General features: G+C 62.1%; 1 protein-coding gene and 1 long non-coding RNA gene across 3 annotated transcripts; one reads left to right on the forward strand and one right to left on the reverse strand.

Moving 5' to 3' along the window:
• Positions 1 to 63,306: 63,306 nt before the first annotated feature.
• On the reverse strand, positions 63,307 to 232,419 carry TAFA5 (TAFA chemokine like family member 5). 2 transcript variants are annotated; one of them, XM_045087621.1, is made up of 4 exons: positions 232,180 to 232,419; positions 123,312 to 123,461; positions 88,085 to 88,212; positions 63,307 to 64,280 (listed from the first exon to the last, which is right to left on the reverse strand). In XM_045087621.1, exons 1-4 carry the CDS (start codon positions 232,289 to 232,291, stop codon positions 64,272 to 64,274), a joined length of 399 nt encoding a protein of 132 aa, XP_044943556.1. In that variant the 5' UTR covers positions 232,292 to 232,419; the 3' UTR covers positions 63,307 to 64,271. The 2 variants fall into 2 exon arrangements, with proteins under 2 accessions (XP_044943556.1, XP_044943555.1); XM_045087620.1 differs by lacking the exon at positions 232,180 to 232,419 and adding an exon at positions 160,396 to 160,716.
• A 133-nt stretch (positions 232,420 to 232,552) lies between these two features.
• LOC101679755 lies at positions 232,553 to 236,602 on the forward strand. Its single transcript, XR_001176807.2, has 3 exons — positions 232,553 to 232,859; positions 235,299 to 236,251; positions 236,427 to 236,602. It is a non-coding gene; the product is annotated as an uncharacterized LOC101679755 (long non-coding RNA).
• Positions 236,603 to 281,661: the final 45,059 nt, after the last annotated feature.

The following is a 281,661-nucleotide window of genomic DNA, read 5'->3' on the forward strand; positions in this document are numbered from 1 at the left end:
ACGGTTCACGCAGGGACAAGGATGTGACACGTCTTCTCTTTCAAACCACTTTCCCGATTACAGTCCATGCGTCCCAGGAGCAGGATTCATGGGAACTGGGGCCGCATGGGCAGAGGCCTGGAGGGACTTCCAGACCATTCAAAATGAGCTCAGGCAGTCGGCGGCCACGTGCCCGCTCAGTCCTGGACCGCGGACAGCCCACAGAGCCCATGACGGGCCGGGCTGTCCCATATGCACCAGGATGGGACCCAGAATCTTCCTCGGCAAATCCCGCTATGTCTGGCACACGTGACTCCTTATTCTGATTTTTAAACTAGAGTCACCTGCCTGATGTCCACCGGCGGTCACTGATTGTCCCTCGCCTCGTGCAGAAAGACAGAAAAGAACGGCCGTCCTGGTGAGGACAGGGAGAGAGCTAAGGGAGCAGGTGCCCGGCCTGCAGGCCTGTCCCGTCCCCCGGGGTGGGCAGCCCTGCTGTCCCAGGGGCCGAGGAGGGGACGGGTCCCAGGGCACTCTGCGGAAGATTCCCGGCCCACGGGGACTGGTGGGACTCCCAGCTCCCTGTCCTGTCCAGGGTGACTCAGGCGGCGGAAGGTCTCCGGGGTGAGCTGGGACTGGGCAGCTCCCGCAGGGCTGGTCCTTGGCTCAGCATTTGCAGGAGGAGGAAGGAGGGAATTCACGGAGGCCTGAGCTCCACCTCGAGCTTCCCGGGGGCTCGGAGGATGCAGGGGACTTGCTGGACCCGGAGGCCAGTGGCGAAGGCAGGATGGACTGTGTGTTCCTCCTCCAGGGAAACAGACCCAGGAGGACGTGCTGGAGGAGACGTTACAAGAGTCAGCTCTGTGACTGTGGGACCTGCGAGGTCCCCAGGTCTGCCGTCTACACTGGGGGGACCCAGGCCGGGGCAGTCCCAGTGGCGGGCAGAAGACCGATGTCCCAGCTCAAAACAGACAGGGAGAGCTAGCTGATGACCTCCGTTCCATCCTCGTGTCTCGTTCTGGCCTCCTGCCCACGGGGCCCCTCCGCACCAGTGGGGTGAGTGTGGGCCCCATGGGGAAGGGTGAGGGGGTCACAGCGGGGTGGGGAGGGGGTCGTGGCGGGACGGGGTGAGTGGGGTCATGGGGGGGCGGGTGAGTGGGGCTGTCGCCGGATGGGACGAGCCCCATGGGCAGAAGGTGTCCCAGGCGCGGAGGCTGGGCCGCTGGCTGTGGGAAGCCAGGGTGGTGGCGGCGGACGGAGGGGTGCAGGCGGCCCAGCCCTGATGGGGGTCACCGCTGAGGGCAGGCGGGTCCTGCTGCTATGGGGCCGAGGAAGGGCCAGGAGGCATCTTGTCACCAGGTTCACGGAGAAGGAGGGCAGACGGAGAGGGCAGGAGCCTGAGGAGGACAAGGTGCCATCACCTGCGGATAGCCAGCGGGAGACTAAGCGGCCGGATTAGGGCCCCGCGAGGAGGCGGGGGGTGGCCCAGGCACCGTGGCTTCGGGAGGGGTGGCCCCGGGGTGTCTGCCGGCAGGAAGAGGACGGGCTTCCCCGGGGGACAGGCACGGACGTGAGGACATGGGCCTCCCTGCCCGTCCGTCGGCAGGTGGGTCAGGATGCGCACCGGGAGGCCTGCGCTGGGTCCCGCTCTGCTGCGTGTTTGCTGGGCGGCCTCCCCGCCGCTGGGACTGGAGTGACTCACAGAGCCCCGGGTTCATCACTGGGGCTGGCCCCGACTCAGATACGATGATGTGTCCCCGGCCACCCGTCCACAGCCCTGCAGCTTTACAAGCAGCTCTCGTGGCTCAGAAAGGTGAAAGCCTTAGTCCCCGGCAGGGCCCGCGAGCTGGTCCCCAGGGCAGACGCTGTGGCACAGCGGCCGGGCAGGGAAGGACCCCCCAACCCCATGACGGCGTGGTGGGGGCCGCCTCGGGGATGCCCCACGGCTGCACGCAGAAGCCCCCTTCCTCAGACCCTCACGGGCACGGGGACTTGGAGAGGCGGCAGGAACTGGATGCCGAGGTTATGCGCTTTCACTCAGGTAAAGCCTTTATTTTGCATCACGGACTCACGGCAGGAAGCTTGGGGCGGGAATCCCGGGTCCTGCTGGCTGAGGCCGTGGCCTGGCACCTCCTAGTGCACACGCTGCCCGCGCCCCACAAGGACCCAACCCCTGCCCCCGGCAGCCACCCCTTCATGACTTCCCGCCGGGTTGGAGATGCCATATGCGGGAGGGAGGTGACTGGGTCACTCTTTAGGGATTCAAGTTTGTGTTCCCGGTTCACTCCCTCAGGCCAGCCCAGGGCCGTGGGCTGACGGTCCGTGCCCCCCGATCCACCCGCGAACACCCAGCCCGCGGAGTGAGGGCTGAGGCAGCAGCCCTGGGAGGCCCCGGGAACCTCTGCGGTGGGTCTGAGCCTCCCTCAGCCCCTCCCTGGCAGCCGCCTCCTGCTCCCGGGGTGCAGACACCTGAGAAGCCCCCGCCTGGAGGAGGGGCCTCGCAGACCTCACACCCCCGGCTCCAGCACGGGAGATGTAGGTGTCCGGGTGTGGGGTCACCACCGTCCGGGCTGAGACCTGAGCCGAGAGCCGGCCCCGGGCTGTGACGGCCCCACTCTTCCTCCCGCATTCTGCGACACAGGCGCGCTCTGCCCTTCCGGCTGTTCAGAACACCCCGCCCGTCCCTGGCTGGCCCTGGCTGCAGACTGCCCGACAGGTCGCCTCTCAGGGAAGCCCCTTCCAGACATGGGAGGGAAGCAGGGGACACTGCACCGGCCCTTTTGTCTCGGTACGGGGACGAGGAGGTGGTACTGGGAGTGACGTGCTGTTCTTGGGCCCCGGCTCCAGGGCTGAGCTGTGAGGCTGGGGCCCCGTGTGCCCTCCACCAGCGTGGGAGGCTCCCGTGACCTCAGCAGCCAGTCAGCTCCCTGGGGACTGGCCGTCACCCGCCAGAAGCTTCTCCTGTGCCGATGGGAGCTGGATGGAGTGGCCGTCGGCTGTGGCTGAGGAAGGTTCTGGATACAGGCCCAGGGGTGGCAGAGGGGGCCAGGGCTCTCATCTCTGCCAGGGTGCAGGGGACCAGGACCCCACAGGCGCCCGGACCTGGGGCTGGGGACACGGGGGTGGTAGAGAGGGTCACCTTCTGAACACCCCGCGGGACGCGTCACCCCCACAGAGGCCAGCACTGGCCCATCCCAGGAACGTGAGAGCACAAGCTCGCGACTCCGCGGGTCGTAGCACCTGTGTTCCCAAACACCAGGCCTTCGCTTTGCGCAGAAGAGGCTGCATTGCCCCAGCCGGATGGCTTCAAGCCAATCTGCGCGGCACATGGCCGAGTAAGACCCCGAGGGGCCCACACCGCCCACCCCCGAGCACCGGTCGTGGCGCTCCAGCCGGCACGGCCTGGGTCACGTCCCCCTCGGAGTGGACAGAGGCCCGTGTGGGTCCCCAGCGCTCCTCAGAAGTGGCAGGACCAAGACTGCTGGCAGGGAGGGGGGACGGGGACAGGACACGGGGACAGGCCGGCGGGGAAGGACGGGCAGCGCGGAGCAGGAGCCACAGAAACCGAAGGTAAATGCTCAGGTCTCTCCAAAGCCCAACGTAGATGGAGAAGCAGAGCCGCCTCCGGGCTGGGACGGTGGTGATAGATGGGGACGCGCGGCTCCGTCACTCTCCCGGGAACAGGGGTGGCCGAGGGGGGCTGCCAGGGAAATGGGCAGAATTGGATTTTCTGGTGGTTTCTGTTGGTGTTTACTTTCGACCAAGGAAACAAACAGCCTGACAGGACGCGACGGGAGCCGTGGGCCTCCTGGGCGTGAGCGAAGAAAACAGCGGCTGTTTCTTAGTTCCTCGGAGTGTCGGGGGCGGGATCACGCCGGCAGGGGTGCAGGGGAGCGGTCGGGCAGGACCCGGACCCCCGAGGGGCGCCCACTCCTTCCTTCCTGGCTGGCTGCTGGGGACCTGCCCCAGAGAACTCGTGTCCAGATTCGGGGTCTGGACCGGGGGACCCTCCTGCCCTCTGCGCCCACCCCTGCAGCACTTGGCACGTGCACGAGTAGAGGGCAGGCCGCCCGGAGGGGTGAGCAAAGGTAATGAGGCCGGGCCATGCCTCGGAGGAGAGGGCCTGGGAGGCCGACCTCTCCCGCGTGGACCCGCGCACCTACACGCAAGGATGCATATGAGAACGCGCGGTCATGTGTGCACGCATGGGGAGGCACACGCGTGTGCGCACAGGAACACGGGCGGATGCTGACCACAGAGGGACCAGGAGCCGGCCTCCCAGCCCGGGACCCGCCCCCCTGACGCTCTTACCCCCACGCAGACCGTGCCTCTAGGTTTGTCCCTGTCGTCCCCGGACCTGTGGCCGGTGCCCTGTGAGCCCCAGGCCCGTACCTGTGGGTGTACATGAGGGTCACGCGCCTGGGTCCCAGCAGCTGCTCAACGGTCCAGATGCTGCCGCGGCCACAGGCAAGTCTGTGACCCTGGGTCACACCTCCCTCGGGCCACCACTGGCTTCCGGGGCGTGTACGCTGAGGACCGAGAGCCCCCGGTCCAGGGGAGACACGCCACACAGCGGCAGGCCAGGTTGGCCGTTCTCAAGCGCACAAGGCCGTGGTCTTTCCTGCGGCCACAGGCTGCGTTCCCGTCGCCCCGGCCCGTTCCAATCCCCCCCGCCTCCCGCCGCGCGGAAGGAAACCCCAGCCCCAGAAACCGCACCTGTCCTTAGGGGTCATCCTGTGACTGCGGATTTCACAGAGAGGGACCAAACCGTCTTTGAACTTTGGTCATGGGCTTCATTGACGCACCGGGTTTGGGGTTTGTCCCCATCCTAGACGGGCCCGTGCCTCCTCTGCCTTTTTGCTGGAAACTCTCGCGCTCTGCGGACGCGCTGCCTCCCCCCCCCCCCCATCTGGATGCGGCCACACCGTGACCGTGGCACCCTGATGCCTTCATCCATGTTCACGGGCTGCCCGAGTCAGCGAGAAAGGTCCCTAACAGCCACGGGCTTTAGTCCCATCAATGCCTCTGAGTCGCCGCGTCTGGTCGTCCACCCTGCGAAGTGCTGGCTTCATGCTTTACGATCACAAATAAGACAGACCTGAACATACACACAGTGAATCCTTTACATCTAGATTTCTATGTATTTTAGGACAAAATCCTAGAATTGGAATTTCTAGGTCCTATTATGCCCATCTAAAGGCCCATTAATAGGGCCTGCTAGATGGGACCCAGGCCCTAGAGGAACCAGCTTGGGCCTCCCATGGTGCAGGATGTGTTCGGCTCTGGGTGGCTTTACGACAGTCAGCGACGCGGTCCTCGGGGAGGAGCGGGGACAGCGTCTCGGTGCTCTGTCCCCAGCAGCAGGTGCAGACACGGGGAGCGCAGAGCTCGGAGGGAAGTCGGCCACGGCTGGGTCCGCATACCCGAGAAACCCAGCCGCTGGGACCCCGCAGCCAGGCTCCGCATCACTGGGAGCCCCGGCCGGTCTTCCAACTTTCTGATCTGCACAAGGGGCAGAAGACTCCTGCCGCGTGTGATGACCGCGGAGAAACGGTGCGGACGCGCTCCGTGAACTGTGAAGGCCTCAAGTAATTCAAGAGGGAGGCAGAGGCCCTTATCCCCAGATCGATGCCCTCAGAGCCTCAGCCGGGTCCCGCTGCTCCAAGGGACCCATGCCTCCCCACATGCAGGGGACAGACCGAGCCTGGGGGCCCCTGACCGTGTCCCCCCAGCCCCAGACGGGAGCACAGACTGTGCTCTTACATCCCTTCTGTGCAGCAGGAAAGGGAGGTTATCATCGTTCCCGTCATGACCCTGGCCTCCGTCCTGGGAGCAGGACGTGTAGGGAGAGGGTCACAGAAAGCCGGGCCGGCCAGTTGGGGCTGAGTTGCCGGGTGCCCTTGGGGACACCGCTCCCATAGGTGAGCAGACACGGTTGGTGCGCGGAATCCCGGGGGCGGGGGTCTGATCTAGAAGACCCTGCGATTTTAACGAGCGAACATGAGCAGAGTCTTAGACAGAGGTCTCTAAGGCTCCTCTCGACCCTCAGAGAGAGACCGTGTCTCTTTGCTGTGTTGACCCCACGCCCCTTACGGGGTGACCGCAGGGCCCTGGATCCTCTCCAGGTTGGGTGGGAGCCCGGCCCCAGCTGCCGCCTGTTTCCTTGGGCCACTGGGTTCTAACGAGGGTCTTCCAGGGACCACGGCCACAGGGGATCCACTGTGAGACGTTAATTCACAAGAACTGACAGCAAGCAGCTCTGCCATGTCGCTGCCTCTGCCGGCGGACCGGGGGAGGGGCGTCCACAGCCACCGCTCCGACCCCATGGCTTCCAGCTGGCTCGACCCTCGCTTGACTCCCACTGCCCCTGCCGGCAAACGGGCTAATTCTGTCCTCATCGTTGTCCTTTTGTGGGGAGGCTTATGCACAGTCCAGCGACAGTGTCCCAGGCGCCGACCTCAGGCCCCCAGATGGACGGCGGGGGCCGCTTCACAGCTCTCAAGTGTCTTGATGCTGCCTTCCCATGCAGACCCTGGCGCACGGCCCCCCAGGCTCCCCCGAGTGGGGTGCCCTGTGTCAAACCAGCGCGGCCAGGGACAGGGTCAGGCTGCGCCCCACGCTCTCCAGGGCCCTGCCCTAGGACTGGGCCGTCCGCAGAGATAAGGAAACTAGAGAAGAAAAGTGAAAAACAGTGAGGTTGGTTGTATGTTTCCCTCCGCATCTCTGCACGCATGGAGCTGAGCGCTGGGGGAGTGTCCGGTCTGAGCCGTCAGCTGTCACCTGGGGCTCCGGACTAGCCACAGGGTATTGCTGAGCAGCCGGCTTACTCTGGACTCCATGTCCCCAGAGGAGCCAGGGCAGGCCTGCCCAGGGGCCTGGAGTGCCCTGCCGCGGCCCCGTTCATTAGAGCCTGCCCCGTGAGAGAGCTAACCAGAAGGGACACAGGGCGTGGCGATGGAGACCCTTCAGCCAGAGATGCAGGGTGGGGGGCATAGCCAGCACCCCAAAGGGAAGGCCCCCCCAAAGCAGGGTCGCGCCCCTCAGCCCAAAGAAGGCCCCAGCTCCTCTGGCGTTTCTTCCGATGCCGGAGTCGGCTACCTCGAAGCTCATCCAGACTCATCAGTCTCTGATTAGAATTGCCCTAAATGAGCTCCCTTCCCGGCAGGGGCAGTGCCGTGCCAGGAGGGGTCTGCTCGTCACTGCTCACAGCCCACAGAGCATGCCCCCCCAAGATGCTTCTAGAATGAGCTGGGGTGGGAAGCAGGACACCCAGGCCGGGGGATGAGGGGAGGGGCAGAGGGAGGAAGCAGTGTGGGTTTAACAACAACCCAGCAGCGTGTCTTGGAGGCCAACCCCCCTCCCCCATGACCCATGTGAGTGTCGGAGCGCGCTGGCACCCCTGAGGCCACAGACCAGGCAGCAGAGCCCGACCAAGCACAGCTTTCCGGGGTCACGGCCAACAGAGCCGGCAGGCTGCCCTGTCCCCTGCAGGGGACGTGGGGGTTGGACAGACCCTGGCTGGAAGGCGTGCGGACAAGCTCAGTGGGAGGCCGGTGTGTGGAAGTGAGGGGGCAGCCCCGGTCGTGGGGGCCGCAGAGGCCTGCGCAGGTGTCAGAGGGCAGAAGTGCCTGGTGCCATGGCGACGATGCTGACGCCTGGGCCTCACCCCTGCAGCCGGCTGGACCCAGGAATCTGCAGTTCGGTGCGGCCCCGAGGGTGTCTCCTGGGGCAGCGCCAACAAATGACCCCAAAGGAGTGCCTGACATCTTCAGGCGCGGATCCTCCCGCGTGTTCTGGAAGCCAGGAGGCAGAAGTCACCGTGTCCTCAGGGCCACACTTCCTTCATGGGTCTGGGCGTTCTGGCCTCTTCTTCGGGCCTCTGGGGGCTCCAGATGGGGCTTAGCCTACAGCCCTGTCCCTCTGCCCTCTTGTCTCCAAGTCTTTTCCTGTCTGCCTCCCGTGAGGACACCTGGCAGGGGTTAGGGCCCTTCTGACCTGAGATGGTCCCTTCCTGAGACCCCTACCTTTGCTGCATTTGCCAAAGGCTCTTTTTCCGAATCAGGTCACGTCAGCGTCCGGACATGAGCATGATTTTGGGGGGCCTCTGCTTACGACCACACACACCAGGAGCCAAACTCAGAATCCCGGAGCAGGTGTGTGTCCCTCCCACGGATGAGGTGGGCGGCCTGCTTGCGTGTGGTCGCACAGGCTTGAAGGCAGAGGGGACAAAAGGGGGCAGGGTAGCCTTAGGCTGGGGAGCGCGGGGCCCTCCCAGAGGGACACGGGTGATGGGAGCAGGCTGGGGGCTGGGTGCTGCCCTGGTTCACTATCAACCAGAGGGCGCCAGCGAGGGAGGTGGCCCGAGCGCGGAGGGATGACCAGGCGAGCCCATCAACGGGGGGCACTCAAGGTGTGGGCGGAAGAGACATCAGCAGGGCTGGGGGGGGGGCATTCCTCAGTTCAGGGGATCCACCCAGCGTCGTGCCCAGCCACAGTGTAGCTGTCCGAGGAAGGAAGAGGGGTCCCTTGGGAAGGCAGGGTTCGGGGAGCAGCAGGCAGGTGAATGGGGAAGGTGTTGGACCCCGTGACGGTCACCAGGCTGATGGGGATGTTGGGGAAGCCTGTCCGTACCAGGCTTGGGAGCAGGATCATCCCCCCTATAGGCCATCTGTCCTTGTGAATGAGGCTGGGCTTTCTGCAGAGCTGACACCGTGGGCGTGAACAGACCACGTGGCTAGCCGGTGGCCGAGTTGCTCTCCGCTGGGCTTCTCGGCTCCTCTCACAGAGCACGGGGTTCTGGCCGCTAGAGGAACTCGGGGAGAGGACAGCAGGGCTCTGGGACTTGGGAGCTCGTGGGCAAGAAGTGCTAAGTGTGAGCGACAGGTCAGGGACAAGGCGGCTGTGGCACTGAACTTGGACAAAACCCCACAGGCGAAGTCCCGTTTGGCTGATGGGTGGCTGACGCCCCAGGTCAGGGCTGGTGTCCGCAGGGGAGCAGAGTCAGGAAAGCAGCACTGTAGGACGAATGGGAAGCCAGGCGTGCATGCAGGGGCCCCTCCGACTGAGCCCTGGGCCAGTGCAAGCCTTTTAGCTCAGTCCACCTCCAGCTGCCATCCGCAGCTGCCCTGGGCTGGTCCCCCACAGTGGAAGCCTGACCTCGCCCCAAACCTTCACACTCACCTCCACAAACCCCTCTAGTTCCCATCCACTGGAAACAAGAAACAAGGAAAGAAAAAATAAATAAAACTCAAAGCTAGGGAGCCAACACGGAGGAGGGTTCTGAGCCACGAGTCTCCCGGAGGCCTACGTGACAGCTTTCTCCGGGCACACCGCGCCCAGCCAAGTTTGGGGACCAAACCCTCAGTGGCCTCAGCCGAAGGAACCATCCTGGGAGGGAGTCCTGTCCCTACCCAAGCTCCGCCTGGTCACCAAGACTGTCACCCTCCTGTGCCCTGCGAGCAAACGGGGCTGGGGCAGAGGTGGTCTCATCTAAACGGCCCGATGAGGAGCCCTTCGGGCGCATGGTCGCAGCCCTCATAATTGGCTGATACGTTTTGTCCAAAGGGAAAGGGGTTGAAAAAGAAACATCTCTTGGAAGTATTGGGGGGCACAATATCCTTGTTTGTGGAGTGGAATTAATATCTCACTGTGGCATTTGCTATTGTGTATCTGTCTTTCTCAATCTAGCTGCAGGAGGTGACCTCCAAATCGAGTTAATTTAATCTGCAGAAATAACCCTGCAATTGACTTTCCCGAAACTGGTATCAGACGAAAGCTCTGTTCTGCTGCGCCCGCCTGTCATTAACGATTCCCCGTGAAAGGCCTAATGTACGGCATTTAAAAATCTCCCCTGATATTGTCAGGTTTCATAAATGCACTCTTTCATTAAGGAATTAGCAACACGGGCCGCAGGGCTGGTGGTGTGCCCGCAGACCCCAGGATCTGTCCCTGGACACACAGAGCTCTCGTGGACTGAGCCTGGGAGTGGCCGGTGGCAGAGACTCTGAAGCCACCTGCCCACAAGGCAAGAAGGATGTGGGGACCCCAAGAGGGCAGAGAGGAGGAAGACGCCTTCCCAGAAAACGTGGCAGGCACATTGCTGACCCGGGCTCTGGGCAGGACTGGAATAGCCTCAATGGAGGGACAGCTGCTTCCCCTGGGGGCATAGAGAGGACTCGCGCTGCCACCTTATACCACGGACCTCGACCTGAGTTCCAGGCTCCATCCTCACCGTAGGACTAGGTAATGATGGACACATCCATGTCTCAGGTACATGGGGGCCGAGATAGCCTGCCCCTGGCTCAGATGATGACACGGTCTGCTGCAGATTGGTGAGTGCACGCTTCGGCCTGGGGCAAAGAGCCCACTGCAGAGCTGACTTTGAATCTCAACTGCCTCCCTCCTTCCCTCCCTGTCTCTGCACCCAGCTCCCACATCTCTGAGTGGGCACGTGGTGGTCCCAACTCACAGGGATGTCAGGATTCATTGAGGCAAGGTTGTCAAGATCAGCCCACACCAGACCCAGACCTAGGGTGTCCTACACATGAGCTTGGATTAACATGTTCATGTTCTCAATAGGCTTCCTGTAGCTTTTACTTCTTAGTACCCTAAAGATGTGTAATAGGGATGGGCTTGTCCAGGGTCCTGGAGCTCATCAGAGCCTGCTGGGTTCTTGGTAGGGCACCCAGGCCACCCACTGTTCCCCAGTCCAGCAGTGTGTTCAAGGGGCAGATCTCACCCTGAATTTTGAACTTATCTCCAAAAGAGATCGAGCATCACTCCCCAGTCTCCTAATGGGAAGGAAGAATTTCACACGCCTGAGTCTCGTGTCCCTCATAGTCCATACTGTCAATAGCACAATAATGTTAGAATTTTATGATTTTGGAAGATATTTTGGTATTAATATTATATTTAATGTCAACATTAAATTTCTTATAACTTGATTTAGCCTTGCTTTGTTATTTAAAAAATATACTAGAAACTAGTGGACAATCTCAGCTCTAAGGCCAAGCTAAGAGCTCTTGGACTTGGCACCAAAGCAGGAGCCATCAAAGGAAAGACTGGTTCACTGGGCCTCATCAAAATGTAAAATTCTGTTCTGTGAAGGTTAGGAGGATTAAAAACGAGCTAAACATTGAGAGAAAATATTTGCAAACAACGCATCTGACTCAGAATTAGTAGCAAGAATATATAAAGAACTCTCAAAACTCAGCAGTAAAAAAATAATAATAATAATGAAGCGATGCATTTAGAAAATGGGCAAGACAAATTTCAACAAAGATGATGTCAAGATGGAGAATCAGCACCTAAAAAAACTCTCCATTTCATTAGCTCTTATGGAAATGGAAATTAAAACTATGATCTAGTACTACACATCTATCAGGATGACCAAAATCCAAAGGCCAGATAGAATAGATATGCTAAGAAAGGCAAGAAAGTTAAAGCATATAAAATACTTATTAATAAAACCATGAGAGGCAGAAAAAGAGTGGAAGACAGAAATAGGAGCAAAGAACAGGGCCTCAGAAACAGTAATGACTAAGGTAGACATTAATCCAACGGTATCAGTAATCACTTCAAACATCAATGATTGAAATATGCCACGTAAAAGAAACTGTAGTGTGAATCAAAAACAATATTCAGCTATATGTTGTGTACAAGAAACCCACTTTTTAGATTAAGTTTTTATTTTAATTCCTGTTAGTTATACAGGATCCATCAGTTTGCTTTCTATGTCAAAATTCTCAAGAAACCCACTTTTAATTTTTTAAAAAGATGCATATAGGGACACCCGGGTGGCTCAATCGGTTAAGTGTCTGACTCTTTTTTTTTTTAATTTATTTGACACACAGAGAAAGATCCCAAGCAGGTAGAGAGGCAGGCAGAGAGAGAGGAGGAAGCAGGCTCCCTGCTGAGCAGAGAGCTTGACGTGGGACTCGATCCCAGGATCCTGAGATCATGATCCAAGCCGACGGCAGAGACTTTAACCCACTGAGCCACCCAGGTGCCCAAGTGTCTGACTCTTGATTTCAGCTTAGGTCTTGAACTCAGGATTGTGACTCAAGCCCCATGCTGGGCTCCACACTGAACATGGAGCTTACTAAAATAAAGTAAAATAAATAAAATAACATAACAAATAAATAAAATAAAATAACAAAAAATGCATATAGCTTAAAAGTAAAGAGATGGAGGAAGAAATATCATGTTAACACTAAACAAAGGAAAGCAGGAGTGGCTATATTAATTCAGATAGAGTGGACTTTACAACAAGGACACTATCAAGAATAAAAAGTACATTACGTGATGATAAAGAGGTTATTATTCCAATAAGACATAAGAATCCTTAATGTGTATGTGCCTAACAACAGGGCATCAAACTATATGAGGCAAAAGCTGATAGAACTGCACAGACGAATTTACTATCACAGTTGGAGGCTTTAACACCCTCCACCAGTAATGGATGGATCCAGCAGGCAGAAAATCAGGACACAGTTGAATTCAACAACACCATCAATCGACTGGGTGTAATTGACACCTGCAGGCTACTTCATCCAACAGCTGCATGTTCTTCTCAAGTTCACACGGAACATTCGCCAAGACAGACCATAAGACAAATGATGGTCTCACCAAGTTTAAAAGAAGAGAAATCACAAAATAGTTGTTCTCAGACCAGAATGAAATAAATCTAGAAATCAATAACAGAAAGATAGCTGGAAAGTCTCAAAACATTTGGAGATTAAACAACATACTTCTAAACAACACATAGTTTAAAGAAGATATCTCAAGAGAATATTTTAAATATTTTTAATTACATTAAATAAAAGCACAGCTCTTCAAAATTTGGGGATATAGTGAAAGCAGTGCTTAGAGGGAAAGTTGTATCATTGAATGAATATATTGGAAAAGAAGAAAGATGTAAGATCAATAATCTAAGCTTTCACCTTAGGAATATAGAAAAAGATGAGAAAATTAAATCCAAAGTAAGCAGAAGAAAAGAAATAATAAACATTGGAGCAGAAATTAATAAGATTTAAAACAGGAAATCGATAGAGAAAACCAACAAAGACCAAATGTAGCTCTTTGAAAAGATCAATAAAACAGATAAGCCTCTAGGCAGGCTAACTAAGAAAAAAAGAGAAAGGACACTGATTAATAATAACCGAAATGAAAGAGGAGACATCACTACAGATCCATGGGCATTAAGAGAACAACAAAAGAATACTATGAACAACTTTATGCCCACAAATTCGATAAGCCATCTGAACAAGTCTGTATCTATTAAAGGAATTGATTCAACAATTAAAAACCTTCCAAAACAGAAAGCATCAGGTCCAGATAATTCTACCAAACATTTAAATAAAATAGTATACCAGTTCTCTAATCTCTTTCAGAAAGTAGAAGCAGAAGGAAATACTTCCTACTCATTCTATAAAACCGGAATCACTCTAATACCCAAACCAGACTAAGACATTAAAAGAAAAGAAAACTATAGGCCAATATCTCTTAGGAACACAAAGGCCAAAATTGTCAATGAAATAATAAAAAATCAAATCCATCAACACATAGAAAATTATATATCATAACCAAGTAGAATTTGTCCCAGGTATGAAAGACTGAGAGTCACTTAATGTAATCCATCACATTAAGAGGCTAAAGAATAAAGATCACGTGACCATATCAAGCTAGCAAAAATATACTTGACAAAATCCAACACTCAGTTGTGACAAAAATAGGAATAGAGAACTTTGTGAACTTGATAAAGTACGTCTATAACAACTGTAGAGCTAATATGACACCTAACAGTGAGAAACTCAGCGCTTTCCACAAGATCAGGAACAAAGCAAGGATGCCCCCTCCCACCACTGTCTCCCAATGCTGTAACGGGAGTCTTAGCTACTGCTGTACTTCACCTAACATTCTCCAGGGCAGTCATTCATTTCTAGCTGTACATGGGGTGAGAAAAGAGCTAGCATGTGGACATGTCTGAAGTAGGCTGCCGTACTTTAGAATCGTCAGCATTCTCATTACTGAAGGGTGTGATGGGGACATTATGCTGAGCTGTTTAGAACCCAAAGCACCATGACACCAGTTTATATTGTCTGTATCTTTGCAGTGCAATGGTCTTATGAAGGCATTTACTGAAAATTGCCATTAGCCAGTTTTTCTTTCTTACCATAAATAATTAATAAACTACTTCGGTTTAAAAAAAAAAAACTCTAAGAAAAGGAAAGGAAATACATGGTATTTCAATCAAGCTCATCATTTTTTTTAAAAAAAGGAAAAATGACAAAGAATCTTCCAAAATTGATAGACATTAATCCACAGATTCAAGAAACCCAACAAACCCCAAGCAGAATAAATAAAATGAGATATGCTCTCAGACACATAAAAGGAAAACTACTGAAAACCTAAAGCACTAAGAAAATCTTAAGAATAGAGAAATAGGACCATTTTAAAAAGGCAGAAGTCCTTTTTTAAAGTACCCAGCAGAGCTGTTGACAAAGCAACACAGTGAGATCAGAGAGAGCTGACGGAATGTGTGTCGAAACGGGATTCTGCCTCCAGTAGAAATATTCTTTAAGAATAAACATGACAAAAATCCCATCCAGACCAAAGAAGGAAACACAAAATGAAGCAGCTAAAACCGGAGGGAGGCAGATACACTTGGGCGCACCCGCGTCAGTGGGTTTGTTATGCGCCAGGTTTGCGGAGAGAGGACCGGATTCAGGAAGGAGGGGGCAGGAGGATGGAGGAGCGAATGAGGGAGCAGCAGGTGCGGACACTGTAGGACATTACAGGCATCCAAATGGATCCAGATCATAGAAGATGCTGACGCTGAGGTATCTGAGATAGAGAATTCAGATCCGTGTCAGGACAGGCAGAGAAGACGAGGGGGCACGTGGTCTAAGTGTTCTCAGCCACTTCCTTTATGAGGGCAGACGGGTGATCCGTGTAAAATAAAGCCAGAAAGGATTGACAGGGAACAGAGAGCAGACAGACACTCACGCGGCCTTGTAATTACTGAATGTCTCGGTAATTGTGCCGAATGAAGAAGAATCCGATGTTTCACTTAAAAGGCCATTAATGCTCTAACTGGATAAAACAGTGACGCCCACATACAGCATGCTTTAAAAATTATACGCAAAATTAAAGGACATAGAAAGTTTGAAGGGAAAAAGACGGGGACCGTGAATCATGTGAAACACTGAGCAAGGTGATGTTGGTGCAGACCCAGGGCCCCTAACGAATAAGATGCCCAGGTCAGGGCTGAAGAAACACGGTTCGCTGTGGCGTGGGCTTCCGTCCCAGCAGATGCAACAACTCTACCAATCCGTCGAGGACATGCCCAGGGTCCTCAAAAGACAACGATCTGAGACATCTCAAAACGGTGAATTTTTTTAAAATCACGGCAAACACAGGAAGAGAAAACTCTGTTCCACTGACAAATGGTCTCCCAACCACAATAAAAACTGAGGGCAACGTGCCAGGTAACGGACGAAATTCCAAAGGCTTCTCTTTAAAGTTGGAGACAAACAGGGAAACTCGAGCCATCACCACTTACTGTCCCCGGGGCTGCAGGAACGAGCCACGGCATAAAGGCGTCTGTATTTACAAACAAAACCTGTAAGGCCTGAAAAGGAAGAAACAAATTCTATTAAAGATGGGTGATTGTGCACATGGAATCAAGTACTAGCTCTCTTGTCCTATACAATTAGTACGCCAGTTTAGTAAGGCTTACGTACAAAGTCTGTATAAATTAAGTCAGCCATATACATATTTTTTTAAAGATTTTATTTATTTATTTGACAGACAGAGATCATGAGCAGGGGGAGAGGCAGAGAGAGAGGAGGAAGCAGGCTCCCTGCTGAGCACAGAGCCCAACTCGGGGTCCATCTCTGGACCCTGGGCTCAGGACCTGAGCTGAAGACAGAGGCTGTAACCCACTGAGCCACCCAGGTGTCCCCCATATACATTTTTTTTTAAAGATTTTACTTATTCATTTGACAGACAGAGATCACAAGTAGGCAGAGAGAGAGAGAGAGAGGGAAGCAGGCTTCCCGTGGAGCAGGGAGCCCAATGCGGGGCTCGATCCCAGGACACTGAGATCATGACCTGAGCTGAAATCAAGAGTTGGACGCCCAACCAACTGAACCACCCCGGCGCCCCAGTCCATTATGTTTTCAGTACTGCAGTTAAAAAAGTTTTTTAAGAATGTGAAGTGTACAAAAATATTGACACGATAATAGGAAATCTAACAAGCGGCATTCAGGGGGCCAGAGCGGTCAGGACTCACAGCATCCGAAATCCAGAAATTAAGGGAATGTGAGTGGGTCTGGAGCGAGAGGGTCCCACGCAGGCTGGCACAGCGCAGACCAGAGAACGGCAGCGTGCCAAAGAGGATCAGGAAGACGAGCTTCGTGATCTGGGGTGGGGAGACTGTCCCGGGCCACACACGCCACCCACGGAGGGAGCTGGACACGCTGCGGCGCCGTCTTCCCGTCCGCCTGCTGCTCCGTGCCGTGAACCTCGCACACCTGCTTGTCTGTCCCACGCCTGCCTCTCGCTTGGCACGATGGTGTGTGGGCGTGATGGCGTCTGTGGCCGGTGTCCCATGGTCCGCGTGCACGACCCAACAGAGTCGGTCCCGTCACTGTCAGGTCAGGAGGCAGCATCCGTGGGGAACGGGGAAGGTGGGCGGGGTCTCGGCGCGGGCGCATCCTGTGTGACCTGGTGCGTGTTAGGCCTTTGCTCGATGGATGGAGTTAAGCTCAGAGGCATGTCCTGTTTGATGAATTATATGCATTTTATGCATTTTTCTTTGCGTGAGAATGCTTCAAATGGTGAAATCTAACATCTCATCATAAACCTAACATAGTTGCAAAGATGTGATTTTTGTTGCATTTCAGAAACTAAAACGAAACTGTTACATCACTGCTTAACATTTTTGCAACAGACCCTAAACACACAGCCATGGATACCGGGCGTCGTATAGGTTTTGAAGCAATCGGTAAATCTCATTTCTCCTCTGAGGCTGGAGAGGAAGCGCGGGTGCTCACCCTGCCGTCTCGAGCAGGCGAGGCCCCCCAGGCCGTCGGCCCGACACAGCACGGCTTGTGATTCCGCTCCCCGAGGATCCCACCGCGACCCGGTCAGAGCATGAACAAGCTGTCCCCTCCGTGCGGGCGCCGCTGGGCTCTGACCCTAACGCGTCTTCCCAGTCGGGTCACGACGCTGTTGACAGCGGCAGACGGAGTGCGCGTGACGGGTTTTGCATTTGGACCAATACTGAGAAAAAGGAAAAACCCGTGTGTTCCCTGCGCTCCTAAAACGGCGGGCGCGGCTTCTGTCCAGACCAGGCAGCGCCCGTGGGCGGCGAAGGCGGCATCCTGCGTCGGTCTCGTTCCTTAATTTTCTTCTGATTTAGGGAACTTGAAGGGGTCCGTGGCAATGAGACGGGAACGAGGAACTTTTCATCAAACGGGTCCCATGTTGTTGAATTGCGCGTGGAGCCACATGTCGGGGGACACTTGCGGCACCCCATGCCCATGCTGCCTGGGACACCCACCTGCCCTGTGGTCGGCCAGCGGGGGACCCTGGCTTCCAGGCTGGGGCACAATCGGGGCACAGGCGCCTCTTACCCACCAGGACAGCCAATACCGGGAAACCCCGCCAACGAGCGTGGGTGAGCCCGTGGCGGGTCTTACCCCAATACCAGGCAAAGCCCGGCCCCGGCCCCACTCTGACGCGGACGGACCGTTCCTGGTCTGGGATGTGGGTTTATCTGCGGCGTCTTGGGGCAGCACTGCCTCCGCCGGCCAGTGGCCCACAGCCCCGGTCTCCGTGAGCGTCCCGCGGCACATTCACACTCTGCACTGAGAACCTGCCCTCCATGGCCCGGTCCCGGGCTCCAGGCTGCCCTGTGGCCCCAGTCCGAGGAGGAGTGGTCAGTCCACGTCCCGAGGGTAGGAGGAGAGTCCCCCATGACCTGGTGTCACCCCACAGTTCCAGCTGTACCGTGGGGGCCAGGCCTCTGCACCCGGCTCTGACCTCTTCCCTCTCCTGGAGCACGACTCCCAGTGTCTCCGGAGGGGGGGACTCACAGCTTGACTCGTGGCCGAAGACACAGGGTTTGCGTGCTGGCTCTGCGGGGCTCGCCTTCCCCCAAGACACTCACCGGAGCTGACACCATCACCACCAGGCAGCGCCTGACCCTGGGCTCTGTTGCCACCCAGCAGGCTCACCTTTCACGGCTGTGAGCCTGGCGGTCCCCTGCCCGCGAGGGCCTGGGACCCGGCTCCTCACCCCGTGGCCTCGCCAGCATCCCGTGACAGACAACTCCCAGCGAGGCAGTGGCCTGGCTATGCCCCCAGCCAGCAGACAGCGCTCCCGCCTGGGGTTGGGGGTGGGCAGCAGGTGCTGGGGGTCCGACGCGTCCGGGGTCCTGCCCCAACCTGAGGATGCAGGGAAGGCAGGGGCAGCCGAGGTCGTGTGGGCGATGGGTCAGAGGGGCCGAGGACAGGGCCGGGCAGCCGGTGTGGGGCCACGCAGAGGAGCAGGAGGAGGGATGGCCACTTCCCCGGCAACCCCCACCTCCAGGAGCAGAGACTCTGCTCTCCCAGGGCAGATCCAGAAGCACCAAGACAGACATTAAGGGAAACAAATCCACGTTCCGGTTCCTCTGTGCTCCCCAAGACACTCGGAGAGCGGCGGGTTCCACCCCACGCTCAGCAACGCAGCCGCACACCAGAGAACCACGCTTCTTCCCACAGCCACGGGAGAGCGCGTGGCATCACCGGCCAGAGTGAGGGGGACAGAGGCTCTTGGTTCTGTGCGGCCCCGGCCTCTAACCTCTGCAGATCCCGTGGGCCCGGGGCGGCGCTCGCACCGGAGCCTCCGGGGAGGAAGCGTCTGAGGCTACCGACGGGGTTAGTACGACCGTCTGCGCAGAGCGGTCTCCGCTGACCCGGCCCTGCCCCCTCTTTGACTTCGGGACCTAGTTCTCGGGAGGGTGATTGCTTTATCCACTAATGTCCAGGAGTTCGGGCTCCGAGCCAACCGGGTCCCCGCTGGGTAGCCACAGATGCGCGCCGTGGGGAAAGTCGGCCCGGGGAGCCCAGCCCCGGGGAGCGTGACACGCAGCGCACGCTTCAGCGGATCCTTTAAAAAATGACCCTGAGGTGCCCCAGGGCTTGCTCCCTGACCCCCAAACCCCCAGACTCCGGAGCCCAGGGTGAGTCTGCGCTTCCGAGTTCCGGCCCGAGGACCCAGGTGGCCGTGCCCGTAGGTCACGCAGCCCTCGGGGCTCAGCCTGCCTGTCTGCGGTGCCTGCCTTCCGTCCCCGCACACCGGGTTCCTCCAGCAACACCCATGCTCGGCGCCGGCTCTGGCAGGTGTGGGGTCAGCAGAGACCCTGCTTGAGGGGACGCTCAGGAGTCAGGTGGGCACGCGGGGGCAGCTCCCTCACTCCGGAGAAAGCTGTGGCAGGAGGAGAGGCCGGGGCGGGGACTGTGAGATGAGGGAGGCGGGGGTGCAGGCACATCGGGGCATCGGGACCGGGCCCTGGTCACAGCCCCAGAGCTGTGGGGTGGCGTCCAGCAGAGGGGCCCGGTCAGGCTTGCGTGGGGGCAGCCGGCCACTGTCAGTCCCCACAGAGATATGCCTGCCCCTGGGTTCAGAGGTGCCTACACCACAGTCTTGACCCCTGACCCCGCTGTCCACCCGAGACGGACCGAGAGCCCGGAGCCCTCTCAAACCCGCTCTCGCCGAGCAGTCCTGCCCACGGCTGGCCTTGATGGCCTGTCCCCCAGCCCTCCCCTCGCTCTGCACGCCAGGCGGCAGCTGTCGGCGGCTGGATTCCCGCAGCAGCCTCTGGCCTTTTCCCCACACAGAAGCAGGTGCAGACCATCCCCCGCTCTGCGTCCCGCAGGGACAGCAGCTCACGAAGAGGGAAACCCGACATCCCCGCATGGTGGGGACCGGCCTGAGCCCATGACCCCCTCCGGCCCCAACGGCCTGTATCCTTCCCTCCGCCAACAGCCGGTTTCTCAAAGCCTCAGGACCCTGACCCGCGGCGCCCGCCGTGCCCGTCTTCCTCCTCCCGTCCAGTCACCTGACCTACTCTTGCATCTCCTTGGGGACTTCTCTTAAAAGTCACCTCCACAGGGAGGCCCTCTGGGACCACCGTACGGAGGTAGCCCCTCTGCCAGGCCGAGCTCGGGCCGGCTGCTTTCTTCCCAGCACTTGGCCTCGCTCTGCTTTCTACTTGCTCTTTGCCTCAATGACCCAGGCGCCCCCCTCTGTCCTACAAGCTGCAGGTGCGGACGGGCCTGTCCACCCAGCTCCCCACTCCTCCGGGAGCCTTCACAGGGGCTCCCGGGTCCTGACGGCGGAACCGGGCCGCACCACGGCCTTGAGCCGCGCCAGCAAACCTGAGCGGGCACCGCCTGCATCCGCGGACCGCACCCCCTTCCCATCCACCCCCGCCCCTGTGCACTGCAGACGGGGAGGCCTGGGGACCCTGGGCGGGCCTGGTGAGAAACCCCGCTGTCGGAGGCTGCCTCGGGCCCCGGGTGGCACGGCCGTCCTCCTAGGGCTGACGGACCCTGGTCCCAACGTCCCGGCGAGTAAACACGGTGCGGGAGGCCAACAGGCCGCCAAGTCGTAGCTGCTCCGGGAACCCCGCGTCCTTGTCCTGACGCGCATTCGGCCCGACTCGTCATGAACGGACAGGTCGCCGCACGGAGATCATCTCTCTAACAGGTAATGCAATTTACGGAGCACAGAGCGCGCTTAGGACGGAGCTGCAGCTGGGGGTCCGCGACCCGCACGGAAACTGATGAAGCAGCGCCACGGGGGCCAGAAGAGGCCTCTGGCCCGGCCTGGGCGTATTTATCTATGCAGACGACGTTTTTGTAAATCAAGGAGACGGCAGAATCGATGCATTCGCAGCCTTCCTCTGGCAGAAGCCCATTAGCTGCACTTTAGTTCACGTGGGGTTCATTTGCCCCCACCACCGCGGGCGACGCTTGCGGGTCGGGACCCACCGATCATTTTAATCTCCTAAAAGCACATTTCTATGCTAATTTTTAATTACAATTAGTGCCAGTGTCAGCTGTTAGCGTTGGTGACGGACTTAATGACCCGCGTGCTCTTCCTCTGATGGGAGGTTCCGGGGGGAGGTCCCCGGAAACAGCCCCGTGGCTTCCAGTGGCGCGCGGCACAGCTCACGCCCCCAACGGGGCGCGTTGTGGGAAGGCCAGCACGGCCGGTCGCCCCCTTCCTGTCCTCGGCGGCGCGTCGCCCTCCCCTCCTCGTGAACCGCTCAGCTTCCAAGGAGCCCTCGGCCTGCCGCTGTCACCGGGCCCCAAGCAGGACCTTGGTGACACCAGCTTTGTTCTGGGCCTCAGCAGAGCCTGGTTCTCAGGGCTCGGCCCCAATGGGTCGCTGTGGCCTCTGTTTTGGCGAAGGAAAATTCGGAAACAGGCTGGCCCCTCAGATAGTCCCCGGGAACTCTGAGCCCCCCAGCTGACGCGGGGCAGCCACCGTAATGGGTTCATGAGGGAAGGCCTGCCGCGTGGATGTGTGAGAAGGAACAGAGTCTGTAGGGGCCCCGTGGGGTCTAGGTGGGTGGTCTTCACGACGCTCGCCTCCCTGTGCTGCCCCTCTGCTCGGGGGCTGGATCTCTTCCTCCCGCCTTGGCCGCTGGGCTGGCTGGTGACCCACTCTAAGGACGTGGTCCGCTGGGACCCAGAGCACAAGGAGCGGGAGAGGCCCGGGGTCTGGTGGCAGCCTGTCCAGACCATCGGAAGACCGACGCCACCCAGAGAAACGTGCCGCACCCCGGCCGGGGCCCCTAGGTCGGCCGGGCTGCAGGGGGCTGAGCCCCGGGAGGTCAGGCCAGCGGAGAAGAGCGCGGCCCCCCGCGGGCTGTGGGAAACGATCAACCGCCGCTACTGTAAGCCACGGAGGGTGTGGACGCTTTGTACCCTGACCGCGGACCAGTGAAGGGGACACACCATGCCCGGGGCTCTGCTCCTCCTGCCCCAATCCTTGCAGGGACGCCGGGAGAACCCCGAGGTGGAGGAGACCCTGGTCTCTGGCCCCCAGTGCCAGGACCGCAAGGAGGGGGACAGCGGCCCCCCCCGCCCACTGGCCAGGGCTTTGGGGGGGGGACGGGGTGGACAGCTGGTCCATGCCTCCGCCGCAGCCCCCCTCACCACCCGGGCCAGACCAGACCCCCCCCATTCCCTTCAATATCTGAGGCTCGCTTCATAATGGGAGCTGACAGAATGCAAATGAGTTTCTAAAGGAACCAGCAAAAGTGGCAATTTTTCTCATTTAATCTTTGGATGAGCTGTCTGTCTCGCGGGCGCATGGTCTCATTAGAATTCGGAGATTAATTTTGTCCATCAACATGAGATTATTGGTTTGAGCGAGGTTTGGGGGGCGTCCTGGGCATGAGGCCCACTCCCCCTGCAGAGGCCGAGACGCGGCCCGCAGAGTGGTCCTGACGGCCACGAACCCTCCCTGAGGCTCCGTGCTCAGCCCCCGCAGCCACCAGAGGAGCAGCCTGGCAAGCTCATGGCCTGCAGGGCAGTAAGCACAGACAGAGAGGGGCTGGGGTCCTGGCTTCCAGGCTGACATCCCCCAGGGAGCAGAGGGGACCCCAAGCCCACATCTCCGGTTGCGATCTGCACCCGCCACCTGCTGCCGTCTTAGGATGGCCAGGGCCAAGTTCGCAGACCGCCAAAGAAAGGCAAAGGCCAGCAGACCCTGCAGGACCTCGGCTCCCTGGGGGCCGCAGAGATGCTCCTACATAGGCTCATGGCCCAGGGGCAAGGGGTTGTTCTGGGACCGAGTGGGTGCGCCCGTGGCCTCCTCAGTGGTCCGTGTGCTCCGAGCATATCTCGCGCTCCATCCACCCAGAAACCCGTTGAAGGGCAGCGCTGACCCCACTTTTGAGGAGCAGAGACCCGGACTCGGACGGGAGCAGCCTCTCCAAGGGTGCCTGGCTCTCCGTGGTGCGGCCGAGCTGGGGTTCCAGCCCAGATCTATGTTAGTGCAACATCCATGGTCTCGGCCTCAGGGGACAATTCCTCTGGGCCGAGCCACCAGTCATGCCATAGGGCTCCCAGAGGAGCCACCAAAGACAGAAGGGAGCTGGTCTTGGGGGACTCGTGTCATCGTGGCCCCGAGAGGAGAGCTGAGCTCGGGTGCTATGCGGGCCGCCTCCCAAGGCACAGCCAGACCGTGACCCTCGCCACGTGCCCCAGCCGGGGGCCGCACTCCCCCTGTCAATCTAGAGGGTGGTCCTCCCCTGCCCCGAGACGCCTGCACACAGGCAGGGCTGTGGGCCACGCGACCCGCGTGGACGTATTCCGGAGTAAATTCACGGGCCACATGATCAACGCCCGCTGGGAAGACTCGGCGAGGTCTGAGAGCTGCAACTGCCACGGAGGCGCAAGCCGTCGGCAGCAGAGCTGTCAGGACTCCACGGGAGGAGGGAGGTGTTTGCAGAGCACCTTCCACGTGCCATGGGCCCTACTGTCCGGGGGTCACACCACACCGCCCCAGCCGTCATCTGCCAGGTCCACTGGGGAGGCCAAGTCATAGGAAGCTGCCCAAAGTCCCACAAGAGGAATGGCAGCTCCATGGCCACGTCGGGACACGGCAGCGCAGCGGCCAGTCCACAGCTCAGGCTGCTGTTCTCCCACGAGAAGGCACAGGAAGAGGGAGATTTGTGGGACATCGCAGAAAGCAAATCAGACATGACGACAAAGGCTTCCGTTTTCATTAACAAAAGGACAGAATAACTTGGAAGTCTCTGACCACAGAGCCCTAGAGACTCAGGGGCAAGACAAGCAGCCACATAAGCGAAAGTGTCCGTGGTCAGTGGGATCCCAGTGGCAGTGCCATCTGTCTGCCTCCAAGTCTCCCACGGAAGCCAGCGGGCAGCTGGGGCGTACGGACAGCCACAGACAGAATCCCACGGACGGCCCTAAATGAAGCCACTGAGCCGGGCACCTCCGCTCCTCTCAGGATGCGGACGGACAGCGTCAGGGCTGCGTGGACCTCAGGGACACTCGGATGCAGACACGGAGGGGAAAGGGCAGGGAGAGCCCCTGGGCTTGGAGGCACCGGTGCAGAGACACACCTGTTGACTGAACAGATTCCTGAGATGGTCTGGACCCGCTTCCCAACTTGGAAGGGCAGGGCTGAGGCCGCAGGGGGCCTCCTAGCAGCGGGTCTGTCCACAGGCGTACGGCAGTGCCAGGACCGATGCGACCCTCACACCCCTGCTCCTGCACCTGGCGGGCTCTCAGACCCCATAGCCGACACACACACACCCCGACACACACACACACACAACACACACCGACACACACACACTCACGCACAGCCTGGCACACAGCAGGCAGGCACGCACCAGCCCTCACCAGCCCCCACACTGAACACACCGTCATGTCCGACGGCGACCCTAAAAGAAGCTTGGGGACAGGTGCTCCCTGGGCCCCAGTTTGCCAGCGTGAACGTCCACTCCTCGGTCTGCCCCTCTGCTTGGGTCTCACGCCCCAGAGGGGCCTCCCTCCCCGCCCACGGCCTCTCTACACTTCCTTGGACGCGGGCGAATGGGCTGACCGAGGGGCTGCCCTGGGTCACAGTGACGGCGGGTCTCACCCAATTTGAGAAAGTCCCAAAGACCTCGAAAGAGGAAACCCTTAGAAAGCAGCACAGACGCGCAGACCTCCGCGGGAACGGGCAGGTGGGCTGTGCTGCCGCCATCCGGGGCTCGGGGAGTCCAGTCCTGACCACCCGTGAAGGACCCCGGCCACGCGGGCGCCTCTGAGTGCTCCGTGTCCTGCTCTGCCCAGCCGGGCGTGGGGTTTTCCAGGCTGTGGCCGAGCGCGCTGACGGGCGGTGATGGGCGGTGACGGGCGGTGACGGGCGCTGACGGGCAGTGACGGGCGGTGACGGGCAGTGATGGGCGGCGGGAGGTGAGGATCCTCTCTGAACGTCCTCCCGGAGGCCCCGTTATTAATACACCCGAGGAGGCAAATCCCCGCTTATGCCCCATTCAGGAGACGCTCGGCGAGAAGGGACCGCAACGGTTCTGGGGGACCAGCAGGTTCAAACCCAGCTCTTTGTGGAGGAGGACGGGTGGGCGCCGGCTTGGGGGTGGGGTCTGTGGGCGGGCGGTGTCCCGGCTGACGAATCCCGGGAGGGGAGCTTCCTGGAGGAGGCGGCCCAGGCTGAGGACCAGGCTGCTGGCAGAGGACACCAAGAGCTGCAATGCCCTCGGCCAGTGACCTTCCCCTCCTCTGGGACGGGGCTCAGGGGACGTCCTGCAGAAGCTTCTAGAAGCTTCTAGAAAGGTCTCTCGATCCTCGTCCCCATCTCCGTGGGGGGAGATGTGTGTGCCGGGTGGAGGGAAGTCCGCTGGGCAGAATGCGGGCAGAGCCGGCCGGACAGCCACCTCGAGGCGCTCCCAGACGGGACGGTGGGGAGGCGTTAAAGGCAGTTAACGGGAGACCGGCCGCGGAAAGCAGAAGCAGCTGTGGCTTAGGGTCGTCCAGCCGAGCTGGATTTTAATCCTTCGGAAGAGCTGCCTCACTGGTGACCTTGGACATGTGGCCTTGTCCCCGAGCATCCGCTGTGTCTCCCGCCAAACCTGCCCAGTGTGTTCACCCAGCCATGAGCCCCGGCCCCCGGGACAGGACCCGGCTGCCCTCCTCCTGACGGCGGCGAGCCCGGGGAGCCCGGCGGCTCCACCCCATCTGCCCCAGAGGCCCGTCGGCTGCTGCGGGCCTAGAGCTCTGAACGCACTTGGCCCTGCCAGGAGGAGACGCCGGCGTGGCTGCGGGCCAGGGCCATCCATCTCCTTAATGAGCCCATTTGTCACGCGAGGGCCTGCATCGTTCCCCTGCCCGACAGAGCGGGCCTGCTCTAGCCGGACGGCCCTGGCTCTTAGGGGACACTATGCGGGCTGGTCTAGGGGCTTTGTCAAGGCTGTGTGGCCAGTGGAAAAGGATCTGTTCAGACTGCTTGTCTTGCCCTAGACCACGGGGTTCTTGAAGGTGCCCCTTGAGGGCCTACGGGTCTGTTTATCCCGAAATAATGTGGTATGATGGGTGGTGACACTTTTCTCACACGGTGGGATGACTTGCAGGGTCCCCACATCTGCTGAGGCTGCCCTCATTACCCGCCACGGACGGGGCCGCTTGCCAGGGAACAGGGTTAGGAAGGAAGAGACCCCGCTGTATCCCTCCATGGCTAAGCAACCTTGGGGACGTCAGCCAGCCTCCTGGCTCCCCCAGAAGGCTCTGGAGGGCCGCGCGAGGTGCTAAGACACCGGGATGTCAGCCGCACAAAGCTGCGTCCGTGCACGGAGCTGCAAGCTGCCCAGGACCAGGGATCCGCCCCCGTTGCAGGGTGAGGCCTGGGAGGGCATGGGTGGAAGGCGTCCGTCCCCACAGCCTCCTCCCCCTAGAGGCACAGCCCCCTAGATGTGGCCGCTGCCAGGCCCTTCTGCAGGGAGCGCCCAGCCAGCCCCGCGTGGCTAGACTCGCAGGGAGCAAGAGAAGGGCAGGGCCAGGTGGGGTCTTTGAGCAGGACTTGGCCCCTGTCTGGGTGGCTGCCAGGCCCTCAGGGGTCGGGCAGACGGGAAAGATGGGAAGAATCTTCTCCTGAACTAACCCTGCAGGAGCCGACCGGCGCCCCCCTCTTCTTCGGGAGCATGGCCGGGCCACTCGGGGGGGGGGGGCTGCTTAGCCAGAACCGAGACAGGGGGATTTGGGATACAAAGAAACACCGTGCACAGAGCCCCCGCATGGAGGGGCCTGATGGCCGGCAGGTGTAAAGTCCCGGTTTGGGTCCTCGCCCCACTCCTAGCACCATTCCACCGTCCCGGAACCAACGCAGCAGGACACCCTCACACTAACCAGACTGGCTTGGGGCTGGGGCACCCACACTCATGGCCCCACTCACAGACCCAGCCCCTCCCTGGACACCTGCCGCTCCGTGTCCCGGCCAGGCTGGTTCCCCATTGACAGCCTCACAGGCGCACAGATGCTTCATCTCCCCTCCCAGCTGCTCTGCTCAGAGACCCTCCAGCTGCGCGGAGACCCCAGTGAGCAGGACCTCCCACTGAGACGGGCCCCCCAAGTGAGCAGATTCCCCCAGTGAGCAGCCACCCACACCGGACAGGTCTCCGGGGGCACCAGAAGCTCCTCTGGAGAGGATCCTCTGGAGAGAATCTCTCTTCTCAGGGAGACCCGCAGATGCTAAAGGCCCATGAGTCCATCGGGGTCCCTGTCCGAAGACCTCGCTGCCCCCGTATCTCCTGTGTCTCCTTCCCTGAAAGTCTGACCAGTCAGACCAGCCTCTGGCCATGGCTTGGAGCATGGCTGTCCCTCAGGGCCACCGAGTTGGGATGCCGTGTGGTGACAGCCACACACCGAACCGAACCGCTCAGTGGGGAGGGCGTGCTGGGCCGTCCGCCTCTGGGCCCCGGAGCTCTGGTGGGGACGGCCCTCGAGATGTCGTAGGCTCCGTATCCGACCTGCCGCATTCTTGTCTCTTTTCGCCATCCAGCTGAAGGTCTTCCAGACACCGGAGCCACGGGGGGTTCTGGGCAAAGCCCACGGTGGGACAGCCGACAAGAGGTTCCCACCTCCCGGCGCCGGAACTGTGCTCCCTCCCAGCGACCGGGTGGCTGCTGCCCTGTGGCTCCTTCCTGTCGGTGCCGGGACAGTGGTGTCTGCAGGAACCGGCCAGGCAACAGGCCTGGCTCCTCTGTCCCTGGCAGACCGGGCCCTGTGAACGTGAGGCCACAGAGGGAGACTGTCTGCCGTCACCCTCCGGGACCCGTCTGCTCAGCCAGGCCAGACCCGACATGGAGGAAGCTGTGTGGAGAGCACCTGCTCTCAGGTCTTCTGTTGGGAAACACCACACGTCCCCGGTTGGCTCTGTGGTTGCTTAAGCCCACTGTGAGCCTGGGGGCTGACCCTGGGGTATGGGCCGCCGGGCAGGGCAGACACCCCTGGACCCTTTCACTCTTTCGACCACTGTGATTTTAGGGGGCAGAAGCAGTCAAGTAAATGCCAATTGCCCGGATCTGTCTGCACTCTGGTGGGGACAGCCCATCGCCCGCAGGCCGTCCGGAGTGAAGCGTCTGCTCTATCTGCTCTCCCTGGCCCGTGACCCTGGGGGGCCATGCAGTGTCCCTTCTTTACATCAAAACTCTCTCCACCCCCGCTTCCCTGTGTCTGGGAGGTTAGGGCCCTCCCCAGAGCCGGGTGCAGCTTCTCTCCCTGCTGGGTCACCCCTGCGGTGGGGACAACACGCACGGCAGCCCGGGCCCTCCTGCAGCCCCTCGCCACGGTTGCCCTCCGCTGCGGACTCTGATAAGTATTCCAAGCCGACATCCCCACATTCTCTGCTCACAGTTTCCCGACCTCCTAATGCAGAATGATTTTTTTTTCTCCTGCTTGGCAGCCAGAACCCAGAACCCCGAGTTCATCCAGTCTGTCCCCCGAATCCCAAGTAGCCCTCTCTGCACACCCGCACACGCAGCCATCCGTCAGCCGCTGGCAGCCGCGGAAAAGCAATTACCAGGAACCGCGAAGAAGGAAGGAGTCGGTGCTGTCCCAACAGTGCAGAGGTGCTGGGACGAGAGCTTCCCACCCCAGGGGGGGCCTCCTGGGTTGTCCCACTTCCCACAACTGCCCAGCTCGGAGGGGTTCCAGGTGACCAGAAGGACCCAGGTCGAGGGTCACACCACCTGTGTGCCTAATGACAAGCCTCCACGCGCGCCCTGTGGACTCAGACCCACACACACGGTCCTCCCATCCCCCAAGCAGGTCCTGGGGCAGCTGTGTCCCTGGGATCGGCGGCACCCCCTCCAGTCGCCCCCTTCACCCCCTTCCGGCCACCCTCGTCTGGGCCCTGCCCTGGCCCACTGCCCGGGTGCCTCTCTCAGCCTGCAGTCCGTTCTGCCACAAAAAATCACTTTAAACCGTAACGTCAGCCTGATCCGTGCGATCCCCAGCTACGCCTGTCCAGATCCTGCCCTACAGGAACGCATCACAGCCTCCACACCCACCGTGTCCTGGGCGCCCCATCAGGAGGCCATCCTGCTCGGTCTGTGTGACATTGGGCTCAGTTCCCATGGCCGCTGGCCCCTTCCTGAGGGTCATGCTCAAAAGTCAGCCAAAAATCTGGATGCCAGCGACAGTTCCCTGCTGAAGGCGAAGCTGGACAGCTCTGGGCGGAACAGTGTGTGCCCCCTCCTCCGAAGGGCATGGCCTGAGGAGATGGACTCTCAGCCCGGGGTCTGCAGCGGGTAATGACCCACCCCCCCAGGACAGCCAAAAATCTCCCAGAAGCTTCTCCCCCTCCCCCCACCGTTCCCCCCAGCTCCAACCTCATCCTCATGGAGCTAGTGTGGATCTCCTCCCTGGACAGAGGGTGGTCTCAATCAGCACAAAACCTCCCCCCACTAACACCCCTGTAAGCTCCAGCCCCCAGCCTGGATCTGGAGGCTCACGGTGGCTTTTCTTTGGCAAGAGCCATCAGAAAACACATCTCTTGTCCGCAGTCATCACGGGACAGTTAGGCTGTCACTTGTAATCAACAGCGCCGTTGCTGAATCTGGACACCGTGCTGGGTGACACTGGCCCCCACAGCCTTGGGAGGGTGACCCACCTGCCAGACAGACCGTGGGACCCCACCCTGTGCTTCTTGTGAGAAGGAATTCATGGGCCAGGGTCCCAGTCCCGGGCTCTGCTCTCTGCCAGCTCAGCAGTTCGAAGGACACAGAGCAAAGATGGCTGCGCGGTGAGGCACAGCCCTTAATTTAGTCTTTAAAGCACACTGAGGCACGTTCCCAGGGCTGGGGACCATAGGGACAGGGAGGCCCAAACCAGGGCCCATGGGAACCCCTCCAGCCAGGCACACTCTCCACGGGAAATGCTCTTCCTCATCTGGGGGACTCTTGTTTCTTGCTGGCAGTGCAGGCAGACGTGCAGACTGAAGTAGACAGATGGGCTCCTGGACCAAGCCATGGGCGGAGGGACCAGTGGGGACGGGTGCCACACATCTGCACATCTGCCTCCGAGCTCCATAGCCACAGCTAACAACTTGTCACTGGACCCTCCTTAAAGTGTTAGTGTGTTTCCTGAGGGGAAGGGACAACGTGCTCTCCTTCATGGAGCGTGTCCAAGGCAACAACAGCTGATCAGACGCTCCCCACAGCACGTGTCTCATCGTGCTCTGTCCCCGTGCCGTGTGATGCAGCTCCTGCCTGGGGCACCCAAGGGCCCGCGTGGTGCCCCATGCAGCCATGCTCCATGGGCTTGGAATGGCACGGGGACCAGGGAGAAACGTGCTGTCCTCCTCATCTTGCACAATGAACCTCGACCCCTCAGAGTTAGAAAGAGAGAGGAGAGACATCTCAGAGACAGAGAGGGCTTCCTTCCTTCTTGATACCAGAGATGATGGTTCCTTCCCCCTCGGCACTCCAGACTGGGAGCCCCTACTCCCCATCCTCTCCCGAGCCCAGGTAGACCCATATGCAGGTCCACTCACAGTCCAGAGACCCATGTCCCTGTACACAGGATCTGTACCTCTCACAGAATAAGACCCACTGTTGTATCATGGGGGGCCTCCTCTTCACACGTGGGGCCCCCACTGGAGCAAATCTCCTTCCCGAGCCTCTTGGGACTGGAGGTCTCCTGAGAGATTTTCTCAGATTTCAAATGTTGTGGTTTGAATTGCATCTCCCCAAAATTCATATGTTCAAGTTCTGATCCCCAGAACCTCAGGATCTGGCCTCACTTGGAACTAGGGTCTTTGCAGATGTAATTCATGGAGATGAGGTTGTACTGGAATAGGTGGGGCCTAATGCAATATGAGGGGAGGCCTTAGAAGGAGAAGCATTAACGCAGAGAGAGGAGTGCACCTGAAGACAGAATGCACGGGGCGCACTGGGCCAGAGTCAGAGGTCAGAGGGAATGCCAGGGGTCACCAGACACTGGGGGGTGGGGGGCACCGGTGGGAGGCTGGTCCTGCTGAGGATGTAATCTGAACTCCCGGCCTCCAGAACTGTTCAGGAACGCGTAACTGTGGTTTTTCGCCATCACGTGGGCAATCCTTGGTTACAGAAGCCCTGAGAAACTAGTACAGTCACTACATACAAGAACCCCATGTGTGAACGGCGTGTAACGCCAGGCCGCCCTGCTGGAGATGCACGCAGGAGAAGTGTGCACAAGGGAGAGCGGCCACAGCAGCACGAGCCTCCATCAACACCAGCAACGGAGGAACAAAACCACAGCATGTGATGACCTGAGCACAGGCGAGACAGAGGAACCGTGGCCGCACATGACACCCGGAGCACGTCACCAACCTGGACTGAGGAAAAGAAGCCAGATGCCAAAGAAAAGATGCTGCACGAGTGTGTTAATATAAAGAGGAGGTGAGATGAAGCCCGGTGTCAGAGGTCACGGTGCTGCAGACCCCCAGCGGGCATCGCCAACCAAGGCGCCGAGCGCCCGCAGTGCTGAGCTAGGTACTTCCTAGAAAGGCACAGAGCAAGCTGAGCCAGGGCGTCTGGGAGGCTCAGTGGCTGAGAGTCTGGCTCTTGGTTCCAGCGCAGGTCACGATCTCGGGGGCATGGGATGGAGCCCCTCTGTCTCCACGGCATTGGCTTGAGATTCTCTCTCCCTCTGCCCTGCCCTGCATTCTCGCTCTCTCTAAAGTAAGTAAATAAATCTTAAAAAAAAAAGAAAGAAAAAATAAAAAAAGAAATGTGGCCTGACGTGGCCTGAGGGGTGGTTCCGTGGATGCATCCACAGACCCTCACCAGGTGGGACCCTTGAGCTGTAGCGCCTTCTTGGATGAGACCTTCTGACTCCAGCCCTGGAAGCATCCATGACTCCTCCTTCTCCCTCCCTTCACTGACTCTGTGGTCTGACAAACAGTGGAGTCTTAAAACCCTGACCCCAGTGTTAAACCCTGCAAAACCTGACCAAGGACACACAGGACATCTAACCACTGCGCACCTGGCGAGGGGCACAGAAAGCGTGGACCTCCGAGGAAAGGTGGTTAAGGTGGACTTTCCTCAAATCACAGCTCTGTTCTGCCCCAGACACTGTTAAGGCACTGAGAAAGAGAAGCCACAGGCTGCGGGGAAATGTTCACAAAACACATTCTGATAAAGGACCCGGATCCCCAGTACACGAAGAATTCTTGGACTCAGCAGGAAGGAGACGACGCAGTGGAAAGTTGGGCAGAAGATCCGAGGAGGCTCCTCGCGGAGAAGATGCTGGATGGCGACCGGGGTGAGAACGGAGCCCCGCGCGTGTCATGGAGTCTCAAAGCAACAGGACAACTGAACACTGACATCCCTCCATCCGTCTGTCCATCTGTCCATCCGTGATGGGGTCAGGGAGGAAATGCACACGGCAGTGAGACCCTAGCTGTAGGAGAGCCTCGTGACTCTTCTCTGGAGCGGCCACGGGGAGACGGGTGCAGACCTAAGAAAGTGGGGGCGGCTGAGGGGTGCAGGGTACGGTGGGGGAGAGCGCCGTGGTCCAGCTGGCATAGGGCACGAGGCGGGAACTGCGAGGGCACCACTGAGCACACGAGGGAGGCGGGGTCCGGGGTTCTCCCCGCGGTCGCAGGGGAGGGTCCGTCAGCAAGGGCAGGAGGCCGGAGAGATCCAGGAGGTGATGGACCCGGCCCACACGCGAAGACAGTCACAGACACACGTGTGTTTGCACACTCGTGCCTCCCTGCCCGGAGGGCGCCCGGAAGCAGCAAATTCTAGCTCCTCCCTCCCTGCGGGGGCGCCTGGGCACAGCAGGGACTGTCTGATTGTAGGACGGCAGGAAGCAATCAGTCTGCACCGTCTGGCAGCGCAGAAACGTAAGGAGGTGAGGAAGAGGAAGGGGGGAGGCAGGGGGGGGAGGGGAGGGAGGGGGGAGGGAGGAGAACAGGAGGCGCGGGACAAGGACATGTTAAGGACCCGGGACACAAGGGACCCGGCACACAGTGCACAGAGCAGGTGTAGGTGAGCAGCCCCGGAAGCAGCGCGGGACCAGGCCCGAACCCGAAGCAGGCGTCCGTGGGCTCAGACGCGCGTGAGTGGGTGAGGAAACACAAGCACAGGCCCGAGGCGAGTGTCCTGTGCACACAGGATGGGCCATTTCTGCAGACGCCGGCCGAGGAGCGGCGGCCGCCCCCGCTGTGTGGGCCGCACGCGGGACCCCTGCAAAGAGGACCGGACGCAGAGCGCGAAGGCAGAGCTCCGCTCCGGAGAAGCGGACAGAAGCCCCAGAAGCAGACCGAAGCCGGGGGGCCGGGGCGGACACCCAGGGAAATCGGGTCCCAGCGTGCACCCTGGCGGGGGTGGGGGTGGGGGGCGGTCTCCCTCCGAAAGACCAGGAAGGCCACGGAGAGCAGCAGCAGGAAGACCCGGGAGATGCCCTCTGCACAAAACACGTGCCCGGGGCTCCCCAAACTGCCAAGCTTGTGGGCACACGGGCCGTCTGCGGGGCTCAGGGCAGGAGCCGCCCGAGGAGACCCGACACCCACGTGCGATGCGGCGTCCTGGTGGGGCGCGGGCAGAGACGAGGGGCCGTCGACGAAAGCGAAGGACGCCCACCCGATAAAGCCTGGCCCTCAGCCCCTTAGAAGGACGGGGCGGCATGGGGAAGCCCAGGCTCCGGGACCTCCGAGCCCACAGGCCTCCTGCTCGCGCACCGCGGGATCTGCGACCCTGGGGTCTGGGGGCTGCTGCCGGCACCCGTGTGGTCCTGAGTTAGCCTTCGGGAAAATCCTGCCTGCGGGGGTGTTTGCCTTGTCCCCTCCCCCATAAGGAACCTACAGCGTCTTCCCGCCACCCTGTGAGCCCCAGGGCCCTGCCCGCCTCCCTCACCCCTGCCCCTGCTCCCCCTGCACAGCCCGGACTCCCATCCAAGGTCCCAGCAACACCCAAACCACCTGCCTCTGGTTTGCAGGGGCGCACGCCCCCCACCGCCCCACCATGGCTCTCCTGCTTTCCCAGGCCTCACCCCTCCTTCCCACTCCTGCTGCGCTGCCCGGAGCCGGAGTCCCTGCAGGTGAGCGGCTGGCCGCTGGCTGAGCCTTCGGAACACCTGGCACAGCTGTGCATCTTGGCAGCGCCTCCCCCTACTCGCAGTAGGGACCCCCTCCCGCCCCTCGCAGGGGACAAAGGCTGCGCCTCGCACTGGGCACCGGGCCGGCTGCATTTATGACGGAAGCCCCAGGCCCTCTAGCCGCAGACAAGAAATTGCACCCAGGTGGCGCCGGGCTTGCCAGGTCCCTCCACGCGGCGCGTTCCGTCCTCACTGATTGTCAGAGCTGCTAAAAATAAGAGCCCGCTAGGGACACGGCGCCAGTTCCCCTGCGCCATTAGCGGGCTGCGCGCGGGGCTGAGACTCAGGGACCAGGCTGTGGTGTGGGAGGGGGCGGCACTGGGCGGAGCCCCGGGAACACGTGACCTCCACCCCTCACTGTGTCTGGTGACCCCCCCCCCCCCCGGTTCATACCATCCCCAAGTCTCCACGAGGCCGGGGAGACTCGGGTCACCTAGATCAACACTCGCATCCCGCAGGTCGAGAGGACCAGAAGCCAAGGACACGACACATCCTCGTCACCTGCCAACCAGGCTGGAAACAGTCCCGGCCACGGGGAGGCCGCGCCCTTCTCCGGGGTCAGAGATGCATCGGGAAGGACAGGTCCCCACGGCAGAGCCATCTGGGGAAGGAGGCCTCGTTAGAACTCAGACCTGTTCTTCCTCCTGTCCCCTCACTGGGCCTGGGAGGCTGGGGGCACGGCCACGTCCAGACCCACCTGACCTCCCGGCAAGGTGGCGTGGAAGCGGGTGGCTGAGCACGGCACGTCGGGAGCACAGCGCCCGGACGCCGAGAACCCTCACGGGCCGCCGCGCCATCAGGAACTCCAGCGCGGCCGTCCGGAGAAGTCAGCTGCCAGCCACCATCGCAGGAAGGCACCCGCCAGCCCACGGCTCCTCCCCCGGGGCTGCCCGTGGCTCCAAGCTCCCGGCTCCCCTGTGTGCCCAGGCCCGGCTCAAACCCACGGCCTGTTCCGACACATAAGCTTCGTGTCGTGCACATGCGGAGGGCGCTCTGGGGGCGCGCTGACCGTCCCCGGGCTCCTGTGGGACACGGAGACAACGGCCTGCAGGCTGTGCTCCCGAGAGCTCAGAGCCCCCCGGGGAGACCCCCTCCCCACCTGCAACCCCCACCCCGTGGGCTCAGCTCGCGAGGCCCCTTCCAGGAGGAGCACAGGGGCCACTTCCCTCATGTGGCTTGTAAGTTTGGAAACCCAGTTTGTTCCATATAGACTTTTCCCCAGAGCCTGGCGGGCTGACCCCCCCCCACGCTTCCGTGAGGGCCAGGCCTCTCTGACCTGGGCCCGGCCTGAGACCCCGGGGGCTCCCATCCCAACGCGAGTCCCTCCCTGGACCCCTGGACCGCGTCCTGCAGAAGGACACCTGCACCCTGCTGGGTCCTAGTCGCCACCTTCCTCCCGCGTGAAACTACCCTTCCCTGGGACGTCCGTGAGCTTCCAGGGCTGGGGCGAGGGCGGCAGACCTCAGGGACACCCCGCCGGAGGTCACGAGATGCCAGCACCTCTAGGGAGCGGCCCAGAGTCTGCCTAGCTCTGAGTCCCTTCCCCCGCCCGTGCCTTGGTTTCCCCAGCTGACTAGAGATCAGCCCCGCTCCAGGCCGGGTTAAGTTCCTCCCCCAAGTCCGTGAATCTCTGTGAGCCTTGGAGCCCCTGTTTAGCACAGTGCCCCCCCCCCCCCGACTCGGTGCCTCGAGACAACTGAGGAAACCTGGTCTCCCGCCTCCCGACTCCCCGCCCGGCTCAGGACACAGGGTCTCCTTCTCCCAGTGGCAGGAAGCTGGGGCTCTCCCTGGACCCTCCACCTTGAACGGGGCCTTTCCTCCTCTCCGCCCTGCTCCTTCTGCGGGCTTCTCCTCCTGACCCGGCCCACGGAGCTCCCAGCGGCGCCCCCTCCCACTGCCCTGAGCCTGGTGCTCCTCTCTCCCCCAGCGCCACCACACCACAGGGTCTTTGGACGAGCTCCGGCCTCTGCCTGCAATTCTCCGCACGGGGACTTCGGTCACGGTGCCCACGGCCCTCGGACCGGTCGTGATCGTGTGTTGGCTGGACACCCTCCCCCAAGTCCTCAACTCTGTCTGCAGAAGCAGCGGCCCGCGGGAAGGAAGTGGTTCTTCCTGCCTGACGGACCCCTGCCATGGGCGTGGGTCTCGGGGACCCGGGTCAGAAGATACAGGCCACAGAGGGAGCCAGCCCAAGCCCTGCCAGGAAGGGCGCCCTGGAACTCTCATGACTGGGGAGCTGGGGTCCCATGTGCCTCATGGAGGGTCACGGGGCCCCGTCCCTCTGTGTCTGGGCCACGAGGTCTTGCTTCTGGGGCCCCTGGGGAGGCCCCTAACCCCAAAGACGGAGGGAGGCTCTGAGTTCTCTCAGCGTGAGCTTGTCTGCTGGCTGGGAGGGCCTGTGGCTTCCTCCTGTCTGTCCCCCTGGCTTCCTCCTGTGTGTCCCCCTGGCTTCCTCCTGTGTGTCCCCCTGGCTTCCTCCTGTGTGTCCCCTGCCGGCCTGCAGCCACCTTCCCCATGCCCGTGTTCCCCCCACGGCCCCTCCTGCAGGACAGGCCCTCCGTTGTGGGGGAGGCTCTGTGCGCCATTAATGGATACCAGCCATCACGGTGTGAAATGGGCCTTCAGGGCAGGGGTGACAGAGAAGATGAATCCCCTCTCTGGGGGACTACCTTGCAGTGGGGAACCGGCGGACCTGCAGCCACCCTGCCTGTTGTCTACAAACGGCTCCTGTCGGCCCTGCACGCGGCCTCCAGACTCGCAGAGACTCGCAGTTACGGAAAATCCATACCTGGCACTGTTATTTGGAGAGGGAGTGTCTAGTCTTGCACACAATTAGCCGGAATGAACCCGGCCCCAAGGCCCCGGCCCCAGCCACAGGCCCTGGCCCCGGCCACAGGCCCCTCGCCAGGCATAGCTCCCTGATGAACCGGTGTCAGCGTCCAGCGCCTGTGGCCCTGCCTCCAGGGGCATGAGGGCACCCCGATCTCTGGCTTGTGGGAGGCCCACAATGGAGGCCCAGAGCGCCAGGTGCAGCCCAGCCTCCAGGAGCGGCTGGTAGAGGGTCAGGGCCACGCCAAGGCCGCCCTGCCCCCAGCGCTGCCTCCCCAGCACCTGGACTCCTCCTCTCCCCCAGGCTTTCCGCTCTGGAAGGTCCATCTCTGAGCGGTTCTCTTCCAGGAGCCTTCCCTGCAGACCACCCTCGCCGGCCCAGCGCACCCCATCACCCTACTCAGGACACCTAACCTCGGCCCCAGAGCCTGGGACGCCCTCTGTGGACATGGGGCGAAGGACACAGGGCAGGCAGTCCCGGCGTGGTTGAGAGCGAACAGGGCCGGGGGCAGAGTCTGCGGCTCCCAGGCTGTCTGCTCAGCCACGGAGAAATACCACGGACCAGTGCGGACACGAACTTCTCCCGCTGTGCTCGGCCTCCGGTCCCCGGGCAGAGTGCTGGTAGTGCTGGTTCCTGCGGAGCTCATGCCTGCCTTCTCTGTGCTCCCGTGGCCAAGACAGAGCTCTAGGCTCCCACTCTTCTAACAAGGACACCGGTCCTGAAGGACTGGGGCCACTGCCTCCCGACACGGCGACCCTGGGGTCAGAGCATCCGCGTGTGCCACGACTCAGACGGTGGCAGGGGGCGAGGGCAGGTGGGGCCCATGGGGAGGGGTCGCCAGACCCATGACAGGGAAGAAGACCCCATCGGCCAGCAAGACCGGAAATCCCCACCCCGGGTACAAGCTGGGGGCCAGGACCACCGAAACTGGCAGCCACACACCCCCAGGTCTCGAACACCAAGCATGCAGGCAGGGGATTGTACGGGCTGGTTTTTATTGGGAATGATGTCGAGCTTGTAGAAGAGTCGCACAGACAGCACGGAGTGGGGCTGGGGTGACCACCCGCCCGCACACACGCCCCCCGCTTCCCTTCCCCGACCCACAGGCTCCCATTTCTGGAAGCAGGTGTGTGTCCCCAGACCCCGACTGGACATTCGTCAGAGACTATTTCCTGAGGTCAGGACTTGTCTCCGCAACCCTGGGCGCCATGGGGGGACTTGAGGACATCCCGTAAGGACAGAGCCCTTTTCTGATCGGCAGGGACCCCTCCCCAGGTGGAAAGACATCCAGAAAGTCCCAGCCCTTCCCTGGCCCCAGGGAGGCCCCCTCCCCCTGCCTATGGGTCTGCTCCCTGGCTGTTTTCAGGCACCTTCCAAATGCAAGCACAGTGGTGGAGGGAGGGACCTGAGCTCACTGTCCTCCTCCAACAGCCCAGGCCAGGCCCCTCTTGCATAGAGCTCCTGGCCGCTGCCCACCTGGGGGAGGGGGCTACGGGCCTGGGGGGTCTGTAGGTTATCAGACGCCTCAGTCAGTTTGAGAACTACCCTCTGGGCCCCGAATTGTGGTCCTCAGCTGGACTGGTGGTCTACCTGTGGTTGATCACTCATGGCCTGGGTCCCCCGGACACGTCTTCTGGAGCCGACGAGGGAGACACGTTGGCCCTGGTGTTTCCCTCACAGGAGTCTGGTCCAGGGCAGTGGGTCACGGCTCCACAAGCGCGGTGGTCACGGGACAGGCTTGCTGGGCTGCCCACAGGAACCGGTCCTCTGGGGGACCCGATGGCTCTGCTGACCCCTTGCGGTGGGGCACAGAGATGGACCCTGCCCTCTGGGTCCCTGAGGTTTTATGGACGGACCATGCATTTCATTGCTGGTAATTTTTTTTTTTTAATTTTGGAATCAATAATCCAGGATTCCTCTACATACTTTGTGAAAAACCCTGTCTTCATTTAACGAGCTCTCGGTGACTAATCAGAACACAAAACTTAAGCAAGCAGAATGACTTAGCGGGTAGAATACAGGTGGAGGAAGCAGCTTGGAGTGGGCTGGGCGGGGGGGGGGGGGGGGGAGAGGTGCTGGCGGGGGGGAGGTGCTGGCGGGGGGGAGGGGCAGGAGGGAGGGTCTGAGGAGGGAAGGGGAGGGCGCCCCTGCACCTGCTGTCAGGAACCCACGGGCCCTGGCACGGCACGGCCTGCCCGGACGTCATGGCCTGGGGTCCATCCACGCAGGACGCCGCACGCCGCCAGGCCCTGCTCTGAACTCGGGACAAGGCAGGACAGGGAGGCTCTGGTCACACACAACTAGCCCAGGGGTCCAGGTGGAGGCCAGCTGCCAGCTGCCAAGCATTTGTTTTTTGGAGATTTAGCTTTTAAAGTCTCTGGAGCTGAGCTGGGCCTGAGCTGAGGCCCCCAGCGCTCCTGCAGCTCTGGGACTCTAGCCTAGAACAAAGTTCCCAGTATTGCGCTGAACTCCCAGAGCTCAGGGAGCTGTAGGACCCCAGGGAGGCTGGTTGGGCAGAGTGGAGGGAGTGGGGGCAGGGTGCGGGTCCTGGGTAGTGCTATGGAGGCACAGGGCACCGGGCACGGTGGGGGGCTTGCAGCTAAATTGCCCCGTCGGGCCTCGGCCCTGGGCCTGGAGCCTCGCTGTCCTCCAGCCCGGCCCATTTTCTGGGCCCTGATACTAGGCCACCCGGCATTTTCAATGGCTTTCCTAACCATGGAAGACTTATTTACATAAACGGCCAATAAACATATGAAAAGATGTTCAAACTCAATAGTAATCAAAGATATGCAAATCCAAACACCAGACCGGATGGATACCTTTTCTGCTTAGCAAATTGGCAAAGATTAAAAGGAAGATAATCCGGGGTTCAGGCACGGACCGCGTGGGAAAGGCGGGCCCTCCGCCGTGGGCTGGGGGCTTCTGAGAAGTGCCGCTGTCCCGGAGGGGACCCCGCAACGTGCAGCTCATGTAATAGGTACAGAGCTCTTGCACGGTCACGCGCAGTCCCAGCCCAGGGTGCATCAGGCCGGATTTCTAAGTGAGGGGCCGGGCTGACAGGCTCCCCATCCAGGGCGACAGGACCTCCTGCAGCGGGGGCGAGGCTGGCGAGCAGGGATGGGCTGCCAGCCCTCTGGCGGTCTCCGCTGCCCTTTGAAATTGCAGGATGCATTTCCATTTATTCGCATGGAACAAGGCTGAACACACAGAGTCCACTGAAAAGAGCGGGTACAAAGCCCAGGGCCTCGCGCCCAGCCCTTCCCGCAGCCTGCTGTGCACCTGGGCAGTTCCAGGTGCTGAGGTCGCCAGCAGAGAGCAGGACAAAGAAGGCTTTACCGACAAGGGGCAGGTGCAGAAGACAAGGTGTCTGTTCCCACGGGCTGCACAACACCGGGCCGCACTCTGGTGGCCTACCGGATGGGCCCTGGTCTCTCCAGGGTCCTGGGGGCCGGAAGTCTTAGGGCAAGGCCTGTGCAGAGCCTGTTCTGTCCAAGGACCCCGCCTTCCTGCCTGAAGGCCTCTGCCTCAGTCTGCAAGGGCGGCCCCGAATGCTGTGTCTGGGTCCTGCTCAGAGGGAGGGCCGGTCACGGTCACGGGCTCAGTGCCCACCCTGCTCCAGACCTTGGTGTGACCTCATCTGGACCTGCTCACAGCTACAAGAAAGAGACTGACTCCCGAAAAGGTCCCATTCACAGGTGCTCAGACCTCCAGGGTCCCTGTAGGGACATGAGCAGAACCACAGCAGAAGCTAATCATGGCCCAGAGTTGCTAAGGACAAGACCACGCCCTTCATCTTCAGGATCAGCCTATCAGCCCTGCGAGACGGGACGGACGGGGGTCTCCGAGGAGGCCAGGAGCTCAGCCGGACTGTGCAGCCCAGGGCGGCGGTCATCGGGGTTTTCCAGGCCGCAGGCTGTCCGTGCATCCACGCTGCCCATTGCACACCTCTCCGCTCCCCACCCCGGGCACACGGCCGTGCTCCGGCCCCCGGTAACCAGGCTCCTAGCTTATGGACATAACTTGATTGTTTTCCTTCAGGGTCAACCTCTCTGAGAAGCAAAGCAGACTTCTGTGTCTTCCTGAACTTTATAAAGATAGAAGCAAATGTCACGTCTACATTTGATGACTTGTTTCTTCCACTTGAATTATGGTTTGAGGATTAATCTCTGCTTGGCCTGCATGGGCAGTAAATTCCTCTGCATCACGAAATGCACCACAATGTGGCTGCGATGTGCCCTTGGCCTGTCCCCGCTCAGGGCCGTGACGGGCGGTGACCCCGGGCGCGAGGACAACTGTGCCCCTGTCCCGGATGTGCGGGCACCTCCCCAAGTTTCCTGGGAAAGTCCGCACTCCTCCCTGGAGCTGGGGGTGGGGGCGGGGGGTGCAGGGCTGCGGGGCGGGTGCAGGGCTGCAGCTGGGCTTCATTTCCTCCTCTCGACTCCCCTCTCCTTCTCCCTGCTCCGGGGTCCATGTACATTTCTAAATGCTTCCTGTTTCTAATTAGATCATTCTTGAGTCGTGCAAACAAAGAAGAAGCCGTGTAGCGCTGCGTTGACAAGCGGGACCCGGAAGCCCGATGGACAGCACCCCCTCCCCCGCCGTCCCCTCCCGACGGGCAATGTCATGCCTTCTCCGAGCCGGGGGTCCTCCCGGAGCCGCCTCGCGGTCAGAAGGGACACAGGACAGAGAGGAGGGCCTGCTGTGCGTCGGACCCGGGGACAGGATGGCTATGATTGTTAGCATCCAGAAACAAAGCCATTTTCATTTCAGAAAAGCGACAAGAGCAGACAGACACACAGCTCCGCGTTCTTTGTAGGGCCCGGCGTCAGGCTGGGGTCCCGCAGAGCCTCCCCCGGGCCCCGGGCACGGCATGTCCTGCTCCGCCCCACCCCAGCGTGGGGTGCCCCCACAGGCCGGGGCTGCTCCAGGGACAGTCCTGTGCGGGGTCAGGGTCAGGGTCAAGTGTCAGGAACCCGGTGAAGATTCGGAGCCGCCCCGTGGCTCAGGGTCTAATGGGGCAGCGGCGGGGACGCAGCGACCGTCCTTCCTACCCCCCTGCTCTCAGGCGCTGAGCTGGGTCCCCCAGGCTTGCGGGCTGGGACTTAGGACGTGACTGTGCTTGCGGGGCCTCTACAGGGGATTAAGGTAGAGGAGCGCATGGGTGGCCTTGAGCAGAGGGGACTTGTGTCCCTATAGGAAGAGGGAACAGGATGCAGACACGCAGGGACCACCGTGAGGACCAGGGAGGGAGGCCTGGGGAGGCAGCCGCCCGCCCAGGCCTGAGGTGGACTCAGCGTCCGGAGCCGGGAGAGGAGAGAAGGACCCAGCTGTGGCTGTCCCCCTCCCCCCCCCCCCAGCCCACCCAGCTGGTGGCTTCTCAGCCGGCTCGGCACCTGGAAACTGTCACATCTATGTAACGTTGCCCTTCTCGGCCAGCCTGAGGCTCAGGAAACTGCCCCTACTTTGGTCAATACTCAATCCTTTCCCTTTTCTTCCGTTCCTCTCTCTCACCCCCCAGGTGGGCCCCTGTGGCCACGTTGTCCCTGGGACAGTGAGTTTTCTGTGTCCAGCTGACGGGGCCCTGGGGAGCCCGGAGGGCCGACACACGAGTCCCAGGGTCGGGGAGGGCGTCTCCCGCAGAGATGAGCGTCTGAGTTAGTGACCTGAGTCCGGCAGGGGCCCTGCGCAGTGTGGACGGGCCTCACCCGATCTGGGGGGGTGTGAGTCCCCTCTCTCTGCCTGAGCCCAGACCCACACCTTGTCCCCCTTAGACCCGGGTCTCCAAGGGCAGATCGGGGAACTGCTCGGCCTCCAGAGCTCTGTGAGCCAGTTCCGGTCGTGCGTGTCCTCCGACTTAAATCTGCGTGTCTCCTCTGGGCTCGCTTTCTCCCCAGACCCTGACGGATACATGCAGGAGGCCCGTCCCCTCGGGTGAGGCCCGGGCTGCACCCCGCAGGGAGCACAGCAGGTCTCTGCAGCCCCACGGACTGGTGCAAATCAGCCGGCTCCGTGGGGCCTTGCGGGAGGTCCGCACACCTCTGGAAACCTCTGTTTTCCTCTGTCAACAGGAGGCTGGGCAGTGCTCCCTGCAAGGCCGTCCCACGCATGGAACCAGGGGAGTGTTGAGCCCCGCACGCCGCACACGCCAGCCCCGAGCACTGCTCTTTGCCCCCGACGTGGCGGGATCGCCTCGCAAGAAGGGAGCAGCAGGTTCACCCACACCAGCCCATCTCGGGATGTGCACCCCCAGAGGCAACAGCTCAGCGGGCAAGATGAGAGGGGACTGGACTCGGGGCCCGTGGGCGCCACTGAGCCAGGCATTTTGCTGATGTTCAGTTAAATTCCAAGTAAGTTATTCAGAGAGTTTTGCAAAGTCCAAGGTTACAGGAAAATAAAGGCAAATTGCCCATTTGATGATTTCACATCGGCCGCCGTTGCACGGTGCATGGGCGCCTCCGTGCGGGAGTGGCCGGGCGAACCCCCGCGTCCACATCTGTACCAGCTCAAGGAGCAGCGCCCCATCCTCTGTCTTTTCTTGCCCGCGGGGCACTGGTCAGTAAGGCCACAGGCCCGTTTGGGGTCACAGGCCTCCGGGGAATTCTGCGGGTGCACACGGGCCCTGCTGCCCCGCTCCCTGCTGCTCCCAAGGTCCCCCAAGGTCTGTGACCCCACATGGCCGGTGAGCCCGTGACGGCGCCGTTGGAGTGTGCTGCTTCTGCTTCAAGCCCTCCCCAGCCTCCACTCGTGCAGAGTCACAGTCGGGGTCCTGCCGTGGTCCCCAGCCCCCCAGGGTCCTGCCATGGTCCCCAGCCCCTCAGGGTCCGCCCCATTACTCCTCTGACCACACCCCCTTCTGCCCTCCCCTGTGAACTGGCTGAATGGCTATCTGAGTCAAAAGCAAAGAACAGATCTTTTCTCAAACATGAAACCTCTCCTCGACTTTCCTAAAGACCAAAGCTAACCAGTGAGGAGCTGTATGAAGAAGCTGTGACAACATGGGCTGGTGACGGGCCCCTTAGGGACCCTCATACACCTACTAGTAAGGCTGAGACAAGTGTGCAGGTGATGGTTATGGGATCGGCGGCAAAGGGTACGAGCTCGAGCCCCGTAGCTGTGGTAACACGACCCACCAAGTCTCGGGGCACGGGGAAGGCACCTCGAGATGGACTGAAGAGTGGCCGCATGCCATCCTCAGCTCGGGAGACCCCGGGGGCCACGTGAAGCTCATAAATCAAGTGACAGAGGTGTGATGCCAATGTATAGGCAGCTAATGATAGCTTCCCGCAGAAACCAGAGTAACTGCGGGGCTGGCCAGGCTGGCCATCTCAGGCTTACCCCTCAGGCTCTTGAGCCCACTGGCTTGCAGCTGAATTTAGGCACCAGGGAGGTCCAACGAGAGATCAGGAGTGGAGGAGAGTGGGCTCAGGGGGCTCATGCCCCACGTTTCCTTGCTTCAGTTCTTGACCTGCCGCGTCCCTCAGCCGACGGCTACTGTCCCTCTCTGAGTGGTCTATCGCCCGTCCCTTGCTGCACCCAGATTCCAGGAAACTGTCCCTGTTCTGGTCCCTTTGGGTGCAGTGCTGGCTCTTCCGACATGAAGATCGTGCACGCCTGCACAGAGATCCTGCTTCCAAGAGAAAGAAAGGGAGAGGGAAAAAAGAAAAGAAAAGAAAAAAAACCTCAGGTAAAGCAGAAAAATAGCACAAGGAGTTTTACATGCATAGAAACGGTTCAAACATAACTAATTACGACCATATCCCAAAGCCAGGAAAACAGCCCTACCTGCAACGTGAGGAAGTGGACATTGAAAGCCAAGAGCAGGACACAGGCCTGGAAGCTAATGAGACAAACGCGGTCTTGAAGCACTATGTGAAAAATGGAATAAAAATGACCAGAGGGGAAGGAGGCGGCTTCACAACGAACGTGTGAAATCCATCAGGGAACGTCAAAACGTCCCAAAATGAACACACATACGTATCTCCACGTTTTATAAAGTCAAGGAGAGGTGGGAAAACCCAGCACTGTGCTGGGAGATTTTAAAAGAGCTTTCACAGTAAATCAAGGTGTAAACGTATTTATTGGTGAATATACAAAAGATCGAAACAACACAACAAATGATCCAACGAAAACATAGACGGCAGAACCGTGCGCCTCAACATTTCAGGATACGCTCTCGTCTTACGCACACGCAGAACACGCACAGAGATTAACCTGTACGTAGACTGTGAGTCCAATCTCACACGTTTCAAAGCCAAAACAATATATTTTGTGAAACATAATTACATTGCAAACCAAGGACAAGGTAACTTAAAAACCCAAACGTTTAGAACATCTCAACAAGCTGGGGTCCACCCACACCCTGATGTACCACTCAGCCATGGAGGGGGACAAAGGACCGTCCGTGCGTCCCCCTGCCGGGGTCTCCGGGGAACCGTGTGCGGCAGAGCATCCATCTGCAAAGATGGCGTTCCCTGTGGGACCACTGACGTGACACTTGGAAAGGACAAAGCTTTCGAAGTGTAGGAAGTGTTTTCCAGGGGGAGGAGGGGGAGAGCAGGTGAGAGGGAGGTGGTGTGGATGGAAGGAGCCGTGGGCGTGATGGACACGGTGGGCGCGGCGGGCGCGGGAGCTGCCTGGTGTCCGGCCTGTGTCATTGGATGGACGGTGTTCTATGCCGCGTGCCGGTAACGTTGCATAGAAGAGAACGCACACGCGCACACGCGAGTACAATGAAAGTGGCAGAACCTGAGTGAGATCAGTGGATTGTATCACTTAGTTGATACACGGTGCTACAGTTTCGCAGGGTGGTTTCCGTGGACAAAACAAGGCAAAATGCACACGAGATCAGTCTGTATCATTTCTTCCCACTGCATGTGAATCTCCAGTTATCTCAATAAAAATTTCAATAAAAATTTCTCTGTATGAAAAAAATGAAACAAACTTATTTTTGATTACTTACTGTCTAAAGAGTACGTAGTAATGGAAATTACGTAACATGTGCCTCTCAATAGCCAGGAAATGCCACGTGCCCAAGCGCGCCGGACGCAGCGGAGGCGAAACTACAGGAAACTTACAGCCTGAAATGCTCATGTTGGGAAGAAGAAAGAGAGCCCAGAGTTGGGAAGTTAGGAAAAATAACAAAAAACAATGGTGTGAATACCAAAACTAAGAATAAAGACAATTTAAAAAGCGTGGAACTTAACAAAATCAAAGTTAAACTAAAAACAGTGAAGGACGTCGAGATCTGAAATCTAGACTTTTGAGGAAGAAAGAAAGAAAGATCAAAATCGACAACCTCCATGAAATGTATTTTAAAACCCCCACCTCAACAGGCAAGAAGACCCGTGCGTGTTCAGAGACGTCAGCCGCTGTTGGGAACACGCGAGGGGTCATACCTGTCGAGGTGGTGCGGGCCTGTTATTTCTGTAGAGATGAGACAATTTTCAGATTAAGATGGTAGATCACACGTTCCATTTTTTGGCAACTTCCCCCCAACTCCGCTAACACTGTAAACTTATCTTTTCAAAAAATCTTAACAGATGGGAAGAAGAGGAACAAATTTTCTGAAGCAGAGAAACGGACCCATGAATAATAACTAACGGAGGGAGCTGGAGAAGTCTGGCTCCCAAGCAGCGGCCAGGATTGCGGAGAACCTGACTGATTTTCTGAGAAGATTCAGAAGGGAGGAGGGGTAGGGTGGAGCGAGGGGTGCGGGGAGTGGGGGGGGGAGTGGAAGGAAGTAGGGGAAGGGAACAGGAGGCAGGGGGAGGAGGGAGGGAGGGGAGACCCCTCCCCCAGGCCCGGCTGCTCCAGCACCACCTCCACCTTGGACCCGGGGCAGAGGGGGCCGGAGGACACTGTGTGAAATCCGGCGGGTCCCAGCTTTCCACTCCCACCTCACAGCTTGTCCTGCGCCCGCTGGGGTCTGGAGGTGTGTCTTCTCCACACAGCACACCCGAGAGGATAACAACTGTACAAAAATGAAAATAAACAAACAAAAAAACCTCAAAGAACCAAACCTGGCAGACACACCTTCCCTTTGTGGCAAAAATGAGAAGACAGTTTTCTGGGGAGTAAGAGTGACCCAAGAGGAAAAACCGAAAGAACTGACACTAGGCAGGGATTTTCCAGCAGGAAGCCCGCCCCAGACGCCTTGCAGCGAAATTCTGAGTCAGCGAGTTCATCGGTACAGAGAACCCAAACGACATCCTAGACCAGGAGCCACCGGTCAGGTGTAGGGAAGATCTCCCGCACGGAGGGGAGAGGACAAAGCAGGCAGAAACACGGCACGGGGGTGCGTTCCAGAGGGCAGATTCTCAGGAAAGTCATCCAATACCCCAGAGAGATCAGGAGAAGCCCGCCGCGGAGCACCAGAGCACAAGGCTTTCTGTGCAAGGAGAGCGGATTCCGACCGCAGCGGCAACGCCGCCACCGGGGACTGAGAACGCGGCAGCCAGAATAAAAGACCCCATGGAAATCTGCAAGATGGAGCTGAGACGACCTCATAAAAACTTAGCAGAGATACAAACAAACAGATGAAATGAAGAAATGAAATTTGAAGACCAGTCCAGAAGGTCCAACACCCAAATAATCGAGGTTACAGAAGAGACGAAGTCGTCAAACGTGTTTTTCAGAGCACGTTCTCAGAAATGGATTTGAAAGCCCCACTAAAGAGACAGGTTCGCCCCCAGGCTCATCTTGGTGAGATCTTAAAACAGAGTAAAAGACGCGCTGCTTCAGTCAAGGTCGGATAAAGGACGGGGAATCGGAACGGCTTTGGGTTCCTCAGAGCAACCCAGAAACCAAGACAATGAAGCTTTACCTTCAAGAGTCAGAAGGGAAATGGTTTCCATCAGAATTTCTTTTTTTTTTTTTTAAGATTTTATTTATTTTGACAGACAGAAATGACAGGGAGGCAGAGAGGCAGAGAGAGAGGAAAGGAAGCAGGCTCCCTGCTGAGCAGAGAGCCCGATGCGGGGCTCGATCCCCGGACCCCGGGATCATGACCTGAGCTGAAGGCAGAGGCTTTAACCCACTGAGCCACCCAGGTGCCCCTCCACCAGAATTTCTTTACCCAGTCAAATGCTTAACTATGTTTTAAGAGTCAATAATAAAATACACAGACTGTGTGGATGAAGTTGCGAGTTACTGCGGATAGGTGGGGGTCTCAAAGCCATGCTGGATGGCTCCTTCTCGGGAGGTGCCCCACAAGCTGAAGGGCAGACCCACAGAGGGACACGTGGGCTCCAGGTCACGGGGGATCCAGCGTGGGGGGCTGGCGGAGGATTGTCCTGTGAGGACAGCTGCTGTTGGATGCAGACGTTACCCGCTCCAGCTGGAGCAAGCCCCACCATTAACCTAGACCCTTCGCCATCACCGTGCCTTCCCTTGAGCCCAGCGCCATAGTCCTGGGTGTCTGTCAAGGATCTTCTCTGTGGCCCCCTTGGCTGTGTGTTCTCTTCTCCAGCCCTGGATTCCGGGTCAGCTAAGGGCTCGCATCCCACCCCACACACGCACCTGCCTTGACAGGCTCCTGGGAGCTGGAGAACGTGGCCAGCACAGTTCCTGCCCGCGTTCCTCCAGGACGTGCGGCTTCCGGTCTCACCACAGCCCCTCCAGGTGCCTCAACCCTGATGGGCCCTCGGGTTCCAGCCTTATGCATGACCTGCTCCTAGAATCCTGCAGAAGCCTCAGATCAACACCCCAGGACCCCAAACCAGGCTTCCACCTGGACATTCTCTTCCACTGGTTTCCTTGGGCTTCACCTGCGCAGGAACAGTACTACTCTTTGCCTATAAAGCCCGTTTTTGTCTTTACTAGTCACATCTTAAACTAAATAATACAATGTTTATGGATACATTGTTAGACAACAAAACTATAAAGAAACATAAGAAAATGATTTCCACAGAGTCAGAGCCATGGTACCTGGAGACTCCGCATGGGGCTTCCAAAGGACTGTGGGGACCTGATTCCTAACGCAGATCTGAAGGATGAGTGTGCCATGTTTTACTGTTCCCCAGACCCTCCCTGTACGGTGCGGAATGGACGATAAGTGTCACAGGGGCGAGGGTAAGGAAGGGAGAACTCTATAAGCAAATTGGCACTGGTAAATGTGCAAACTTGAATAAGCTAAAAAAATTGCTGGGAAAGTATAACCTCCAAAAAATGACCCAAAAAGAAATGGCAAGCCCCCGTAGACCTGTAATCATTAGAGAAAACGGGCGCGAGTATTTTAAGGGCCACCCACACTGTATTTTCAATTTAAGAAGAGGCACAGATGGTTTTATGGGTGACTTCTACCAAATAGTCAATGAACAGATCATTCCAATTTCATAAAGAATTTTCCAGACAATAAACAACGAAAGAACTCATTTTATGAGGTGAGTATAATCTTGATCCCAAGCCAGGCAAGGACAGTATAAGAAAAAAAAAAAAAAAAAGCAACCCCCCCCAACCCTGTAGGTCAGTGTAACTTAGGAGCATAGATTTTTAAAAATCAATCAAAATATTAACAATTCAAATGGAATAATCCATTAAAAAATACTCATGACCAAATTGAGTTTTCTTAGGAGTAAAAGGAATGCATTAACACCACACGCTATAATTCACCACATAAAAACTGTACAATTATTGGAAAAGATGCAGGAAAGCACATTTTTAACAATTTAGCCCCATTCTTGATAAAAGCTCTGAGAAAACTATCAAATCTCTTAACTTGATGTAGGTTGTCTATAAAAATAAATAGCAAACGTCAGGATACAACTTGTAGACACATTCTCTTTAAAACCTGGGTGAACTAAGAATAATCTGGGGCAGTAAGACAAGAAAAATGAATAAAAGGTATAAAATTTAAACATAAAAATACCGACATTGTTGCCAGACAATGTCAGTGTGTCAACAGATAAGTTATTCAAATTAACAAAAGTTTTCTGAAACACTTTGTGTAAAACTAAAAGGAATAAAGCCTTCAGATGTAAAAGTCTTTTAAGGAGAAATTATTGAAGTATTGAAGGACAACGAGAAAATCTGAATAAATGAAGAGATCTGTGATGTTAATTAATGTAAAGTCTCAATTCCTTAAAGATGTCGGTTTCCCTCCTTAATCCGTAGGCTCGATGCCTTTCTCATCAAATTTCTGCAAGATTTTTGGTGGAACTAGAGCGCCCGAGATTCACACATGCTGCTCGGATCCGTGCCGTGTGCGTGGGTGTCTGGTCATGCCCCCGGAAGGGTGCAAAGCGAGATGGTAAGACTCCCACCCAAGGAACCCGGCAGAACTACACAAACAACAGGAAATAAACCTCAGCACAGAGTAGTATTTGTGATAGAGAGGATCACAACATAAAGATAAAAGTTCTAACGTGATGACATAACACGGCAACATTTATCACGCTTACTCTTAGTAAAAGAGCTTCCAAATGGATAGAGCAAGAAACGAACAGACCTCGTGGGAGAAGTCTGTCCTAATCTGTCACGCTGGGGGGATTCCATGCCCCCTTTTTAAAGGCTGAGGAAAGGGCAGAAGGACCAGATTCGACTTAGGGAACCAACAAAGAATAAATGTTTTTTCCATTTATTCCACACATGGAAAAGTCACAAAAAGCAAGTGCACATGAGGCCATGAAGAGGACCAGGTTATCTAAGCAGATGTACCTAGAAGGCACAGCCGGACCCCTGACCGCCGCACAGTCCGGAAAATGTAAAAGCAAAAAGATATATTAAAGATCACCTGTAACTTCAGAAGTGGAAAGACCATTGCTAAGTAACTCCTGCATGAGGTCCGTAGTAACAGTGGAAACGGAAGACGGTCGAGAGCTGATCTGTCACAGAAACGGCCCCCGTCGGACGCGGGGAGCTGATGCTTCGGGTGCGGCAGCGGGAGGCCCCGCAGATGGGTCCTCCTGCTAAGACGAACGAGGAACCCGGGCAAACGCAAAATGCAGCCAGCTGAGGAGGCTCAGAGTGAGCGGGAAGCAGGGGGTGGTGCAGGGACCTCAGAGCTCGGAGAGGTCACTGACCCGGGGAGACCCTCTGGGCTCCGGAGCCTCCTCCCGAGTGTGGGCACGGCTGTGGACTGGTGACAGCTTGCAGCTGTGGCTCTTTCTGGCCTGGGAACTGGGGAGAAAGTCTGGGCAACTTCCACCAGGGATGGGTAAGGAGCCAGAGCAGGGGAAAGAGAGCCGGAGAAGGGGCCCCCAATCTGTGCACGACCCACGGGCTTCCGAGCAGACGCGGCGTGTGTCGTGGACGCATGAAGGCGGGGGCGGGGCGCATGCTAGTTTCAGAGGACACGGACTGGGTCAGCATTGCCTGAGCTGAAGACAGACCTCGAGCGAATGATGGAATGGTCCCTTGTTCAGAAGAGACAGTAATTAGAAATCTGTAGGATAATAACAGAGACTTTGGGTACTGAAACAAACATTCGTACAAAATCGAACGGAAAAGTACAGACCCACGATCAAGGACGAGACGTCCGCCCCATCTCAGAGATTCGTAAAATAGCTCCACGTGGAAGCGGCGAAGACATGCGGGATTCGAATAAGGAAACGGAACATGTTTATCTGATCGATCTTATGGACATTCAACAATAAATATCAGGGTTAAAGGGAACATTCAACAATAAATATCAGGGTTAAAGGGAACTTTCATTCCCATAGCAGAGGATGTGAGCGTGTGTCTTCCAGCAAATTCAAGAGAACTTGGCAGAAAATCACCCACCGCCTTGGTCCACTTGGTATTCACAAAGCACTAAGCCAACATTTACAAAATAGACATTTATTTCAAATTAATATAGTACATTCACGGAGACAGAGCACACGAGGGCCAGAAACCAGACACCTCCATATATTTTTAAGGGGACAGAAATCACCGGGACACTTTCCGTCACCCCAATGCTGTGTCTTAGATGACATTTATACTAACGTATCTAAAAAATCCCCAAGAACTTAGAAATTGAACAACACGTTTCTGAACAATGCGTAGGTCAGAAAGAAATAACCATGAGGACTGGAAAAATGTTCTGAACAGGACAATTATGAAAATTCAAAAGGTCAAAATGAGGTGATGCCTCAAAACCAACGTTGGGAGGGGCGCTGACAGCTTTAAGCGCTTACGTCCGAAAAGCAGAAAAGCCCAAAATGAGACCTGTAAACGCTGACCTCAGTCGTCCAGGAAACAAGAGCAGAGCAGCCCCAGAAGAAGGAGGGGCGATGACAGGCGACGGGAGCGGAGCAGGCAGGGGTGAGGGCGAGGAGTAGGAGGGCCCTCGGGGCTGTGGTCGCCTTCTTGGCTGTGGCTGAGCGAGCGGCTGGGTCCCCTCCACGCTCCCAGACCCAGGTCCTAACCCCAGGGCGGCGGTTCCCAGAGACAGAGCCTTTGGGAAGCCGGCGGCCCACGAGGGTGGACCGTTCGTGACCCGTCGGGCGCCACGTGGGGCACCCGCTGCCTAAAGCCGCGCTCTGGGCTTCGTCGCTTCCCTCCTCTGCCGTTCCTCCCTTTCCCCGGCGCGTCTGTTCTCTGCGGCGTTTCTTTGTTCTTCTCACACCCGGATCACCCCGCTCCTCGCTAGCTGCGTGCGGTGGACGCTACATCGCTGCGGACTTCCCGCGGCTTTTAATAGGAGCTTTCAGAGCCGTGCCGTTTCTCGAGGCGTCAGCCGCCTGCACGGGTCTTCGTGTTTGGTGCTTCGGTTACCCCTGAAGCACAGAGATGCACATCGATCCCCTGTGATTCACAACATTTGCTTTTCCTTCTTCCTTTTCCCCTTTACCCATGGAGTCTTAGAGGCATTGCCGAATATTCGAGGGTTTGCCGGACATCATTTCCTCTTCGATTTCTGACGGACTCCTGGGCGGTGACAGGTCAGAGCACCTACTCTGTGACGTTCATTCTTGGGCATGTTTTGAGACTGGCTTTGTGACCGGGTGCAACGTTAATGATCTCTTTACCCCAGAACTGCCGAGACCCAGCAAAGACTGCTCAGACGTAGTCCAGCCCTTCTCAGTGCGGCTTGGCCATTTGGGGAGACAGGCCCCCCTGCGGTCACGCGCCCCTGCTGTTCCCGGATGCTCGCTCCCGGGGGTGCGGAAGGTTCCGTAGACTTCCAGCGCACTCCAGCTGTGTGCCATCTGTTCGCGGCGCCGGTCGCTGACGGAGGGGCAGGGACATCTCCACCCCGTCGGTCTCCTTCCCGTTCCGTGGGTTCCTGTTTCACGTACGTTTATGTGTTCCCTTGTATGTACACGTTGTACCCTAGTTGTCACTCTGATTCTCCTGCTAAGTGGACACTTTGTTACTATGTTACTATTGCTTATGCACCTGCTGTCTGCAGTCACCGCCGGTCCTGGTCCGAAAGTCTGTTTTCTCTGCTGCTAACATCCACCCCAGATTATTATTATTATTTCTTCTTCTTCCTCTTCCTTTTTTTTTCTTTTTTTTTTTAGACGGAGGAGAGAGAGAAGCTGGAGAGGGCGCCCGAGGAAGGGCAGGGGACGCGGAGAGCGTCCCGCGCAGAGTCCAAGCCCGGCGCAGAGCCCGATTCGGGACCTGAGATCGTGAGCTGAGCCGAAACCAAGCGTAGGAGGCTCACCTGCCCCAGCCGCCCGCGCGCCGCCCGCGCCAGGCTTCTCACGCTCGGTCGCCCGATCCGTCCCCCCCGTCTCGCCCTCCGCGGAGCTGCCTTCGTGGGGACGCTGCCCGGCGTGTTGTGTCCCTGCGCCCTGACCCCGTCCGCTCTCGCTCCTTGACGGGGTGTTCGCTCTGCTTGCCCCCGACGTAACTGCCGCCCGGCTCGCAGTCCGTGGTCTCCTCGTGATTTCTTCATTTTTCCTTTCCTGCCTCCGGGGAGGTGATCAGATCCCGTCGGCAGACCGCTTTCCGCCTCTGACGTAAAACGTCTTGGCGCTGCTTTCTCGTGGGTGTCCCGGGGACGGCGTTCTGCTGTCACAATCAGTTTACGGTCAACATTACATTCTCTATTTCTGAAAAACATGGGCACCTTGGGGCAGAATATTTTCCATGTGTACCGTTCATCGCTTGGGCCAAACGCCTACATAACACAATAAATAAAGCCTCTACATGCTTAAAGCCAACGGTCCGGAGACAGCGTGCTGTTTCAAGCAGCCGAGTTTCCTACAGAAAGCAGACGAGGACGCACACATGTCCTCATCTATACGCGTGTCACGCTTCCGGAGTTCATGCAATGGCGCACCCTGGCCAGGGACCTTTCTCCTCTTTGTGTTACTGGAAACGTCCTGATTTCATGTTCTCTTTATAAGAATCGTTTTGGGGGATGTAGGGGTTTTGGTGGACAGAGTCTGCCCTCCACCCTGGGACGGCATCTGCTCCGTGGGTCCGTGTGCGGCCGGCGTCCCCCGTCTCCTGTGCTCTCGGGACCTCCCCTCGTCTCCGTCTTTTTGGGGTTGGACTGGCGCGTTCTTGGTGGTGGTTTCTCGTGTTTACGCTGCTTTGGGTTGTGGGTCTGCACGAGTGGGGGCGTCCATGCTTTCCTCGAATGTGCGAAGTCTTGGCCATCGCTTCTTCCCGTGCTTTTCCTACACCGAGTTTTCTCTTGTGTCCAGGGCTCGGATTCCACCTGTGCTGGACTGGTCGATGTCGATCCAGAGCTCTCAGAAGCGGTTACGATTTTCTTCGATCATTTTTCTCTGATTGGATCATTTTTTATTGCTTTATCTTCGGGTTCCCTGCTTCTTTCGTGTTTTCTACAATCTGCCGGGGGGGAGGCATCAGGTAAAATTTCCCATTTATTTTCTGATACTGTTTTTTTTTTTTTTTTTTTTTTTTTTTTTTTTTTTTTTTTTTTTTTTTTTTTACCTCGAGAGCTACCATTCTGCTTGAAAAAATTCCACTTCTCTGCTGAAATTCTGTGCCTCTTCACTCATTAATACCACATTTCCCTTTGCTTATTTAGACATGTTTGTAAGACCTACTTTGAAATCTTTGCTAAATGCACCATCAGGGCTGCCTTACGGCTGGTCTCCCGGCCTGATTTCCCCCCCTACACACAGGATCACCCTTAACTGTTCCTTAAAATCTTGGTGGCAAGATCGTCTTTCTATTTAATATGTTGTAGACACTCCGAATGTCTGTGTTCTTTGGGGGAGGGTGGTTATTGGTTTTTGCGACAAAAGACCGTTATCTTGGAGCATGAAATGCATCTTCCGGAAATACGTAGCGGCCCATGTCTCTGCTTAGGGCTGTTGCTGGTTTTGGTTTCCAGCCACGCTCTTCTTTTAAACTCTGACTCCTGGGCGCGTCCTCCCCCTGCGTGGGGATCCTACCCCCGAGCATTTGGACAGGGTTTATACCTGGATCCGCAGGCTCGCCCACTCTCATGGTGTCTTGCACTGAGACTAGCCTCAAGCTTCACTTCCTCTGGCCACTCTGCGACCCTCCCTCGACGCCTCAAGCCAGAACGTCCTCCCTGGGCTGCCTGGAAGGTGCTGATCAGGGACGCCCTTGATCACAGACGCAGAACTCCTGTGCCCATCGCGAGTCATTTCCTCTCCGCCTTCTGCCCGGGTGCTGCTCCGCCGGGGATCTGGGCTAAGTTCGCACAGATTTTGGATCTTGACCCATCTGTGCCCTGTTGTGGGCACGCATCACTTCGACACCCACGGCTGGCCCACGGCTCTGCGCTCCGACACCTGCTGCCTCAAGCTGGTAGGTTTGGACTCCTCTGCCAACACAGCTGGGGTGTGGGGGAGCAGCCCCGGGCAAGAAAGACACAAAGTTGTGCTTCTTGCCCGACACGGTAGCGTCCTTGCAAAAGCAGATCCCGCTCAACTTCTTCCTGCGTTTATCCGTCTGCCCAGAGCCTTTGATGAACTGGGTCCGCACCGTGTAACCGTTACCCCCAGAAGGACCCATTGCCAGGTCCTTCCTCTGCCAGCGTCCCCGCCTCCATCCTGCTCCAGTTCTTCCTGACCCTTCTTGGACCACTTCCTGGGCTGCCCCATCCTTTGGAAGAAGAGTCTGCAGTGGGGGCACGGGTGTGACGGTTGCTCTCACCCCTCCCTAGGAGCACGGAAGGACCAGGAAACCAAGGCCACGGCCACCCAAGGGGCCCAGGTTCTCCAGCAGAGCCAAGGCTGAGGCTGGGGTCCCGATGCCCCCAGACCCTTTCTGCTGTCATTATGAGCGCAGGGCCCAGATCCGGGGAGCGGGGCCGCTAGGTCTCCAGAGGCCCAATTCCTGGGAAAAGACACTCATCCCACCCACCTTCCTGCAACGTGGCCAGGACCACAGGTGCCCCTCATCCTTCTCACAAGTGCTGTCTTTTCTGGAACTCAGGCCCAGGGACGTGGACAGCAAGAATGTATTTCTGAGGTGTCTCCACAGTGGCCAGCACCCCGGGGAAGCCGAAGGCGGCGGTTTATGTGTCCATAAAATGATAAAATGATGCCGGTGACTTTGCTGAAAGAGTCTGAGATCTGCTCTCAGCAAACACCAAAGACGGCACTTTTTTATGCCCCAGCAAGGATCACTCAGACATTTATGAGCAAATGAAAAGAAGACTGTTATAAAGGAAAGCATTTTTCAGTCTCATCCCTGCCCTGGATCACCTTGTCCATCTACTGCAATGCTCGTCCCGGCCCAGGAGTCGCAGGGTCAGCCCGACACCAAGCAGGTAGTCGGAGCTTCCCGTACTCTGGACCCCAAGGAGTAGACCCCTGTCAAAGGCGCGATCCTGCCTCAGGGGCTTTGCACTTGCTGGCGCTTCCTCCAGAAATGCCCCTCAGATCCGTCATGTCTGCTTACAGACGCCCACCTGGACAGCCATATCCAAGGGGGGGCTCCCCACACTGTGACGTCACCTGCTGCAGCAAGAACCCGCTGACGGACACCCCAACTGAGTGGCTGCAGCCAACGTCTCACCAACCCCTCAGCTCCCTGGGGCGGGTGTTCCCTGGGGCAGCGGGTGGCCTGGCCTGACACCCTCCCACCAGAGGGGCCCCAGAAGGGCTGTTTGCAAACAATATTGGCTGGAAAGGGGAGACCTCTGGCTCCCCTCCTCTGCTGAGAGTTTTGCAGAATGACATTCGACCCTGACATTGTCCTTGCCCTTGAGAAAACCCAGCCCCTCCTGGGGCAGAGCCCACCTGCCCACGGGCCCCCTCCTGCTGGTCTTCACCGAGGGAGGGGTCCCCGTTCCTGCAGGGTGGGGGCGTCAGGGCCGAGGGCTGGACCCGGGGGGGGCTGCAGGGAGAGGCGCTGAGCAACCACTCTGGATGCTGGTCCTGGGGCCTTTGGCCTTGAATACGGAATATTGAAATCAAACCCCCACGAGCAAAAGCAGGCTTTTCTGGATGAAAGTCACCTTGACCTCCTCCTGTAGGGGCACAGAGGATCCCCAGGGATGCGCCTGCTGGCTTCCGTGGGGTTAGAGGGGGTCTTTGCCCCCGGTTGGCCCCGTTCTCCTGCTTCCTGGAAGCCGACCTGTACCCGCGGACGTGGATGCTGCAGTGGGCGCCGCCCCGGGACTCCCCACGAGGACCCCTCCCCGCTCTGACACTGTCCCCCTCACAGGCCAGAGCCGGTGATTTAGGGGCTCTGTGGGCCTAATGAACAGGCAGTTTATGAATCCAACGCAGAAAAGTAAGTTTAATTATTTGGAAGTCAGAAGCTCGTTCTCTCCCAGTGACTTACGGCTTTCGGCCTCCCAGCCACGGGAGCCTCCGCGAGGGTAAAATTGGGCTACATTTTAGGAATTAAATTGATGACTTGACCAAATCGATTTCATTAGTGAACGTGTCATATCTGCGGTTAGTGATGGCGATCCCCGAAACGGGAGCCGACAGCCGCCGCGGAAACCCTGGGCGGACGGAGATTACATGAGGCTGGGGGCCGCGCGGCTCTGCTCTCGGCCGGGGCCTGCCGCCGCTCTCGGCTCGCCGGGGCCACTCTCTGTGCCCGTCAACACCTGCCCTTAGTCCTGCTGTCCCACGTTCACTGGCCCAGAGAGGAGGGAGGCTCCTTGTTCGGGTCCTCGGCTGGTTCCAGGGAGGGGGACACGCTGGGGCCACCCTGGAGCAGCACAGGTGACCGCTGGGGGACGTCCCCAGCCCCCCCACAAGAACAGCCCATCTCAGCTGAAGAGGACATCATTTCTAGAAGACTGAGGTGCTTCCTTAATGCTTACAAAACCCAAGCTCGCTTCTTCCTCCAACCAGATTGGGCAGAAAGGAAAGCCAAAGGGGGGACACTGGGGCTCCTATTAGCGTCCACTGCTGGCAAGAGCTCCAGGCTCCGCTGGGCTTTTGGCCTGGAATGGGTCCACCTTCTCTGGTCCCGACGGAGCATATCCCAGTGACCAGGCTCTGGGAGCCTGTTAGCATGTGGCGCTGCTTTTCGGGGGCAAGTCTGTGGGAGCACACGGGGCCAGGACTCTGCACATGAGTCTAGGGCTCCTCCGAACCCGGGAAGGGAAGCCAGTCCATCCCGTCTGCCTGGTGCTGCAAGGCCTAGTCCCCTGGGGTGGGTCCTGGGATCCCCACTAGTGTGGCCCATGTAGAGTGGAGGGGCGTCTGGGTCCATCCTTAGAATGGCAGGGCCAGCCTTGGACATGTCCGCCAACCTGCACTTGTCACCCACGGGCTGAGATGACTCTGCCCACCTAGGGAGGGAGGGAAGTCCAGGGCTTCTCCAACGGGCCACGCGGCCATCCTCTGGCTGGGAGCAGACCGGGCCGACGTCTGCGCAGCGTCAGATGGAGCATCACCCTCCCCCGCCTCTCTCCAGAGGAGCGTCAGAGCCGCGGCCGTGACCATGGGCTCAGCAGGCATCATGCTAGCTCCCTGGGAGTGGGAGCTTTCCTGCTGCTCTAATCCCAGGACTGAGGCTGGGCTCGGGGAGCAGGTCGCTGGCTGCTTCCGTGTCGTCAGTGTCTCGTGTGTGAACAGCTGTCCCCTTGAGCAAACAGTGGTCGGGCTCCTGGAGGCCCCGGCCAGGCAACCTGGCCTTCCACACGCCCTGTCTGCGGTGCTCCCTGCCTCACGCTGGTGTCACCAGCTGGGGGCCCGCCGTCCGGCAGGGACCCCGGCAGCCCCCTTCCTCCCAGGGACCTTGCCCCGAACACCTTCCCTAGCATCTCTCGAGCACAGAAAACACCGCCGTCTGCAGAACGTGTGGGCGCCGTCGTGCTGGAGGACGGGCCGGCCTGGGGGCACGGCTGGACTTGCTCCTCTGTCCTGCAGGGCGGCTCTCTCCCTGAGCCCGACCGCAGGGAACGCAGGACAACACCAATGGCAGATCCGACCCCAGGAAGGAGACGGGTGCCCTCCCTGCGGCGCAGGTGGGAGGGAGAATAGGGTGACATTCGTAAAAACAGAAAATAAATGTGGTTATTATTTGAGAGTAATTCCACGACTCTGGACGCCAAAGGAAGAATAAAAGACATTTAACATGCGGTGTACCCCCTAAAGGAGGCGACAGCTAGACGGACGCGATGCACAAGCCCACAGGCGTGGGCCCACCAGCACAGGAACGGGGCACCTAGAACCACGGACGTCCACGGGACTTCTCCGAGGCACAGCTGGCATCCGCTGCTGAACACAGAGACAGAGTGGTCAGGTGCTGGTGTGAGGCCGCTGGGGATGGGGACTAAGAGACAGACGGACACACGGACATCTGGAAACAGACCACGAGGTTCACACGTAACCTGCCGAGGCCGTGTGGAGACGCTGCCGCCGGCAAACACAGCACCAGCAAAGGGCCTGCGGGAGGTGGGGGTGTGGCTACCTTGATCTGTCTGCAGCCTGTCCCCCGTGTCCACATGTCCCTCCCCACCTGCGTGCCAGCGAGAGGTCGGGGGCAGCACCGTGTGATGTGTGGCCTCGTGGACTTTCTGTTTGGTGGGAGGCCGTCCATGAGTCACAGTGAGGGGCTGGGGAGGGCTGGGTGGGCACAGGGGCGCAGGCCGCCAGCCGGACCCTGATGCGGGGACTGCAGGACACACGTGCGTGGGGATGGCCACCGGAGGGCCCAGCCCCGGTCCCACCTCGGCCGGCCCCTCACCCATGACCCCTCACCCATGACCCCTCACCCCACCCCCCCCGGCTCTCCTCCTGTGACCTCTCTGCTGAGCGGCAACAGCCCATCCCCTGCCCCAACATCACTTCTCCCTGGGGCCGTCCTGTGGACCCCTCACAGCCACGCAGGGCCCTGCTCACCGGTCCTGCTGGGACCTGGGACCACCTTCAGGGCAGAAGAGCTGGGGCTGGGCTGGGAGGCACTGGGACCCCCACCTCTTCTCGCTGAGCCCGGCACCGCGAGCCACCCTGGGTCTTACCATCCTGCGAGGGGTGGTCAAGACAAGCACACTCTCCACGGGCCCCAGCTTCTCCGGGGAGGGCCACTCAGGACAAGGGCGGCCATGGGGTCGCCTCCTGAATGCCAGCAGGACGGGACTCCTGGCAGGAGAGGAGGCAGCCACGCAGGGGGGCGGGGAGGCACCTGGTGGGCTGGCGGCGTGCCCTGGACAGCCCGAGCTTCTGAGGGCGCGTCCACCACGGGAGAGCCCATCTCAGCTGCTCTCCGGGTGGACGCCTCTGAGCGTGACCTTCAGGGCCCTGACCTTGGTGGTCCTTGTGGTCAGACATCATGGAGGGCTCGTCCTTGGAACCCCGCCTCACAAGGTTCTCAGTGCATGAAGGTCATGGTGAGAAGCGGCCTCGTGGACACACACACGTGGACACACGCCGGCACGCACACACCACTCAGGCCACAGACGCACTCTCTGCCCCGGAGGCTGAGCGTGTCCACTCTTGGCCTGGCCTGTCCAGGAGCTGGGCTGGAACAGGAAGGGCCCCTGTCTGGGGCTACGGGGTGACACTTGGCCACGGGGTCCTGCCTGACCCTGACTGGTAGCAGAGGCGCCTTCCCACTCTCCTGTTGCCCAGGCTCACGTTAGCACCTGGTCGGAGGCCGACGGGGGCCACGGCGTGCGAGGCTGTCCTGCGGCAGCCTCCGTGCCCCTGCTCACGGCATGGGGACGGGGCACCACAGAGGGAGCGCTCCGGGCAGACCACACGCGGCCTTGCCCACAGCAGTGAGGTGGGCCTCACACACCTCGTTCGGGCAGAGAGGACTTTCTCCAACCTGGGAGTGGGCAGCAGTCATGACTCTCCCGCTGGCTACGTGAGCAGACGGAGGCCCACGGCTCAAGCCAGCGACGGACGGAAGGACACGACACAGGCTCACTTCTGCTGCCGGGCTGCAGGCTGGGCGGGTCTCCCCCGTCATGGAGACGGACTCACAGGACACCTGTCCCCACGAGGCGCACTGGCTCAGGGCACAAGGGGAGAGCCGTGCTTAGGTGAAGGTCAGGATCCGAGGGTTCCAGCGGTCTGTCCGATGCCCTCCTGGCCCAGGCTGGAGGCGACCGTGTTCTCCGAACGGACCCTGGTGCTCCCGATGCCGGCTGTCCTTCCCTCTAGCCCCCAGGGTTGCGGATTCCCCCGCAGCGCACCCGGTGACGTCGGCCCCGGCTGTGCGAACAGCTCAGGTGGCTGAGCCTCCCAGGAGCCCCAGCTCCAACCACATTTCCTCCCTGTGGATGGGCCCCCTCAGGCACCTCCAGCTCGGCTGTCCTCAGCATGGACGGAGGAAGGAGCGTGGGGGCACACATCCTGGTCAGCTGGCCTGCCCCGTCCCGTTGTCCTGTGCTCTGATGGCAGAGCCAAAGGCCGCCCCCCACAGCGTGTCCCCGCTGCCCAGGGGGGCCTGGGGCCGTTGTCGGGCCTGCATTCTGCCCCCTTCCTTCCCCCAGGACAAGCCCGCTCTGTGGCCACCACGATGGCACCAAAGGCCAAGGACGTCTCCTTAAAATCAGGCACAGACTTCAGACGGCCCTTGGCTGACCCTCCCAGCCATGGCCCCCAGGGCTCATATTTTATAAGGAACCGCCGGAAACGGACAGATGCGGCTTCCCCACCCCATCCAGGTTCAGCCGGAGGACTCTAGGCGGCAGAAATGGTTCGAAGCCAAAGATCCCTCTGCAGATCTGAGCAGGTTTTCCCGGAAAGGGGGTCCTTTCGACGTGGGTCTCCTTTGGGACTCTGCTTCTGTGTCTGGGACTTGGCCTCCACACACGAGGGAGTGGGTGCTCACACGGGGGCAGGGGAGGGTCCATTCGCTGGGGCTGGGCTTCTGGGAGCCCCGGGGCAGGCTCGGGAAGGCGGTCCCCGCCAGCCACGCCTGCTACGGCCCCAACCCAGGACACCCCAGCCCGTGAACAAAAGCCATGCTTACCAAAGGATTTTTTCTTTATTTTCATAATTTAGCTGAATCAACACAAAATTGAATACTGTAAAACAAGGGAAAAAACGCTGTAACATCTTAAACTTACGGCATCTGCCTCTGGTCTACACTCACCATGGGAAGACACAGGCTCAGGGAGGCGGCAGAGACCCCCCCCCACCCCGCCTCTCGGCCCCCGCCCCACCTGCACCGGGAAGCCCGCGCCCGCCCTGTCCCTCCCTCCAGGACACTCAGACGTTGCTTGTGTGGCGACCTGAAAGGAAATTAGATACTCATGGACATTGAAACGGGTCTTAAATAAGTGGGTCTTCTCCCCTATCTTCAGTCTATGGGTTGCTGGGACAGCTTCTATATACTTATTATTATTTTTTTTACTTTTTTTTTTTTTTTTTTTTTTAGTAGCATAGAACTAGCATAGTGGGCCTGTTAATCGGACCGTCAGGTAGTATATAGTTCAGCACAAACTCAGGAGAATGAAGGACCCCGTGGGACCGCGGCCCGGCCCGGGGACGGGGACGCGGACTGTCCCCTTGTCCCCGGGCCCAGCGACCCCATGCTCCAGGGAGGGCGTGGGAAGGTCAGGCGCCCGCCGTTCTCCGCAGGGCGGCCTGCCGCAGCCCCTCGCCGCCAGACGTGAAGACCGAGAGGGAGCGGGACACGGACAGGGGGAGGAGGTCTGGGGCCGAGGCCTCAGGGTCTGCCCGTGGGGGAGGGGCAGGGAAAGGGACACGGAACCCGTCGGAAGCGGCGTGACCGAGAGACGGCGCACTCGCCCTCCGGCGAGCTGGGCCCCAGCGGGTGCAGACGGCCACCTCCCCCCGGGCACCCGCTGTGGCTCCCGTGACGTCAGGCGCGTCCTCGGCCGCTGTCCCCGGAGTCCTGCCCTCGCACGCCGGCCCCCTGCCCCCGCCCCGAGCCCTTCGGAGACACGGGCGCCCCGCCCGCTACGTGGCTGGCCGGCCCGGGGGCGGGGGGCTACCCCATTAATTGTTAAATAGGATTTTCTACAAATATACAACATATAAAAACTGTTAAATATATAACTTTAGGCTTTGCAAAATACATTTAATGATCTCTTTCAAACAAGTGTTACTTCAGGTTTCTTTAATTTGCTTTCTGGAGCTAAATGGTTGTGTCGAGCGGACAGTGGTCACGGGAGACCCAACATGCTCTTGGCGGATACTGGATTACCCCACTACCGGAGATGAGCTGCGGAGAGGCGTGTTTAACTGGTTAAAACAGAACGTGGTTTTAGTCGGTCCAGTCCAGCTAGGTACAGGGAGTGGGTGCGCGGTGCCCTGTGTCCCCGGAGAGCCGCGCTGGCCCGCGGCCGGGTCTGGGTGGGGGCATCGCCGGCCGGGCCCCGGGGGCTGCCGCGGCGTCCTCCGCCGGCTCGGCCCCTCTCAGCGCGCCCCGTGGTGTCCGTGGCGGCGAGGCCTCTGCCGGGGCTGCCCTCCGCGCCCCGCCGGCATGTCTCTGCCCCCGCGGGCCCCGGCCGAGCCTGGGGACTCAGACGGCCAGGGTGAGTCCGAGTTAAAATAGATGTTTCTCTTTGGTCTATTGAGTATACTGAAATACGAAAATAAAAGTGATTCGGACAGTCTGGGGCACACGGAGAGGCCTCTTCCGTGCCCGAGGGCCAGTCCCCCCCGGGCCTGGCGGGTCCTCCTTTCCCGGGCTGGCTGGGTGGCCGTCCCCTGCGGCCGCGCCCTCGTCCTCCTCGGCGCGCACAGCCCGGGCCGCGGCCAGGGACGGCGGGTGAGGCCAGGCTCCCACGGACAGCCGGCGCGGCCCCTGCTGCGTGTCCCAGGCCAGACTCCTCGCCGCGGTGCGCACGCTCAGCTCGGGACCCCGAGGAAGCAGGCTGTCCTTGACAGGCTACAGAGAGACGGAGGGTGGGCAGATGGCGGAGAACGGGTCGAGTCCACAGCGGACAGGGGACCGTGGCTGAGATGCGGACTCTCCAGGGAGCCAAGGCCACTCCCGGGGCCCCTCTGGGGCTGCGTCTGTCAGGAGACCTGTGGAGCAGAGAGAAGAGAGCGTCAGCCCCGCAGACACCGAGGGTCCCCACGGGCGACGGACGTGCCTAGGATGCGGCCACCAGGCTGCACCGGCCGCTCCAGACAAAGGCCGAGACTTCAAAGGACCAGAGGAGGCTCCCTCACCGTCCCCACGACCGCGGCCCCTTGCCTGTCTCCACAGCGGTCACTCCCCTGCGACACTGGGGGACACCCTGGTGACACGCTGGTGTCCAGAGTCTCCGTGGCTGACACATCATCTCCTCCTCTTTCGCTCACCGCACCCACAGCCCCCGTCCCCAAGGCTGGGACGGGGACCCCCGGGACAGCACTGCGGCGGGGGCCGTGTCCCGCTCCAGAAGACCCAGTGCATGGTGCCCTCCTCTACCGGAGCACAGGCCGTGCAGCCCGACTCATGACCCTTCATCTCCTCAAGGCCGCCCCTCACTCCCCGCTGGCGCCCGGACCCCAGCAGGTGCGCACCTGCAGGTCACTCATTCACTCATCCGTTCCGAGGATTTCGACAGCAGCTCCCCCCTCGCCCCCCCCGGGAACAGGGCCACAGGAGTGCGTCCCAAACTTGGAGGTCCCAGAGGCCGCGGGGTGACATGGGGTGTGCCCACGGGGGAGGGGGGCCCGTGTTCGCATGCTGCTAGGACGCCTCCTCCATGAGGCTCACGTCCACCGGCACGCAGAGCAGGCTCCACGGCAGGGTCACGCTTTGGGAGGTCAGCCGCCCCTGGGGACCAGCGAGCTGGGGTACTGCCGCAGGGCCCGGGGGCACGCCCTCCTCAGCCTCCACTGGGAGGCCCCGTGTCACTTGTACGCGGCCCCCAGGCAGCAGGTGGGGTCTCTCCGGCCACGCCCCGTCTCCCTGGGGAAGGGTCCCGAGCAGGTAGTTCTCGAGCCCCGTGGGCCCCAGGAGGTTCTCGCTGACCCTGCGGTGGTGCTGGGGGTGCGTTGGGGGTCCCGCCCCAGCGGGTCATTCCACCTGCCCCGGAAAGCACGTGTTCTCCGCGGGGACGGGCGGGCTGCTCGCAGTATCTGGCCACTGCAGAGCATCATTTAAAAAACAAAACACAACTTCCCAGGCCCTGCGAGTCCAGCAAGCACGGTCTCCGCTCCTCAGTAAAGCCGTGTTCGGCGTTGGGTCGGGACGAGTGTTCCACACGCGGGAGCGCGGTGTTCCGGATCGAGAGTCCAGAACAAAAGGTCCTGATAAACAGCAGACACATGGGCTCCGTGAGCCGTGCCGGCAGCAGCCCGTGCTGATAGGCTCGGGACAACGAGAGCCGTTGCCATGGGGAAGATAAAGACACAAGCAGGAGGAGCTTCTGGAAAGGCTGCTGTCATCCCCCCCGAGTCCGCCATCTGTGTGGTCTCTTCCCCAGGACCGTCCCTGCGGCTGTGCGACCGGTCCACGAGGAAGAGTGGACGAGGCCACGGTCTCAGGCGCGCCCTGTGCACACTCTCCCCTCAGACATCTGGGCAGGGGCGTCTGGGCGGGCGAGGGGTGAGCTCGAAGCTCCCCGCGTTTGTTCGCTGCTTCCACTCCCCGGTCCGTCCGTCCTCTAGGCCTGTGACTCGCTGCGTCCTGGGCTCACGCAGCAGAGTGCTTGTGGGGGGGTCACAGGGGACGTGAGGTCCCGGCCTCTCCTGGGGACGAGGCTCCAGTGCTGGCCCGGGAGGCAGGAGGGCCGTGCGGGTAGGAGCAGGTGGCCTTCCCAGTGCCGTCAGAGGACAGGCTCGGAAGGTCCCTCCTGCTCCAGCCCAAGAATGAGTTTGGACCCGCACCCCCCTCCCCGCGTCCTGGGGCCAAAGCCAGGCCACCGCTCCTCAGGGGCCTTGAGGGCTCACGTTCTGCCCCTGGTGCTTCCAGAGCACTTAGTAGACACAGAGACAAGCAGCTCACCCGCTGGAGCCCACAGCCCCCAGGGCCAGGTGCTGGGCCCCCGTCCTCTGTGAAACGTCTCCCAAACCAGGGCTGCCGGCTGTGAGAACATGTGACACACGGCAGGCCTGTCAGCTCTGGGGAGCGTGTCCCGGGCTGCCAACCGTTGGCCAGTGCTGGCTGGGCCTTCCTGGAGCTGTTCCTGCAAAGGCCACACGGTGCCTCGGGGAGGGAGTGGCAGGGCCTGGTGCACAGGGCAGCCCAGACAAGGTGCTGAGCTCACCCGGCGGGGTCACCCGTCCCTGTCATGGCCTCACCGCGATTCCTTCCTCCTGGTGAGCAGCACAGTCAACCCCGGTGCCCGGCGTGAGCCTCCAGACGCTGCTGTTGTCGTCAGCCCAGAGTACCGACGGGCCTGAGGTGCCAGCGGGAGTGGCCGGCTGACCCCAGGGCCCACAGCCCCGTCCACAAGGCCCGTGCGCCACCCACCATCCCCGGGGCGGGGGCAGATCGGGCGTGAGACGGGCCCCTTGCGGAGCGGGTGAGGACCTAGTGAGAGGCGGAGGGGCCGCCCGCGGGGCACACGAGGGCCGGGGCTCACTGGGTCTCAGACTCCCAATCGCACAGCACACCGGGCGGTCCCAGGACAGGAGCGGGGCAGGTCCCCTGCGCTGGCTGGTTCCGGCCTCACCTGCCGCGGGCACGGACAGCAGCCGCAGGGATGAGGGATGAGCGCACGCAGGGGCGTGAAGGGCGGTGTGCCTGCAGATGCCACAGAGAAGGCCCGAGAGGGGGGCACGGAGACGGGAGAACAGAGCAGGGAGCTGGGCGGGAAGCCCGGGCCGTGGGCGGAGCCACCACAAGCCCCTCCTCCGCGGCTCAACCTGTGTCCTTGAGCGTCCCTCTGAGGCATTGGCATGCGTCATCTGTTGCATCTGAGCCGCTGCAGAGAGCTGCCCACGTCACCCCGTGGGATGCACTAAGCCCGGCCACGGGGACGCAGTCCCTGGACACGCGCATCCTGGGGGCAAGCGGCCGGCGGCTCTAGCCAGGACCTCAGGGGAGCACAGGCCGGCACCAGCTGTGCAGCCCTTCTGTGCCACGAGGCCCAGAGCTCCCTTCCTCCCCCTCGAGCGTCCCAGGCAGGTCCTCACCCAGAACCGGCTCCACCGGAGCCCTCTCCCGTCCCCTTCCTGCAGAGCACAGCCCAGGAACGGCCACCTCCTGCCCAAATATCGTTACTTGTAAGATGTGGGGTTTTATAAAGAATGTGGTCGGAGCTAGTCCTGCTCGTGCGGACTCCGGAAAGGTGCTCTGCTCCCCACAGGCTCAGTTTCTGCATCCACTAAATGGGAACGTGAAAATGGATCGGCCGAGCCGTGTCGCCGCCGCCCAGGAGTGAGGTGTGAAGACCGGCTGGCTGCCGCCGGTGAGCTGGGGAGGATCGCGGGGCCCCGTTTTTGGCGCGACATGCTCCTGTGCGGCCACGCTGCTGTCCGGGGTCCTGTGGGTCCACAGGGCCGCCCGAGGGGACAGGAAGCTGGTCTCTCCGGTCTCAGAGGAAGGGACCTCACCGGGGACGGCGTCTGCCAGGGCAGCCCGTTCTCACTGAGAATTCCCGCCGTCAGCCGGGGCCGCCCTCATCCCGGGGAATCGCTCCCACAGGGCCTGAGCCCTCCGAGCCTCCAGGTGGCTCGCTCCCCGGCCAGGCTGGGCGGCCAGCACACAGCCCGGGTCGCAGGCCCACAGGACGCCGCATGGGACGCGGAGGAAGAGGCTCTGAAGGTCCAGAAGGATCCTGCGTCTGGCGTCGTAAAGACCTTCAAGTTCTTACTCCACTTTTAACCAATGGGAAGCAGAACTCAGGGACGGTGTCCCTGTGAGAAAGCCGTGGAGAAGCCATCGGTGGGACCCCATCAGAGGGTCCTGCAAGTCACGGGACAAGGGCTGGAGGGGATGCAGGGCGCTGGGAGCGGCCCCCAGCCGATGGCCACAGACAACGGACTCTTCCCTGAGCTGCGGGAAACCCTGCCCCGCCCACACCTGGCGTGTACCTGGGAGCCCCGTGAGGCCCTGGGCGCACCCGCCGGGCTTCCGGCCACAGAGCGGGGAGAGGACACACGTGTGCCGTCCTCGTCACTGTTCTCAGTGACTCGTTATGCAGCACGGAAAACCAAGGCGCCCTACGGACCAGCTGAGCTCGTGAATTCTCCTTAAAACAGCATGTTTGGGGAGCGTGGGTGCCCCGTTGTCAGGATCCCCGTGTCAGTCCTGCTCTGCTTAATAAAGGGCTCCGCGCGGACAACGTCCGGGCGGCGGTGTGTGCTCACCCCCATCGGCCGGGGCCCCTTCTCCTGCAACTCGGGGGTCCGCACGTCTCCCGCTGGGAGTGGCAAGGGATGGGACCCTCCCCAGAGCAGGGACGGCAGAGTCGTGCCCGCCCTTCCTGCCTCACGGGTCCGGAACTGTGGAGACAGAAGGACGGCTCTCACGGGGACCGCACGGGCCTGCGAGGCTCCACTGTGACCCGGGGAAGTTCACGCAGGTCACGATGTCACCACTGTGCAGCTGCACGCTTGAGGCGTGCCCGTCCCTACCGAGAGTCACACCGCCATCTAAAAAGCCACGGTAACGTTCAGGGAAGGTCCTTGATTTCCTGCGACATTGTAAGCCCCCTCCTGGCCTCCACCACAAGCACCGGCCTCTCCGGGCTGGGCAGAGCCAGAGGGAAGAGCCTGGTGCTTGTGACCGTGTGTGGGCCCCTCGGGGTTGCACGGTGACAGCCCCCTTCCCCAGGCACAGAGGGTCCTTCAAACACCAGCTCTGCTCTCAGAGGAAACCCCCACTTAGCATCTAGCTGGAGGGTGAGGCCCTCCACCCTGAGCCGGGTTCTGGGCCCCAGAACCCCCCAGAAGCCACCAGCTCTGTTTGCTCTGCTGGGGAGTCTGACGGACTGTCCCCGGACTCTATGCTGTGGACACAGGATTCTGGGAGGTGACGGCTCTGCCCTGTCGGTGGGACGCTGGGACCCCCGGGACATCCTGCCACGTGCTGCCCGGCTTCTCCAGCGAAGTGTCCCGGTGCCACGGTGGGTCCCCTCCAGCCCTCTACCTGCGGAAGGATGGACTGGCATTCCCCCTCCCCAAAGCCCGGCTGCCAGGCGGCGTTTCCAAAGGGCACGCTGACAACCGCGAGAAAGCTTTGCTGCCAGATTTGATCCTCTGTCCTCGCGCCAAGGCAGTGCCAGCTTTGAAGTCCGTCCCTCGCCTGTGCTAATCCAGGGCCAGGCCTCTGGCAGCATCAGAGCAGCCGGCCTCAGCCCCCTGCCGCCCGCAGCAGACCTATGGCCCACGTTCACAGGCGGTGGGATCAAGGGGACACGGAGATGACAGAGTGGGCGGGAGCTACACCTCACAGAGCAGATACGCTCCGGCGACAGCGTGCCGTCCGCAGTGGCGAGGGCGGCCAGCATGCTCGGGAGCTCAGGATCAGACCCCTTCCCAGGTCTCCCTCCTGGGTCCACTCAGGCTGGGGGGGTCACCTCTGCATGGCCAGGTCTGGGCCTCCGAGCGGGACCAGGCAGTGCCTACGGCACTGTCCGTCCAGGAGCCGGGGGACCGGCCGGAGGACTGGTCCCAGGGACACGTCCATCTTCCTGTCGGCTCGTGGCGGCTTCACTGGGATCCGGCAGGCGCGCCACACACTCACACCTTCAGAGCGTGAAGACCACGCCGTTGTGGGGCCAACGCCACGGCCCATGTGGAAGACTCGCTCCAAGGAGCCGCCCCAGACGTCAGCGGTCACTGCCGCACTCCGCCGGCCCCCTCGGCCCTCAGCAGATGTCCTGCCTCCACGATCTGCCTCTTCTCAATGCTTGCTGCACATGAGTCACACCGCACGTGGCTTTTGTGTCAGGCTTCTTGGGCCTGACGCATCCTGGGCTGGTCCATAATGTGGCCCATGGAAGGCCTGTCCTCTGGCTGAACGACGGCCCGGGACCGGCTGGACCACAGTTTGCCGACCGTTCGTCCGCGGGTGGGCTCTGGGCCGCTCCCACCTGCCGGCGGCTTTGCTCCCGGCTGCGGTCTTCTGCGAGCACACGTGGGCTTCCATGGCTCGCGGCCGGACACCCACGGTCCCGCGGGACAGCGAGGGCGGCTTGTGCCCTGACTCCGCGTTTCACTCTGGAACGACTGCCCCCTGCCCTCCGGGGGCCTGGGCGTGTATTTCTGCTTCTCTTGACGCCTATCCCCTGAGCACGTTCCAGAAAGACGGGCGGGTGCACTTCTCCCCGACCCCTCGTGAGGCCTCGGAATGACAGTGGACGGGGTTCAAGCAAACGACGCAGACGCACCTTCGTGCGTCGGCCACCGCTGCCCGACCGCGTCTCTTCCTACTTTCCTTGGTTATTCCTATTTGGGGTTTTAGGAACGCTCTATCTGTGGGCTATACTCATCTCTCACGGGCTATACTCATCTCCGTCACGTGCCGTCCCTCGCCCACGTGGTTTGGCAACCAGCCATGGCTGACACGGAACATGACTCGGCCCCTCTGTGGCTCCGTGTCCTCCTCGGAGACGTGGGCGACGGCAGCCCGCAGCTCACGGGCGGATGTGGGCATGACCCGTGAATCTGTGCCACACGCGTCCACGGTAGCTGAGCACATGTCACCAGGGGCCGGGTGTCCCCGGCTGTTCTGGATTTACTAGGACACACCCCTGTCCCCGGCCCACACCAGACTTCCTCCGGCTGTCCCACAGTCGGGCGCCGTCACGCGGTCCACTACCTCCCGGGAGTCTGGGGTGCCGTGAGGTGAGCGGTAACACTCCGGCTTGAGCTGTCCCCAAATATGAAGCCTGTCTCCCCCCACCTGCCGCTGGGGACCCGTCCCTTCCCCACCAGTCCGTGCAGCCCACGGTCCCCTCGCCCCGATGCCAGGGTTCCCCTCAGGGCCACGTGGTCTGCTCCGTGGGGCAGAAAGTCACAGGAGGAAGACCAAATTTTCTCAGGTTTTAAGTGTGTCCTTGGGACTTGGACAAACTCCGTCCCTGTGTCAAAGACAAGGCGGGTACCTGGTGGGGGGCATCCTGGGGCTCAGCCACTCACAAGCTTCCCCTGCACACCCAGGCGCACACCAGTGGGACGTGGGCACCGGGGTGACCTCTGTCCCAAAGCCTTCCTACACTGGGACGGGTCTACACGCCCAGCTAAAATGGAAAATCACGTGTGATGTGCGTAACTTCATCAGGGACTGGACTGAAACTGTATTAAATCTAAAAATTATATCTGAAAGAACAGACAACCGCACAGGGTTCGGGCATGCGTGGACTTTAACCAAATACGTGGCAGCTCTTGGCGTATTTATTCCAATCTCTTTAAACTTCTCCCGGTAAGACTCTGCCATCATCTGTACACAGGAGACCAGCCTCTTACAGAAGTTACTTCAAGTTCATACGTTTCCTGCTGCGTTTCGCAGAGACCTTGCCTCCCCTCGTGTTTACTCGGGTTTATTTTACTTACATATTTTAACGAAACCATGACTCTTCTGAAACCTATTTGCCCGGAAAGGAGAACACAACTGACTTGTGCCGAGCCTCTCCTCCTGGCCCGGTAGGCAGGTTTCTTCCTCGAGTCTGCCTGCAAGCTCGCTGGTTTTCACTTCCTAAAGGACACGCTCCTCTGCCTGCTGATTCCTCGCCCCGGCAGGCAGGCTCGGAGGACCTGCGTCGGCCTCGTGGGGTCGGCACACTCACGCTGGAAAGGCCCGAGCAGTGCAAGTTTCAGCTTTGTAAGGTCTCTCCTGCGACTACCTGGCTCTGGCCCCTCGGCACAGAGGCAGTCCTGGAGCATCTGAGTGAAACAAGGCTGTGTTCCAATAAAGCTTTATTTATAAAAATAGGTCGCGGGCCGGATTTGACCACGATTTGCTGACCTCTGATCTAGACCACAACTTGTCTGTGTCTATGAAAACTTAGGGCTAACACAAGTAGAGAACCTTCTGTATTCATAATTTGTCCAATTTAATAAGTTCTTCAATTAGTTTCCAAGGCACCTCAGTGGCTCCTGCAGAATTCTGGAAGCACCTGATTACCTCATCAGTGAGTAATAAACATTGCATTTTCTCATACCGAATAATGAGGTGATTGCATCTGCCAGATCTTCCAGAAGGTCATCATGGAGACTGCAGGCCTGCACTTACTGCCAGCCCCAGTCCTGATGGGCACAGGGCAGGGGTCCAGCTCTAAGAGCCATGCTGGCGTTCATTTCAGGTGGACAAGAGGCTCCAGGCCTGCCGTCTCCTCCAGATTAGCCTGGAGCTCTGCTGGTCCTGATGCTGTGGTTGGTTTGGTGTTTTCCTTAGGAACCAGTGTGGTACTTGCCCAGTGCCTTTTCAGCATCTGCTTATTGACAGCACATTTCTATCTGATCATCCTTTGGGCTTGGTCATCCTTCCTGATTCTAAAATATTAACAACATATTTTTCTTTCTTACATAAATCTACTTTTGTGTTGCGTCAAAGGACCACAGGACTCAGCACACTGTTGCTTGATGTTAGGGACAGGTGACATGTGTCCCAGTCATGCCTGCACATTCCAGGGAGCAGGGATCTCCTGACGTATCCACAACCTCAAAGCAATGCAGAGTACATGAGGGCCTCACGGGCACTTTGCTGAACCAGTCCAGTGCCCAGCACGGTGCCAGACCTATACTGCAGACTGAGTCTTCCCAGAACACAGTGGTTCCAGGTGCGCTCTCCTACCCTTGGGGAGATTTCCAGCATCAGGGTTTCATTAGCCCCTAAAACGAACTGGGCAGTTTCCCAGTATTTGGGGAAAGGACACGTGCACGTTAATGTTTTCAAGACCGTGCCTGGTAAGCCATCTCTGTCCGGGATTTCTACTGGTGGATGTTAATGTCTTTCTACTCCTTGGTTATGGTGGTGATTTGCACCCCAGGAAATCATATAAGTACTGAAACCCTACAGACGTGGTGATTAGTACCCAAGCTGTGTATGCACTCTTGAATGATCTGAGACCCCAACACTGGCTGGTTTTCATTCCTTCCTATCAGATTTATTTTCTAACAAAAAATTTGCGCATGACAGAGGTCAGAGTGCGTCTTTGTGGTTTTGCCAGTTACACAGTGAAGGATCACTTCCCATGTCTATCTTTTAAAAGTTCATTGATGGGGCGCCTGGGTGGCCCCTGGGTGGCATCTGACTTTGGTTTTGGATCAGATCGTGATCTCAGGGTCATGGGATCAAGCCCCGTGTCAGGCTCTGTGCTCAGCCCAGAGTCTGCTTCAGATTCTCTCCCCGCCGGCCCCTCCCCAACCCTGGATGCATGGGTGCACTCTCTCTCCCTCTCTTTCAAATAAATAAATAAATAAATAAATAAAATCTTAAAAAAAATTCACTAATATTCCTGTTTCACGTTTAGCCTCTTTCTCCTCTCGAGGGTGGCTTCTCTATAAGTTAGGTTATTTTCATTCTTCCTGATTTAAAAATAAAGTTCTTTAAAGACACGAGTACTTCACTGTGTCTGCAAACACCCCGCCGTCAGCCTCAGAACATGCGGAATGTGATTCGACAGCAAGGACACGTGGACTCGGCCATCTGGGCCCCGCCGGCTCTGCTCGGAGGTTACTGCTCAAATGAGGAGCGCCGTTCTGCCCATTTCCCAGATGTTGATGGTGAGGCACAGAGAGTTAGGTGACAGGTGCTTCACCCACAGACTGACCTCAGGCCCTGAGCATGGCTGCATGAGCTTGACTACACACCGTCTTTCACCTTTCACGGCCTGCCCTGGCCAAAACACTGTGGGAAGTACTGGGGATAGGGTTCTTCTTCTTCTTATTATTATTATTTTGCAACACTTTAAATAGATGTAACATGACTGGAAAAGAAGGTTGCCCCATTTCTCTTCTGTGCAAGTTCAGCTCACAACCTGGATTACGGATTCTTCTGCACGGATTTCATGCATGATGGGGAATTAGAAGCAGCCTGTTCCTTTGTTAAAATGCTCAATATGTAGCTGCAAATTCAGTCATGAAATTTTTATTATTCAGAAGATCTGCTTCCTGGTTTTATAAATTGTTGCTTTTGGTGGCTTTTTACTTGACCTTAATGCAGATTAAAAGGTTGTTTAAATTTTGAACTAAAAATTGTGTTCCTGGTCATTTTGTTAATTTGCAGTTGGGCTTGCTTTATAGAAATGTAGTGCATCCATGCGTAAAGGTTTCTGTGACATGTTCATTGCTTTGAACTGCAATGTATCAGTATGTGTCCATAATCACATATACTCTTGTGATCTTACGTGTATCAGTATATGACGTGTCCCAACCTAATCATTTTACCTACTGATTTCCTTTTCCTCTCCTTGGCCTGGTGCACCTTCGTTTATTCTTTGCTTTAACACTTTTAGTTTGTTAGACGTGCCTTTAGAAGGCAATGTACATTTGATCACCTTAGAAGCCTGATTTCAACAGTCTCTGCCTCTGAGCTGGGGAGATTAACCCGTGTACGTTTATTGTCACCACGGGTATGGTGGTTCCATCGTAAGCAGCATGCCCCATCCTGATTTCTGGTCATGCTGCTTTCGCGGGTCATTTCTTCACGCACACACATGACATTTCCCCTGCTTTCCCTCCTGCCATGGTTTGAGGAAATCGTGTTCTCGCTCCCATTCATGGTGGCCTTTCTGTTAACCTAATGCACTCTTAATGATTATACCGTTTGTCTAATGACTTGAGTCATTACGGCTCCCTCTATGGCACAGACGGACATTAAGTGGCTCTTTTCTTACTCGGCAGCTGCCCACCCCCCCACCCTTTTCTAATTTAGCCAGAAATTACAAGTCAGTTTGCTATTACACAGAAATTGTTTCTCACAGTAAACATAGTATATTACATCATACGCCGTGGATTTCGTGTTGTATCATGGGAACAACATTCACATCAGCTCTGTGTATTTCTTGGTATCAATAGTTACCACGATTCTTCTTATCTATGACCTTTCCCATCATCAGCCCCTGATTTTTATTTCTTTGATTGGCTTGAGATCATCCTTCATTTTTTGCAGGAAAGCTTTGTGGGTGGTACACATTCTAAATCCCTGCAAATTCAAAACCGTGTTCTTGAGTCCCTTGGTGTGAAAAACAACTAAAACTAGGATTGAAGTTGTGAATGTATTTTTCAGCCCAGTCCCTGGCTGTGATCCGTCCTGGCCTTCTGGTCCAGAGGCTGGCCCATGCCGCCGTAGCTTCTGTGGACCCTCCTCTTGTCTGAGTCTCATCTTCCCAATTTAATGGATGGTTACGGGGCAGCTTCCTTTCATTCTTTCAATTCAAACACGCCCATGGGGTGTGTGGGTCATGATAGTGTTGTCTTGTTTCTAGTTGGGGATTTTCTTTCTGGTCCTATTTCCATCCTAACCTGATTATCCGTCCCCTTCTGTCCCCTCCTGGTCACGGTGGTTTCATCTCTGGAGCACCCGCTTTCTAAATTAGGGATCTGCCCTCCATCCTCCACATCTACCGACTTTTTCTCTCTGACTCCATTTCTTTGCTTTCTCCAATGAACCGGCCCTCGGCTGAGGACCGCCCATGTCACTGCACGGCTTTCCTGCAGGGACAAGTCCTGTGTTTGCTGCCTCCCGTACATATCTCGCTTGCACTCGTATTTTAGGTGTCTTCGTGCTTATGCTCCAGGTCACGTAGCAAACCTTGGATGCTTGCTTTTGCCCCAGACTGTCCTTCCTCTGTGGCTCCTAGCTCCTGGGTCACAGGAGTTGCAGCTCCTTGGAGCTCTCTGACACAAACAAGCAGATGTTCTCCAGAAGTCTCCTCTGTGTACAGCTGAGGACTTTTAAGAGCTAACTTGGCTTTTAATCCTTTAGAAAGTATTCCTTTCCACAGCGTCTATTTTCCCACAGGCTCATGTTTGAACTTTGGCTCTGATGCTTTTTTAATCCCCTTTAAACGGGCAGAGGCCTGTCGGGGGCTGGGATGAGCCAGCGGGCCCAGCAGTGAGCAAGTCTTCATCCTTCGTGTCGGCTCCTGCCTGGCCTAGAAGGTCTGGAAGTGCAGAGACCCAGAGTCTTCATGTGACCCCCAACAGGCTCTTAAGTGGGGGGCGGCTCCCAAGAGTATCTCATCCTCCTTGGGAGGTCAGGGACTCTGTCTTGCCTGTACATTCTCTTGAGAATGGAGGACCGAGTGGCCCCTGTGTGCCCCAGTGGTCTTGCTGCTTCCTTCTGCCCCCGCTCCAAGGGGCTCTTGCTGTGGACTCTGCCCCTTCCCATGAGGCTCACCTCCGCCCACCACCTCCTCTCCTGCCACGCTGCTGGGAGCCGATCCTTGCAGTGGGACAGGAAGAGCTCCTGCTGGCCAGACCCCACCTCTGCTGCTGCCTTCTCGGTCAGTGCAGCAGTGTCCGGGCCCCATGGTCAGGCCCAGGAGCGAGGAGGAAGCCTCAGCCTCCGTCTGCACCTGAGGAGGACTCTATCATCAAGGGGTTCAGATGGTTGGGCAGAGACATGCCACGAAGTTGCCTCCCACCCACTCGTGACGTGCCCACGGGGATGTGACCAGACCTCAGCACGTGCTTCTATTCACGGAGTCACAGTGTGATGCTAGTTGTTCTCACTTCCCAAAATACCTGGAATGGGAAGCTGGGCAGAGGCTGTGCTGATGGCATAAGAAGTCGGCCACCGTATGCATCCAGAAAGCCGGGCCACGTCTTTACAGACTTGGTGGAAGGACCAGACTGATCCTCTGTCCTCCAAGGGTCGGTCCAGCTTGTTTGGTCATGCAGGGGACGGCCGTGGTTGTGGGGAGGAGGACCCTGTCGGGGGGCGGGTGGCCATGGTTGTGGGGAGGAGCGACACTATTTCCCCAACGCATCCGGTTCTGGGAAAACATGTCACACGGGCTGTGACATGTGAGATGCAGCCAGACAGCCAGCTCTGGGGTTAGGGTTAGGGGGAAGACCACGGGGAGGGCTTCCTCCCGGTGCAGCCCTGGGGGTGTGAGCCATACGGAGTGTTCTAGAAGGTGGCCCACAAAGAAAACAGCAGCACTTCTCCCCTCACAGACTCCCTGGGTCTTTCATATGCTGTTCTTTCCCCTTCCCACTGACCCAAGGACCCGTGAGGCCAGCGGGGCAGTGGGGAGGCATGGATAAGGAAACTGAGGCTACCCAGGTATGCACCACAGCTGTCACCCTGTGGGCAGGGGACACAAGCCCACGCAGAAAGTGGAGATGGCAGCCCTAGAGGGGGGCGCGGCAGGGGTGTCCACGCAGCCCCTGGCAAGCCTGGACTCTGTGTTCTGGCTCGGGGGGCGTGAGGGGGCCTGGGGCCAGATGGTGACGCGGCATCCCTATGACTCAGAACCTACGTCACCCAGTACCTCTCAGGTCTAATGGGGACTTGACATTTAAAGTCATTTGAGTTGAGACTCAGATCCTTCAATTCCATCTGTAAAGACTTGTCTAGAAGAAGCATCCCTGCCTCATGCTATAGCCCCTTCCCCGTGCTGTGTGCAGACACTGCCAGGAAGGGGCCCCCCATCCTGAGAGGTGCTGTCTGGGTGGCGGAGCTGGGCCGAGCACCGGCGTGCCCAGATCCGGGGGCATGAGGGGCCCTCCGGGACCTGGGTCGTGCGGACGACCACCGGCCCCCGTCGTGTGGGGCACAGCACTGCGCTGGACGGAGAGGAGCTCGGCTGGGCAGCTCCCGCCTCGCGTGCACTGACCAGCTTCCCGCTTACGTGACCCTTTCCACGGCGCTGTCGGGGGCCGCTCGCCTCCGTCCTCCACAGAGAAACACAGCCCCGAGCAATTTCATCTGGGAGATCATAAAGACTTATTAAACAAATAGGAAAAAACATGTTTTTGACCACTTTGCCAGTATTTCTGCCTGATAAGCTCATGAAACCTGGACTCAGAACAGAATGAGCTCTGACAGCTCCTCTGGGAACTCGGGATCCCTCGGAACTTTCTCCATCCTCTCTCTCCCTCACTGCCGGCACGGTGACCGCCTCACGTTCGCGGGATCACAGGGACCCCCCTGGACTGGTGGTGCAACAGAAACGCTCCTGGCCGCGGACGGGGCAGGGGAGGTCCACGACGGGCTGGCGGAGATGGGCGGTGTGGAGGCGGCAGCCCGTCCGCTCGTCCAGAACGGGGACCCCGTTCAGCGGGTCGCTCTCCGACGGGCCCCCATGGGGGTGCGCGCCGTCCGGGCCTTCCCTCAGGACTGCTGAGGTCTGGGGCCATTCGACCTTTTTGGATTCCTGAGCACCCCCCAACCCCCGCGGCACGAGGAGCTGCTGTGGGACGCCGGTGCCTGGCCAGAGCCTCCAGGGGTGGGCCTTCTCTTCCGCTGATTCAGCAAATACTTTTGAAGTCACATCTGAGCTGTCACTGATGGTGACAGCGCACCTGGCACCCCGCGCTGTCTCCGGGGAGCCTTGCTGGGTGCCCGCTGGTGCGCGGAGAGCTGGGGGCTGTGGACGCTTCAACCCTTGCGTCCCCAGCATCCAACGTGGAACCAGGAAGGATGGGGGTGGCGGGAACAGCATTGGGGGAGGGGAGAGAAGGGAGCGCGGACCATGTGACCCAGTTGCCCACGCCAGACCAAGGGGATGGCGGGACTCGGCCTCCTGGGCCCCACACGGGGGCGTGTCCCTGTCCGGGACCCCAGTGTGGTCTGCTGGGCAGGATGATGTCCTGTCTCCGGCGTCAGCAACACTCCATCCCCAGGCGGCGGGCTTGGCCCAGGACCCGGCGTCGCTGGGGCGCATGTTCCCTCCCAATTCAACCATTTGCCATTATGTACTTGGAACGATTCAAAGAACAACTTCTCTAACGAAAATGTGGATGGACACGACGCCGCTGCCGAGAGGAGCTCCCAGCCCTAACCCAAAGGGCCCACGGAAACCACGCGGGCTCCGTCAAACCGGCGTTCTGTTTCGGGCTCATTTCTGCCAGGGACGTGAAGAATGTCACAGCTCACGGTCCCCGCCGATGCCACGCCGGCCGCACATGTCTGTGCTCACACAGGGAATTTACCGAAACGTCCAGCCACCGCCGTGGTGACGGGGAGCGTGGCTCGGAGAACATAGCACGGATCGCAGACCGGGTCCACAGTACCGACTCGCCGCTTTTCGCTGTTCGTGCAGGAGAACCAGCCAGTGCAGGCCTGCGCTGCGTCGGGGTGGGTCCCCGCCAACCAGCCCCAGTCTTCCTGGATGCCAATTCTACAAACCTGAGAGAAGCCTTTTGTCTTTGGGAGCCCCCACCAAATGGGTACAAAAGCACATCCCTATGGGCGCCTGCGGGGCAGGAGGGGCTCAGCCACAGGCCCCTGCCCACGGAATCAGCCAGAAAATCTGCAGAAAACCCCTTTTCTCCTTTATTTTTTAAAAAGATTTTATTTATTTATTTGAGAGGCAGAGATCACAAGTAGGCAGAGGCAGGCAGAGAGAGAGAGGAGGAAGCAGACTCCCTGCTGAGCAGAGAGCCCGATGCGGGACTCAATCCCAGGACCCCGAGATCATGACCTGAGCCGAAGGCAGAGACTTAACCCACTGAGCCACCAGGCGCCCCACCGTTTGTCCTTTAGAGGTAAATCTGCGACCCCTCTCGCTCTGGTGCTGAGATGTGCAGTGGTGTCCCAGGAGTGGTCACTCCCTCCGCTGGGACCCAGTGTCCAAGGCAGGAGCTGCTCACACGGCAGCAGCTGGACTGGGGTGATCCGACGGGGCCCTCGTCCCTTCCTGAACAATGAGGGGTTTCCTAGGCCCCAGGCTTGTCTCCTGTACCCCACCTTTGGTCCACCTCCTACCGTGAGGCCCCTTTCCTGAGCGCCTGCTGGGGGTCCTCACCTGCATCCCAAGTCCCCAGACAGGGGCTGAGGTGAGACCATCCAATCTGCTCCCCAGATACACAGACCCACATTAACCGATAGTCCTTTCTGTGCTATGCCTCTGTCTTGGCATTCTGGGACTGGGGCAGCACCAAGGCTGAGGGTGCGTTTCTAGGAGGCCATCCTGGGGCAAGCCCAGTCTACACCAGTCTACCACGGCGGTGGAGACCCCGGGAGGGGAACGTGACCAGTGAGCCGCCCCCCGAGGCTGGGCCTGCCAGGAAGGCTCTCGAGGCAGAGCTCGGGGGGTGTGGGGTTCTGCTGGGGCCTGGGACGCTTCCTGGCCGGCTGACGGCAACCCCACCGGAGCCCCAGGGACCACTGTCTCCCTGTTCCCAACAGAGACACGGGGAGACCCGCCACACGGCACCCAGCCATGGCCTCCGGCCAGGATGCCCCACACCATCTCCCCTGCGGCCCAGAATCGTTTTTCTTTCATTGGTTTTCAGAACGAGCCGCAAAACGGCAGCTGAGACTCGGCTGTGTAATAAAAGCTTCTGATTGCGGGGATGGCTCATTGGAGATCAGAGACAAACCCAGGGCCCCCGAGCACCTCCAGGAGGCACTGCGCTCCTGGCTGGCGTCCCAATCATCCCGTGGGCAGGAGCTCGCAGCTGGCGGCGGGTCTGCAGTGCCCTGGGGCCCGGGGCTGCTGAAACGCCCGAGCCGCCTGCTGCTTCACGCTGGGGACGGGCCCACGGAGCCATGCCCAGAGCCTGGGCGTCACTCAGAACTCGCCAGCTGGTGTGATGGGAGAGTCCAGCTGCCCGGGGTCCCAGCTGGGAGCCCCGTATTTGGGGATGGGACCTGCTGTGCCCGACGCTCCCAGGAGTCCCAGAGTTCGGGAGTGAAGGAGCCGCTGGCAGCCGTGAGTGCGGAGGGAGGTGTGTTCCCAGCAGCAGACAGCGGAAGCGGACTCACGGGGAGAGAGAACACGGGGGACTTGGAACCGCAGAGGCCCCCAAGGCTGCCAGTGTCAGCAAGGCTGTGGGAGGTCCTGCAGGAGGGGACCGGGAGGACCAGGAACCCCTTTCCTGAGAACAGGGGGGCCACTTAGTGGTGGATTTCGCCTACTAGGGTGCTCCCCAACTTGCCTCCATGGCCACTGCCACGCCCTCCCCAGTGGGGGCTCCAAGCTGCCCGCACGGGCGCCGGGAGCTCGGCCACGCTGGCCTCCCTCTGACCTTGAACACACTTGTGCCTACACGTGCACCTCCTGGAGTGACTGTCTGTGCCCCTCATCGTCTCCGTGTCACGCCAGTGGCTGTGCAGTCCCCTCAGTCACCGCAGACCCCGCACTCCCTCCCCAACAGCCACAGCTTCTTATCTGCCATCTGTCCGCGTCAGAGTGACCGCACACCCGTGGCGCCAACCGGCCTCACCAAAGCAAAGCTCACTGTCCCTCCACCAGTGGCCCACGGCCCCCAGGGCAGGCTAAATGGACGCCGGCTTCTTCCATACGTCCCAAGGTCGTGCCTCAATCCCAGAGATGACCTGGACCCTGGGATTCCTGAGAAGCCAGGCTCTCTAGGAAGCTGGCCCCAGGACGGGCTCTGTGTGCACCCGTCTCTCTCCTGACTGTCTCTGACCAGTTCTGACCTACTGTTACCCCCGGGAGAAGCTGCCCCAATCACCTATGTGAGCCAGGTTTGTGACCATCAGGGGGCCTGGGGCCTGCCCAGGGGCAAATGTGCTGCCCCACAAATGCTGGCCCACAGAACAGGTGTGGGTGAATCCCTGGGGAGCAAATGCCCAGTCAGCCCAAAGCCTGGGGACCGACCACTGTAGCGGGCTGTGCCAGGGGCTCCCGGGGCTTCGTGCTGGACACGGAGCACTCATTCCCAGCCCAGGGGAGCGCCCAGCACAGAGGGGGCCCTGCTATCCACAGACACGCTCCCTGAGCCCAGGGACCGTCCCTGAAGTCTTTGGATTCCAGGCTGGTCATCTCCCTCCTCCCCTGACGGAATCCCGAGTTCCAGGTTCGGGATGACCCGGCACGGCTGACCTCGGGCTTCGAGGGGCTCGGCTGAACATCAGACGTGCTTGGTCTGAATCTTTGTCCGTGACCCCTTTGTCCATCTGGGTTGAGAGGGCGCCTTCCCCCCTGCAGCCCTGTGCTCGCGGCCACGGACGGACCTGCGCTCACCCCACCCTTGGTGGTCGCGCCCGTGGAAGCCCACATCTGGGAGCTCTGGGAATTCGGGGTTTAAGTTCTTTGATCATCTATTCTCTGCGTTTCTCTACTTTTGAACCTTGCATTCTTCAGAATTCCTGAACCGATCTTCTAGTCTTGTTTAATCCTCCTTCTCTGGAAAAATCGACTCCTTGGCTGAGACTTCCTCGTTCTCCCGGATTGTTTCCAGAACCGGTTACACACTCACGCTGGTGTACGTGAGCACACACTCTCACGCGTGCGTGATCCCACGAGTACGTGTGCGCGCGGTGCACACACTGTGTCCCGTTCTCATAAAATGATACATATTCTTGATCTTCTTAGCATCCACGTCCGCGTCCTGGCGTGGCCATGACTCTCCTCTTCACACAAACTTGGGGCTTGGGCGTTTGCGGGTGACAGGTCACCACTGCGTCATGGGCAGCCCGGCTGGGCTCGGGGCAGGTTATCAGGGGTGCCTTGTACCGGAGCATGGCGGCTGTGGGGTGACCACACCCCTACGTGGGGCTCAGGGGCCCAGAGCCAGACGCACCTCCAAGGGAGGAAGGTTCAAGGCCGGGGCCTGGCGCCCCGTGGGCATGCTGTCCCTGCCTCACTTCCTGACCAGCCTCTGATCCCGCGGGCCGCCAGCCAGCTTTAGGACCCTGCTCTGCGGGGCCTCCCCCACTGTCTCCAGCACCCCGTTCCTCCGGTTTCCCCTGCTCATGGTTGGGCGGTGGCCTTTGGTCATTGTCGTCACTTTGCTGCGTCCACGGTGGTGGGCATGACGTGAGGAGCTGGTGGGCAGTTGGTGGGCTTCCCAGAAAGGTCCTCAGGCCCCAAACCGCAGTGACCCAGGATTTCAGCCTTAAGCTTGGTAAATTAGTGCGGGGATGGGTCAGGTCTCCAAAGTCATATCCACCCAGAACTCTCCATTTTTGGAAATGTCATTTGGAATTAAAGATGGGATCAAGTTTGTGACCCGGAATCATCCTTGAGGTGGGAAGAGCCTGGGTAACAGGGCGTCTTCACAAGGTCCGGCTCTCGTGGTCAGATGGCCCTGTGACGACGGACGCACACATTGGGGGATGCGGCCACATGCTCCGGAGCGCCTGGAGCCCCAGAGGCAGGACAAGGCTGGACGGACACCCCGCAGAGCCTCAGAGCATGGCCCTGGCATACTGTGGCTTCAGCCAACGAGAACGGACGTCTGCCCCTGTGAGCCTTCAGGTGCGGGATCAGGGGTGGGGCCGCCGGAGCCTCACAGGGCGCATCCCCAGAAAGAAGCCGCAGCGTCCCCTCCCAGAGCTGAGGGCCTGCGTGCCTCAGGACTTGGGTCTCCAGGATGTCGCCTCCATGCCTGTGGTCAGCATGACGGGGTCCAGGGTGTCCAGACTTGCTCCTCTCGCTGTGTGAGCCCCCGGTAGGTCTGTCTGCCACGGGGCCAGCTGGGAGGGCTGGGAGGGCTCGTCTGACCTCCAGGACACCCAGAGGAGCTGCTCCTCACTGCCGGGGACCTGAGCACGGTGCCCCGACGAGCTCGCCCACCAAGAGCGTCCGCTTCTGCCGCTTCCTCTCCCGCGCACTCTGCCTCTCCTCCTCTCCGTCTCCCTGTCACTTTACACAGGCGTCAGGGGGCAAAAGCAGGAAGCAACTATGTGTGTTCTTTCAACTGGGCACCCAGGACAAGCACTGCTGAGTTTCTACAAATGGTCTTACAAGAATCTCCACGCCGGTGTGTGGGGCTCAGAGCCGGGGTCCAGGGCTCAGGGCTACGTGTACCCTCCTCCTGCTGTCCACGCCGGGCAGGTGCCTGGCCCAAGGAACCCTAAACGGTGTCTGGCTGGTGGAGTCAGGAACCACACGCTCCAGGTGTCCCCAGAGCAGAGGCCCACGTGCCGCTCCCATGGGCTGCTCAGAGGGTCCAGATCTGGCACACGCCAGGCCCTCAGGGGTACACCTGGGATGCAGGAATGCAGAGACCTCATGGGTAACTGGGCAGTGTGGACACGGCGAGTCATCCTGGGCGGCAGAGCTGGGTGGCCTGGCCTGGCCTGCGCTAGCTCACACCCAGGACCAGACACTTGGTACCGCAGGAGACGCCCGTCGGCAGAGCCCAACAGGACCACAGAGAACATAACCCACCCGGGGGCTCATCTGCCGTGTGATCAGGTCTGCAGCGAGCGCCGACCTCTGGGACCGTCAGGCTGGGCCGGGCGTCCCCTCCCAGCGTCATCCGACAGAGACGCCCTGTCGCTGCTCACACCTTCACTGGCGCCCCCCACCCCGGACAGCTGGGCACAGACGTGCTCGGGCGGGGGCGGCTGTGCCACTGGTTCAGAGCCTGCTCGTGGAATTGTTGGGGGAAGTGAGTTCCCAGGAAATCCCGGGTCCTGGAGAGAGCCAGACGGACACCCCAGTGAGAAGTCCTCAGGCCCACAACGGGCCGTTCGCACAGGACAGAATTCAAGGTGTCGCGTAACAGCTCCCAGGGAAGATGGGTTCCCGTCTGGCTGGTCCATTCTGACTGGGGAGACAGGACAGCAGGTCCCATCGGGCGCCCAGCAAAACGTATGCGTGCGCACGTGTGGTGGAGCGGCTCCCGACTGCGGCATCACGGTGGCCGCCAGCACGTGCCCCTTGTGAGCTCAGCCTCTAGCATCTGGGGACGCGCGCGGCGTAGGGAGGGCAGGAGGGCACTTCGCTTGCAGGGTGGACCCAGGCTGGGCGCCATCAGCGGACTGTGGAGCTCGGGGGAGACCACCTCTGGGGATGTCATGGGAGGGCGCTGTCGCCCCGAGGGTCAGCCTGCAGCATCCCTCATGTCTCCTTTCCTGGCGCCGACTGGCGTCCACGGGACCAACCCAGGGTGGAAGCAGAGCCGGAAATCCCGCGCGGGTGCTGGATCTTCCCCGAGTTCCCCAGGACCGTGGCTTCCCCGCGATTCACCATAACCTGCAGCCGTCACCGCGTCCCGCGGGCGGCCCCGTGCACGCAGGAGCTTTGCTCAGCCGGATTCCCCCTCAGGACACGACATTCTCTGATATTTTTACTTAATTTCTTCTTCTTTCTCTTAAATGTGGGTCACGACCCAGCAAATTAATTTCACGGCCCACTAATGGGGTGAGGACCTGACCTCCGAGAAGGAGCGTTCTCGGAAACGCACGCGTCAGCACGTTCCCGGGCTCCACACAGGTGATGGCACAATTCATTATCGCACGTTCTTATGTCAGCCCTGAGCGGGGGGTGGGGGGGTGGGGGGGTGGGGGGATGGGCAGGGGCCCGTCAGGCCCGTGCCCGCCGCCGGGTGCTGCCGGGCACAGAGACGTGAGCGGCCTGGCCCTCGCACAGTGGAGCAGGGTGGGGGACAGCCCTTCAGACATGACTGTGGCCGCTGAAGGGGCATGGGCCGTCACGTGGCCAAGCAGCCACAAGGGCACTCCAAGGCCATCTCACAGGAAACCTATTCGTGGTGAAACAGGACATGGTGGTGCTGACCAACGTCGGTGATGGGACGGAGCTTCCGTCCTGAAGACGGGATCACACGCTCCAAGTATTTGGTGTTTGGGTCGAGAGCCTGAGTGAGCTTTGAAGAAAGCTTTGTGAATGGCCACCACATGCCAGGGCCGCTGTCCGAGCCAGAGACGCGTCTGCAGACCCCTGGGGTGGCCCCGGCCTCCAGCATCACCACGCGGCCCCTCAGCGGGATGCGCCAGCCCAGATCCAGAGCACAAGCCCTCCACATGGCCAGGGGCGCCTGGCCCCAGGCGTGCACCCCTGTGAGGGGCGAGGAGCGCCGAGAGCGAGCCCTTTTGCGGACTGGCCCTGGGCCTAGCAGGTGTCCTGCCCACACCGGGCCCACAGGGGCATCTGCCCGAGGACCAGCGGCCCCCCAGGTGGGCTCCCCCAAACAGGCAGATGGGAGAATCCAGCTTCAGAGCTAAAGGACCCGTGGGCTTGTGCTAAACCAGACCCAGGGTTTGAGGGGGGTTGGCCCCGCAGGCAGACAGACCACGTCTGCCGCCCACTGCCAGCTGTGGTTTTCACAGCAGCCAGACCAAGGCAAGGGTCCTGAGCTCCTGGGCCTGTGGGGTCAGTCCTCCAGCGGGCTGGCCCCCAGCACCGGGCTCGGGGCCCGGAGTGCAGGTCTGACCCCACAGCCACACCCCAGGGCCACTGAGGTGGGGTGGTGTGGAGCCTCCCCAGCCCTCCTGCCCCAGGCCCTGTCACAGGCACGTCCCGCCCTCAGGGCTGCCATGGGCCCAGCGGGGAATCCACGCACTGACCCGCAGCTCCCAGGGGCGGGGACAGGGGCTGGCTGTCTAGGATCTGCTTGTTCCCAGCTCTCTGACTTTTGGGTACAGCACACAGAAAGACCCGGAAAGATCCAGAAAGGTAAGCTACCTCCTGGATGCGCCTGGAAGGGACAACACACGCCAGAAGCCCCCCAGGCCCCTGAGAGCCAGCCGGTAGGTGGCAGGTCACGAGCCGGTGACCCCCACACACATCAGAGGTGCAAGGCCCAGCTGACCGGCTGCTTCCGTGCTGGGCGTAGACGGACATGGCCTGGGCGGCTGCTGGGCGGCACAAGGCTCCCTGTGGCCTCCCCGGCCTGTTGGCTGAGAGCGGCACTTGGCCGGTGCCTGTGGGTCCTGCCTGCGCTGCTGCCCACACAAACCCGCCTGACCCCCACAGACAGACGACCCGTCCTCAGAACAAGCCCCCGAGGGGCCCGGGTCATGCTTTTCCTCGGCAGCCACAGGAGCCAGGTCCCCTGGACATGCGTCTGGACGGCCTGCCGGGGCTCCCCTGCACAGACTGACCCACGAGGAAGGAGGAAGCGGGCAGGTTCTCCCCCTCCCCAGCTCCCGCAGCCCCCATCTTGCGTGACCCAGTAAGGACACTCAGATGTCCGCCGGGCTTGCCAGATCCTTCCCTGTGGGCCCCAGACCTGCCTGACTGGACATTCCCAAGACGCAGAGGCGGGAAAGCAAGGCCAGGAGATCCCAACCCACTTCGGGGCTCGGGTTCTACATGGAGGGCACGGAAGAGCCGGGACTGGGGTGACGGTCAGCCGGGCAAGCAGAGGCCGCTGCTGGGCTGGCTGAGAGCTGCGGGGTCCCGGCACCCAAGCCTGTGGACGCAGGCACCAGCTCCCGTGGCTCACACCACCGTGCGTGGGCCTTGAGGAACTTACCTTGAAAAAGGGACCTCAGAGAGCGGCCCCAGAACCCTTCCCCGTCCTGCAGTCCGTCCCCTCGGGACAGCAGCCATGGGACCCAGGCGGGTCTCGGCTACTGGGACAGAGGGTACGCAGGGGGCCCCTCAGCGGGCTCTGGGAGGGACTGGGGTGCCCTCGGGGGTTTCAGGGTCGGGGCCTCTGCTCCGGACGGCCACCACGCAGTCCCCAGAGCCGGAGCAGACCTTGAGGACCGCGTCCTTCCCTGCTCCCGCTCCCTATAGAGGCTTCAGCGGCTGTGGGGGGTCCTAACCCGTGCTCCTGCCGGAGCCCCCCGCCATCCCAGCAACGAGACGTGACCAACCACCCCATGGGGCTCTGAGCTGACTTCTGGGTGGACGCCTTCAGGCTGGTTCTGTCCGGCCCCTGGGCCCCCCGGCGTGGGGACAGTCTGACACAGTAGGGACAGAACGACCTGGTCGCAGGGGGCGAGGACAGACCGCGTGGGGGAGGCAGTGAGGCTGGCCGTGTCTCCACACCAAGCCAGCTGCCCCGTCCCCGTGCCTGCCGACGTGGGGCCCACCTCCCCATGGGGGTCCGCCGCCCGGGGCCGGCTCGCCCTCCGGAGTGTGGGGTGCACGGCGCGGCATACGCACCGTGGTGGTCTTCACTCGCCCGCCGGGCTGCGTGCACGTCCAGCCTGACCGGTTGATGAGCAGGTCACAGCCTTCGCCCTCCAGACACGGCAGCATGTCACACCACTGCTTTGTCTTGATGATTCGAGCTGCGAGAGAGAAGAGAGCCGTTCAACTGCTGCTCCCTGGGGCCCCGGGGCAGCGCCAGCAGCCTGACTCCTGGCCTGGGGAGGGACGGTCCGGTGGGCAGCGCCTGGCGTCCATCGGGGGGCCGAGCCTCTATTCCTCCCTGTCCCCAGCCCCCTCTTGAGTGCTGTCCCCCGGTCCAGCTCTGCCGCCAGCCCATCAGTAACGGCAGCGGAGGGAGAACTAGGACCACGTGCACGTCCTTCTAAACGCAAGTGCGAGTGATTACACGGTTGTAAGTCCGGGGCCCACGCAGTTACGCCGTCCGGGTGCTCAGAGCGGATTCCCACCGCGGGCCAGGCGCCATTTCACCTCAAAGCTGAGCCCTCCACGTGCACAGTTCAAACACCGCGTCCTCCCCAACTCCAGCCCGCTGCTGCGGAAGGCACAAAACCTGGGATTTCCTAGGACACGAGGATGCGGAGTCTGGGTCTAGGCCACGTGAGGACACGTGCGTCTTTGGGCATCGCCCTGTGCTCCCTACACTTGACTGTCCCCTTGGCGGCAGCAGGAAAAGGCGAGCGGGCTGGGAGAGAGCCATGGTGCGGGTCTCGGGGCCGTTTCTGGGGATACAAGAGCTCGTCACCCTGATGCCAGCTCCTTTCTACACTGTGCCATGAACTGGACTGTGTCCCCAGAGTGACATGGCAAAGCCCTAAGCCCCTGTGTGGGGGTCCTTAGACGGTGTTTGTAGAGCAGTAATTCAGGTTAACGGAGGTCACGAGGGTGAGGACCCGATCTGAAAGGGTCAGTGCCCTCACGAGTAGAAACACCGAGCTGTACGAGGCCTCCCAGCACCTCAGCCGGCTGGCCCGTCCTCTCAGACTCCTGGCCCCCAGGGCGGGCAGAGGCAGCTGTTTGCTGCTGAGGCCACCGCACCTGTGGCATCCTGTCCCCGCAGTGCAGCAAGTGGTGACGGGAGGAAGACCCACCCCTCAGATGTGGTTCTCGTTGTGCTGGGGCATCACTGTGGGAAGCGCGCCTGTGCAGGTCCCCAGGGTAGGGTGAGGACGTGCTGGATCAGCCTCATCCTGGGTGGACCCCTAGAACCGGAAGCTGGGGGCGGGCGGGAGCCCCTTCCCGGGCTGCTCGGCGGGAGCTCGGTGCCTTTCCCTGCACATCCGCGGGGCCTCGCTCCTCCTCTGCTCCCTGTTCCTGCTGGAGCCCCGAGCATCAGAGCCTTCGCAGAAGCACCGTTTGGTGACAGGAAGAGACGGCCTGAAAGCCTGGCTGTACGCCAGCAAACGCACCCCTTAAGCCCACGGAGAGGCCAGAAGCTTGAAGCACGCACCCCTGGAAATCCTGTGCGGGGTGTCTGCGCAGGCTTGTCTGGGCTCAGCCGTGAGGCCCGGCAAGGGGGCTCAAGGGCAGGTGAAGGAGCTTGTGTTTGCGCTCCCGTCTGTCCCCCAGCCACGCCCGGGGAGCGCGGTCAACACAGCGGGCCAACTGTGCCGATCCGCACCGCAGGGAGGCCCAGGACCACCCAGTCCTGGCCCACGAGGCCGAGAGCAGAAGTAAGGCTGTCTCAGGGAGGCTGTGCCCTTCCATGGCAGGAAGGCAGGGAGGCTCGGGGGCCTGGGTCACTTAGAACTGGGCTGCCAGAGCGGGTCTGGAGCAGGTCCTGGTCCGTGTGGGGCGGCCTGCTCTGCAGGACACGTGGTGATGTGGTCAGATGCCTGAAGCCAGCCGGGGAGGCAGTGGGGCCAGGCCTGGGTTCCAACCCGCAGCGATGACCCTGGTGCTCTGTCCTCCCCGGAACGCACAGTGCACTGGGTGCGGGTTCAAGACCTGCCACAGGGCCAGCCCGTCAGTGCACGTGGACACGCAGCCCTCAAGGCCGGGTCCCTGTGGTCACTCGGACGGGGGGCTGTGAGGGGGACAATGCTGGCCTCAGGACGCACCTGTCCGTGGGCCTCACGGCAGCCTCCTTCCCCCACCAGGCCGGTGGCAGAGGCCACCTCGTCCCGCGAAGGCACCTCAGGTCCCTTTTCCACCCTCGGTTTGCCTTTCTCGAAGCAGCGTGGGGGCCCCCATCCGTGCCTTCCCGACCATCATGCACTCAGCTCTGAGAGCTGGGGAGCCGCGGGATGGAGGGAGCGTGCGGCCCCAGCACCCGGAGAGCCGCGTGAGCGTGATGGCAAATGAGTGGGCCAAAGGTCAGAGAGAGGGAGAGGCAGGCGGGCTGCTGGGTCCTCACGGCCTGGGGGCACCGGTCCTGCCTGCTGCAGCCACGGCCTCTGACCACACACGTACCCGCTTGTTCCAACACGCGTGCACATGCACATACACAGTGACATACGTGAACACAGGCAAGCAGCCACGCACAGACCCACAGGCGTGCAAACAGCACACGCACACGCAGACACGGGCCCACCTGTGCATATGCAAGAGCACACGCTCACGCAGACACACCACGTCGCTGGCGGCACCCCCTTCCGACACGGGGTGGCAGCCCGGGCGTGTCAGGTGCCAGGGCTGCCAATGGCTCCGCAGGGCTGCCGCTGAGCACACGCGGCTTTTGTGCCGCTGGGCTTGGCTCACCCTGCGGAGCCCACTTCCTGCGGGAGGCGGCAGGAGGCACAGCACTGGCCACCCCATCCCTGGGACAAAGGGGCCTTTCAGGCCACACGTCACCGCTTCCGTGATGCTGAGGCAGCTCCAGCGCCGAGGAGGGTGTCCTCCGGGAGCGGACGGTGCACAGGGACGTGAGCGACAGCAGTGGACCAGTGGCCTCTGGGGACTGTGGTGGCAGCCAGCCACATGCCACGGCCACAGGAGACCCCTCGGCCCACAGTGTGTCAGGGGTCGTCACCACATCCCCTGGGCCTATCCCCAGGCCCGAGGAGACACCGAGCTCTCTGGAACACAAACAGGCTCGTGCCCCCAGCACGGGCCTGAGTATTTGCTGCTGCCCGACAGGGGCGTGAGCTCAGGGCCGCCTGCGCATCCCACCCCGAGTGCCAAGGTCTCAGGCTGGGGCTTGGCGCGGCTCCGGGCACTGCTCTGGGCTGCCCTCCCTGGGGGGCTTTAGGACGGGGCCTCTGCATCAGTTTCCCGCTGCTTCAGCCCAGACGCGTAAGCAACGTAACACGAGCTGCGGGCACCGTGCGGGTGGCTGGCTCAGGATGCGGACGGTGCTGGGCGGGCAGCACAGGGTCCGAGCGACGGCAAGGCGATGGCCAGGCAGGGCTGGTCACCCTGGTCTCAGGAGAGAAGTGAGTTAGGCGGCTCCGGGCCATGTGGTGGGAGGCCAATGTGCCCAAGCAATATTGGGACAGGGAGTGACCAGGGCTGCAGACAGACCAGGGCGGCCGGAGTGATGGGGCCTGAGCAGGGCAGCGCAGACGCTTCGAAGGAAGGACAGGGAATGACCTGCCTTCAAGGGAAAGGACAGCCCTTCGGAGCCGGAGAAGAGCACACTGAGGCCCGCTCACGCAGGGTGGCGGGATCGGAGCGAGGGTCCTCCCGGCCCACCAGCAACACGGCCTCGCCGGCCTCGGGAACCCCCCAGGGCACGGACACAAGCACGGGGGAAGCGCCGTCTCCTCAGGAGAGATGCGGGGTCGGGCAGTGTGACACCCAGTCCCCGAAGAGCCCAGCGCCGCACGCCACAGGCACGGATGAACACGGTCAGGGACTCTCTCCCCCTTGCCCTGCCAGACCTCGAGAAGGACCGGTGGAGAGGGTTCCCTGCCCGGAGCAGGGCTGGGTGGAGGGCGCCGCAGGGGTGGGGTCTGCATCCGCCACGCCAGGCTGGATGCTTTCACGACTGAGGGGCAATCTTCTCGCCCCTGAGCACCTGGTCTCCTCCCGGGACAGCCGGAAGGTCTCATCAGGGCCGAGACTAGGGCCGCTCCAGCGGTGGAGTCTCTGGCCCCATGCAGGGGTACGGTCAGGGCCCCTGCTCTCTGCCCCTCACACAGTGGCTCAGGGGCACGACACACATACCCTTCCTGCCACGATCACCGGGGTCACCCCATAGTTTCCACGGGGCCACCCTCAGTGACCAGCTGCCTGAGAACCAGGGTTGTGCCATGGTCCCTGAGCCCTGACCCCCATGGGACATGACCACTGTGAAGGGCCCAGGTGACGTCAGGGCCTGTGACGGTCTCTCACAGGAGTCTCAGACTTAAGACACACAGCAAGGCCCCGTGCCTCCCCAGCTACCCGTATGACAACAAGATGATGGTCGTCTCAAGGCCTTTCCTAGAGAAAGTGGGGACCTTTCCTCCTGGGTTTCAGCTCGCCATCCTCTCCGTGGGGCATCCGCTCCCCATTCGAATGGGTGTGCACCGCACACCAGCGAGCAGAGGCCCCACAGGGTTTGCACAGCAAGGGCTAGGGACCTCGTGTCACACGGCAGGAGGAAAGCATGCGGCAGGACACATGCATGGCTCTGTCCTCAGTCCCCGTTGCGACTGGATCGTGCAGCGAAGCCAACGTGTCCATGTGCGTGAGAAGCTCAGGGCGGGCACTGGCAGGCCCCTGGGCGGCTCTGCGTGAAACCCCGGGCCTGCTCGCGACAAAGACTCACAACAGTCAGCACGATTCCTTGCAGCTCGCGGCGTCCCCAACCTCACAGCCCGCGGCGAAGGGGGGAGGGCCCCGCAGGTACGTACGCCTCTGTGGCCGGCCCAGTGCCAGAGCTGGGCTTCCCCAGACGCCCGCCTTGTAACACGAACGCTGCCAATTTAAATTTTATTAGTTTCGCAGTTTTGCTTGTGTTTAATCTGTGAATGTTTTAGTTTATTCCAGTTTATGGTCTGCTGAGGGCTCCCCACTTGCAACATCATAATAAAAACGATTTAGGTCACTAGCGAGGGGCCCAAGGAAGTAGTTTTCCCTTCAAAGGAGTTCTCAGATGATTGAAGTCTGAGGAACGCTGCTGCCCGCCCAGGGCTAGGTGGTCAGGGAAGGAGGCAGGGCTGATGCCCAAGATGGTCAGAGAGGGGCTCTCTGGCGAGCTCTGGACGTACGTGGAGCCCCACAGCCAGCGGGCCAGCCTGGGACTGTGGCAGGGAGCCTGGGAGGAGCCCGCCCTGTGGCCCACAGCCCTTCCTCCAGCCAAAGGGGTTTCGGGCTCCTTCTCCTGTGGTGGCCGCTCCTGGGTTCTCCCTGCGGTGGCCCCATCCCAGAGACAGCTGTGCGTAATGCACTTGGACCGTGGGGTCCCTGTCCCTCCATTGTCCCTCCGGCCCTTCCAGTAGGGGAAGGGTCTCCCCTGGGATTCTAATAGATTGCACGTCTGCTTTAGCCTTCGGGTAAAAGAACATGCTATGTCGTTGGCAGCATCACTCAGGCATTAGAGCCGACCCAAACTCAGTTAGGCTTGGATCGGTCCCTGCCGCCGCCGGCCGTCCCCTCCACGGAGCCGGGTCAGTGGCTTCCTCCCGAAATGACCCGTGACGGACAGTGTAGGAAAGGGCACGCACTGTGCTGCCCCTCGATGGCCCCTCACTGAGCCGGGGACCCTCAGCCCTGGTTCTCCTTCTGGAGCACATTCCAGAAATCTCCAAGGCCGGGGGGGTCTGGCTGCAAAGTCATCTCTGCTACCTGACCCTCACTCTCAGCAGATCTAGCTTCCTCAGGCTCAAGAGGCCTCCTCATCACCACCAGCGCCACACCACACGGCATCATCACCTTCACCACAACCACCACCGCAATTACCACCACCACCACCTCCATCAACATCATCTCCATCACCATCACCACCACCACTATCATTGCCATCACAATCATCATCACCACCACCATCAGCAGCACCACCATGACCATCACCACCACCACCATCACCATCACCACCACCACCACCACCATCACCATCACCACCACCATCACCATCACCACCACCACCATCACCATCACCACCACCATCAGCAGCAGCACCATCATGACCATCATCACCAACTCCATCACCATCTTCTCCATCACCACCACCACCACCATCGCCGTCACCACCGCACCGTCACCACCATCATCGTCACCAGCACCCTTGCTAACCATCAGTAGCATCAGCAGCTCCTGGACTGAGCCCTTGTTGTGCGGAGCACACTGGTCCCCTCAGTCCCACCAGAGTTCTTGGTGGAGGCTCTCAGGAACCTCTTTCAGACGGTGCACGTTCTGAGTACCCTGTGATGTGGAATACTGAGAAGCTGGGGTTGGAGCCTGGAGGTCACCTTTACCAGTCCCGGTGGTCCCTGTCATTCCAGCAGAGATCTCCCCCCGACCCCACCTGTCCCAGCCTCGTACCCCCTGCCTTGTGCCCACAGTGCAGCATGGGGAAGGGCTGGGGGGGGACTCTTAGACCTTTCCCTGAGCACGTGGCTGGAGGAGCCCCTTGCGTTTCATTCCTAGCAACCTCCAGCCTTCTTGGGGGACAGCGGACCTGGAAGGCTGCAGAGCTGTGTTTGCACAAGCCCCACACCCAGTTTCCCCAAATCAGCAGAGCACTCTGTTGGATGCAGAGACACCCGTACAGCTGCGGGAAGCAGGCCCAGCTGCACACCCCAGGCCTGGGGCTGGCCATGCAGCTAGGGAAGGCCTGTGGGCATGGGAATGCCCAGCAGGCACCTCCTGCCTGCCCTGTGTCCTCCCAGTCTGTGGAGACTCGGGGCCCATGATGGAGGGAGCGCAGTGCCGGGAGGCAGGAGGCCCGGGCTCAAGTCCCAGCCCTGCCCCCAGTCAGGCTCAAGTCCCAGCCCTGCCCCCAGTCGGGCTCCTTGAGCCTCTCAATTCAGCTCCTGGTCAGCTTCTCCGAAATGATCAACAGAACAAGCTTCCCCCCGACGCTGGCTGCTCCCTGGGCAGGGACCCCCCTGCCAGGCTGTGGGCAGGGCCTCACCTCCCCCGCCCCGCCTTGTATGTCTCGATGGCAGTAGAAGGTAAACCTGTGTCCCCATCACGCAGCAGCTCTGGGGCCTGGCCTGGAGCCGCGGTGAGATGGCGGCACCCAGGTCAGCCAGAAAGCCTTCAAATGCTGTGCCAGGGGCGGCAGGCCTCCAACGTGCCAGTGAGCAAGTTAAATGGGGAACATTTAGGAAAAGTGTCCTGTGCCGGCACAGGTCCCCCCTCCCCCCTGTGAGGGTCAGGTGTGCTCTGGAGGACACCTGCTCCCCAGAGAGGCAGGTGCGCACTGAGCCCAGACAAGCACTGAGAAAAGACCCAGACCGCCGACGCGAGAGCTGCACTCACTAACCCAGCTTCGAACATGCCAGCCGCTTGCTCACGCGTCCACAAGCTCCACCAGATCCGAGCACACACTTGCCTACTTAGTCTGTAAAGATCCTGAGAGGACGGCGTCCCAGAGCCTGAATTCTGACCTCCTCAGCTCCGTCCGGCCCCAGGACATTCTGCCTGAGCAAGGTCACATCCTCTGTCCACCAGGCCTCCCAGGCCAACTTCTCTCCTGGCCCCTGAGCCCAGGGGGCCACCTGCCAGGCCCAGCAGGTCCCCCTCCCCAGAGACACCGACCACAGATGTGCTCATTCTCCTGGAGCAGCTCTGCAGCCGGGCCAGGGCGGCCCTGCCACCCAGAGCCCACACCAAGGGCCCCATGATGCCTCGGAGCTGACGCAGACCTGGCGCACCTTCAGGGGTCCGCTTTGTGCATCCAAGGTCACAGCACGCCCGCAACCCCCAGCTTCCTCCTGTGCAGCGGAGTCCTCGGCCGGAGGCTCACTTTCCAGGCAGGAATTAGCATGAGACCCGAGTCCAGAAAGGCGTTCTCATCCGAGGAGGACAGGTGTGTACGGCCGGCCTGGAGCTCTCTGGCCGCCCCTGCCTGGGGTCCTCTCCCTGCCCCGTGAAGCGCCACCCCCAGGGCTGGACCAGGCTCCCAGGCAGTCAGGCTCTGAGCCCCCAGGACCTAATAACAAGCTCAACGCTGAGTCATTCGCTGAGTTCACTCACACTCCAGAAAGGTAATGGTGCTTTACACGTGTGATTTCTCTCGAATCCTCCAAACGGCCACATTGTTCTCCAGAAGGCCCGGGAGACGATTTTTATCAGCTAACATTCCCCGAGCTACTGCTCTGTGCACGCGTGACATCCGCACTGACTCCTGGGACCAGTACCATGGCCCCGGGGGTGGCCCTCGGCCGGGAGCGGGAACAACCCACCCCGGGCAGTGGCTCTGAAGGCGTCCACCGGCAAAGACAACCATGAGAGTCGTCGTCTGCACAAGCCCGAAGGTGAGGCCTCTCGAGGAGGAGAAAGCAGGAAATGCCTTTACGGAGCCCTAACGACCCACAGGTAACTTGCAGTAATGACCTCAGTAAGCCCCCAGAGCCGTTTTTCAGGGAGGGAGCACGAGCCCCCTTTTCACAGACCAGAAGACTGAGGCCCAGGAGTTTCCGCCTCCTGGCTCTTCTCTGCGCCGCCGGGTGAGTGCCGCCCTCCAGATGCGCCCCCCCAACCACCACTGCTCTGATAGCCCCCCAGGAAGCCAGGACAAGGGGCTGCTGCCGGTGCCCAGGTCCAGACCCTTCTGAGCTCTGCCCCCTATGAGCTCCAGCAGCAGAAGTCCCACCTGGGTCCCCGATGCCTCTGGGGGGGGCCAGACCTTGCAGATGCCCCGCCCTCGTGCTCTCCTGCTTCCTCCCACACAGGCATTCCCTCTCCTGGAAACCAACCCTGTCCCCGTTCTGCCTCTCCCTCCCGGAAGCCCAGCCCCCACCCCTGCTGTCCCTGTGAGGGCCCTGGGGGTCTTCTGTGTTACAGTCCTGGACCCAGCGTGGTGGAAGACCACCCACAGCTCCGTGGAGGGCCCCGGGGAAGGAAGGGTGACGGATGGCGGGGTGCAGACACAGAGGACTGGAAGGCCCTTGGGCTGCATGGCCCAAGGGGTCTCTGCTACACAGACGAGAACCTGTGCAGAAATGGAGCCTGTGCAGGTGTGGACCCAGAGTGGCCTCAGCGTGAGGGCAAGGGGCCTGGGGCCCAGAGGCCTGCCAGCGTCCCCTCACTGACAGCACTGGCCCAGGACTGGTGCCCTCAGTCCCCGACATCACTCCTCCCACTCCTGTCACTCAGGGGTCCCAGGAGGTGGGCATGAGGGTCTCCGCGGATCCCGGTTTAACCAGAGCACCAGAGCCACAGGCACTTCCTACGGCCGAGGTGGTCGTGATCAAGCTGCCGGCCGAGTGTCTGTAAGTGACCGGGCTGGCCGCGTCACTGCGTGTCCGTGTGTGCACGTATGACGGTGACGCTGCACGTGCCGGCCTGGGGGTGTGCACATGGGTGTGTACATATGCACACGTGTGTGTGTGCCCCTGCGTGTGGCATCTCATTTAGGAACCGAGTGGGAATGCAGAGCCAGCTCCAGCCCCGCCCGGCGGGAAGCACCTGGCAGTTTCCTCCTGGTTTCCTGGCACGGATACGCATCAGGGTTAGCCCTTCACGGGGAAGCTGAGACACAGCCCAGCAGACCCCCTCACGCACCCCGACTGCGGGGACCTCAGACGCAGCTGACCCCGAGGCACCGGAGTCTGGCCCACGGCAGCGGCGACGGCGGCCAGCGCCGCCTGCCCCAGGCTGGACAGATGGACAGGGCCAGCCGTGCTAATTTGCCTGGCGACCAAGGAGACCCCACCGCGCCACTCAGTGCCGGCCCTCCGCTGCCCGTAACCGGCAAGGCTCCCTTTGGAATAAACTGTTTCTTCATTTCCATTAGCATGTCAATCTGCTTACTTTACTCAACGGCTCGGAAGACAAACCACCCAGAACAAAGCCAGCGGGGCTGTAGCTCCGGCCACGTTCTCAGTTCTCCGGGGCAATCCCGCATGGCCAGCCCCCGTCTGGCCCGGGTGGGGGCCCAAGCCTCTCCGGCGGGTCTGCCCCACACGGGGGTGTCCCCTGAAGCCTCCCAGACCTTGCCGGTGACGGGGGTCAGGCCACATACCAGGAAATGGGTGGCCGACACTCACGCACATGCACACGGTCCACACACACTGACCCTCAGGAGGCAGACCTACGTGGGACATCGCAGGGTTCCAGAAACGTCTGCCCTGTAAAGAGCTGGCACGGACCCTGACATCTGCACTGAGCCAGGATCCTGGAGCGAAGATTTGGAGGATGAGGAAGGCCCGGGGCTCCCATCTCTCTGCTCCACGAGGCGCACAAGGGGCCTCCTGGTGGGACAGCCCATGAGGCTGAGAGGTCGGAGGGCACCCTGGGTGACCCCCAAGCTGTCCTCAGCCACCCCTCCTGGAGCCCGCTTTCCGCTGGCTCTCCCGGGCAGCCTTTCCCTGGGGCACGGAGGAGGCAGCTGGGCACTGCCCTGACAGACAGGGACAGTATCAGGACAGGTGATGGTGTGTAGGGACCCGTGTGCTGGGTCTGGGGTACTGGACGAGGTACTACCTGGCCTGGGACAGGCCGGGGTCGTGTGGACATGAGCTAGCACATGTAGAACTCCCTGGACCCTGCCTCCCCAGCACGGTCAGCTGCACTGGGCTCGGGAGAACAGAGACAAAGCTAGAGTCTCTGCAGGGATAGCCCCCGGCATGGGAGACACCTACATGCTCGAAGTCCCAGAAGTACCTTCTGTGCTGCAATGACTGCTGGAAACACCAAGGCCTGAACGCAGTGGGGGAGGGAGCAGGGCCCACTGGCCCCGGGGAGCCCCACAACAAGCCGCTGGGGCCACGCCTGAAGCCCGAGGCCACGGGGACACCTTTCTGGTCCTCCCAGGGATGCCCGGGCTCATTTGTTGCTATGATCCTGGCTGATCATCAAACACGGAGTGACCCACCTTATCCTGGTATCACAGAGGGGTCATGGGGGCACAGAGAGGTTAGGAGACTTGCCAAGGTCACACGGCTGAGAAGTGACCACGCAGGCAGCTGAGCTGTGCTCAGTCCGACCAGAGCCCCACACGCTTTGTGTTCCATGAGGCCCCTGAGTGGGAACCTTGGCCGGGCCACGGCCAGCTCCCGGGGGCAGCAAGAGCCGGAGGCACCAGGACACGGCGGAAGGGAAAGGGGAGATGAGGCGGAAGGGCGGGCCCAGTGTTTGCAGCAGCCCCGCGGGGCCGTGTCCAGTGGGGCCGCCTGTGGGCCCCGAGGGTCGGCGCGGGCCCTCTCTGACCCCAGTTCCCCACCTGCCACACGATGACAGCTCGGTGGGGCGCGGCGGGGAGGACTGCGTGGGCGGGTGTGGAGCGACTCCCACGGCCACTGGTCAGAGCTCCTCACGGTGCCGCACGCCCAACACGGAGCTGAATGTCCCACCCGGCGGCGGCTGGCCCCACGGCAATCCTGTGGCTGGGGCAGGGCCATTCCCGATGACCAGCACTGAGGGCCCCAGGGATGATGGCGCAGTGACCCCCCCCCATGCTGGGACAGATGTCCCTGCCCTGTGTTGTGTCAAGGACCCTCAGTTCCAAGTCACATGGTGCTTGTCAAATCCCAAAGCCCCACCACGACAGCGCTCCCTGATTCCACCACGGAGGCCCGCCAACGGGACCCGGCGCATGGCCTGGCACTGACCTGGGGCCAGAGGGCCCGCAGCTACCTGGGGCCAGAGGGCCCGCAGCTGCCCGTGGCCCTGAGGACAGGGGACCTGTCTCCTGTCCAGTCCCCGATATGGCATAGAGCAAGTAGGGGGAGCAGGACGGCACCCCAGCTCTGTGACACACATGGGGACCCTGGCTCAGGCAGGCCCGCGGCTCGTGGACGGTGACGGAGGCCGTGGACGCACACGGGGGGGACAGTGGATACACACGGGGGGACAGCCGAGACTGAGACCGAGGGCCTGGGTGGGCCTCCTCTCCACGGCACTGCCCTAGGCCCTGGCCAGCTGCATACACGGGCCCAGCTCAGCCCTCTCTGTGCCTTGGACTGAACTGGGGGTCCAGGCTCCACCCCCAAGATCTAAAGGCTGGGGGGCCCTCTGGGGGGATGGGGAGGTGGGGGGCCCCCAGGGGATAGGGGGTGGGGGGCCTGGGGGTGGGAGTGGGGGTCCGGGGGGGCCCCTGCCACCCCCTCACACGGCAGACATGGGGCCATCTGTGCAAGCTGTGTCCACAGCGTCCATGGGCTCTGTGAGGTTGTGGCCACACAAGCGGTACCCCAAAGTGAGGCCGGAGAGAAGGCCGGCAGAGGGACAGCCCAGCCCAGCCGGGGGCAAGGCACAGGCCTCCGGAAGAGAACAGGCTCCCCTGGGTCTCACGCTGCGGCTCCTCCTGCCCCGGCTCAGCCCCAGCTTCCACATGGGGCTCCGTGGATGCCCTCCGTGGCCGCACCTCTGCCCCGCGCGGCTGCTGCCAGTCCGCGTGCTGTCCTCATGGCCGGGCACTCTCACGGTCTGAGCTCCCGGCATAAGGCTGCTCTAAACACACCTTTCCTCCCTTTTATTTTTTCCTTAGGGAAGCAGGCTCCCCGCTGAGCAGAGAGCCCGACGCGGGACTCGATCCCAGGACCCTGAGATCATGACCCGAGCTGAAGGCCGAGGCTTAACCCACTGAACCACCCAGGTGCCCCTCCTCTCTTCTTTTGAGTTATCGTCTCAAGACAAAAGTCTAGGAACGGAATTACACGACCAAGGGTCTGAGCATTTCCGTGGCCCTGGACGCGCCCCGCCAGGCCGCGCATGGAACGAGTTCAACCCCGAGCCCGGCCCTCCCTCTGTGTCTGCCTGTCTCTCCCACGGGAGCCCCGGCCACGTCCTGCACGTGGCGTGTGACTGTCAATGGGACAGAGGGTCACAGGCCGTGTCTGGTGCCCTTGGGCCTGAATAAATACCTCCCACCTTTACTCTGAGCAGGTGCGGGAGTCGGCACCCAGGAAGCACAGGCTCTGGGGGTCCGAGAATCACACGAGAGACCACGGTCCCAGCCCGCCTCCGAGTGTGTGCTGGCTCCGCGGTGGCCGGGACTGAGGGCTTCCAGGGGACAAGCTGTCACCAGGGGGTGGGGACAAGCTGTCACCGGGGGGTGGGGACAATCTGTCCCCATCACTCAGAGAGGATCAGACCCGCAGAAGGGTGACTAGAACGTAGGTCAGGGGACATCGGGGAAAACTGGGAGGTGCAGGAAGGGGTCAGGGAGGGCCTCGTGCCGGCCTGGTCCTCCCTCTCCCAGCCTTCTAGAACCTTCTGTGACCCGCCGGGTCACGCCGCCGGTCTGGAGCGGGCGCCCCTGTCAATACGTCCATCATTTCCTCGCGATGCCTACAGCAGGTGCATCCGGTGGGCCACTGCCCATCCGCGCACAGGGCCGCACGCAGCCCCGTCTCCCTGGCCCTCCCTCAAGATGGGCACGAAAGTGAAGCCAAAAGCCCCACGGGAAGGGGTGTATCCGCCCCTCCCTAAACTGGTTCACAAACTGTCCCGTAGACCCCGTCCCACACGTCGGCAAGGGGCCACAGCGGGAAGAGTGCTCCTTGCTGAGCCAGCGGAAGCCACCGCCGGCGCGAACCCGAGCCAACAGGAGCCGCCGGCCGGCAGGTGGGGTCTGGCTCGAGTCCCTGACCTGCTCTGGTCTCCTTGGTTACAGGAGACGGAGGAGGTCAGCAGCCCGCGTCCATGCAAAACAAAACCTCTCGGAGTCACAGCTCTGCGGCTTGCGGGCACGTGCTGGCTGCCTTCCCCACCTCCTCCCACAGGGCTGTCAGGGCCCAACACAGGAGGCCCATGAGATCTGGCCCAGAAAGGCCCATGGGGAAAGCAAGGGGCATGGGGGCTGGCCCAGCTCGGCCTCCAGGACCCCTGAGCTCAGGTGGGTGCTTTGCCTTCTGGGCAGAGGACCACACTCGCTCCCTCAGGCCCGACCGAGAGTCCCCTGCCTCAGAGACGCGGGCCTGACCAGAGGAGCTGCGAGCCAGCAGTCTGAGAACAGGTGACACTAGAGAAGCCGTGTCTGCGGGACGTCCGCAGGAGGCCCTGGGGCCAGTCGGGAGGGCTTCCTGGAAGAGGCAAGGTTCCGGAAGGAGAGAAGGCAGTGAAGACAGAGGGAGGGGCACGTGGGGAAGACCCCAGGCAGGTGCGTCGTCACTGCTGGGAGCTTGGCGCATTCAGGGAGCTCCGGAGGCCACTGGAGTGGACGCTGCCATTGGGGTCGAGGCAACCCCCTCGGGGGCAAGGCCCGCTGTGCAGCTCCGCGACCCACCAGGGTCTTCGAAGGGCTGTGGTCCTCCAGGCCTTGCGGGGAGGTGAGCAAGGGTCTGAGGGCTCCCGATCCATTAGCCAGGACCCCCGGCCCTCGGCCCCGCCAAACCCGACCCGGACGCCCAGGCGTTTTCCGGAACGAGCTGCCCGTTGCAGGCATGTCCTCCGCGAGGTTCCAGCACATTCAGTCAGCACCAGGCCAAGGACTCAGCCAGCTCAGGCCCATCCCCTGAGCACGGGGTTGTGGGTCCCGGCTCGGAGCCCCCACCCCGTCAGAGAGAAGCGGGTACGGTCCGGCAGCTGCCCAGCCCCCAGCCCAGGGACAAAAGCAGTGAGGCAGCATCTACGTGGCCGAAAGGACGACCACCCCTCCACCGACCCCAGCTCCCCGTCCATGGCACAGAAGACCCGGCCAGCGACAACGGGAAGCATCTGGGGGGCAGGGGCTGGAACGGGGGAGGCCCGGAGCAGGCAGGCAGAGACGGTGGCCCTCAGGAGACCACGGCAGCCGGGGCACCCGGAGGGCCTGAGTGAGCGGCTGGGATGGGCGTCTGTGTCTCTAACGCTCTGCCCAGGAGACTCGGACGTGCCCCGGGGTGCCAGGACCACCCCGTGGGGCCACACGGAGACCTGGGCTCCGCATCAAGACCCGGCGCCCTGAATCTGCTGTGTCACCGCGTCAGACGAAACAGCCACCTTCCCAAGGAACGCACAGCCTCACGTCCCCATGGAGTCGCTGCGCAGACACCTCAGGCGCGTTTCCTTAACGTTCGCCGGGAGCCCGGAGCTCTCCACTGTGCTCCGACTCCAGGTCTGAGGTAGGACCTCAGCTTTCGGGGTGAACGTGTCCCAAGGAATGGAGTGACTGAAGTCGGCTGAACCCGGAGACCTGGGGATCGGGGAAGGCGGGGGCTGGCGAGCCTGGCTCAGGAGGGTGGGTGAGGAGGCCCCCACCCCCGGGCTGGGGGTCGGTTTGCAATGTCCCCCGAGTTAGAGGGGGACCGAGGTGGAGAAAGGGCCCTTCTGTGTCCCCCAGAGCCCTGTTCCTCAGGCCATGTGGCTGCTCAGCTCGTCTGCAGACAAAGTCCTGTAGGAGCACCAAGGTCTAGGAGGGGCCCCCGGGGTGGGGACGGGGAGGGCCCATGGCAAAGCCACACAGGCCAACCCAGTCACAGCCATCTCCAACGTCAGGACACGCTGTTTCCAGGAGCTGGTGGAGTCAAGAGTCCCCTTTGAACTCCATATGCTACGGAGACAGGCAGGGGCTCCCCACCCCGGGGGCAGCCTGGGAGCCCCGCAGCTCCGAAGCCTGGTCCCTCACAGGCTCGGTCCCCGAGGGGAGCGAGGGCCTCGGCCTGCATGAGGCTGGCCCTCTGCACTCCCGGGTCCTCCCCGGCTCCTGGAACGCCCTCCCCCGGCCCCCCAGAGTCCATTCCTTTAATCAGTCAGAAGAGGAAAACTTGGCAAAACCCAGATTACATCTTAAAATCAGACAAAATCTTCTCTCTACAACTTCTAGACGGCGTAATTTAGTGAGAACGGTCTTAATAATTATTTTTTCTTTAAATAGTTACTGTAGAATATATTAATTTTCAAGAGGGTTCTCTGATGAGCGTGACTCATTAGCTGCCTGGGAACCATCACTCCCAGCGCGCAGGGGAGGAGGCCTTGCTTTGGGATGACCGTACGGCCCCCGCCTGCGGAAAACACTCCAGACCTGGGTAATCAAATTAGATTGAGAGGAAGAAGCAGGGAAAAAAGCCCAGTTATCATGAGCTGGCTGTTTCATTACTTCATTAGGATTAAGAGATGTAAGTAGAGAAGGAAAAAATCCCTCCGATTCTATTTCTTGGGCAAATTCTCACGAACTGACAGGAGCTCCTGGACAGGGAGGACGCGAGAGGCAGCCGGGCTTTAATCTCAGGATACGGCGCACGGCGTCTCCCCCGGCTCCGGAAGTGGAGGGCACCCTGCTGGGGGGCTGCACCTGAAGCCCCCGTCCTTCGCTCGGAGTCGGGCAACCCTTCCTTGAGAGAGGCCACCTGGGGCGCCCGTGTGTCGGTCTCCGGGGAAGCAGCGGCGGTGGGCAACACAGAGGGGTGGTCCTGCCTGCGCGGGAGGGACCAGGCCGCGGCCAGGTGACGCTGAGCCTGACAACACAGTCTCCGTCCTTGGGCAAGACAGTGTTCCGCTGGCCCGAGCGCTCCTACTCACAGCGATCTCCTTCGCTGTGGGGCCCACAACGTATTGAAAGAGCCGTCCTCTGTCTGTCTGTCCACCGTCCCTCCACCATCCCTCCGTCCGCCCGCAAATCCAACCATCCAGCCGGCCATCAACCCTCCGTCCGGCCACCCACCCACCCACCCGTCCGTCCATCCGGTCATCACGCATCGATCCGTCCGTCTGGCCGTCTGGCCGCCCAAACCTCGGGTGTGCTGAGCACCAGGAACCCGCACGTGCTCTCCTTCTCCTTCTCCCGACAGAGGGAAGGTCCGAGCGAGGAGCGCGGCAGCCTTAGCCACGGTCATGGCCGTGGGAAGGGCTGATGAACCCCCTCAGGGATGCGTCCTCGCCTCCTGGCCTCTGGAGAAGCCTCAGACGGAAAAACGAGGCTGACGTCCCTAGCGGGGTGGGGTCTCTGTCTGACGCTGCGGCACGTGCAGCCCACGTGCGTCAAGACCAGGATTCTCACTCCCGGGCCCGCCCTTCCTCTGAGCTTGTCCTGCGGTCCCCACGCAAGGTCGGAGGGTGGTGATGCAGGGAGAGGGGACAGCCCGTGGGCTCCCCAGCTTCTGCCTGCGGCCCCTTCTGGTGGCTGTGAGCGGAGCTGTGAGAAGCGTCGTGTGAGGGCCTGTGACGGGGCAGCCGATGTGTGGTGTGGGGACGCGGGGTCTGTGCTCTAATGGGGGGACCACCGTGTGCCCGTGCAGCCAGAGGCCCCCAGGCGGCTCCTGGAATATCTCCAGGCCCAGCCCCTCCATCTTCCGACAGCCCCGTCCTCCCTGGCCTGAGGCGGGCCTGGGACCGAGGGGCCCGACTGCCTGGGAGACCCTCGCCTGCCCCCACAACAAGGACACGCGGGTCCGGGGACGCTCCAGAGACATGGCTGGCTTCGCAGCGGCACAGGGGTGGCCTTGCTCCCCATGGGGAGTCCTCGGTGCCCAGAGGTCTGAGCAGGAAACGGTGTTGCATTTCCTTAAGTCACACCTGAGACAAGGAGCCTGTTCGTACGGAACGGGTACCAGAAAGTCCCCAGGAGCCCACCCTGCTCCCCTTTCCCAGGAAGGCAGGGAACTGAGGGGTTTTCCGGCGGACACCCCCGTTTCTAGGTTCAATGCTGCCTGTTTCCGTGTCCCTCCAAGCCCAGCTGCCCGGCCTCAGGCATGCCTGCAGCTCGCTGGCCTCAGGCACCCCCACCCCCTGTGCAGAGGCCAAGCAAGGGGCCACGTCCTGGTCCCCCTCTTGGGAAACTGTCACTTTGACTTCAGTTAAGGATCTGCTCCAGGGTCAGGAGAATCACGGTGCCCGACAAACGACAGAGCTGAGGGAGTCTGGTACCCTGGAGTTACTTCAAACGCGCCCCGCGATCCGGAGCTCACACAGCGGTTTGGCCCGGCCTGGGGAGTGGGGCTGGGGGCGGGATGCCGTGGTCCTGGCTGCAGGCACGGGTCGGGGCGTGGACCGGACCAGAGCCCAGGCCAGCTCTGCAAACAGAGCCTCATGGCCTTGCCTGGAAGGGGACCCGTGGCTCCTACAATCGGCAGCTGTGGCCTCGGGGTGGGGCAGATGGAAGGGGTCTCTGCAGCCGAGCCCCAGCCCCGGGGGGCATGGGGCCCTGGTACCCGGTCCTCTGCACGGCCAGTCACCACGCTGTGAGTTAATCCACCTCCGCCACGAAGCAGCACTCTAGCTGGTGTCTGCGAGGAGCGGGCTCACCGAGGTCACCGGCACACCAGGAGGGTCGGTCCTAGGTTTTGCTGGTGACAGCCGGGGTCGCTATGGTGTCACTTCAGTGAAGTTACCTAAGTCGGACAACCGAAGGAAAGGAAGCCAGCTGTCATCCCCCCAAACCACCAGCCACCCTTGACAGGAAAATCTGATAACAGCGAATCCCTAAGAAACCTGCTGTGGGCTCAGGCACAGACGGGGCCACTGTGAGCGGCCGGGCGCTGCTCCATCCCTCCCTGACACCGGCACGAGTCGCTGAGGCTGTGAGACTGTCCCCGACGCAGAGGACAGAGCCGTGGTGGAAGCACCGACACACAGACCGCACCCAAAGCCAAGCGCCCCCAACGTGTCCCCACGCAGGACCTTCACGCAGAGCCTTTGTGGTGGTTTTCCTGACCCCTGGCCAGGTCGTCAGAGGCCACAGGTGGCCTTGACAGAGTGTGCGGGCTGCAGGGCTCACGGAACACACACCCCGGCAGGTGTGGCCCCGGGCGGGTCCTGCTGCCGAGCCGCAGCGGGTCCCAAGGTCACTGGCCCTGCCAGCCAGCACCTCATCTGCCTGAAACCTCGGGGTCCAGCCCTTCTCCTGAGCTGGGCATCACAGCTCCATGAGGTGCGTGTCGCAACAGATGCCTCAAAGGTGAGGCCACTGGCTTCAGAGGTCACATCTGTCACCCCGAGGCCGGACTGTGGCAGGACTGGAGGTCCTGCAGGCCGTGGTCTTGGGAGCCCAGGCTATTGGACACGACAGGAGAACAGCACTGGGCAGGTGACGTCTATTGTCCCCAGGGACTGGGACCAAGCAGAAACTGAGGGCTGCTCTGGGAGCCACATCCACGTCCTAGAAGGTCCGAGGGCTGGTACTTCCATCGCCATGTGTGGGGCGGGGTGGGGGTCCGCGGCCTGGCACTGAGCCTCCTGCCGAGTCCAGACACAGACCACAGCTGAGGGGGAGGCGAGGAGGAGTCACACGGGCAGAGGGAACCACCTCCAGTTCCCCGAGGAGCGGGGCCGCACAGTGACTCAGGTGAGCGGTCGTCCTGACCACCAGCAAGAGGGGAGCGAGGGCCCCGGAGACCAGAAGGCGCTCCCATCGCGGCTCCCGCGGACCCTGAGACCGTCTACTCGCGGGTCCGAGCCTGTGTGGAGGTGCTGGGCAGGACGCCGCGCGGGCCTGGCAGCCTGAGCCCTGCCCCGCACTCGGACCTTAGAGGAGGTCCGGCACAGCTCCGAGTGCCCCCGACGTCCGGCGGCTTCTGCCACTGCCGGGTACAGCGTGACGAGCCTGGGCCACCCAACTCCTCCCCATCTGGTCCATGGCCCCTGTGAGTGGGGGCCACACCGGCTGGGACAGAGCCCCAGGGGACCTTGGTGTGCACAGCCAGAGAACGCCAGCCCAGGGTGGCTTCCCTTCCAGGGCCCGGCCACGGCGGGGCCTTCCCTCAGGGTGGCGTCTGTCCCACATGGCCTGCGCTCCCTGCTCAGGGGGGCCGTTTCCTTCCTGGAAGCGGCGGCCCTGCCCCCCTCCGCCCGGGTCCCTCCCCGTCCCTGCCCACCTCGGGCCACCCGGGGCTGAATGGGGACCCAGAGCACCAGGACGCAGGCAGGCAGGGGAGACGGAAGCTGAGCCCTTTCTGTGCGTCCTTCCCTCGCTCGGCTCAGAGAATCAGCCACGGCCGGCAGCCACCGGGGCCTCAGGGCTGACGGCTCCCCTACCCGGTACGCACAGAGCCACAAACCCAGAGGTGCTCACAGCACGGCTAGCAGGGGCCCGGGGGCTGCGGCGAAGCTGGCGGATCGGCCACAGGCGTGGTGACACCCCGAGCCTCATGCACACGGCAACACGGTTCATTCTCAGGATAGTGGCCAGCGACCTCCGGCGGCCTGCAGGACTCCAGGACAACAATGTCCTCCTGGTCTACAACAGGAGACTGAGAGCTGGCGGTCAGCACAAGGCCATCGGTGAGAAAGAGGGAGAGCAGGGCGGCGGGCGCGTTCCCCACACGCAGGGTTCACGCTGGGGGACAGGTGCGGCCGGCTGCGCTCCGGGACGGCTCGTTCTCTTAACAAGCCTTTATTTCCTCAGCGCTGCCCCTGCAGACGGGACAAGGCCTCCCGTGACGCCACAGCGTAGACCTTCGGACACTGGAGCGGGTCCCCGGGCTCCTCCTCCCCAGCTTGTGCCGCACGTCGTCGCGACATGCAGGCCAACCGGCCGATGCTTACCGTTCTGGTTCCCTCCCCGGAAGTCCAAGCCTGCGTGTGCGTCCCACATCACAGCTCTAAAAGTTCCGCACTTCGCAAGGGAGGAGGGTGCGTGGGGCGCGGGCGTCACTGGTGCCGGGAGCGTCACGGGGAGCTCCCGTGCGTGGTGTCCCCTCCCGATGAATCCCAGCCGCAGGGACTGTCCAAGAGCAGTTCCCATCTCTTGTACGAGCTGCTCCAAGTCTCCAAGCTGCCCGTTCCCGGGCCCCAGGAGCTCTGCCCACACCGCGGGGAGGCCGCTCTCAGGGCGGCGCTGCGGGGAGGCGGCGGCTTGCTGTCCATTCCGTCGTGCGCCGGGGAACGCGCGGCCATCGCGGCGGCCACAGCTCCCCGCGTCTCTGCAGCACGGCTGTCAAGCCTGTGACTCAGGAAGTGTGTTCGAACGGCGCGGGCCGTCCTCCCAGCCTGGCTGTCCTGAACCCAAACAGCCTCCAGCGTTTCCCGGCAAACACCTGGGCTGAGGCTTCTTCTGTCCTCCTACGGGTAACGCACAACGGCAGTTTGACTTAACGAGGTTTAGGATTTTGATCCAAACAGATAAGTTAGGAGCCGCTGTCCCGGCCTTCGGAAACGGCGCTCCTCTGCCGTGTTTACGACCCGGGATGGAGTCACCGGGGGCCCCTAAACCCGCCTGGGAGGCGCAGCTGTTAACCCGGTCCCGACCATAGAACGCGGAGCTCGGAATTCCGCCCTGTGCCGCCGGGAGCGTCGACCTTGGGCTGCACTCCGCCGGGCCAGCCTGTCCCGAGCTTCACGCAGAGTCCGGCCGGGGCGCGCCCTTGGGGTCCACAGCTGGAAGACCGGCCAGAGTGACCGCGGCCTCCAACCCCTTTGGTGGCCCATCCTCCCAGTGACCCCGACCCTTGGGCAAGGCCCTTCATTGAAAAGTGCATCCCAGCCCCCTGCCCCCACCGGAGAAAGTGGCGACTCTCCCGAGAAGTGACGGCCTCGAGACAGCAGTCGACACAAACACGGCCTTTATTCACCATTAACAGCACGATAAAAGGCGGCCATCCCGCCACGTGCCCAGGCCGCTAGCAGCCAATTGCGGGATTATGGGCAGTGGACCCCTGCCCCTTGAGCACCCTGGGTCGCACACCCGGGTCACAGAGCGGTCCGGAGAGGACGCCTGCATTCCCCGCCTGGAGGACGTCAGTGCGCAGCCCGAGGTCAGAGCCCGCACAGCCCGCTCTTTGCCATCTCCCCGCTTCTGTGACTCGTATGGGTGTGGACAGTGGGTAGGACATGCTGCCGGGTCCGAACACACAGGGGACGGGTCAGAGGTCGCACCTTTCCATGCACAGCTAACTGAATGGGGGGGCAGGAGGCGGCCGGGCCCTAGGGTCTGCGCTGTCTGCGTGCAAGGCCCGAGCTCTGTGTCTCCTGGGACAGATGCTGCCCGGCGCTTTCCCAGGGGTTCCTCCACAGGGAACCCTCCCCATGAAGCCTTGGGAATCTGGCCACACGGGCAGGTTGGTGCAGACTCCCTCCTCCAGGCGGCCTGAGGCCGTAGGGAGCGGGTGACACCCAGGTCGGGGGACGGTGGGCCCCTCCCCAACGACGATGCACGTGGCAGGACGGCCTGTGGCCTTTCCGGAAATGGCGGCTCGCCGGCCACAGGGGCACATCTGATCAGGCTCCAAGTGGGGACCGGGGTACCTACGGCCTGCCTGGGTCTTGGGTTAGGGTCAGACAAGGCCAGGGGTGCTGAAGCGCGGGTCCCCTCCTTCCCAGGGGCTCCGGAGACGCGTCAAGTCCTGCTCTGAGCACCCGGTCTGTCCTCCGAGAAGGCTGACAGCCCGGCCTGCCACCTGCAGCCTCGCTGGGCCGGGCCGGACGAGTCAGGGCAGCCAGTGCCGAGCTGGGGCCGCGACACCAAGGCCGGGCAGCCCACTGCCTCACCGTGCCGGGCTCCCGGCAGGAACTCCGTGGCCCTGGCGGCCGCCGGCCGATGCTTTTGGCGGACCCTCGGAATGCAAGAGAAACTGAGTTAACGCGCGGCAAATCACGACGCGGCTTGGGCGTTCAGAGGCACGTCTGTGCCCCAGCGAAGCCCGTGAGACACAAACATCCGCGGGAACACGGCCCGGAGGCCGGACGCGGTATCCACGTCGAGGACGCTTTCCTAACGTGCGACGCCCACGTCGGGGCCGATGAGGCACGTCAAGATCCCGTCGGCTGGTCAGGAAACAGGGTGTTATCACAGGGTTCCGGTGCTTTCCTGAGTCCGGCCCCCGACTCGGAGCTGCTGTCCTCCTTCTGGCAACATGTGCCCCCTTGTCACGTGCCAGAGACAAAGGCATCACGGCGCCTCGGGCAGCGGCCGCCCGCCTTCCCACACACAGGCAGGCCCTCTCGGACCCCTCCCCCGAGCGCAGGCTCCCGGAGGGGGCGGCAGACCCCGGCTCCCTCCCGGCCTGGGACCCTCCACCAAACTCCTCACACAGGGGCTGCTTCCCGGTCCCCAGGCAGAGACGCCCCAGCTGACCGTGGGCAGGAAGCAGGGGTCCTGCCCTGCCTGCCCTCTGCACCCCCCGTCCTCCGGGGTTCATGTTTGGGCTCCCAAGCATGGAGTGTCGGGAGACTCAGTTACCTAAGACTTCTGTGCGGCAGGTGCGGACGGCTCTGGGGGACGTGGGGCAAGCGGCCCAGGTCCTGTCTTCAGGGCTCGACCTCAGTCCTTGGGCGGCTGGTGGCCCCTCTATAGGACCCCTGTCCATGGGCATCCGACACCAGCTCTGGCCTGGCCATGGCCTCCCCGAGAGCCCCCGCCAAGGCCGCCCGGAATCAGCACCTCCCACGACACCAGGTCCTGCACAGGGGGTGGGACACGGGGAGGGTGGCCTGACCTCGGGGCACACGCTCAGGCCGGCTCCTCACCTCCCGCCTTCCCCGCCCCCTGGCTGCCTGGGAGTAGAGGCAAGAGGCAGACTCTGTGCCGCCTCCCCAGAAACCCGGGGGGAGGTGCTGGCCGCAGGCACGGAGCCGGGTGCCCGTGGGGACCACGCCGGGGTAGACCTGCTCCTGGACGCCGGCGCCTGACCCTCTCTCACAGAGACCCGCCCCGGCCCTGGGGAATGGTCTGCGCTCAGACCGTGGGCAATTGCTGCATGAGTTAGTGACATGCTGGGTCAGTGACGTGGTGTGTGTGGCAAAGCCCAGCCCGGACGACCCGGAGACTGACCCTGACGTTGCCTGTGGGATCCGGTCAGCGGTGGTCAGCGGATCCCCCTTGGGCTCTCGAGTGTGGCATGTGCAAGGTGCCAGGAACCAGGGGCACTGAATGGGGACGAGGATGTGAACCCGCTTTCCGCCCTGCTGTTTTCCAGTAAACCTAATACTTCTCCAAAAATAAAGCAAATCAATGAAAAACAAACAAAAGCTACCTGCTCCAGCCAGACCTTGGGAGCCAAGGGGCGGGCCCGTTTCTCGGCAAGGACACGAGGAGAGGGTGTACCCTCCGTGCAGAGGGGGGCCCTGGGCTTCCCTGCCCGGCTGCCCGACCACATTGGGCAGAGGACTCCCCAGCGTCTGCGGGGTCCAGCGTGGCTCTGTGAGTGGGCTGACAGCCCCGGGTGGGGGAGACACCACACGTCTCTTTTGACCGTCTGTCCAGCCCTCACGGTGGGAGTCCAGCTGGGAGGACCACCCCTCCAGGCGGCCAGCACCCCACCCTGTGGTCGGGCCTGGAGGCCGGGGCTGAGCTGGAGACGGCACTGGGGTGTGGGGGACGTGGGGAGCAGCCGGTACGTCTCTGCCGCACACTCCCCACCGAGGGTTCACGAAGGCAGAGGAGGGACAGGGAGGCAGGTGTCCCGTGAGCTCAGAATCGGCAGGGAGGGGTGTGAGGACGGACAGTACCCTGGTCACCATGCAGTGGAGACGGTCAGAGACGATTAGCTAATTAGCTCGAACGTAATCACGGACGAGACCCATCCCTTCCATTCGGCCTCACAAACGTCTCTTAGGCTCTACATGAAGCCATTATGAGTAAAGAATGGAGGACCTTTTCCGTAAGTGATGCTCGGCCCCTCGGGTATCCACGTGCGGAGAACCAGACAGAATCGGAAACCGGTCTCAGGCCACAGGAAACGTTAATCTGCGGTGGGTCACGGGCCTCCACGTGCATTCTGCCAGAGCAGGAGAGAACACCCTGCGACCTTGGGGGAGACCTTGGGGGATGTCCTTCCCTAACGCAACACAGGCCGCGCGTCGGAGGGAAGAGTGATAAGTCAGGCCGCGTACAGCTGCGCACCTCTGCTCGCCCCCGCTCCCGGCCAGCCGAGGGAAAGCCCGGCCACCGAGTGAGGGGAGAGAGGACCCGCACCGCCAGCCCCAAACGGGGGCGCGGAATACAGAGACCGTGCGGCCGAGTCACTGGATGAAGCCGCAGCCCGAGGAAAGCGGGGAGACACGGCCAGACATTGAAGATGCACCCTGGTGGCTGCAGGAGCCGGTGACACCCTGCCCGGCGTCACGGCTCAACAGGCACATCCGCTCTGCCAGGAAACACCGTCCTGCACCCAGCAGGACGGTGAACGGGGAAACCCTGGCAGCAGCAAGCGTTGGCACACAGAGCACATGGGACCCGCGCGCACGACTGGGGTAGGTGCAGCAGGACAGCCATGCGGAGGGAGGCCTGGCGGCGCCTGCCACGTCCACCGCGTCGTCTGTGTGCCCCTCCCGGGGACATGCCCGGGAGAAACGAGTGCATGTGTCTCCCAGGAGACGGCCCGTCCAGTTCTCAGCGGCCGTACCCACAGTAGCCAAGCATCCAGGCCCCTAAACACTGTCGTCTGTAGCACAGTCCGGCACCGCCCTCCAGGGAGGTCCCAGAGCGCAGGGAAGGTAGCCAAGTCCCGCTCTCCACATGGACGATCCCGTACACACGATGGGAGAAGCCACACACCGCCCGATTCCACGTGTGTGACTCCCTGAGGCAGGCGACCCCGCCATCACAGACCCCGGGGTGCTGGGGACCCGACGGGACGGTGCCCACGGGCTCGGCAGGGCCGGACACACCCAGCTTTGTGCTCACATCTGTGCATGTGCCTGGGTGGGCACCTCTCGCGGAGCCTTTAAAAGGCACACACACCCGCCCGCGGTTCCTAATTCCCACGTGGGGTCCTACATGTCCACCCGGGCCTGCCTGTGAGGGTGTGAGGCCGTGCCGGTGTAGACGCACGGGGTCGCTGCGGCACGGGGGCTGGGCACACCCCGTTTTGCGAGCCGCGGCTCCGTGTGCGGCCAAGGTGTGGGGGCGTTTCCTGGACGTGCTCAGCTCTCAGGCGCCGGCCCAGATGCGCTCATGAGAAAACACGCCGCCCGCTGGGGTTCACCGTGGCGCCTCTCCGCTCACCCCGCCGCGGCCTCGGACCATGAACACGGCCCCCTTCCCAGTTACAAATACGACCCTTGTTCAAGCCACCGGCTCGACAATGTGCCCAGGACACTTGGAACGACCTAAGTAAGAGCCCAACAGCCAAGCCCAGGCCAGGGCCGTCCAGAGGGTCTTGAGAGCCCCTCGTCCTGCCGCCCCGGGTCCCAGGAGCCCGTGCACCCGCCCTCGGCTCGTCAGGCGCTGGCTGCGAGCTCGGCCGGGCCCCTCCCCGTCACGCAGCTGTCACTCCAGCACGAGCCGCGGCTGCCTGCCCCTGCCGACGGCCTGGGTAATTAAAGGAACCGTCCGTTCCCCTGGCTCCTTCCTCCCACCAGGTACAGCCCCAGGGACAAGGTCGGGAGGCGCTGACGTCTGCGACGCCCCTCGGGCTCCTGACATGCAGCCCCGTCCTGTGTCCTGAGCGGCCGTCTCGTCCCTGCCTGCTGACCGGCTCACCTCACACCCACCCAGGTAGGTGACCCACCCACTTGCCCCTGGGCCCCCACATACAGAGCCACGGGGCACTCGCACCTGCCACCACGAGGCCAAGCGCTCTGGGTACCTGCCTGCCCCCTGAGGAGCCTCCAGCCCTGGGTCGGGCCTTGCCCTGACCCCACAGCCAGTGCCACACCCCGGCCATTCCCATCACGACCGTCACCAGGCTGATCTCTGCCCACATGCTGTCCTGCTGCCCCAGATTTACTGTCTGGGGGCAGGGACAGGCTCTTCTAGAGGACAGGCATCTGACAGCATCCAGGCTCTCAGCCCGCAGGACTCAGGCCCCACCCTGCAGGCCTACGGATCCCGATCAGGGACGCCTGCCCCACCTCCCTCCACCGGCCCTCGCCTCCCTGGAAGCCGGGGCCCTGCCTGAGGAGCACGGGGATGGGGGGCTGTGTCCAGGGGCCCCAGAGTGACCAGGGCTGCCCCTCCCTGCACGCACAGGGCCCCAGAACCGGCAGACCACGGAGGGCAGGCAGGCTCCCCGGCACCCCAATATCCCATGATCAAAGCCTCTCCCAACTTCAAAATAAAATTGTTTCATCTAGACTCTCCCTGGCTTTGATTATTTTTCATATCACGCAGTTTAATTGGGTTCAAAATCTCCCATAACATCAAAGAGAAAGGGAGGCTCCGTGTTCATCAAAGGAGGGCCCACCCGGAGGCGCAGGCACCGCGGGAGGTCGCCGCAGCCCCCGCCCTCGGCAGAGCGCCAGCACCTGCGCCTCACGCAGCACCGACACGGGCCGCAGGGAGGGAAGGAGTGCGGGGCGGGGGACGCCCGTGCCCTACCCGGCTCACGGCATCCTCCCGCGGGGCCCCTGGCACACCCACCCTCCGTCCAGGCCCTGCGCTGGGCCTAAGGCAGGGACAGCGACCTGACCCGTGCCCTCCTCCCTTGACTCAGCCTGGAAGTAGCCGGCAGGGCCGCATCAGGCTTCTCCCTCCACAGGCTCCCCCTGCTACGCCAGGGCGGGGCGGACCCCAGCGGCTGGGGTGTGCGTCTCTGCCGGCAGCCCGGATGGATAGCGAGGCCACGGGGCTGAGCAGCGGTGTGCGCCTGTGCTGGGCGTCCGAGTGCACGCACAGGAGGCAGGGGCTGCTGCCTACGTCCCTCCTCTGTGGCGGCCGCACCCAGGAAGCCTGGGGGAGCCCGGGCAGGGCCCTCAGACCGGCTCACAACGGCACCCAGCAGCCGCAGCTCCCTGCACGAACTGCCTAGTGACGCCCACTGCTCCTGAGAATCATGACCCATCATGGCTGCAGGCATCACCTCCTCCAGGAAGCCCTCCCTGGATGCCACAGCCTGACTCGGCACTTGTGTTCCTGCATCCTCCACCCCCATGCCGAGGAGCTCCAGACCAGGGCACCCTCGTGCCCTCCTTCCCGGAGGCGACAGAGCAGTGGGACACCTTGGAAGGGGGCCTCCATTAGAGGGAGAGCCCTGTGTGCCAGGAGCCCACCACCCTTCAAGGAGGAGCGTCTGTGAGTCCCTGAGCCAAGACAGCGGCCCGGGGGGAGGTGGCCCGTGGCTCTCTGTGGGGATCCATGCGGACCCCCGCCCCCTTCCCCAGTTAATGCCATGCGCGTCCCTGGTAATGGTCCCAATCAGAGCTTGCGGGTTCCCGCCACTCGCTGGGGCCCATCAGCTCCCGGTTTCTTGGAGAGAATTTCCTCAAAGATGCTTCTTCTCACACATGCTGATTATTCCCAAATGCTGATTAAAATGTGCAGGAGGAGGGAGGTGACATTATCAGCACATCCCGGCTTACAGCTCCGGGTGCGCGAGTCTGGCACTCGTTCCGTCTGTGTTGGACTATTCCGGGTTTCTCGGAGGTAACTGGGATTGTTTCCTTAGGATCACTTTCAGAGGCTCAGTGCCGCCGCACAGACATCCGATCTCTGCATGTCGATCTTGTCTCCGCAACCTGCCGAGATCCTCTCTTGGCTCCAAGTGTGTGCGTGGATTCCCGACGATTTCATCAGGAAAGATGGCTTCGCCCGGGAACGGACGGCTTTCTCTCTTCCCTGATGACCAGCCTCTCGCTCGTGCCTCTCGCGCAGCTGCCCAGGGACAGCCGTCAGGACGATGCTGAATGGAAGGGACGAGCACGCGGCGTGTTCCTGAAGTTGGGGCAAAAGCATCCGGTCTCCCTCCGCTGGGGATGGCATCACGGGTGGGCATGTCCTGTGTTCTCCTTTATGATGGGAAATTCTTCCTTCCCTAGTCTGAGGGTCGTCCCCACGTTGCGCCGTCAGACTCCTTCAATGCTCTTCCTGCGCCTCCTGACACGAACACAGGGTTTTGTTCCGGACTCGGTGAGTGCGGCATCTGTATGGGTTTCCAGAAGTGGAACTGACTTCACACCCCAAGCGAGTCCCAGGTGCCGCGTCATGCGGCCCTCCCAGGGCGCCCCTGGCCTCCGCGGTCTGTACCTGCGCGACACCCAGAGGGCCCGGAGACCCCCACAGTCTCCACCTGATGCTTACGGTGTGAGGCAGGCGCTCGCCTCCCGCAGCGGGTCAGAAGGGCGTCCTCTTGCTGCGTGTTTTTGGAAGAGATTGAGAAGGGCTGGTGTTAATTCCTTCCGCGTCTTCCCGAGTCCGTGTGCGTGTTTCTGGGCCGTGCCCGCGTCATCTAGGCTGCGTGGCGCGTGCACACACGGCTGCACGTGCACACACCGCTGCGCACGGCGTCTCCGGGAAGCGGGGGCCGGTCCTCTCCTGTACGGCCGAGCCTGGGAGCTCGCCCCCGCCCCCGGCAGTCTGCTGACCGAGCTTATCTTGAGGTGAGACTCTGGTTCTCGCTTCTTGGATTCTGGGTCCCGGGTGTCCCTTCCGGGACTTACCGCGGTCTGTCCTCTCCCGCGTGCGGTTGAGCTCCTTGTTTTTTTACCGTCCCCCAAATGGATAAGTTTGTTTTGTTTACTTTTTTTGGAAGGTTTTTCTGGGGGGAAATGGGAGAGGGAGAGTCTCCAGCCGACCCCCCGCTGATTGAGGAGCTGATGAGGACTCGGTCCCACGACCCTGAGATCACGACCTGAGCCGAAACCAAGAGTCAGACGCTGCCCTGACAGCCCCCCCCAGGCACCCCTGGTATCTTTGCTTTGAACAGACTTTACTTGGGTATATTTATGCGACGTAATTTTTACTTCCGGCCGTACGTAGCGGTCAGCTCACGAGACCCCCAGACACTGAGCACACGCTCCCAGGCCACCGCCAGCTCCAGCACCCCACACGGGCGGTTCTGGTGGCCCCAGAAGGCCGGCAACGCCAGGTGAGGGAGGCCGTCCTCACGCCGGGAGGGGGGCTGGGCAGGCCCACACCTCTGCTCACACCCGCCGCAGCCGCTCTGCCCGCAGCTGCTGGAGCCTCGGGGACCCGCCAGAGGCCCCGTGAGTGCCCAGCTGCACAGGCATGTGTGCACACGCACGCACACACGCACACACACTCACACACTCACGCACACACACGTGCACACATACACACACGTGCACACACAGCATACAAGCACACACATGCTCACACACACTCACGTGCACACACGTGCACACATACACACATGCGCACGCATACAAGCACGCACAGACCTATGCACGCTCACACACACACACACGCGCACACACGTGCACACACACACATACACGGATCCAACTGTACTTAAATCCTCACACCCGGTTTCCTAGGTACCGAAAGGCGTAAAGCCTCCCCGCAAGCACGAGGGCCGCTGTCCACTCTGCGTCCCGCCCGTCCCCGGGGCTGCTTCCTCTCCGGCAGAGCGGCTGGGGCTCTGCACGGTGCTGCAGGTGGACGTGGGGCGCCGTGTCTCCCACTCGTGCCTGCCGCGGAGGGCCTGGGAACCTAGGGCTCAGCCCAGGTTGCAGGACGGGTGGGCGTGTCCGCGGTGGGCGTGTCCGCGGTGGGCGTGTCCGGTCCGCGGTGGGCGTGGCCACCTCCCTGGACTCTGCACTGGGCGGCTCTGGGAAGCCTCCTGAGCTCTCAGGCTGCTCCAGGCCCCGTGAGTCCGTGAGTCCCTCAGTTCCTGCTGCCCCGAGACAGCCCCTCCTCCTCTCTCACACAGCCCGAGTCACAGCTTGGGGACAGAGCCTGGGGACACAACATGGGGTCACACCCTGGGACACAGCCTGGGGTTAGAGTCCAGAGGCATAGCCTGGGGACACAACAGAGAGACCTGGGTCACAGCCCGGAGACACACTGGCTGGGTGTCTTCACACCCCTCTCCTCCCCTGTCCCCTGCAGACTCTCCCTCCTCCCATCAAGACTTGGAAAAGCCCAGAACTCCCCCGAGCTAGGCTGCCATCTGGTGACACACGGCCTCTCCTGTGACGGCTGTCACCCTCTCTCTCCTGCGCCCAGGCCCCTGGGTTCCTGGGGCTCTGCAGTAGGCGACCCCAGCAGAGTCTGGGTGGGGAGAAGAGCCCCCCAGCCTCCCACCAGCCGGAGGAACAAGGCACCAGCCCCACATCCCAGGTCCAGACCCCCAGCCTAGCCCTGCCTGCTCCCCCATCCCCTCCGCCAGCATCCAAACGGCCCCAGGGTCCTTCCCTTTGCTTTGCTCCTGAGCCTCGGGCCTCCCTCCCCCTCCTCAGCCCTGTGCTGCTCTCAGTGGGCCTGGACGCCCCCGCCGTCCGCATCTGGAGAGCTGGCGCTGAATGGGGGACAGCCGGCGTGGTCCAGCGGCTGCCGAGTCTAACAAAAACAGACGCCGACTTGAGTGCTTTCCGAAGGCTTGTTTTTCCCAGTGATTTATTTTTACTGTGTCTCACCAACGTCAGCCCTTCTCCACCCGGAGCCTGGGAAACAGCGGTCCACACTAGCCTCTCCCGGTCACCGTCTTCTGTCTAATCCCCAGCCCCCACCAGGCCGCAGGACAGCCCCCACCAGGCCGCAGTACAGCCCCCACCTGACCCCGTCCTCGTCACCCGGGTGGCTTGGGCTGGGCTGGGTCGGAGTCTCCCGCGGCCGCCGCCTCCTCGAATGCAGACCGCATCACGGCGCCGCGAGTCACACACCTGCAGCACGCTGCCCGCCGTCCTCGTGGACAGAGCTGTGCCCCCACCAGCAGCAGAGAACACGGTCACGGCCTGGAAAGCAGCCCTGGGCTCGCGGCCGATCGCTTCGCTCCGCAGGCTCCCGCACGCCAGCGCCCACTCGTGTCCTTCCCGCTGTGTCTCTGGACCTTTCCCTCCCCTGCATGGAGGGCCCCACGCTCCTCAGGAACCGCAGCCCCATCCACGCACAAACCCCCAACGCTCGCCCCTGCTCTGCGTGTCGCCGGCAGGGCACCCAGGCCACGACTAGGACACATGTGTTACCCACTGCCGGAGAGAACGGACGGTGGTTCGGTGGTTCCCGGGGTCGGTCGGTGGTTCCCGGGGTTGGGCAAAGCAGGTGGTGCTTAGAAAAGGCGTCTACACGTTGTACCCAACAGGCAGAGCCAACCGTGTCCGGTCTGCGGATGGAGACGGGGGCCCAGCCTGCCAGCCTCCGCCGGCCCGTGCACAGGGGACCACAGACGACACCTTCCCCCACTCCGCCCCCAGGACTCCCAGCACCCAGGCACCCCTAGAAAGGAGGGGCACGTTCCAGTTCTGAACTTCCTGGGCAGGCACATGGCGTGCTGTATTCCCTCCTCAGGGACAAAGGACAAGGTCCCCCTGGAAGGCAGGTGGGCTTCTCGGCCAGGAGCCTGGCAGGGCCATCAGAGCGCATGGCTGGCTGGACACTGATGGGACCTGTCACTTCCTCAGAGTCTCTCTAGCCAGAATGCCAGCTGGTCACCCTCTTGCTCCTCAGACAAGCTGCGGCCCTCAGGGCAGGCCTGCGTGGAGCTCAGACCTGGGGCCCCCACCCCAGGGTCCCAGGGACACCTCTCCCTTCCCCCGCAGCTGGGGGCAGGGCTGCACCTGCTTCCTTTACTTTGCTTCCTTTCAAGAAGGGCCTTGGCCCTCATGGCACCCCTGCGGAGGCACAGGGCCTGCACGATCCTGCCGACGGGGCGAGGGGAGTTCGGGGCTCCGCGGAGCTGCCGCCGCGGGTGCAGGCCCACAGCGTGCCCGGACACCACGGACTGCCGTGTCTACGACCAGGACACCCCCGGGGACAAGCTGGAGCGCCTGTATTGTGCTGAGGACGCACGGCCTGGCAGAGAGGACTGCGGCTTGCCTCGGAGCCTCTTGTCCCGACATTTAAGGTGGAAGGAAGGAGTGCGCGCAGGAGGAGGGGGTCACGGTGCGGCCAAGGGCAGGCTGGGCAGACGTCCCCCCAGAAACGCCTGGGGCTCAAAGTCGCAGCCAGGACTCCCTGCTCCTTTCCGGAAGAGAAGCTTCCCTGGTGAGCTCCTCTTCATCCTTCAATACCCTGTTCAAATGCCCCTTGTAGACCCCTGCCAGGGTCCCAGGCCTTCCAGGAAGCGAAGGTCGTGCCCCGGGGACCCACAGGCCCTGCCCCACAGTCTGGGCCCCAGCCCCCCCAGAGTCAACTCCCCGGAGCACACGCTGTATCTGAACGAACGAATGAGGGAAGGAGGGAATGAGCGCGTCAGCAAACGGGCAAACAGGTGCGCAGACGCAGGAGCGCTCCCTCGTCCCGGCTCCCCCGCGGCGCGAACACTAGGGTCGGCCTCGCCCCCCGCTGCCGTCCGGCTCGCACGGGTGCCGGCCCCCCAGGAAAGCTCAGGTCTTCTCCTTCGCGGGCACCAAACATTAAATGAGACGCAGCCGGGAAACCGCCCGCCGTGCAGACTCGAGCCCACTCGTCGGTCCCGCCGCCCCGGGGGTGGCCGGGTTCAATCTCCTGAGGTGCGGGAGGCTCGCAGGGGGAGAACATGGCTGCAGAGGAGCAGACCCGGACTCCGTGAGTGGCGGCTCCGACCCCAAGCCTCCCTGCAGGCTCGCGGGACTAACAGGACAGAGGCAGGGACGCCGCTGTGAGCGCCGCCCGGGCACGCGACCCTCACCCCGCCCGGGGCAGAGTCGGCCTCAGCAAGGAGGAGCAGCTCTGTCACCGGCAGCGGCTCCGGAGCCGGGAGCCGGACGGGGCGGGAAGCGTGGGCACGAGGACAGCTGAGTGGCCCAAATTCACGCGGAATCAGGCCGGCAGCCGGAGTTCCCGAATGCCCGGGCGGCCTGGAGAAGCCCCCGCCTACTGGCCCACGCGTGCACCTTCTGGGGACCCCGGCCGACAGGTGCTTCTACTGCGGACGGACGGACAACGTCTAGAAGACAAAACCAGCCTCCGGGACAAGCTCCTCGGAGCGCCAGGTCCTCCAGATGCTCCCGTGGGCCCGCGGCCCCCCGCACCAGGGCTGGCAGTGCAGGGGATGCGGCACGTGGCCGTGGGGGCCAGAAGGCTGCCGACACAGGGGCTGGGCTGGGGGGGGGGCCGCTGGGAGCCCGGCTGGGCCTCCCGGGTACTCTGGGTCCCGCAGGCCCCCCTTGGCCAGGCGGAGCAGCCGGCTCAGCCCCAAAAGTGCACGGGGTGCCTGGATGGGGTGCGGCGGGGCCAGGCTTGCTCCCCTCCACCCCTGACCACCCTGCCAGAGGCCCAGAGCCGCTGGAGGTCCAGGCAGACTCACTGCCCCACCATGTCCCCAGATGCCCTCAAACAGTCTCATTGGTGATGCTGGGGGCAGGGGCACCCCAAGCCAGTCGGTCTCTATCCTGCAAGGGGTCCCGTGACTCTCCCCTTTCCTGCCTTTCCTGCCCTGGGGGCTGCTATGACTTTGGGGGCCACGCTGGGGCCTGCCTGGCCCATGAGAAAGCTGCCCTCGCTCCTGGGGTGGCCTCACCATCACCACTCGTGCATTGCCGTGCCCTGAGCTCTGAAGATGTGCTAGTCCCGTGCTCGGCACCTGCTGCATTCCGCAGCAGACCTTCGTGAGGAACTGCATGGGCCCGGGGGTCACAGATCAGCAGGAAGGGACTCCCGGGTAAAGGCGGCCAGATGGGGTTGGTGCCCAGAGCTCCACTCAGAGGCTCCTGGGAGCAATGGGCAGGGGTGACCGCAGGCACCCGGCTGTCTTATCGTGCGGTGACCACACCTCCTGCAGCTCCCCAAGGAACCAAGGCCCCAGCACACCCCTGCATGGGGCTGCCGGCCCCCGGGAGCCCGCTGACCCCACAAGGCTGCCCTCTCCAGTGACAGGGCTCCGGGCAGGGCTCTGGCCAGTCTCTGGTGCTCTTAGCTTGTGGGAGGCCGTGCTGAGTGCCGCGGGGGGCCAGGCTTCCTGCTGGGCCACACAGAGCTCCCCCCTCAACCTGGAGGGCGCAGCCGCCCGGACAGCCGCTGTGAGGGCTCCCTGCGCTTCCTCTAGAATATTCGCTTCTGTTTCAAAGACAATCCCTGACGCGGTGCCCCTCCGCTGTCGGACAGCCTGATCTGGAGGCCGCGGGGACGCTGTCGCCACCTCCCATACACCCGAGGGGATGGGGTCACCACGGGTGCCTGATGCCTGCCCAGCCCGAAGCAGGAGGAGCCCACGCCCTGCAGGCAGCCTCAGCGAGAAGCCACAGGTGACGGACCACAGCCATCCTATGGGAGGCACGGCCTCCGCTCCCCTCTGCCCATGCAACTCCAGGGGGCCGGCAAGTCCCTGCAGGCACGCCCGGCACCCAGGCTCCCCGCCCCCCGCGTGCCCCCGCAGCACCACAGACACCACACGGCAAACGAGCCAACGCCGCCCCGGGCGCCATCACCCCATGGGGACTGTGAAGCCCAAGGCCCGACCCAGAGAACAGGAGGCCCTCGCAGATGACCTGGGCTGGGGCAGGGGTGCGGCACGCTGTGTCAGGTGGCACCTCGCGGCCCCAGCCTTCGGCGGGGTCCTTAGCTGTGGGCTCTTACCGTCCACGCAGGCGGGCCGGGCTCTCGTGGTACCCGCGATCTGCCCCTTTCTGCAGGCACAGCGAGCCGTCTGCCGGGCGATCGTCCTCCGAGGCTGGCTGCTGTCCCGGTCCAGGGTCACGATCTCACAGGTGCCGGCGGCCAGCTGACCTGTAAGAGAGGCACAGACGCCGGCTGAGTGTCTGCCGCCAGAGGACGAGCCACGCAGCCCTCCCGCCTGCGGAGGGGCCCTGGGGGCACAGGGAGGTAGGCCGTGTCCCCGGCGCATGCGTCTCAGACCCCTGCCATCGGGAACACACTCCCCGAGCGCTGGCGCCAGGTCAGGCCCGTGGGCTCCGCTCCACACAGCTCACGGCGGCCAGGAAATTAAACGTGGCCCGGGCTGCCACGCCCGGAAATGAAACGGCCGCGTCGCGCGGTCAGGAGTCTGGTGGAAGGAGCCAGCCTGCACGGAGCAGGGCTGTCGGACTCCAGGCTGGGCCCCGGGGTCTCCGCGCAGCCTGGCCTAGGGCAGAGCATGCAGCGAAAACCCTTGCCGGGTCTGTGAACGGCAGTGAGGGAGAAAACCTCGCCGTATGGGACTGGCTGAGAGCGGGGACCTGGCTGTCACCAGCCACGCCGGGCCATCCGGGACCTCCTCTCCCCGACACAGGCTGGTTGGTGCGCGCACACACACGCACACACACACACACGTACGCATGTGAGAGGTGCACACACGCTTCTGCATGTGCCCCTCACTCCTGCTTCCCCACGTGGACACGGACGCAGCTCCCCAGAGTTCGTGGGCACAGGACTGGGGACAACGGGGACCTGGGGCCTTGGTCTGTCTCTGGGCCAGCGCGGCACATACAGAAGGGACACGCTGACCTTGAATGGGACAAGTCAACCAGTGAAGTGGCTTCCCCTTCCCCTCCTGTCTCCTCAATCCCAGCGGGGGGGACTGTCCGTCCGAGGGCCCAGGGGGTCCACATCCCTGCAGAAGAAGAACCCCGCCTTCCGCAGGGTGTACCTCTGCCTGGGACACCGGTGCCCTCCGCTAAGTGCCGGATGCTCACGCGGACGATAAAGACGGTGTCAGCTGTAGACGGAGGGCGGACAGACGGACAGACGGAAACCGGCTAAACCGCCCCTTGGGAGACGGAGGTCGTCCCGTGTTCAGCCGTGCAGGTCCCTCCCCGGGCCAGGGCACCAGCTGCCCCCAGCCACGCAGCCACGCCCCACCTGCATGTCCTCTCCGGAGAACCACCAGAGGTCCCATTCGCTCGTGGCCTGTGCCTCCATTCCCTGGGCAAACAGTAGGCACCTGCTGTATACTGTCCACGATGTTGGACCCTGGGCCCATGATGCGAGAGAAGCAGACGTCACGGTGCCCCAAGGGGCTCCCGCCAGCTGGGCAGTCCACCTCATACAGATGCCCAGATGCAGGGGGCCCAGCCCGCCCATCGCGTGGGGGCCAAGAGTGAGACGGCACAGTATCGTGGGGCTGTGCACCTCAGAACAAGGGAACCACAGAGAAAAGACGCCAACCTGAGGGGCCTGAGGGCAGGTGGGGGGAGGGGCCGTCCCCTCCCTTCAGAGGGAAAGCCCGCAGCACCTGGGACCCGCGGCAGCGTTTCTCAGCCCCAGTGTCCATCCTCGTCCACGGTCCTGCTGTCACTGTAGGCCCTTCCTACCCCAGCAGAACCCCGGGCCCTCCGGGCCGCTCGCGCACAAGACTGTCCCTGCCTTTCTGTCACCCGTGTCCCGTGGAGGTCCCCAGCCCACCCAGGGAGCCGGGTCCAAACCAGGCATCGCCAAGTTGGCCGGACGAGGCACGTAGAGCAGACGAGAGCCACCCTGGACCCTGGGGTGCCGAGTCTGAGTTAGAGCCAAGAGCCACGGGTGCGGCAGCGGTGGTGGGCACTGGGCACGCCCAGCCCTGGGCTCAGCGTGACTGTGTGCAGTGACCAGAGCCTGCCCTTGGCGGCACACAGGGTTTGCTGGGGACACAGCACAGGTGCAGGACGAAGGCAGCCCATCGGGTCTCTTGGGCATCTCTTCCCTGGACGCCGGAGCCCCTCGCCATGTGGAGCAAAACCACTCGGGGTGGGGCAGTGCCCAGCACCGTCCCCGGAAGGCTTTGGCCGCAGGCCTGGACTTCCACGAGCTGATTACAGGAAGAATCACAGCCGCTCAGAGAACGGAGCGGCCATGAACCAGCAAGTGGAGAAATGCAGCAGCGGGAAGAGCCCTGGGACGGACACGATGCTCTTCTTGCCACAAGACGCGACCACGGGAGCCACGCGCGTGAGCCGGCCGGGCACACGGAGACGCCGGGGCTCACAGGCCCGTTGGACGCTGTGACTTGCAGCCGGGAGTCCTCCGTCCCGCCGCTGTCGGAAGCTCTGCTGGTGGACAGCGTTGTTCCTCGCCACCGCCCGGCCGGGCTCCAGAGTCCTCGGGGTGTGTCAGTGAGCAGCAGAGGCCCGTCCCCTGTTTCCCTGGACACCGTGAGTCCCAGCTGCTAAGTAAGCCACCAACCCGCCGTGCGACTCCCTGCCGATGGATGGCATTAATCGGCACATGAGCCGTGAAAGCACCTGCCCGGGCACGTGGGAACACCTGAGCCTGGATCCCCGTGTGGAAAGGGGCGGCCACGCGGCCACAGTGAGGGCACTGGCAGGGCTGCACGTCCCCGAGCTCCCTCACCCAGGCAGTGCGTCAGCGGCTGCTGTCAGCCGGACGCCGTCACCCCCGGGGCCGCCATGCTGGGGTCGGAATGACGAGGCCGCCAAGTGCCCCCCCGAGGCCTGTGTGCGCATCCACTCCAAGCTGAGACCCAGAGCAGGTGCCGTGGACGCAGGTCCGCGTCCTGGGGTGGCCGTGGGAAGAAACCACAGACGGGGCCCACGGCACACGCTGCATTCTCCGGCCTGGAGAGCGACCCCCGCTGCGGCACTTAGGGCCGTGAGCGGCTTGGGGTGAGTGTCCCCTGCTCCCCTGCAGGTGGGCAGGGCGTCAGCAGGGCCAGGCCGTGGCCGCGGGCCCATCCCTTCTTCACCTGCCCCGGAGGACGGCGCACTGCCCGCTCAGGCCCCTCGACCTCCAGCTTGGCCTTGGCTCCCCCCTGCAGCCTGGCGGTGGGTAAACACACTCATGCCCGCAGCCCACCTCCGGGCCCTGCTGGTGGCCAAGCCAACCCCGACGGGACTGTCCCCCAGCCAGGAGGGCTCCCAAAGCCTGGGACGACAATGGTCAGCAGGGAGACAACAGGGCTGGGCATGGGGCTGGGAGCCGCTGGTCAGGACATCTGGGGCCCTGCAGGCCAGTCTGTCAGATCAGGGCCCTGAAGGGCCTGCTGGCACCCACAGGACCAAGACAAGGCCGTGCCTGGACACTGTGTCCCTGCTCCAGCACCAGCGGCCACAGCCACCGTGGAACCCCGGGCCTCTCTGCTGAACCCGCGTGGGCTGCAGCCCAGACGGGCATTGTACCTGGCCCTGGGGGAAGGGGCTGGGGACGCTCACCTCGGCCCACAGGCTACAAGCCTGGTGCCGCCCCCCTCACTGTGATGGCCCCCTGAGGCACTGGCTCTGGGCTGGCCTGGCATCGGGGTTCTGTCCCAAGACCCGAACAACCTCGACAAGGTGAGCGCCCTATACCCTCTCCCGGCAGACTCTACAGAAACTGGTCCCCGAGGTTTCATCGCCCAGGCTGGCGGCAGGGTGCCAGCCCCTCACGGTCCCCTGGCCCAGTCCCCAGGGGCGGGGCTGCCACGACCCACTCCTGAGTCCCGTCACCAGGAGGGCTGTGAGCACGTCCTCAAAGCAAGTAGTGCGGAAACCTTTCTCAGGTTCGTTGCGCTGTTCCACAGGAAATCATTTGAATTGAGACCTTGCAACCCGCCGGCTGGTTCCCGGAGCTCCTTCTTCTGCAGGAGTCCAGAGTCCCAGGCCCCCAGGTCCAGCCCGGCTGGTCCCGCTGCTCAGGCAGGCGTCTGCCAGGTGTGGCCACACTGATGACAGCGACCGCTCCCCATCGGCCCCACGGCGAGACAGGCCCTCAGTCCTCGGGAGGGGTTTGCTGGCCTGGAGAGGGCCTTAGGTGGCCATCCTCAAGCTGTCCCCCATCCTCAGAGAGCCACCTGCCAGGGACTGGAGCTGGAGACTCAGGCCAGGAGCAGAGTGGCCACTACCCAATCCCCCTCCTGGCATTTCCTCCCGCTGCCTTGGCCCGCACTAGCGTCCTGACCATCACGGACACAGAGGACACAGCTGCCACACTCTGAGCTCAATGTGGACACTCCGGGCATCGGCCCTGGGCTGGTCCCCACGGGGTTGGGTCCCCACCAGTGTAAGTGCACAGGGCAGGCCTTCCCGTGGGACACGCGGAGACAGAAACACAAGGACCAATGCGGACAAGACGGACTCTCCAGTCTCAGGGGACACAGCGGTGACAGAGGAGCACAGCACCCCAGCCAGAAACTTCACGGGGTAACACCGGGGTCAAGGCCACGACCCGAACATGCCGGACGCCCCCAACCTGAGAGTCAGAGTCCAGGGCTTTGTGCCAAGTAAGCGTGAGGATGTGCCAGCAAGCAGCTCATCACGGCGGGCCACGACAGGTCACGGTGGGCGACAGCAGGTCACGGCGGGTCACAGTGGGTCATGGCACGTCAGAGCGGGTCCCCGCTCTCAACCCTGAGAGTGGGGAGTGCCCGTCCCTTGGGGGCACCATCGCTGCCACTGCCCACTGCAGTCCGAGTTTCAAGACAGGACACAGATTCCCACAACCCCTGTTCCCAGGATGTTGACGGGGGTGAGACCCCGGGGCACCCTCAGCGCCGGACCTGCTTCTCCCCACTCAGGCCCCTGGCCCCCACCAGGACATTCGCTGGGGGGAGCCAGGTGAGCCCGCTGTCCCCTCCTCTTGCCCTCACTACGAGAAGGCCGAGGGGGTGGCAAGAAAGGGCCACACCGCTCTCTGCCCCGAGGTCCGCAGGCCGGCTCCTCTGGAGGACGACCGCAGGCTCAGGACCGAACCGGCCGTGGGACCGTGCCTTCGAGAGGGGCTGCCCGAGCCCTGGGCTCCTCGGCCTCATGGCCACCTGCCGGGCTCCCTGTCCGGCCTCACTGCAGCACAGGGCGGGGCACAGCCTCACCCCTCACCCAACGCTCTGCGCTCAGGGCTGCCGCAGATCGGGGCACTGGGGCCTTCGGGCCCACACGGGGTCCCTGGCCTTCACTGTGACCTGAAGACCAGTTCCCCCACCCTCCAGAGCCGACGCAGGCCTCCAGGGACCCCGTCGGACTTCCTCCCTGCCCAGGACAGCCTCCCCACGGCCCTGTCCTCTCTGCAGTGACGGGAAGAGAGCACTTACCACTGCTGCCAGCCCCACACTGGCCAGGAAGCCAGGAAGAGTCCCCACCAGCGCCCGGGGCGCCTGTGACCAGGAGAACTCGCCCAGCACGACGATCAGGGCTCAGTGCAAGAATGACTCAGGCAGCTGCCGCCCACAGAGCTCGAGGTTAACCCGCCTGCCCACCTCGGGCCCCGGAGAGTAGGTGGCAGCCTCGGCCTCCACATCTGTGAAACAAGCCAGTGGGCAAGCCCACAACTGTCCCTCTCCGGACTGAGCCACTACCGTGGAGACAGACAGCGTGGAAGGGGGCCGTGGGGAGGGGGTGGTGGAGGGGAAGCCCCCATCTGCCACGAGCCGGGGGGTGTGGGGGGTGGGGGGTGCAGTCACCCGGCGGGGGCGGGAGAGAAGGCGGGGCTGACAGCACAGGGAGACAAGCCGCACGCGGAAGGCGGAACCCAGCCTTGGGGAGGCCTGCCTCCAGGCCCTGGGGTCTGGGACTTGGTGGCCTTCCCCACAGAACGGTGTCACCTGCAGGGTGCAGACATGAACACGCTTGGGACCTTGCGTGTAGATCACCCTGGTGGCCCGCGGCGTCTCGCAGTCCCTGCAAGAGGGAGACACCGTGAGATTAAAGCCCAGCGAGATGACCAGGTGACACGGGACACAGAGCCTGGAGGGACAGACGCCCTTAGAGATGGAGCAAGGGCCACATGCCAAGCAGTTCGGGCAAGACAAGGAGCAGATTCTGCCGGGCAGCTCCGGGAGACCCGGGTCCTGCCCACACTCAGCCTGGGGTTCAGTGAGACCCTTTTAAGGACGGGAGACCTCCGAACTGGGAGGGTCAGGTTTGCGAGGTCTGAAACCACAAGGGCATGGGCTGCAGGGGCCTCCAGACACGGGCCAGAGTGGGCAAGGCTGGCTGACCCAGGGCACAAGGGCCTCAGAGGTACCGGCCAGGGAAGGGCACGGGGCAGGGAGTGGGGTGGCCGTGGTCGGTGGTCGGTGGGACGGTGCGAGAGGGCCTCCTATGGAGCCCCGGGCCGGAGCCGGGCAGGACGGGTCACTGAAGGACGGAGCGGGACCCCGAGTGCCTCCCAGCCTGGCACCCCGCACGGAGCAGGTCCCTGCCGGTCCTCCCGCCGAGACTGCCCCCGACACCCGGCCGCCTCCACCGAACCGGGGCGGGCCATTCCCGGACGGGGCTGCAGCTCCCAGAAAACACCTGCGCTCCGGGCCCCTGACCCGCCGGCAGAGAGGACGGCTACGTACGCACAGCCGGGCCTGGGCTCGGCGGACTTGGAGTCCGCGCTGCACATCAAGTAGAATCACCGGTGAAAATGCTGCCTGAACACGAGACACGGTCCCGGCCCCACGCCGAACAGGAGGCTGGGGGGTCCCTGCAGCCTCACTGCTCCTGCCGGCCAACACGTGGGCCTGCGTCTCAGAGGGGACTCAGGCCCAGGGTCCCCGAGCCACGCAGGGCTGGGAGGGCCGCCAAGAGCCCGCGTCCCCCCTTGGAGCCTCAGCCACCACCCAGGCTCTCCTGCGGCCCCTGGAGACTCACTACAGACTCCGGGCCCCGTGACGTCCCAAACACTGCGGAGAACCCTGAAGGAGCGAGACTGTCCCGAGTCCTCCCGACGTGGGAGCAGAAAGGGGGCTCGGCGCGGCAGCATTTCTGCTTCCTTCCCTGGGACCGGATTCATCCCCCCGTGTTTTGGGGCCAGGGATCCTGATGGCTCAGGCTCTGCTCCCCCAACCGATGGGGGCGTTTCATCGCAGGACGGTCCAGGAGGCACGCAGGCTCTTACTTTTCTCCTTGAGGCAGCCATCGCCCCCCGACGCGACGTCCGTTACTGAGCATCTCTCCGCTGTCCAGCTGGCTCCCAGTCAATTACCCCCGGTAATGGGCCCATTAACGAAGCGTCGTCCCGCCTGGCAGGTCCACGCCGCGGCCCCGGGGCCGTCCCGAGCCGGGCTGGAACGCCGCTGGCACAGCATCGTAAACTCTGGCTAATTACGCCGCAGTCGATGACTTCTCAGGGGTCAGGGAAGGCGCCGGCGTCGCGCTCCAGCACGGAGCACACGGGGGCCGGCTGGGGACGGCAGCAGAGCCCGGGCCAGCCTTCCAGCAGACGCACCCGGAAGACAAGGCAGGTCCTCAGAGACACGCTCCCGGCGGCCCCACATTCTTAGACGGAGCCCACAGCCCCGCCCGCCGTGAGCCACGGCCTGGCGTGGCCCGGAGTCAGGAGAGAGGCCAGCCCTCCCTGCGTCAGAAGGGTCCCAGCCCTGTTCCGTGAGCTGAGCCCTCGGAGAGCATCCGGGCTCTGCTGTTTCCTCCCCCTGCACTCCCTCCCCGGCAACAGGTCCTCAGCCCAGGGCGCAGGCGGTCTGGCCCCGTCCCTCCATGGCAGGCAGCATGGGCTGGGGATCTCCTGGCCCCCAGATCCCAGAGGGGCCACCAGGGTCCACAGGGTCTCCTGCACAAGGGGCTCCGTGTGCACCTATGGGGCACGGAGCTCATGGCCATTAGCCCGACATTCCGGAGCCACAGCCTCGTCCTGTGCGGACGGTCCACATTCCCACGGGCTGCCCCCACCGGCCGGTGCTCGGGCTGTGAAGCCCACACCTGTAGGGTAGCTGCGCCGCTGCCTGCTCTGGCCAGAAGTGTCCTGCTGGGCTGACAAGTGAGGCTCCCCGAGCCTGGAGGGGGGGTCCCCCACCCAGCTGGCAGGACAGGGTGCGAGGGGTCAGGAGGGGGAGGGAGAAGCCTGGAAAATGGGGCGCCGCCGAGATGCAGGACGTGCAGGAAATGAGCCCGCAGGCCCCTGCTGAGGGATCCCACCGTGAGGAGAGCCCGCCTGGGCCCCAGAGCCCTCACTCCTGACTCCTGACACGGCCTCCTCCTCGGGGGGCTGCAGGGCCCGGCACCCCCCCCCCAGGTCTCCTGGTTCTCGGGGGAGGGGGCCCTTCCGTGCACCTGGGCCCCTGGAGGGGCCCGGCTCTCAGCCCCCACACAGCAGAGCCCTGGGCTCGTCTGAACGTCCCCCTCGACCCTGTGACGGCACGTATAGCCATGAGATACTCCCCTGGTCGTTCCTGGAGGTCGTGGAAAGAAGCCCCGTCGAGGAACCGGAAGGGCTCACCTGGCCCGTCTCTCCGAGGCTTGGGCATGGAGGACAGAGCATGGCTGGGGGCACCGCTGCTTGCCCTCCATGGCAGCATGCTGGGTGGGACTGTGCGGGGTCTGTGACCCGGCCTCACACCGGGCGGCTCCCAGAGGGGACACGGGGCAGGATCTCGGCTCCTCCAGTTTGAACAGGGCACCCTGGGACAAGCCTCTCCGGCTCGGAGGCCCATGGAGGCTTCTGGGGCTGCAGAAGGAGAGGTGCCGCCCCGCCCTCCCAGGCCCCCAGGCCAGTCCCACACTGGAGGCCACTGGAGGGAGGCAGGTGCGGAGATGGGGGCTCTGTGCGAGGAGTCGTCAGCAGGCCCAGCGCAAGACGCGCGGCGGGGGCGGGCAGGGACCCACGAGGGCCTGCGGGGCCGGAGCTCCAGGCCCCCCCAGAGGACTAGGACCCAGCGGCAGAGGCTGGTGCCCCGTTCCTGCGCGAGCACGGAAGCACCCGTGTTGACAAATGCCCCCCCCCCCGGCTGGGTGTCCCTCCCAAGCTGACCCCCTCCCAGCACCTGCAGGCCTGGTCCGCTGCGGTGGGGGGGGGGGCACTTAGTGCAGCCTGGGACCCCCAGAGACAGGAGGGAAGAGAGGGTAGGAAGGCAGCGCGGGGCCCGGAGCTCTGGTCTGGACGATCGGTCAGAACCTTCTGGAATCGGGGCCCCGGGCTCAGGCCCTGACGTCCGGCTCTCGGAAGCCTGAGCCACCTGCCACAGGACACAGGGCAGGCCGGGGCAGGAGGGGAAAGACGTTCTCAGGTCAGCAAGGACACCGAGATCGGGACCACACGGTGACGCCCGAGGGACACAACTGCCTCCTCCCGCCCCACCCCCGCTGCCCTGAACTGGGGGCCGACCTTGTGGGAATGTCAGCATTTCGGTACGATGCCCTCGGCTCAGGGCCCACAGAATCTCGGGACGTGCGGGTGACCATGCTTGAGGCTGTGGGGGCGGAACAGGGTCCTCCCAGCACCGTGCCCACACCCACGCCAGCCCTCGGCTGGACCCCGGACATGCGCGTCCCTGTGCAGGGACCGCTCTGCACCGTAAAGGAAGCATGTGCCAGGTTCACCCAAGTCCTCATGGCCTGGGGTCCTGCGATCCGGGGTCCGCTTCCTTCTCGCACTCTGGGGCACACCCCGCCTGCACGGGCCAGATGGGGCCTCCAACCCCACCCTCGGCCCAGGAAGGGGAAGTGCCAGGTCTCGATTTCAAAGGGGAAGAAGACTAGGAACTCCTTGTTTTTTCCTACAAACGAACACACTAAAGCCGGTGGCCAATCGCGATCTTGGGAAGTCTGGCGGCTGACGGGTTTGTCTGTCCCACGAACGGCTCCCCTGCACCGACGGACCACGTCGGGCACAGAGCAGCCGGCTCCGGTCGGGGCTCGGGTACACTCTGGAGCCAAGGTGGCCCAAGGCACCCACTGCGGCCACCTCTGGGACACCCCCATGACCCCACAGAGGCACAGGGACCCCACTGCTCACGCTGCCCGGGGCCACGTGCCTGATGACACGGGACGGCCACGAGGCCAGGCCCACTGACTGCTTAACACCAAGCCCACCGTCCCCGGTCCCTTTAGGAGCAAGTAAATCCCGAGCTTCCCGCAGTGAATTCTTTACATGGCCTCTTGCTTCCAAACCCAAACCTTTCTCCCATTCCGTGAACCCCGCGGACGCAGACACAGAAGCCTCCGGCTGCACGGCCCCGGCGGGGACACTATACATGCTTGTACCATCTCCGTGCCACGGCGTACTTCGGGTGGGGAAGTGGGATGCCGGGGAAGGCTGCTCGGTGCCCACGCTGGCCTGCGGGCAGGGCACGGGGTAGAGGGCCTTGGGCACAGGGGAGGGCAGGGTTACCCAGCCTGAAGTGGGCCCCTCCATCTGAAAGCCCCCATGCTTCTGCCATCACGTCCTGTTTCCGTGCTGCCCTGAGGTCGCGCTCACAGCCAGACTCACCGGAGTCACATCCCGGCTCCGACGCTCGCCTGCTGCCTCGGTCTCCCTGTCTGACCTACAGCACTGGGCATCGGGGTCCTCAGGACAACTTGCCGAGGTCCTCGCTGACCACGGGCTCAGGACGTCTCCCAGAAGCCGGACCCGTCAGCAGAAGTCTTGGCTGCAGGAGGGGGCAGCCCCGCCCAGGGAGCCCGTGAGTGCGGACGGAGTCGCGCGGAGGGGGTGATCGCGGAGGCTCGTGTTTGTGGCCGCGTGTCTCTGACCCCCGACCCGCCCCGTGGCACGGTCCTGTCGCCCGTGGTGTCCTCCGACCTTCCCGCCTCCGCCATCATGGGACCCGTGTGACTGCATTTCAGACAGACACGGACACCCGGGGAAACTTGCCCTCGAGACCCGTAATCTCACTGCAACCGCGAAGCCCTTCTCCCCAGGAAGGAAGCAGGTTACGCTTCGGAGGATCAGAACATGACCTCCGCAGGGTCAGGGGCTGCACCGCTCGGCCGACCGCACGCTGGGTCTCCAGGACCCGCAGCCACAAACGAGCGCAGGCAGCAAAGTTTCCCGGGCAGCTTGGCGCTCCCGGGGATGGAGACAGATCCGCAGATGCCGGTCCAGCCCGGGCACCACCGAAATCCTGTCCGAGGAGGTGCTCGGGTCCCTGCAGGGCCTGTGGGGCTGCCTGGGGCCGTGGCTGACCTGCACGGAGCCCTGGGTCTGCTGGGCCTTACAGGGGTTCCGGGGGTCCAGCTGCCCCCGCCTGAGCTGGGGTTCCCACCGTCCCAGACCAGGGCGGCAGAGGCAGAGGGAAGGCCCACCCAGGACCGCGCCCCGGCACGCGTGCCTCCGCGACGCTGCCCCCGACTTCCGCGCTCAGGCATCCTCCGCGGCCCTGCCGGCCGTCTTCCCTCACGGCGCCAAACCCGGCGGGACTCTCGGGGGCCCTGAGCCGATACGCACGCCTCAGTGACGTCAGGGCTTTAGAACAACGGGCAGCAGTGTCGGCAGAAGATGGGAATGAACGGACAGCCGCTTCCGTTCAAAGCCAGCGGGCCTCTCCTCCACGCTCTGCCGGGCTGCTCCCAGGGACGGGAAGCTCACTCCCTGTGAGAGCCTGAACACCCCCGCAGCTGTAGGGCCTCGTCCACAGGAACCCCAGGCCACGTGTCCTCACGGGCCCCGCACCCGCCTCCGCGGCCCCAGAGGCCAACATCTGGAGGGCAAACAGCAGCTTCCACGCTGCCCGAGACCACGCTTCCAACCACATCCTTCCCGCCACAAAGGATGTCACGACGGTCAAAGGAGGGTGATTTATTTAAACCTGCCAGCGTGGAGGGGGGCGAATGTGCTGAACACGGTCACGGAGGGCGTCTGGTCCCTTCCCCCGCTCCCCCTGCGGCTCCCCCACCGAGGACAGATGGGTTGTGCCGTGGCAATGCCCACGACGGTGCCAACACATGGGAAGTGCCCCGGGATGGGGGGAGGTGTGCAGGGGGCACGCTGCACATGGGGAGGCGTCCGAGGAAAGAGCTGCACGCGCGTGTGTGTGCGTGTGCAGTTCCACAGTCCCCCCCGGGTCTTTCCAGCCGTGTGACCTCGATGGACACGTAAGCAGACGCACTCTCCCGTCCGAGCTGGGGCGGCAGGACGGAGGCTGTGTGGGGCCCCCGGCACCCAACACCGAAACCATGCCCCAAGTGACGTCCCCAGAGGCCCCTCCAGCTGATGTCCCTCCAGGACTAGGACGCCCACACGTGACGCCCACAGCATGACTGGGAACCAGACGCCCGCTCTAGGTAATGGGCTACAAAGTCCCCATGGGACAGCCATGAGAGGTGTCCTGGAAGTCGGCGACGCGTGCGCTGTGGCTCCCCGTCTGGGGTGAGGCGGAGCTCGCTGCGCGGGGGACACCTCCGTCAGGACAGGCTCCGGAAGGCTCTGCTGGGATCGACGCCCTGTAAGCCCGCAAACTCGCGGCGGAGAATGAAATCTCTGTAAAAATGAGGACGACCCGCCATCCTGTCACACTTGGGACCGAGGGGCGTGGGCTCGGGATCTCCACTCCTGGAATCGGGGCTCTCGGGCCGCCCAGGGCAACGGGGCTCCCTGAATGAAGTGAATTTAGCAACGAGTGAAGAAGTCTGGGGTCCGCAGGCCCGGCACTGGCGGGGACACGTGGGGTTCGATGAAGGACCCTCGACCTTGTCCTGCATAGGAAGGTTTTCGTACTGGAAAGGGGGCGAGGGGTGGTTCTGGGGGTGCAGGGTGGATGCACAAGCTGGCGGGTGGCCGTGGCGCTGGAGTAGCCGCCTTGGGACGCTGGGGTCAGCCGAGCAGCTCCTGGGTCCCCCAACCCCCCAAGCACGGCCTGAAAACACGCTGGCACAAAACCACCATCTAGACCTTTCACAGAAGCAGCGTCTGGGAGGAAGGTGAGGCCCCCAGACCCCACGACCTCATGTCACAGGCGCTCACGCCCGCAAGTCGGGGACGCCCCTTCGCGGGGCCGGTCACGGGTCAGAACCAGTGCATGAGCCGGTTTTCACTCCTGGTCCCTGCACCACCTGGCCAGGCCGCATCGTCTCCCGACAACGGGATCCCAGGCCCTCGTGCCTGATTGCCGTCCACGTCCACGCCTGTCTGCTACCCCTCAGCGCACGGAGGTTCCGGAGACGCCCGACGCCCAGTGCCCTAGGTCGGGGTCGGCTGGCCTCTTCTGCAAAGGCTGAGCTGCCCAGCGTGACCCCCGGCATGGACCCTGGCAGCCACTCGGCGCCGTGGCCGGGGCAGACGCAGCCACAGACGAGGTGGACACAGCAGGTGTGGCGTGAAAACGTTTCTTCATTCCTGGCTGCACAAACCAGGCCAGGGCAGGAAAAGGACGGGCAGAAGCTCTGCTTCCATCAGTGGGTCTCCCGGGGCGCCCAGAACACCCCCAGCACCGGGGGAAAGGAAGGGAGACACCCACACGTGTGCTCCAACACAACCTCCGTCCTGCAGCTGGGCCCGGTGAGCCCCTGACATGACAGGTGCCCCACGGACTGGTGGGGTGCTCAGGGCAGGGGCGACAGCCCAGGTGAGATGCCCCAGGGGCTGGTGGGGCCTTGGGGCTGGAGGGAAAGCCCAGGCAGTGTGCCCCAGGGTCAAGTGGGACGCAGACAGCTAGCCAGGAGGCCCTGAGTCCTGATGCTGGGGGCCTCCCTGTGCACCCCTACGTCAAGGGCCCTGTCCTACCTACCCTACCAGGCCCAGAACTGGCCTCCAGACTCTGACCACCCTCTGCCTGAGGCCACCTGCTGGTGCCCACCTCCTGCCGGCCAGGGGGGCTCCAGGCAGAGAACCAGGACAAAGAAAGCATCTGAGACCACCCCTTGCACGTGGATGTGGGAACGGACACGTGGACGGATCTGCGGGGCACCAGGGGTCTCCGTCAGCAGGAGTCAGGCCTGGATCCAGTAAAGCAGAGCGCACAGAACAATTCACAGACAGAGGACAAGTCCCACACACAGGGTCCGGGCCGTCCCGGGTCAGGAGGGAGGGCCTGCTGGACCGGGGGACGAGGAGAGAGACGCTGCCCACACCCGGGGCTGGGGTCCCCCAGACTCCCATGGGGAGGTCTAGCCGGGAGCAGGAACTGCCCGCAAACCCACAGTGCAGGCTGGGAGGTGAGAGCACAGCTCCATCCCCTTCAGGCTTTCCCCGGACCACAGACCGCAGGGTCTTGCCGGGAGCAGTGCCCGCCGGCCTCTGACGGACATGAGGATTCAAGCACCGACAGGCTCGTGCAAGAGCCCGCTGAGCGCCGAGGGCGGGCGAGGCTGAGGGCCGCTCCTGTAAGGATCACGAGTCTCCCCCCTGGGGGCACAGCGACCCCCCGCCCCACCCCGGCGCAGGGCGTCCCTCCCAGGAAGCACGCGGCGCCCAGGGGCACACCTGTGGGACCGCACTGCTCACCTGCACTGGGAGACCCCACATGGCCCACGCACCCTGGGCCTTGAGCCCACACTCGGGTTTCCTCCCTTCCCAGCCAGGGGACACAATGGCCTTCACGGTGACCCATGGACTCAGGCTCAGTCCAGGGGACTTACTTGTGTGGCGGTGATAAGAGCCTGAGGTGACGGCCTTGGCTCCTGGCCTGGCACCCCGGATGGGGGGCACCTCGTCCTGGATCCCAGGGACCCACCCTACAGAGCAGGGGCTGCTTTCTGCTGACCCCTAAGGCTCGGAGAGGCCCCGGGCCCCCCAAGGACACAGCTTCTGAGGCCGGGAGCCCCTCGTCCACTGACCTGGCTGTCGGGGTGAGCTCCTGGCTCTCCACTACTGGGGTCAGGACCCTGTGACTTTGACAACCCCCACCGCCCCCTGCCCGTGCAAACACCCACATGCACACGTACGCACTCAGTGCCAGGCTCCTGCACCTGCACTCCCAGGCTTGCACTCCTGCCCATCACAAGCACACACTTCTGCCCATCACAAGCACACACTCCACCTGCACACACTCACACATGCACACACCCCCAGCCAGAAACTGGCACTCACATGCACACACGTGTGCACACTTCCACACGTGCACACTCTTGACCCCCACACGCACACTTACACATGCTCACACTCACACCCTCACATGCACACACTCCTCCATGCACATACACAACTACATGCACACCCCTCAGTCAGAAACCGACACTCACATGTGCACACACGTGCACAGATGTATGTGTATACTCAAGCCTACCATATGTGCACACTCCTACACACACAATATCACATGTCGTGCCCTCACACGCACACACTTCTACATGCACATACACACACACTCCTATCCCTTAGTCAGAAAATGCACTCCCATGTGCACACACGTGCACACTCCCAGAAGCACACACTCACGCCCCTCACACACACACGCACTTACACCTGTCACATGTGCACACTCCTATGTGCACACTCACACACACTCATACTCACACCCGCAGAAACCTGCCCTCATGCACACACTCCCACATGTGCACTCCCATGTACACACGTGTGTGCACACACTCAGAAATTTGCACTCGTGCACACACACGACACTCTCACAGGCGTGGACACTGTCCCACTCACACAGTCACGCACAGGCTCACACTCACCCAACACCCATCTCGGTGCTGATAGTCACGCGCCCACCAGGCGCCCCCTCCTGTCCCCGCTCATGTCCCCACATCCCCCTCACCATATCCGGTCTCAAACCCCAACGCCAGGGATCCCTCTGGAGAGTACCTGAAGGGCCACACCCTCCCCTCTCTTCTGGGGGTGCCTTCCCTGCATCCACGGTGTGTGGCCACCCCAAGGTCCCTTTAGTGCCCTGGGAGCCTCGGGGCCTCCTCCCACAGCCCTCAGCCGGCAAGCAATTCCCCGATGCCCTCAACTGCACGGATGAGTTCCACATGGCCCCGTCGTGCGGGGGTGCCCAGGGGATCGCACTCCAGACCATGAGGCCCTGTGAGGCTCGGCCCTGCCCATCGCCCCAGGGCACAGGGCCCACCCCATGTGCAGGCCCAACCCTACACCCCCGCAGGGCCCAGCGCACTTTCCCTCCCCCCCGCAGTGGATGAAACCCCATGTGCCAGCGTGTGGGCCCTGCTGGGAGCCGCTGATCTGCCGATGGGAAGGGAAGGAGGCTCTGCCCAGCCCAGACAGGCTCTGTGCTCCTGTCTCTCTGAGAGTGAGGCCAGGGAAGCCCCAGCAGGTGACCCCGGCCACAATCCCAAGGCCACTGGCAGTGGGTCCTCTGACCTCAACCCAGGCCACTCTCTGGCCATCAGCCCTCCTTCCCGCCCAGGTCCCACTGGTCAAGGCATAGGGGCCCGGCCCACAGGGATGGTCAGGGCACCCCTGGGCCGGGCATCAGGTCTGGGGACAGGGAGGGACCAAGAGTGACCACAGACCCCAACAGCACTGGGCACAGGAGGAAGAACTGTCCCCAGCGTGGAGCCCCACGCCCAGGATGGAGTCCGTGTGCTCTGAGCCCACGTGGCCTCGGCCTGGCGCTGGGCGTCCCGGACTCCAGAGAACAAACCCCGACCTGTAGGGAAGATTTCTGCAGGGCGCCCCACCTCCGTCCGGGGTCTCACTCTTGGTTTCCGCTCAGGTCTTGATCTCGGGGCCGTGGGATCGAGCCCGGTGTCAGATTCTGCGCTGAGCTCGGAGCCCGCTTTGGATTCTCTCTCTCCCTCTGCCCCCCCGCCCCCACCAGCACGCTCACGCTCGCTCTCTGAGACAAATAAATAAATCTTTGAAAAAGTAAGAGAATCAAAAAAAATGAAAGAATGGAGATTTCTAGAAGCTGTTGCGTCTGCTGCTCAGAGCTGAACTACAGCAGCTAATGAGGACGGAAGGAACAGACGCCCATAAATAACGCTGATGAGTAAATCAGGCGTAAGAGGCCCGCCGCAGAACGGAACACGGAAGGACGGGGTGACAAGGAGACTGAGGGGCTGGGTCTCGGGCACTCGCTGAGGGTGGTCATCAGGGGGGCTGGGTCTCAGGCACTCGCTGAGGGCGGCCATCAGGGGGGCTGGGTCTCGGGCACTCGCGGTCATCAGGGGGGCTGGGTCTCGGGCACTCGCTGAGGGCGATCATCAGGGGGGCTGGGTCTTGGGCACTCGCTGAGGGCGGTCATCAGGCAGTGACCTGAAATCCCGGGCACCAGCAGCCACCAGCGAAGGTGAGAGTAGACACGACCCCATCTGCGTCCGTACCCAAAAATGAGCTAACAAAATAGTACAATGCCCCGTCCACTGCTCCATGTGGGCTGAGGACCCCCATTTCTGCCCTAGGGACAGACTCCCCCCCAGTGGGGGATAGGTATCTGTTCCCCTCCTCCTGTCCAGATAGCGGACCCCCTCCTCTTTCCTGTGCTGGGGCAGGCACACACCCCCTCCCCCACCGTGCTGGAGACAGACCCTTCCCCTCCCCCACACTGTGCCTGGGCAGACGCCCCCCTCCCCTGTGCTGGAGACAGACTCCCTCTCCTTTCCCCGCACCCCCGCAGGGGCAGACACCCCCCTTCTGCTCCCAAACACATCAGGTCACTACTACGTGCCTGGAGCACGGCCGTAGCAGCATCTCTGACCCCTAGTCCGGCGCTAGCCACTCTCAGGGGTGGGCTCAGGACAGGGGTGAGCCCCATGAAGAGAAATCATTAGAGGAAGACGCATCATTTACAAAGTACGGGGCCTCACTGCAAGCGGCTCCCTTCAGGAACATTCCTCCCCAGAAGCCTGGCCCTCCGCTGGGAGGTGCTCAGCGCCCTCCCCCCCCTGACCTGACCTCGGGCAACCCTCTGGCCCCCCCGGAAGCCAAGTGATGGCGTCCTCCCCCACCTGTTGTGACGGGTGCAGTGGGGTCCCCAACAGGTGTGTCCGTGTCCTAACCCCACACGTGGGCATGAGCCCTTATGTGGACAGAGGGTCCTTCAGACGGGACCGTGTTCCCACGAAGTCATGTGGTGGGTCGCAATCCACTGTGACCCACGACCTTCTCAGAAGAGGGCAGCAGAGAGATGGACTCTGGCGCAGAGGCAGCCGCATGGCAGGACTGACACAGGAGTGACCTCAGGGCCGGGGCGGGGTCGGGGGGAGACATGGGGCGGCAGCAGCAGGAGGAAACTGGGCAGGAGAACCGCCCCCCCCCCGAAGGAAGCTCAGCCTGACTCCGGGCCCCCAGAGCTAGAAAGAAGACGTTTCTGTTGTGTCGGCGGCTCCATGTATGGCCCTGGGCTCCAGCAGCTTTGGAAGAGTCACGGCTCTGTCCCCACTTAGGGAGTGTCCAGGTCCCAGGTCCCGGGAGGTCCCGGGCAGGAAACACTTCATCCACCCACTTCAGGAGCCCGATGCAGCTGAACGCCGAGCAGACCTCCCCGGAAGCTGGCCCAGCGTGCACTGCACGAGGACCCCAGCCCAGGTACACCCCAGGCCTTATCCCTTTCTTCACACTCAGACAGTGTTACCACAGGCCTCGGGGCCTTCCCTAAACCTGCCCCCTTTCTTCAGGCCTCAGGCAGGCAGGCACGTGGATTCACCCCTGCTCAGCCTCCCCTTGGTACTCACACGCCCGTCCACCCTGACGGGGCCTCCCACGCTGGACACACCACGGTGAGTGGCCACGTGTCAGGGTCCAGAATGTGCAGTCAGGGTTCAAGGAGCGTATTAAGGGCTCTCATCTACACGCCCCAAGGCCATAGTGTCTGCAGCCAAGCAAGGCGGCTCCCCCGGGCTCCTGTGCCCTCTGCTCCACCCCTGCCTTCCCACAGCACGGGGACGGTCCCTCTCTTGGTCAGACGGCTGTTCATTCACTGATGGGACCAGTTTGCTGAGAGTGGGGCCTGCCCTCCACCCAACCAGCCTCTTCTGTGTCCAGGTGGGTAAACTGAGTCAGGGCAAATGTCAAAAAGAGCCTCTGCCTTCCACAGGCATTCCTGGGCGTGCCATTCATGTTGGCGGATCTGCACCATGTGGCCGTTCAGGGTGGCGCAATCCCCATGGTGTGAGCCTAGAACACTGGGGAGCCCCCGAGCCCCACTTCCTACCATACAATGCCCTTCCCAGGGTGCCGGGCCAGAGAAATGGAGCCCTTGCTTCCCACAAACTTCCCAACATGCTGGGTGTGGGGCTCAGTTCTGGGTGGTGCTTGTCCCAAGCACACGCCTTGTGCTGTCTGACTTTGAATTGTGAAGCCTGCTGTTTCAGATCTCCATCATCGTGACATTTCCGCTAATGCTCTGTGAACTTGGCAGGATTTACGGACAGCCCTCCTGCATTCCGGGCAGTGTGGTTTACAATATTCCAATAACTGGACTTGAAACGTCGACTGCACTGAATATCAAAGGTGAGACATCAGTACAGACCCTCCTGCGAGCTCAGATGCACACGTGGTGCCTGGAAGAGGGGCTTCAGTAGACCCTCATACTCTTGTTCCTCAGGACCACAGGGAAGGTTCAAGTTCAAGTTCACTGATCACTGGAGCCATGCCCCCAAAGAGAAAGCTCCAGTGCCCTCTTGTTTGGAAGGGACGCCGTCCTGACAGCAACCAAGTGTCTCTGCGTTACTGCTCCACCACACTGACCCACTGTGGTTTCCTACTTTGCCTCTGAGTCCAGCTTAGAAGTCACCAGCCCCAGGAAGCCCCCCCCCCCGCCCAGGACCCTAAACACAGATCAGCTCTATGCTGCTCAGCACCTGTGTGCTCCTGCATCACACAGGCGGTGAACCAGATGTGCAAACATCCACATCAAGGTGCGCCCCTCTGCATCCAGCCTGGACATGTCTGCACATGGACTGCTCCTCCTGCAAGCTTATGGGGCTCACCAGGCAGGGAGACCCCTGCATGGGGTTCTAGTCCTGGATGCTGAACTTGACCCCTACCTGCAGCACGATGCCCGTGCCAGACAGGAGGGTAGCCATCCCTCCTGGGATTCAGAGAGTGAACCCGTGTGCTGTGTGCACACGGCTTCAAAGCCCTTGACATCTCCCTGCTAGCTCTGCGCCCTCAGACCTGCCTGCTCCAGGATGCAGGACAAATACCTGGGACATGGCCGGTTCCACCAAGCCTGAGATCCTGAGGCAGAAAACACCCGTACGACCTTGGCTTCCTCAAACAGGCCGTGGAGACCATGGGAGGGGCCAGCAAATAAAACCACCGACTCAGGACACCCCTTATCCCAGGTACCTGGTCACCACCTTTCCAAAACTTGAAACTAAGAAGATAATCCAACCCGAAATAATCCAAACAGCCCACGTGGAAAGAATCCACCAGAGAAAAGTGGTGGAAGGGCTGGTAGTCTCCGGGTAGTGGGAAAGTCAGAACATCTGGTCATTCTTTACCTATGTTTCTACTTTTCCATTGTGAGCACGTCATATACTTAAAAGCCGATGTGATTTTATTGGTAGAGTGGATAAGATGGCTTCTGGTTCTAAAATTTCACACTTTTCTTTATTCACCCTGGCTTCAGATTCCAGAAGGAACCTCAAAGGTCCAGTCCCACTGGTTCATCCTCCTCCCAAAGAGCTGTCCCCAATAGCAGCTGGGACTGACATCTTGCTAGCTATAGCCGAAGCGTTTACCAGCTCTCCCCAATACCTTCAAATGAACCCAAATCCATGTTCCTTGTACAAGTAAGTGCCTGGCACACGTAGCTCCTAAGAATGTCCCAAACCCTGTCCATGGTCAGATACTTTGAGTCCAAACCAGGGAGCAGAACACAGCACCGACATTGCTGTGTGTTGTGCCCTAACCCCAGAGATGATGAGGAAACTGTCACTTGGCACAGAGCACCTCTGCTGTATAGAAGAGCCTTCCCTCTGCCAGAACAGACATTCCTGGAGCTACAACTTCCCGAGTCATAACAGCAAAAACCAGGGTGCTCCCACAGAAGGACCTCCCTTGTCCTACCTTCCAACATACCCATATATGCCAATGTGCACACATATACACAGGGACGTGAGGGCTGGAGACAGAGCCAGGCTTCGGGAAAGAAGGGGTAAAAAGAAGGGGGCCTTGGAAGGAGGTGTCAGACCTCACTGGGGCGTCCTGTAGAAAGAAGGGCAGGTAGGGGGCAGAAGCTGCCTGCTGGGGCGCTGAGCTGGCACTGGGTCACTCAGTTGGGGGGGCGGGCAGAAGCAGAACAGGTATTCCAGCCTCTGAGACATGCAGGTTCTCTGTGAACTGAGATCTGGATCATCAATGATCCGGATCATCGCAACCATCATCGCCACGATCACCATCACCATCTTCAACACTCATCATCAGCATCATGGTCATGAACCGTCACCATCATCAACCGTCATCAGTATCACCACCAAGAACCATCATCACCACCTTCACTACCATTACATCACCAGTACCAGTCACGACCATCGTCACCATCAGATCAGTGACCCTCACCAACCATCATTAATGACCATCACCACCATCATCACCATCGATTATCACCCTCATTACCACCACGATCAACCATCACCATTATCAATATCGTTAACCATCATCTACTATCGTTAGTCACCACCATCACCATCATGATCAGCCATCACCATCATCAACTTCGCCATCATCAACTTCACCATCAACTCTCATGAGCCGTCATCACCATCACCACCATCATCACCATCATCTTCATCGCCACTGTCATGATCGTCCACTAGCTTATTGACACCATCACCACCACAATGGTCATCCCAACATTACCACCACAGTCATCTTCTCCTCAGAAACTAAAATGCAAATGCTCTATAAAGAGAGCCCAGAGACCTTCTCCTTCCCAAAGGTACTGCTTCCTGCTCATACCCCTCAGAAGGGCCCTTAAACAGCTCCTCGCATCTCCCCAGACTGCTGCTTCTGGGAGGCTGGCAGAAGACGGGAGGGAGGAAATGGCGAGGGAAAGCAGAGACCCCAGCGGCCACCACTACCCAGGAGCTCACCCAGCTCTCGGACACTCACCTTCCGCGAGTAAACTTCGGAGATGGCAGAGGGCAGGGCCGGCCTTTCCCACTCATACTGCCATTCTTGGCATGTGGTCAGCACAGAGGCAGAAGGAAGTAAGAGGAGGACCTCTGTTGCAAAGCCACCATCCCCAGGCCACCAGAGTCCACAGTCCAATCCTCCATCAGCCTGGGAAGCCACTGAGCACCTGCTAGGGGCACCCACAGCCTCCACATGGTGCATACAGGCCACTGGTGGCAGACGTGATGTCCTGGCATCCTCTCTCCAGGGCCTCCACGTGTAGAACCCCAACATCTTCAGGGAAAAGGTGGAGGGAAGGTGCTGGGGCCTTCTCACGCCCCCACAGGATGCCCCCTGCCTACGTCCACTGCCTCATGACCCCACGGTGGGTCCCTTACTCTGCCCCACAACTCTCCAGGCTGGGGGAAACCTTTGGGGCCCCCAGCAACGGAGAGGCACTGGGGGGCCTCACAGAGGCAAGCAGGACCTCTGAGAAGCTTCCCCACCCTGCAGCATCTCCTCCTAAGAAGCCCCAAGTGGCACTTGGAGGCTGATGTCCCGCCATCACACAGGCCTGGCCCCGCTTCCTGCCGAGCTCATCACGGAGCATCGGGGACGCTGAACAGCTGGAGCCGCGGCCGCCGTCTGCCTGGGGAGCTCCTGGCCCCTTGTCGCTGCCGCTTTGGCTTCCGGGGCAGGGCCTGCTGCTGCCCGGACAGGCTGCCCAGCTGGAGAACCATCGACCAGCCCCGGAGCCGGGAACGATGCCTGCAGTTCTAACTCAGTCTTTTCTGCTAAATGGACTCTCCTCCCCAGGACGAAGGAGAGGCCGGCCCCTCCGAGGCCCGGTTTGGATCAGCTCCGGGCGCCCGTCTGCCATGGCATCTGCGGCTGCTCCTCATGGGCATCCGGTAAAGGCACCGCCTGGCAGGGAGGTCGTGTCCTCCTTGGAAGGCCCAGCCAGGGCCAGAAACGGCAGCTGCTGGCCAACGTGCCTCTGAGCCCAGGCCTGAGAGACCGGCCCTGCCCGGCTTGCGGCCTCTGTGGCTCCTGGATCTCAGCATCCCTGGGACCCCGCAGGCTCCTCCCGGGACAGAAGGCACAGAGATGGGCACTGCCTGCTGACACACTCCAGACTGGGCCTGCCCCAGGTCCCCTGGGAAAGTGCCTTGCTGCCCAACTCAACCAGGGCTGGTGGTGCCCCTGCATGGCCACCTCCGTCAGGTGGACATCTAGGAGATCCATGCCCCTGGGCCTCTGACCCCATGCATCACAGCCCCCCTACGCGACATGGAGAAGCGGCGGCTCCACAGCCCCGACCTGCACCACGTCTGCACGGGGTCCGTCAGGGCCAGGACTGTGTGGGGCGTCTGAAGACACACGGACACGATCGAGGCCCAGCGAGGAGCGGGCATGCACAGGCCTCCCAGATCCAGCCGTCAGCCGTGTCCGCAAAGCACAGGACGTCCGCAGGTGCTGCCACCTCAGCTGCAGCGACTTTCTATAACAGCCGTGTGGAAGCGAAGACCATCCCGGAAGCTGGTGACCCTGCGGTGGGGACACGGCGGCACCCTCACAAAACGGCCGTGACGATCAAGACCAGGAGGAATCAAAGGGCTCCGTCGGCCTCGCAAGAGAAGAGAGTGTGACCCAGACCTGTGCGCACCTGCGGATTGGGGAGGACGTGCACCATGGGCACGGGCTGGGGAGTCATCAGCGGGCCCACTCCCGGATGGGCTCCCCGGCACCTGCCGCGCATGGTGTGAGCGAGCCCAGATCCCCTGAAGGGTTGTGTGTCCCGGCGCACCCCCACCCAGGGCCTCGGAGGGGAGCATGGCCACATTCACCAGCACATTGCCGGACAACCTAGACTCAGAGTCCAAGTGTGGGACGGGGACCCGACCCATGGATCTGAGCCCATGCCAAGGAATGCGCCCGTCAAAGAGAAAGAGGCAATGCACCGTTCTGAAAGAGTTTCAGCAAATACCACTAATACCACCAGCCCGAGAGCAGGTCTACGAGCACATTCTCCTGTGTGTGCGTGTGTCCCGGGGAGAGCACGGCGGACGGCGGGGGGAGTGTGGGGTCACAGCACACCGCCTGAACCCGTCTGAGTGCGTGCAGCGTGGTGTGCCCTGCTCAAGTGTGTACGGGCGCACACACACACACACACACACACTCACACACAGCGTGAGTGGAGATTCCTCCTGGCCTCCCGGGGGTCCTCGTGAGGGCAAGAGGAGCCCCCGAGGCTTACATGCCCAGCTTCGGGCTGCCCCGCAGGATGCGTTTGCTCTGAGCTCGGCAGCTGCCCCCCAGGCCTCCCGACCCACCTGCCACTGTCTGGGCGGTCACGGTCCCCAGCGTGGTGACACGCCAGCGGAGGGTGAGGCGGGCCCGATGCCCAGGGCCGGGGGGCACAGCGCACGGAGTCAGACCCACGGCAAACCGCGGGCTCGCGTGAACACCGGTGCATCGGGGTCGGTTCACGCCTGTGAGGGCTGCACTGCGGCACTCAGGGACGGTCCTCACGGGAGCCGCGGGGGAGGAGGCCACGGGAGGAGCGGCCACACCTCCTGCTCGGTTTCCTCTACCCCTTAAACAACACACACAATTTCTCAAAATGGTAACAGATCAGCACCGTCCGTGCCCTTTGATGCAACCGAGAACGTGACTTTTTTCTTTCTCCCCCGCGGTAGGAGACGCGTGACATGACCCTCACGGCGTCAACCACTTCCAAGCGTAGTTCAGGGGCGTGGGGCGTATTCACTGCTGTGCCACCAACACCCCCACGGCCTCCAGAACGCCCTCGTCCTCCTGAACGGAAACCCCGGCCCCACGAAACACCACCTCCCCAGTCCCTCCCCGCCAAGACCCGGGGAGCCCACCCGACCCTCTGACTCCCGACCTGACTGCCAGGCCCCTCGCATAAGTGGCTGTTCTAGGGACGTGCGCGTTGCTTTCCGGTCAGCAGTCAGCCGGCTTTCGGGAGGGGCCCGGTCAGGACCCAGGAAGGCTGCTGCCTGTGCTCCAGGACACACACGGGGCCCAGAGCCCGCGGGGACCGGAAACAACCCACCTTGGCTCCCCAGCCCGCGTCCCCTTCTCTGAAACGACTATCTCGGGAACTTTCGGAAAAACAGCATGTTGTTTTTAATTAGATGAAAAAAATCCTACTGGCACAACATCCCTAATTTTCACAGATTAGCGGGCTTTGTGGCTCCTCGTGCTCACTCCCCTGCTAAACCGCGAAACGCAGGCGCTGCCTTCAAGATACGTTTCCAAAGCTTCGGAACGCGTCGGCTTCACACCAGAGTTAAGCTTTCTACAGTCATGCCACTAATTCCCCTGGAATCAAGCTTAAGTACAGCGGGGCGGGAGATACCAGTGTCCCTAAGACCACAAGGAAAGTTGCGTAATCACACTTAATGATCTTGTTTGCATAATCTTGCCACTTAATGAGGCTACAAGATATCAGGTACCGGAAGTTCTCATTTGTCTGCCCTGGAACTCGGCTGTCCTGGGAGACCGTCTCTGCTCTCCAAGGGTTCGGTCCTGAGCGCGCCGGCCGGACACAGAGCCGATTCACCAGGTCCCGGGATCCTCCCCAGCCCCGGGGCCTCGCGTGGGGCCCTACGCGCCTTCACCTTCGGCAGCAGCTCGCTGGCCACTGAGCAAACGCCTGTCCCCAAGCACGTCACTTCTCAGCCACTAGGACGGCCTGGGCTTCCCCGCAGAGCCCCACTTGGCCCGGAGAGCAGCTTCCGGCCCCCCTGCCCCACAGGATCCCGGGACTGCCGGGGGCACGCTGGGCCTCAGAACGGCCTCGGGTGTCCGGAAAGAGCACCCCCATGTCGCGTCCTGCACTCCCCGGCGGGCGCTGGCAGTGGCATGGGATCGCCTCTACCTGCCCCCAGGGCACAGGGCACGAAGGAATCCAGGCCGGGACCATTTGGGGAGCAGGGATTCCCCCAAACCTCCAGCTGGTCTCCTCATGGGGCCCCAGGCGGTGTTTCTGCCCGAGAAGGACTAAGGAGTATTCTTCCCATGTGGGGGCGGCGCAGGCCGAGCCGTGGGCAGCAGCTGGGAGCGTGTTCCGGGCCCCGATGTCGAAGGGACACGTTCTCCCCCTCCACCGGGTCATGGGCTCCAGGAAACACGCTCAGACGCACAGACGGGGACACGAGGCTTCATCTGCCCACACCGACGGGTAGAGCGCGCCCAGAGAGCCTTCCGGTGGGGGCAGTGCCCCGACAAGCCGAGGGTGCGCGCCCGTGCTCGGGGCCAGTGGGCTCCTCTGGGCAGAGCCGGGAATGTCCAGGAAGAAAACTCTGCTCCACCTGCCACGCCTGTCCCATGGCTTAGGGACACGCTGGACCAGGGTCCCCTGGACATGGTGGCCCGAGCTCTACATCGAGAGGTCCGTGTTCCCCTCACTACCACCTGTCATTGCACTCGACAGAGGAAACCGAGGCACAGGGGCACAAAAGCACGTCACTGAGAGGAGCGCCTACGATACGAGGAGGCCCAGGAAGGGGGGCGGCTCGGTGACTGCTGGGCCGGGAAAAGCTGGTCCCTGGTCCCATGCACGGGGCCACTCAGGAGACCACCCGGACCAGGAGACTTGCACACGACCACCGGGAGCTCTCCCACCCCACCTCTGCAGGCTCCCCACCGGGCATCCGCGGCTCAAGGCCACGCGGCTTCAGCTTTGCCCCTCCTCCACCACTTCTGGGGACATTGCCGGACACAGGTGCAGGCCAGGCCTGCAGGGGACCGACTCCTCGCCCTACAGAGCAGGCAGGGGTGCCCCCCACTTCTTTCCAGCCAGCATGGCCTCAGCAGGCACCCCTGCCTCAGACACCACCGTGGGGGCCCAGGCCTCCCCCGTCCTCACTCACCCAGACCCCTCCATGGCCCATGTCCCCTCCCCAAGCAGTATGAGGGCTCTCTCCACAGTGCGGGCCCCTCAGAACCTTCCAGAAATCTCCTTGTCCTCCCCCATAGCACCGTGAGCTGTCCTCCAGGTAGGTGACCGCACCCAGCCTGCCAGCCTGGGGGTCCCAGGCACTCGACGACAGCCCCTGGAAGCAGGAGCCCGGGGGCAGCCAGTAATCAGGCCTGGGGCCCCCCTTCCACTCCCCAGGCTTCTGGCTGTAACGGCACTTTCCGCCCAGGAGGAACCGCCTTCCATTCTAGAAGATTCCCTACAGAAAGTGGGGTGCAGTCTCCCCATCCACACCCTCCCAGCAACAACGGGGGAAAAACTCAAAACGTAAACATTTGCGTTTTGCTCTCATCGCCAAGCCACACACTTCACGGGGAAAAAAGTCCAGGTCAACTAACAAGAGTCAGGTTGCTCCGGGAAAGCCAGGAATAAAACCAGAATCAGACGCACGTTCTTAATAACGCACCAGGTAACACAGTCAGATTAGCAAGAGCCCACCCCAGTTGGAATCAAAAAGTCTTTGGGGCAGGCCAGGCTCAAATGTCAAACTGGTTTTCACAATTTTCTTTTAAAAAAAGAAAAAAATAATAATTTTCAAGGGTCATGGGCAGGTCAGCTCTCAGGGTGGCCCCGGGAGTACATGGCAGGCCCCAAGGTGGCAGGGACAGACAGTCCTAACGGCGCCGGTTCCCGGGAACGCAGGACATGCAGGACGCTGTAGGCCTGTCCCTTTCCGCAAGGAGCAGCTGGGTCGATGAGAGGCAGGAAGCTGCCCGTCTCCCGCGGCCCCCAGAACTCCAGCACGAAGGGGACACTGGGCCGAGAAGGGCTGGAGCCTACAGCTCGAAGGCAGGCCCGCACAGGGCCTCTGGCCCAGGGAGAGGGCATCAGGCCGGGCCCAGGGGTGCGCTTCCTGCTACTCCAACAGGAAGGGCTAACGGTGCCCCCCAAAGACGCATCTATCCAGAACCCCAGGATGTGGGCTAATCTGGAGTCTGCGCCCTTGCAGATATGACCAAGGCTCTTGAGACGGAATCATCCGGAATCCGGGCCCTAAAGCCAGGGACAGGTGTCCTCGCACGAAATAAGAGAGATATTTAGGGGGGTGAGGAAGACCCAGGTGGAGACAGGAGAGATGGCAGCCACAAGGCGAGGAGCACCAGGGACTGCCCGGGCCGCCAGAAGCAGGAGAGACAAGCGGGAGGACCGAGAGCCTCCAGAAGGAACCAGCCCTGCCCACACCGTGGTCTAGAACGTGGCCTCCACAACCACGAGACCACAGACGGCTGCTGCGTGGGGAGCCCCGTCCGCGGTGTTTCGTGGCAGAGACCCAGGAAGCTGACGGAGACCCTGGCCGTTCCGACGTCCATCACGGAGCTGGGGTCCCCCAGCCGAGAACCTCTTTGTCCCTCGGTCCTCCCGAGGAAGGGACCAGGATTCTTCAAGCGCACCCCCATGCCTGCAGAAGTCTCCGGGGCTCACGGCGCCTGGCCATCCGACCTCCGCCCCCCGACCGCCGTCCAGCGCTCCTTGGCCCAGACGAGTCCCTGCCCTGGGCCTTGGTGGGCGCCCGGCAGACGTGCGTCCCTCCTGCTCTGTGTCCAGCACTTCCAATACCGCGGTCCTATCTAAAGGAGCCCTTCCTCCCCCCTAACAGAAAGGCAGTACCTCGGCCACAAGTAGAAGGTAGTCATAAAAGTAAACATACCGCCATTAAGATGAAAAATGCATTGTCGTGCCGTGTGTGAAACCGTCTCGGGTGCCAGCGGCGGTTCACGCCTCACTTTGGGGACCGCCGGATTTAAGGGGGAGGCTGTACGGCGTTTCCGGGCTGCTCCACCCCCCCTCCGGCCCGGGGCAGCAGCCTCTGTCCCAACCTCAGCGCAAGGGTCATCGCTCCCACAGCCCCAACACCACATGACAGCACCGCAAGCGTGTGCGCCGTCTAGGCTGTCCCCGAGTCGGAGGGGAGCAGAGCCCCAAGCCCAGGACCCCCACCCAGAGCCGGTGCGTTGGAGGTAGAGGCTCTCATGCAGGCGGGGGGTCACGCCATTCCTCTGCCTCCCCTACTGTGTCTCTTATAAGGACACCTGTCGTGGGATTTGGGGCGGGTCCTGATCCACGATGATGTCGACTCGAGACATCCTCTTAATTACAGCCACAGAGACCCTGTCCCTCTGTGAGGCTGCATCTGCAGGTTTCGCCCCCACCCCTCCCCAAGCACAGAGCCTTGCCTGCATACAGTAGGTGCTGGATATGTGCTCCGGACAGGTCTCTGCAGGCTGTCACAGAGGCGACGTGTCCTGGGAGCAGGTGCTGTGCAGGTGCCCCAGGCTCAGAAGGCTGAAGGCAGGTGTGAGGCCTCCAGAGCGGAGCTCTCTGGGAGCAGGGCCTGGCATGCCGCGTCCACAGTTGGACAAGACAGGTAACGAGTTAGTAAAACCCGTCTTCTCCAGGCAGAAAAGACCCTGCCTTCCTTCCTTCCTTCCTCCCCAGTAAGCTCCATGCCCAACAAGGAACCCAATGCAGGGCTTGAACTCATGACCCTGAGACCCAGACATGAGCTGAGACCAAGCATCGGATGCTTAACCCCCTGAGGCACCCAGGCACCCCAAAGAGCGTGCATTTCAAAGACAGAACAGCATCCTCTAATACATGGCGCTGGACCCTGCAGGGCCGAGGCTGGGCAGTTGGTCCAGGGACAGTGTCCTGGCAGGGTCCTCGCACAGCCTCCCAGAGGGCAACTCACTTGAACCTGATGGTCCCGAGCGGGTGAGGCACTTGGAAGCAAGGGGCAGGGCAGAGAGAGCCCCCTCGGGCACAGCCAGCTGCAGGACCCCGCCGTCGGGCCAGGAGACCAAGGCCCGGGACAGGCCCCGGCAGCTCCCTCCCGGCGGCCTCACCTAAGTGTGCCGCCAAGCGGGGTCTCGTGGGCAGGCAGCTTTGAGGACGCCGCCACCCTGAGACCACCCGTGGCCCCCCTGCTGCCGGGACTCGGCCACACCTCGGCTCGGCTTTCCAGGACGGACACCCGCGTTCCCATGCGGGAAGGGAAACGGAGACGCCCGAGGTGAGCTCCGGGCCCCACCAGGCCTCATCCCACCCACGAGGGTCGGTGCACACAGGGCAGGTGAAGGCCGGCAGCCAGGGCCACCCTCCCTGTGCCTGAGGCCCGTGCTTGTCCCGCAGGGACAGCGGCTGCTCCAGACACGCGGCCTGGCCTTCTGCCACAATTCAGCGGCTTTGGGAGGGATGAGCCCTGACGGCCTGGGGCCCCACTGCTGGGAAGGCCAGAGAGACAAGTCCAAGGGCGTGTCTGTCTCTCTCACCCAGAGAGCTGGTGTGCGCACCGCGCTCAGCGCCTCTGACCTACGGCTGCCCTCCACCGATCATGGAGAATCCGACAGAGAGAACGGAAAGTAACTCGACACCTGCCAGGCAAAAGGAGAAACACATACACACACACACACACACCGCAGCCCAGGTGAACGGCTGGGAGCCTACGACCACTCCCGTGCAGCCCCATCCCACGGGAGGCGGGCCACTGAGGGCTCCCACCCTGGCTGCCCCGCGCACACAGCCCAGACCGGACGTGGGGCACACGTGCTTGCCGCCCGAGTCCCAGAGGTCACTTGGCCAAGACCAGGCTATGGTGTCACCGCAACATCCCACTGCGGTCAAGCCCAGGCAGCGGTCCGAGTCTCTGACGGCTGGAGAGGAGCTCCCGGTGAGGTGTTCTCAGACCTCTCAGCCAGGCCTGGAGGGGCCGGGACACGTGGCGTGGACCTCCTCTCTCATTTCCTACAAAACCGTGTGCACCATGGGGTCCCGTGCTCTCAGGGATCGCCTGGAAGAGGCTGTAGGCGCCATCAGGGTCGCGCACCTGAGCACAGCAGACGCAGACCGGGCACAGTGGCCTCAGAGACACCCCACACCAGGGAAAACAATCCATGTACCCCGACGTCTTCCCCAGGCTCAGCAGGGCATGACCCTGCAGGCAGTGTGGACGCGGGAAAGCAGAATGACCCAGAGAGGCCAGGACTGGGGGGGGAGACACTGACACTTGTCCCCACCCCCCTTCCACAGAGGTGACGCCCAGCACCAGGAAGGGAGGGACTGGTTTCTCGCAGGTGGCCTTTGGGGAACGGGATGTGTCGACAGCAGGAGCCTCCCAGCTCTCTGCTCAGGCTGGGACGACACCAGCCAGCGTCCCTCGTGCCTGCAGCCGCGCCGTCCGCGTCAGGGGCATCTGCCGGAGGGACGTCCGCAGGATCCCCAGCACTCGGGAACTGAGTAGCGGCCAGAAAAAGCAGGTGGGCTCAGCACTCCCGGACCCGACTCGCTGGGTCTACTTAGAGACGGTGGCCCCGCCGGGGAGAGCAGCCGTTGGCCCAGGCTGCGAGCAAGCCTGCACTCTTCCCACGGCCACGGCCATCCCTGTCCACCGGGCTGTCAGGGCCGGGTCCCTTTCCCAGGGCCCTGGCTGGGTCCCACAGTGGACCTTTGTGGATGGGTCTTGTCCCCACCCTCGGCCACCGCCTCCCCTTCTGCTGGTCCTGACGCTCCCTTCCTGTTGGGAAGCGCCCTCTGGAGAGACGGTCCTGGTGGGCACAGACGCGGGCCGGCAGTCAGCGTCCCCAGGAGGGAGGGGAGGCCTTGCCCTTTCCCTGGGCCCAGGAGCCGGGACCCAGAGTCCTGGCGATGCTGGTGACCACGGCTGAGCCCTCCTCCGCCGTGAGCGGCCGGAAAAGCTGCTGAGAGGGGCGCAGGCTGGGGGTGGACCAAGCAGAGGCAGGTGTGGGCACCCAGAGGGCTGCCGCCGAGGTCGGCTGGCCTCCCCTTCCGCTACGAGGGTCTGGGCCTGGCATCTGCCCGCACCCGGAGCCACCCCAAGCACGCCCGGCCAGGCTGACAGAACTAAGGCATCGTCTGCCCACGTGTGCCGGCGAATCAGCTCGGCCCCGTGGAAGCCGCACGGCCACCTGGAGCGCGGCGTGCGGTTAGAGCCCCAGCTGTCAGGCACCCCCACGGCCGCTGCAAGCTTCAGCGTCTCTGACCCGCCTGCCGTCACCTCGCCATCGGGTCCCCTAATCCCAAAGGTCACGTGCACAAGTGTGAGTGCACCAGGGCTCAGACATGGCGTCTGCATGGATGGCAGCCAGGCCGTGTGAGGCGCGTGAGCGTGTGCGTGTGCAAGGAGCCTGGGCCGCTCCTGGGCGGGGCCCACATGGAGAAAGGAAACGTGAGCGCTCGCGCTGGTGGCCGCCCCGCTGACCTCTGACCTAGCCGGGCCCCTCTGTGAAAACACCTCTTCCACAGGTGGGATGCGGCCACGCGAGGTGCGGAGCCTTCCAGAGTCTCAGCATCGCACCCCGTCGGGTGTGTCCGTGTCACTGAGCGTGTGTGCGCGTGTGTCCACAGCGGTCAGGACGTCCATCCTCCAGAGAGGCTGTGTCCAGGGAGGGATCGCGGTTACGTAGGAGGAAGACCTCGCAGCAGAGCCGGCTGGTCAGGGCCGTCACAGGGTCACCAGCGTTCGTGCGCGACACACCCAGATCCACGCATGAGAACACGCAAGGGAAGGGCAGCCAGGTGAGGGGCAGACGCACAAGCACCGGCCGCTCTCCCGTACCCGTCACGTCCGTGTAGACACTTGTCAGCTCTCCGTGAAGAAGGAAAGGGGTGGCTGCTCTGGGCCCCGGCCTTGGGCCCCTCGCAGAAGCGCTCTGCCCCCCGAGCACATGGCTGGACCGTGACCCAGGTTCACGGCGACCGTCGCAGACTCCAGACTCCACAGGGCCTCACGCATCCCCCCAGACACATGGGAACGTTCCGGCGATCCAACCGCATGGTACTCACCAGTCACGCCCACGACCAGCCGTCAGGGATATGCTGCCCCGCCCCACCCCCCGCACTCTTGCGGCCCCCAGAGACGGGCACGTGCCCCGACGTAGGCACCCCGCAGTGGGGCGGCAGACGGGCCGGCTGGGCTCTCCCACATGTGCTCGGAACGGAGCAGGCAGGGGGCCGCCGTGTGTCCAGAGCTGGCGCGGGAAGTCAGCCTGCGCTCAGCTGCTCCGCACGGGACCGCATGTGGCCCAGGACAGGCTGCGGGGCCCCCGGCGGCCGCCACCCAAGGTGTGCTGTGTGACATCCTGCTGGAAACCTCCGTTCTCTGTCTTCTGCATTGCAGCTTCCGGCTGCCGGACGCTCAGCCCCGAGACCCCGTGAAGGTGACTGTGGGTCTTATTTAAATCCTTTGTCACCAAGAAATGACAGTAAATGATAGAGGAGCGGGTTCCCTTCAACACCTCCCGATGCTGCCTGTCCCGCAGCCACATGCACTCGCCGGGCCCTCCAGGAGCCTGCTGGAGCATGGGGAGAAGCCGCCAGGCCTCGGGTGAGGTCAGGGTCATGGGGACACAGGAGAATGCTCAGTGCCCCAGGTGCAGTCCTCTTGTGCCCGGACACGCACCTGTGTCGCTGGCTCCAACAGCCCCGGGCACAGTCCCCGGCCCGGCGCTGCCGGGACCAGCATCCCTACGTGCAGGAGCTTCGCTGAGGGCCCCCCAAGCCCTCACCAAGGCACGGGGTCTCCCACCAGACCCCAGCCCTCAGCCCGCTCGTGCCTCGGGGTCAGGCACTGGACTTGGACGTGGAGGACTGTTCTTGGTTCAACAAATGTTTCCGACGGAACCCTAGGTTCAGAAATGCGCTGTTCGTCCTCACTCTCTGCGTGTTTAGAGTGAGCTGACGGCTGCCACAAACCCAGGGACGCTCGGTGTTGGCGACTAATCCTGAGACCACATCCGCAGTCGGCGACCCGCACACAGCTGCGGCCCTTAACGGGGGCCAGTGAGGGGTGCAGACGGGGTCGAGCACGCCCCTTCCTAGCCTCGGTTCGCAGTCACCCTTCCCTCTCAGAGTCACTGACTCACGAAATGTGCGGACGTCCAGTCGCGTTTACTCAGTCTTGCTGGGAGCCCAGAGCAGCTGCCGGGCCGGTCAGGGTGCAGGGAGTGCGGGAACCGAGGCCACCCCGCCGGCGCCTATGTCCCCGGGGAGCGCTCAGCCAGAGCCGAAGACAGGCCAGGACACCGCGCTCACCCGTCTCACACACTCCCCTGCCTCAAAAGGATTTATGGAGATGGACTTCAACCTCCTGTCCACGTTCCAGAAACAAACCCACCCCACGCCTGCCCCCTGCGCGCCCCAAAGCCCCTGAAGCCTGCCATCCGAGTGGCCTGGCCTGGCTGGGCGTCCGCGCTCACGCCTCACTGCTTCTCTTTACCGCTCTGTCCCTCTTGCTGTGGCACAAAGCATCAGCACAAAAGCCGCTCTTCTGCGGGCAGGACCGTGATCTGTCGGGTGAATGAGGTGCGGGAGCGAGCTCCAAGCCAGGCTCCGGGAGAGGGAGGTGGGAAACCTGGTTCGGATTCCCGCTGCTTCCTCACCTCCGTGTTCTGAGAGCACACATAACCGAGGGGCTAAAGGCAGGGCTCCCGCCTGCCCGGACCCCGGCTCACCGTCGCAGAGGCCCTCTGCCCCCAGCCGACCGGCTGCAGTTTAAACGAGGTCCCGAGCTCCCCCAACACCCATGCGCACGCGGCATTCAGAAGCAAAACACGGCCTCCTGCGTCGCAGGGGAAGAGTCACGGTGTCCCGAAGAACAGGCAGAGAAAGAGCCGTCCTGGCCCCAGTGCAGCCCCGCATCCCGCACACGCCACGGCCACGTCTGGGGGCACGTCCAGGGGCGCTGTCTTCGGCCCTCCAGCTGCGGGAGCCAGGCCCGCTCCGACAAAGGCCGGACCAGCAGGGGCTGCAGTGAGGGAACCACAACGCACCTCCCTCTCCGGTCACAGCCTTATTCATCTTTCCAAACGGTGGGAGGCCGGCGGGCCAGAGGGGGTGCCTATGGGCCACAGGGTGGCCTGCGTCTCCACACAAAAGGTGAAGTGTGGAGAAACGGCTCCCTGGGGCCCCCATTCTTCATCCCTGAAGCCCCAGGCTCGAGGAAACAACTCTTCCCCTCATGGGCAGACAGCGAGTCTCAACTGCCTGTCGGCCCGCCTCGCCGCCTCTCTCCCTGGCCGGCAGGCTGCTGGAGCACAGTGGGCCGGTGCAGCGGCTTGCCGACCCAGAACAGTCCCGTGCCTCCGGCGCGAGGAGGGGCGGCCCCTCCAAGGGGCCACGAGGGGCAGGTCACAGGACAGGGAGGCTTCTGCCCATCCCCGAACAGCTGGGGCCACCGTTTCAAGACCCGCTAACCAGACTTCCACAAATCTTGGGACTCCCGTGGTCTGTCTGGAGGATACGGGGCCCCCGAGGACACACCTGCTCCACGGCCCCCCTGGCCTACGTACCCGCTCCTCGACCGCCTGCTAGAGCCCCGGCACGTACGTGTCTGCATCAAAGTCAACGCCCAGATCCTCTGTGAAGGGCTCTCAAGAACCCGTCCCCGCAAATACTTCCCTCCGTGAGCCGGAGGAGTCGTTTCCATGTTGGCCTGCCACGCACCCAGCCTCTCTGTACCCAGGGACAGCGGCTCTTGCCTCTTGATAAAACGAAAGTGTCCTTATGACTGGAGGCCCCAGGAGGACGGCAGTGTCCCCCAAAGAGACCAGGACCGGCCAGCTCTCACGCGGCAAGTGTGAAGCACCCAGCCTCTCGTGACCAGAGCGGACCACAGCGTCAGTCGCATGTTGAACCTCACCTTCGACATCAGGGATGCTCCCCTGCATCACAGAAACTCCCCACATAGGCGGGCACTTTCGACCTTGGGGAGAGGCAGTAAAACTTTACATGTGTTCCTTCCCACAACCCAAATACCTCCCCCCAAGAGGAGAGATCCGTGGCAAGGGTGAGGAACGGGGCACCTGAACAAGGCGCAGCTGCCCAGGGACCCGTGGCCGGTCCTCGGATCGCCCCAGCAGAGGACGCGGCTGACAACAGCCCTCTGGAGGCTTGCCAGCCCTCTGGGACCAACCCAAGGCAGAACCACCCACTCCTGAAGCAGGTCAAGGAGCCAGTGTTGGGGGGAGCTGGCCTCCAAGTTCGGGGGGGGGGGTCTCAGCGGGCCCTTTCAGGGCAGGGCCACACCTGCAGCCAAGCCCGGGGACGGCCACCTCTCTCTTAGGGACCTGGACCCAAATTAAAGGGAGGGAAACTGACATAGGCCAGTGGAGGTCACCCGGCCTGGGGCCAGCCTCCCGCACCTAACTGCTTCCCTGGACAGCCGGCAGCAGCTCACTCATTAGGCAGGGAAGCAGCTGAATGTTGCAAATCCTTCCTTTGTAAGAACCCAGAGCTAATGAGGATCTGCTGCCATTACCCAGCCACACCGGCTCCCGCCTGTGCTTCCCGCTCCCTGCTGGCCGGGGGAGCGCCAGGCAGCACTGGTGGCAAGGTGCCTGAGGGCAAGGGCACCCGACAGGCGTGGGCAGTGCGTGCAACTGCGGGGGTGGGCGGGAGTGCCTGGGTCTGCTGTTCCGCCAGGCGGGCAAGACTGAGCCCGGGCTGTCCCAGGACAGCTGCAGGACAGCCCTGCTCCTGGGCCAGGAAGTTTCCAGGAGTGCCCACCCAACCCTATTAGGACCTGGGGTGAAAGGCTCCCCTGTCTCAAAAAACCCTCCAGGCACAAAGGGACCAACCACCAAGTCTCCCCTAAACCAAGTCCCAAGAACCGGATGCAGGAGCTCTACGCTCCAGCATACTCCCGCAGGGCAAGGGGCCGCGCACTCTGCCGGCCACGTCCCTGCTCCCCCGGCCCGCAGGTCCCTGGTTCGGCCCAGGAAGGCAGCCTGGGGGACGGTGCGCTGCGATTTTGCCTCCCGCCCCGGCCCTCGCCGGTCCCCCGGCCCCGCGCCCGCCCGGCGCGCCAGCGTGGAGCGCGGGTGCCATCTACCGAGGGCCCGCGGAGAGCGGGCGAGCGCCGCTGCCAGCGGGGCCGTGTGGGGCAGGGGCCGGCGCCGCAGCCTCAGCGAGGGCTGGGGCTCCGGGCGGCGCGAGGGCGCCGAGGTCCCCGTGCCCGCCCCGCGCGGCGGGTGAGCCCCGAAGGGCCGCGCGCGGGAAGGTCCGCGCCGGGGCTCCCGGCCCGCAGTGGTGCTCGGCGAGCCCGGCGCGGGCGGCGGGGGAACGTGCCGCGGGGACAGCGTCCGGGGACCGGTCCGCGCCGGGGACAATTACCTTCTTTGAGGAACTGCGCGTGGATCACCAGGACCAGGAAGCAGCAGAGCGCGGCCCCCGCGAGTGCCCAGAGCGCCTTCAGGAGCTGCATCGCGGAGTGCCCACTCGGCCGACGCCCCCGAAGTCGCGCAGCGAAGGTTCAGGCGCCGCATCAGCGCCCCGCCGGGTGCAGCCGCCGCGGCCGCCCGCTCGCGCCCCCCATCCGCCGCCACCGCCGCGGCCGCCGCGACTGGAGGCGCCACTCCGGGCGGCGATGCGCGTCTTTCGGGCAGGGGGAGGGGAGGGGCGGGGGGCGCTGGGGAGGGGCGGCGGGGCGGGGAGGTTAGCAGAAAGTCTCCGGCCGCGGCGGCCGCCGCTCCGGCCACTCGGCCACCATCGCGGGCTGCGGGGCGCCGGGGGCCCGGGCGCAGGGGGGCGGCCGCCGCGGCCCCATGAATCAGCCCCGCCGCCGCCCCCGGAGCCGCGCCGCCCGCAGGGCCCGGACGGCGGGCCGCGGATTGCGCAACGGCCGGCGGCGCGGGGGGGTCCTGCGCGCCCCGGGCCCTCCGCCGCCGCTCGCCGCCTCCTGCCTCCCCTCCTCCTCCTCTTCCTCCTCTTCCTCCTCCTCCGCCTTCGCCTCCGCCTCCGCCGCCGCGCTCGCTCCGGCCGGGGCTCAGGGGGCCGCGCCGCCGCCGCGGAGAGCCGGACTCGGGGCCGGGGCTGCGCGCAGGGCGCGGGGCTGCCGCACCATCGCCGCCGCCGGGGCCCGGCCGAGCTCGCCGAGATCCAACTTGCGCGGCCCGGGGCTGGCGGGCCGGTCGCCCCCGGACGGGGCCGGCCTCCGCGCTCCCCGGAGCCCGCGCCTCCGCCGCTGCGGTCGGACGAGGCCCGGGCCGGCGCTTCCGCGGGCCGCCCGCGCTGGTCGGCGCTGCCGGGGCCGGGGCCGGGGCCGGGCCCGGGGCCGGGAGCAGGGCCGGTGGTGGGGCCGGCGCTGGTGCCGGTGGCGGCGGCGGCCGCGCCGACAGGTGGGGCCCGCGACGCTGCGCGCCTCGCCGCCCGCGGGAAGCCGCTGCTCCGGCCCGGCGGCGCGCGCCCGCTCGCTCGCTCGCTCGCTCGGCCCCTTTTGGGGAGGCGGCCCGCGCGGCGCTCGGACTCCGGCCCGCGCCGCCGCCGTCTGCGCTCCGCCCGGTCCGCGGAGCCGCCGATGCGCACTGGGCCGCGCAGGGGACCCGGGGGACCCCCCGCCGCCCTGCAGCGCCCCCGCCTGGCGCGCCGGCGGGTCAGGCGGGGCCTGTCCAGCCGAAAACCGCGGGTCGGGCTCCACCTAGGTGCGCAGGGGCCTCACTGCAGAGCCTCCGCGGCGGGCGCCGGAGCGGGGCGGGCGGCCTCCAGCGCGCCCAGCCCCCTCGCACCCCGCGGCCCGCGGCGGCGCGGGGAGGACCCGGACCGAGGCCTCAGGGCGGCCCAGGGATGACCCACGCGGCTTCAGAAAAAACGGCACCTCTGCCCGGAGACACACATACGCGCACAAACACACCACGGTCGGGGCCTGGTACGGGAGAGCCTCCAGGCCAGCCGCGAGGCGCTGGAGCGCGTGGGCGCAGTGGATGCCCGAGACCGCTCTGGATGGAACAGCGGGCACTGTCCTCCCGCCTCTAGGCAGGGCCAGTATTTCTCCCTGGCCGGTTTTCCTCACATCCCCGTGCCCTGGGCCAGGAGCATCCATGTCCCATTCAGAGTGGCGCTAGGAGGCCGGTGGGGTGGGCCTCCAGGCAGTTTTGCCTGAACAGAATTGAAGTGCCCATCAAAGAGCTTTGGATGTGGATCCAGTGCCCTGTTCAAGGTGGGTGGGGGGCAAGGACCTCCCCAGGGCAGAGGGTCCTTTTGAGTATGAGGTAGGCCCGGAGACAGTGCAGAGCTCACATGAAGGCTGTTTTCTTCCTGCCCAGACAACTGTGTACCGGGTAGGGAAAGACCGGACCTGGAAGCGGCTCCTAGAGGTCAGCTAGGTCTAGCCCCTGAGTGTCCACGTGGGGAACCTGGGGAACCTGGAGTCCAAGGAGGCAGGCGGGGACGCTGACGGCAGGTCCGCCGCTCCGATATAGAGCAGGCCAGGACGAGAGCCTGACTTGCTCCTGCCTGCCTCCCTCCAGGCCACTGGGCTGGCCTGGTCAGAGAAGCTGCCTGACAGTCAATCATGCACCTGCGGGGGTGTCATTCCTCAAGCCTCCCACCCTTCCCCGAAGCCACTGGAGAAAGAACGCCAGTCCGACCCTCCCCTGGAGAAGTGGCTCTGTCTCACCCCAGCCAGGGACTCGGGACCTCAGACAGGGCTGGTGTTCGCCAGCCCCGTCTCAGAGCCCTGTCTCCTGTCCAGCACCTCTGCCTTCACCCCTGAGACACTGTCCTATGATGCCCTCCCTGTAGCAATCACGTGGGGAACCGCCCTCCCTACTGTGCACAGCCTGACCTCCACCAAGGTCATAGCCTTCATCCCTCACACGGAGCAGGGCAGTCCACTCCAGAAAGGTGTGAGGGTCACCAGGGTGCTTATTTAACACGCACACCTGGGACCCCAAAGGCACCTCCATTGGGAAGCAGAGCCCACCTCTCACATCCTCTGTGTTCCCGACCAGGTGTGTATTATTTGAAATTTTGGAAATTGAGAAATATTTTAAATTCGCCAGGGGAACTTTAGAAACCTAACCATTGGGAGGCTCCTTCTGTAAAGGGAATTGAAGAAAAGAAAGTTCATAAAGAGAAGCACGCAGGCATTTACGTCCAATGGGTAGAACAGGAAGGCCTGTGTGTCCAGCTGTGGGGACCCTCAGCGCACCGTCCTCCTCTGGATACTGACTTCCACCAGTGAATGGACGTGGCATTGCTTGTACCCGTAGAGGAGGCAAGGGGATCCTGTGGCCGGCGCCCATCAGGGCCGGTTAACAGTGCATGTCATGGAGGCCCGTGGTGCCCCAGGAAAGTCTGTTCAGAAGGGCAGCGCGAGCCCCCATGCAGACCTAGGAAGGAGATGTCCAGTTCTGACCACAAAGACATTTTCAGAAACAATAAAACCATAATGCTGTTGGAATCAAGAACAAGAACCATCTGTAGTCCAGAAAGCTGAGAAATTCTGGAACCAGTGGCTGCAGGAAAGGGGCTGCAGTTGGAGCTGCCAGAAGGGTGCCCAGGGCCTCCCCCACCAGCCCCCGTGTTGACAAAGAAGGAAGTAGTGCATCCAAGGGACAGGGCATGTGCTCACCAAGCGGACACTCGCCGGGAAGGGCTGCATTTCCAAAGCATGGGGTTGGTTCGTCGCCTGCTCCCCCATCACACACAGCTGGTGTCAGACAAATTTAGTTCAGGCCTGTGAGAAGGGAGTGCTGTCCAAACAGAGAGCTGGCCTCCACCTGGGGAGGGTCTCCCGGAGTGCCAAAGGCATAAGACCCTGGATGGATAAAGTGTGCATTTTGTTGAATGTGTCTCTCTAACAACTGGCATTACCATCCATTGGGCACGTAGGCAGGAAACACAATAGTTTAGGTAAAACTGTCATTCTGCCACTAACAGAAATCATAGTGATCCTCGTATCGCATTACAGCTCTCGAAATATTGCAAAATAGCGTTTATGTTCACCCTGACTTCCAATTACAGTTGTCCCACTGCCAGACATTTGTACGTAAAGTTTTAATAAAGCAAACGTACGACTATATCAAAATCCACTTTCCTACATTTGGTAAAACTTGTGTTGATATAATTGGTTTTCTAGGTATTCTTACATATTTCCATGTTATTTTGAGAGGAGTCCCGGTGACTTCCCCAGATTACACAAACAGGACTGGGAAACACCCTCCACCCCAGAACCTCCCAGTCAAGCAAGAAGCCTGCTGGGCTCCACCAGGGAGAGGTGGCCAGTCACTGCACACACCTCAGACTTTATTTCTAGACAGAGGGGACCTGGTGGGCAGGCAGGACCAAGACCGTAGCTGCTGAAAGGCAGTGGCATGAAGAGAAAGGGCGGCTGAGGATGCGGACACTCCATCAGGTGATGAAGGGCAGAGATCAGAAGTGATTCAGGAAAAAGTGAAAGTGTAATGGTCATTCTAAGTAGCGTCATTCAAGCTACTGTGCAGAAAAGGAAACAGAGAGCAGGAGGGACGTCTGGAAGTGCATGTGCTAAACAACCTTATGCTATGGGGCATTGCCGAAGACCAGGGTGCGGAAAACATGGCAAAGCTGTGTACCAGAACAACGCGCAAGGGGAAAGAGCCATGAGAAGGTAGGTGAATGCCGATGCACGCGGGGTCTATTCTGGGTGCCAACCTTCCCTTCACTAGAAATTCTACAGGAGCAAAATAAAGGCAACAGAGAGGAGAAACAGTCAAAAAATGAACACGTATCTCACATAGCAGGGGCCCCCAAAATCTGAACAGATCCAAATGGGGGGGCAGACCCAAGAAATGCAAGAAACCCTCAAAACTGGGCAGAATGAAAAGAACACCGACAGCAGTCAATGACTTCTCATTAGCAGCCCCGGCTTCTGGGCGCTATGGGAGCAGGCTCTTTAAGTTCAGGCGGGAAAAGAGAACCTCGGCTGGAATTTTTATACCCAGCTGAACTGTCCACACAGCGAACCACTGATGAGCGCTTAGAAGTTCAGCTTCTCAGTGTTGGACCTCAAACAAAAAGCTGGCCCAGGATGACACTCCAGCAGCCAAGGGAATCCAGAAGCGGGATGTGGGAATACAGGATCAAGGAGAAGGCAGCCTCTGGGACTCTTCAGAAGTACAGTAAACTGTAAAGAATATGCGTACAGACACACTCTGCCCTCGCACGGGGAAGAACCTCCTTCTGCTGGTAAAAACCTTCACAGTAAACCCTTTCTCCAAGAGTGAGCCACAAGTCTGGGCTCTGCATAAAATGTGGGGAGCAGTGCTGTAACTGCCATGTTTTCCTTTCCAAGGTTTAACATCAAGGTGCTGATAAAGCTCAGGAAATTACGTAGAGTAGAAACATAAGTAGAAATTCTTACGTCTTCGTTCTTTACAATTATGTGGAGAAGTTAGGTGGAAAGTTAAAATGGAGAGTGGGCTTTGCGCCTTCTTCCCTGCTCAGAATGCAGAAGGCAAGTGCCGGTCAGTGGTGATGAGTCACCAGGTGTCAGTATGGACCTAACGTCAGAAGGTCAGGTAAAAAGAAGTAAGTAGGGGTGCCTGGGTGGCTCAGTGTTTTGGGCTGCTGCCTTCAGCTCAGGTCATGATCTCAGGGTCCTGGGATCGAGCCCCGCATCGGGCTCTCTGCTCCGCAGGAAGCCTGCTTCTCTCTCTCTCTCTCTGCCTGCCTCTCTGCCTACTTGGGATCTCTATCTGTCAAATAAATAAATAAAATCTTAAAAAAAAAAAAGATGTAAGTAAAACTTAGAGTGGAAAGACAAGAATGGAGAAAGAGTACACTACGAGCAGTTTTATTCCTGGGGAAAGGGTCAGGGAGGTAGAATCTTGTTTTTCATTTTGAACCTTCATCTGTGAACTTGAATATTTTTTTAAACTTGCAGATCATGTGATGTTCTGTGATTTGAGCAAACCTAGTGTCCCAAAGATAACACAGAGTGTGTTCTGTCCACATAATGTAGCTGCTGGCATGTGTCAAAGAGAGTCAGGTAATGGTACCCACATCCCTCGGTAGGTGTGGGCCCATATCCATCTGCGGCCCGGTCCTATGATGCAAATGCACACACTTTCTAGTAGCAAAGGCATGAGAGCAGACGGGGTGGGACCTTGGCCTTGGTTAATGGGGAAAAGTCATCTCAGTGGAGAGGAGTCAAGGTGGCATCATCAGAGAGAGGAAGACGGCAGAAGCAGGAGGTAGAGAGATACCTGGTAGACGCAGGGGGCAGACAGCTCGAGTCCGGGGTTTGGGGACAGGATCAGTGGTCAGGCCAACATGCTGACCCAGAAGACCACAGCGTCGCAAGGCTCTGGGCACAAGAAGCCATGTGTGGGGGGGCGTGGCTGGGGATCAGGGCGTTGGGGCAAACCCAGCATAGCCTCCAGGGCCTCCAGATGTCCGTGGAAGGCCCAGAACAAGGTAGAGAGTAGAATCAGTGCAGGATGGGGACAGAAGGACAGTGTCCTTGGGAACACCGGGAGGGGAGCCTCAAGGCCCTGGTGCTGTGTGCTCCTCATCCCCGGGTCAGAGCAAGGGCTTGTGGACACGGCTGGAAGCCACCACCGTGGCTCCTGTGTGGGTGGGTGTGCATCTGCGTGTCCCTCTGTGAGACCCAGCCCCGTCAACAAGAAGAGTGAAGACAACAAACAGGCAGGACCTGACCCTGGGAAGCCCAGAGCAGAGTTTCCATGGAAGCCTCAGGCACATGAGCCAGAAGAACAGGGCTTGTCTGCTGAGGCAGGGCCGTCCTGCCCTCCAAGGACACCTTGATACCTTGATTCCAACCACACTCCCAGTGTCCTTGGGAGGCCCCATCCAAGGACACAGAGACCGCAAAAAAGAAAGCCTCCCAGACCACACGGCCACATCCAAACCCTATGGCTACACGTGTTTGTGCAGAGCGTGCTCGAGAGAGGAGGGGAGTCAGAAGGGTTAGCCAGGACAGGACAGGCCGGGAGGACAGGCCGCCATCCAGGAATGCCGGGCTCCGCCGCGTCACCTGGGCCGCAACCAGGCTCACCACCACGAGACACTTGGGAAAGCCGCCTCTGCCTGTGGGCAACACGGGCGACACCTGCAGCTCTGGCCATGCGTGGGGCCATAGCGGGTGTTCCTGAGAGAACAGGGCACTGCCTGGGGCACTGCTGAAGGAGCAGTGAGGCCTGTGTACTGCGGGCTGCGCGTAACCCAGAGCAGCGGGAAGCAGCAGGACAGGAGACCTGGGCCCTGACTTAGGGCCGGTCAGCAAGATCTGTGGGTGGCCTGGCTGCGGGAGGGGGGGTGGAGGCGCCCGAAGCCTGCTGTGAAGCCAGGAGTGCCGACGGGTGTTGGGTTTCCAACAAGCCAAGTGTGTGCCAGCTAGAAGGCACAGAAGGTGGGAGTGGACAGCTCAGGCCAAGAGTCTGGGGCTGAGGGTAAGGTCTGGGTGCACGGAAAGGAAACACAGGCCCGGAGAGGCTGTGAGCACCTGGAAGGAGCCCCGCTGCCAGCACCCCACGCCAGGAATCCCGCGGCAGGGCCCGTGGCCAGCTCCCGCACACCCAGCAGACCCAGCGAGAGGCACCCGGCAGGGACCGCGTGAGCCCATGGGTCACCGTTGCTAGGCATGGGCAAACCGCGCGCTTGTCCAGCTTGCAGGTGCAGGGAGCACGTGCGGAGCTACACCGGGGACACGTGGGCCCTGCACGGCTGTCCACACAGAGGACGGGCGCAGAGCTATGGGAGGGCGTGTGACGCGCACAGCAGGGGCGCATGTGACTCACGCAGCGTGTGTGACAGGTGCGGGCACCACACGCGGGGGACGGACACAAAGTGCATGTGTGAGACACGTGTGACGCATGTACGGGGCCCCTGTAGCTCCGATGCCATTGACACAAACACGCGCCGGTGCGTTCGAGGACATGCTCTGGTGCCACATTGAACCCATGCAGCAGGTGCATGTGACCCACTCGGCAGAAGCACACACGTCATTGGGGACAGAGGGAGACGTGTACACGTGTGACCCCACCCTCGGGAAAAAGTGAGAACAGGTGCACAGGAACGACCATATAACCACAGACAGAATGGACACTGTTGGTTCTGTGTGCCAGTGTGTGTGTGCGTGCTTAAATGTGTGTGCCCGTGTTTGTATCACGCTTGTGGTCGTGTGCTGCGTGAGCACGTGGGGGTATGTGTGCATGTGGGTGTGTCCGTGTGCACACTGTTTGCACCTGTGCCCGTGTGCGTGCACGTGTGTGGGTTGGTGTGTGTACACATGCGTGCGTGTGTGGATATGTGTGCGCACACACCTGTGTGGATGTGCACGCACGCATGTGCAGTCTGTGGACATGTGTGTGTGTCCACATGTGTGTGCGTGGGTGTGCGTGTGTCCAAATGTGTGTGCATGTGTCCACACGTGTGTGCAGGCGCACACACTACCCCTGGAGATCCACACTGCAGTGGGTTCCAAAGGAAGGACACATGTTCTTGGGGACCGAGCTCTTCCTTAAAGCCTCCAGTGTCCCAGGCAGGCTTGTCCCCATCCGTGACACACACCCTCGCGCAGACCCCTGCTTCCTCTGCACACACACCCCGGATGTGTGCACCGAGCCCTGCACCCTCAGGCTGGCGGCACAATGTGGGCTTCGTGGGGAAGGGCAGGGGAGGGGCCCCAGCTTTTTTATTTTAAATTCTGTTTCACCATCTGGAAAGTCTTCCCGGCTGGGCTGGACTTCAGGAAGCCAGTAGTTGTTATTCTTTCCGTGTTGAAAGGACAAGAAACTCCCTCTCAAGCCGCTGTTTCTGAGGAACCGGGCTGGAATCTTGCACTGGATCCCAGCCGGAGGGCTGCCTCCCGGGCCCGTGGTCAGGGTGGGGTCGCTGACCGGGAGGCCAAGGGATTCTTCAGACCCAGAATCGTGCTGGTGGCCCTGCCCCGGCTGGACGGGAGTGGACCCTGGCCTCACGCCCCTCCTGCCTGCAGGAGTGGGGGTTGGGCCAGCCCCGCAGGTACCACGAACTCGGCGGCTGCAGCCCCCACGCTCCTCTGAAGCAGGGGTCGGTGCCCCCACCGAGCACAGCCATAGGCCCACCGGTCCCTCCAGACCATGGCTCCTCTGGTGGCTATGACCTCATCCCAGAGCCGAGCACACTGGGTCCTTCCCAAACTGGCCCGTCCCATGGAGACACCGAGCCGTGGAGGGCGCAGCTGCCTGTGTGAGTGCTCACATGCCCTGGGGGGCAGGCGGGAGGGACCCCCACCCCGGGCAGGAGGGGAGCACTCGCTGCGGCACAGTGAAGACAGAAGAGGGTCATGGGGACGGGAGGAGTCGGTGAGCAGCCAGGGCAGCGAGGGCTAGAGAGGAGGGGGAGGACTCCCGGTGGCAGGACCCCGCGCCAGGGCCGACCCCGCGCCAGGGCCCACGCCGTGCCGCCGACTCTGGAACCTCGGCCTGTTCTCGCGCTCTCAGCAGCCCCCAGTCCCTTACTTGTGGTCGGGGTTAGAGGGTTAGAGCGAATCGGGCAGAGCGCGCGGCTTCCACTGCCCCCCAGCCAGCACGATTTTCGTGCCTCTCCCCGGTGTGCGCAGAAGACACCGCGTCTCCCTCCAGGGCGATCTCCGGGGCACAGTTTCGGGGACACCCCCCCAGCCTTCATCTGGAATCACCCCGAAATGGCATCTCTGTCTGGGCTCCAGGCTTGGATCTTCCCAAATGGCAAATTCCCAGGCAGGCCTCGCTCTGAGTGGTCGTCAGACCTTTATCCCCAGGGTGAACGCGTTCAGGTCCTTCATCCGGAACGGAGGGAGGAGGGAAGGAAGGGGCGGGGAGACCAAGAGCATGTGGGAGGGAAAGGCCACGGGCTGAGGGCGGGCGGAGGACACGGAGGCTTTGGGCCGGGGGTGCCAGGCGGGCGAGCCCAGACCTCCTACAGGATAGCAGGATAGCCGGGTCCCGAGGGCTCGGCCACACCTCGGGCACACACCGGCCGGCCTAGGGTTTTTTCCCTTTTACTGTCACTCCTCTGTGCCCCTCCCGCACCCACAGAACGTCCAGGCCAGACTTCTGGTTGGCCACCAGCTCAGGCTGAATCTCCTCCCTCTGGCACTCACGGCCGCCCTCACGGGCCCTCGGCCCTCACCAGCCTCGTCTCCCTGCCCTGCGGCACCCGGATCTCTCAACTCACACCCACGTCGGCCGGTTCCCGCTGGGCTCAGCCAGGAATCCCCGGCTAAACCCTCATCCGGCTGGGCCACACCATCCACGGCAGCGTCCCCTCCTGTGTCCTCACGGCTGCCCTGGCCTGGGGCTCTGCACCCCCCCACCCCCCCATCTAGGTCTCAGTGCTGCCAGACCAAGAGATGAGGAGGAAGAGGAGGAAGAGGAGGGGGGTCGGAGGAGGGGCCTGCACACCTTGGGGAGGAGCAGCCACGCCCCCCAGGCCGACCTCCCGGGACCCCACCCAGGGGCCACCACCAGCCCCACCCACCAACACAGCGGCATCTGAGGCGTAGCTCCGGCCCTCCCCACGGTCACCGTGAGCCCCTTCTGCAAATTCTTATCCTGTCTCGGTGCCTCAGCTCCCACGGCCCTGGGCTCGACCGCGTGCGCTCAGAGTGGGCTGTCTTTGGAAAGTGCATCCTGGTGAGCCTAGGAGTGGCCCCCGGTTCTCTGAGACAGACGTGCACCTGCCGTGCCTCCTGTGGGCCTCAGGGGCCTGCGGAGCCCTCGGGTGGCAGGACGCAGCCCCACAGCCCCGAGCCCACGTGGAGGAGAAGGACGCGGCTCCCGGCATCCCCTGCCCCACCGGGCCGGCCCAGCTGGGATCGGGCCAGCATGGGTTGCTGAGAGCGGAGCAAGGGGTTGAGGATGGGCTGGGCAAGACAGGGGCCGAATGTGGCCGGGGGCCTCCAGAAGGGCAGGCCTGGAAATGACAAGGCACAGAAAGGCCTCCATCCGAGGGAGGAGATGCCAGCTTCTGCGGAAAGCGGGCACCGCCAGTCCGGTGGAGCCGGGAGGTCTGGACGTAGCGAAGGGTCGGGGGCTGCGGCTGCGGCTTCTGAACATTTCCTTAGTGTCGCTGGATGGACAGTCACGTGCCTTTGATGCAGGAATGGGGTGTCTGTACGCCCTGTGGGGACTGGAACATGCTCCGTCCAACCAGCCCCAGGTCTGGATCTGGGGACATCGGTGTCCCCGCTGCTCTATCCAGCACCCAAGGAGCGCCCCCCAGCTGTGCATTCCAGGGGCCCGCGATAGCAGGTGCCTGCATGTCCCCGGAGCCCACCCCATGCCTGAGCCTGGTGCCCGTGCGGGGGCTGGGGAGCGTCTCCCACCTGCCCCTGGCGGTGGCTGTGGCCTCCGGGGTAGCTCCAGCCGGCAGCATCTGGTTCCTGCTCTAAGCCCACCCCAAGGCCCCCCCGGCCGCCATCCATCCACCACAGCCACTGGGGAGGCAGCGTGGCAGGCAAAGAGAGGCTCCGGCTCCGAGGTTTCCGCTCTCTGCCCCTAACTCCCCTCATAGTTGCAGGACACGAGCTCTAAGCTCTCTGAGACTCAGTTTCCCCTCTACAGAACAGCCGGAAAGGTTCACTGCAGCTGGGGGCTGTGGGCGGGGCGGGGGCTGTGGGCGGGGCGGGGGCGGGGCCCTGGTGCCGACACAGCGGCTGCTGCTGATGGCTCTCAGGGGCAGGAACCGGCCCCAGGACATTCCCCCCTGGACTGTTACCTTCCCTTCGGACAGGACTTCCGAGGCCCGGCCCCCACAGGGCTGGCCTGCTGGCTTTCTGCAGCCCCTGGACAGGGAGGGGGAAGCCTGGAGTGCCCACGCCCTGCATGGCCACAACCTGCTCCCGAAAAGCTCAGTGACACCTGCCCACAGCCTCACCGTGGCCCATGGCTGGGACCTCCCCGAGTCTGCATCAGGGAGGGTCTGACCACACAAACAGACAATGGACAGTGGTCAGGTTGCACATGGCCATGGCCATCGGACCTGGACCCTCAGCTCTGGGCCAGCCACCGGGAAGCCCAGTTGCCCCACCAGCAGCCCGACGGCTCCGGACTTGGTTGGAGGCCAGCAGTGTCCCCAGTGTGGCCCCACCTCCAGCTCGGGACCCACAAGAGAGTCAAACATGTGCCCGCCGGGGACGGGGATGCCCCTGCACAGCTCGGCTGCCCCGTCCTCCCCAGGTGGTCACACCCACCGGCAACCAAGTCTCTCTTCGTTCTCCTCCCCGTGACCTTCCTTTGTCCCTGGGTGGGGGAGGGCCGCTGCCCAGCTCCGAGACTTGGTGGCCACCACCCTCCCAGGAGCCTCATGTCCTCACAGCTGTCCCCTTGGGTCTCCTCGGGCCCCGTGTGCCCGCATGTCCTTGTCTCCGGTCCGCTATGGGGATGCCGGACTAAGCCACCTCCCTGGACGAGAGCAGCCTGCAGGTGCGTCCTGGGCTCCCCCAACAGCCCGGTCGAAGGCAGGAAACACAGAACACCTGAGAACGGGGTGGGATGTGGTCCCAGCAAGGACCAAGCCGGGACGAGGCACTCGGGGCAGGGACACAGTCAGGAGGTTCCCGGGCACTCGGGGCAGGGACACAGTCAGGAAGTTCCCGGGTACTCGGGGCAGGGACACAGTCAGGAAGTTCCCGGGTACTCGGGGCAGGGACACAGTCAGGAAGTTCCCAGGCTTCTCTGTTGGGCTCTCTGTCCTGGACCTCTCGGCCCCACTCGCCCCCGCGAGCGAACCAGACTCACACAGGCCTTTGGGGTCCGGACTTGGCCCTTAGGATCCAGGCCATTCCCCCATGCCCAGATGAGACTCCGGCCCCTGGCGAGGGAGGCATGGTTTTCCACCAGCGCGATGGGCCCCTCTGAGTCACAGGCCTCCCACTGCTCGTGAGCCTCCCTGGGCTGGGGAGCGAGGCTCTGGAGTGTCAGTGACAACACTGGAAGTGACAGCTGACATCCCACACTTGCTGGCCGGCACAAACCACAGCCCTAATGCCTGTGACAGGGAAACCAAGGCACGGGGCCCCAGAAACCATGGCAGGGTGGGGGCCCCGAGGCCGCTCCCTGAAGCGCACCCCACGGCTCCCCACCCCGGCCCTGTGGCAGCAGGTCAGGAATGACCCCGGTCACCTGACACCTTTTCCAGAGTGTTGGAGGCCGAGGGCCCGAGCTGAGCAGGGCACAGGGAGAGAAGAACACTCTTTGCCATGAGCCGAAGCCTGTCAGAACATCAGGAAACAGCGATTTGATTTTAAGAAATGCGTGGGGGTCCCCGTCTGTGCGTGTGGTGTGGGACCGCCAGCCGGCATCTGGAACTTTCTTAGCTGCGTCACCTCAGTAAGAGCAAACACCCACCACCTGGGCCCCAGAGAACAGAGGTCACTGCAGGGGTGACCAGGAGAGGGAGAGGCCGCATGTTCTCTGTGCTGACCAACGCCCCCCGGGAGGGCCTGCAGGAGCCACGAGGCCCCCAGAGCCTATGGGCAGTTTCCTCTGCTGACGTGGCTGGACACCACGCCGCTGCCCACTGGGTGCCTGTGCACCCTGCATGGCACCACGGTCGGAAACTCTCACAGCCACGGCGGGAGAGGATCTGCTTCCCGTGGGCCCGATGCACCCCGGGCTCTGCGTCTCTGCCCTTGAAACGGGAAGGGGACGTGCCAGCGGCAGGCGTGCCAGGCCCCGAGCCCCCTGAACACCCCGTGGAAGCCCGGGGCGCAGAGGGTCTACGAGGCACATGACGCAACGAGGCCGGCCACGGCCAGCCCAGGTCACCCAGGCGGCTCTCCCGACGACACGGGCGGGCGAGCCATTGTCTGTCATTGCCGCCATGTGTGTGTCACGCCGCCGCTCGGGGCAGGCTTCTGTCTCCCCAACGGGGCGGGAGGCAGGGACAGCAAGCGTCGAGAAAAGCCACGGCCAGCGGAGGTCTGCTGGGGAAGGCCCGCAGGGGTGCAAGTGGGCAGGTTGTCCCCGGCGGGATCCCTGTGTCGGGACGGCTGCTCGCGAGGTCCCCAGCTGCGCCGCCTGTCCCGCACAGCCCCGCCCACACCAAGGATGCACAGCTCGGGGGAGTCGAGGCCCACGGCCCCCGTGTGCAGCGGCCATTGGAACAGACACTGTGGCCCGGAAAGACCCTGCAACACGCTTAGTTTCCCACCGTTCCAGAGGCTGGAAGGCCGGGGTCCAGGGTCAGTGAACCCAGTTGCCATGGCCAGCCTCCTGCTGGGCGTAGACGCAGTCTTCAGAGGCACAGAGATCACCACGTCTTGTCTTCTTAGAAAGGCATGGACCCCACCACGGGGGCCACTTCCTGCCCAGCCGCCCCCGGGGCCTCACACACATACTTCAGGGTGAGTGTTTGTCCGTACTGTGTGCACGACAGGACAATGGCCACGGTCGCCCCAGCTTACGTCCCGCAGTGCACCTGTCCCCACACCGTCTCCAGCAACCTGCGGGCCAGGAGAGGATGCCCAGAAGTGACCCGCAGGGCTCCCGTCTGTCCTGTCCACCCCCACCCTCGTGTCCTCCTGGACCTCACGGATGCTCAAGCCTCCCACGGCGCACCCTGCCCCTCCCTTCCCGCAACCGGCTCCACAGGCCCACTGGGGCCTGGATCTCCGGCCGCCCCTGCACGGCGTCCCCACGTTCACATCGCCTGTGGCCGCACGGAAGATGCTCGGGACGTGCCTCCCGGGTGCCCCAGGAGTAAACGGACGCAGGAACAAAGAGGGACCCCCCCCCCGAACCCGCGCTGCTCCTCACGGCGGCCCGCGGCGGGGACGGAGACGAGCGAGGGCCCGGACGCGTCCGACACTGTTTAAGTTCGTTACTGGCTTTGAGGACACGTCCCTGTCAGTGACCTGCAGCTGGAAAACGCGGATGATTACGGGCTGGAGGCGCGGCGCGGCGTGACGACGCGTACAACACGTTATGTCCGCTCCGGAGAGGCGCACATTCAGACCGAGGTTTAATTTGTCCGTGTGTGAAACGCGAGACTTTAAGAAACACCCAGGGCAAGTCGCAAATGAGTGTGTGCCGCGGAAAAGCAGACGGCGATTTGCCGGCGCCCAGCAAATTGAACATAAGCTCTCATTACAATGCGGCCACGGCGAGCGAGCACGCGGTGATGAGTGCGTCGGGACGGTGGGGGCCTGGCCCCGAATGAAAATGAACGGCTCAGCCCGGCTCTCTGCCCATCCGGGGGCCCCTGACACCGGGCCGGTTCCGGGAGCTTGTGCTGGTCCTCAGTGTGTGGAAACAGGGCGGTGCAGGGGTGGCGGACATGGTGGACGCGCACACAAGACTCCCTCATCCCTCCACCAATGAGCCCCTGATGCTGGGGGCAGCCACATCTCCCCAACCTCGTCCCCCAAACGCAGGCAGCGGTCCCAACAGGAGTGAGCACTGGGACTCCGGTGTGGGCAGAACCTGGGGGGATCTCTAGCAGGGGCCCCACAGGGGGCATCGATGTAGGAAGGCAGCAGCTTCCTCTGAGCCCCTGGGGACCCCCTCCCTGTGCCTGTTTGCTGGTCCTCGTGGCCTCTCCCACAGGGAGACCCTCAGTCCCCAGGACCTGCTCCTGGAAGGCGCTGGCCACGCTGGGAGCAGCCCTGGAGTATCTGCTGGAAGGAAGGGCCAGTCTCCAAGGTCACGGCGAGGACCCAGCGGCAAGAGGCGCGTCCAGGCCTTCCCCGCGGTGAGGCAAGCGTGCGGGAGAGACAGGGCTCAGGGGCGGCTCAGGCAGGGCCAGGCTGAGCCCAGCGGAAAGACGCTCGCCACAGAGACGGTCAGCAGGCCGCGGCCCCACTCTGGCCTCAACAGGTGCAAGGCCTGGAGGTAAAGGCTCGGGAGGGGGGGGTCCTGGGACCCCCGCAGACCTCACTGTGGTGACGGCACAGTGATGGCCGCCACACCAATACTGCACTCGTAGATGCTCGTGTCTCCGTCGTGCCGCCTTCAGCGGGGAGTGAATGAGGTTTGGTCATTTGCTGAAATCTTAAATCGGAACTGGAGTCTGGAGCCCCTGGTTCCTCCAGAGGTGCTCTCGGCCTGCATCAACAGACGTGACCCAAGACCCCCCAACTGCCGTCAGGATCCTGACTCCAGCAGGCCTCTGGGTGCCAGGCAGGTCCTCTGGGAACACGTCCTGAGGCCTCTTTCCTCGCCAGCCGCATGGTCCGGAGAAGGCCCTGAGGCTGCGATCCCGGTTGGCACCACAGGCCCCAGGGATGTCCAGGGGACCTGGGGTTGGGCCACAGAGAGCTGGGTGCGTGCTGCTCCTCCTGGACAGCCCCCAGCGACAGGGACGCCCCTCTCCAGGCACAAAGCAAGTGGGCTGACCCTGGCAGACGGAGGCTGAGAACCCACAGCCTGGAAGGTCTCCAGTCAAATCCTAGAAAGAGGCCCCTGCAGGCAGTGGGCCCAGCAGGCGGAGAGCCCGGCCACGGCCATGGGAAGAGGAGGGACAGGCACTCCCGGGTCCCTGAGGTACCTCGACGCATCGATCCTGGGAGCAGCCTTGGAGGGACCCCATAGCCCGTCTACCTCATCCAGTCCTGCTGTCTGCGCGGACAGCCTGGCCTTGTCCATGGTCTCGGGCCGTCACCCCCACCAGGAGTCCAGGACCCAGCAGGCCCCGTGTCTGTCCCCTGCACCACCAGGCCCCCCCGCCCCCCAGGACTCCCAGCTTCCCTTGACCAAGCAAAGGTGTTCCAGCGTGGGCCTGCCGGGGAAGCGTCTCTCCCAGGTTGAGTACAGATGGCAGAGGCTGATTTAAATAAATCTATTAATTATCCCCGGCTTAGCACGCGTGTGTATGTGTGTAAGCCAGAGATCCCAAATAATGTAATTTCAAAAACTGCAGCATCTATTACATTTAATTACTTCTCCCTGCGGTGTGCGGGATCGAGCCGCCGCCATCACCGCGTAGGCCCCCTGAGCCCGTGAGCCCCTGGGGGCTGCTCCATGGGAGGGGACGGTGGCCGGGCTCCCCTCTGCCTCCAGGGGTGTGGGGTGCTGGGGGCCTGGGAACCCGCCACCCCCAGGCCCCTTGGAGGCCTCTTCTCCTCTGCCCAAGAACCCCTCCCCGCCACCCTCAGGCTCATGGCAACGTCACCTCCCACGGGGGGGGGGTCCCATGGGCCGCCCTTGCCACACCCCAACATGCCTTATCCCCGACCCGGGCGTCAGACTCATCCCCCGCCCAGCTCACCTGTGGACGCTGCCCCTGGGGCGTGAAGTGGGCCGTCCCAACCCAGCCCCGCCCCTTGTCCCAGGACCTTGGCCTTGGAGGACTCTGCTCCAGGAGCCTGAAGATTTCCCCCGTGAAGAAAGTAGGACGTGACCCTGCAACCCTGGGCCTTCAGCCCCAACCCCACCTCCTGGAGGCTGATGTCCTGGCGCAGGGGAGGGCCTGCAGCCCGGCTTCCTCTGTCCTGACAGAGGGGCTTGGGCAGGTGGTCCCAGCAAAGGTCGGCCCTTCTCAGAAGCCCTTTGGTGACGGGGTGCAGGAGACCTCAGACGCGAGCTGTCCACAGCCCCAGCACTTTCAGCGTTAACTACTGGCGTTTCGCCGGGGGCGGTGTCTCCCCGCGCTCTCTCTGTCTCCAGGAAGGGCTGGAACTTCTGCAGACACAGATGTGCTTGAACATCCTGCACAAGGGAAGGGTTCCAGACAAAGGCCACAGCCGGCCCGGAGGGGACGCCGCCTGCCTGGGCCCCGGAAGGAGCAGGTGTGGGTCCAGCGGCAGAGAGGCCGGGAGCCACGGGGGCCACGGGGGCCACGGGGGCAGGCTCTGAACATGTGCGAAGGAGGCCTGTGCCCATGGGAGCGGCGAGCCCAGTCCCGCCACGCCCCACCCCTGCACCGCTCACCCCCTGCACCCCTTCCCACCGCGCCCCGCCCTGCCCGGAGACTGTGACAGGCCGCCCAGGGCTCTGCGGTCCGGCGACAGGGGGCTCGCCATCTTCCTCCTGCTCCCAGCTGGCGCTGGCCACCACTCTCATCCCGGTCCTGTGACTGACCCCCTGGACCTCAGGATCCGGCCCCGCCCCTCACGCCACCTCGGGACCCTTTCCTCAGCGGCACCGCCCAGCGAGCTCTGCAGGTGCAGTGCCACTGCCCCGGGGGCTCTCAGGGACCCCCACCTGCCGTGGGTGAGACACCGGACCGCAGGGACCTCCACAGAGACCGTCCCGGACACCGACGTCCAAGGACCTTCGTGCCGCAGATTTGGGAGTCCCGGCACCTACAGGGACGGATCTAGGGGCGAGGGGGACCTCGGCACCTAGCAACTCTGAAACCCTACCCCGGACACCTGGGAACTTATGAAATAATAGTAATTTGGAGGTCTAATCTGTTAAAACAATAGCTTTTCATATTCATTTGTTTCTCTCCACCAGTGGCTGCAATAATTTGCTGATGAAGCCGCCGTGACCTTCGCCGGACCTCAGCGGCCCTCATCTGCATTCTCATTAAGTGACAGGCTCCCACTCATTCTCTGAAATCCGAAATGCTCTCCTTCCCCGAATTCCCACAGCCTCCCTAAAGAGTAATTAACTCATGTGATTAAAAATGTAATATGTTGGGAACATTTTTTACTTTACGAAGGTACCAGGTTAAAAGTTTTAATATGCGCTGTATTAATCATAAATCATTTTGATTAAAAAAACCTCACAGAAAGAGAAGTAAATGGGAAAGCTTCATTGTCAATGTTGGATTATGATAATTTCCTTCCTATCCTAATTTTTATTAATGAAAAGAAAGATGAACTGGAAACCAGCCGTCCGTTTCCTCCACCTTCAGAGCCAGGGGCCTGGGGAGTCCTTCCACGATGTCCTGCAAACACCCCGGCCCTAGGCCTGGGGACCCAGGGGTGGGGACACCCGATGAAAAGTGGGGGTGGGGCTCTGCCCTGTAGTGTCCACTCTGAGGGACTCCCACAACCCCTTCACATCCGGAGTCAGTGGTCTGCATCCTCACGGCTGTCCCCACTCCCCAGGGAGGTTCGACAGCTGGGCCGGGTGCACCTGCCCGGTGCCCCGTTCCCGGCCATTCGGGGCACTGAGGCCCCCTCCCAGAGAGGAAAGGCCTGGCCGGAGAAGGGCACGGCCTCACGTGTCAGCAGATAAGAGGGTCTGGCAGACGGGAGAGGGTAGAGCCGTCCTCCAGGGACAGAGAGCCCAAGGCCACTGGGCCTTGACTGAGGGGCCATGAGACGTGAGCTCAGGAACACTGCAGGAACATTCCAGAAGGCTTGCTGCACCCTGGAACAAAGCAGGGCCCCCAGGCAGAGAAAGACTCAGGGACAGGGGTGGGCGGGTGTGTCACAGGACCCCGAGGTGGCTACCACCGCGGCCCTGCCCACGTCTCACGCCTGGAACCGGACAGCCGGAGTCCCCAGTCCCTCCCGCATCTGCTGCCTGAAGCCCGTCACCCACACCTGTCACCAAGGTCCCCGGCCCCGACCTCGTCGGCTCGCACCTGTCCCCCTGCACCGTGTGGCTCCCCCCCGCCCTGCAGCCCCCTGCTTCTCACTTTTCCCATGGCGCCACGAGGCTCCCGAGGTCATCCTAGGACCCTCCGTCTCCTCCTTCACCATCACACCCTGAGCATGGCCGGTGGCCGGCGCAGACACAGGTGATAGGGAGGTGGGGACCGCGCTGTGCACCACTTGGCCTCCCGTCTGCCTCCGCCCCGTGTGCTGGAGGCCCCGCATGGCCAACGGGCCCCAGGCCAGGTGCTGGGGGGCTGCCCTGAGCCCCGCCGAGCCCTGACCCACTCGGCTGGGGCCGCCCAACCCGGGGCTCTGTCAGGGTCTGGAACACCTGCTGGGTGTGAGGGACGTTGCCATGGAGACACACTAAGCAGGGCAGGGACAGCACAGTGGGGGGCGTCCGAGTCACACTGGTCCTGGGCTGGTGCCCCAGAAGGTGACACTGGGCGGAGACCAGGACTTGCTGATGGGGGGAGGGCGCATTCCGGGGAGACACAGAGGGCCGGGTCTGAGGAACGCACAGAAACCCCCAGGTTCTTGGGCACGGTGCAGATCTCGGGAGGGCCCGCAGGGAGACAGAGCAGGGCCGGCATCGGGGCGACGGGCCCGGACAGCTCTGCAGGCTGGCGGGGGCGGTCCTGAGGCCTTGCCCGTGTGGGCCTCTCCAGCATGCGGGTCAGGCTGAAGCCAGGGGCCCACCGGGTGTCTCTCCCCGACCTCGGTCTACACACCGGGCCGTGATTCCTCTCCCAGCGCAGGGACTAGGGAGCGTCCAGGAGTGCAGGAGGGGCACGGCTGCCCAGAGCAGCTCGGTCAGGTGCACCGCGAGGGGCCAAGCGTCCCCTCATCAGGCGTGGGGAGCGCGGCCGGGGACGCAGCCCACCGTGGCCCCAGTGCGTGGCTCTTTCCCTCAGCAGGAGCCCAGGAAAGCCCAGCGGATGCCAGCAGGCTACTCCTTCTCTTCCCCGGAGGCCAGGCAGACCCCTCTGTACACGATAAATATTTATTTAAGGTTTTTCCAGTTGTCAGTGTGATAAACGGACCCTTGATGCAATCAATGAATCCAGTAAGCCGAGTTAATCTGCAGGAGGCCCTCCTGACGGCACACCCCACTTGGCCCACCGCTCAGAATGTGGGGGGTGGTGGAGGTAGTGGCGGAAGGAGAGGCCCCCTGTGACACGCAGGACTGGGCCCTGCGGGCTCCAGGATAAGGACAGGGTGAGGGACAGGACCTGAGCTGGTGTCTGAGGAAGGCAGAGACCCAGGTCACCGAGGACAAGCAGGAGCACATCGCTGGCCGATCAGCCAGCCTCGCCCCACCTGCTACATGGGAGCCTGCAGAGGGGGACCCTGGGCCAGGGCCTCCCCAGGCCATCAGAGCTGAGGTCACGCCCACAGGCAGAGCCAGGAAGTCCCAAGGGACCTTGTCCCTGAAGATGTCCCCGGCATGGACCAAGTCTCAAGCCCAAACCCACCCATGTGAGCTCGAGGCCGCGCGGCCGGATGGGACAAAGCAGCCACTCCCGGGGCCATGCCGACGCGCTCCCCCTGTGGTCTCCCACCAACAGGGCCGCGTCTGACCCAGGCCTTTGCCGTGTCGGCCAGTGCCACTCATTGTCCCTGGGGGGGACCCGTCCTGGACACGGAGACGGCCACGTCATCGCAGGCCTGACCTGGCCTCGCAGGGCCCTCAGGCCAGCTGGTCTCGCTCCAAGTCCACCCCAGCCAAGGCCAACCGCACAGGGCCAGAGCCGGGGGCCTGGCAGCACGGCCGCACACCGTGACCCGAGAGGCTCCTTCTGATGGACGGAGCGGAGCCGCTTACCCGCAGGACCTCCCACGCTTGGCCCAGCACCCGCACGTGGCCCCAGGACCCACGGCCCACGTGTGCTTCAGCCATGGGACGGCGGGGACGGCGGGGGTGGCTCCGGCCACGGGAGCGGGTGAGGAGTGGCCTGGCTGTCTGGGACCGGGGGTCCCGGGAAAGATCCCGCCCGTGGTTCCCCTGACCTCCGGCGTCCTCGTCCCCAACGCCTCCTCTAAAGCCTCGGAAGGTAACAAAGATGACGAAACGCCGGCGCCCTGGGCCTCCACGCACACCTAAGCACACAGGCACCTGAGACAGCATTCTGCGACATCCCCACGGGTCTATATTTAGAGCTGAACTTTAAGTCAAATATCAAGGAGTTCTGGAACAGAATCCTTGATGGGCTTGTCCCCTCGGCGTGTGCTCAGAAAGCGAGTGAGCCCCCCGTCGCCCGCCCTCACTCTGGGTGGGTCGCGTGTGGCCCGTCCTCGAGAGACTTGCTCCGAACACCGTGTCCTTCCACGGGGATTCCCAGGGCTGCAGCCCTGCTCCAGCAGACCTCACCCTGCACTCTGGCTGTGGGGGCTCTGGATGGTGCTGACCTGGGGGACCCAGAGCGCCCCCGCGGGCCGCAGGGGGACGGTGCACCAGCACGCAGGGACACCCGCCCACCAGCGCCCACGGCGGGAGCAGCACCTGAAGCTCCGCAAACCCTCTTCCGGCCCCTGGACGTCTGCACAGCGAGGGGTTCTGGGTTGAGGGCGCACATCTGTCTGGACGCACCCCGTCGCTCCGGGGGCAGGAGGAGGTCAGAGAAGGTGCTTCCATCAAGGAGCGTGTCCCGGACAAGGCTCCCCAGGCACGCGGGCTGTGTGGCTCCTGCGATGCCTCCGTCCACACGCGGGATCCACAGTTCAGGTCTGGACAACCCCGGGGCTCTGAAGACCTATCTATCGGACGGTGGCTGTGCCGGGTGAGACGCCCTCCGGGGCTGGGTCCGCGCACCCGTACTGGAAGTCCCCAGAGTGGGTCCCTTAAGCGTAGCTCACCCTGCCTTCCAGTGAAGTCGGGACGGAGTGTGGGGGCCCCACCTCCAGCCCGGCCCTCGCAGCCTGGAGGGGGAGGAAGGCACCGGCTCCGCTCTGCCGGCAGCACCTGCGGGGCCGCCTCCCCAAGCCCAGGGAGACGGGCTGCGGCCGCAGATCGGCAGCGCTCCTGGCCCGTGCAGGGCGGGTACGGACGGAAGCACCCCAGCCATGCCGCCCACAACCCTGTGGACGGAAGGGGAAGCACCAGGCAGACACCCGACCTTCCCATGACCTTCACCCTCTGCGCCAGATGCGGCCTGAGACCAGGAGGGGAGCGGGACCTCCCTTGGCTCCCAGCTGCGCGGCGCCCCCCCCCCCCATTCGAGGACCAGAAGCAGCCACTTGGGACACATCAGTGCCCAGGCCTTGACAGGGCATGTCCATTTACTTCAAAGAACCCACTCCCAGCCCAGGGCTTGCTCCCTTGGAGGAAGTCCAGCCCCGGGCTGACACCACGAGACCAGCGGGTTCCGCACGTTGGTTCTGAGCAAGTCACTCCGCTCGCTCCCTCGCCCAGGTATGTGGAGGTATCCTGGCCCTCGGTGCGGCCCGGCCCGGCCCCTCACCTCCCGCTCACATGGCGGGCTGGCCGCCGGCTGGTCCCCAGGACACAGCTCAAGCTGCTCTGGTCCTAGGCCCCAGTCCCGGGGGCTCACGTGCACAAGGCTCCGCCGTCACCCTGCGCTGACAGCCAGGGCCAGAGCATCCGCGGGCATCACTCTGGGGCTCCCGGAGCAGAGGCCGAGGGTCCCACTGCCCGCACTCTGTCTTCGGCTGAGCCCGGCGCCCTTCTGAAGGGAACGGACGCTCGGGGCAGTCATCTTAGGTCGAGGGCGCTCTCCCCTCAAAGGCCACTTCATTTAGAACGTCCTCTGCTACCATCCCTTGGACAGACACCCCCCCCCCCAGGGCATCCAGCTCTGACTTGGAGACGAGGTCATGTCATTCCTTCACCCCATGCCGGGCGGGCGCTGCTGAGTGCCAGGTCCTGAGCTGGACCCTGGGGACATGGGGCGGGTGACACAAAGCTGCCCTGCCCTCGGGGGGCTGACGGTCGCGGGGCCAGGCCACGCAGGAGACCTGAATGTAGCTTGGGGAGGGGCCCAAGTCCCTCTCGAGGAGACCTACAGGCCGGCAGGGTCTCAGCAAGCGGTTCCCAGCAGGTGTGTGCGCGGAGGACGGGCAGGGCTGTGTGCGACCAGGGCGGGTGCGGAGAAGGAAAGCGGCGGCCCCGGCGGTGAGTGCCCGGGCGGTGAGTGCCCGGGCGGTGAGTGCCCAGGCTCGGTGCTGACACACACGTGCCCTCCCTCTGCACCCCATCGGGGCCACATTCAGGTTACTGAGCGTCCATGACTCAGTTCCTCCTCGGAGAGAGCGGGCTTGCTGGTAACTCACGGGGGCTGTGGCGACGAGTCAGCCCGTGTCGGCTGCTGGGATCCCCGCTGTGCGTAGCCAGCCGTCGGGAAGCACCGACGCTGGGAACCGGTGTTGTTCAGGGTGTGGTGCGTGGCCCTGGGAGCCGGCTGGCCCGGTGAGTCCCTGATTCAGTCCTTACAGACGGGCAGGGGCGGGTGCTACTGTCCCCAGCATGTGCGGAAGACCTACGGCTCTGTCCGCTGCCCCAGGGCTCGCGGCTCGGTTGGCCAGACATGGATCCCGCCCCGATGCAGCCCACCCCAAGCTGCCCACGGCCCGGCCCAGGCCTGCCACGGTCCTCGCCGGGAACATGCCATCCGGGGTGGTCCTCTCCGGAAGGGTGGACGGGACAGCTGCCCGCCGGCCCCTCGGCGACACCTGTGCTGTTCTGAGGAGTTCCCGGGCCTGCTACTGCCTGGTAAGCCTCGGTCCCCTTCTCCAAATGCCACCGCATGAATTCGATGAATAATATTTAAATTCCAATGAGGGCTCCGTTCTGAGATGTGGGCAGAATCATTTGCTGCGGCAAAGTTCAGGATTAGCATGGATCTGGAGCCAGCAATCCACCTCCGGCTCCGCGCCAGCCGCCTCCGCCCAGGTGAGGCGGTGGGCGCAGGGGGAGGTGGTGGGCGCAGGGGGGAGGTGGTGGGCACAGGGGGAGGCGGCCCCACACGGTGGCGGCGCTGCCGGCGTCCACGGATGGCCCACGGCGGGCCCGCGGGCGGACACGCTGCTGTGTCGGAGCGAGTGCGGACCACGTGGCCGTTCATCCTCGGTGACCGGGAAGTTCGGCGGCAGAGGGACTGGGTGACGGTCGCGTTGGGCCGACGCCCGGTTCCGATCAAGGAAACATGGGTTTATCTTTCGTGTTTCCAACTCGGAGACGGTTGACGGGGAGACGGGCAGTGTCCTTTCATGCCGGGAAGTTCACATCTTCAGTCTGAGAACTCCTCTTTAGGGCAACTTGATTTCTGTGAAGAATTTCTCTTGGGTCGAGGCCTCTGCGTGGGGGGGATGGCAGCCCCGGCTCTCATTCCCAGGAAGACCAGGAATTTAGGGAACAAGACACTCTTGTCCACCTGCGGGCCGCGCCCGCGTTGAGCTCCTGCCGGATGACGCGTAGCACAGGGAACGGGGTGGGGGAGCTTCGGGAGGCCGGTGGGCCCCCAGTAGATACCCTCCCCGTCCCCACCCCGCCCGCGGGCTCAGCCGTGTGCGGCCTGCTCCAGCCGGCGGACTTGAGACTCGCAGGGGCAGGGAGTGACCGCGAGCTTGGCCCATGCTTCTGAGGTTGAGCCCTCAGGCTTTGTGCACGGAGCAGCCCAACCACCAGCCTGGAGCCCTCCTGCCCAGAGGAGCCGAACCCCAGGGAGTCCACAGCCGTGACCTGGAGCCGGGGACCCAGTCCGCCAGCCCCATCGCCGCAGACCCACCGTCACGAGCGCCGTGCCAAGCCACCGAGTTTCCGGCTCGCTCCACGGCACAGCGGCGGCGACGCTCCCTGCAACAGGCCTTGGCTTCGCACGCGGACAGGCTGGGGACGTGAGCTCTCCCTGCCCCTGGCGAGGACGGGAGCGCGGGGCTCTCTCGGGGATGCGGCGGGCCGTCACCTCTGGAAACTGCGAAGTCCCCAGCATCCCCCAGTTACATTCACTAGGTGAGAAGGGGAACCCCCACCCGGGGTTGGTCTCCCGCGAGTGCTGGGTTCCAGAAACCTCCAGGGCCGGCTCCCTGTCGGGCTGCACCGGGGGCTCCTCAGCCTTGGAGCCGCAGCACGAGCGGCCACGGGCCCTGGTACTGGGGGCTTCAGGGTCCGGGAGCCCCAGGATGTCGGGGGCTCAGAGAAGGGGGGGCGTGAACACGCGTGAAGCTCGGGCTCCGGACGAGGACCACCGTCCGCCTGCTGCGTCCCCCGTGTTGCTGAGCCACGGAATGCCGGACAAAGGAGTCAAGGTCGACGTCTCCGTTTCCCTGGCTTGTAAAACGGAGCGGGTGTGTGACTCCTGGAGCTGCGGCGTCCCACATGTGCACGCACCAGACCCCAGGAAACGGGTGGGAGAAACGGGCCCCGCAGGGAGAGCCAGATTCAGGAGGTCTGGGAGGGGTCGAAGGTGCTCCCGGCCAAGGCGACGCTGCGGTCCTGAAACCCACCCGGAGACCCTCCCCCCGCCTTCCGGCCCCGGGAGCTCGGTGGGGGCAGAGCATCTCCAGGACCTGGTGCCTGCAGAGTGGCGGTGGGGAGGGCGAGCGCGGGACCCAGAGGCTCTGACGGGGACTCCTTGTCCCATTCACTACTAATGGTGCTTAATTCCAGTTGTCCTGGCCGCCCGAACGCTGGCCACGCGACCGGTCACAGCCAAGGACCCCCCACCTCTCCCCAGCACCCGGGCGCGAACCTCACAGGCCAAGAGGAAGCCCCGGGGCCAGTGAACCGTGGGGGACCCCAGCCTCCCCCGGGGACAGCTCGGGGCGCCCTCCATTCCACACGCTGAGGGGTCCGTGGGCTCAGGACAGCCTGCGTGTCCCTCCTGGCAGAGAAGGACGGCCCCAAACGCTCAAGGCACAGAGCACGGGACACGGGGCTGCGGCCGGAAACCCTCCCGTAAGCGGCCGGGCTGGAGGCGGCGCTGCCTTCCCAGGCAAAGACAGATGCCATCAGACGTCCTGATCGCTTCTATTTTAGCTTCCACGCTTCGATTCTGGCAGCGCTCTCTGGGGAGCCGGGGCGGGGGGGCACATTTTTCTCTACCACTTTTAATCTTCTTTTATTTACCAAACTAAGCTTCTCTTTGGGTGGATTAAAACAGACTGAGATGGAGTCTGGAAAAACAAACTCTTAAAACAAGACGAAGATCGAGTCGAGACCACGGGCTGTTTCCAATCCTCATCCCACGGGGTGAAGGTGGCCGGTGGGTGGGAGCGGCCGCGGCCCCTTCCCACGTGGGAGGCCGGGCGTCCCGGGAGCCAGCGGAGCGTGACCCGTGCCCTCCCCGCAGCACCAACCGCACCCCTGCTCACGTCACTGCGACCCGGGACAGGTGAGCGCACCCTGAGGTGAGAAGCTGCTCCAGGAGTGTGGGGGGGGGGGGGGGTTCCCTGGGGAGCAGCCTCGCAGGCCAGCAGCCGAGAGACGCCTCCGGGGCTGGCGGGGTGAGTCCTCCTCCAGGCTGCCTGCCAGGGCTGCTCCCGTGACTGAGAGGGGTAGGCCCTGGCCAGGACCTCTGGTGCCCCCCACAGACCCCAGAGGCACCCTGACCCCAAGCCGGCGCATCACACAAGGAATTCACTCGTTCCTTCCTTCCTTCACCCAGCAGACCCTGAGGGCATCTGCCCTGCCAGACCCCGCGGCACACCCTGCTGCTGCCGTCCGTGGGGCTCGGAGCCCCTGCAGCAACTCCCCACCCTCCTACTCTGCGGCCCCCGACCCGCGGAGGTCCCACCCCCCGTCCCCACGCAGGGCCTGGTCCTGAATCGGTTCTGGGGTCTGCCCCGTCCCTCTGGGACACAGCCCTGGGGAGCGGGACAGCCTTCTCAGCCCCTGCCCAGCCCTCACCATCTTGCTGCCCCGCCTGTCTCCACGAGCCTTGCTCACCCCCACGGACACGCAGTGAGCACCTACTGTGTACCAGGCTGTCTGCTGGGTGTCGGGAACACGGAAGCCTGGGTTTGCTGCCGTCTGGGGGCCCCATTCCAGCGAAGGATCCAAGTCGCCCCAGTTCTGGAAGATTACAGTGAGTGACTTGGGGCAGGTGGGATCCGCCCCCGAGCCGGGGGCTACCAGGACATCTGCACAAAGAGGGTGGGTGCTGACCAGAGAAACTGGCCCCGGAGTTTTGGAAGCGAGAGGCAGCAGGCAGAGTGGTGGCCGTGGCCGTGGTTGGGGGCTGCGCCTCACGGGGCTGATGGAAAGACGCGGGGAAGGTGGGGAGAGAGAACGCATCGCTCCACAGACCCATTTCCTCAGGATCTGAACACTGGCTTAGGACCTAGACGTTGGCGACGGATTTCGGAGGTGGCCGACGTGTCACACCTCAGACGATTCTTCTCGCAGCTGAACCACAGGGGCTGGCCTGGCTGCGGCTCCCACTCGGACGGAAGATCACTCTGGGGCCAGCTGCGGCCCTGATGGACAACACGCCACGGCAGCTTCAGTCCACGCCTGACCTTGAGGGGCTGAGGGTCCGGATCCCAGCACTGTGCCCGACCTCCTCCCGAGGCTCCCGAGGCTGCTCTTGATACCCCCCAAACACACCCTTCCCGATCGCCGTCAAACCTCGACCAGCCGCTCCGCCCAAGGCCCACATGGGCGACGAAGACCCTCGGACCCTACCTTGGCCTCACGGGGACGAAAGAAACACTCAAAGCTCGTATTTGTGAGAGCGTCGGGGACAGAAATGCAGCCTCCTGAGCCCAGCCGGCACCTGCTCGCCAGGAAGCCCGGGATGTCAGCCGGCACCTGCTCGCCCCTCCCTGCGCCGAAGCCCAAACCAGCGGCGCAGAGGTCCTCACGCCTGCGAGAGCTGCCTCCCCACGCATCCCTTGATGGGGGTCCGATGCGGCCGCTGGCAAACAGGACCGGCCTCGTGGTGAGGGCAGCGGCTGGGACAGTCCCGCTGCCCCTGCTCCTGCCGCCCCCAGGTCCACGGCGGTGATGAGGCCCAGGACCCCCTCTGCCTGCTGGGGTCTGCTCCCGTCGGGTGAAGTATGCAGGGAACCGTCGGGCCGGGCCGGGATCTGGGGGGACGTCAGGGTCCCCCGGCAGCTCTTCCTGCAGGAGAAGCGCACCCCGCCCGCCTGCCTGAAAGACGTCATCGTCACCAGCCGGGGCCATCCCACTAGCATGAGCGGGGCTCAGCGTGAGGGTCTGCGGAGCCCGGTCTGCAGTCCCACTGACAACCCGGCGTCTGGCATGAGCTGGGCCGGCTTGGCCGCCGCCATCCCATTCCCATGGAGCAGGTCACCTGGCCAGGACCTCCACCGCCCGCAAGTCCCCCTGAGTAGAGCCCGGAGTCTCCGCAGGCTGGAGGGACCCCGTTTCCCAGCTGCCCGGGGCCGCGGAGGTCCTGGTTGGGGCAAGCCCAGCTACACAGGTGGACAGGTAGGGCTCCTCCGTGGCTCGGAGCCAACCCTCAGCCAGGACGCACCTGCCCAAGGGAAGCCGCCCCCACGGCCTGGACACTGGCCGATCCAGCGTCCCACTACGGGTGGGTCTCGGGGAACCGCCCCCTGGCCCGGGCTCTGGGCTGACCCGCCGCCGGCCCCAGCAGCCCCAGCGGTATCTTCCCACCTGTGGCAGCGGCTCTGTCTCCGCTCCAGACTGCGCTCGGCCACAGGGCAGCTTCTGAACCAGCCCCCGCGGAGGGCGGCCCCGTCTGGGCCTGCCTGGGGGAGCGTGATCTCCGGACGTGACACCCCATGTGGCCTTCCGGGTGACATTTCCTCCAGAGTGGCCAGAAAGGTCACCTCCCCTCCACTCGGCCAGCTTCATAGCCATGATTACATTTTATGATCCTTTTATGAAGATTTTTGTCTCTAAGTTCCACAAATGTTATTGCGAAAAGTGACTCGGGTCAGGCCTCACACCCGAGGGGGTGACTGTCTCGACCGGTCGGTGTTTAGCGAGAAAAGCAAACGGTACTCGGAGTCCTGACTCTGTACAACGCCAGGAGAGGTTAGAACTGTGTGGACCGGACACCTCTGGCTTCTCTAGAAGTTCTCCGTGGACACAGGTGGTGCCAGGGGCTGGAATGGGGCTGGGGAGGGCGTGAGGGGTACAGATGCGCCTCCCTGCCCGCCCCCAGGAACTGCGGGGACATCTGTGTGACCCCTGAGACCCCTGGGGAAGGTCAGCGTGAAGCTGGGTCTCCTCGGACCCTCCTAGGGCTGCCCTCCACATGAACCCAACACACCCCCTGCCCCGGGGCCCCACGTGGAGCTCTGCTGCCTGTCCCCTCCCGTCGCGTGGCTGCAGGACGTGGGCGGGGCGCTGGCCGTCCATCTGGTCCTCGCTCGCACGCGCCTGGCAGGCTCACTGGAAGCCGGAACGTTTGCGTCGTGCGCGTGGGCGGGCAGGCTCCTCTCCTGGGGACAGAGGGAGGGTATTCCCAGCCTCTCCAGTGCAAGACCAGCGTCCCCAGTGTGGCCCTCCTGGAAATGGGGCCAGGGGAGGCTGCTGCTGACCGCTGTCCTCCTGTCCGGAGCCAGGGCAGAGCCACACAGACCACCGCCCACCTCCACCCCTGCCCTGGCAGCGGGCATGCTGGGAAGGGACCCCTCCCCTGGTCTGTGTCCGGGGCACCCACACTCCCGCGATGGGATGATGGACCCAACCTCCAGCCCCTCACACCGGGCGTTTACTCGCCAGGAGGTCGGCGCAGCTTGTCTGAGACAGGCCCTGCGACCTTCCACCAAATGCACGCCAGTCCCATGCTGAGCATTGTTTTTTAAAGATTTGTTCATTTATTTGAAAGAGAGAGCGTGAGTACAGCGGGGCCGAGCAGAGGGAGAGGGAGAATCTCGAGCAGACTCCCCCTGAGCACAGAGCCCCTCATGGGGCTCAATCCCGTGACCCCAAGATCATGATCTGAGCCGAAACCAGGAGTCGGATGCTTAACTGACTGCGCCCCCCAGGCCCCCACCCCATGCTATGTGCTTGTGTCCTACCCCCCTGGAAAAGGTGGCGCCGGACGGGGCCACGGGGACAGAGAGATCGACCTGCAAACTGCTGGCCGGAGACGGAGCTGCTGCAGGCGCAGTGGGTAGAAAGGGGGTCCTACTGGAGGGTGCGGGCTCTGATCCCGCCAGGGAGGCAGGTCCCCATCGGAAGAGGAAAGGGGACAGAGAACGTACCGTGAAGCCGGGCGGAGGGTTGGGGTACGGCCGCACGGCCAGGCTCGCTGCACACAGCCCCCGAGCCGATTCTCCCTCAGCAGGAAGCCCCCTGCCCCTCAGGCTTCAGGACTCCAGAACGAGAGACGACAAATGTCCTCGGCATGAAGCTCTCTGGTGGGTGATGCTTTGTCACAAGAGCCAGTGGAAGCCCGTGGAGAGCCCAAGGGCACACGGCTGGGACTCAGCCGGTTATCCCAGCAGGCGGGTCTCAGAGGGGGCTCTCTGTGGCCCGCCCATGGAATCCAGAGCCTCCCGGGCCCGTGTGGGTGCCCGTGCTGCCCAGAGACCAGGCAGAGGCGCCTGAGCCCAGAGCCCGACATCAGGCCCTGCTAGACTGGGAGCACAGTCCTAAAGGGGAGGACTCGAGCCCAGAGCCCCGCTGAGAGCAAGCGGAGACCTCACCGGGCAGGGACTCCCCTCGCTGCCTCCTCCAGCCGCCCTACGACGGAGATGCCGCCCGCACACCGTCCGATGTGGACAGGAAAATGGGCCAGCACGGACCACAGAGCCGGCCCGACGCTTCTCCAGAGCCCAGGCAGCTGGGAATGTAGGTCTGACATCAAACCTGGAATCTGGGAGCCGATCCTGGAACCTTGGCCAGAAAGACAAGGACCTTCAGCAAAACTGAGCCCCTGCACACAGCCCAGATACATGAGAAATGGGACGGTCGCTGGTCCTGGAGCACACCTCAGGATGCAGGGGACGGTGAGGTCCTGGGTCCTGGTCCCCATGGGCACAGCTGGGAGGCAGGGGGCGGTGAGGTCCTGGGTCCCCGTGGCCAGGATGCACGGGGTCATGGGAAGGGCCACAGCTGGGCCTCTGACACACAGGGCCTGGGCGTGGGCATTGCCTCCCGGCCAGGTGGCCTTAGGCACAGCCCTAAGCTGTGTTCCCATTTCCCCACGTGACCCTTCTTAGGGTCCTCGCACACACGAGGGCTACACATCCGCACATAAACCACCTGTCAGGCCTGACCCCACCTGGCCAGGTTTTACCAAGCGGCTGCCGTGGAGATCGGCGGTGATGCGTAGACCAACGGGCAAAGTCAGAACACACCCGTCCCGCTGCACCCCACCGAGCTTCCCCCGAGCCTTGGAAGCTGAAAACAAGACTATGTCTTTCACAGCACATTAGTGACTAAATTCTAAATAATATCATTTTGTAAGGAATGCATAATTGGCAAATTATGAGATTATTTTAGTGCAGCAACTTGAGAAAGCAGAGGAAGGGGAACCAAGGCTTGGATCTGTGGAGAGAACAGACTGTTGGAGAGACAGAGGCGATCCCGCGCGAGTCTGCACTGCCTTCCTGGCTGGACGCGGAGGAGACCCCGGAGGTCAGTGGTACGGCGCGCCCCAGCGGACGCCGGGACCCAGGAACGCAGAGGCGGGAGGACCTGGTCACCTTCTCCTGAGGCCCAGACCCCCCGGCTTCGGGACACCTACACAAGTGGCCTTTGAAAGGGGCTCTGCTGGGGTCTGGCGGCCTCTGCCCGCTCAGCCCTCCTAGTGTCCACAAAGCCTCCTCTCGGGCACCAGCAGCTCGGGGCAGCCACGATGCGGGGCCGTCAGTCCATCCCCACGCACTCTGGCCCATTGGCACTTTCCACTTCTTCCCAGGGGCAGCCCGAGGGGCAAGAATGGGTCTTGACCCACGCTGGCCCTTCCTGGACCCTCCTCCACCTGCGCCGGGAAGGTGGGGGTCACGTCTGTGCCTGGCACGGGGGGAGGAGGGCCCAGCCCCGGGTGCTCCCAGCAGGCTCTGTGGGGCCCTGAGTGACCCAGCCGAGCAGGCCCCGGGCCCGGATGCTCAAGCCCAGGAGCCCCTTGGCGGTTTAAGCCGTTGGGCTGAGTTGTCTCGTCCCCAGCGAACAAAAGCGTCTCAGCAGCTCTGACTACCCAGGGGCTGCTCCAGCAGCTGCCCCCTGGCCTTGGGCACCCCATCCCCACCAAGCAGCACTGCCTCTGTGCACCCTGACACTCCCCTAGCTCCCAGTCGCACTCCCGGACCCCCTCCCATGACCGCCCAGCAGCCACGAGGGCCATGAGAGCCTCTCTTAGACCGCATCTTCCTTCTGCTTCCTTCTGCCTTCCGGAGACTTCCGTCACCCACGGCATCAGACCAAATGCTCTCCCCCCCTCGCCACGGCCCAAGACCGCACACCTGCACCCCGTCCCCCAGCTCTGCCCAGCGGGAGGCCCATTGAGGACCGCCTTCACTTCCTGCTACCCCGCACGCGGCTACAACGTCCCCTGATGGGAGCGATCCCTGCCCGCAGGCTCTCCGTGGACGGCGACCTCCCCGTCACAAGGACCGTCCAGCTCTGGGTGTCCCTGCTGCGTTTGTGGGCATGAGCTCGGGGTCCCCTCTCCCCCGAGCAGGGGCTCCTGCCGCAGGCTGGACGGGCTGCAGGGGCAGGCGTCCAGGCTCCGAGAAGCGCGGGCACAGACAGACCTGACCCTGACCCTTCTCATGGTACACACGACGGAGCACAGGGCCACTGAGAGCCCTGGCGGCCTCGAGGACCTCCGCAAGCTGCGCGCGGCCCCCACCCCTTCCCGCCCACTCACGTGCCCCCTCTTCCAAGTGCACCGCACCTGCTGGAAACACACTCCCGCCCCGCACGGAAGAAGAGGAAGGGGAAGCCTGACGGCAGAGTCCACCCTCTCGAGGCAACTTTGTTTTTCAGGAAAGTCAACCTAGTGATTCTGTTTGTTGCGCACCAGGTGCCCAAAGGGAAATCAAACAGCTTTTCCTGCCCGGGAAGCCGTCAGGGCCCCTCCAGAGTGACGGCCGCCCCCGTCCCCGCGCATCCCACAGCAGCCGGGCCACGCGCCCGTGAGCCCAGGAGACCGTGTCCTATTACGGCACCTTCGCTGCCTCTGATTATCTGGCAAATAAACCAATTTGAGGGCCCACCGGGGTCTCTCCAGCCGCCTCTCCAGGGCCCTGGCTGAGCCGGCCCTGTCTTCACCTCCGTGAAATGGAGAAATGTCATTATTGACCGAGAACGCGAGGTCTGGAAGTGGCAATGGCGCGGGAGGTCAGCAGAGGCCCCGAGGCAGCCGCTCAGGAGAACCGGCCCGGCCCCGTCCGAGCTGGAAGGTGCGGCGGCGCTCTGAGCCCGAGGTCGGCAAAGCTCGGTGCACCGGCGTCAAGTCGGTTTACGGAATCGACCGCGGGTCCCTCGGTCTGCGTGCCCATGCCGAGCGCACACGTGTGCCCCCACCTTGTGAGACGCACTGCGACGGGACAAAAGGAGGAGCACACGGGGTGGGACTCCCTCTCTCCCGTGGACGCTGCGGGTCTCTGTGACTCCCAGGTGCCACGGGGGCCGCCTGTGGTTGGACCTTGCAGGGCACACCGTGGCAGAGACAGGTTCCCGGCCCTGGGGACACCAAGAGGCCTGGTGACTTCCTTTGGCCAAGGGACCACGAGTGTGTGTGACCCACACAGGAGGCCCGTGGGCTTGCGTTTTCATGAGAAAAAGTGTTCTGGGAAGTCACTGGTCAGGACAGCCGGCAGCCCGAGAGGATCTGAGCCCCTTGCTCCAGGCGCAGCAGCTGCGAGCTCTGAGCTCATGAGAACCCTGCGGATTCACCTTGAGTCCAGCTGCCACGATCCAGAGGCCAAGCTGGCCCAGGGCCACGCCGCCAGAACGTGGCTGGACCAGGGTGTGAGCCCCAGTCGCTCCTCCCATCCCCCGCAGTGCCTCCTAGCACAGTGGACAGCCCCAACTTCCGCACAGCCGCCCGGCAAGACCCCCCGCCGTGAAGAGTGGACGGAGGTGGGGGAGGACCTCACCCAGGACGTCCTCTTCTCCCCACCGTGCACCGCTCTGGAAAACGCTGAGGGCCGTGGGCCAGGGATAGAGCAGGGATGCTTGTCCTCAGGTCTCTGGGGACCAACCACATGGCAGGCAGAGGACACGGGGGGCACAGCAGCCACAGAATGTCCCGTCCCCGTCCACGGCTGCTTCTCAGCCTCTGCCCACTTTCCCTAAGCCCAGCCCCGTCCGAGGCCCTCCGGGACAGGCCCTGACGCTGAGAGATCCCAAGGGTCCAGATCCCCGACTTCCCCTGAGGAACTGGGCTAAGCCAGGCCCCACTGGCCACCTCTCCTCTCTGGCTGGCTTCAGCCCCTCCAGAGCCTGCCACGCTCCCAGCACAGGTGAACACCCCATCTGTGTGAGCTCCACTGTCCTGCGCCACAGACACACAGCCGTGTCCCCGTGTGGCCAGCAAGGAAAGAGGACAGCCTGAACCCTGCGTGCTGGGCACACGAAAATGCCAGTTAACCGATCCCCCGACGGCTTAGGAGTGTTGGGTTTTGATGAGCAGGCGAGGCTCCCTGTCCCCGCTCGGTGCGTGTCGGCACAACCAGCCCCACGCGGGCTCCTGCCAGCGCATCCCCGGCCCTGCACCCCCTTCGCCAGCGGGCGTGCTCGTTGCCAGGCGGGCTCCCCGTGCGGATGCGCCGTCAGAGCGCACCAGCAGTGTGGCCGCTGCAGCATGGACACAGGCCACGTGGAGAGCAGCGGAAACCAGCTTGTCTCCTGGCTCGAGGACGGGCAGCCCGGGCACCCATGGCTCTCCTCTCGCTTCCCCGCAGAGCTGGGGTGGCCGGCGCCGGCTGGAACCTAGAGGGAGGCCGCGATCCACATTGACCGCCTGACACGTGTGTGCACACGCAGGACACGCGTCTGTGAGTCACACGCACGCGGCACAACTGCCTCTTCCCGGAGCCCACGTCCCGTCTTCCAGGAGTGCCCCCCGCTCAGAGCCACAGCGTCCCCGTCCGCCTGAAGCCCGGCCGGGGTGGGGGAGGGCGGGCGGAGGGACACACGTGGCAGGTCACAGGCTGGGAGATGGAGTGGCCGGGGACCGGCCTCTGCAATGAAAGCAGGAAGCCGGGAGGCCGAGGTCTCGGTCGGGGCCTGGTGGCCAGCACCTTGGCCAGCACCTTGGCCAGCACCTTGGCCAGCACCTTGGCTAGCACCTTGGCCAGCACCTCGGCCAGCACCTCGGCCAGCACCTTGGCCAGCACCTTGGCCAGCACCTTGGCCAGCACCTCGGCCAGCACCTCGGCCAGCACCTTGGCCAGCACCTTGGCCAGCACCTTGGCCCATTCCCTCACCCTCCATGGCCCAAGGGCCCTGCCGCCGCCAGCCGAACCCGCCATCACCTCACCCCACCTCTCCCGGCCACACGCGGCCTGGAGTCAGGCCCAGGCTGACCTGCAGGGCCCCCGGGGGTCCCCGCCCGGCCGTCTGCCCTGGGTGAACGCAGGCCCACCTTGTCACCTGACCGTGATGGTCAGCAGATCTGAGCCTTTCCCCGCCCCAGGACCCCCGGTGAAGCCGCACACGGTCTGCACCTCCTCCAGCCTCCTCCAAGCGTCTACAAAGGAGGGGGCGCTTGGCCAGGGGCCTGGGGGGGTCCCGAGTCCCCACGTGCACTGGCTCTGGCCTCCCCCTCACCCCGGAGCCCCGTCCCTGCCCACCTGTGCTCCGCCCGCCCGCACGTCCCACCGGGCGGACACGGCTGCTCTACTCCGTCAGCCCTGAGGCAGACCACGCAGGGGCCCCAGGCAGATCGGGGAAGAAGGCCTGGCTGCCCACCTGTGCCCCCGTCCCCGGAGGGAAGGGGGGACGCTGGCCTGCCAGAGCTGCCCGCCCCCTCCAGGCTGTGCTCCGCATGGGGGTGCGGCCCCGCACCTGCACACACGCGGCAGCATCCTCGGCACCGCCCCTGTCTCCTGCCTCCGCCGAGTAACGTCGAGTGCAGGTGTGCTGGGTCACAAGCCCTGCTCTGGCCCGTCTTCTCATTTCCAGGCCGACTCACGGCACCGCCCCTTCCTGGCGTCTGGGAGGACACCGGAGGCTCCGCGCTGGCCGGTCCCCACCACGTGGGGGCAGCATCTGGGCATGGGGGTGTCCGGCGCGGGCCGGGTCGGCTGTCTTCTCCAGGCCGCGGTCCCTCAGGGGCCACTGGCTCTCCCTCCCGCTCGTAGCCTTCCCCAGCGCCCCCAAGCGACGTGCCCCCGACACTGGTGTGCCCTCAGCCCAAGGAGTCAGTTCCTGCCTGTGTTCGCACCTGTCTGCTGGCCCCGCATCCCTCGCAGGCCCGGGACACAGCCTCATGCTCCCGGCTGGGGGTGGGCACAGCACAAGGACCACAGCCCCCAGGAGCCCCACATATAGCCGGGCCCGGAGCAACGCTTCCTAGCAGGTCACAGGCAGAGCAGCCTGGGCCAGCCCACCCCCTTGCTCAGTCCTCATCCCTCCTGCGCGGGGACCTTGGGAGCTCCAGATTGAGGCGTCACCCCTGGGAGGCCCAACAACAGGGTCACCAGGGACTGCTGTGGCCACAGGCCCTATGGCATCCTGGGTGCTGAGACCCAAGTGGATGAAGCCGGGCCTTTGGGATGTGGCATCTGTGACCGCCAGCCAATGGGTTCTCCTTCTGCCTCCTCGGACCGAGGACGTCCCCTGGCTGCACAGAGCTCTGAAGCTGCCACTTACACTTAACATGTAATTGCTGACGGACCCCACATTCGTTAGTTAAGACCCTGACACCCAAACCCTGGAAACACCCAAACCTTGAGAAATACCCAAGTCCCAGAAACACGACGGATGTCTGGTGAGCACGTGAACGGCTGTGGGACTGGGGGCAGGGGCTGGCCTCTGAGGGAAGAGGTCACCTGCTTCCAGAATGGAGCTTCCCCAGGGCCTGGGCAAGGCGGACCCTCGCAGGAGCTGGCAGGGGCGCCCACAGCCTGTGGGGGGAGGCGGCAAATGCCCAGAGGTAAACTCTGGGCCCTGTAATCACCCCCAGAGCCCGGACTGCGCAGACGTGCTGGTGGGGACAGCGTCAGCTTGATCTCTGTGGATCAGCCAAGCTGATGGCCTTTTAGACAGGAAAGGAAAGGGTGAGACCTCCCCTCGGTGCCCACCAGAGAACGATCCCGGAGAACGGTGGGCACGGTGGGATCCAGCGACAGGAGAAAGCCACCAGCCACCAGCTCAGGGACCGTGACTGCTATGGGGCTCAGCCAGGGGCAACTCACACATCCAGGGACCACCCAGCCCTTCGACGACACGGGGCCTCATCTTCAACCTGCCCTGAGAGCCCAGGGGGGTTGGGGGCACCGGTCCTGGGGCCGTCCTGGACAGCCCCTCTGCACACACTGTTTTCTGTTCTCAGGTGTCCCCGGTGGCCTTGTGGTTTCCAGGGAAAGGCTGAGGGCCCGTGGAGGGCTTTTAGGGAGCTCCTGCTGTGACCCCAGGGAACAGGGTTGAAAGTTGAGGTCCGGGGTGGAAGCACACTGCACGGAGATGGCTGCTGTGGGGACACGGACCTGCCTGCCGCCACCACGCCCCGATGAACTCATCTGCAACCGACCTGCACACGCATCTGCTCCAAGACAGCCGCCTCGGGGACTCTGATGTCGCCCAGCCCAGGCACATGGCAGGCATTTGCACAAGACAAACACAGCCTGCTGTCGGCTCGCTCTGGGGGGGGCGGTGCGGCCTATACCCTCAGGGCCTGCCCGGCCCCAGGACAGAGGGCAGCTGGTGGGGGCTTCGCTCCCGGGGCTGCACGTCCCGTGGAAAGGTCAACACCTCCCAGGGGAGGACACATTGTGTGCAGCCCCAGGCTTACCCAGGCTGCACTCTGGGGTCCCTGCAGTCGCCCATAAGCCTGAGACCACCATGCACGTGGCCCGACTCCTGGAGGGGCTGACGAGGAGCCTGCAGCAGTCAAAGGTCAAAGGCGTCCCGGTGCACACAGCGCAGTGACGCAGGCACCTCTGCCTTCACAGCCAACGTCACTGGGAGCCCGGACAGCTCTTCTGTCCTGTCCTCCACACCTGCGGGTGACGCCCTGCCCCACACCCCCTTCTGGAACTGCCTCCACCACGACCGCTGCTGCAGGGTCAGGCTGCGACTGGGCGAGTCTGGACCAGACCTCAGGTGGGACAGCGGGCCCTGCGGCACGAGGACTCGGGAGGGAGTTGCAGCTGCTGGAGGCAGGCCCCAAGCAGAGAGGGGGTAGGCCCGGAACCCGCCAGGGGGGCCTCCGGATTTCCCGCCCCACCCAGGAGCAGAGGAAGGAGACGGAGGACCCCTGCCGGCCCTGGGGCCGACTCCAGGCCTCGGTTTCTCTCCGTAAACAGCAGCAGTTTGAACGAGATGATCCCAAGGTCCCGGGCAGGGCTTCTCGGACCCCAGGAGAACACTGGGGCACCAGGCCCAGGCGGACCCTTGGGGTCCAAGCTCTAATGTTGGGACCATGAATTTGGGAGGTTTGCTTGGCCCGTGTCCTCTCGGGGAGACACATGAGGGCAGGGAACACCAAGGCTCGAGGGCGTCCACTTGTCGGTCGTCCTGCTTGGTCACTCAGGGCAGGAAGCAGGCTGGAGAAGAGCCAAATTCCTCCTGCTGCAAAAATGCAGATGCGGCCCCGCCCCTCCTCTGTTGCCATGGTGACCGAGCAGGCTGTGGGGTCAGCAGCAGCCAGGGGAGCCAGGGCTCCCGAAAGCCCCTTCCGCAGGGGGTGGGGGCCCGGAGGAGAAGCCGGCCCCGGCTGTCCTGGCCGCCGTCTCACCCCAAAGCCCCTCGTTCAAGAGAAGACTCCGGTCTTGCCCCCGGTCTCCGCGAGCCTCACCCACGGGGGCCCTGGCGCCCAGCCTGCCTCGCGCCTGCCCGCACACCCACCCCATCACCTGACGCGGCCGCGGACTCGGGACTCGGGTGGAGCCCCCCCGCCCCCCCGCTCCTGCCTGGACGTCCCTGTTCTCCTTCCCACGGGCCTCAGGCACTCGGGCGTCAGGGAGCGCCCTCACGAACAGGCAGGGGCTGACTGGTCTGCTCGCTGCCCTGCTGTGACCCGCAGGCAGTGCACCTCAGTGCTCCGGCCCCTCGGGGGCAGCCGAGTCTCCCCGCCGTTCCCTCCACTGTCATGAGAGGCCGTCCGCGGCCGTCCGCCGGGGCCACTGTGCTGGCAGAAGACCCGCGTCCCCCTGGGAGGGCAGGAGCTTTCCCTGTCGGGAGTGCGTCGGCACTGCCGGAGGCTGGGAGCCCCCGGCCCACGGCAAAGGTCACGACGTCACTGCTCAGTCAGAGGGGCGCGGGCTGTGCCAGGGGCCGCGGGAGACCGCAGAGAAGCCGCCTTCGTGGGAGCCCCTCGTGCACGCTGGGCTGGACCTTGGGCGTGTGGAGAAGGAAGAGCGGCCCACGTTCTCTCTCCTGGAGGCCTGCACACCAGTGACCGCAGCCTCGGGGCCTGAAGGGCACGGCTGACGGCAACCAGCCAGGGCTGCGGGCAGGGAAGGGGTGCGGGTGGAGGGTGCGCTCTGACGGAGTCTCGGGCCGAGTCACAGCCGGCAGCCCGGGCGGCCTCCCCACACGCGTCCTCACACACACGCACGTGGCTGTGCCCTCCCGCAGGCACGCCCGCACACGTCCACACTCACGCAGCCACACAGATCTGCCCACGCACGCAGGGCACACTCACGTATGCACACACACGGCCACACGCACACGCAGACACACAGATCTGCACACGCACGCAGGGCACACTCACGTATGCACACACATGTCCACACTCACGCAGCCACACAGATCTGCACACGCACGCAGGGCACACTCACGTATGCACACACACGGCCACACGCACATGCTGACACACATGGCTACAGCCACATGCGCACACACACGGACACACGCACACGCAGACACACTCACGCATACCAGGTCACTCGCGCACACACGCACTCACCCGCACGTGCACGTGTGAGCTCACAGCCGAGCACACGTGCACACACTCGGACATGCACACACAATGCTCTCACACACACGCTCGTGCAAACAGGCGCATCCTGGGTGTCAGCTTCCCGAGGGTCAGCTCTGTCTCCTGGCGGCTCCCAGGCACCCAGCAAGCACGTGTGGACTTGAACACACAGGGGCCGGGGCACCCGCGGGGGCATCTGAGGCTCCGAGAGACGACAGCTACACGGCCACGAGAGGGAGGCCCGCTCTGCCCCCCGGTCTCCTGAGAGCCCTACAGCCCGTGTCCCCGCAGGGGGACGCCCAGCCTAGAGGATGCAGCACCCGAAGCAGAGGCCAGCAGAGTCTGGCCAAGCGCTGCGGCATCAGGGACCCCGACTGGCCGGGATACGGTCGCACGGGCAGTGTGGGAAGGGGCGGGGTCTCCTTTACTCACCGCCCGGCTCTCCCTGGGAGGTCCCTGTCCTGACAGACACACCGAAGAGAAGGAACGCCACCCTGCGGGGCTCTGGTGCGGGTCCCCGGAGATGCAGAAGGGAACACGCCCCGGGCCTGACCTCTGGCCTGCCCTCCCGTGTGGGGTCGCCGGGACTCCCGTGTGGCTGGAGTGGACACGTCCTTGTGAGGCAGGGGTCACCCGAGCCCCATCCAGAGAGTCCGCGTTTCTCAGCCATTGCACACGATGCACGTCCCCTCCTCAGTGCAGAGAGGCTTACGGAAAGGTACGGCCTCGCTCTGCCCCCCGAGCTTCCCTGGGTTGCCTGAGGCCCCAGGCGGTGGCCGCCTTCCCAGGCTCCCCTGGGCCCGACCAGCGGGACGTCTGCTGCTCCTCTTGGGCACCCAGTGGGGGAGGGCGGGGTCCCCCTACACCCGCTATGCCTGTGCCCCCCTCCCTCAGCCATATCCCAGTCTGTTTTCCAGAAGGTTCCAGGGCCCAGTCACAGGGTGATCTATCTTCCAGGAGCGAGGGAGGAGGGGGTGAGAGGGGCAGCTGGGAGCCGCCACCACCCGGCCTGGGGAGTTCCAGGGTCCACACACAGCCCTCCCTTCCTGCCGGGCCTCAGGACGCCCCGGCCCGCTGCCCCCTCAGCACGCGGCTCCGTTCATTCACCCGCTGACGCAGGCACATCTGCCTTCTCGGGACGTCATCCTGTCCGTGCCCGGCCGTGTTTCTAAGTGTCCTCGGAGGACAGGACTGTGCCGGGCTCCAAAAGGCACTACGTCTTCGGAGAGACCCCAGAGCACCTGCTGCCACAGCCGCCCTCCTGGGCTCAGATCCCAGGGAAGGAAGACCCCCACCTCCTGCCCCCAGGACGCCCCGAGGCAGGACTGGGTTTCCACTGTGTCGGGAGGAGGTGGTACTGATCTGGGGGCTCCCTGGGGAGGGGAGAAGTGACACTGACGGGGGCGGGTCACCGTGGCTGGACTGGGCCCCTGCAGGGGTGCGGGAGGCAGTGCTGACCCGGGGGGCCCCGGGACCCCAGTTTAGGGCATCTTAGCTCTGATTTCTCCAAATTCACAGATTTGACTTTCACAAAAAAAAAAAAAAAAAAAAGTTCTGATGAACCTCCTTAATGGGAAATATAATATTTAAAGGCAAAGAAATCATTTTTCAAAATTACAAGGACAACTCCACACCCCTTCCTGGGGAGCGGCTGCCCGTCCCACGGTTGATGCCATTGTTAATTTTTCCTAATGACACATTCAAGAAACAAAGCAAAACAAAAGAACCATCAACTCAGCATTTAGAACAACATATTTTGACAGCATATTTTTAAACTAATTCTCCTCTTCCAATGGAAGTGCCATCCTGCAATCTTTTTAAGTCTATTCAGTATATACACCAACATGATTATCTCATTCTTCTCTCGATAAAAACTCCGAGATGCAAAATGACAGCGTGATCAACATGCAAATGCCCTCGCGGGACATTGTCTCTTCTTGCAAGGACCAGGAAGGAGGAGACAATGCACCATGTCCCCAGGGAGCTCCCGCGCAGCCTGTGGTCAGCTGTGCAAAGCCGCTCGCGCTGGGTTGGGGTGTGAGTGGCCCTCCGACGCCCACCCTGTCCCCTCCCGGGACAAAGGCTCCAAGGACATGGCTCCATGGGTGAGCGGCCCACAAGGACCCCAACAACCTTGCACAAGTGCCCTGCGTTGGGCGATCGTCCGGCCTCCGGCGAGAGGGAGGGGACCCCCTGCGGGGGCGCACAACACGGTCACGGTGTCCCTCTGACCTGGGAGACCAGGGGCTGGGCCCTCACGTGGTGCCCTCTTTCCCCGATGACCCTGCGAGGCCGGCGGCATCTAGACTCACACCCGCTGGGGACCGTGAGCAGTGCGGTACGGGAGGCCTAAACCCGCGAAGTGTGGCACTGGGTCTGCGTCCCCACGTCTTTGTCGGGGGCCCCCTGTTGCCCCAGCCCCGGTCTGCTGCGTCAGGAGCCACACGGGGACAAGCCCGCTCTCCCAAGCCTGCCGGGGACCTGACCCACACAAGGCTGAGGGCTTCCCAGAGAGCAAGAGGGGACGTGCCCCACGGCGCGGTGTCCAGACAGAGCCAGAAGGGATCCAGGAGGCTCCCCGACCCCAAGGGACCAGCCAGGGTGGGCCCTCGCCCCTCAGAGGGTGTGCAGGCTGTGTAACACCCCCAAACAAGGGCAGGCCCTCATCCCCGGCCTTTGCGGAAGTGATGATGAAGTTACGGGTCTTGACGTGAACAACGCTGGGTTCCTGGGGGCCTGGTGTCCTCACAGGGGTCCCCACAAGAGGGCGGCAGGGATCTGGAGGCAGAGGTCGAGGCAAGAGCAGGTGCTCCCGGACGGGCTGGGAGGTGCCGGAGGGCGACAAGCCGGGGGACGTGGGCTGCTGCAGAGGCTGGAAGTGAGGAAGCAGCTTCTCCCTGGAACCTCCAGAGGGAACAGATCCTGAGGGCACCCTGACCTCGGCGCCAGGCCCGGGGATCTCACTGGAGCCATTCTGCCCCCCTTGCTCACACGGACGGCGGTCTGGGCTCCAGCACCCGGCAGGAACGGCACCAGTGAGACCCGTGTCCCTGGAGGAAAGGGTGGCATCCGCCACCCCCGCCCCGAGAAGGAGGCTGACCTACGCTCCTGCAGGGCAGGCACAGACCCCGACTCCTGCGCGGGGATTCTGACCCACGAAAAAGAGAAAAAGAGCCGTTTCCAAATGCCTGCGTCTCCCGAGGGAACCGCGTCTGCTTCTTGGGCCGCGTCAGCCACTGGGACCCTGGAGGGCAAGGCACCAGGGGGCCGCGGGGTGGTTTGGAGGTCACGGGGACAGTCTTCAGGGGGCAGCGGGTTAGGGTGTGTGCGGGCACCGTGTGCTGTGTGCGTACTGTCCGCGTGCGAGCCTGTGCTCCTGTGTACACACCATGTGTGCACGCGTATGCACCATGTGTTGTGTTTGCGGCGCACGTGTGCACGGCCCACATGTGTCTGCACCGCTCACGCACGCACGCGTGGACGCGTGTGGACTCTGTGTGCTGCGGGTGTGAGGGTCCCTCCTGTCTTTCCTGGCTGGTCACAGTGCTCCCCGCTGTGCACGCCCTCCCCGCGGCAGGACGTCCCGCTCTGCACGGACCCTCAGCCAGCCCCCAGCCCGCCGCGGCTCCCCTCTGTGCCGACCCCACCGCCCTGTCACCGCCCCTCGGTCTGCACCCCAGCACCCGGGGCTCCCCGGCCCCCAGGGTCCGCCACTCTAGTGACACTGTGCCTGGGGACACTGGGCGCTCTGCGGGCTCTGTAGAAAGGCCCGGGCTGCCCTTCCTCCTGGTGGGGAGACGGGGCAGGGCAGGGAACAGTCACCAGCTAGACAAGGCCAGTGACAGTGTGAGTGCATGTGGTCTCCCCCCGGGGTGCCAGACGGACAGGCGACAGATACCCTGGGGGACAGAGGCTGCGGAAGGCCGCTGGCTCAGGACCACACGCAGGCAGTGGACGGTCTGCCCGCAAACCAGAGGCTGGGGTGGCTGACCCTCCCCGCAGGAAGCCTTCATTTTCCTGGACTCCCGCCACAAAGTCCCACTGACGGGCGGTTCTCTGCCAGCTCTTGGGTCCCGATCAAGATGTCGGCACGGCTGGTACTTCCGAGGCCTCGAGGGAGACTCTGTGCCCTGCCTACCCATCCCAGCTCCTAGGGGTTTGCAGGGATCCTGGCGTGCCCTGACCAACCCCTGCCTGCGGGTCCATGGCCGGTCTCCGCGTGGGGGCCGTCCCTCTCGGCGTGGCCCTGTTCTTGGAGGGACACCCGTCACGCGGGGACACAGCGTCATCTCGGCCGGTTAGGCCTGCAATGCCGCTCTTCCCAATGAGGTCACACGCCGAGGTTCTGAGGGTCATGACCTCCACACACCGGTTTTGGGGGGCACAAGCCAGCCCAGAGTAGCGGCCTCTCCCGTCTGCAGGGGGACCATCAGCGACAGAGCAGAGCAGCTGTGCAGGCCCCTCGGAGAAACAGCGTGTAGCTGCCGACCCTGGGCGATCCCGAGGAGGTGGAGGGTAGGCCAGAGTGGTGATCACTGGGGGCACTGGGCACTCTGGAAGGACATTCCTGGGCTAGGGGTCACAGGTGGGCAGCCCCGAGCACAGGGGATGGGGGCGGGGGAGCGGGAAGAGGAGGCGGTTCAGCGACAGGAGGGGTGCACGCAGCCCTCGTTGACACTGCCCATGACCCTGAACCTCAGGCGCTGCCCGCATCCTTCCGAGCACTCCCCGTCCCAGACCGGGGCGGTGTTGGGGTTCAAGGTTCTAGTTTTGCTATGGATGGGGCACTCAGAAAGAGCTCGAGACCCCACGACCCAGTGGCCAGCCTCAGGCCTCGGGGGGCAGGGTCGCCGTTCAGTGTCCCCGGGTGCCTTTGCTTCTTCACGAACGGTGGCCTGACTTGGCTGCTCGGGACGCCATCAATCAAGCTCGGCACCTTGTTCCCAGGCGGACCCCGCAGCCCTGGTCTCTGGCGCAGCCAGGCTGGAAGGGCTCAGTGGCTTACACGTGGACAGGGCAGCCGCCCGGGGTGCCCGGGGAGCCCTCAGAGTCCCGTGGCCCCAGGCTCCCCCTCTGCGCTGACCTGCACAGAGCATGGACGGCTACTTCACGCTTCACCAAAGCACAGGATCCCTGCCGAAACGAGGGTGCGGGTCCAGCCACTCCCGCACACGGGGACCAGACACGGCCCGGAGGCCCGCCAAGGGGAACCGGCGAGCACGGCCGCGCCCCCACGACCAGGACTCCGCGGCACAAAGGTGCGGATTCCTGGAGCTCGCAGCCACACCGGGAGACCTCACGTGCTCCTGACGACGCAGGAAGCCCGTCTCAGACCGCACCGAGCAGATTCCACGCTCGGACCTTCCGGAAAAGCAAGAGGAGACCAGTGGAGGCCGGGATGGGGGGAGGGACGCACGGCAGAGCGTCTGGGGGCCTGCGGCGCGCTCCGTGGCCTGACTGTGATGCTCAGGGGACCCTCTGCTCACATCCTGCCTTGTGGAACTGCACCACACACAGAAGGGAGTTTCGTTGTGGGTAAATATTTTTACATTATTAAAAATGATCCTGACCCATCAGATTGATTTTACATCAACGGGGTCACAAGCCACAGTCTGAGAAAGGCTGGGCTGGATGGACGCCTGGAGGGGCCCCCGGGAAGACACGGGGTCCTGGGTCCGCGACGTCTGGATGCAAAGCCTTGGGGGACCCAGGCCGCTGCTACTGGTGCTGACGCCAGAGACGGTGGTGAAATGAGACACAGAGACAGAGAGAGATAGAGATGAAGGGAGACAGAGACAGAGACAGAGACAGAGAGGGGCTGGGAGGGAAGCCTGCCCGTCTGTGGAAACGTCCCGAGAGTGAAGACCCGTCCAGGCTCGCAGCCCCGGCCAGAGCTCGGCCCTGAGGGCACCGAGCACAGTCACAGACGGCCAGTCTGGCACGAAAGCACCCAAACCCACGGTGAATTTGGGGCCCCAGAGTAGTCTCCAGAGGAAGGCAGAGCCAGACCTGCGGGGGTGCGGAGGGCATCCGAGGCTGTGGACAGGACCCCACGGCCACTGGGGCCGCCAGACACGGAGACATAACCAATCCGCCCCACGCCCTAGCCTCACACCACAAGCCTCTGTGCGGGACCGGCCGTGGTCTACAGCCCCGATCTCGTCCCGTGAGGTCCCCTGGATGGGGACGTGGGCCACTGCCTCCCCCGAGCGCCACCATCCAGTTGCCCCGAGGCCACTCCTGACCCTGTGTCAGGTTGGGGGGATGAGTCTGGGGTGAAGCAGGCCCCAGGCAGCTCCAGCACACACTGTCAGAACGAGACAGACTCCGCGTCCAGACACCTCTGCTCCGGACCAAGGGCGGCGGCGCGGGGCTGGCGCCGTCCCCCGGCTGTCCCACCCGGCCAGCCTCCGTGACACTTGCCGGCTCTGGGCATCTTCCCGGTTGGTCCTGGGGGCTCTGGCCCTCTGAGGCCCCTCGGGCTCCTTCTGGTGTCCTGGGGCAGCCGCACTCTCCATGCCCTGGTGCCCAGGACGGGCCAGACACCTGCAAGTCCCAGCAGATCCACGGAGTCTCAGAGTCGCGGGGAGGCGTGTCCTGCTTCCCAGGCCCCCTGCATGCTCTGGCCTCACTGCCACAGGGTCCTTCCTGAGGGTGAAGGGCAGACGACCCGTGAACTCCCAGGTCTCCCATGCAGCGCGGACACGGAGCCCACGGCAGGAAGCCACGCGGGAAAGAGCCCGGACACCTCTGACCTCTAAGGGTCAGCTCGAGGTGGCCACCGCCAGCCTTCTTCTCAGGAGAGACCGAACTCCAGCCGACACGCCAGGGCTCATCAGCGCTGTTCCTCGTGGACAGGCAGACAGACACACACTCCCAGCGATCACGGCCTCGGCTGTAGGAGCTGCGACAGGCGGCGAGCCAGAGGGGCCTGCCCTGGCCTCCCTCCCGGCACGTCCACGCCCCCCTGCAGCTGGGGTTCCATTTCTGCAGCAAAGTCCCCTCCTGATGGGGGTCTCCCTCAGTCCTGCCATGAGCCCGCAGCCCCGGGTCGCTCCGGCTCCCCTCCTCGCCACGAGGGTGGACGGATGGTGCCCCCGGCCCCAACCGCCAGAAATCACCCGGCTGCGCTCCCCACAGACGCAGCACAGACCAGCCCGGCTGGCCGCAGCCCTACCATCCCGCCGGATCCACCTTCTTGCCCCGCAGGCCGGGAGCCGCCGGAGCTGCGCGTCCTCCACCGTCTCAGTGCGCGGGTGACGGTCCCAGAAGCCCCCCCGTTGGAACAAGCACCGTGCACCGCGGACACTACGTCCGTCCTGCAAACAGTGCTTCGGGATTTCCTGGTGTTGATCCCCAGCTGGGTGACGACTCACCCTGGGTGACTGTCTTAGGCTTTCCGTGTGCTGCGCCGGGGACAGACCACACAGTCAGAGCCGCGGGCCGGGATGGGACCCCTGAGACAGAAGTCGGTGGACGCAGAGCCGGGGTCAGGCGTGGGCAAGCTCGGGGCCGGAGCCTCCGCCCGTGGGGTCCAGGTCGTGACCTGCAGCCCCCACCCTCGCTCTCCGATGCTGCAAAATACACCGAACCCAGATCGGGGAGGAGGGTCCCCAGAGGCACTCATGTTACTGTTTTAAAGTGCTCAGATGCGCTGCTCAGAGCAGCCGTGCCGGGAGATAAAGCCAGGGGGCGACAATAGGGTGATAGTTGGCAAACTGGGCCCCGGGAAACCCATCCACGGCCCTTCCCACCACACCCTGTGCCCGTGCTCCTCCAGCCGCGGCAGGAAGAGTTCGTCAGGCAGCTGATTTCCAAAGAAAATTCCTTCAGAGGGGCGCCCGGGGGGCTCAGTGGGTTAAGCCTCTGCCTTCGGCTCGGGTCATGATCTCAGGGTCCTGGGATCGAGCCCCGCATCGGGCTCTCTGCTCAGCGGGGAGCCTGCTTCGTCCTCTCTCTCTGCCTGCCTCTCTGCCTACTGTGATCTCTGTCTGCCAGATAAATAAATAAATAAATCTTAAAAAAAAGAAAAAGAAAAAGAAAACTCCTTCCAAGCGCACGGTCCCCCACAAACAGACACGTTTTGAACATAGTCGTGCCGCAACCCACCCACTGGGCTTCCCAGCAGTTGGCAAGGGAGTTGCGGCTCACAGCATGGGCAGGGTGGTGACCTGCCACACCCTGGCCCTCCCCTCACCTCCATGCACCCCCCAGCGGCCCGGCCAAGCCCCTGTCTCGAGACCCTCTCTGGCCCTGGCCTCAGGGACATTCTGGAGCCCAGAGTCTGCAAGCAATGGCAGGCCTGCCCTGATGGAAAATTCTAGATTGTAGCCTGTATACTGTCCTTCGAGATGAGTCCTGTCCACCTGTCGCTGCCTCTCCAAAGAGCTCTGTCCACCTTCTCTGGCTTGGCCTCCACACCTGCAGCCACTCCACAGCCCAGGGGAAGCCAGGAGACAACCAAAAGGGGCGTTCCCTGTCCGCACTCCCCAAACCAAGTGAGGGGTGCACAGTCTGGGAAAGGGCGGGGGGGAGGTTCTGAGGGCCCAGGGCAGGGGCATGGACCTCCCTGAGGAGGAGCCTCAGAAGAAGCCCAGTGGCCTCGGCGAGCTCTGGGGCCCCCGCAGACAGAAGGACACAGTAGCCTGTCCAGGGGGTGGTCAGAGAATTCTGCCGCACTCCGTCTGAGCCCCCGGGCTCTGTCCGTCTCTGCGCTCTCGTCCAGACATGCTGCTGGCCTCTCCATTCATTGACGCCCCGCAAGTCACCCACCAGTCACTGTCCAGTCCCAGTACTGTATTTAGGCTAAGCCCTCAGCCCCGGCGGTGGGTGCACTGGCTCCAATGGCCCCTCCTTCCGCCCGGGTTTCCTGCGCACCAGCCCAGAGCACCCACGGGGCCTGCCGGGATGGCCCTTCCCAGGTCTGGCGCACGGAGCTCAGCGGGGCATGGGGGCTCGCGGCACAGAGGCCTGAGGGCCACGGGCCGCTGGCTCAGGTCTCCCCCACACCGACCCCACGGGCGGCGTGACTGCAGCCCAGAGTGGCCGTCCAAAGTGCCCCAGGCTCAGCCGTTTGCAAACCAGTTTCGTCCTCTCTCTTTGGAGGCCAAATGTCCGAGGTCTAGGGGCAGGGCTGGTACCTTTGGGGATGGCGGGAGAACCTGCCCCAGCCTCTCCCCAGCCTCTGGCGTTTGTCCAAGACCCTTGGTGCCCGCCGGCCGGCAGGTGCACCCCTGTGCGCTCTGCCCCGCTCGTTGCCTGCCTTCTCCCTGCGCGTCTGAGGCTCCGCGTCCCTCTTCTCGCACACGGATCCCAGACGCAGAGCTTGGGCCTGCCTGCTCCCCCGTGGCGGCACCTTCGCTCACGACATCTGCAAGGACCCCACTTTCAAATCGGCCACGTTCTGAGGCCTGGCTGGACGTGGATTCTGAGGGGACACGGCGAGGTCCGGTAGAGGGAGGCTGCCTGCCCCGGCCTCCCTTCCAGCGAGGAGCCTGCGCACGCTGAGAGAGAGCCCAAGGACGGCTCCACGGCCGCACCTCGGCTCCCAGACTGGAAGCGGGTCAGGCTGTCCACGCCGCGGATGGGGACCCCGAGGCCGCAGAGCCTCCGCTCTCACCGTGCGTGGGCCGAGCGGCTCCCCGGGGCCGCCTCTGCAGCCTGCCTCTCCCAGGACGGTCGGGCTGTGCTCGGCCCCCGGAACAGCCGCCCCCGGAGACGCAGGCCCGAGTCAGGCCTTCCGCGCGGGTTTCTGGGGAGCGAGAGGAGCACGGCCCCTGCTTCACGGTTGCATAATAAATAGATTAGGGCGTTAGGCACCAGAGTTATTAAAAGTGAAAGATCCTCCAAGAGAAGGCGAGGGATTCTTGGAGCCTCTCTCCCCTACAAATATGTAATGAAATTTAAATTGAATCTGGTTTAAAATCATTTACCTTTTGACATCGTGTATCAGTACACTAAGCATCAGCTGAGAAAGCAAATAACCTTTCAAGCAGAATGAAAAATTACTCTGTCTCTTTTGATTTCATGTTAATTTTCAGATTTAAACTACCCTAGAGCTCTCTGCTTGGGGTCAGCCCCTAAGAGCCTGTTGATTGCGCAAGGTCCGCACTGTCCCCAGACCCCCTCCCGGCCCGCACCGCCGTCCCAGACCCGCCCTCCCGAGCTCCTCAATGACTCCCGGGGGAACAGGCCGGTGCGGGTAACGCGGGGACACGGGCCGCCGCGTGTCGCCGGGGAGGACGGCGGAGGCTCTGTCCCTCCCGTTGGGCCCCATCCCTCCTCCGGGCACAGACCTGCCTTCTGCGCAGTTGAGAGCAGCTCCCGGGGCAAGAGGTGAGAGCATCAGCCCGTCTCGGAGTCCGTGTCCACAGAGCGCTGTGGGGGACACAGACACGGAGCGCAGCCCCCGTGGTGTTACAGTGTCCCTGGGGGTGGTTCCCTTCTGAGGGTGTACCAACCGGCCATAACCACCAGGCCCGCCCACCTCGGAGGACACCGGGGCTCTAAGGGTCCCTTGTGGCATGTGGAAGGTGTGGCAGATGGGGAGGCACCTGGAGCCCCTGCAGGATGAGGTCCTGGCGGTGATGACGCAGTAGGGTTGGGGGGGTCTGGGCTCAGTCCCTGTGTACAGCCCACTGAGGCCTCACACCCAGCCTTGGGGCTCAGCCTTCCGCTGCTCCCACCCCGCAGGACACAGACTAGCAGACCGAGGCCCCAAGGGGCTGAGCAGCTCGTCTGGGTCTCAGTCTCTCTGCACCCAGACAGGAGCAGGACCGACTTCAGGAAATCTGTAAGAGTCGGCAGCCGGTGTCGTCGTCTAGGTGGCTTCGTCAGATACTCAGAGACCAGACACTTTTATTCCAGAGCAAATCGGACCCGCGCCCACATCCTCTAGCCCTGAGCGAGAGCCTTGCGTGAGAAGCCCTGAGTCCCCGGGCGTGCATGCGGCTGGGCAGACGGGACCTTGGAGGAACACAGCCAGGGGCCGGCAGAGGGGCTGGACTCCGGGGGCCTCCGTCAGTCCCCTGCTGGTGCAGAGACTGCAGTCCCGGGTGGGGGACCCCAGGCATGGACACACGGTGAGGCTCGAGCCCTGAAGGGTCCTCAGCTTCCGGAGCCCTGTGCCCCGCAGACTCAGCACTGTCGTGGTCCCCGCAGCTTCCGAAAGCCGAGGCCTCCCGCCTGCCCCAGACCTCCCCGTGCAGAGGGAGCACCAGGGCTCCCGTCTGAGTCGCCGGCGCCGACATCGCACCCACTCCCAGGATCATCTCCGCTTCTCCGACTCTGCGGGACAGCAAGGCGACGGTGTGCTGACCCCGGACTAGCGGCCCCCGGAAAGAAGCAGGACGCTCTGCTGGGCCCGGGAGGGCTCCCCGGAATCATACTCAACTGCTGGATAAGCTTGTCCGGCCCCTTATGACCATGGCCGACTTCCAGAGAAGACGTGGAGCCTGGGCCCCTTTCGAGGCCTGCTGCTATTTCTTAATTAGCCAGAATACACAAAGGGCCTTTTCATGAGGACTGTCCCCTGTCCTGTCACATGTGAGCGTCACTGGGCTGGAAAACAGAGTGGGCTTTGCCAGGACCGCCCCCCACTGAGGCTGCCCAGAGATGCTGGGCGGCGGGAAGGAGGAAGGAAGGCCAGGGGGGGGGGGGGGGAGCCTGGCCCCAGCGAGCCGACGAGGCCTGGTCCCGGGGGCTCACGCCCTCTGGCCTCCCAGCTGCTGCCGCGTGAAGGGATCGGGTGTCCAGCCGGCAGACAGGGGCAGGGCGAGAGCTCCCACTAGGGTCTGCTGCTCAGCCCGGGGCTGCTTTTCACCAGGACACAATTCGAGGCCTCCAGTGGCCCAAAGCCAAGTCCAGGGGCACAAACCCCGGATGTCTGCGTGCTGGACACACCGGCCTCCGGCATTCTGGGCGGAGTCTGGAGTTCACTCCTGCGCCGGCCGCCCCTCGAGCCCAGGTCCACGCACAGTCACACGGTTGGCCCTGACACAGCCGGGGAGGGGGCAGGAAGCGGGGCAGGGTGGGGGAAGCCACCTCCTGACAGGTCAGAGGAGAAGGTCGAGGCGCACAGATTCCATCCTTGGAACCCCAGGCCCAAGTGCAACCTCCCCAAGCCCAGGCTGCAGGCCAGAGCGGACAGACAGCAGCCTGTGGTGTGTCCCCAGCAGAACTATGTCCCGGGCTCTCTCCCGAGGTCAAGCACGCCTAGAAGCCGGGCAGTGGGGCCCCAGCCCAGCCTGGAGCACAGCCAGTCACTGTTTCCCTGCTCAGGCGGGGTGGGAAGAGCTCACGTCTGCTCGAGAGCCCAGACCTCCTGCGGGACATCCCTCTGCCCCATGCAGGGGGACCCTTGGCCTTTGCCGCAGGGACGGTGAGGCTGGGGGTTTCAGGGCAGCTGGAGGGAGAATGGACAGGGACTGCTTCATGGGCCGCAGGACCTCCTGGGGGAGACGGAGACGGCTTTGAACTTGGCAGTCCGCGGCTGCCCCACACCGCCGGCGTGCCGACTGCCGACGGAGCGCGTATTGCAGGAACGACAGACTCTGTCACATGAACCTCCACAAAGACACGAGCACGCACTCTTTGTTAAAGGCGGCCAGAGTGGTCAGACCCGGGGAAGGAGCAGGAGAGAGCATGCCAGGTTCAGAAAGCCCAGGACCAGGCGGCCTGCACTTCCCGTGGCCCCTGGCACCCTGCCTGCTCCCCACACAGGGTGCCCCGGGGAGTGGGGCCCATTTCTGCTGGCCGGGGCTGTAGTCCACAGCCCCCAGAAAGCAAAGCAGATGGGGTGTCCTTGAAGGACCTGTGCTGCCTCTGAGCCCAGTGTCCCCAGCCAGGGGCGCAGTGACACAGGGAACAAGGGAAGAGGGCTGACCCTGCAGAGCCACAGTCACACCACGGTTGCTGTGGAGATGGCCCTGTGACAGTGCCCACCCCAGCCTGGGAGAAGTCCCAGGCTCCGATGCCAGCTGGGGGCCCGTCCCCACTCGACGGCGCTGAGGTCAGCCTCAGACATGGAACTCGCCCGAATCACACCTAAACCCGGGGCCCAAAGCCCCCGTGCCAGAGAGGGGACCGCGGGGGGCAGAGCTGGCACCACCAGGAAGGGGACGAGGAGAAGCCGTTAATATGTAGTTAAACGTTCTTAATCTCCACCAGCATATGCTGTTGCACCTAATTTTGATCAACTTAAATGTAAAAACGTCTCTGTGCCCCCACTCAGGTTTTACCACCATCTGGTTTAATTAGTCCTCGGGTAGCATGCCGCCAAGTTAACGGCGGAGTGTTGCTGGGCCAATCAGAGAGCCGGCTGCCGCGTCCCAGCCCCTGGGTCTCCAGGATCCCCTGACGGGGTAGGTCAAGGCCACGGGGACGTTGGGGGTGGCGGTGCACATGGCGGGGCAGGTCTGGGGGCTGGCGGGCACGGCAGGCGGGGCTGGGGAACGGCAAGACAGCTGCCCGGGCTGTTCCGGGCACGACGGGGCCTGGGCTTGGACCCTGGACCACAGGCGCCTGCCCGTAAAGCCTGAGGGAGATCTCCGGTGGCCCCAGATGGGGGGAGCAGCTGGGAATACCCACAGAACCCCCTGTCCAAAACCGGTCTCGCCGGGAAACCTCGGGATGACCCCCGTGGAGCCTGGGCCTCTGCTCACTCCTCCTTCAGACTGCAGACACGAGGGTTCTGCACGGGGATGGCACCGTGCAAACGGGGGACAGAGGTCCCCCCGGGAGGAGGAGGACCAGCGGGCCTGGGGAGGACGAGCCCCCAGCGGGGTGGGGTTTGGGGTGGGCGACTCAGATGATGACCCTGACGGCCCAATGCCGGGAAAGGAGGAACAACCAAGGGCAGAGAGCCCGTGAGGACAGGCAGGGGCAGGCGAGTGTCTGCGGAGAAGGCAGGGGGGCAGTCAGCGGGCCCCAGGGCAGGGTGGAAGTGCTGGGTCCTGGGGTCTCAGGCCAGGGCAGCAGGGCAGAGGGGAGCTGACAGCCAGGGGCAGGAAGCAGCCCCATCCACGCAGGCACCTGTCTAAACGTCCTTAATGGACGAGAGCCACACGCCCAGGGGGTTCTCCCTTTTGTCTAGTCTGCCAGGAAGCTCGGTTTGGGGAGCTCCAGAGAGCATGGACTGCTGACTCTTGTCGGGGACAGCGGGGAGGGGGCAGGCCCCGAGGACTCCCAGGCTGCCCAGCTCCGGAGCCATTGGAGAGACCCAGGGGAACCTCTCTACGTTGCCGCGTCCTCAGGAGGACAGCGGACCAGGACGGCAGCCACGGCACCAGGCCCCGCACTGTCCACGGGGAGAATGACGACCCCACACAGACGCGTGGAGACAGCCCACATTCAAAGGTCACCCAAAACTTATCCCCCAACTACCAAGATTAATTTATTAAGAGGTAATGGGTTTTCAGCGAATTTATTAATCAATTTGACAACGCCCGGGGATTGTAATATAAAAATAATCAGCTGGCCTCCTCACTGACGTGAGATGCCAAAAGGTGTCGCTTAATTTCCAGTGCCTACCGCCACCTCTCCAGATGTATTGTTACGTTAATTGAGATGAAAATTTTGCAATTTGGAACTTCAGAGGAACGTGTGTTCATTGCGTGTCCAGAGCTGGGACGTACGGGCAGTGCCTCCCCCCGACGCCAGGGTCAGCTCCGGCGGCACAGGGTCTCTAGGACGGAGACGTGCTCCCTGGAGATGGGCTGCCGCACACAAGCGTCGGGAGGCGGAAGGAGAGGTCCTCAGAAGCGGCGTCTTTCCTTGTCCCCGGCCCTGCTGGGCAGCCGTGGGTCCTCACCCACATGGACACCACCCAGGCCAGGCACGCCTCCTGTCTGCCCCAGCATCGCCAGGCAGGACGCCAGGGGGCAACCCTGGTGAATTTCAGGGGGTGTTAAAGTCACCTTGAAGGATGTCTGACAAAGCGGGAGACCCTGAGCCCCGGCAAGGGAGCTCTTTCACGTGTGCAAGTAGACGGGCAGGACGGGGCACCCTCCTCTTCCTCGGGGGAGCCCTCGGCACGAGAAGAAGCAGGTGGAGAGCAGAGCGTGGGGGCGGAACCCAGAGAGCTTCCTGGAGGAGAGGCCTTCCCCCGGCTCTCCCAGGGCGCGGAGAAGGGTCGCCGGATGGCTCCTCCCAAGTACAGCACTGCTCCGAAAGCGGCTCACGGTAGAAGCCCACTGCTCCCCTCTCTGATCTGAGACCCAACCAACCTCGCTAAACGGAGGTTTGCTCTTAAATTCCGTCTTAAAGCTATCATCACGACTGGTGATTTTGTTCTCAAACACAACAGTCACTGAACTCATACGAAAGACGCCTCTGGTGCCAGGGCTGTGGGAAGCCCTGGGCTCCGGGGGCTGCAGCCGGCCGTCCCAGCTCAAGCAGCCTCTGCCTGGGGCGCAGCCGGGCCCTCCCCGGGGCCCATCCGTGAAGCAGAGAGCTAGCACCGCCGTGTTCCTTGGAGCTGCCTGTCCCACCCCAGACACAGGCCTCGGCACATGGACCGAGCGAGGGCTCAGGGGCACCTCTGTGTGGCTCCCAGCACACGGGCCTGTCGCAGGATGGCACAGACACCCACGTCCGGACAGAGGGCTGTGCCAGGACAGCTGACGCTCCCGGTCCACATACAGGAAGGGCCAGCCCACCTCACGAAGCTGCGGGTGCACAACGCAGTGCCCTGCAGGCCTGGACATGGGCCCGGATCAGCCCTCATGGTCCCAGAGGAGCCCCCGATACCCCAAACGCTTCCTGCAGGGCCCCCAGCTCTCCTGGCTGCTGGCTCCCCGAGGGCTCTCCTGCCTCTGCAGCGGTGACAGGACACCCTCAAAGGTTCTCACGAAGCCCCTGACCAGGACAGAGCTCATCCTGTGTTTGGAGCACCCACCCATCCGCTCCCCAGAGTGGACAGTCGGGACACGTGCCCTTGCTGAGGCCAGAGAAAACCCCAGAGAGTCCACCGGGAGCACCAAGGGGGAGTTACAAACTAGTGAACACCTTCCAGAATGTTCCTCAGGAATCTTCCGTCAAGAAACCAAGGACCTGGTTGACGCCATCATGTTGGGAGCACTTTCCAGGGTCTCCCCGGGCCTCGGGTCTCTCCTAGGCACTGGCCCCAGCTTGGCCCACACGGGTCTGGAGGACCGCCCAGGCCTTCCTCTCCCGCGTCCTTCTAGGAGCCCAACCGCCAGCCAAGCACCTGCCTGAGGGCCACACAGGTTCCTCACGGAGCCATCTGCCCCCCAGAACTTCTCGGGGCCCAACACGATGCTGGACCATGTGGGTAAGTCTCCCCAAGCCCCCGGATTCCCGCGGAATGAACGCTGGACACATCGCCCAGCCCTGCAATGACCACTGAGTCTGGTCGTCCCCGGCCAGGCACATCGATGAGGTCACCCGCTGTCAGCCTGCGCAGGGGTCACCCCGGCAGCCAAGGGTCCTCACCCGTCCACACGTGGAGGAGGTCAGAGTCCTTTAGTCATGTTTACCTGGACAGAGGTGCTGTCCCTAGGGGCAGTCTTCCTTCACCTCACTGCCTGGGAGGGCAGCCCTGGGCCCTGCTGGGTTGACAGGTGAGCAAGAGCCGGCTGGGGGCCTGTTCCAGGTCACTGCTGGTGCCTGGTCCCTCTTCACGACCGCCCCTGGCCAGACATCTCAAAGGCGGGGAGCTCAGCTGTGTGCTCAGGGTGTGTGCTCTGTCCGTGGGCAGACCGGCCGGTGGGGACAGTGGCCATCCTCAGCCTGCACAGCTCTGCACCTGGGGTGTCAGAGGAGGCTTGGGCTGGGGCGTGGTGTGGGGGGCAGCCCGCCCTGGATCACTCCAGTGTAGACCCCTGGCCCCACCCTGCCCGGCGAGGGCTGGGAGGGGTCCCCCCACCACCCCCGCAACAGCTCCCGGGGTTCTGGGGCCCTCGTTGCAGAGACACACGTGGGGACACGGGGAAAGGCCAGGGCCCAGCCAAAGGCCCAGAAACAAACTCAGCGCGTGCACTCTCGTCTCTGAGCCGTGAGAGTACAGACGGTTTTTATTTCCCTGGGCGTGATTTTTACCATTGTGTGTGTCGTGCAACAAATACCTATTTCGCCCTTAGAGGGGAAAAGAGGAGCCCCGTGACGTCACGCCTCAGAGAGCTCAGTCTATGCCATCTCCAGCCCAGGCGCTAGGGGGAGGGTGGCCACGAGGCTCCTGTCCTCGCACGCCAGCTCAGGCCCCCTCGGCCCCGGCCCAGGCCGCCCTCCCCAGGGCCGCAGTCTGGCGCAGTCCCGTCACCCTCGTGGGCGCTCCTCCAAGGCTCCCCTTGCGGCTCCCACAGGAGGTTAGGGATGGGGACCCGCGTTCCCAGGATGGACCCCTTCGAGACCCCACCTGCCCACGACCTCCTCACGCAGGCACGATAGGACAGGTCAGTTTACTGTCACGGCTTTAAAACAGCAGCGCGGGGCCATTATGCCTGACTCGGAGTTATCTGTAAAAGCCTCACGCGGAACACCAGGTCCTGGGCCGGGGTCTGGACACCAAGGGACCTCTGCCCCAGCCATGTCATCCCAGGGCCCCTGGTCTGATGGGGGAGGCAGGGGCCAGGAAAAACGGCCACAGCAGCTCAGGAGCTTGTGTACGAGCGCAGGACCAGCCCGAGGTGAGCCCCACCGCTGGGTTCCAGGTGATGACAGTGTCCGGGCCCCACCGGCCCCTCTCACAGCAGGAGCAGGTGCTGGGTGTCCCCTCCCCCCACCCCACGCAAAGAAGGGGAGGCCGGGTGGGGTACCAGGGCTGTCAGATGGGTTCCCGGCATGGTCTGAGAACACGGAGACCCTCCTTCTACCTTCTGTCCATTTCTCAAAAATCATGATTCGATCGAAACTTGGAAACAGTAAAGATGGCATCTGGGAGGCATCTCCTCACTCATCGGGACGCACGAGTCAGGGAGGCGCCCAGCTCTCCCTCACAGGCTGGTCTGGGACGTCTGCCGCAGCCCTGGGCACGGGTCTCTCTCACCTGACCAGGCAGGGGACCCTGGACCGGGGTCCAGGTGGAACCATGTGACCCAGAAGGACAGTCAGAGGACCTGCTGCTGGCTGAGGAGGGGAGAAACCATTCCCGGGGCCAGCCTGCCTCTCACCACCACCCGGAGCCCAGCCCTGCCACAGAAACCCCTGCCTGGCAGAGCCGCAGCCGGCCGCCCAGAGTCCTCGAGCCAGAAACCCGGCCTGGGGACTCACGCTCCTGCCCCTCTGCCAACTGCCAGGGACCCCGGCCATGTCCCTCCCCTTCCCCAAGCCCCATCACCTGCAAAACAAAATGGCAGCATCGACCTCTGACGACGGTCATGAAGACTCCGGGGGAAAAGGACCGGGGGTGGGGGTGGGGGCGGGTCATGGTGCTCGAACGAAGCAAGGCCACACGGTGAGGGGCGAAGGGACACACACCTTCCACCCGTGTCCCACGTGGACCCCGGGAGCCTGACTGCATGGACGAGCCCGGTGCCGGGCTCCCACGGTCGGGCCTCAGGTCCAGCCTCTGTCACCACCGCCCCGCGTGTAGGAACCACCAGGAATCGGAGCGGTGGGAGGACCGCCTCTGCGACCCCGAAACAGAGCCCTGGAAGTGCGATTCTGAAACCAGGCCGGGTCCTGTGCACAAAGGGTGCATGAGGAGTCCCGGAGGGGAGACTCTGGGGCAGTCGGTCTCCGTCTGCGCTGCTGCTGGAACCAAGAGTCGTGGTGTTGACCACAAGGACCCCATGAGACTTGAAGGTGCTGTTTCCTCCTGCGCTTAGTGGCTCAGACGTCGCCAAAGGCCCTTCTACCCCACAGACAGTGACACCGGCTGGAGTTAGTCTTCCAAGTCAGGGTCAGACAGGGTGAGACCCTATCTCCACCCTAGCCCCTGGTCAGCTAAATCAGCATCAGAGCCTCATTCATACTCAAGTGTGAATGACTGACATCTGCAGTACATGTACGCGAGCACGCTCTGACCTAGCATATGGAGAAAACAGACAACGCGAGAGACCTCAGGCCACACCTCTGTGAGGGTCACAGCCCAGTGTCAACCTACAACCCACAGCCCGTGGGCACGTGGGGTTTAAACCGCCTCCTGAGTGGAAATGAAAGGCTTTTCCTTGTGCACACATAGCAGGAAGGAGGCACAGACCCGCAGCCACCTCAGGTCCCAATGGTGGAGCCTTCTGGAGAGCTCGTGGGACCCCAGGCCAGCAGGAGCCCTCCCAGGACTCCCACGTCAGCTCTGGAACCTTCCGTGACGCATAGCTTGAGCCACAGTGAGAACACACTGAGCCAGCAGCCGCTCCAGTGGAAATCTGACCCGCAGAGGCTCTGGTGACCCCGGGTGAGGAGCCGCGCCCCGCCTGGTGGCACCAGCTCCTCCAGCCCGGTGGCCTGTCCCATGTCCAGCAGCCCCAAGAACTCTACGGTCCGTGGGGCTGTCTCAGGGGCGGGTGGGGAGGGGGCCTGAGGCTGAGTTCCATCTGCCCTGTCACTCTTTGCAGTGGTAGGAACCCCAGGACTAACGTCACAGAAAGATCCTTCTGCTGCCGGCGGTCCATTCACCTAGACCGAGGACATGATGGCACTTTCCACCTCTGACCCGCAGACATGCCGGGGCCCCGTCTCCTCCCCAGCCGCCCGGAGGCGCATCAGGGGACTCCTGTTCCCGTGCGCATCGCCCCTTCTCTGCCTGGGCCCTGGGAGGCTCAGACGAGACACGGGACGGGTGTTCACCGCGTGCCGCAGCTGTCCCTGGCGTGACCGACGTCTGAGTCCGCCCGCGGGGGGCAGTGGGAACCCCCCACCGGGTGCAGGTCCTTCCGGCCACAGGGAGGGGGAGCCGGGGCACCACAACCTCAGAGCCCACGTGCCCCCCGCCCCCCCTCCGTGAGCGGACCTCACGGGGCCCCAGCCCCAAGGGGCAGGCTGTGCCGAGTTTCACCACCTCAGGTGTGGCCGGGTCCACCCCACGGAACATTCTAGCTCCCTCATCTGCCTCTCTGTTTCTCTGAGGCACCCCCTGCCCCATCACTGGCTCCAGGAATGGAGAGAGAAAACTGGGGCTCAGATTTGGGGGGCCACTTCCGGCTGTGAATAGGGTGAGGAGAGCTCCAGGCCTGGCCTGCGGAGTACAGGAAGCCTCTTGTCCGAGGGGTGCAGGTCCCCACTCACGGCCCCGTGCCCTCCACGCCACGCTGGGTGGTGCTGACGTGCTCAGTGGACAGAGGTCCCTCGTTTCGGGGGTCCTGGCCACTTCCCGGGTTCAACAGAGGGAAACCTTCTGACCTCCGAGACCTGAGACCGTGAGGAGAACCTGTGAACTTCCATGACCTCAGCCTCCATGAGGCGGTGCACACCGTCTCCACGGCTCTCGGGGTCCGGGCTGGAGGCGGCCCGCGGCCCCCTGCGGCTCAGTCCTGGTGTCGCGTGTCCACCGCCTTCAGAAAACGCTTCTCCTGCCACGTCGGAACCCCGAGATAAGGACGGAAGCAAAGACCCAAACCCCGACTGATCGACAAATGTGTTTCTATTGAGAACAACAACAACGTGCTCATTTTGATGGCGGCGACGTCCCAGGGGCTCGAGATCTGTAAGGCAGCCACGGCCCGTGTCTCACAAAATCCAGACGGGCTGAGACAGACTCGAGAGGCCACGGGCCTCCCAACTGCGCGGCCCCAGGCGCTTTCCGAGCCGGGTCCCGCTCTTACCCTGGGGAGCTCCCGTCACGGCCGGGGGCAGGCACCGGCGGAGGCTCGCCAACAAGCCCGCTCCCGGGGCTGGGTCTGGAGGACGTCGTGGGAGTCCGTGCGGCGTGGCTGGACGGGACAGCACGGTTCCCTGCACACCCCGCGCCGGGCTGTGTCTCCATGACGCCAAGGACAGGTTCAATAGGACCCCATCGGTTCTCTAGCTGGGAGCTCAAGGTCGCGACGGGTCACCCAAGACAGAGCGTTGCTCCAGCCAGCGGATCCCTGCCCCTCGAGAGCAGCCAGTGACGAAAGGAAACACGATGAGAGCACGGAAGCCCACGGAAGGTCCCACGTGGCTCCCGTGGCCAGTGTGCCTCCCCCACTGCCACACAGCAGCTGAGGAACATAAATTAGCATCAATTAATTAACATGAGTCCTATACAAGCCGTTAATGGTATTTAGCTCTATCTGGGGATGCGCTATCAGGTAATGGATACTACAGGAGAAAAATAATTTAAAAACAGAGCCAAAGTGCTTTTCTGAAAGAGAGGCCACTCATGTGAGTCCGGCGGCATTTAGGCCGGCCTGCGGGGCGTCAGCATTTTAACGGTGAAAAAAATCACAGGCTCTACAGGGCTGCTCCTCTACCCCTCAAAGGAACCCCAAAGCTTCGGGAAAGCGCACATCGACATTCTCAGCATTTGATCAGGCCAACCAAATCAGCTGCCGCAAAGACAGCACGCGTACTTTTCCCTGGCGTCGACGGGAGACCGTGGACCTCGGCGCATGGCCCTGAGCCACGTCGTGTGCTGCGGGGGGCCGAGCCAGGAGGACCCCCCGCCCTCCCCCATCCGGTGGGCTTTCAGAGCACATGAGAGCTCGGCCGCGGCCCAGCTGCTCCTGAACTGCAAGCAAACCCGCAGGAGACGGGGAAGGAGAGGCGAGAGGCCGGCCCTCCTGGCGGTCAGCAAGGGCACTGGAGCGCCCGCATGCGGCACGGACCCGCCCCTCTCCTCTGAAGTGCAAGACAGGAAGACAAGGGAGGCGGGGTTGGGTGGCATCCTCTGCGCAAAGGACCATCCCTAGAATTCAGAGCCCTGGCTACCCCACCCCCATCTCTGCGGAGCCGAGGTGACCCGCGGTCGTCCTGTCCTGCAGAGGCCCACGAGGTGGCCAGCAGCATGGCTTCCACGGCCGAGCACGGGGGCCTTGGACCCAGCGCTGGAGCCGAGGGAAGACGGGCCAGGCTCACCCTCCTGCTCGCGTCTGCTGCTCCAGGGCAGAGGACGGAGGCTCCCCAGGTTCCTCCCGCTCTGTCTGGGTTCCCGATGCCCTATCCAGGCCACGACATCACCCCACCCCAGGGGCACCGCTCCCAGTGTGCAGGCCCAGGGACCGGTCAGGACCTGCTGGCCGCTGCTCGGGTATGCCGGCCGCACGGCCTCCCAGCTCAGCAGCACCAGCTCACGTGTGCCTCCGATGAGAGGAAGGCATCGGCCTAGGCCCAGCAGAGCCCCTGCACCTGCCACGCAAGCTTCCTGCCCCCGGATGCCTCTGCACCCCAAGGTGCGGAGTTTGCTCTCTCAGGGGCAAAACCCGGGGATCCGCAGAGCTCTGTCCTCTATGAAGCTGCCGTGTCCACCCGTACCCCACGTCGGCTGCCCCCGGCCTTGGGCCTCCCAAGCACCCTTCCCTGCAGAGATGTGTCTGGACCGGAGGGCACTCAGGAGGCGAGCAGAGCTGCCGGAGCCCTCCCCATGTGGCAGTATCTCCCAGCACACGGAGCCGCAGGAGCGCGCCTCAAGGGTGGTGCGTGTGAGCCCGCGTGTAGGAAGTGCTCAGAGAGCGGCCTGGTGACCGGGCCCGGCGTCTGCTCCCTGCTGCTGCAGGAGCCAGGCCCGGGCACAAGGGAGGCCACGCTGCCCCACAGCACTGCTCCTGCCTTAGGGGTGAGCCCAGTCCTGCGGGGCGGGGAGGGAGAGCGCTGGGGTGAGGGGAAGAGCACCCCAGGCAGGGGTGCTGCAGGCTCACAACCTGCGGTCACCGTGGCAGGGACATCTGGCGGGTGGGGACAAGGACAGGGTGTGGCCTGGAGGGCCTGGCTGGCTGGTCTAGAGCTGGGAATTCTAGGTGGAGGCCACGGAGTCAGAGTGACAGGGAGCCCTGGGGAGGGAGCGCTGGCCACCAGTGGGACAGGATGGCGAGTCCAGACCTCCCGGGCTGAGCCCCGGCCGGGACCCCACGCGCCCCGTTTCTCCTCCTCATTCTCCCCTTGCAGGGTGAACAGCAAACACGCCCGGCACCAGCCACCCCTTGGGCCGTCGTGCAGGGCCCAGCCGCACCTCCTGGCCTCCGCTCCCTGGTCTGCAAGGCAGGGAGCCCCGAGGCGACTCTGGCAGGTGGCGCTCTGTGATACGGGGGGACCTCAGCCAGAGCAGGGACCGCAGGAAAGTGGGACCCAGCTCCGGAGGAGCGTTACTACAAGCCACATCCCAGATGACTCACTTCTCAATTAGCCACCTCGTTCCGGGAAGAGCCTGGCATGCCAGCTTCGTGTCAGGGAACGTTGTGACAAGGGTTACCCTCCAGCTCAGCCAGGGCGGAAGTGGGCCCAGCGCTGGTGCCGCGGGCTCCCCTCCGCGTGGAGGGTCCCTGCACTTCCTGCGAGCTCGGGGGCATCGGGTCATCGATGTGCAAGGAGCTCTCTCGGCGCGAGGTGACCCGAGCGGCCCAGCCCTTGCTTGAAAGCACACTAGAGCTGTTTGTCCAGCAGGGCTCTACTCCATCCCGTGAACCGCAGGTGAAGCCCCACGGGCCCTGCAGCCCACAGAGCTGAAGCAGAAAGCAAACAACTGTCCCCGTAAACGCTGATGGGGCCGAGGCGGGGCAGGGCCCAGGCGAGCCTGCCCTGTGGTCTTTGGCCTCCATGTCTGACTCCGCGTCCCAGGAGACTGGCCTCTGCTCTCGCTGTGATAAATTCCTGGCCCGGCACAGCCACGAGCAGCATCAGTTCTGGGAGGGAAACTGAGGCCCCGAAGGGAAGCTATGGAACGTGTCTTTGCTGTTCGCCGACACGTCCGTGCCACAGCTGTGTGTACAAACAAGCACACAGCACAGAGGGTTGGGGCAGGGGGAGGGGCCGGCACGGGGCGAGGGGGGCCGCGGGTCACGCCAGCTCTACTCCCGATGGGCCACACTGTGGGTCCCGTCCTGCAGGTTGAGGACATGCTTAGGAACAGCCACATTTGACCTTTCCTTGTCTTACCAAACAGGGGTCTCCCAGATGGCTGACCGGGCAGGGGGCGGCCACAGGTTCGGCTCAGGACCACGCGGTCTAGGGGAACACAGGATATGCACGCTGGGTCTGGGGGCTGCAGGGAAGCCCGCGCAGGTGCGTGAGTGGGGCTCGGGGGCTCCTCTGTGCCCACCCCCGGACAGTGGAGGACGAGGCCGGGGGTTCGTTTTCACCCTGGAAGAAGGGAGGAAGAAGCCCAGAGGACGGCGCCGGACAAGCTGATGTCCTGAGTCTCACCGGGCAGCCTGGGAGGGGGCGTCTGCCTGCTTCGCCCGACCTGCCCCCGCCTGCTGACCGCGGGCCCCACTCTCCCTGCAGAGGGCTCCTAGGGCCCAGCGACAAGGAAACAGGAAGGCCACACTGGCGCCCCACCAGGGCAGCAACCTCCGGCTTCCCCCGGAAGGACTAAAATTAAGGCATATCCAGGCAGCAAAGGTCCTGCCTACGAGGGAACTTTCTGGAGGGAAAGGCAAGATGAGATGGGTTCCACTGAGCTGTAGACAGAAGTCTCTGAATCCTGCCTGGGGACAGGCCGGCCCACGGGTCCGCGGGGTGATTCAGCAGATGGGTGGACGCGGCCTGCCCTGTCTCGGCGGGATGGGAGGTGTGCCCGCTGCCTGACACGGTGCCGTCCCCACCAACAGCCCGGCTGCCTGCGGAGAAGCCACGAGGCACACACAGGCTGTGAGCGGCCGTGAACCCGGCCGTTCCCAGCTCCGGAAAACAGACGTGCGGGGAAGGTGCAGAGACACCTCCTGTCCTGGCAGACGGCCTCTCCGGCTTTGCGCGCCCGGCTGCAGAGGGCGGGAAGTGCAGCGAGCAGACAGCCAAGCCAGGCCGGTGCACCTGCCAGGGTGCCTGCCGGGCCTGGACACCCTCACAGCCAGCAGCGCGGAGCCCCAGGCCACAGTCTTCCTGCAGACCCAGAGGGGCCCGCTGGGACCCAGGGCCGAAGCAGGGGTCCGGCCTGGAGGCGAGGGCCCAGGGACGCCGCCAGGCACCCCTCGAGCGCTGCGGGGACGCACCCGAGCCACAGGTGCCCGCGGAGGTGAGGGCGCCGGGCGCTGCATGTAGGAGCCCCGCGAAGGAGAGGGGTTGGGGGGTTCGGGGGTCGGGAGGTCGGGGGGAGGGTCGGGGGGGTCAGGGGGGTCAGGGGAAGCCTCCGGAAGCCGGCGGCCCGCAATGGTGCTTCACAAGACAGAGCTCTGCGCGGGGGTTCCACGGCCTCCCTCTCCGCCACCCGGTGGAAATCCTTTGATCACTTCTGACACCTAAGCAACAGGTCCTGGGGATCCAGCCAGCCCTTTCTCAGACAGCTCAGCCCCGCCCCCGCCCCCGCCCCCGGCCCCGGCCCGCCCCTGCCGCGCCCCCGGCCTTCAACTCCGCCCAGCACCTCGGCCCTGCCCCTGGCATTTGGCCTCGCCCCCAGGGCTGCAGGCCTGGGTCTGCCCAGGCAGCACACGCAGTTCAGGGTGACCGGATCAATGAGTGTTTCCCCCAGAATCAATCTCCTAGTGGTGCTGCCCTGGAGTGGGGGGTGAGGCAGTGTGTTCAGGGGCGGCTTCCTGGAGGAGGAGGCTCTCTGCCACCAAGGGCCAGTCCCAGCCCTGGTCCAGCTCCTGGCTGCCGCCTTCGTTCAGCACCGCTGCAGGGTGTTACACTGTGTGAAGGGACGCGCCAGGCCGTGAACTTGGCCGTGAACTGGATGGACAGCTGTGCAGGCGAGAACAGGCGCACACACACACACACACACACACCCCAGGAGGGGAGGCCCCATGGCAGAGGCCTCGCGGCTGGACTCTGCCAGGGCCAGAACACGGGGATGGAGAGTCTCAGCATGCAGGGAAGGTCCAACCTTGGGAGGCCCGGAGTGACCTGAGCAGGGGCAAGTGCTCACGGAAGGGCAGGAGAGGGGGTGCAGAGCTTAAACGCAACGGGGAACCGCAGGTGGGGTCCCAGGGCGGCCAGGCCGCGCTGCGGACAATGCTGATGTGTCCGGGGTGGGGGTTCTGGGGTCACGGCAGTGAAGGCAGACCTGGAGGACAGCAAGATGCACTTCAGAGAAAAACTGGACACACGGCCTAGGGTCAGGGACCGCCGACGCAGAGGCCTGCTCAAGGCCGGGAAAGAGAAGCCCGCGGGGTAGAAAAGGGATTCGGGACCAGACCCTGGGCAGCTGCCCGCCACCCCTGACAGGCTCCTCCCATTCCAAGGCTGGGACTGGACACAACCAGAGGGGGTGGTGGTCACACCACGATGGTGTGCTGGCTCAGGCTGCCTGTCCCCCACTCTGCCGCCTCTGCCTTGTGCTGGCCGTCCAGCCCCCACTGGAATGCCAGCCCAGGGGGCCACCAGCATGGCTGCCTCTCCTTCCCAGGAGCCCTAATTCCTAGTTGCCTGAATCCACTGCAGACCGAGTCTCCCGCCTTCCACAGATGCCAGGGGCCGGCCATCGGCCTCTCCTGCTCACTCAGCAGACACAGACGGAGAACCAGTGCCGAGGCAGGGACCCCCGGGGGCCGTCCCTCCACAGGGGAGGCTGGTCCACAGCAGGAGCCCACCAGCGACGGGAGGCCGCAGCCCTGGGAGATGAGAGCTCTCTCCCAGGGAGACTCTCACTACGCGGCCACTGTCCCACCAGGCCCAGGCCGCCATCCTCCAGGACGCTGCCAGTGTGGAGCGGGGCCAGGGCCTCCCCAGAGCCGCGGGGAGCAGGCGGCGTTCCGGAGGAGTCCTGCTCGCCGAGCTGCAGACAGAGGTGCTTGCACACTCGATCCTGGCAGCCATTTTAGTAAGTGCTGGTTACAAAGCCTCCCGAGCCCTCTGCCACACTTGCCGGGGTGGACAGAACGGTCGCCCCCACCTGCAGCCCGCTGCTCGGCATTTCTGGAAAGCCCAGTTGTCCAGCCGGCCTGAGCTGCCCGCCCCGACTCTCAGTTCGCAGTCCTGGACCTGCTCTGTAAAGCTGTGGACCAGAGTTGAGAAGGCAGCACCCCACCCCCAGGAGCGGCCTCCATGGGGCCTTGGGGGGCTTCCCATCCCGAGGGATGCCCTGTAGGAGCCACCGGGCTCTGGGGAGCTCTGGCGCCCCAAACCCCAGCTCCCAGGGTCCGTGTATGGGAGCAAGGCAGCACTTAGATAGGGACACCAGCAGATTCTGTTAGCCTTGTGACAGCCAGGGACACCCCCCACACCAAAGAAAGGACAACTGGCAGGTCCCCAGGCCCTCGGCCTCCCTGTAGCTCCCTCTCCCATCGCCCGTCCCCCCAGGAGCCGGAGACCCCAATCCCAGTCCCGGCCCTCCTCGTCAACCTCGTCCCCATCCCTCGGCCGTCACCCGCGGCACTCTGGGTGACAGGTGGCATTCTGTGGAGGTCATTAACTCCTGAGCACCACATTTTAATGCAGAAAGGAGCCCTTCTCATTCGGCGCAGCTGTGAAGCTATATAAAGAAATGGGGATTTTAATGTTTTGCTTTTCTTCCCTTTTCTAGTGCCACATTATCATAACATTTCCCTATAATTACGCCCATAAAAGTCACCTGAAAATACTTTATGCCACAAAAGTTGATCTACACACGTCATTCCCTGGATGTCGAGTGGCGAGTCCCGACCAAGATCTTCGAGGTGGGATTTAGCCGGGAGCCCCGAGCCGAGCAGACCCGGCAAGCCCACGGCGGGACGCAGCCCCCTTTTGGGGATCCGCTGTCCTCTGTGCTCACCGGCAAGAGAGATGCTGGAGACACTCCGGGAAGGACTAAGCAGGGCTGCCTGCTCCCCGCCGCTGTTCCCCAGCACCCTTCCCCGGGGGACCTGTGCTCAGGAGGACACTTCCTTGGGCATCCCCTTACCTCGCTGATGCCTGGGCATCCGGCTCAGCTCGTATAAACCCCACAAGCAGAGGCGACTTATCTTTAGGAAGCTGAAAGAAACCAACGCCACAGCCTCTCCAGCCAGGAATTCATCAAATAAAAACACACAGGAGAAAAGAAAGGGGGAAAAAAAAAAACCCCAAAAAACAAGAAACCCAAAGAGCCCGAGATGAGAAAGAAACCTCTGAATGGCATCACTTCATTAAGCCCAGTATTTCCGAATTCACCTCTCCAAGAACTCCAGAAATAAAATCTGAACAGCGGGAAAGTAGCACATTCTAATCTCTCCTAACTACGCAATAAATTGTATTTATAAAGAAAATGCGACAGTACAGAGCCCACGCTCGGTTAGTGTCCTAATGGATTAAAAACAATTCAGAAGTCGGTAACTTCTCATCGTCGTAGCTGAGGACATGAGATTTAACTCAAAGCTACGAGTCAGTTTTGATGGGATCCACGGGGGGGATAAAATAATTCCACGTCAGCAATATTTGCACGCCGGACCTGTCCGCCAAGCCAAGCCGTTCCCTGCGGGGACAGCACAGAGCTTCTCCCCTCGGACTAAATACCGCACACAAATGTCCAAGTCAAGGCTTGGACACGACCCCTCACTAGCTCCTCCTGTTCCCCATCCCCCTCGCTGGCCGGTGCTGTAAGGCAGCGCGGAAAGATGACCACGTCCTCCGCGACGGGCACCCCAACGCAGTCACACTCCCCCAGGAACCCGGCCGGTGGTGCCAGCTTCGGAGAACCACATCCACCCTAGCCAAGCCCTCCGCTCCAGATCGGCCAGGGGGCCAACGGCACACACGGCTCCTTCTAAGACTCAAAGAAAGAGGAAGGACTTCCAACTTTCTCCCCCAAGCTCAGGACCCCGGAGCCAGCCCTGCCGCCAACAGGACGTCCGCAGGCCACCGACTGTGCGGCTTGGGGACGGCCGCCAAGGACCCCCTTCCTCTTTCCGCTCTTCCTGGCAATTGCTCCCCAATGGGAGAAAAATGACAAGACCGTGTCACTATAGCAACTAACCTAGTTGGTGGGCTGCAGGTCTCTCTCCGGCCGGAGGGTGGAGCCCAGCTCCTTAACTAGGAGCCGCCACCGCCGCGGGGTCCCCGCACCACATCCCCGCACGGAAAACCAGGCCAGAAAATCACCCAGTTTCCCTCACGCCGCGCCTGAAAGTGCACACCTTGTGTGCTGCGGAGAAATTCTCAGATTTAATAGGGAGGATAATTGAATTCTATACGATGCTTATCAGTTTCCCTAATTAATATGATCCAAATATATCTGCTTCATAACACAGAGACATTCTGGGTAATAAAAATCCTGACTGATAACAAAAACAATTTACAAACAAGGATGCTAACGGTTCTTTCATCCCAGGTATACTGGAGAAGAGCATGGAAATCATAAGAACTGTTTCATTTGCATTTTAAATGCAATTCTAAAAAATTCTAAAAAAAAAAAAAATGCTTTTTTTTTTTTCCTGCAGGACTGCCGTTCCACGCTATAAATTATTATGTCTATTTTGTATTTTAGTAAAATGTTTTAATTTCTCCAAGTGCATTTCCGGTGAAATGGGGTGTGTCCGTAAACGTCTTATCTTACTGTCAATTATTCCGTTACATGGAAACAGCAACAACCATGAAAATGTGGTTAACCCAAGCTTTCATTATTAATGATTTCTGCCCTTCCGAATAAGACATTTTACCAAATGTCCTTGTCCTGCTGGAAGATTTGTTTCCAGAACACCAGGGAGGCTGCTAAGGGCGGGCTGAGCGTGTGGGTGGGGATCTCGGGTTCCACGGTGTGTCTGGGCGGCGCTGCAGCCGGGCTGTTCTGTGACCCCGGCCTGGCGCGGGCAGCAGTCCTGGGACGGGAGGGGCGGGGTGACGTGCAGGTGCAGGTGTGGGGTGTGCAGTGGGCAGCGGCCGGGGACACTGACAAGGTGGGAGCCGGGGAGGCCCCGGCTGGCAGTGGGGGTGTGGCGTGTGCAAACCACCGCCAAGGCGTCCTACACTTAACCGTCCGTGGTTGCTCTTTTTCTCACCTGAAGCGCCACCGCTCCCCCGCCCAGGTGCTGTCCTGAGTTCTCCCCTGGGACCCATGGACCCTGTCACCAGAGCCAGCCGAGGACAGCAGCCCCAGGGGAGGCCCAGGGAGCTAGTCCCCTTCCTAACACTGATGGATGCGAACCCTGCTGCCCCCACGCCACCAGGAAGAGCATTCACATGGCCCCCCGTTGGTCCTGGGACTTTCTCTCTCACCAGCTCTTTGCACATCACCAAGGAGCCCTGCGAATGCCGCTGGAGGGCCGAGATGGCCGCGGGGAGCCAGGGGACCCTTGCGACCATAGCTCCAAGCCCCAGCTCCGGGCCCCCCCCAGAGGGCAGCCGAGTGCTGGCGGTGCGCGCTGGGCAGCTCGGTCACGACCCCGCTGGGGGCCTTCCCGCCTGGCGCCCCCTCCCCGCGCGGGGCGCCAGCCGTTGCCTGCGATTGTGGGCGATGCACAACGGGGTGGAAGAAGTAGGGCCCTGCCTGCTCGGGCACCGGTGTCCTCGCGGCTCCGGCGGGCTGGGCCGTCCCAGGACTCGGAGACCGCGCCGCGCCCGGGGCTCCGTGGTCCGCTGTGGTCTCGTTGGGGGCAGCGGAGGGCTCGGACTGCCCGCGGGAGGCCGGGACTTGGAGGTGGTGGCGCGGGAGCCAGGCGCGGCGCTGGCCTCTTTTTTTTTTTTTTTTTTAAGAATCCATATTTTTCCATCACCTCCCGCGCCCATGGCAGTTCTCCATGACAGGTGTTCCTCAGCGCCCGTCCCCTCCTCCCGCTCCGAAGGGAAGGGACCGGAGCCCGTGCCAGGCGGCCGGCCGGGGAGCCGAGCAGCCCGCGCCATCCCGGCCCCCGAGCCGGTGCCCAGGACGCTGGCCACTCCCCGTCGCCCTGGCGGGCTGCGAGCGTGCGCCGGGCGCCCTGACCACCCGCCCCCACCGCGGCCCGGGGCTGCGCCCGGGACTGCGACCCCCCACCCCCACCCAGCCCACCCCCGGCCGCTGACCCCGGCCGCCCCGGAGCCTGTCCCCGTCGCCGGTCCCCCGCACCCAGCCGGCCCCGAGCCCGCGGCCCCGCGCCAGACCAGCTGGGTCAGCGGCTCGGAGCCCCGGACCGACTCCAGAAATGCCCGCGGCGGCGGCGGCGGCGGCCCCTCCACGCACCCCACCCCTCACTTCTCTTTTTTAAGGACGCGCCTGGCAAGTCGGCTTCCCCGGCAGGCGAGGCTCCAGCCGCGCGCCCGAGCCCGAGCCCCGCTCCCGCCGGGGACACCCCGCTCCCGGCCCGGCCGCCGCGTCGCCCCCCGTCCCCCGCGGGAGTGTCGCGGGCGGAGGGCGCCGGGCAGGGCGCTCCGCCGACATCCCCCGCGGTGCGGCCCGCCGGCCCCGCACCTGCCGCCGCCTCCGGAGCGCGCGGCTCGGCTCGGCCTGGGCCGGGAGCGGCGGCCGCACACCGGGCAGCCCCGGGCATCGCCGCGCCACCCGGGGCCTGGCGCCCGGGCCCTGCCCCCGAGTCGGGGCGGGAGGCTCGGCGGCGGCGCCCGCTTCCGAAGTGCCCGGGCGGCCCCGCTCCCTCCTGGCCCAGCGGGGAGCGGCGGGACCCGGGGACCGCGCGCCGCGAGCCGGCAACTCCGCACCGACTCCTGGCGGCCGCCGGGGCCGGGGCCGGGGCCGGGGCCGGGCCGGGGCGGGGGAGGGCCCGGGGGCCGGGGCCGGAGGGCCGTGCGGGGGCCCGGCCGCGCGGTACTCACTGCAGTAGGCGATGAGCAGGCTGGCCAGGATCATGAACGCCCAAAAAGTTGAGGACATGCTGGGCAGGGCGGTCGCATCTTGCCGGCTGCCGGTCCTGGGCGATGGCGCCATTGAAGCCGCGGCGCCCGCGCGGGGGGCAGCAGCGCGTCTCAGCAGCCGGCCCTGCCCGCGCCCCCGCGCCGGCCTCCACGTGCGGGCCCCGCGCGCGCCATCCTCCGCCGCCGCCGCCACCGCCGCCGCGCCCGGGCTCCGGCCCACTGCGCCCCGCGCCGGCCCGCCCCGCGCCGCGCCCGCGCCCGCGCCCGCGCCCGCGCCCGCGCCCGCGCCCGCGCCCGCCGAGCCCGGGGACGCCGGCCCCGCGGCTCTGGGCGTCGCTGCGCGCCCGGGCTCGGCGCGCCCGGCCACCAATGGGAGGGGCGCGCCCGGTGCGCGCGCCCGACGCCGCGGGGTCCCGGCGCGGTCCCCGGGACTGGCGGGGGAGGCAGGCCGAGGGGACGCCGCGCCCAAGCCGCGCCTCTGGATGGCGACAGAGACGGCCGGGCGCGCCCGCCCCGCGCCACGCGGGGAGGACAGGCCTGGCCAGCGCGAAGTTTGTGGACTTGGGCTGTGTGGCCCGTGGGCCCCACGAGCCCCGACTCCTCTCCGCAGAGGCCTGCGACGCCGGGTCCCAGAGTTTACTGTGAGTACAGGGTGCTTCGGGCCCTTTTCCCAGATGCGCCCTTCACCGCTGTTCTGGGTCGTGCGTGCGCTGGTGTCTGGAACCCACAAAGAGCGCAGTCTCAGAGCCCTGCAGAGTCAGCTGAGGTCAGCGCCCGAGGGCTCCTGGTCTCCCTAGCTCGAGCACTGCCAGGCAGGGACACAAGCCCCTCCCGAGCATCCTCCTTGTCCTCCACGGGGCGCCCTGCCCTTTGCGCCCTGCCCAGGACCTTGGCGAGCTGTGTCCTTGCCCCTCCCCTACCAGGCCCCAGTCTCGGGTCTCCCAACTCCCATCTAGGTGCTGGACTGTGTAAGCAGGATGACAATTAGTATAATTCATTTTATTTGCATATTAATTATCATCAGCAAAACGGATTCATTCCTGTAAACAAGAGGAGCGAGGATCAAGTATGTCCTTTGAGGTCAGAGTCTCCAACCTCACTCCTCCCTCTCAGGTCCCTGCAGCAAGACGAGCTCCGGAGACCAGATGCTCAGCAGAGCCCCCCCCCCACCCCGGGAGACTTGGGCACTGCGGTCCGCAGCCACACCACCCACCCCGAGTGCTGGCTTCCCATGGGTCGGGGCCTCTTCTGACATGAGCTCATCCTTCCTGATTCAGGGGTCTTCTGGCCTGCATGAGGAGGGAGGGCTCCCAGAACCCCATGAGGTCTTGCTGGAACTGGAGACCCTTTCCCAGGAGCCACTAGAGGGCCTGAAGCAAAAAATGGTCCCAGCATCCCTGGTCCCCTCCGGCCCTGGCCTGCTGGGCCTATGAGGAGACCATGGAGCCTGTGATCACGGCTGCTCGGAGCCTGCTGTGGGCGCGAGGGACCCACCAGCACACAGTCACTGCACACGCACGAGACACACACATACATGACATATACACGACACACACACCATATACACACGTGCACACACACACACGTGGTACCTACGTACCACACACACATCCTTTCACACACACACACACCGTATACACACACACCATACACATGCACACACAACACACACACACACACACACACACCCGTGCGGAGAAAACTGAGGCAGACAGGACCAGTCCAGGCCAAGCCACCTCTCCCAGTCCCGTGGGCGGCTCAGTGAGGAGCCCTCACCAGAGGCTGTAATGTCATTGTGTCCAGGATGATTTTTTCCGTAAATTTTCTATTCCTGTTTAATTCAAGCGGTCTGACTTCCTTCTTGGTATCTTCCCCACGCAGCACGCTGGTTCCCTTCGCTGGTGTGTAGGTGCTGCAGACCCGGGGCTCCTGAGAGCCTGAGGGAGGAGGGGTGGGAGCCCTGGTCAGGTGCCTGGGGCTGGGGTCCGTCCCCCGGGCCAGGAGGGGCTCCCTCGTGCAGAGTCGCTGCAGTCCCCCGCCCCGGGGGAGGGGGTGGTGCCTCTCTAGCTCTACGCCCCCCGGTCTGATGGAAGCCTTTTATCCTGCTAAAAAGGACGCGACATGCCGCATCTGTCGCCTCCCGTCCATCCCATCTCGTCTCCTGTTGTGGGCAGTCCCGCACGCCGGTCCGTGCCGCGAGCACCTTCCAGATGCCGCTGCGGGACGTGGCGAGTTCCACGACACACACACTTTCTGGCCCCTGGAACTGTGGGCTTGGTTTGGGAAACAGACGAGGACACCAGCACCAGCAGCGCCCAGAGGCCGCGCCCCGAGGGGAGGGGCCGGAGGCTTGCCTGGCAGGTGCTCGGGGAGGGCGGGCCAGGGAAGCTTCCAGCCCAGTGGGTTTGCAGGTTAGTCGAGCCGTCCTCAGGACAAGTGCGCGCGCGCACACACACACACACACACGTGACATGACAGCTTCACAAGACCATACTTACACTCTTGCTATACTGTGGTATTTTCCATTGTGTCCTAATTCATTTCGTGCACGCGGGCTGCTCACCGACGGGCGTGTTTGCTGTAATTCTCTCCGCGTGGCACGGCTGCTCCCAGAGGGATGTGGTCTGCGTCGAGTGTGGGAGGGTGAACTGGAGGGGTCACGCCAAGGTCGGAGGGCGATGCTGGGGGTGGACAGTGGGGGAGCGCCCCCGGCAGAAGGAGGGTGCGGTGTGTGGCGCGACCCGCTTCCTCCATGAGAGTCCCATGGCTGTGACACGAGGGCTGGACAGGTAAAAGGAAAAGGTATTCAAAGACGCTTGTGAAAGCTGGTGAGGCCGGCCTGGCGCAGGGCCGTCCACAAGGACAGGGGGCCCTTGGGACGGGCTCGTGCTGTCGGGGAGAGGCTGCAGGATCAGGGGCTCTGGCTACGCCGGCCTGACAGGACCGTGGCTGCAGGCCGGCCCGGGGACCAGGCATCTCCATGGAGGGACATTGGACGATGGGGAGCCTGGGCGGCTGTTAGGGGGATGGTGGGGGGAGCTCTGGTAGAACTGACATAGCAGGGTTCTTGCTAAATCCAGATCGCACAAGGAGGTGCCCAGGTGGGCCTCGGAGAACAATCAGGAGCCCGACCAGCTTTTGTCCAAGCAAAGAACGTCGGTCAGGCAGGAGCAACTCATGGATCTGGAGTGTCTTGGCCAAGTCTGTGCTGGGTCCGGACGACCGTATCGGGAAGAGGAGAGAGAACAGAGCCCGCCGTGCCTGAGGCTTGGAGTCAGAGGGTGGTGGAGAGTCTGGGAGCCGGGGAGGCTGGGCGGGAGAGAGGGCGGCTGGTCAGGGCAGTGGCAGGGTGAGGGGCGGACGGGTCACCAGAAGGCACAGCCGGGAGGCCGGCCGGAGGCAGCGGCAGGCGCTGGCGGCTCCCGGGGGGCCGGGCCCAGACCTCGATGGGAGCTGGGGATGGGGGATGAGCGGGGCGCAGAGTTCTGTTGCTAGGAAACAGCGCGGCTCCTGATCCCAAAGCTGCCAAGTGACAGTCTGTCGTCGTCGACTGGCTGGCTGTGGAGAGTGGCGAGAACCCACAGCACCTTCAACTCTGAGAGCCGAGTAAGTTTAGTGGACGCTCAGTCCCCAGCCCCACTCCACGCTGTGCTGACTGGGGATCCTGACCTGCAGCCTCCAGCAGGTCCTGGGTCCCCCCAAGCCCCAAACTGTGTCCTGGCCCACCGATGGGGCGTCCTGCATCTGGTGGCTCAGGGGGCCACGGGAGCCCCAGACACTTCGAGTGGCCCATGGAGGAGGAGTGGCATGTGAGGGGGGCTGGACGTGGTGCTCCCTCCAGGTCTGGGCCGGGAATGCCAGCGTCCCCTGCACGGGGCGTGTGTGCCTGTTGTCACTGCTCTGCTGCAGAACACAGGGGTGTGGTCTGTGGCTTTCCTGTTCTCTGCCCTTCTGTACCGGGCATGGGACATTGGTCACTGAGGTCATGGACTGCCAGGCTGACCGAGAGATTCCTAGCTGGATGTTAAACTGGGTAAGATTTGGGGGTGTCCGCTTGGGCATTGGGGAGGGCGGTGTATTTTATGGGAGGGCAGGCACGGTTTTGGGAAGGACATACAGAGTTCTGTGCGTGGCAGGCAGCTAACGGGCCGACAGTCTTGGGCCTGTCTGTGCCTCCTCTAGAAACAGTTGCAGGTTTTCCTTTGCAGGCTCACTGCTGGCCACGATGCGTCCCGTGTGCAGTTTGCAGAGATGCCCCTGAGCCCCGAGAGATGCGGGAGCAGGGAGGGCGGGAGACCGGACGACGGCCCCAGCAGGTGTAGGGGTCTGCCTGAGACAGGTGCTGGCCAGGTGGAGACGACAGCGTCCGGGAGGCCACTTCTGCGCAGGCAAGTGGGCTGATGGGGAGCCAGCCTCGCAAGCAAGAGGCACGGGGGTCGGCAGGTTGGCAGGGGCCAACAGCTGACCGCGAGCCCCGTGGCAATAGAGGGCCCTAACATTTCAGCCCTGGAAACGGTTTTTCACAGAGTCGGTGGGTGCAATGAGAGCATGATTTCGAGGGGCGACGGCTCTTTCCACCCACTCAAGGTCAGTGACCAGAAGTCGTGTTTCTCTGTTCCATGGTATGTTCCAGGTGTCATCCCAAGCCCTTTGCCTAGAGAGAGGGGGGCCCCCGACACCTGTGCATGGGTGTGCACGCTGCGACATGGGAGGCCGAGGGGACGTGCTGGGGCCGTTCCACGGTGGCGCAGGGAGGGGTGGCTGAGGCTGGGGCCGGCTGCGGTGCCCCAGACAGCACGCTCCGAAGTCGTGGAATTATGTCCATTTAAAGACGGTTTTGTAAAGGACGGACGAGGCGGAGAAAGGAAGCGCGTCTCCGTGGTGCCCTCAGACAGCCGCCCCAGGGTTTTGTTGGTGACGTTACTCCTTTGTTCGCACACGGCTCTGCGGGTCTGTCATGAACCGTGTCCTTCGGTCGGCGGTGAGCGACTGGGACCCCGTTTCATGGCCCTGGGCGACACTGTCCTGAATAAATAGCACCACTGCTTCATCAGCGTTTGGACCCTGGGACTTTGCGGCACTCTGCTCCTCCGGATGTCTCGGCAGTGAACGCTCGTCCCCAAGTCCTTTCCTACAGACGCGCTTACGTATAGGACGATCAACCACAGAACTCGAATTCTTGGGTCCAAATAAAAACACGACTTGAAGGCCTTGCTCTATAGTTGGCAAATAGACATCCAGAAAATGTATTAAATTACATTCCTCCCAAGAGCCCGTGAGTACATCACAGGCTGCCCACGCCAGCCCCGCTATTGTCCCCAGGAGAGAGCCAGGGACAGTGGCTCAGGTGACAAACACCTGTTAATGTCCTTCCCGTTTACGATTTTTGTGCATCCATCAATTCACATCTTTCGAGAACCACCTGTCCACACCCCCGGCCGGGTTTGCTCCCCATGGGTTTGTCTTCTTGATTATTCAGAACTTTTAATTTGGGGAACAAATTGCCTTTAAATTTTGGGGAAGTTTGAAAATACAGAAAAGTCTCACTGAGACCATGGCAGGTGTAACAACCGTGTGTGTCCGGCTCGCACCATCCTCAAACGGTCTTTGTTGTAGGTTTCGTGTGCAATACTTCCTCTTGGAGATCTGAATATGCGGTCAGCAGGGTCTGGACGAGGGCTCTTCTCTCGCTTTGTACACTTTGTTGTTCCTTATGGCTTTACGGAGGTGCACTGGCCAGGGTTCTCCAGAGAAACAGACCCAATAGCGGAGAGAGAGAGAAAAAAGTATTTTAAGGAATTGGCTCATGGAAACGTGGGGGTAGGCTAGAAATTCCAGAATTTTCCAGGCAGGCCAGCAAGAGGAAGACCCAGAAAAGAGTGTCTCTCTGAGCTCTGGAGGCAGAATTCATTCCTCCTTAGGGACCTCAGTCTGTTTTCTGTGAAGGCCTTCAACTGATTGGGCAAGGCCCCCCACATTGTGGAGAGCAATCTGCTTTCCCCAGAGCCGCCGATTCACATGTTCATCTCACCTAAAAATGTCTTCACAGCAGTATCTGGACTGATGTGTGGCCGAACAACCGGGAACCATAGCCCAGCCATGCTCAGACACACAGGGAACCAGCACAGAAGACACCACTGGTGTAGAATTAACCACACATATTTGAAGGGCAGCATTCAATGTTCTGACACCTGTGTCGGCCCCTGAAAACGTTACCTGGGGAACGAGAATGAACGTATCCACGCCCCGAGTCACTCTCAGCCCCTTCCAGCCCCAGACGATGCCTGGTCTCCGTCGGCCTCCCTTAAATGGCATTTCCTAGAAGTCTATAAACACGGACTCATACAGAAGAGTCTCCTTTTTTCCTGGCTGGGCTCACCCAGTTAAATTATTTTGAGGTTCATGCATGTCCCTGTAGGTATCAGCAAGCTGTTCGTTTCTTTTTCCTGCTGAGCGCAGACCCACTGCTTGGACACTGTCGGCCTCCGCGAATTCCCCCGTTGATTCACAGCTGGGTTGTCTCAGGCCGGCCTCGTATGGACAAGGCTGCTGTGAACGTTCACATCCATGTCCGTGTGTGAGCACACGTCTTCGTTTCTCGTGGGTGGGTACCGGGAGGAACTTGCAGGATGGCTCCACACTCACTGGTCTGGGAGAGGGTCAGGCTGTTTTCCGGCACAATTTTCCCGTTTTGCGTCTGCGCCGGGCGTGTGAGCCTTCTGCACGCTCCGTGTTCTCACCGCGCCCCAGTGTTGTGTTCTCTTTTTTATCGCTGCTGGGTTTTTAGCTGAGACGCCCCGTAACATTGAGATCAGCTCGAGACGATTCACGTCCTCGGATATGACGTCTTCCGGCTTTGGGTCTCACTGAAGGTCTCTGATCGGTATTTCATAGCGTTCAGCGCACGTGTCGGCCTCATCTTCTGCCCTATTCGTTGCACTTCTGGTGTGATTTTAAGTGGCATTTCGGGTATTATTTTAAGTGCTTTTCTTTCGGTGCCAATTGTTCCCATGGTACAGAACTCCACGTGGTTTTTACGTCGGTCTCGTAGCCCGCACCCCGATGACCTCAGACATGATTCGATCTAGTCACGTTTTTATTGATTCTATCACACTTCCTTACACCTGTGAGTAAAGACGGATCTGCTTCTTCCTTGTACATCGGGCGACTTTCCGTCCTTGCATGGCCTCCTGCGTTGGCCAGACCCTCCAGCACCAGGTCGAGTGGGAATGAGGGGAGCAGGGACCACTGCCTCACGTCTGATCTGGCAGGAAGACGGTGCGTCCCCCAGCTCCGATGACGCGTGCTGTCGGCTGGAGGTTTTGCACAGGGCCCTTCCCGCTTCTGGAATGCTCTTCCGTGCCTGGCTTTGGGGGTTCTTTAGAAACCAGGTCCTAACTGTTCTGAATGCTTTTTCTGCGTCTCCTGAGGTAATCATGCCCTGTGACTCCTCAGTGTCTCCTTCCCCTTTAGTTTCTTCTTGGACCCCCAGGCTCTCTTGAAGCCTGTTCCTCAGTCCCTCACCTCTGGAGGCTCTTCCAGAAACTTCCCGAGCCTGATTCCTGTTATAATTCAACGTCGACAAACGACAGACCCCACCGATCCTTAAGCAGAGCTCTTCCGTCTGAGACGGGCGTCCTGCCTGGAACGGAGCCTCACGGGCACTTTCACCGGGAGCCGTGCGCACGCTTCACCTTCGGGTGGGCGCCCTGCAGACGTCCGCTCCTCGGCTGGTCGGAGGCGTCCCATCGCCGGTCCCGCGGGGCGGGCGTCTGCCTCTGGGAATTCCCGAGACGAGTCATCGCGTGCTCCGGCCGCCCCGATGCATTTGTCTGTGTCCTGCAGTTCTGCCCGTTCGGCTTCAAGTGTGTTGAAATTCTGTCATCAAGGTCATGACCACTTAGGATTGTTGCCTCGCTTGGATCAGTCCATCCTTCCGTTACCGTATCTGCCCCTGGTCATAGTCGGCTGCGGAAGGCACTTTGCCTAAGACGGACGGACGCATTCCCTTTACCGTGTCTGCGTATCTTTTCCCACCTCTGAACATTTAACCGACTCGTGTCCTTGCGTTGGAGGTGAGCTCCTTCCAAACAGCCGTCAGCCTCGGCCTCGTACCCGACCTGGCAGCCTGCTCTGTTTCCGCAGACCATTTAGACAATTTCCACTGACAGGTGCGGGCGGCAGGGCAAGGCCCAGCCCATTGTGGAGCCCCTGCTCGGTGTGGTTCCTCCAGCCTCCTCTAAGATCCTTCTAGCAATTTCTGGAAACGTCCCTAACAGAGGGGAGGCTCTGCAGGGCTGTGGACGTGCCGCTCGGACGCCCTGGGCTCCACCTGGCCCCGGGGTGTGCACACGTGCTGGAAGCTGCCGGGCCAGCAGGCCTGCCTCTGTGGTTGGTCAGTTCTGCAGGGAGATTTGCCCCCAAATCACTCTTATTAAGTACTTTTTTTAAAAAAAGCTTTTTATTTTAGAGCAGTTCTATATTTAGGGGAAGACCCCACCGATCCTGCAGAGTCCGCGTACACCCAACACCCAGCTTCCCCTTGGTTAACAGGTCAAATCTGTTTTTTACTGTTTTACTTTTCTACTATTCGTCATTTTTAATTTCAAAACCTAATCCACCCTCCTCCAGATCTCCCCGGTTCTCCCCCGGTGCCGCTTCCTTTCTGTTTTCCTCTCCGGTCCCAGGACGCCTCCCGGGCGGCACATCCGGTCCCCGTGGCCTTGGGCTTCTCTCGCCCATGTTCATCCCGCACCTGTCCTGTGCCTCCGACGACCTCGGCGGCTTCGAGGAGGCCTGGGCGCGACCCTGGCAGGGCTCTGTGGGGATTGGTGGGAAGCTCTTCTCGTGATCAGACCGAAGCTGTGGGTTTCAGGGCACAGTGTCGCCGTCACGTCCTGTCAAGAGCACGTGCGTCAACACGACCCGCCGCTCTCCGCGTTGACCTCGATCTCCAGGCTGACGTGTGTGCTTGTCCAGCTTCTCCACGGCCAGGCCCTCCTGTGCACGCAGACTTCCTTGGAAGGAGGTCGCTCTGCACAGCCCATGTTAAGGGGCTACAAATTATTTGGACTATTTCCGCTTGAGAGATTTGTCTGTTCTCCCTGTATATCGAACGATTCAATCATATAATTATGTTAGTATGGATTCACGGGTATTTATTTACACTCAGGGTTGTATGTAATACCCTGTGATTGACACTCCAGCCCCCGCCATCCCCACCGTGGCCGGCCATCGGGAGACCCGTCCGCTGGCCCCTGCCTCCCTTGGGCCTGCTCTCCCCCGCACAGAGTGTTTCTTCTTTACGTCTCTTAGTCCATATTTTTAGATTATGTTTTTATCCGTCTGTTGTCCTGTCTGTACAGCGAAGTAGTTCTGGGGCGGACGTTCAGAGAGGCGGGACCACCGTCCCGTGGAGGGCGCTCTGTCCCCTGCTGGTCTTTCTCCTGCGTGATGAGACATAATGACGTGTAACCCGTGCAGGCTTACGGTCCACGGTCAGCAGATTTTTATAAACATGCATTCTGTGAAATGACCGCCACACTCGGGTGCGTCAACGCGGGGTTTCCTCCAAAAATTAAAAGAGAGCTGGCACGTGATCCAGAAATCCCCCTTCCAGGAAAGTATCCAAAGGAAGTGCCGCCCGGGTCTCAGCACGTCTGCTCCCCACGTCCGCCGCCGCCCCGCTCGCCACGGCCGAGACGCGGAGGTGGCCTCGTGCGTGTGAAGGAGGGATGGATAGAGAAGACGGGAGTGTAAGCCACGTGCGCGTCCGGGGTTTATCACTCAGCCACGAGACGGAAGGGGCTCCTGCCCTTTGTGACCATGTGGACGGACCCCGAGGCCTTCTGTTCCACGATGTGAGCCAGACGGAGAAAGACGCACGCTGTGTGATCCTGCTTATGTGTGGAACCTAAAACAGAAAACCAGGCTCCCAGAAGCAGAGAGCAGATGGCTGGGTTTTCCTTCTGATGTGCGGGACTGAGGCCCCGGGCCCCCAGCGGCAGGCCCCGGGGTGGGGCGGTGGGCTGCTTCCCCGGCTTGCTCTGGGCGTGGGCTTCGGGTGACGTCTCCAGCTGCTTTCATCTGGACTCTGACTTTGGGGTGACGTCTGCTGTCACGATTTCTCCATGTGTATGTCGAGCAGGGGAAAATGACCAGATTCCACCCTGGTTTTTGGAGCCCTGGGGGGTTGAGGACAAGCGCCTTGGCCTCGGGGGAGGGGAAGGAGCAGTGGGTTTGTGCCGAGAGCCACGGCCTCCTGTGTGCGGGCATCTTCTGTTTACTTGGAGCTTTGAACTCCTCTGCGAGACTTTCCTTGAAGAGATTCCAAAGCCACAGGTCCGGGCGCCTCTTTGAGGCCTCGGCCCCTCCGCAGCGGCCGTCTGTCCCCTCACTGCCCAGCCCTGGTTCCTGCTGCGTCTGGATTCCCCCACGGGGACCTGAGCCCCCTTCTTCACGGGCGTGTTTGGGGAGGGATAGTCCACTCCCGACCCAAAGTCAGCAGGACTCCCACCGGGAACCAGCTCAAAGCTTCTGCAGAAATCCCAGGGAAAGGAGCACTGGGGCATGCGGGACTCACGCCCTGAGCTGTCCAGAGGTGTGGTGGAAGGTTCCTGCCTGAGGGTGACGCCACCCGGAGCCCGGGGCTGGGGAGGCGGAGAGGCCAACAAAGACCCTGGTCAACCTTTGTCCTCTGCAGCAAGACTCAAGCCCTAAGAGAACCTTTTTTTTCTTTTTTTTCCCCAATTGTGCAATGCATTTCCCTTTAGGAAGAAGCGGGTCTAAGCGAGGTCTTTCCCTTCCAGAAGGCTCCAGCCAGGACAGAGTCACTGATCCCAGGACTCGCTCCAACACGTGGCGGAAGAAAACCGGCAGCCTGCCCCTCACTCACGGGGTCCCGTCCTTGCCAATGAGCCTCTGCCCCTGCTGGTCCCGGGGCCCGGGGCACGGCCCGCTACGGTGACCTTCCCTTGCCACGCACGGCGGGCGGTGTCCGGCCTGGAGGAGTGACCATCCCACAGTGGGGCCGGTCCCTCGGGGCAGGTGGGTCCCCGGGCCCCGCACCAGGAGGAACCATTCACTCCTGCCCTGGCCCCGGAGCACATTCTCAGGCGTCCGTTGCAGTTCTTGGACTTCGAGACCAAGAGATTTATGGGCTGAAGTTTTTTCCAGGGGAGCTGTCTTTTGAATTATCGTGTAATTAAGATGCTAATGGCTGTTTATAGAACCTTCTCTTCGCAGCCCAACTGCTTCGTGAATAATAAGGAGCGTCCCCTTTGTTGTGTTGGAGAATAGCATCCAGAGCAAAATCTTTCATTAAATCACAGGTTGTATCTTCCTTTTTCTCTTACAGTAGAAAGGAATTTACTAATGCTCGTTAATTTTTCGTCGTGTGAATAAATTACAGGGGATTCTTTTACTTATAACCCATTTCCTTCATAAATAAAGGTAAACACCTTCATTCCTTGTGGGGGCATCGGAAGGTGCCCTAAGAGAACAGATTCTTAACCAGAGCCCTTCAAGGGAAGCACGGGGCCAGCCTCACTCAGGAACGCGGGTCAGGAGCTCTGCAGGGGCCGCAGGGACCCCGCCGAGGCCACACCCGGTCCCCTGACAGTGGGGCTGAGGCCCAGCCTGGGCAGCCATCTGAGGCCAAGGTGACCAGGACGCGGGCAGCCGGGGCCAGGAGCCAGGCCCAGGTCGCTTCGCTCCCCAGGCGCCAACCTGAAGTGGCTGCAGCACGTGTTGTACTCGGCCCAAACCCACCACGGGAGAGGCGGGGCCTCTGGGGGATGGGGGGGCCCGCAGAGCCCCCCTCCCCCCACCCCGAGCGCGGTTTCCGCACCTCCGGGAGACCAGCAGAAGCACCTTTCGGGTTGTCTCTCTGCAGAGTCTGCTGGCCCAGGCGCCCCCACTGCCTCCTAGGACCCAGGACGTTGGCTTTTTAGTGTGATCGGAACCTAGTCGGGGGAAGGGGGGCTCACCCCGCTGGACCCAGAGCGGGAGGCCTCACCCGCCTGTGTCAGACTGCTCTGGGCAACTTTCCTCCCGGGAATGTGGTCTAAAAAGTACAAGACAGAATCCTAATGTCTGCCCCTTGGCAGAACGAAGCCTAGCTCATTGAGTTATTGTGGAAACTAGAGTTCTGTCCTCTAATGGCTCAACGCACGGAGACCTTTTGACCTTTCTGCTGGTCTCAAGACCTCCAGCCTCCCCAGGACATTGAGGTCACTCCAGCTCCCTGCTTCCGGGCTCTCGGTCCCCTGGGATCTAGTGTCGCTGTCTCTTTCTTGGGGACAACCACACTTGTCCCCTCCGTGGCTTCTGTGCAAGGCCCGTGGCCGGGCGTGGCCAACAGCAGCACGAGCAGACAGCCTCCAAGGTCTTTGCTAGGACTCCACGGTGTGGGGCACTGTGGGGCACGGTCGTTGAAGCGTCCATCTCTTGGCCTTGGTTCCGGTCGTGAGCGCAGGGTTGTTAGGTCGAGCCCAGCCTTGGGCTCTGAGCTCAGCGCAGACCCTGCTTGGGACTGTCCGCCCCTCCCCCACTTTGTGCATGTGTGTCTTCCCTCCCTCTCTCTCTGTGTCTCTCTCCTTTTCTCTCAAGTAAATAAATCTTTAAAAATTTTGTTAAAAAAAAAAATAGAACTCCTTGGCTTCACCCACTGTTTTGTTCAGAAAGCTTTTTCCCTCTTTCAAATGCTAATGTTTTAATTTACCTTTTTTTATTATAAATGCTAGAATTCTAATTGGTATCCCAACTGCCTGTAGACTTGACTTGTTTCTTGCAGTTAAGAAAAATCACCTACTCATTAAACACAATTATTACTTTGTTCTTCTATCTCTTCGACCTGCCCAGTGTCATAAACTCTTGATTACTATGATGTTAGTCGAAGTAAAAATCAAAGCAGAAGCCATCAGGGCCACACATGGACTGTCTTAATCTCTAAATTCTGTCTCAGGCCTTGACCTCGGACATGTCTAATTCCTGCCTCGCCCACTTCGATTCTGTATTCTTCTCTACTTGGTTCTACAAAATAACCATCTCTGTTCTGCTCTATAATCTTTATGATGTGTTTTTGTTTGAAATATTCTGAGTAACAGGCAAAACTAGGAGTCATTTAGAGCCCTGTCACTTACAAACGATCGCGAGGGTTTCCGCTGAGACAGCACAGCCAGGATGTGTCACCGGAACACCTTCGGCCCCACACTCGTGGGGATGGCGGAACAGCGAGAAGGCAAAGACGGTGTCAGGCTCAGAAGCCAGGGTTTGTGTCTCTACGGCCGGGACTGGAGAAGGAAACACAACTGTTGAGCAAGGTGAATGCCAAAGGCCAGTTGGTCTCCAGGCCAGCGGTAAGCCTGGAGGTGGACGATGTCAGTCTCCTGCCCGACAGAGAATGGTGACCAGAACATCAGACTGGAGCCAAGAGCCAATCTTTCCACCTGTAGCGATGGGGTCATATGTGCACTGACCCCATGAACTAAGACCAGAAAGAACTTGCCCTAGAATCCAGACCCTGTAGTTTGAGGAGAGGGCAGCGTTAGGAAGCAAGGGGAGACAGACGCGACCGTGAGACCAGGATGCAAGCCAGTCCTGTAGGTGTTGTGGACGGGCGTGCGAGGTCTCCAGTGTCCCTTCCAGGACATCACGCGACTCCTGTGACGAGACCTGGAGCTGGATGGATGTGCTGCGTGGGTGGCGTGGACTCTGTCCTCCAGCCGAGGGGCGAGCACGGATAGAAGGAGGCAGACAGGTGAGAGAGGAGACAGACGCATGGGGAAAACCCACCTCCTCCCACTCATCGGGCTTGGAGGTCAAAACGGAGAAAGGCTCACAAAAATACAGTTCTGGAACCATAACCAAGAAAATAAACTCCAGGAATATGAACTGACTTTCTGTGAGATTCATTCATGTCTTCACGGAAAGACGAAGCTTCAAAAACAAGCATGTTGCTGTGTCTGAAGAGATAACTGAACTCAGTTTCATGTACAAACGAATAAAAAAAAAAAACTGGGGAAAAAAACCCCACTAAATGCTATGGGAGCTCTTCTTTGGGAAAAAGAACTAGTTCAAGATCTGAAACTTAAATCAAAAAGGAGTCACGGAAATACATTTTGTGAAAAAATCAAGACGAGGTAAACTCTAGCTTGCTGAAATGCAATCAAACAAGAAGTCGTGGTTTGGAAGGAAATCTTCCAAAATTCAGTAGAGTTGCAGCCATATGCTGAAATAAGCTGGTTTCAGTTTTAGCTGAGCACGATGGTAGTAAATTCTGTGTTCCAGAGACCTCTGTGCAGGAATTTCAAAGTCAGTGTTCAAGGACCGGTGGGACCATTCCTAAAGGCGTCACCAAGATCAAGGTTGTATCAGGTCAGGGAAGTAGAGGCTGAAGGAGGAGGTTCTGGGGAGAATCTTTAAAGGGAGCTCGCGGTGCCTCAGAATCCCCACGATGACAGCTGTCCACTTCATAAGGAAATTAGAAGTTTTTTAAAAAGTTTAAAAAATATCATCTATGTATTCTCCGTGTTCACCAAAGTAAGTGTAGTCTTAGTCCTGTGCACGTTTCTCAGAGTAACATCTGGAAGTGTGGGATCCCTGTACTGTATACACAGAACTGATAGAACACTGGAGCTAAGACTAGATTTAAAAAAAGATCACAGGTGTTTCAATAAAAAGTACTGAAAAAAAACCCAAGATCCAATCAGGATGAAAAACGGCTTGCCAACTGGGAATTCAAAGTAACTTCTTAGCCTGAAGGGCATTCCCAGAGATATGAATAAGAATCATAGTTAGTAATGACTGATAACATCTGAAAAGCCTCCTTTTTGAAGTCGGGAATGAGCTGGAAGCCACCTGCCGCTGCTTCTCTTCAAACTTCCACTGAATTCAAACCAATGCAATAAGGCAAGAAAAAAAATTGGACTCAGAAATTATATGTATATTACATATAAGATTATACAAGATAAAATTACATTTATTTGCAGAAGATACGATTATATACATGGACAATCAGAGAAACAAAACTGCCAAGAAAGTTTTTGGATATGCAACTTAAAAATGTCAGTAGCATCCTAAAATAATAAAAAAAAATTGAAGATGCCACAGGACAAAGTTGCTGTTTTTCTTCCAAAACATTCCATAGGGTCTCAAAGATTTACCAGGCCTGTATGGTGATTATAAGCCTCAAAGGACATGTAAATCTGAAAAAAAGTGACTAGATATTTTTGAACTGGATGCCTCAGTAGTAGAAACAAGATGATCCTCCTTAAATTAGTGGGTAAAAAGCACTAGTGTTTTCCAGGGAGCCTGACCAGTTGGTAGTCACGTACTAGAGAAGGCCAAAGAGTAATTGAGTGAATTGGGAAGGAAAAGATGAGGAGCTTGCCCCCCATGTGTCGATATGTATCAGAAAGCTGTGGAGTTAGGACAGGGTGATAGACACGCCAGCCGGAGGGGGCAGTCACCCAGGACAGACCAAAGATGATGGAACCAATAAAGCAGCAGAGTTGATACAGCACCGGGGAGAAAAATACAGATTTTTTTCCCCAATAAATGGTGTTTGGAAAAACTATCATTATTATCTCTCGTACTCAAAAATAATATCCAGGTGGATTAAAAACTAAATATTAAATTTTGAATATTTTAGGAGAGACTTTTTTTTTTTTAAAGATTTCATTTATTTACTTGAAATGTCAAGAGAAAGAGTGGGAGTGGGGGAGGGGCGGAGGGAGAAGGGGAAGCAGACTCCCGCGGAGCAGGGAGCCAGAGCTGGGACTCGATCCCAGCAGCCTGGGATCGTGGCCTGAGCCGAAGACAGAGGCTTAACTGAGTAACCCAGGCGCCCAGGAGAGGCCTTTTCCATAGCGCTATCAGGGATGGAAGTCCTGGATGAGATCATGCTCCTCAGAATGTAGTCAAGTGTGAAGCGCCTGCTTGTGAGTGCTTGTCTGTGCTCAGAAACAGTGAGTGAAGCCGTCAGCAGGAAAGAGTAGCAGGAAAAATGCAAAACCAGGCTCCGGAGACATCCGCTGCGCTCCCAGCCCCCGGCGGGTACGGTAACGTGGCTCTGGGTGGTGATCAGTTGTGCGGGACAGATGACCGGAGGCGGGGAGACAGCTAAGCATCCTCGCCGGCGCTGGCGGCCCGCAGAGCTCCACGCGCAGAGAGAGAGGAAGCAGGACAGAGGCTCGTGCCCTCGGCTCTGAATCTGGGTGGAGGGCTGGACGCCATCCCTTCGACCGCCTGTATCTGAAAATCTGCCGGTTCGGGGCTTGAATCTGTATTTTCCATGTAGTCCCCAAAACTCTCTCGGGTACATTATTCTGCACCCAGGTCTCCAGGCCTCGAAGGTCCAGGTTGAAGGAAGCGCAGCCTCCTCCGTGACTCCCGCACCCGCCAGCGCGTGCCCCGCTGCGGACACTGTGGACGCCCAGACACACGGGCGGACGGGCTCATGTGGGTTCGGAGCACGTGTCCTGCGTGGCACTGTAAGAGCGTGTCAGACATGGAGAGGAACTGGGACACTATTAGAAATGAGAGCTTAGGAGAAGAGAAAGAGTTAACCACAAGAAATGAGAACGGTAACAACAACACCCAGAGCTGACGCACAGAGGGACATCAAGGAGCTTGACAGCGGACGAGGGACCCGCGGAGGCGAGGGAGACGGGTCGACGGCGGCGCAGATGCAGGCGACGCGTGGGCCCCGCAGCCTGGCGGGGAGACCCCGCAGTGGCACCCCAGGTGTGTTGGAGGGCGGGCGGTGGTGACGAGGGTCCGGAGAGCCCTTGGGGAACCGAGGAGGCCTCCACGTGTGGCGTGAGGCTAAGCTACACTCCTGCTCCGCGTGCTGCCGTGACATCTGCTGGGAGGACCGCCCTGGAAGACCCACAGGCAACATTGGAACTATTTATGGTTCCTTCGGGATATGAGGACATGGTTGCCTTATAAGCCCGTTGTGTAAAATATAACACAAACCAGTATTCATGGTCTATATATATATTCTTAATGATAAAACCCAAATTAGACTTTGAAATAGTCTGCTGTGATATTCCAGCTTTTCAGTTAGATTTTAAGTGCGTGGTCCTTGCCCAGGACTGGTGTTTCTTGGGCCCCGGGGCGGTCGGCCCTGACCCGCGACCCCCTACCCCGCCGCCGAGGCAGCACCGATTCCCAGTTATACACCCACCGCAGGGTACGTGAGTCCTGTCCGTCCCCGTCCTCATGGCGTAAACAGACGTTCAGGTGATGGGCCATCAGACGGCTGGAGAGTGATGCGGCTTATTTTTTTTTTTCTTATCCCATTACTTACAAATAACACTAAGCATCTTTTCATGCGTTCAGTGGACGTGTGTGTTTCCTGTGTCCGAAAACGGCCCCGGTCCTGGGCCTGCTGTCCTTTGGCTCATTTTTACTCTTGGGTTGGACACGTTGATTGCAAATGAAGTGACAGCCAGTTTTCGGTCATATGTCGGAAAACGTTTACCTCTCTATTTAGGTTTTGTGGTTCTTTCTGACATTTTTAATTTTGGGAAAAAAAAAAAGCCCATTTCTATTCAGTTAAAGTAGAAAGACTCTCCTGCACCGCATCTCCTTTGCACCTTTGTCCAAAAAGTCAGGAGTTCGTATGTGTCTGGGTATCGTTCTGGGCTCTCTCGACTCTTTCTCTCCGGACATCTTCACACCCAGAGGACGCTGTCCCGGCTCCCGTATTCCGCAGAAAGAATCGGGCACTGCGCGTTCCTGATGCTGGGGCCTCGCTGGGCTCTTGGCACTACGGGTGCCCCTGGGGAGCCTCCGCGAGCGTCCCCTTCCTGTGCAGGGACAGCGCCGCTCTTCAGGGACCACCGTCTGGCTCCCCTGTCCTTCATGCCCAGTGTTTCCACGTCGTTTTCATTTTTACTCTTCGGTGAAGCCGTCCTCGGCGAGAGACGCATCTGGCACCCTCACTCCATCTCAGTCAGGAGCGAGCGTCTGCTCTCTCTCTAATCCTGACATTTTCGGACAATTGAACAACACGTGAATGAACAGGCTGAGTCCTTATGGACGTCCGGGGTGACGGGCAGAAGCAGACACGACCCGGTTGCAGAGAAATCCCGCAGGAGGTAGCAGACCCTCCTCCATGCAGGAGGCCGGAAGTTGGGTCCCTTGCTGGGCTGGGCACAAGGGCTGGTTTCCAAGGAACGGGCTGGGAAAGGAGACACGGTAGCCGGGCCGTGGAGAAACGGGCCGCTAGTGGGAACCTTGTGGTGGAGGTCAGGAGCAGGGTTGACAAGTCACGTGGGTGTCTTGTGCCCCTGACACGATGTGTTGAGAAGGGCGTCTCCCTCTGCTATTTTTCCAGAAACCCACAACCCCGGTCCAACCACGAAGGAACAATAGGAAAACCGGAGCTCAGGGACATTCTATGGGATGCGTGACCTGTCCTCTTCGGGATGTTCAAGGTCACAGAAAACAAGGGAAGACTGAGAAATCGGGGGACAGAGACCGGGAAAACGTGCCAATTGGGTACAGTGTGAGGTTCTGGATTAGAATCAAGGGAAGAAAGAGGGCTTAGCGGGAAAACTGGCAAATAAGCTGGAGTTTCATTTAGAAAATGATCTGAGGCGTCGCCGACACCGCGGACACAGAAGAGAGGACAAGCTCTCAGCACGTGGGGGGTCAGTCGGGCATCTGCACGGAAGAAATCGTCCGGGTCCTGCTTTCCACCTTGCAGGAAAGTCACTTCCGGAGGGACTGCGGTCTACAGGTGCAAAGGACAGCTTTCGGAAGAAGGCAGGGGAGCCCACCTCTGGTCTTAGTGACGGCAGACTTTTTTACACAAGACCTAAGCTGGGAAACTGACCGACCGGGTTATATCGAAACTCAGAATCCCACTCCTCAGAAGACACCGTGCAGGAGCGGAAGACAACGGACAGAGTGGGGGAGACGTTCGCCGCGCAGCGGTCCGACGCTGGCCTCGGGGCCAACTAACTATGTAAGAGCCCCGAGTTAATGAGGAAGAGAAGACAATTCCCATAAAAGAGCGCAACGTGTCACTCTTCCCAGCGGGGGACTCCCACGTGGGCCGTGCACACGCGCCGCCTCCGTGAGCTGCCCCACACCTCCGCCACCACGGGGAGGACCCAACGGAGCATGAACATTGCTGCCAAGGACGGTGACGTCACCATCGCTTTGGGACAATGTTTGCTGGTAACTGGTAAGGCCCCGACCCGGCACGTCCTGCCGCAGAGCTGTTCGGTCCCCAGGCTGGACCCAGCAGAACCGAGGACACGTCCACCACAAGCCACAGATGGAGACATGGACGGCGGCGCGTCTCCTGACGCCCCCGGTGGCTGGCCACCTGCGTGCCCCACAGAACAGGTCCAGCCACGTCGCCGCAGCCACAGGGTGGAATCCTGCTCAGCCGCGAGAACGGGTGAGACTCAGCCTCGCTCCACGGGAGACTGAGGAATCTTGCAAACGTGGTCAAGCCAAGGAAGCGGGACCCAAAGGACACACGTGCTGGGCACCACGGACAGGACGTGTGAGGCGGGGGGGGGTTCTGTCCTCCTACCGGCGGGACGGGGGCACCGGTTAGGGGAAAGGGGTGGTCGCTGGATGGGAGCACCGCAGGCCTCGGAGGACGATTGTGTCCTGCCCCTGGACTTGTGGTTTGGTTCCGTGGTTGTGTTATGTGGGTGTGTTACCCTTTTGATATCTTCCTCTAGTGTGGCAAGAAGTTGTTGAAAGAGATTTTACTTCTTTTTTTTTTTTTTTTAAAGATTTTATTTATTTATCTGACAGACAGAGATCACAAGCAGGCAGAGAGGCAGGCAGAGAGAGAGAGGAGGAAGCAGGACCCCCGCCGAGCAGAGAGCCCGATGCGGGGCTCGATCCCAGGACCCTGAGACCATGACCTGAGCCGGAGGCAGAGGCTTTAACCCACTGAGCCACCCAGGTGCTCTTTTTTTTTTAAGTAGTCTCTGCACCCAGTGTGGAGCCCAGTGCGGAATCTGAACTCACAACCCTGAGATCAAGACCTGAGCCGAGTTCAAGAGTCTGACACTTGACTGACTGAGCCCCCCAGACGCTTTTATAAATGTCGTATTTTGATTTGCTAAAGCAAGGTGGTGGGTACAAGGTGGTTTATTATTTCCTTCTGTAGTTTTGTTTCACATTTGAAATAATTTTAATAAAATAGTATATTAGGTATTACATATGTGTTTTATAACATACGTATTATGTATGATTTCGTGTAGTATGTATTATGTATATTTTATATCATATATTACATATACTTTTTCTTAAGATTTTATTTGTTTGAGAGTGAGCGAGCAGAGCGAGAGCACACACAGACGTTGGGGGAGCAGAGGCGGAGGCGGAGGGAGAAGCAGGCTCCCGGCTGCCCAGGGCGCCGGACGCAGGACTCCACCCCAGGACCCCGGGCTCATGGCCGGAGCTGAGGCAGGCGCGTCACCGACGGAGCCCCCGGTGGCCCCATAGGCATTTTCATAGAACACGTGCGCGTACTTTGTATAATGTACGTGTGTGGACGTCGCGCACATGGACGCGTAAGACGAGAAGTGGAAACCCCACATCCTTGAAGGAGGCACCCGAGCAGACAGACACGTGGGCCGTGGATAGTTCCAGAAGGTCACGCAGGGCAGGCCGGGTTCAACGGGACCTACCCTGGAGCCCCAGCGGCAGATGCCCCTGGGACCCCGTGGGGGGCCCCCACCCCTGTGCTTTGTGGCAACTTCTTTAAACTTTGCAAGGGCATTTCTCTGCATTTCTTTCTTTCCTTCCTGTAAAAATGTCACTGTTCTGCCTGGGGCTCTACTGGTGTGGTTTTCTCGGGGATCCACGGGATGTGTCACGGAACTCGCCGAGGGCTCTGCCCCACGGGATTCGGTGAGTGTAGCCCCAACATCGTGACGCGGCCGGGCGTCTTTCTCGTCTGCGTGTGTGAGCCGAGCAGCCCCCACTGCACGAACTTCCCGGCCAACCAGCCTTTCTCAGAGTTTCTGGGGCAAGGGCTGGGCGCTGGCGGGAGCCGCGGTGTGCAGACGGTTCCCTGGAGGGGTGCCCCGAGTCACCCCCGCCTCCCCCGGAGATGCAGCTGTTGCCTGGAGCTGACCACTTAAACACCCTCGGGAGCCGGGTGTCAAGATGTGGGGCTAATTCTCGTCACCACAGGGCCTTCACTTATCCGGGCGACCTTGGGTGACTCATTAAACCTCCCCGGGCCCCACTGTCTTCGTCTGTAAGACGAAGGGGCCGTGGGAGACGGCCAGTGGGGAGGCCTGCGAGCCCCTGCCCCCTCCTGTGTGCTGGCGCCGGGCCCGGTCCCCGCTGTCCACGGTGCAAACGAGGACCGTACGTGAACTGTTGGGAACGCGAAGATGTTGACGTGAGACAATGTGTATCCTCAGGTAGAGAGTAGTTACAGTCTTCAGTGAACGAGAAAACGACCTAAAATGATAACAGATCCGAGCAAATCCCCTTGATGACAAAACACGGAATATAATCCAGACGCGGTCCTCTGTGGCTGCAAAACGGCATGTTCTGAAGGTCTCGGAGCCGCAGCAGACGTGGTTCATCCTCGACCGCCCGCGGTTTGGAGGGACGCCGGTGCCGCCGCCGCCTTCTCGCCTTCTCAGCCTGCCAGAGGAGCTGAGCTGGAAGATATTTAATACTGAACCGTAATTGGATTCAGGGCTCATTATTCAGGAGCAGGCACGGGTTCTGGCCCATGGTAATTATTAAAATCATGTTTATGCCAAGTAATGCAATGGACGTCACCTACTTCTGACCCGGCTGCACACGGAGGGTGGGGGAGGCGATGTCTTACATGATATCAATTGGATTTAGGACGTGTTTGTGCTGCGGCAGGAACGTGAGGTCTGTTCACGGGGATTCGCCGGGCAGCTGGCGGGCGGGCGGCTGTGGGGCTGCTCACCCCGCCCAGGTCCGAGGGACCCCAGGTCCGGGGGTCTTGGCAGGGGCTCCTTTTGGCTACAGGACAAAATCCTGATTTCCGGGCCTGGACCGGGGACCTCCTCGGCTGGGCCCCTGCTTGCCTTTGGTCAGTCGCCAAGCAGAGAGAGAAAGTAGGGCTCAGCCCTGGGGCGGCGGCAGAGGGGAGCTCCCCGGGGGCCCCCCTAGTGCTGGCCAGCGGTGGGAGAAGTGAAGCGCGCCCCATCTCCCGCAGACACGTCTCCTCTTGCTTTGGTTGCTGGATACGGGGCTGGGATCCATGATGGGGAAGGACCCGGGTGTCCCTGGCTCTCTCCACTTGCTCGCCCAGAACCCCTGCCCTCGTGGGGCCTGGGAGCCGTGTCTGGAGTCCACGCAGGCGAGGGTCTTGCCAGCGTCTCCCCCGCAGCCGTTTTGCCCCCTCCATGCCCATGGCCGTGCGGGCTCCGTGTCTGTCTCCTGCTGCGGCCGCTGACCCGGGAGGGGTCCGAGGGAGCCATGTCCCCAGGGTCTCCGCATGCCTGAGCTCGGAGGCTGCGGCCCTGCTTCCACCCTCCTCACACTTGGCCGTTCAGCCCTGGTGCTCGGCTTCTTGGGCCCACAGGGACTCGGTCCCTCGTGAGTCCTCACCCACCTGTCCCACGGACCTCAGGACTCAGAGGGAGTCTGGGGACTGCACCGGCTCCCACCCGGGCCTGTTTCACCCACGCTCACCAGCTCACACCCTGGGAGGTGAAGTCAGCTCCCCGAGGCCGGGCGGCTGTGTGCACGGACGCTCCGAGCAGCCAGACGCGGGCCTGGAGACGCCTGGGGGAGGCAGACGCAGGCCCACGGATCTAGAGTGGCTGCCGTCCGGTCCGTCTCCTCCTGCTCTCAGGGGTGCCTGGGACCTGCCTGATCGTCAGACTCTTCCCCAGAACGGAGAGCGTCCTGCAAGCTCCCAGAAGGCCGCACTGGAGGCCGTGAACACGGTGTCGTTACTCGCCGTAACAGCGTATCCTGATCAGGGCAAGGAGACTGGTTTTCAGCTGGAAATCTGCTAGTCCCAATCTCTTAAAGCTCATTCACTGTTCTGTTTCAGTTCCTCTGCCGAACGCCTTTGCGGGAGGAATTGTGACTGCTGTGGGTGATCTGTGGGCTGGTGACGCCGGCAGATTGCGAGCCGGGTGGCAGAGCGTGGCGTTGGTGCCGGCTGACTCACTGGGGGGACAGACGAGCATGGGGGCGTAATTAAGAACTCGGCGGAAGAACATCCCTCATTTCCAACGCCCGGTCCTTACAGGCTGCGGCCGGCGCGTTCCTGCTGCCATCGGTGTGCGCGCGTGCGCAGATACGGATGTGGCTTTTCTGTTTGGGGACAACCGACCTCTGTGGCCTGCGCGTTACTTCTTGAAGGCCATGTGGCAGCCCTGGACAGAGGTCTGTGGAGACGGGGTTCGGCGGTCTGGGGATGATTGGGAAGATGCAGGTCCTGATGGTGGGGGGGGATGGGGTTGGGAGGTGGGAGCCACCGGGATGAGGCTGGCATCACGATCCATGCGGCCTGACCTGCTGCCCGTGGTCACTGTGCATGGGAGCTTGGGTCCAGGCTGCTGGGTGTGGGGCTCTGACCCTCAGGTGCCCTCAGCCTGGGGGACACTGCTCAGTGAGAAGGCTGGGACAATCTGGAAAGGGGTCAACATTGTCAATCCAACAGCCCCGTCCCCACTGCGCTCAGGCTGGGGCCAGAAGCCAGGCTCCTGGGGAGAAGCACGGGGAAGGTGTTGGACAGCTGCCGGCTGCGGGAGTGGATGCAGAAACCCCATGGGCTCCGGAGCGGGGGTGGGTGCTCTGCCACATGGACACGGTCATCCTAGGGCACAGAGATGCTCTGTGAGCCAAGCTCAGCCTGCGAAGCCCCAGCTCCTGGAGTTCTGGGGATCAGTCACCCCTTGGGGCGAGAGTCAGCAGCCGCCTCTGACCTCTGGGCGGGCACCTCGTGTTTTTGACCGTGATGCGGGCAAGAGCCTCAGGGCCGTCCAAGGCTGCCGAGCATGAACCGCAGGGGGAGATCCGCAGGACCCATCCGGCTTCCTCCCCTCCCCAAGCCTGGCCAGCCCTGGCCGGTGGCTTTCTCCTTCGTCCCTCTGACCTCCGTGGAATATCGTAACTACGACGAGCGAGACGGGAAAACCAAGCATTCCGGTGCAGGGCTGTTCCGGAGCTGGAGCAGAGACTCCGCCGTCTCCCGGGGGCGTCCTGCAGCCCGCAGGACAGTCCCCCGCAGCATCCGTCTTCCACCAACCCACTGGGTTCCCGGAGCCTCCCCAAGAGATGCAAGCGTCCCGGAGTTTGCCTGGCCCCTTGTCGTCTGCGTGGGCTGAGCGGGTCCTCCAGGTTCGCGGGTTGCCATCCTAACCTCGCGTACGGGGTCTTCACACAGGTGAACGAGGGCGTACGGGGTCAGGAGCAGGCCCAGATCCAGCTGTTGGGGTCCTGACAGGAAGAGGAGCTCTGGACCAGAACACACTCGAGGGGACAGCGCTGTGAGGACATGGGCAAGGACTGCGACCACGCGCCCAGGACAGCGGCCTCAGGAGGACCAGCCCTGTGGCCCCGGGATCTGGGACTCCAGCTTCCGGGGCCCGGAGACCACTGACAGCCTCGGTCACGCCGCCTGGGCCGCGGCCATTGGTTGCAGCCACGGGAGGTGACGGAAAAGCCCCCTCACGGGGTTCGGTCACCTGTGTAGAAGACCGCTCGCAATGACAGGTGCAGAAGAGCCGGAACAGGAGGCTCGCAGGTCCGGGAACAGCCGCTGGCCCCCGTCCCACCTCACACCTGCTCCGCAGGACCCGGGGCCCAGGCTGGCGACGGCGCCCCCTTCACGCCGCCTAGCTGACCCTGATACTTGTTCCTAAGTCACGTCTTCCTTCCCCATGGAAACTTTTAATATGGGGAAAAAATAAGATTCTAACTATAGAAATCAGATAAAAAGGGAAATAAAACACCAGAGCTTGCTGCTGATCAGTAAAAGTTCAAAAATAGATAAATATTATACATTCCATCAAAGATTTACAATTAATTACCATTTTCATACCATTGAAGTTGTCAACGAGTTTGATTACTATTCTCAATTATAGACTTTGCAACCCCCTCCTCCCCGAAGTACAAGTGACATTTCTAATTGCTGATCTAAGAATCCGCTTCCCAAAATAGACGGAGAAGACAAACATAAGTGTGACGGATGATGAAGCTCCGGGACGCGGTGCGGAGCTGCGGGCCCCGCGGCGGCGTGGGCGGGGGAGGGACAGGCCGGCTCTGCGGCCACAGACCCGGCAGGGAGGCGTCATCGAGCCCAGCCCGGTCACTGCGCTCCCCCCTTTCACGTCTCCATCCCTAAGTGCGGACGTGCGGCAGGACACCTGGCAGGTGTCCCTGGACCCTCAGTCGGAGGCAGGTGGCCTGGGAAGCGAGGTTACCTGAATTGTCTCAATGTTCCCGCGGCTGGGAGAGCACGGGTGACCTTCCCAGGGTGCGAGCCGGAGCCAGAGGGGGTCCCGATGCAGGGTCGCTGCTCCCCCTGCAGCCACAAACCCTCTCCCTTGGCAGTGTGACGCATGTGGCCAGAGTGGGGAGAGCCTCCCCAGCCCCTCATCCACAGGGGCAGCCTCGTCCCTTGGCTTCTCTCTGCTGAGGACCCACAGATGGTGATTCCCGGTGGGGCCGCCCCCTTGAGCCACGGACCCACCCACGTCCCACACGTCCAGCCGTCAGCCCCCACCCGGCCCCTCCAGTGCCTCACGCACAAGCAGGCACACTGCCTCCTCCTGCCTCACACCTGCTGTCCTGTCTTGTGGTCCTTGCGCGGCTCCTGGTTCTGTACCCCAGGACGTGGCGTAGGACCCCCGACGCCAGGCACTCCGCCCACCCGACCCTCTGCCCGCGGCCAGCCAGCCCGTCCTGTTCCTTGAACCCCAAGAGCACTGGCGGAGTGCACACGCCTCACTCCCACACCGGGCTGGGCTGTGTCTCTCCTGGCGCCTGCACTGGCCTGTCCCCTTCTCTGGGGGCCAAAGGCCTTAGGTCAGAGCTGCTGGCCCTGTCCACAGAGAAGCCACGTGAGGCTCAAGGACCAGCTGCAGGACACAGCCAGCACGTGGCAGAGCCGGACGGGAGCTCCCTCCCTACCTGCTGCCTCTGTATCTGTCCTCCCCGCGAGGACATGGACCACCAGACACCGGGGTAGGTGGAGGTGACCCCAGAGCGCACAGGGAAGCACAGAGCATGCTCCGAATGATGGGTGACCATCCAGGCCGTGGGGCCAAGTGCCGTGGATGAGATGACGTGGGGCTCACGCCGTTTGGATGGAGACCACCCCGTGGAGGTCCCACGAGAGCGCATCGTGGCCTCAGCTGCCCCAGCTGGGCTCTGCCCCCGCAGTCCCTCGCCGTCTTGGGCAAGTGGCCAGATCTCCGAGGGCCAGCCTTCCACACCTGTGAACGCAGGCTCTGACGCAGGCCCGGCTCCGCTGCATGGCCGGTCACTAATTCCTCCCTAAGTCCTCCCGTTCCGGACTAGGGAGCAGGTGTCGAATTCCCGCCGGTGCAGTGAGTTCCCGCACCCGCACGCACCGTGCGCCCCACGTGTGGACGAGCGCGACGGAGGACCCTGGAGCCGACCCAGCCGCCGGCCCCACCGGGCGCTCCGCACACATGGCCTCAGTCATCCTGCGGCGTCCAAGCCCGGCGCTGCTTCTCGGGGATGAGATGTGGTCACGGAGGTCAGGTCAAGCGAGGCCTTGCCCCTGGGCGTGGGGTGAGAAGGTCCCCCAGCACCTCGGAGGGTGTGTGGAGCCTGGGGTGGCCGGGGCCCCGGGCACAGGAGTCTGGCTGCAAGGGTCCCCCCGTCCGACCAGCTGGTCGGCGTAGCCCTGAGAGGTCTGTGCTGAGCGTGGTGAGGGGCTCGGGCCGGAGGCCTCTGGGGGGCGTCCTCACACCTGCCCTGGGCACGGGCTCAGCGTTCCTGGGCATCCCGGGGCGTGCGCACTGCTCAGGTTAATTTCGCGGGTCACATGGGCGCCGGATGTCTGGTTCAGGGTGATTTGGGGTGTGTCTGCGCAGTGTTTCTGGAGGTGAGCGGCGGACGGAGCACGGAGTGAAGCAGCTCACGGTCCCCGGGATGCCGGCCACTGAGGCCCAAACAGGGCAGAAAGTCGGAGGGAGCATCTGTTGTGTCTCCTGACAGATAAGCTGGGACGCTGGACTTCTGCCCCAGCCTGGGGTCACACTGTCAGCTCTCCTGGGTCCCCCGCGGACAGACGTTGGGTCCTGGGACATCTCAGCCTCCGGAACCACGTGCACAGATTCCTGCAATAAACTGTTGTGCCCACGCCCTGCTGGCTCTGTTTCTGGAACACACTCCTCGGACGGCACCCGGAGCTGCCGCGCCCCGGGGGCAGGTGTAGCAGACATCCATGTTCCCAGGACAGGTCACAGCCCCTCTGTGAGGGGCACCAGGGGATGCGGAGGCCACTCGCTCCGCCCCTCGGGGGTCTTGGGCTGGGGGAGGGCACCGCAGAGGAGCTCTAGTCCTCACGGCGGTCAGTCGGGGGAGGGGAGGCTGTGTCACCAGACCCAGGATGGGACCGCATCTGATTTTTATTACTCAGCCTGGGTCAGCTATTTCATTAAAAATTAGAAGTTCCTGTTTAATCATTTGTGTGGCTCTGACTCATATCTGATGAGAGGTTTGCATGATCACCCATAAATTTAAGTGCTTATTTAAGAAAAAAAATCAGTGATGGAAATTTATGATCAATCGTGTAAAATTTTAGAACCCAACACTGAGCTGCCAGAGGCCACCGGAAGTCTCCTGGCTTGGGAGGGGCTCAGAGAAGCAGGGCCCCCTCTGGGAGCCGCCATGTCCCTGGCCGTTGGTGGTTGACGTGTCCCTGGTCACTGTTGGTGGTTCACCCGGCCACAGGTGAAACGGTGTAGGGTGTGGCCTCGCTCAGCCAGAGGAGTGGGGAGGCCCAGAGCCCCCGGCTGCGGTGTTCACACTGTCGTGCTCCTCGCGGAGCGGAACCAAGAAGGGACGGCGTCTGTGTCCCTCACGAGCCTGCGGACCGTGGGCCGTGAGGAGGCGGCACTGTGGTGGGTGTTGGAGGGGAAACTTCCTCGTTTCCAGGAGGGTCCCTGCCTCGGGGTTGAGTGTGTGTCTCCTTTCCTCCGCGATGTTCCCGCCTGCAGAAAGTGGTCCGATCCTGCTCAGCTGGCCCAGCCCCATCCCCGGCCCCACAGCACCCAGGGGAGCCCGGCCCCACACCTCTGCGCTCAGAGCAGGACGCCAGCACATTCCCCCAGCTCAGCAGGTGCCCTGGAGTCCACTACCTGCCACAGTGGGCCCGTCTTCTCTTACGGGGTTGGTATGTTCACGTACTTACCTGTGACTTTGCCTCGACTCCATCAGCTTGAGTCCTTTAGGTCTCCCCTGGTCCTCAATCAGGGCGGCCAGCTGGTCTCCATTTATCTCAGACTTGGCTTGTTTGAAAACAGAAGGTCCCCGAACTTGGGATCTCGGGTACCCCCTTCTGCACGTACGGGTCAGAGGGGACATGCTAGTCCTGGACAACATCCTGCCTGCACACGGGGGACACGCAGGGGACATGCAGGGGACACTTAGAGACATGTGGGAGACAAGCTGGAGATACACAGGGGATACACAGGGGACACACAGGGGACACGCAGGGGACACAGGGGACACTTGGGGGACACGTGGGGACGTGGTTCCTGCCCGCCCACCACCCGCAGGCTGCCGTCCCGAAGAAGGCCCCAATGTGGCCAGGCTGCGTGTTCACGAGCGTTTGACGGGTGTGAGCAGGAATTATGGAACACACTTCCTGCTGCAGCGATGGCCCTGAGCAAGCCGGCACACACCCGGTCGTCGCTGGGGGGTTGGGGGGTCCTGGGCAGCTCAGCCACCACACGGGTTTCCTGCCATCCGCCCCAGGACCACAGTCAGGGAGCACTGGGCACTGGGCTCCGCGGGCGCTCCTTGTGCCAGGGCTGCGGCCGGTCCTGTCCACGTTAATGACGCCGCCGGTGAGGGTAGGTGGCTGGGCCTCCGAGGCGGGGCAGGGTCCAGCGTGGTAAAACAACACGGGGACGCATGGAGGCACAGCTCTGCCAGCCCGATGGCCCACGGGAACAGCAACACAGCTTCGCTACTCATGGGCTGAAGCCGTGCTCCCAGCACAGTCCTCATTCTGGCGTGGACGTGTCTTCTGCGCACTCAGAGAAACGCACTTTTCCTTTCCACGACTATCGGTTATTTCCGTGGAAAACCTTTAAATAGAACCGAGTCACCCACAGCCACGGCTCCCCCAGCCTGGCAGTGCACAGGAGGCGGGTGTCCCTCCAGCACCCAGGACCCTAGGGCGCCCAAAGGGGTGGCAGGTGACAGAGCCGGGGGATGCTTGGCGGGACTCCCTTCCCTGCAGGCAGGGGCTCCTCCAGGGCCGCCCCTGAGTCCGGCTCCTACCCCTCCCCCGCTCCTCGCCCCTCCCCCTTGTGGTCACTTGTTCCCATCCTAAAGTCAAGTCCCTCAGACATTCCTCTGAGTTCCGGGGAAGTAGATGGGCACAGACAGTCCCTCCACCACAACGTCGCGCACGGACAACCTGTCCCGTGTCCCTCCCGTCCACTCCTCCATTCACGGCTCCCCGGGCCACGCCGGCACCAGCCGGGCTCAGGGAGGCGGTGGGGAGAGGAGACACAGTCTCAGCCCTCCGGATGGCACTGGCCGCAGCAGGTGAGCCGAGGGAGGGGCTCCCGCAGAGGGAGGGGAGGCTCCGGAGCAGGAAAGGGGGCGCGGGGCGGTGGGCGTGTCTGCGTGGCCTGAGCAGGCTGTGTGTCCCTTGGGCGCCCCTGGAAATGGAGCCGATGTATCAGAGGAGACGGCGCTGGGGACGGTGGCGCCGGCCGGGACGCTGCGGCTGATTTCATCCCGTGCTCATTTGTATGTTCTTTGGGGACCCCGGTGATGCATTAGCCCCGGGACCCCTTTATAATGCCGCTGCCGACAGACGGTCCTGCCGTTTGTGCCCGTCAGTCAAACAGCGGGGGGCGCGACTCCACGCAAATTATATCTATTTTACTCTTAAAAGCCACTTTTGGAAGAATGTGCGAGGAGTGTATGTGCCTCCCTTGATTATGCTGATAAAGCCGCCTTGGCCGCGGCAGGGAGAGATCCGGGACAGAAGGTGTCAGGTCTGGCACGCGCTCGACGGCACGCGTGTTCTTCTGTAGACCTGACACTCGGTCAGACCGAGCTGTCTTACACGAAGGCGGAGGGGGACAGGCACGGAACGGGCCGTTCTGCTACATCATAAAAACCGGAAACCCAGGACGACGCCAGTGCGTTGGGTGAAAAGTGAACCCTTCATCCCGTCAGGATGCTTCAGGACTGGGAAGGCCTCAACTCTGGGCTTCGGATCGCGGCGGGCAGACGGCCGTGGAGGCGTGGCGGCTGGGGTTCTATCTGGGGGGGTGGGGGGAGTAGATGGCGCGTCCGCACTGGTGTGGGGCCGTCAGGACGCTTCCGATGTCATCCATGATGACGGGCAAAGACAGAAGGGGCCAGACGGGGCCGGCCATCCACTGCCGTGCGTGGCCCCAAATGCACATTTCCTGCCCAAGAGCGGTTCCAAGAAGGGCGCTGCCACGCACAGGAAGCTGGGGGCTTGTCTTCCCCCCTTGTTCCGTGACCCACCCCTGAACATCCTCGTCCAGCGGCTCCCCTGACCAGTCCCTCTCCTTCCCGCCCAAAGTCAGGTCGTCTGAGAGGCACACCTTCACCTTCCGTGGCGTGAGTGTGCGGCAGGAGGACAAGCAGCCAGGAGCCCTCCGCTGACCGGCCAAGCTGTGTGCCCCAGTCCCCACGTGGAGTCCTCAGCCCAGGATGCAGAGTGGGACTGTGCTCGGAGACAGGGTCTCTGCAGAGGATCTCAGGTAAGATGAGGCCACTAGGGTGGGCCTGAGCCTCTCCTAAGAAGAGATTAGGACACAGACACACCCACAGGGACGGCCACATGAGGACACAGGGACAGACGCCGCGTGCACGTCTAGAGGCCTCAGGAGGAACCAGCCCCGTCCATGTCTGACCTGGGACGCGGGGCCTAGACACTGCAGGACAGCTAAAGGGCACGGTTCAAGCAGCCGGCTTGTGGTCTTTGTTAGGCGGCTCGGCTGACTGACGCACCCACCGTCCACCCACCAGGGCCAGCAGCCCTGGCCCCACACACTTTCTGGTAATTGTCCTCTTCGTCCTGGCCAAGTGGGACACCGCAGTGGCAGCACAGGAGAGAACCTTCGCCCGGGGTAGGGGATGGAAGGCAGGCAGATGTCCCTGCAGAGACGGGGTGTGGCGGATCTTCACGCTGCGGCAGGAGAGCGGGTTCTGGGGGTCACTCCTTTACGGGGATGCATCTCCGGGGAGCAGGAGGTGCCGGAGTCGCCTGTGCCTGTGCCTCAAGCCGCAGACGGTCCTGCCCCTTTGCCCGTAATTCAGCCTCAGGCGCGGGATTCGGAACATGATCCTAGATGCACTCGGAGATTTCCGTGGGAAGACCCTGAGGTCACCCATGTGTAGGAGGAACGAATGGCCAGTTTACCAAAAGATCCCGTCTGCTCTTCATTGAACTCAAATCACTCACAAAATAGTCCCTCCTGCACACGTCTGTTTGCTCGCAATCTGTCCCCTCCCCCTGGAATGTCACCCCAGAACACTGGCACCTGGTCTGTGCCCAGCCCCCAGCCCACTCCGGGGCCCCACCCCATCCCCAGGTCCCCACGCTGTTCCTGGGCTCCCACGTCATTCCAGGGCCCCCACCCCATTCCCCAGTCCCTACCCTACTCCTGGGCCCCCACCCAGCTCCCGGGCCCTGCCCTGTTCCCGGCGCCCACCCTGCTCCCCAGCCTCCGCCCCGTTCAGAAGGCGGCACTGAACCTGACCACCCCTTCCCTCCCCCAGTATCTGATGGGGTGGAATTAACCATTCCCTTTAGTTCTGATGTTCTTTGAGTCTTTCATTTTATTTTTGGGTAAAATTAGATGAGAAGAAAGCTTCCTCTGTGTAACAGTCACTTCTGAAGAAAAGGCCAATTAAATTGTTCCTATGGGGCTGTGTCTCCGTTCACGTAAGAAGAAACCGTTTCTACAGAGCGTTTCCTCCCCAGGACCGGACCTGCGTGCTGAGCAAGAAAGGCCTTTCGTTCATTCACCGCTGGGATCGACGGACGGCGGTCGAGGCCGGGAGGGGACGTCGTGCACGGGCAGGAGCATGCTCGCGGCGCGTGTGTGTGCGTGTGGCAGCGTGTGACTGTGCTCGTGCATGGGAGCGTCATACGCGGAGGGGCTCGGCCACTTCGGGAAGGATGAGGGGTCCTGCTGTCTGTGGGGAGCAGACCCAGAGAGGGAAAACCAACGGCCCACGCTTCGTGTGTCCTGTTCCGCAGAAGAACCGAGAAATTGCACAGACTTCCTTGTTAAAACTCATGGACTTACACGCATTTTTTATAAATAGAAGAGACGTACCAGTGAGACACAAGCGTCCACGCGCAGACACTCGAGCACACGAAGGGACAGGCGCTCCCGGTCACATTGGGCTCGCTGCACGGCCCTTTCCTTCCCTCAGATCCAATCCCTGGGGGCCCGGTCGTCCCTGGGCGTCCCGAAATCCCTGCTGTGCTCCTGTGACTCCGCGGCCTGTCCGGGGTCTTCCTGCTTCCTTCTCTTCCCCCCGGGGGCTCCGGCGAGCTGTGGCCCCTGCCAGCCCCCGACGCCCCACCTCCTCCGCCCCATGGGTCCCGCCCGCCAGCAGCCCCGGCGTCTCAGGTGAGACCTGTCCCCCTCGGCCCCCCGGAATCCCCCCCCCGGAAGCTGGGAAGGGTGTCCGGAGGCGCTTGGAGCCTCCGGGTGCCGCAGCCCTGAAGGCTGCGTCTCCTCATCACGAGGGATGTTATTTTTGTTAAATACATCTGCAAAACACATCTGTTAATTTTCTGTATTTGTTTATCCACAGTAAAAATCTGAATTAGTAACCGTTTCACACTGGAGCTCACAAATAAACATGCAGCAGAGAACACGACAGAAGAGCTCGAGGGTGATGCGCCCGGGGTGCGTGCGGGCCATCCGGCGGGCGGCGGCGAGAGGGGAGGGCGGGAGGTCGAGTCACGCCGAGGTGGGCGCCGAAGCCCGAGGTCCACCCCGCGGCGGCCTGATGACAGAGCGCGAGAGCCCGAGAGAGGAAGGCGGGCAAGCAGACGTCACCCCCGAAGTGACCCCAGAGCTCGGTCCTGCTGCAGCCGGACGGGCCCCGGCAGCCGGACTCAGTGGGGGGGCGCGATGGGGACGGGGGTGCCCCCGCCTTCAGACTCCTGAGGGCAACACCTGCAAGTCTGGGTGCCCGGGCACCCCTCACGGCCTGAGCGCCCACTTCCTGAATGAGAAGGACCCACACCTGGCGTGCGGCCGCTGTCCGTCCTGGAGCCCTGACCGCGGCACTGGCCCGAGCGTCCCACCCTGCCGGCCGTTGGGGCCGGGGAGGCTCTCTCCCTGACCCCATCCTGGGGCTCCACCCTCCGGACCTAATCTCCTCCCAACAGCCCCCCCACCCCCGCCGAGCCCGTCCCACGGGGGGCTAGAGCTGCAGCCTGAGAATCCGGGGCACAAGCATGATCCGGAAGTGCCCGTGAGCCTGTCATGCCGCGTGTGTCGTCGTAACTCGGCAACGCGGGCGGCCTCACCCAGCTTACAGGTGAGGACCCTGAGGCTCAGGGAAGGGGAGCTGGGCTGCAGCCGTGTGCGGGCAGCAGCCGTGTGCGCGGGCAGCCGTGTGTGGGCAGCAGCCGTGTGCGGGCAGCAGCCGTGTGCGGGCAGCCATGTGTGGGCAGCCGTGTGGCCGGGGCTGAGGCAGCTGCACGCAGAAAGCTTCCGCGGATGTGACGCGTTGACCGCGACGCAGGAAGCGGAGGGACAGGAGGAGAGGAGGGTCCCCTGGGGGCCTGGGAGGTGTTGCCCCCGAGGACCCTTGGCAATGCCGGGGGACAGTGTCGGTTGTTACGACTCGGTGTGGGGGGTGTTCCCGGGCAACGGACATCCCGTGGGACAAGCGGCGCCCCAGCTCCGAAGGTCGGTGGTGCAGGTGGGAGCCCGCGTCCCCTCCAGAGGAGCCGAGACCCCGGGGAGGGGGGCCATGGGGGGGCCGCCATCCCCCACCAGTGGGAGGACGCCCTGTGCGCACACGCGGGGCAGCCGAGGGACGGAGGGGTCTCCCGGTGAAGGATGGCTCCTCTCCAGATTTTAATTACGAACGCTGTCATCCTCAGATTAATGGCAAGGGGGGATTTTGTTTCCTTTTCTTCCTCTTTTGAACTCCAGACGATTGTAACTCAAGGAAGCACTCACCCAGCGGCCCCTGGGGCCGGGGCGGATGGGCTGGGTTGGGGGCGACAGGACCCTCCTCTCTGAAGGGCCGAGCAAGGGGGCAAGACGGGTGGACGAGAGGAGGCTGCGGAGGGCACCCCGCCGCCACCCCCTGCCCTGCGGGAGCGGAAGGGATGCGGGGGCCCCACAGGCCACTGGTGCATGGGGCGACCGCCGTGCTCACGGTCCCAGGGCTCAGCTCTTCTCTGTACCCCGGGCTCTGCCGCGAGCGTGAGGGCTCTTTCTGCTCGCAACAGTCCTGGGGAACCTTCTAGCAAAACCGTTGCTACTGCTTGTATCAGTGCAGAGCCGTTGGCCAGCCCGCCATGAGTCACACAGCAGGATCCTGGTCACCCCCCTGCGGGGCCGGGACCAGGCCATCTGGTTTCCTGGGCCCTCTCTTGTCTGGCGGACACAGGTCTGTGAGTCCTGCAGCAACCCGTCGGTGCGGACACAAGACCTCCACCTGGCCCCGGGTCCAGCCTGCACGAGTGGGACCTCTGTCTGTGTGCAGCTTTGGTCCTGCCTCCCTGGGGGTGGGTGCCAGGAGTGGGGAGCAACCGTGGGGCGGGAGAGGCAGCAGGGACTGGGGCAAAGTGCCATCCGTCTGTAGGGCTGGTCTCCCAAAGACCGCAGGTGCGGTCACTTCCTTCCCTCGGTTCTGGAGGCTGGAGTCCCAGATCCGGGCGCGGGCATGGCTGGTGTCTCCCAGGACCTGCTCCTCAGTGTCCCCGCGTCCTCACACGGTCACGCCCTGTGTGTGTGTCTGGAGCCCCCCTCCTACAAGGACGCCAGTCTGATTTTGCTCAGGGTGCCCTGAAGATCGTGGCTGACCTGGGCCACCTCTGTAAAGACCTCATCTCCAAACACAGGCATGGCCAGGTCCCGGGAGTAAGGACCCCAACGTATGGATTTGGGGGGACTTGAAAGCAGGGAGCAGCCCAGACCTCCCTGGGACTGGTGGTGTTCCCAGAAGCAGGATGTGGGTGCCGCCAGCTCCGCGGGTCCCGGCGAGGGCACAGGGACAGGACCCACGTCGGCTGAGGAGCCGGGGAGGAGCCCTGAGGCCCTCTCCTGCCTGGGGTGTCACCTACTCTGCAGGGAGAAGCCTCCCATTCAGGTCTTCCCAGGAGCCACGGAGGGAACCTGAGGGGGTGATTACCAGGACGGCTCAGAACTGTGTTTCTCCAACTTCGTATTTGCGTGTGTTTAATAGCAAGTCCCTGAGTTACCTGACGGCAATATTGTCTCTGGCCCCTGCAGAGACCCCATTATCCATTCACATGAACAAATGGCACAGACTCACTAAGATGCTAAGACCGCACAAAGGCACGGTCACCGTGTTTCCACTTGGAACAGATGCACGACGGTTACACTCCCAAGCCCCCGGAACCGCAGGCTCGGGCACGCAGGGGGCATCGGGGCCAGCCCTCCCCGACCTCCTCTTCCCCGGAAGAGACCCCCCCGCCCCTCAGGTCACGCTCGCCACCAGTCCCGCCCAGAAGCTCCACGCATCCTGCCCACGGCGGCTCCCCAGGGCCACTGTGGCAGCTCCTGTCCCCAGGCTTTGGCAGAGCGAGGCCACGTCCACCCGGATTCCTGGGTCCCATCGACCCGGTCTCCTGTTGGCTGTGAGTTTGTGGCCAAAGTTGGACTCACACCCACAAGCTGTCCACGGGAAAGTACAAAGTGAGTGACCCTGGGGCCGCGGGGGGGTCGTGTAAAGGGCGCTGGGCCGGCGCCAGAGCCCCGACGTCGTGAGCGGACAGCTTGCCCCGCATCAGGCCTGGAGTCGCTGCGCGGTGTGTGCGGACGGCAGCGTCATCAGAGTGGGGACTGGGCAGCCCACCGCACACGGCCCTGACCTCCTGGAAGGCCCCCTGTCCAGGTGAGGTCGGTCTCACCCAATGCGCTCCTCGTGCCCACGCTGCCGGCGGGGGACACGGCGGGGGCTGGGCCAGAGCCGCGGGAAGGGGTGCCGCCCTGTCAGCGCGCCTCGCGGGGTCCAGGTTCACGGAGCCCGGAGCTGCGAAGGCCGCTGCCCGGCTGGGAGGCGCCCGACGGTGGAGAGGGGCTCCGAGCACCGTGACCCCCACCCCCAGCCTGGTTGCTTGTCAGCGGTGCCACAGCCCTCACCGCCAACCCTGGGAAACTCCCCATCCTGAGCCTTCTGCCTCCCACCTGCTCCCTCCTGCTCAGCCGGGCCTCACCCCCCTGCGGGCAGCGGCTGAGGGTCTGGAAGACACCAGGACACAGCGACCCTGATTCAGGGACCGGGCCGGGCTTCCCGCCGCTGCTCCAGGAGGTCCTGTTCTCCGCACGACGGCCCTGAGCGCTGCCGGTGCGAGGCTGGTCACGCCTGCTGTGACTGCGGCAGACCCACGAGCCCCGGGACGGAGCCCGGCGGCACGGGGGCTCCCACGGCACGCTCTGTGGGGTCCCAGCCTCTCCCACTAGCCTCCCTCCTGCTCCTCCCCCTGTCCACACACAAGTGCCCTAATTTTTCTAAAAATACCAGACGCTATCTTCCTATGTTATTTCAGAACGGACCACAGGACCGGGGTCTGTCCCTCTTCTGCATTTCCCTGCGTAAACGGCCACTAACTCCCCCTCTTGCCGGATCTCTTCCACAGAGCGTTATCTGCCGACAGGATTTTTCAGGCAAATGCCCCATTTCTCCAGGCAGCCGGGGTCTGTGGGAACGTCTGACTGTCGGAAGCCGCCCGACCTGTACCCCTGCACCGCTGCACCGCTGCACCCCTGCACCGGACGGCTCCTGGACGGGACGGCGTGTGGGCTGCAGGTACAGGTGAGGACGGTGCCAAGATCACTGGGTCCCGTGGCACCTGGCTCGCTCCCACCAGAACGTTCTCTGACACTAGAACGCGATGCAGACCGTGCGTGGTGGGGGCGGTTCCAGCCGGAGCCGAAGCCGGCACTGAGGACACCCGGCCGCAAGGCGCGGGGGGGACGTGTCCGCGCCGCGCTGGGTGTCAGGGAAGGAAGCTCATCCATCATCCTGCTCAGCCCCAGCATAAATTTAATTACGCAAACCTGATCTCAGGCCTTAATTAAATTTTTAAAAATGTGGCCTGTTCTCCCTGGAACGCGGGGGTAGCGTGGACACCTCGCTTCCTGCCGGGCTGGCTCATCGGTGCCGCGCGGCTCGGGAGGCGCTGGACACACGCGTCCCTCGCGGACTCTGCCTGGCCACGGCCTCTCCGGAAACCTCCGCACCCGGATGCGTGGGGCCTCGCGCGCCCCTCTGACAGACCTCCGCAGTTTGTCAGTTTAACATCCCAGAACAAACAGCCCGGATCCCTGTCAACAGCCATTATGCGGAATCAGACTGTTTCCTCTTCTATAAATCCAGCTCATTCCCTGGCTTGACGGATTTGGGCCGGTTTGCTCCCTCGGGTGCACCCCGCTGCCTGCCCGGCGCGTGCTGAGGGTCAGGTAGACGCTGGCATCCCCGCTGCGCCTCGGGACAAGCCCGGCTCTCCGGGCTCAGAGAGTCAGGACCCCGGCTCGCCCTTGTCTCTCTGCCCCAGCCAGCTGTGCCGCAGCGTCTGTCCTGCAGCTCGCCCAGCCCACCTGGGCAGGAGACCCCACCCTCCAACCCCCGGGCTGGCTTGGGGCGACTGTCTCCAGGGCTTGGTGCCCCATGCAGGTGTCCCGGGGGACGGGAAAGAGGAAAAATGCCCAGGCATTTGGCGTGCAGTCAAGTTGCACCAGGCTTTCACGGCACACGCCCTGCCTCCTTCCCTCGGCACTGCCCTTCCTAAGCCCCTGTCCTGCCCCCCCCAGGTGTGTGAGAGAGCCCGTTCAATGTCAGGGTCTCCAGTCAAGAGCAGACCCAGGCCCTGCCTGCCTTTCTCTCTCCCTGTCAGCTCCCCGGGGCCCCGTGTGCAGAGAGGGCAGCCGTGCCCTTCCCACACAGCCCTTCCGTGCAGGGAGACCCCTCAGACCCTCCTTCTGCGTCCGGCCCGGTGAGTGGTGCCTTCCTTCCCGGGCTGGGGCGGGGTCCGACTTGACCTCCCTGTGACGCCCGCCCCAGCGACACTGGCCCCAAATCGTCGGGGGACGGCGTGTCTTCTCTAAGAGACCATACAAATAGGCATCGGCCTCCGGACCCCGTTAACCGCCACAGCGGCAGGACAGCCCCAAGCCCTTCGACAGCCCCGTTCTGCTCTGAGAATCTGCCCACCCTGACCGAGACCCAGAGGCCCCCGACCTGTGTGTCCTCAGTCTTCCTCCCCCTTTCCTGCTTCGTGCTTCTCCCCACAGGCCTCGCGCGTCCTGGGTCTGTGTTCCTCCGTCCGCACCCACAGCTCTGGGAGCGGCCGTGGTGTGCTCGTGGATGCAGAGCCTGGGGCCTGGAAGCAGGCCTGGTCTGTCCGAGCGCTCTGGAAAGGTCCACCGAGTGCACGGACGGATGAAGCGGGGAAATGGTGCACAGGCACCTTCTCCCCAGAAGGAGGGTCCAGAGAAGCTCGTCCTTGGGTCTGAAGGGTCGGGTGCTGACGCCGGCTCCGTGGGAATCCAGGGCCCGTTCCTGCAAAGCAAAATGGCAGAGGGAACGCTCAGCTCCCGCTCGTGTCCCCGAGAGAGGCTCTGTGCCTCCCCCATCTCCACGCACACCGAGGCCCTTCTCTTCAGTTCATAAATCTGGCTGACAGCAGAGTTTCTGAAAGTGTGTAAAGTAGAATTAAAGCTCCCTCCAGACAGCAGAGCTGTGTGGCGTAAATGAACCTCTTTTCCCCTTGGGCCTTTTATGGGGAGGGAGATGGAGGCCCGTCGCGATCTCCCCCCACATCAGAGCCTCGCTCTGAAGTCACTTCTGCCTGCAAAACCGACGTGAGAGGCATCGCTCCGTTATGCTTCTCGCCGAAATACAAAACACGCGAGGGTCCTTATTCTAATGTCGCTTGGGCCCTCTTGGTCAAGCGAAGATATTTCAGATGCCGTGTGTCCGAGTCAAAGCTGGCTACGAAATATTTAGGGACTTCCACGGGACAGACACGCCGAGAATCAGATGTTTCGCACCGGAGCACATCTCACACCCTGACAGACCTCAGAGCCAGGGGAAGAGGCGTTCCCGCTGCGTCCTCAGGGCCCCGTGGGCATCTCCGTCTGAGATGCCAGCGCTGTGCTGTCCCTGGCTCTGTCCTGAGGCCAGCGCGTCCCTGGGCCTTCAGTAATCCTGAAGGGGGCCCACGGGGCAAGGGCAGAAGGCAGCGGCGTGGTAGCAGCCGCTCGCCCCATGTCCCGGGAGGGCAGACTCGCCGCTGTGTGTGCGCACACACGTGTACGCCCCATCTACACTCCGTTTCCTCTTCAGGAAGCAGAAGAGCCCGTGGTTGAATTTCACTTGCTCCCTGGAGGAGCCCCCCAGGCCCTCTAGAGCTGAGATGGGCAAACTGTGGGCTGTGGCTGGGTCCGGCCCTCTGCCTGCTTTGCAAATAAAGTTTTATTAGCACATTGTCCATGGCCATCTGTTTCCACGTTACCCGCAGCTGCTTTCGAGCGGCGGAGGTGGAGATGAAGGACTGTCATGGAGACCGTGTGCCCCGGAAAACTGACCACCTTCGTTCTCTGGTCTTTGAGGAAGATGTTCGTGTTTACAGACGTTTTCATAGTCTCTCTGGTGACCCTGCAGCGACAAACAGGGAGACGCATGGTTTTTGGCTCATGTAGCCCCTGGCTGGGGCGTCCTTCCAGGGGAAGCTTTGCTTGTCTTCAGGCTGAGGACCGTATTACGTCAGCCATGAGGTTTCCCTGGTGACATCGCTGTTGTCCACCCCCTTCCCTCCCTCCTCCAGGGGTTGCCGAGGGACCCCTCCCCATCTCCCTGCAACAACGTCCCCACTGTGCCACCCGCTGGAGCCTGCTGTGCCCCATGGAGGGTGACCCCTGTCTCGAGTTGGTGGTAGTCACAGGCCCCAGACAGGACACCTCTGTGGGGGGTTCCCAGGGGCAGGTGCCCAACGCCTACATGGGTCACGAGCCCCCTTCTTCCTTTCTCTCCCTCCCGATCCCACCTCCACCATCCCCTCCCCAGCTTCTCCTGGCATCACCTCCCTCGCAGACGTCCAGTGTCTGTTCCAGAAGAGGCCAGAACCCAGAGAGGAAGAGACTGGGCTTTATCTGGTGGTTGCCAGGGCCGGAGGAAGCTGCCATTGCTGAAAATACTCCTACAGACTTTGTCTTACACAGTTTAAGTCCTGGGAGACCCCAGAGGACCACTTCCAGAGGTCACGGAGAGCAGAGACTCAGGAACCCCATCTTTGGTGGGTTGGGGTTTCTGGGAGAGGAGCTTCGAGGAGGTAAGAGGGACAGAAAGCAGAGGAATTTGCTGGACCAGGGCCAAGAAGAGGGGACAGGCTGATGCGGAAGAGCCAGCTGCTTCCGGCCCCCGATGCTGCCGTGCAGGGGTGCCGGCTGGGGTCTGTCAACGTGCATGCCCAGGGAGCGTGTGGCTGGTCATCAGGCCTTGGAGAAGACCCTCAGATAGGAAAGTGGATTTCTAAGGCTGGGCAGGGATACGATGCATTTCAGGAATGCAGAGGGGACAGGTGGGCTGTGAGACTGCCCCTGGCAGGGGATGGAGGGCACAGGGGTGGCATTAGGGCAGTGGAAAGGCATTGGGGTGGGTGAGGGGGCTGCAGGGTGGGGGGTGGGTGAGGAGAGGCTCTAGGGGCAGGGACGGCCAAGGGCCAACCGGACAACCAGCCGTCCCCGCCCGCGGCTGCCACCACCCTTCCCAGAGCCACTCCTGTGGGGGCCTTGCTGTTCTCGACAAGGACTTCACAGGTCGCCTCTTCCTCCCTGGAGTTAGCCCCCGGGGATATTCAGAGCAAACCCCAGCGTGAGCCCTGGACCTGCCCTCTGAGCCTCTTGTGTTGACATCACCTATTTTCACCGCTCTGTTTGCTTTTTGGTCCTCAAAAAAATGGCAACAATGTGAAGAAATCCTGAACCCAACACTGAATCTAGACGATCCGAGGGGAATTTCTCACAATTTTCCTTTGAAATAAAAGAGACATATGGACTCTCCATTTTATTTATTTCATACTGAACATTGCTGGTAGAAATAACACAAAATAAATGTGACAAGGAATAAAACTTTGCACAGTAGAATGTATTATTATCGCTTCCACAAAGTTTAAATATGCAAAATTTAACTAGGAAAATCTGAACTGTGCAGAAATTATGCACATAAAAAGCAAACAATGCTAATCGTTGGGACGATTGACAAAACCTTGTATGGTCAAATGGATCTCCGAGTCAGATATTTGTTGTATAATTTACATGAAACAAATGATTCCCATAAAATTAATTTCAATGACGTTAAAATGAAAACAAAGCTATTTCTCTGAATCATATAAAAATTATTGGGGACAGAAATGAAAATTTCTGTTCTGCTAAACCTTGATCAATAGTCATAATTCTATGTTTAAGATTTATATTTATTCAAATTGAGTCAAATGTCCATATGGGTTACAAATATCCTATACCTGTAAGCTAGCCACCATCCATCCATCCATCCAACCATCCATCCATCTGTATGTCCACCCACCATCTGATCTGTCTGACTGACCATCCATCCATCCATCCAATGAGCCATCCATCCGTCCATCCGTCTGTCTTCCCACCCATCCATCCACCATTCAGGAACCCATCCATCCATCTATCTGTCCATCCATCCATCCATCTTCCCTTCCATCCATCCATCCACCATTCAGGAACCCATCCATCCACCCATCTGTCCATCCATCCATCCATCTGTCCATCCATCCATCCATCTGTCCATCCATCCATCTTCCCTTCCATCCATCCATCCACCATTCAGCAACCCATCCATTCATCCATCTGTCTTCCCACTCATCCATCCATGATTCAGGAACCCATCCACCCATCCGTCTGTCCATCCATCAACTGATCCATTCATCCATCCGTTTACCATCCACCCATCCAACCATCCATCAGTCTTTCATCCACCCGTCTACCCACCCAACCATCCACCCATCCAACCATCCATCAGTCTTTCATCCACCCGTCTACCCACCCAACCATCCACCCATCCAACCATCCATCAGTCTTTCATCCACCCGTCTACCCACCCAACCATCCACCCATCCAACCATCCATCAGTCTTTCATCCACCCGTCTACCCACCCAACCATCCACCCATCCATCGTCTACTGACCTAGCCAGGTGGCCCTTCATTCAGTCCTTATTTCATTCCACAAAGTTTAACTCATTTAGAAGAATATAGAGTAACTAAAATAACCAATATGTTAGAATCTGGAAAAATATCATCAGGATTAGGTATAAGGCCAGTGGCAAGATGGGAATGAAGCTGTTTAGGTCTTGAGTTCTGGATCTGCCACAAATGGATGCTCACGTTCGGCTCTGAGCTTCTTGATGTAGTTACGTCTCCTCACCGTCTAGTAAGAGAAAACACACCAGTGTGTGAAGAAAAGCAAATCCTCACTTAGCATTCAGATCTGAAACATTTTCATCAGTGATGCCTCATTGGGGCAATCACAGAGCAGATAATATCCTCTGGCACTTCCCCGTGGGCCATGCTAGAGTAGCGTGGAGCTCTGGATGACACGATAACAGGTCACAAGTCGGAAAGAATGACCTCTGGGCCCCATCAGATCTGCTCTATAAAGCTCAAAATAATGAGATTATATTTCTTGGTAAAATGTGATAATTCAGACCCTCCAGTCACTGAGAGCAACCATTTCAACAATGAATCTGAATTAGTGAGATGAGGTTAGATTGCCAAAAACAATCCCTGTCCCTGGCCCCTCGTTCTGGTTGTCTTGTTAAATCGTGGTGGAATGGATGAGGAGCACAGCCACACGCAGTGAGTGAAATGGCGGGGGCTCCTAGAAATATGTCCTCCTGGAACCCATGAATGTGACCCCGTTTGGAGAACGAGTGTATGCAGATTTCATGACGTTAAGCTTCTCCGGCTGAGTTCATCCTGGACCGTCCAAGTGGGCCTTAACTACCACGGCAAGTGTCTTTACGAGAGACGGAAGAGGAGAGACGCAGGGGGATGGGGAGGAGGCACCGAGAAGGGGAGGAGGCCACAGGAGGACGGGCAGAGTCCTTGGCCCTGCAGCTTTAAGACAGGAGCACGGAGGACGGACGGCCGGCCGCACCGCAGGCTGGGGAGACACGGAGCGGACGCTCTTCAGAATCCAGATGGCTCCTTGCTGTAGACACCCTGATTTGGGACCTGGGGTTTCTAGAACCACCCATCCGCGGTCACCTTACAACATGAATACAGCGTGTATCAAAGTATTCATTCTGTTCCCACCACCACCTGGAAGACAGGTACCCTTCCGCGCCGGTGCAGCTCACTTCAGAGACGCCTGTAAAACAATAGACACAATCTCTGTGTGCACATCGCCTTCCTCCCCCAAGCCCACGGACCTTAAAATAAGAACAGCAGATCTTGGTGAAGAGAAATGCAGAGCCTCTTCCAACACCCTGAGCAAAAAGCTGGTAATAAAAACACTTGTCCCGCATCCGTGAGGACCTGTGAAGATCTGCGGGTTCCGGAACTCCGCTGGGGGCGGGGAGATGGGGGCGGGGGTGGGGGTCCTCCCCGCCAGCTCTGGGGGCGGGGGAGAGGTTGGGGGGTGCAGACCGAGGCCGGCTGGGGGCTGGAGATGCCCATCCCGAGGGCGGGGGCAGAGGGGGCACTCGCTCAGCAGGACGGGGTGGTCACGCGTCTGGGGGCAGGTGTGTCCGAGGCGGAGACAGGGTCAGGTTCGAAGGGATCGCGTTTTCCTGGATGACTTTCAGCTGGTCCCAGGCTCTCGATTTGCGATTTCAGATAAAAACTCGCAGCGTCACACTTTCAGAATTAACGCGTTCTGCGTTCTTCCCCATTCCCGCAGGTAAAGGCGCCGTTTCACGGGCTCCTGCCCAAAGAGGGTTCTCTTCCGCCCTTAACACTCAAAGCAGAGCCTCTCCAGACTTCGTCCAATTATCTCCCTGCGGCTTAATCGGACTGTTCCTGGGCTGCTTTTTCTGGAATCATCTACTTTTGTTGCTAAAATTACACTTGGCTATCCTGAACTTGGTTCAATTAGAATTCTCACTTCTGAAGATTTATTTCCTCCCAAAAGAAAGAATGAAAGAAAGAAAGAAAAGAAAAAGAGAAGGAAAAAAAGAGTCAAAGAAAAAACGCTCCTCTGTTTCTGCTCCTCCCGGCTGCCTGCTGGGGGCTCGTCCCCGGCCTTGGTCCTGCCCCCCCCCACCGCCTCCTCCCGGCCAGGAGCCCCCTTGCCTCCAGGGAGCCCTCCAGAAGGGCAGCAGGACCTCCATCCCGCTCCTTCAAAGGAATCAATAAAAGAGCAGTGATTTGATCTAAGGGACTCACAGTCTCTGTCGGGAACCTTCACTTATTGTCTTACTCCTGATCCCTGTAAAACAAAACGGCAGAGCTAGGGAAGGCGAGAGTGCGGCTGCTTCCCCGGCGTGCAGGGAAGGTCGGGCGCCGCGTCGGCACGAACGAGGCGTCCCGTCGTCTTGCCGCAGGAGCCTGTGGTCCGCCGGGTTCTGGGAGCCGCGCGAGGGCCGGGCCGCACCTCTTCACCCGGACTTTCGGGTCCCCACGTGGGCCGCTCTCTTCACTCTGGAATTCTCTGAGTCCAGGTTCAGCCGCGTGGGGACCGACCAGACTCCAGCCCTGTCCGGGGACGAGTCCGGGCCCAGACCCTCTGGCTCCACAGGGCAAAGTCCTAGCTTGGTGTTTGCAGGTGGTCTTACAAGGGCACCCCTTAGGGCAGATTGTGCCGCAGCGTGTCTGAACCCGGGGAGGAGACCCCTTTGTTACAGACCCCCATGCTCATTGTTTTCAGTATTGATTTCAGCAAATCAGTTGATGTTATCATTTACATTTTGTGTTTCATAATACCGATGGATACCCCCGGACTGGGGAATGTCTTGGCGTCGAGCCTGGGGACATGACCTTGTAGAGCAAGGCAGATAATTTCTCCTTGGCCCTTCGGAGTTCTTGGTGGACAGCACCCCCCCCCCAGCCCCCCTGCCAGGCCCCATGACAAAAAACTAATTAACAAGTGAAAACCAGGAGTTTATTCACTTAGACCCCTTGTGCACCTGGGCAGAGACCCGGGAAAAGTGGGTAACTGTGCGCAATGCCCCAGCCCCCCCCTTCCCTTCCTCTCCAGCCACAGGCAAAGGGAGGGTGGGGGGCCGCCCTGAGAGGGGCCAAGAGGCATGCCGTAACCAGGGCTGAGGTCGTGGCACTGGTCGTTCACGTCCAGCTCTCCCCAGGGCGGAGAGTCCTGGAGCCTTCCTCCTCGTCCTGGTCCCCAGAAGGAGACAGCCTCAGAACGGGAGAGTCCCCTTATCGACGTGCGTTTCCCCTACAAAAGGGGAACCGCGACTCTGTCTTCGGAGCATCTCTTGCTTCTGCTGTTTCTTAAAATAAGCAGCTCAAAATAATCCTCACGGCAGAGACGCCTGTCCCGAGGCAGAGCCCTTCCGCAGGCTGGTCTGGGTCATTCTGTGAGACGGAATGAGGGGCAGACCCAACCCCCCCAGGCCCCCGGGTCGGGAAAGCCCCCCCCCCCACGTCTGTCTCACCCGCTCCTGCCCCGGGCACCCGCCTTCCCCGGGCACCTGCACTGCGTCAAACTTCCATATAAAATACCGGTTATTTCACCAGCAAAACAAGTTTATTCGGGAACGGCAGGGAATTGTGATTCCAGGCAGGCAAGCCCACAGAGACAAAGGGCTGCTCTGCTCTCATGAGGTTTTAGGAGGAAGGTGGGGAGGTTGGTTTGGGGCAAGCGTTCCTCCCAAAGAGCAGGAGTTGGAGGGCTGGTGACTCCCCCTGGCTGCAAGCCAGGCCTCTGGCTGCGGGGCAGGAGGACCTTCCTCACTGTCTCCGAAGTGGGAGATGCCTTCCTGCGTGCGAGATCTCCCTCGTGAGGCTGCTGGGGTGGTTCCCCGGTGAGCCCCCCACGCAGGGCTCCCGGCTCCATTTAATGAGGTTTCACATCCCAGGGACACTTCTACCTCGTTTCCTCCAAATTCAGCAGGAATATTTCCTCCTGAGCCCCACACCTCGATCCTCTAAGATCTGTCACCACGTGGCCCCTGGAGTCCCCGGGGATGTGCCTGGCAAGTCCGGCGCCCAGCGGCTCGGGGAGGAGCGGGGGTGGACGCGGGGAGGACCCTGCCGGAGCCGAGCCCACTCTCGAGCTGCTCAGACTCAGTGTCCCTCCTTCCCTGGCCCTCCGGACCCCTGCTGCTCCGTGTCCCCAGATGGGGGTCCAGTCCTCCTGCAGAGATGTCCTCTCTGGGGGGCAAAGAGGTAGAGCGGAGGGAAGGACCTCAGGTCTGGGCCCGGGCTCTGGGGCAGAAGCTTGGCCCTCATCCCAAAGTGGCTGGCCTCGGGGGCAGGTGCGGCGGGGCCTTCCCGCAGGCAGGGCAGGAGGCAGGCGGAATCTCAGTGCGGCCCCGTCTCGGCCCTGGACCGGCGCCCTGCGCTCCCCCTCTCTCACCGGGCCTGCAGCAGCGTCTCTTTTCTGGAAGTTCACTGATGTCACGGACCCCGCAGCCCCATCAGAAACTCCACAGGGCGGTCTGGGTGAGAAGGATCCCTGCCACACGGAGCTCACTGCCGCCAGGAGAGGCTGCTCCTCTCCCCTCCTGTGGTCGGCTGGCCTACCCGAAGGTCCTGGTCGGAAGGGCACGGAAGACAGATTGACAGGAGAAAAAGAGAGTTCGCATGCCACTAGGGGAGCCCCACAGAGTCAGGCAACCGAGGCCGGCCCAAGGGAGCAGGGTGGGGGTCTGGGCAACGGAAGGGGAGGAACACGGCTCCAGAAGAGCTGATGTTTGGAAACCAGCCTTGGGGAGGAAGCTTTCTCATATAAAACAAAGGACTCGTTTCTGGTGACCGCGCTGTGCCCAGGGCAGGCCGCGTTCTGAAGTCTCCCAGGCCCTGACGGGGCAGGTGCGGAGCTCCTCTGAGTCTGCGGGAGGAGCGCCCTTGGCTGTCTTCCGCGCTGGGTGGTCCACACGGCCCGTGGCACCTTCAGGGCGGCCTCTGTTCTCGGCTGGAGGGGCTGCTCCGGCCCCGTCCCGCCAACCCCGCCCTGGGCACTGGGCTCCGGCTGCCTGCGCTCGCGGCAAGTGTCGGGGGCCCCAGCATGTGGACCTGAGCGACCGCTTGGCTCCCCATCAAGGACTCCTCCATCTCTGTCATTGTCCCACTAAGTGCCCGGAGTCCCTTGTCTTCATTAGCTCTCTACTCGCCGGGTCCTGGGGAAGGAGAGATGCTCGCAGGGGTGGGCGACGGGCGCCCTGAAGGTGGCAGCTGACTCCCCCCGGGTCAGGCGGTCCGTTCTTCACCCGCTGCCCGCCCGCAGGTCGGGGGTCACCATCGCCCACCTGCTGACGGACGGGGTCATCTGCCCTCTGCTCTCGGCCTCACTTTCAGCAGGATTCTGAGCCCTTTCTGTAGGCTGGTCGGGGGCAGGGGCCGCAGGCTGCCTGATGAACATGAAGGTTCAAGCGGGCTCTGGAGCCGCGTCTCCACGAGGCCGGAACGCAAGTCCCCGTGAGTGAGCCGAATCCACAGGTGTCTGGAGAGAAGCGGCTCCACACGGACTGTCCCTCTCCGATAAAACACAGATCTCCGCCCTGCTCGCTCGCTCCGCCGTGACAGGGTGCGGGGCCAGGCTGGGCCAGGCACGGGGTCCGGCCGGTCCTGCAGGTCCCACAGGTGGTGGCCGGAACGCACTCCCGGGGTCGGGGGATCGTGTCCAGAGGGCCGGGAATGGGCAGGCGGACGCGCACACCTGTGGTCTTCCGGCAAATCTCATAGAAACGGATGAACTTAGCGGAAGTGTGCTCTGTTCTGGGTGTCCTCAAGCACCCGTGTCCCACTGGCAGCCTCGGTCCCAGGACTCTGGGCTTCGGCCGCGGCTGGCACCGACTTCAGGGACGGGAAGTCATTGGCTGGGCTCCTCTGCAAATGCTAAGACAGGTACGCAGAACTTCATAACTCACAGCTACTAAATTCCTTAGAAAGGTGATAAAAACTTTTCCTTGGGGCAAGAAAGGATCAGAAAAGATGAAGAGACGTGTGCGACCACTTTTATACCCGCGGCTGCGGTACAGTTTGGTACTTGAAGTGATGCGTGGCTTTCAGCTCGGAAGTCACACCCAGACAATTCAGAACCAGTTGTATAGACCAGGGCAGGGGGAGACCCGGCAGACCCTGCCGGTTCCTTGGCTCTCGTCCCAACGTGTGATCTCATGTTAAGGGAAATAAGCCTAATACTTTTAAAACGCAAAATACATTCTTTAGTTTTTGTCAATCAGACCACTGAATGTGAACAGAGATTCACACATTAACTTGTGTTTCAAGAGCAAGAAAAGTCTGGTCCGAAAGAATCCAGCTGTCAGACGGGCAAATCGCTCAATTACAGCCTGAAGCCTGGTGCTTGAGACCACCATGGGGTCCCCCCTTTCTCCAGCTCCGGCTCAGGTTTCGGGGCAGCTGGTCCGCGCACACCTCCCTGCCCCCCGACTGCGCGGGCGGATGACGCGCCTCTCTTCTACTCATCTGCTGAGTAATCACGCTCTGATGAGACGTATTTTGATTTTCTTGTGTCGCTTCTCAGAAAAACCTCCGGTCGGCTGCTAAGTGTGGGAGAAGATCACCGGGACGCATACCTCCGACTTCTTCCTGAAGTTTCTGAATGAACAAAAGGATTTCAAGTGTGCTATTCTTTGTTCAAACTGAGCTGGCTTGCTGAAACGCAGAGGCAGCGTGTTCTTTCCGACAATTTGGAAAGCAGTTAGAACACAGACAGAAAAGGCTCTTCGGTTTCTGCATCTGGTTATCTCAGAAGACGTCATGGGACACTCTTGGATGCCTGCTAATTTGCCAGATCTCCAACGAGAGGGGAAGCGTGGGCAGGCCTGGTCCTGATGTGTTTGTGGGACCCAA

This window comes from Mustela putorius, unplaced genomic scaffold (genome assembly GCF_011764305.1).
Source record: "Mustela putorius furo isolate JIRA1106 unplaced genomic scaffold, ASM1176430v1.1 tig00001419_pilon_pilon_pilon, whole genome shotgun sequence".
Classification (NCBI taxonomy): Eukaryota; Metazoa; Chordata; class Mammalia; order Carnivora; family Mustelidae; genus Mustela; species Mustela putorius.

Bases quoted from the DNA above. Each gene is read 5' to 3' on its own strand.
- TAFA5 (XM_045087621.1), bottom strand. From the start codon at position 232,291: ATGGCGCCATCGCCCAGGACCGGCAGCCGGCAAGATGCGACCGCCCTG. The intron at 123,462-232,179 runs GTGAGTACCGCG...CCTCTCTTACAG, and splicing joins CCTGCTCATCGCCTACTGCA to GTCAGCTGGCCGCCGGCACC. The intron at 88,213-123,311 runs GTAAGAGCCCAC...TCTCTCTCGCAG, and splicing joins CCGGCCCGCCTGCGTGGACG to CTCGAATCATCAAGACAAAG.